Source organism: Lutra lutra, chromosome 10 (assembly GCF_902655055.1).
Source record: "Lutra lutra chromosome 10, mLutLut1.2, whole genome shotgun sequence".
Taxonomy (NCBI): domain Eukaryota; kingdom Metazoa; phylum Chordata; class Mammalia; order Carnivora; family Mustelidae; genus Lutra; species Lutra lutra.
In genome coordinates this window covers 21,179,652-21,465,959 of record NC_062287.1, presented here as the reverse complement: position 1 = coordinate 21,465,959, position 286,308 = coordinate 21,179,652, and the positions used below count along the sequence as shown (strand labels likewise).

The window sequence follows — 286,308 nt, the reverse complement described above, 5'->3', positions numbered from 1 at the left end:
AGAAAAACCCCTGAGGGCAAAATCAGGCTAAACAGGGAGGTGCTCCCCAGTTTCCAGAACGGGGCACAGAGAGCTTAGCCGAAAACGCTCTCCGTCCTCCCACTCACTTGGCTTCTGTACACAGAGCACAGTGTTTTGGGTTCATTCAAATACAGCAGGCCATTCCCATTCTCCGAGATGAGACTTTCTAGAAAACCGTGGGGTCGTGAACACTGGTGGGTGTATCTTTGCCCGAAACTGTAATATCAAAGTACTGCATTTTCGTTTCTGATTGGAAAAATTGTGATGCCCGATAAAGAAAAGGCGTCCAGAAAGTGGGATGACTGCAGGAGCCCTTGTGAAAAGGCTGATGGCTCTGTGAGGCCAGTGTGTTGTGTTTGGGCGGCCTCGTTAGCTGTCACTTCCCTTACCTGACCATGAGCCGCAGGGAGACCGAGGTCCTGCTTGTGGCTGAGTTCCCAGCAGACCAGTGCATACAAGATAAATTCCTCTCAATCTAATTCACACTGCCATTGTGCTGATGTCACTTTATTCCAAAGCTAATTATGTGCATGCCCTCTTTTCTCAATTAGATTGCAGTATCCTTTAGTTCAGGAAGTGTGCCTACCTCATCTTCCTTAATCTTTGTACCCCCACCCCATAGGTTCTTGTCCAAAGTAGATGCCCTGTGTATGGAATTAATGGACTGTGTATCTTCTAGGAAAAGTAGGGTTCTTTGAAATCTCGCGCAGAAAACAGTTTAGCTTCCTAGCTAAACTATCCAAATATTCAGAATGAAGAAAACTTTTATGAGATTTATAATTTGATGTGATTAAGATCAAGGTAGCTCCATGAGTTAAAAAAAAAAAAAAGGTAAGTGTATGTTTGACTTCCCTCATTGACATGGTGCTGAATTAATCTTGAGAGCATTTATTCAAAAATTTTTAGGTAGACATGTTCTGTTTCTTCTTTTGTTTAGTTACTGTAGAAGACTTATTTTTTAAATCAACAGGAGACATAGCATGTTTTGGAATAGATTAGTTGAAAAGAGAAGCCAGTCTTGTTTTTAAAGAGGGAAATTACTGTGTCATGCAGAATAAGATCGTTTTTTAAAAAGGGAAACAAAGAATTTTCTGTTTTGAAGACCTGTATGGATCCCAAGTGGAGTTTTTATTCACAGATTAATCACGGTTATTCCCTAAACCTGAAAGAAAACTATAAGAAAGTTTGATATAGGAGTCTAGGGAGGGAGATAATTCAGAGGGACGGCTTTGATCATCCTTAGGAAGGCAAAGGCATTGCTTCAAAAACAAAGGAATCAAATCTTGAAATTCAGGAAAGACTTTTCCCAAAGGATTATTCTGGCAGCATGTTGAAAAGAGGTTATAAAAGCATTAAGTTCACAACCTGAACAATAAGTTAAGTAAATGTTAGGGAAGTATTTCCTTTCTTATTCTAGGACTAGGCATACCTTTAGCTTGCTTTTGCCAATAGAAATGCTGCTAAGCCTGGGCTGGCATAGAAGTATGTACAATAAGTTACATAAGACAGATTTTCTTCTATGTAGAGGTGAAGGAGAGCTTCAGGGAGTCCCGATAAGTAAGGACATATACTAGTCATCTTTAGGAACATCAGGCTAGGACTCAGGGAGCAGCACTCATCCCATGCAAAAGTGGGGAGCCTTCCAGTGATTTTTATAGCATGGACAAAAGAGTTGTGCCCTGATTTGTACGCTTAATGGGGTACTACACCAGGCTGTTCTATTTTGGTTTTGGCTTTTGGTACCCTATTAGTCTTTTCCCTGGAGAGATAGTACTATCAGGTGCTTTCTTGGGAACATCTCGCTTAAATCAGCTGCTCACAGCTCCAGTGAAAATAATAGAATTATGTTGGCCATTAACTTCCTCTGAAGATAGGAAGCAGGTAGAACTTCCTCGTGGTCCTGTTAATTTCTTCTGAGACCAGTGAGTGGATAAGCCTCAAGAGTTCTGATTTTCACATAGGGAATTGATCACGTCTTTGCTGAAGTCCAATAGTAAGACAAGAACAAACCCAGTTTAAAATCCAGTTCCTTGGGGTACCTGGGTGGCTCAGTGGGTTAAAGCCTCTGCCTTCAGCTCAGGTCATGATCCCAGGGTTCTGGGATCGAGCCCCGCATGGGGCTCTCTGCTCGGCGGGGAGCCTGCTTCCCTTACTCTCTCTCTGCCTGCTTCTCTGCCTACTTGTGATCTCTGTCTGTCAAATAAATAAATTAAAAAAAAATCCAGTTCCTTGAGTTATTTTTATCACTCCTAGTAGTTTAGGGAAGTAGAGGTGTTTAAGGCTTTATGGACAAGGGGTACCTCGGTGACTCACTTGGTTAAGCATCAGCCATTGGTTCAAGTTATTATTGAAGAGTCCTGGGATGGAGCCCCATGTCGGGCTCCCTGCTCAGCAGAGAATCTGCTTCTCTCTCTCCCTCTGCCTGTGTGCACTCTCTCTCTGTCTCTCTCTAAAATAAATAAAACCTTAAAAAAAAGCTTTCTGGATAAGAAAAGCAATAGGGAAGGGAGAGTAATGTTTTGAAATAAATGGTAATTTACTATTTTGAATGCCAGGAAATATTGCCAGAGTGTTTCTGTCAGCAGTTTTCACATACAAATTTATTTTTAGAGAAACGCATTTTATAAATTAAAATCACCCAGTATAACAACAGTGATCCTGCAACCTACTTTACAATAAATTTTGGGTAAAAAGCAGAGATTTTTGTGTCTGTGGTGTTTTTTTGCAATTGAAAGCTTAGAAACTAACAAGGGTTGATAAATGTCCACAGTGTCCAATCCTCTTACTTTTTTGGGTAGTTCTTTATTTAAAAAAAGATTTATTTATTTTACAGAATGTGTGCGTGGTGGGGTGGAGGAGAGAAGGGGCAGGGAGGAAGAATCTTAAGCAGGCTCCGTGCTGAGTGTGGAGCCTGACATGGGGCTTGATCTCAGAACTCTGAGATCATGAACTGAGCCGAAACCAAGAGTCAGAGCTTAAAGGACTGAGCCACCCAGGCAGGCTCCCTTTGTTGTAGTTATTGTTATTTAAATCTAAAAGATTATTTTTAGAAGTCCATGGTAGATTAAATAGTAAATGTTGCTTTGTGCCTTACCAAATACTTTAATTGCTCAAATTCATGTGTGACATCCATGCTTTGCTCACCACAGGGTAAGGATGTCAACCATATTATAGTGACTGGGAGTCTTCCCCCCCACTATGCTGATGGTGGTTATTGGGGATAGGGTTTACATTATTGCCATTTTGGGGGAGAACCACTTGACAGTATATATGTTAAGAGTATTAAGAATATTTTTATTGGGGCGACTGGGTGGCTCAGTTGGATAAGCATCCGACTCTTGAATTTTGACTCAGATCGAACCTCACATTGGGTTCCCCGTGCTCAGTAGGGAGTCTGCTTCTCTCTCTCTCTCCCCCTCTAAAATAAACAAATAAAATCTTTTAAAAAGTTTGTGCTCCTTGACTCAGTAATTCCACTTTAAAAAATCTAAAAATGTAAGTAGAAAAGTAAAGATTTATGGACAAAGATATTTATAACAGCATTATCTGTAATAGCGAGACAAATATACATGGCTACACACCCATATAAAAAAAGGTAGCCTAATAACCCAAAAGGGAGTGCTTAAGAAAATTAAAGCACATCTATTCAATAAAATATCTATGGCTGTTATAGGTTGTTTATTTAATGAGTAAAAGTGATCATTAGATAAAAAATGAATAAAGCATGATTTAAAACTATCGCATATATGTTATAATCTCAGTTATGTATACACACACACACACACACACATATATGGAAAGGATTAGAAGGAAATGCATCAAAATATTGATGTGTTATCTTTAGGTGGTAGAATTGCGTTTACTTGCTTTTGTTCTGTGTTATACACATTGCTGAATGTGTAGTGGGTTTTTTTTTGTCAATGAATATTTATTTATTTATTATTAAGAGTTTTCTACTTGTAAAAGTAATATATTCATTGTTGAATATGTGAAGAAAACTTGAATATTTTATTTAAAATATCATCTGCCTGTTAACTACATTGGGTGCTTTAAAATTTTTTTAAATGAGAAAAACACTGACATGTAAAAACATGACATGTAAAAACACTGACATGAAAAACATGACATTGTAATTTAACTCAGAATCCTATTCCATCTGATATGATTTAAATCACAATTCTGTTTTTAATTGTTGCATGAGAATATTTAGATGTTGTGTATGCTAGAACGGAGGTCAAACAGCCTTTGGCGAGTGGGAAGCCAGAAACGCTGTGCGGGCAGTGGGGTGGTGTGATCCTTCCGTGGACCTTTCTTCTGCTGCCCCCTGTTTCCAGATCAGAAGAGAGGGTATGAGGAGGACGGGGTAACAATTTCTATGCAGAGGAAATTAAGGTTGCTGTCTCCCTTGCCGGGGTAGGTTTCTGTATGTAAGAAAAGTAAGAAAAGCAACATACGTGTTAAGACCTGTAAGAAGACAGTAGGAGCCTTGTTCTGTTGTGGTAAACTTGATCAAAAAAACAAAATTGGGGGCGTCTGGGTGGCTCAGTGGGTTAAGCCTCTGCCTTTGGCTCAGGTCACAATTTCAGGGTCCTGGGATTGAGCCCCACATTGGGCTCTCTGCTCAGCAGGGAGCCTGCTTTCCCCTCACTCTCTGCCTGCCTCTCTGCCTACTTGTGATCTCTCTCTCTCTCTCTGTCAAATAAATAAAATCTTGAAAAAAAAATTGTCCATTTGTTGAAGCAGTGCAGGGGAAATACAGAAATATTTACATTATGTATAAATATACATATAGTTGTTGTTTTCCAGTAACTTCTTAGTTCAATAATAACAGTAACACTAAGAGTTTCCTTTTTTGGGGGGGGGGGTTGCAAAGATAGTACTTTTGGAAGCGACATAGCATTAAACAGTTTTCCAGGAGTGCTAATGGATATACTGTGCTTCATACATCACCCCACTTTCCTTGTGGTCCGCAGTGTTTATTTGTGAGATTAGGTCACTGTTGGTGGCTTTCGTATGTAACTTCAAGCTACCTCACTCCTTTCGCAATGGAATCCAGGTCCTCGTTCTCGTTCTCACTGTTCTCTAACAAACGTGGCGAGCTTTCCTTGGGTATCAGCGAAGTCAACAAATATTTACGATACGGTCGGAAGTTCTTCCCAGCCTCCAAAATCAGCTGACAGCACGTTGCAAGGAACCCAATGGAAAGATAGAATTCATCCCAGATGATCCTGTGGGATCGTTTAGGTAGCAGTAATGAGCTGTGAAGTTTTAAAGGACAGCTGTAACGTAACGCAGCAGATCATGTGCTGGGGTTAAAGTTGACTCTGCTGTTTGTTTCACTGCTTTCTGATAAATAAATCGTTGAAAGATTTGGCAAAAGGAACGCCCCTCCTTGTCCTCCTCCTCTCAGGACGGCGGCTCCTGTTAACAATTTGTTTGAGTGTTTACTTTGCCTTGACTGCTGACCAGTGGTGTGTCAGTCCTTGCCCCTGAACCAAGTGAGAATTCAAATAAACCAAAAAAAGGTTTTCACACAGCTGGCCTCTTCCGCCAGTGAGTGGTACCAGAATATCCTCTCCCACTTTTTGAAAGAGGTCAGCAAGAAAAAAACTTCACAGGCGTCCGTGATCCGATGATCTGTGATCCAGATGAACTTGAATTGGCAACTCCTAGATTTTGGAGTGCATGGTGCAGAGAAGGAAACAGATCTCGGGAGATGTTATTTGATGAATTAGAAGCCACACTTAAGGTTCATGCGTTGTATTTCTACCCGATTTTATCAAAGGTTAGAATTGACCTTTGCATACGTGAATATGCACGTAGAATTCCCATTTCTAAAATGTCATTCATGTAGCTTTCTCGTTACATTTTGTGGTAGTAATATTCCATAGTCCTAGACTGAGTGGCCAGCCCTGGCCAAGTAGGCGTGTAGGGGAGAATTTGCAGACATAATAACCACTTTTTGGATCCCTAGCCTAGCAGGGTACCTGGCTTAGAGTAGGCAATATTAATATTTTCGCTGATTTTAAAAAATCATGTATATGAGTGAATGAACGGATGAAGGAATAAAATATATAGCTAGAATATGCCAAATTCATGTGAGATGACAGGTCTCATTAAATACTACTTTTTAAGGTACTTCTGGGAATTACATTATATTGAGGTATTCCTTTCATTTTGAAAAATGTCTCTTCGGCGCCTGTTTTTGGCTGGGTGTTAGAATTTACAGTGTTAAATACCGGCTCGGTTTTGCCTTCCAGGAGGATATAGTTATGTAACCAGATACATTTCAGAACAGAGGGATGAGTCCACGGGTAGATATGTGTCCAAGGCGTAGAGCAACGTAGAGGAGGAATGAACCATATCTGGAAGGTGGCACGGACATTGTTAATTCTAGTAATTTTATTTGTCATGTTTATTGCCCATTCCCACTAGAGTAGATGGGGTACATTTTTGCCTGTGTCACTTATTCCTATTTATATATTTTTAAATTGCTCTCTTGCAAGCTTCTAGAATAGTACCTGGCAAGTAATAAGTATTCCATAAGGATTTGTCACACAAATGAATGATTTTTGATAGATATTATAAATCCCTACAGAAAGAATTTACCAATATTTCCACCAGCAGTAGATGATTGCGATTTTTTAAAAAAAGATTTTATTTACTTATTTGACAGAGAGAGATCACAAGTAGGCAGAGGCAGGCAGAGAGAGAGGAGGAAGCATGCTCCCCATTGAGCAGAAAACCTGTCCCAAGACCCCGGGATCATGACCTGAGCCAAAGGCAGAGGCTTTAACCCACTGAGCCACCCAGGTGCCCCAGTGATTGCGATTTCTACCCACATCCTTTACCAGGGCTGGGTTTTGTGAAACTTTTTTTTTTTTAGCCTTAGCTCAATGTGTTATCTCTGCATTAAACAAACACAAAAATGAACCTTCCCTTGACTGCTGTGTGTCTCCAGCAATTCTCCCTATTTTTCTGCTTTTATAGCAAAGCTCTAGAAGGAATTTCCTGTGCTTTCTTCGTTTCCTCCCTTCCCATTCTGTCCTGAACCCACCATCAGGTGCTAGTCCCTCCTCCATTGAAACCATTCTTGTCAGTATCACCTGTGTGTTATGGTGCCTTCAAGCCTTATTGTATTTCTCAGCAGTGTTTCCAGTAGTTGCTCATGCTTTCCTTCTAGAAATAGGTTTTTCCCCATTTTTCTCCCTGGACACAACATTCTCCTGGATTTCTTCCTGTTTCATTGGCTACTTCTTCATGGTCTCCCCGGCTTTTTCCTTCTCTGCTTGGTCTCTGAAGACTGAAGTATCCCAAGGTTCCTGCCTATTCTCTCCTCTCCTATCATACTTTCCTTAGAGCTCATTTAGTGCTGGGGCTTTCATGGGTCTGATGTCTGTATTTCTGACATCTCTATTTCCAGCTCTGACTTCACACAGTTCTGGACCCCGTTATGCACCTGTCGACTTGATAGTAGTACTCGGATGCCTCGTGGGTATCTCAGACTTACCTTCCCAAAACAGAATGGCTGACTAACCTCTTCAGTCCGTCTCCCCCTTTCTGGGCTTCCCCATTTCAGTAAACAGAGCTATTGTGGATCCTGTTACACCAAAAACTAAGAGTTATCCTTGACACATCTTTCAATTTTACCCTCTAGCCACGTGTTGAACAAATCTGTCGGTTCTACCTTTAGAATATATTCTGAGTCCACTTTCCTTACCACCTCCGCAGCTGACTCACAGGTCTGACCCACCATGTGCTCATCTCTCTCCTGAGTGATTACATTACCTCCTACTTGGTCTCCCTCTTCCCTTCCTGCCACAGTTCCGTCTAGTCTCACCATAGTGCTCTGTGGGTCTACAAAAAGCACTGAAATGGTGTTTGGCCATACGAAACACTATGTAAATGTTTTTTTTTTAATTTATTTTTTATTATTATTAATTTTTTACTGTTTCTGTTTTATGACTGTAAAGGGGGGATGCATTTTGGTGGTGGTGAATTTTAGATGCTTGTACAAATACTAACAAATGCATACAGGCAGCTGAATCAAGTATTCATGTAAAGCGATGGATTCTGTATAATAGGAGATATTGTCTTAGCGCCTTGGAAGGATGAGCAAAACTCCCGTTAGCTTAGTGTCTAGAGATTAGTGTGAATTGGGAAGATACGGGTCATTGAATGCCTTGTATCTGCCACACTTTCTACAGAGCTTTCAAAGTAAATGGCAGCCATCATGCTCACAACTGGGACTGTTCAGATACAAGATTTCAGCTGTTTTGGGGGTGTAGATGACCTTTTCCTCCGTTCTTTTTTTTGGACGTCTTTTAGTGAGCCAACGCCCGGAAGTCTGTCCTGCCTGCTTCTGTAATCTGGCGCTATGCATCCAGATCCTTGGCCTTTACAGACACTGCTGTACCTCGTTACTCTCACGGTTCTGTGCCCTTCTGTGAATTCAGGTAAGAGCTGAAGAATGGTAGTGGGTTTTTTTTTTTTTTTTTAAATTTTAAACCTTAATTCCAGTAACATACAGTGCTGTATTAATTTCAGGAGTATGATACGGCGATTCCGCCAGTCTCTACATGACTCCGTGCTCGGCCATCATACGTGTGCCCTTTAATCCCCAAGAATGGTCATGTCCAAACTCCCAACTATTCCTCTTCTTAATCCTATAAAGAAACAAACTTCAGCTTCACATCCTCACTGGCGATCATAGTTTCCAAAGACATTTCTAAGATTTCTTTGACCCAGCTGAATGATTTAAAAAACGGATTCATTCAGCAATTTCAGGATCTCTTGGTAGTGCTTCTGGGCCTCAACAGGCCTTCCCGTTATTTTCCTTAAAATTTATTCCTCTTGTTGCCTTAAAAACAAGTATCGTCCTCTCACGTTCTTTTCAATAAGAGGATATGTTGCGAGTGTCTGAATTTTGGAAATTGTAACAGGAATAAAATGCTGACTCCACACCACTGGAGAAATTTTAGAATCAGCATGTATTAGGACTCAGCTTGGAGAGAACTTGGTTCTTGGAGAGAACGGTCACTCTCTCACATAACCTTGTCTGAGTTTCTCTCCACTTCTGTTACTGAAAAGCTTAAAAACATAGATTGTTGGGGCACCTGGGTGGCTCAGTGAGTTAAAGCCTCTGCCTTCGGCTCAGGTCATGATCCCAGTGTCCTGGGATCAAGCCCCGAGTCGGGCTCTCTGCTCCGCAGGGAGCCTGCCTCCTCCCTTCTCTGCCTGCTTCTCTGCCTACTTGTGATCTCTGTCTGTCAAATAAATAAATAAAATCTTAAAAAAAAAAAAAAGATTAAAAAAAAAACATAGAGGGGCACCTGGGTGGCTCAGTGGGTTAAAGCCTCTGTCTTCGGCTCAGGACATGATCCTAGGGTCCTGGGATCTAGCCCCACATCGGGCTCTTTGCTCAGCAGGGAGCCTGCTTCCTCCTTTCTCTCTCTCTGCCTGTTTCTCTGCCTACTTGTGATCTCTGTCTGTCAAATAAATAAAATCTTTAAAAAAAAAAACAAAAAAAACCCTTAGATTGTTAAATGTGTACATAAACCTGCGCCCAGCACATGGCCCTCAGGCGTTTCTTTTAATTTTAGATTTGTGTACAGATTCCTATAGAAGTCATAAAGAAATACGAGTGATGTTTATTCATTAAGTAATATTTATTATCTCTGTTAAGAATACTGTATGACGGGGCGCCTGGGTGGCTCAGTTGGTTAAGCGAATGCCTTCGGCTCAGGTCATGATCCTGGAGTCCTGGGATCAAGTCCTGCATCGGGCTCCCTGCTCAGCAGGGAGTCTGCTTCTCCCTCTCCCACTCCCCCTTCTCATGCTCTCTCTCTCTCAAATAAATAAATAAAATCTTTCAAAAAAAAATACTGTATGACTTTTTATAAGCCAAAAAGCTGATCTGCTGGTTTTATTTCTGTTTTTGTTCAACAAACCACCTCAGGATTTAGTCAAGAGAGGCACTTCCCTCAATCTTCATTTCTGGTGAGATATCCTGTGAAAGTAGGGTTAGCAATTTTCTGATTTTTTTTTTCTTTCAAGTAGTTTATCCCCCCAACCCTTTTGGGTGGGCAGGGGACATCTGTTTTGATACGTGAGAATGCACCCTCTCCCCCAAGCTGCTGAGGAAATGATGTCACATATAAAACTATTCTAAACACCAAATAAAACTTAAAATTGACACTGTACTTAGCTTTATACCCCCCAAAAAAGGATAGACTTTGTATTTCAGCATGACTGGACGTTGTTTTATATTAAAGGGAAGTAGTAAGACCGTAGCCATTATTTATAGAATAACGTAGTCTTAAAATCAAATCCTTGCTGATGTAGGAGAGAATTCTTTTTATTTTGCAAGTTAGCTTCAATTTTTCAGATCCTTAACTTGGATTCCCTAGAAACTGCTTCATAAAAGGAGCCATTTGCCATTTCTCCTTACAGAATTGGTATGTTGTCTGATTTATATCAGAAGGTTTCTCACCTCTTCTACCCTAATCACTAAGTCTTAGGTTAATTTGTTGCCCTTCTTTCCTTCCAAAAACGGTTGTATAAAAATGTTCCTAGAACTTTTACAAGCATTAAGAATAGTAACAGGTATTTTGAAATAAGGGCTTGCCTGTAATTACATAGATTGAGATGAAATGTATTCAATATACTCTTCTTTCTCTCTCCCCTTACCTCCTTTCTCTCCCACTCCCCCTGCCCCTTGGCACGTGGGGAATGTTTCCTTATAGGGTTGGCACCTTATTTTATTTCTGAGCCACTGTCCGCCGTCCAGAAACTTGGTGGACCCGTAGTACTACATTGTTCTGCTAAACCTGTGACTGCTCATATCTCATGGTTGCATAATGGAAAAAGACTGGATAGAAACATGGAACAGATTAAGATTCATCAGGGGACTTTGACTATCGTGTCTCTTAATCCCTCCCTTTCGGGTTCCTACCAGTGCGTCGCCAACAATAGCATCGGTGCCATTGTCAGCAGCCCTGCGACAGTGTCCACTGCTGGTGAGTTGAATTTTGTCTCTGATATCTATGCTTTTTCCTAGAATTACCGTTAGCACTTGCGTTGTTGAATAGAGGGAATTCCGAGCGTGGGCTGTGGACTAAATGCATTGGAGTTCTCATCCCAGCCTTGACTCTTGCTGTGTGTTTAACTTGGGGGAAATGTCCTTGAACCTCTGTGAGCCTAACCTCCTGTCTTCATCTATAGGGGGCATGGAAATAACTTCTCCATCGTTAGGAACACAGTTTTCTAATGTGAATTCTGAATTCCTTTGTGAATATTTAAAAGCCCTTAATAGCAACAGCAACAAAAAAGCTGTTGTCTCCTTTGATACTCAGTTGTTTCCTGCAGTCCTTTATCTTTCATATCTAATGGTCTTATTTGTCTTGATTACCGAGTGATTTTAATTTATGTAATTGAAACCAGGCTAAAGAAGCAGGAAAAAAAAAATAATTGACCGTAGCAAAAGGAATGTTGAGTATTGAACTTATGGGAAACCGGGAATGTGGTGGTTTTCTTAGTAGGTTTGAGCCATCTGCCTTTCAAATGGTGATGGCTTCCGGTAATGGAAAATGTCTTTGTAAGGGGACCCCTATTTACAGAACAAATCTGGATTCCCCAGGAGTCGTGAGTTTGTCATAACCGAGAAGAGTAAATGTTTTTGTAGAGCTGTGACCCATGGACCGCTCCAAGACACACACTGGAAAGGCCGAATTCCTAGTGGCAGGCGGCCGAATGCTTTCAGCCTTGGAGATAATAAAGTGGCTCCGTCTGTAGCGAACTTTAAGTAGTGAGAGGGATTGAGAGAGAAACGATACACTGCTTGGTTTTTCAATGTCCTGGGTTCGTTCCTGTGAACCTTTTTATTGCCGTGTGAGTACCCACGGAATAAAGATGCATAGGGAACGTGAGTTTTGATGAGGGATTGGATTTGAAAAGGGTTTAATCCCAACAGAATGGGAAGGGCTATGCTTTATAGTTCTCCCTGACCTTTTAAAATTAATTAATTAATTTTTTAAAAGATTTTTTTATTTGGGGCGCCTGGGTGGCTCAGTGGGTTGAAGCCTCTGCCTTCAGCTCAGGTCATGATCCCAGGGTCCTGGGATCGGGTCCCACATCGGGCTCTCTGCTCAGCAAGGAGCCTGCTTCCCTTCCTCTCTCTCTGCCTGCCTCTCTGCCTACTTGTGATCTCTGTCTGTTAAATAAATAAATTAAAAAAAAAAGATTTTTTTATTTGACAGAGAGAGTATACGTGCACACAAGTAGGCAGAGCCTCAGGCAGAAGGAGAAAGAAGAAACAGAAAGGAGCTGGATTCGGGCCTGATCCCAGGATCCTGGGATCGTGACCTGAGCTGAAGGCAGATGCTTAACCCATGGAGCCACCCAGGTGCCCCTCTCCCTGATGTTTTAAGAGCCATTTGCTTTTCTTGTAGTCTCCTAGAAGCACTGACCTCTGGAAAAGGTTGCCATGACTTAGCTCGAGCCCTACCCCAGCTACTTTCTGAGATAAAAAAAATCACACTACTCTGTAAAGGGAGATCGGCTGCCACCAGTGGCCACGCTGGCAGTTGTGGCTCCTGGTTTTTTAAATTTCCTTTGGGGAAGAGAGTTCAAGTTCGCATTTATTTATTTTTCTACTTATTTACTTACTTCTTTTAGTTCTCGGTGACTTCAGTTCAGCAACAAAGCATGTTATTACAGCAGAAGAAAAGAGTACTGGTTTCATTGGCTGCAAGGTACCAGATAGTAACCCCAAGGCCGAGGTGCGCTATAAAATCCGGGGAAAGTGGCTGAAACACTCCACAGGTGAGACCTTCTACAACAAAAACTAATGGCGCCCATAGAATAAAATGTCATTCGCCTGCTGTTGAGCAATGTGTGCTAGGGACTGTGCATACCAAAAAATAATGCATAAGCTATATTGATTGTCTCTGTTCTCCGAAGTGGAGACAAGCACAAGTGGCGACAGTGTATAAGTAATTACAGCCTCATTCATTCAGGTCTCTACTCACATATTTCTTCTACTGAGAAGACCTCTGTCATGGCCCCCATCTAAAATATTATGCCCTGTTGCTCTCTGTCCCCTTTACTTGGCTTCTTCTTCTTTTTTCTTCCCACAGCATTGTGTTATATGTAGTTTTGTTTGCTTGTGTCTTATTTACCCCTTTCTCTGCCACCCCCATTTCTCGCGTTGGGATGTTGGCCGCGTGAGTGTTAGGCTTTTGTCTGCCTTCTTGATGGCTGTGGCATCTGTGACTGGGCCCTCGCTGGCAGGATTTGTTGAGAAAAAATGAAAGAATAGGCATAAATGGACACCGGGGATCGGTGCTGTAGGTGGAGGTCTGCTCAAGGTGGTAGCTGTGGTCATTGTCTCTTTTTCTAAATATGCCTGTGCTTTCAGCATTCTCAACAAATGATCTGTTGTCAGATGTTTCTGCTGGGTTTAATTTTTTTTCCTCTAGTACTGTTGACTTCTTTTCCCCCTGCCTTGACTTTCCCTTTCTTTCATTTAATACATTTTTCCTGACTGCTCACTTGCTGCTCTTCTCACGTCTGAATTTAAAGCACAACTATCAACCTTCATTTGTTGTGATTGGTATCTTCTAGAGGCTTAACTGCATTCCCTTCTCTCCTCAGAGAATTACTTAATCCTTCCGTCGGGAAATCTTCAGATTTTGAATGTGTCTTTAGAAGACAAGGGATCATATAAATGTGCAGCTTTTAATCCTGTCACACATGAATTAAAAGTTGAACCCATTGGCCGAAAGCTTCTTGTGAGTCGTAAGTATTTGGGAGAATAATGGTAACTAGGAAGAAGTTACCTCAGAGGCCTTCCTTATAAAACATTGGGAAATCAGAGTTCATCCTCTTTGCTTATCGTAAGAGAGTCTTATGAAACTTTAAATACATAAATGCCTTATGGAATGGTATTGAACATGTTTTTATTTATTTATTTATTTTTTAAGATTTTATTAATTTATTTGACAGAGAGAGAGATCGTAAGTAGGCAGAGAGGTAGGCAGAGAGAGAGGAAGAAGCAGGTTCCCTGCTGAGCAGAGAGCCCGATGTGGGGCTTGATCCCAGGACCCTGGGAACATGACCTGAGCCAAAGGCAGAGGCTTAACCTACTGAGCCACCCAGGCGCCCTTGAACATGTTTTTAAAAGATAATGAATTTTTAGAAGAGAATTTTGGTCAAGATTGACGGGGTGGAAAGCATATAGAGAACTTGACCCTTCACTCAAGTAAAAAGAAATTACAGAGAAAATGTAACTTTATATCCATGGTAATCAAATTGGTGGCTAACTGTGAATTATGAAAAAATATGTATTTTTCTCTTGCAGGTTATGGTAGCTGAACTGGGATAGAACCAATAGTCAAAGCACAACAAAGTAGTAGTTTCTGGTCTTGTCAGAAATCTAACATTTTCTCAACCGCTAATTCAGAAATAGCTCTAAAGGGTCACTAAGTGTTTTAATTTTAATTCTCAACTAAAAATGAATTAGCTACAAGTCAGACCTCGTAGCGTAAAGAAGAATAAATGGGAAGTTGGGAAGGCTCTCACACATTTGCTAAGGAAGAGATTGGATGTGAATATTTAATAATAAAAAAATCTTTTGTGTTCTTTTTCCAGGCCCTTCTTCAGAGGATTTTCACATTCTGCACCCCACCCTGTCACAGGCATTAGCTGTCCTTTCTCATAGCTCTGTCACACTGGAGTGTGTGGTGAGTGGGGTCCCAGCTTCTGAAGTGCACTGGCTAAAGGATGGTCAGGACGCTGTGCCGGGAAGCAATTGGAGAAAGTTGTATTCTCATCTTGCCACAGACAGCATTGACCCAGCAGACTCTGGAAACTATTCTTGTATAGTGGGAAACAAGTCTGGAGACATACAACGTGTGACTTACATGGTTAATGTACTTGGTAAGATGTCCTTATTAAACTGGATTTCGAGTCAGGCTGATTTCCTGGCCTAACTGATCCTTGAATGGAAGATTTTTTTTTTTTTTTAAGATTTTATTTATTTATTTATTTATTTATTTATTTATTTATTTGAGAGAGAGAGAGTGAGAGAGAGCAGGAGAGGGAAGAAGATCAGAGGGAGAAGCAGACTCCCTGCGGAGCTGGGAGCCCAGTGTGGGACTCGATCCCAAGATTCCGGGATCATGACCTGAGCTGAAGGCCATCACTTAACCAACTGAGCCACCCAGGTGCCCTTGAATGGAATATCTCTTTGGGAACTATCAATGAAACAGGGACTAGCTGGAAACACCTATACCAGTAGTTAGAACAAGCTTTATTTTTTTTAAAGGCCTGCTGAGTTTGGCAGAATTCCACAGCATTTCTTGGTGGCGCAGAACGTTTCACCTGGGATGCTCGTGCGAACCTCATCCCCAACCTGCTTATGTCATCCAGACCTTGTTCTTCCTTCCTCATGACATGGAGGACAGAAACGGGAATTCAGGGGGATGGAAGATTCTGGGCTGTATCAGGGTGCAGTACCTGGCAGTAGTAACTAAAAGTACTGACTGAAAAATGTCAACTCAAAAAGGAATCTATTTCAGAGCGCCTGGGTGGCTCAGTCGATTAAGCATCCCTTTCGGCTCACGTTGTGATCCCAGGGTCCTGGGATCGAGTCCCACATCAGGCCCTTGCTCATCGGGGAGCCTGCTTCTCCCTCTGCTCCTTCCCCTGCTTGTGCTCGCTCGCTCTCTCTCTCTCAAGTGGATAAATTAAACACACACACACACACACAAAAGCCTATTTGATTTTATTTCCCTTTTGGGATGCTTTCACTGTATCTGGCTTATAAAATTTACATTATTTCCACCCACATTTATATATATACACTGTATCTCAAAGTTTCTCCTTTCCTTTCTTCCAGCTACCTACCTCATGCCTAGCAGCAGAAAATGTTTTCTGTCATCAAAACAGATTTTCATGCAAGCCAGAAATAGTAGGTAGTAAGTGGTTTCATAGTAAAGACAGTTTTCGTAAACTTCTACATGCGTTTCTTTGCAACAATGGCCTGACCTAGTAACACAGGAAATAAGGAAGGGTATGGCGGGTGAGCTTTAAAGTGCAGTGAAAATCAAGGTTTAGATTAATATGCATAATCAGATAATTTGGGCGTATGTTACAAATGTTGGCAAATGATTTGCTTTGTCTAGGTATAAGTGATTTGATGGATCTTAAAGTATCTGTCTAAACTTAAGGCAGGGGGCGCCTGGGTGGCTCAGTGGGTTAAAGCCTCTGCCTTCAGCTCAGGTCATGATCTCGGGGTCCTGGGATCGAGCCCTGCATCGGGCTCTCTGCTTGGCAGGGAGCCTGCTTCTCCCCTCTCTGCCTGCCTCTCTGCCTACTTGTGATCTCTCTCTCTCTCTGTCAAATAAATAAATAACATCTTTAAGAAAAAAAAATAATAAACTTAAGGCAGAACTGACCCTGGAAAGAATTTAACTTGCAAATTAGCATTCTTCTGTTTTGGCTCTTATTTAGTGTGAAATCCAGGGAAACTATTTTAAACAAATCACCTGAAACAAAGGCTCAGAGAAGCCCAAGGGGTGTGTGTGTGTGTGTGTGTGTGTAAATTAAGTGGGTTGAGAGATCTAGAAAAAGAAACAATGACATATTAGTAACATATGGTTATCCTATTAGAAGAAAGTTCAAATACATTTCTAATCTTTTCTTGATGACCACAGCGGATGGGAGAATATGAGGGAACAATGCAATTTGGTTTCAACTAGTTACTGGTAGAGGAAAGATTTTCTGTGTCTCGTGTGGTAATTTCAGAAGGTACCTCTTAGGGGCTTGAGTTTAATTTATTTGTTTGATTTTCAGAAAATGCTTCAATTTCAAAAGGATTACAGGATCAGACCGTCTCTCTGGGCGCCACAGTACAATTCACTTGTGAGGTTCACGGGAACCCAACTCCCAACCGTACCTGGTTCCATAACGCGCAGCCTGTTCGTCCTTCCCCACGACATCTCACTGCGGGAAATGGACTGAGAATCAGCGGTGTGACCCTGGAAGATTCGGGGCTGTATCAGTGTGTAGCAGATAATGGGATTGGATTCATACAGTCTACTGGGAGACTTGAGATTGAAAAAGGTAGGCTTTGGGTCCCGCAATCATAGGGAGTTTTACTTTTACAGATAGGCTTTTGTTTTGGTTGAAAATATAACATTTTTACTAAAAAGGTATAATCCTATTACCATAACAAAACTAATGCCTATTTCCCACGTTCCTTTCTAGTTCCATGATGAAGCAATATTATTTGATCAACCTCACTGGAAAAAAAGTTTTTCCAGCTTTTTTTAAACAATTACTACCTAGTTTAAAAGGCATGTGGTAAAAATCTCTCATTCTTGTTCCCCAGCCAACCATATTGCTTTTAGAACTAACTAGTTTTATCAGTTTTTCTTTCTTTTTTTTTAAAGATTTTATTTATTTATTTGACAGACAGAGATCACAAGTAGGCAGAGAGGCAGAGAGAGAGGAGGAAGCAGGCTCCCCGCTGAGCAGAGAGCCCGATGCCAGGCTCGATCCCAGAACCCCGGGATCATGACCTGAGCCAAAGGCAAAGGCTTTAACCCACTGAGGTACCCAGGTGCCCCTTTTTATCAGTTTCATGAATATTCTTGTATGTGCATTTACGATCACTCACACATAACATGTCTGTGTGTATTTTAATAACATCTGTTTGTTTTTTCCCCTAAACGTTGGTGTATTCTTCACCTTGAAGTTTTCACTTAACGTATCTTGGATATCTTCCCGTATTAAAGAGTGTTTCATTCCTTTTTCAAATTGCTGCTTATTAGTATATCATGATATAGTTGTAATGATTTGGCTAGTACCTTATTGATGGCTGTTTCTAATCTTTTGCTATTTTAAGGAGTTATACAGTGAATGTCCCTCTGCGTAGATTATTTTACACAGGTGTATATATCTGTACAATAAGTTCCTAGAAATTAACTGGCTGAATAAAAGCAGGTATGTGTTGGTAATGTGGGTAGATATCACTGAGTTGCTCTGCAAAATTGTTACTGGTTGGGGCGCCTGGGTGGCTCAGGGGGTTAAGCCTCTGCCTTCTGCTCAGGTCATGATCTTGGGGTCCTGGGATCGAGCCCCGCATTGGGCTCTCTGCTCAGCGGGAGCCTGCTTCCCCCTCTCTCTTTGCCTACTGCTCTGCCTACTTGTGATTTCTCTCTCTGTCAAATAAATAAATAAAATCTTTAAAAAAAAATTATTACTGGTCTTTATACTCTTACCGTCCAGCAACGTGTAACTGCCTGTCTCCTCGTATCCTCACCAAGGCAGGGTGTTATTTGTTTTTTAAATCTTTGCCAATCTGCTAGGTTAAAAAAAGTACCTTTGGATCTATGTTTTTTCTATTATGGTGAATTGGGCTTCTTTTCATGGGTATGAGTCATTTTAATTTGCTTTCCCATATATTGACTTTTCATTGTCTTTTGTCCATTTTAAAAATTAGATTGTTGGTCTTCTTTCTTGTGGACTGGTAGTTCTTTATATATTAGGGAAATCAATCTTTTGTCTATGAGTTATAACTGTGTCCAGTGTCAAGCAGTCAGTGTCATGCAGGCCAATTCTCTGATCTTCGTGCAATTATTTTAGAAGTTAATAGTAAATAATTTTTAATTGGCATTTATTTGGAAATGTAAAATTATACTCCTCAATAGTGGAGTTAAAAAAAAGCTATAATGGAAATTTAATATACTTTGGTAATGAAAATGCCACAGATCGAATCATGTAGGATATAGCAAAAATGGAACTTGGCAGGAAATGTGTGCCCTTGAATGCTTATAAAGAAAAGTTTTTTTCATAAGAAAACCGGTAGGACTGAAAATTAGTGAGCTTAAGTGAAATAACAGAAGAGATTTAAAGCAGAGGAAAAGAGATAATAAAGATAGGATCAGAAATCAGTTGAACAGAAAATGAAGATAAAGGAGAGAGGATCCATAAAGAAAAAGTTGGTTCTTTGTAAAATCTAATGGATAAATCTTTGGCAAAATACGAATAAACAATAACAGGAACAAAAAGTAAAAGCCTTATAGAGACTAAAAGTAAGAATGTGATGAACTTTGTGCCAATAACTTACAAATATAGGCAGAAATGGACAAATTCTTAGGAAAAATACAGCTTAGTAAGGCTGTGACTTAAAAGGAATTAAAAAGCCTGAATAGTTCTGTACTGTCGGGAGGAAACTGATTAGGAGTTTAAAATCTTCCCGCAGAGAAAACACCAGGCCAGCAGGTTTTGTGGAGAGTTCTACTAAGCTTTTAAGTAACAGGCCATTCCAAATATTACACAAACCCTTCCAGAGAAAAGTAGAAAATGGGAACTCTCCAGTCAGTATGATTTTGATTCTAAAAATCATAAAGGAATGGCATAAGAAAGGAAGATCAAAGGTCAGTCTCATTTATAACACAGATGCAGAAATCCTATGTAAAATATTAGCAAGCCATCCATATATAAGAAAAGGAAATCTATCTTGTTTAAGGAGTTATCCCAGGAATCTGTCAGAAAATTTAAAGTGTCATTCATCCTTTTGATTGAATAAAAAAGGAAAATAATATGATTATATCAACAGAGGCAGAAAAATTTGACATATTTCAGTATCCCTGTTACACGCTCTTAGAAGAATAGAAGTAGAAGGGAATTTTCTTAATTTGATAAAAGTATCTAACAGAAACTTACCAGAAACCTCCCTTTTAGTGGTGAAATATTGAAAACATTCTCTTTAAAATCTCTTGTGTTTATCATCATACTGGAGATTCTAACCACAGAAGGACAAGAAAAATAAGCTATCTAAGGACAAGAAAGAAATAAACCAAATCATTATTAATTTATAACTGCCGTGATTGCCAACATAGAGAATTCTCAATTTGCCGGCAAATTATTAGAAATAATAGAAGCATTTAGCAGGGTGGCTGGCAGAGACCAACAAGCAAGAATCAGTTTCTTTCTATATGCCAGTGTATCAGGTTTCTCCAGAGAAACAAAACCAATAGAATATATAAGATATAAAAAAGAGGTGATTTATTATAGGAATTGGCTCACATGGTTATGGAACTGGAGAAGGAGGAAAGCCAGTAGTGTGATGTGTTTGTGGGGAGGAGGAGGAGCTGATGGTGTGAGTCCTGACCGAAGTCCGAAGGCTGGAGAAACAGAAGGGCTGATGTCCGGTGTCCGAGGGCAGGAGAAGGTGGATCAGTTTTAGCAGAGAGAGAGTTCACCTTTCCTCTGCATTTTCATTCTACAGGGCACTCAGCAGGCTGGACGGTGCCCACCCATGATGGGCAGTGCCATCTGCTGTACTCTGTTCACCAGCTCTCATGCTGATCTCTTCCAGAAGCACCATTGCAGACACACCCAGTTATCTGGACATCCCTTAGCCCAATCGAGTTGACACGTAAAATTAATCATTATAAGCAGCAACAAACAGAAAATATAATTTCAAAGTCACCTTTCAGTATTAGCAACATTAAAAAGACCCAGGTAACTTAGAAAGGTAGACCAGTTGGTGGATAACCCAAATTCAGTATTAGACAGCTGTCAGGTCATTTCAAAACCTCTTCTGTAGATTCGTGCAATTTCAATTAAAATCCTATCAGAATATTTTGAGAATCTTGACAAACTGATTCTGAAATTTATATGGATGAGCAAAGGCCCAAGAATAGCTAAGACATAGGAAAAGAAGAAAAAGAACATGGGGGACTTGTTTTTACAGATATTAGTATACAAAAATCTGTGGCAGTTAAAATATATTGCAGTGGTGCAGGAACAGATAGACTCTTAGAATGAGACAGAGACCACCAAACAGACATTTGCACGTAAGGACTTGACTTAGGTCATATTGCTGTTGACCAAGAGGAGGCTATCCATTTCAAGTTTTGATGCGGGATAACTGGTTGTCAAAATGAAGAAAAATTAAATACCTAAGTCATAATGTATACAAAGACAAATTCCTAGTGGATTAAAGTCCCATCTATGAAAGGAATGATGACCAAAAAAGAAAATAAATTTATTTATTGATATAGAGCGTGTGAGTGGGATTGGGGGAGGGGCAGCAAAAGAGTGAGAGACAGAATCCCAAGCAGACTCCCTCCTGAGCATGGGGGCCCCGATGCGGGGTTTGATCTCACAACCCTGAGGTCATGACCTGAGCCAAAATCAAGAGTCGGATGCTTAATCGACTGAGCCACGCTGGCACCCTGAGATGGCAGAATTTTTGAAGAAAATACAGGAGAGTGTCTATCTGATTGGGTTTCAAAACTTAAGACACTTTGAGCTAATTTTTTTAAAAAGATTCATGCAACTCCATTGAAGTTAGAACATCTTTGTTATTAAAGGATACCACTAAAAATGGAAAGAAAAGCAATACACCGTGAGAAGCTACTAGTAACATGTAGAACTAATAAAAGAACAGTATCTGGAATTTCTGAAGAACTCTGAACCATGACAAAAGAGATAAAAAATATGTACAAAAGTCATTTCACAAGGGAGGGAAAATATCGGTGACACAGGTGAAAAGATGTTCAACTTCATTAGTACTCAGGGAGATGCAGGTTATGTCCAATGAGGCAAGCTGTTACACTGACTGGATTGGCAAAAATTCAGAAATGTGGGGCGCTTGGGTGGCTCAGTGGGTTAAGCCTCTGCCTTCGGCTCAGGTCATGATCTCAGGGTCCTGGGATCGAGCCCTGCATCGGACTCTCTGCTCAGCAGGGAGCCTGCTTCCCTCTCTCTCTCTGCCTGCCTCTCTGCCTACTTGTGATCTCTCTCTCTCTGTAATAAATAAAATCTTTTAAAAAAATTCAGAAATATATTTATACCAACTGATGGTTTTGTCAAATGTAGGAAGTAGGGCCGGAAGAAAAAAAGGCTGCGCTGGAGAAAATGCCATTTGTAATTAATATTCCATTGTAGGTGCACTTAAAAATAGCTCCAGGGGTGTCTGAGTGGAACAGTCGGTTAAGCACCCGACTCTTGGTTTCAGCTCAGGTTGTCATTTCGTGGGACATGAGATCGAGCCCCACATCGGGCTCTGTGTTCAGCCCGGAGTCTGCTTGAGTTTCTCTTTCCCTCTCCCTCTGCTTCTCCCTCTTGCTCTCTCTCTCTCTCTAGAATAAATAAATCAGTCTTAAAATATATATATATATATCTCCAGAGAATGAATACCTACCTAGGACCACAAGGAAAGAGTTGGTGTCACCGTAGTTTGGGAAAAAAATGTTGTTCATGTATATGGTAAGAAATACGTTCATCAACTTTTATACAGAACTGGTTTCTCTCCCAGGATTTTTGTAATCAGATATCCTCCCTCCCCTGACCCAGGAATTAACTACGTTTTTGTGAAGGAGTATTATTCTGTTTTATGCTCCTTTGCACTGTTTTCATGTTTAAAGCCTGAGGTTTTGGTTTTGCCTGTTCTGTACTTAGAGTGGTCAGATATGTATGGGTTACATGGTGGAAAGCTCGCAACAGATTCCTTTATATACATTCCTTTTTTCCTATAAGACAGGAAGTCTAAGAAGGAGCTGTCTAGGAGCCTACAATGAAGAATTCTACTTTTTTTTTTTTTTTTTTTTGACAGAGAGATCACAAGCAGGCAGAGAGGCAGGCAGAGAGAGAGGAGGAAGCAGGCTCCCCGAGAGAGCAGAGAGCCCGATGCGGGGCTCGATCCCAGGACTCCGAGATCATGACCTGAGCCAAAGGCAGCAGCTTAACCCACTGAGCCACCCAGGCGCCCCAAGAATTCTACTTTTTAAAAAAATGTTCTTATTTGAGAGAGAAAAGCACAATCGGGGGAAGCGGAAGAGAGAGAGGGAGAAGCAGGCAACCCACTGAGCAGGGAGCCCGATGCGGGACTTGATCCTAGCACCCTGGGATTGTGACCTGAACTGGAGGCAGATGCTTAACCTGAGCCACCCAGGCGCCCCAAGAATTCTACTTTTTATGGGCAGTTTTACTTGCTAAATTTGAGAAGGGAACTAAAAAGAACGAGTTATCTTTGTTTTAATTATTACTATCATTACTGTATCACTCTTTGCACGTGACTTTGCAGAAACTGTTATCTCTGTGAATGAATATGTTCTCCATACTGTTCTGCGTGTAAAACACTGCTTAGAGAATTGTTAACTTGATTTACTGCGGTGATCATTTCACAAAGCATATATATGTGTTGAATCATGATGCTGTGCACCTGCAACTAATGTTATATCTTGATTATAACATTAATGTTGATTTAACATTCAGTTAAAAAAACACTGTTGAAGAAACACATGTATAAAGATGCATTGAAGACTGCTACTTGGGCACAACATTGAGAACATTTATGCAGTAGGATGAGCTGATTTTTTTTTTTTGCATTGTAGATATAATGATGTTCTTACTTTGTGTGTGTGTGAATTACTTTTTTAACAGGCGGCGGACTCAAGCCAGTTATAATTACATCACCAGCCAGTGTGCAGGTGGTAGACGGAGACTTTGTTACTTTGTCCTGCAATGCCTCTGGAATGCCAGTCCCAGTCATGCGTTGGTACGACAGGCATGGGTTGATAACCAGCCATCCGTCTCAAGTGCTTAGATCCAAATCCCGGAAATCACACTTACGACCTGGGGGCTTTGACCTGGAGCCGATCTACTTCATCATGTCCCGGGCTGGCGCGAGCTCCCTGTACATTCAGGCTGTCACCCAGGAGCATGCTGGGAAATACACCTGCGAAGCTACCAACGAACATGGCAGCGCACGGTCAGAGGCGGTCCTCTCAGTGGGTGAGTGGCCTTTCTTATTCTTTTGCTCAGGTGATCAGCTTCCTCCGATGGTAGGCAATAAAGTGCTTTGAAGCATATTATTCTCATGAGTCCAGCAATCGTCCCCCCCACCCACCACCACCACCTAGATAGTGAAATACAGAGCTGTAGTTTTTGGTATTTGGTCTTCACATGAACCGATGAACCTTAATCTCCCTTTCTGATCTTTCTTGTTAGGGCTGTGGTTGTCCTGTGGACAGCTCTCCTTTGGGAGCAAGCCCTAGTTATGACCTCTTTGTGTGATTAATGCTTTTGGTTTTCTAAGCTACTGAAAATGGTCATTGCAGACATTTTTTTCAAGGGAGCCCTTGGTAAGTACAGTATCCAGAGTCTCGAGCACTGAGAAAGTGGAATCGTGGTCCTATCAAACAGTACCTCTTACTCAGAGTTACCTTTCTAATGGAATGTATAACATTTATTCTTTTTTTAAAAAAATTAACATATAGTGTATTATTTGTTTCAGGGGTACAGGTCTGTGATTCATCAGTCTTACACAATTCACAACTCTCACCATAGCACATACCCAATGTCTACCACCCGAGCCACCTGATCCCTCCCATCCCCCTCCCCTCCAGCAACCCTCAGTCTGTTTCCTGAGATTAAGAGTCTCTTATGGTTTGCATCCCTCTCTGGTTTCATCTTGTTTCATTTTTTCCTCTCTTCCCCTATGATCCTCTGTCTTGTTTCTCAAATTCCTCATTATCAGTGAGATCATATGATAATTGTCTTTCTCTGATTGACTTATTTTGCTTAGCATGATACCCTCTGGTTCCATCCACATCATTGCAAATGGCAAGATTTCGGGGTTTTGTTTTTGTTTTTGTTTTTGTGGCTGCGTATATAACATTCATTCTTGATCTTCTGCTGATTTTTGGTGAGGATGTCTTAAAAGCTTTTTATAGTTTTTGAGGAACTAGTGTATAGAGTTTCAATATTATTAAGGTTAATTCAAATCCAAACCCTCTGTCAGTGAGTACTTAGAACAGCCTTCTCCCGCAGGTGGTCAGTGGAGTGGAGACTGTCCCCTTACTTATCATGAAAGGGGCAGAGTACTGCCCTTAGTTTTGGAGCTGAGGGCCCTGCCGTGGGCTGCTGCTTTAGAGAGCTTCATGTGGCCTTCTTCTGCCTGGGCCCTCAGATCCCACATGTCAAAGAGTCCACGGGGTCAAGGGGTTGTGCTTACCCAGAGCCTGGCACCCATGTTCCTCCCTGCGTACAGCAGGACAGGGCTCTGGAATTCCTTGCTTTCATTAGTTCACAGTCTGGTTCCACACAGTTCTCTCTCCATGGCCTGTCCTCCAGAGTGCAGGCCACACCACCAGTGGCCGGGACCGTTAAGCCAGGAGAGTGGACAGGGGGGCAGTCTTTTGCACAGGAGTGAAGGCGAAGTAGACAGAGGTTGGACGTGTACACATGTATTTCCATCCACATGCACATGGGGACCCTCTAGCTCCAGATGAAGCTGGAGGTGGGGAGAAATGGGGAAGGCCAGGGACTTCCATTATCCTCTTGTGCCCCTCTGTGCGTGCCAGAGGTGGAGGTGATGCGGGGGTTAAGCCTGTACGCTGGGTTAGTTAGCTTCCTGGCTGTGCCACTTAGGAGCTCTGAGACCTGAGACAAACCCTTGAACTCCTTTCTGCTTATGTCCTCATCTGCGTAACAGACATAGCAAAGGCCCTCCCCATCAAGCAGATGTGAGAATTGAAGGAATTTGTACGTGCGAAGTGTTTAGAATGGTGTCTGGCAGTAGAAAACCTTCAAGTGCTAAGTATTAGGTTATAATTATTGCTATCTAATGAATAGTACGTGGTAATTACCCCAGGTAGTGGTTAGGGATAGAAGGAATAGTTACTGATTTAGTCATCTTAAGAATCCTCAAAGAAGGTGGTTGAGTGTTGCATAAAGGTATACATATATAAAAATGTGTGTGTGTACATATCTGTTCTGCTAAGGAAAAATAAGAGTGGCTCTACTCAAAATTGTTAGCGGTAAGACAGGTGTAGCCCAGGCATTGCTTGTATGGAATGATTGTGTCATGTAAATACAGGGTAGCAGGAGGCATAGACGGGATACTTGTAGCTGATGGAACTAGATAGTTTGTCTAACTGCCTCGCTTTAAATATGAAAGATCTGAATCCCTTAGAAGATGCATAAGCTAACTTGTTTAGGCTAGAACTTTCTAGAGCTTTAAGATCCCCCCCCATCCCTGAGGATTTTAAGTCTTGATAAATGCCCTTATCATGTATAGTAAGTCACCCCATCACTGACATCCTACCTAAGTGGCCCTTGCATTTATTTCCTCTTTTGCGTGCTCTGTAGTTCTTAAGATCCAGGTGAGTTCATCAAATCTCACAACAATATAGAACAACCCACTTCTCTTTACAGGAGTCTGAGCCTTATCAAATTCTAACATACTGAGAGCTTATTTACTTTGTTTTTTTGTGTGTGTGAAGAGGGGAGTAAGCAAGGTCAAAGAGAGAGATGACTACCCCTTCTCCCCCTTTTCTCTTAGCAGAGACCTTGGGTTTTGAGGTGTTGGGTGTACAAATATTTATAGAGTGGGTTGTAACTCTCAGAACTACAGTGGGAGTTGGCCTGGGACAGTCCGGGGAGGGTGGCTGGCGTGAGTGGTCACAGTGGGAAGGGCTTTGACAGATTTGGTTATATTCCTTGTTTAATTAGTTTCAGTTCAGAGTCATTAAATTCATTGCCATTAAAAGCAGTGTTTTTATCAGTCTCTTTTCCAATTCAAAAAGTGTCCTACCTTTAAAAAAGATGTCTCATCTGACCATTTCACAGTTTTCTTTTTTTTTTTAAGATTTTACTTATTTATTTGAGAGAGTGTGTGAGAGAGAGAGATTGCGAGCAGTGGAGAGGGGGTAGAGGAGAAGCAGATTTCCTGCTGAGCAGGGAACCCAACACGGGACTCGATCCCAGGACCCTGGGATCACGACCTGAGCCACAGGCAGATGCTTAACGGACTGAGCCACCCGGGTGCCCTCACAGAGTTGTTTTAAAGATAAGTTGAAGTAACATATGTGAAAAAACTTTTGAAAGTAGCATTGAGCCCTTATAAATTGTGTCTAGTAGCTCATGAGTATTCAAGTTATATTATTGGAAATAGTAGAGGGGAAGGAATTGAATCTCCTTCTTAATAAAAGTTACATAAAGTCTCACTGCATCCTAAAGAGCAGAAGTGCTTTCATACAGTTAGACCCCGGCTGGAGCACAAGTTTGTCTCCTGCCTCTGGATCACTTGAGGCCTGTGGTCTTTAAACTCTTGTCCAGCCGAATACCATTTCCCAGTGGTAACCAGCCCAGGGGATCCATGAAACTGCTAATGATTAAAAGGTCATTCTGCTACAAGAGCATGGAGATTCCTCAAAAAGTGGAAAATAGAGGTACCCTATGTCCCTGGTGGGACTAGTGGGTATTTGCCCCAAAGATAAAAGGTAGTGATCTGAAGGGGCACCTGTACCCCAATGTTTATAGCAGCAATGTCCACAGTAGCTGAACTATGGAAAGAACCAAGATGTTTATCAACAGATGAATGGATGAAGGAGATATGGTATATATATACAATGGAATACTATGCAGCCATCAAAACCCCCGAAATCTTGCCCTTTGCTAAGATGTGGATAGAACTAGAGGGTATTATGCTAAGCGAAATAAGTCAATCAGAGAAAGACAATTACCATATGATCTCACGGATATGATGAATTTGAGAAAAAAGACAGCAGGTCATAGAGGGAGGGAGGGAAAAATGAAACAAGATGAAACCAGAGAGGGAGACAAACCATAAGAGACTCTGAGTCTCAGGAAACCAACTGAGGGCTGCTGGAGGGGAGGGGGGGTGGGAGGGATCAGGTGGCTGGGTGATGGACACTGGGGAGGGTACGTGCTATGGTGAGTGCTGTGAATTGTGTAAGACTGATGAATCACAGACTTGTACCTTTGAAACAAATAATATATTATATGTTAATACAAAAAATTTAATAACAGGGCGCCTGGGTGGCTCAGTGGGTTAGGCCGCTGCCTTCGGCTCGGGTCATGATCTCAGGGTCCTGGGATCGAGTCCCGCATCGGGCTCTCTGCTCAGCGGGGAGCCTGCTTCCCTTCCTCTCTCTCTGCCTGCCTCTCTGTCTACTTGTAATTTCTCTCTCTGTCAAATAAATAAATAAAATCTTTAAAAAAAAATTTAATAACAAAATAAAAAATAAAATAAATTAAAAAAATAAAAGCCATTCTCTCCACCCTGAGCCCCAGCTGAGTTAGCGCCCGTTGCTCGAGTCCCTCTGGCCACAGCAGCAGCACTAGCTCACCCCCTTCCCAGCCAGCCCGTGTTCTGACTCACTAGGTAAACACAGGCAGCTCCAGAAGCAATATTTTGAAGTTTGTCTCCATGAACTTAATTAGTTTTCTCCTGTATGATTTTCTCTCTGGCGTTTTATTTTCTTTAATGGAGGATGCGTCTGGGACACCTTTTCTCTTTTAAACTGAGAACTGACCCTACACTGTTAGCTGTATTTTGGGGTTTGTTTTCTTTTGTTTTGGGGGGGGGTTTGCTGCTTCTCTCCTGAACTGCCCTGATTGTCCTGAAAACACACCCACCTTTTTTTTTTTTTTCCTAAACCAGGAATCCGACCTCATTGTGCAAAAGAAACCCTTTCACATTGTTTCCCCTGCTCCCTTCCTCTGCACAAGTGGTCAAACATAGGAGATGTTTTTGTCGCCAGTACGAATAGACTTTAGAGAAAGCAAGCTGTCAGTACTTGGGTTTCATGGTGCTGGCCGCATACTTGTTTTCCTACTGCTTTCTCGTTTTTGACAGCCGCCCTGCTGACAGTCTTCTGCCAGCTCTTGTCACCATCTCCCAGAACCTTCATTTCTTCATCTGTAAAGTAGGAGTGGTGCTATCTACCGAAGAATGTTGTTTGGGGAATTTAATGAGATTATATTCCTTAGAGTTTAGCACAATGCTTGGCACGTAGTATGTGCTCAGTAAATTTTGGGGGGAGTGATAAATGCAACTTATTTATTTTTTCAGTGCAAATAAAAGTATTTTTCCCTTCTCTGGATGTTGTAGATGCTTTTAGTCGTATTAAGACTGTTGGCTTGTTTTATTTTTCTTTAGATTGGCAATTTTTTGTTTGTTTGTTTCTTTATTTTATTTACTGGAGTGGCAGTTTCTTAAGCTGACCTTTGATTCTATCCAGAAAGAGGGCTTGCTTTGGAAATAAGTAAACTCTTCTTCGATCTTTGCTAGTCTTGTTTCATTTCTCCCCTCTTGATGAATATAAACTGTTTTGCTTGTGTAGGGTAAGTATTTTAGCTCTCCAGTAGCCCCTTTATTTATTTATGTTTTAAGATGGATTTATTTATTTGAGAGAGACGGAGAGAGAGGGAGCCAGTGAGCGTGCGTAGGGGGAGGGGCAGAGGGAGAGGAGCTGACTTCCCACTGAGCTTGGAGCCTAAGGCAGAGCTCCATCTCATGACCCTGAGATCGTGACTTGAGCCGAAACCAAGAGTTGGACACTTAATCAACGGAGCCACCCAGGTGCCCCCTCCAGCAGCCCCTCTGTTATCTCTTACGTTTCTGTGGGCTGACCGGATGTAGCGAGGCAATTCTGCTGGTCTTGCCTTGGATCCCTTATGCTGTTGCAGTCAGATGGCACCTGGGGCTGGAACAGCCAAAGTGGCTTCACTCCCACAGGTGGCGCTTTTGTGAAGGCTGGAATCCCCAGCTGCCTCCCCTTCCTTCCCTCCATTCCCCCCGCGCCCCTGTAGTCTGTCTGCGGGGCTAGCTTGGCTATCTGTACGTGGCAACACAAGAGTAGAAGTGCCAGGCCTTCTTAAGACTCGAGGCTGGAAGAGCACAGTCTTACTTCTGCCTTCATTGGTCAAAGCCCATCCTAGGCTCAGCCCCCATTTAGCAGGGAGAGGACCACCAGAGGGTGTGAATCCTGAGGGCTATCTTTGGAGACCCGCTGCCCAGGAGGTCATAGCCTCACTCTTGACTGCCCAGTAGGTCGTAGCCTCACTCTTGACTCTTTCCTTCCTATTTAGTTCACCTTGTCCCCAAGGGAGTGCATTGCTTCATTACCAACTGGAGTTAATGCTCTGTATTCTCCAACTTAAAATCTTCCGAGGTTAACCTAGCAAATTGTTGTAAAAAGGAATACTAGCATAGAGCAAGAAAGAATAATGTCCTTCAGATCACTCAACTGTGGCATCGTGAAATTGATTTTGCAATAAGAGGTTGCTCCCGGAGGTTAGCTGTTTCCATGAATTACAAATTGAGATGCTCCTTCTTTTTAGTTCTTGGGCTCAGATTGTCATTATCCGTGTGGCCAATTAGATGGCTGTGTAGAAGGCCCTGAAATAATGAATTTCCTGGGGTTCCTGGGTGGCTCAGTGGGTTAAAGCCTCTGCCTTCAGCTCAGGTCATGATCCCAATATCCTGGGCTCGAGCCCCACATTGGGCTCTCTGCTCAGCAGGGAGCCTGCTTCCCCCTCTCTCTCTCTGCCTGCTGCTCTGCCTGCTTGTGATCTCTCTCTCCGTCAAATACATAAATAAAATCTTAAAAAAAAAAAATGAATTTCCTTAAGCTCTCTCTTCTCTCTTCCTCCCATCCTCTGCAGTTCCTTTTGAAACAAATACAAAAGCAGGACCGGTCACAGCTTTGGGTCCCTTTCGGAATGATAAAAGAGATGGTTCAGAAGCTGGATCGTTGAGCTCCTTTCCAGTGAAGGAGCACCCCAGGGCAGTGGACTCAGCAACAGAGAAAAATGCTAGTGGAGCCGCCGTCCCGGACGCCCCCATCATTCTGAGCCCTCCGCAGACCTACACAGCTGATACGTACCACCTGGTCTGGAGGGCCGGGAAGGATGGCGGACTGCCCATCAATGCCTATTTTGTGAAGTATCGAAAGGTAATCTCTTCTCATTTGCCAGCTTTCTCTTCACATGCCTTAACGTTGTGTGTGGAACATGTGTTTATTATCTTTGACTTTTATGGAGCTGCAGGAAACAGAGCAGGGGTGTTCTAGGACCGAGTCTGGGAGACCTGTCCCAGCAGTCATGCTGGATTTACCAGTCTAACAAAAGCAATAAGAATGAAGGATGCATAATTTCCCCCAAAATAGGAATTCTAAGAACCCAGTGACTTCTTGATGTTTTTTTATCAAGCATTTTAACCCCTTGGGTGCAAAGCTCTAGAAACCGCTCTTTAAAGATAGTAAAGAGATAGTAAAATACAGAGATATTTTCTGAGATAGTAAAATACAGTTCATTTAGCAAATAAAGCAGTTTCTTATTAGAAACCCTGAACAAAGTCCTCTGGCATAATTTCTGATGGTTATGTTTACTTTACATTATCCTTCTTCATTGTATTGGAATGTGCTGTTGTTTGGTGATTTATGTGGGTGAACCTTGATCCTTTCAGTTGATTTTTCAGTGTTTATCCTTCCAGAGGCTTCTATTAAAGCAAAATGAGAAAATCTCCTCTATTTTTTTTTTAAAGATTTTATTTATTTATTTATTTGTCAGAGAGAGAGAGAGAGGGAGAACACAAGCAGGGGGAGCAGCAGGCAGAGGCAGAGAGAGAAGCAGGCTCCCTGCTGAGCAAGGAGCCCGATGCGGGACTCGATCCCAGGACCCTGGGATTATGACCTGAGCCAAAAGCAGACGCTCAACCAACTGAGCCACCCAGGCGTCCCAAGAAAATCTCCTCTGTTTAATGAGACTAGTAAATGAACCAAAGATGCCCTCCTAGTTAAAATACTTTTATTTGTCCAAGCCATTTTGGAACCCATTTAATATCTGGAAAAATGAACATGGTGATATTTGAAAATTTATTCACTGTTTCTAACCTGAGAATTCCAGGTAAAGAAACTTTTATTGAGACTCTTGCCCATGCAAAAACTTCCCTCCAGTGTCATTTCCTGGTTCCATTAACTAAGACACAGCAGATTAGATCTTTTTAAAATTTATTTCCTCCAATACATGTGGAACGTGTCGAGATAGGAAAAATGCTGGACCTGGATAATGGATAATTGCGGAATTCATATGTGCATACATATTCTAATTTATTATATATTATCATTAATACAGATTATTATATACTTATTTTATGCTCCTATTAGCGCAATAAGAAAGGATTATTGTTTCCTTCATGAGTAAAGGAAACAAATTCTGGGAGATCAGATAACTTGCTTGAGGCTATAAGTTAGTGGTAAGTAGCAGAATCAAGAGTCTTTTTATTCCTAAGAATTCCTGAGTTGTCGCTACGTGTCTCCTTCTATTTATTAGCATGAAGAAGTATTATGTCTCTTTTGCTTGCAAGGGGGATATTCCATACCAAAATCCATGTGAAACTGAAGATTTTCTCCAATTTGAATGGAAGGTTTTTCCTCCCCGAATCTCCTTTTTAACGGCTTATTTTCTCTTGAGTAGCTAGATGATGGTGTTGGCCTGGTGGGAAGCTGGCACACGGTTCGAGTCCCAGGAAGTGAAAATGAGCTCCATCTAACAGAACTGGAGCCCTCTAGTCTCTATGAAGTTTTGATGGTCGCAAGAAACGCAGCGGGTGAAGGCCAGCCCGCCATGCTCACCTTCCGCACGAGCAAAGGTGAGTATCACCTTCCTTAGGAGGAATGAGCTGGCCGGCCGGATGTCACTTTATTAGTTAAGTGTCCTTTTGGGTCATAGAGATTCTTTTTTTTTTTTAAAGATTTATTTATTTATTTATTTGATACAGAGAGAGAGAGAGAGAGAGAGAGAGAGAGAGATCACAAGTAGGCAGAAAGACAGGCAGACAATAAGGGGGAAGCAGGCTCCCTGCTGAGCAAGGAGCCCGATACGGGACTCGATCCGAGGACCCTGAGATCATGACCTGAGCCGAAGGCAGAGGCTTAACCCACTAAGCCACCCCGGCGCCCCGAGATTCTTATATATAAATTCCCTAAATAATTTGATGATCGTACTTTTTGGGGCCATGCGTGTTGTGTTATGCCATCCCATCCAGTGTTCTACAAATAATTCTCAGGGTTTATGATAGGTAAGGCATTAGGGTAGGTGATGTAGGGAAAACAAAGATGCTCAAGACAAGATCCATCCTAACGGGGCTTCTCCTTTGCTAAGGAGGGTAAGACATAAATAAATAGCAACTACAGGGCAGGATTTCAGTTGTGCTAATGTTTACTGAATGCCTTCTGTGTGCTGGGCCATAAACAGAATCGACAAAACTCCTTGCCCTCATGGAGCTCGCTTTCTAGCTGGGAGAGACTTAAACCTAAGTTTTAAGTACATTAGGAAGTGGTGAATGCCATAAGAGACATAAGTTAGGGGATGGATATAGGAAGTGGGTGTGGTAGCAGTTGTCACAGTTTAAGCGAGGTGGCCAGGGAAGTCCTCAGTGGGCAGTCAGCAGGGGAGCAGAAGGTCCAGGGTGCAGTGGGAAGGCCACATGGTTATCTGGGGAGAGAACATCCCAGCTGAGAGAGTAGCAAGTGCAGAGACCCCAGGGCGGGGTGCGCTTGAGGTACCCTAGAAACACTGAGGGGGCCCCTGTGACAGAGGCAAAATGAGGAGGCTTTAGGGGAGAAAGCTCAGAGAGATGACAGAGGGGCCAAGCCACATGGTGCTTTGTCGCCCCTGCAAGGACATTGACTTTGACTCTGAGTGAGCTAGAAGCACTGGAAGGTTTGAGCTGAGTTGTGACACTGTCTGCCATATGTTTCAACAGGGGACTCTGGCTGTAGGGTAAGGATAGACTGGAGGAGGGCCCAGGTGTCAGCAAAGAGGCCAAAATATGACAAGTAAAGGACTTAGAAGATGCTGGAGGAGTGCAAAGAAAGGATGTTCTTTCTGTGAGTTAGCTTGTTGAGGGTAAGCTTGATTGACAAGACACCGTTATGACTTGGTCATCAATGGACAAAAAGACCAGTGAGTGGAGTGGGGAATGGGGCGGAAGAATATTTTCGTCTGAAGTAGAAAATAAAAAGGAGGTATGATCGAGAAGAAATTTATTTATTGGCTTTTGGAAAAGACCCTTTCATACTAATGACCGAGTCTAGCTAGAAAAAGAATGAGTATTTCTTACTTGAATTCTATTTTGAGTTAATTTTCATAATCGGCCCACAGTTGTTTATAGAATCTGACCTATTATAAATACTGAATAATAAGCAGATATTTCGGTTTTATAATAATCACCCATTTTCACTTTTTGCCTCTTGGAATTTTCAAACTCAACATAATAATTTTCCCATAAAGAGACAGAAGCTCTTTAAGCATGAATTTTATGCTTTGGAATTAAGAAATAGGTAGAAGAAAAATGCATGAATAGTTTGAAAGCCTTTACTCTACTTATTTGGCTTTTTTCACTTTGTGGTGTTTATTCTGTGTATAAATGAAAATCTGCCTGATGAAGAAAGACATCTTTTAGTTTTCCCTTACAAAGGCTATTAGAAAAAGACAACATAATTTTCAAGTTCGATTCCTCAGATTAGTTAAGTATTTACAATGTAGGTCTGAAATTTAGACCCTGTAATAGAGAAGCTCTAATATCTGTATACCAGTTGAGTTTTTTATAATATCTTTTCTTACTTTACATATACACAGAAGTTTATGTTGCAGTAGATGAGTATATGTCTTCTAACTTTTCTAGAGAAAACAACCTCATCGAAAAACACGCAGGCGTCCTTACCCCCCATGGGCGTCCCTCGGCGCCCCGTTGTTTCAGAGGCTGCGGACAACTTCGGAGTGGTCCTTACAGATTCCTCTAGGCATAGTGGAGGTAAAGTGGAGAATCTTCATTTTATTGATTTTGTTTGTTTACCAGTGGACCTGACATGTTTCAAATTATTTGGGGGTTGGAGTGGGAGAGAGTGTTTGTTTGTCATTTGGATTATAACTTCTTCCAGGTCCTACTTCGTCCATTTTTTTTAATGCCCTATACTCAGATCTTGCTAACTCACTGTCATGATTGGTATTTAAGGTAATACACTCAGATTCAAAATGTTCTGGTACTAAGGTTATATAACTCATAAAAAGGATTTTTCTGCTTTCTCTTTGGCAAAGAAACCAAATTTATACTTTGAAAGTCTGATCTCTCTTTCTCTCTCTTTTTTTTTTTTTTTTTGGTGACTTATCAAAATATATGGTGGTACCTATAGAAAGATATCGGTTTTTTTTAAGCAAACGATTACATTCCATACTGTTTTATTGCTGTATTTTGTCAATGTCACACTCTGTTTTATTGCTCTATCTTGCCAATTGTATGGTTTTATTTTTAATTTTTTAAAGATTTATTTATTTATTGGGGGGAGGGGCAGAGCAGGAGAGAGAGGGACAAGCAGGCTCTCTGCTGAGCGCAGAGCCCAATGCAGGGCTTGCTTTCACGACCCTGAGATCATGACCTGAGTTGAAACCAAGACTTGGATGCTAGACCAATTGAGTCACCCAGGTGTGCCCCCCGCCCTCTCCAATGAGTGGTTCTTAGATGTCATAGTAATACAGTTTTCAAAAGTCATCTTTTTGGTATTTAAATTTCACACTTACCAATTCTACAATTACAACATAATGTACTTTCTGTGACTGTGTTAATAGGCGTTAGCAGGACATCTAGGAAGGGCTTCAAGTTCCGTTGCTGAGCTCTGAGAATGTTCAGGCTTCTCTTCCCTATTTTTATAGTCTGTCATGAATTGGTCTCAGACAAAAGCGAGTCATGACATTTGAACACTTTCTGGAACCTCTCTGCTTCTTCAGTATCATGAGCCTCTCCTGCTTAGAGTCCTTTCACCTCTGAGGAGCTATTCAGCGACCTGAAGCAGATTGCTGACTCAGCCGTCAGCTTTATCTGAGTAAAGCTGCCCTCTGAAAAACAAAGACCGTATGATTTGTGTAACACACTCAGGTAGATATGGACCAAATGCTGTTGCAGTGAAAGTAAAGTCAGTCTTGCCTTCAGGGGGTTTACAGCATAGAGGGTGACATCGACAAGAAGTCAGTAACCATATAGGGGGTAATATAGACAAGTGAACCCATAATAATGACTTTGATTCATTATGCTTGAGAGTCTACGCTCAGTGTTGATGTGATCACAAGAGTATGTGAAGGAGGCAGGTGGTGGTAAGAGAGGCTCCCTCCGCTAAGCCTCGAAGACAAGACCATTATGAAGACAAGGATGGATGAAGGAACAGGAAAAGAAGTTCTAGGGAAAGAGATGAACAATGGACATGTTGTATTCCATTTAGAGATGTGGAGGTTAGAGAACTGATTGGGTTTGACTGATTGCCATGGGGAGTGACGCCACCGTGGGGAAGGCAGGCGGGTCCCTTGTAGAACGTACTTAGAATGTCAGTCTTTCCCTGAAAGCTGTGAAGAACTCTAAAGGACTTTAAGAAGCAGGACAGGGGGAACAGCCAAAGATGAAGCTAGAGAAATAATGGGCGGAGTGACAGAGGGTCACTGTGTCCGGAAGGACACAGGTGACAGACAAAGGGAATTGAATCCATATTGAATGAAAGGGAGAAATGAGGTGACCCTGGGCTGGGGTGGCCAAGAACCATTTACCAAGGTGGGTAATCAAGATTTTTAGGTGCAGTTTATGGATTGAGTTCCGGAAGTCCGAGTTTGGAGTTATCCGGGCAGAGATAGCCGTAAGAAATGATTTCTTGAATCTTCCGAACAACCCTATGAGGAAGATAGCCGGTCGGTTTTACAATTGAGGAAACTGGGGCTCTTGGAGGTCATGCATTTTTTACTGTGGCTGCTCTTCACATTCCAATTTTTTTTTTCAAGATTTTATTTATTTATTTCACAGAGATCACAAGTAGGCAGAGAGGCAGGCAGAGAGAGCGGGGGAGCAGGCACCCTGCTGAGCAGAGAGCCCAATGTGGGGCTCGATCCCAGGACCCTGAGATCATGACCTGAGCCGAAGGCAGAGGCTTTAACCTGCTGAGCCACCCAGGTGCCCCCAAACTCCCAACTCGTCTCTGTTCATGTCACACGCTTTTTCTTTTAGATTTTGATGATTCTCCTATGTAGAGATTCTTTTCCCTAATAATCTTCTGTTCGATCTGTGCTGTTTGTTCTCGGATGAGTTTTAACCTTCTGGGAATCAGTTGACGGAAGTTGTTGGTTATCTAGGACCAAAAAAGAGATTCACTAACAGTTCTATTCATTCTGTTTCCATTGCTTTCTAACTTGAAAGGAATACAGTAAGTATCACTCAAAAGTTGCCTGCTTTGAATATTTTCCTCTTTTTATCCAGTATGCAGTTTGTTTTTTAAATGCTGCCATTTTCTCCATACAGGTACCGTGGGCAACGTCGTTGTGTTCTTTCTTATGTATTTGTGTTGGAGCTAGAGAGATGTTGAGACAGAGTGGTCTTAAGGAATGTGGCACAGGCTAGACAGCAGGGCACCCTTAGTGACTTATCTAATAATCTGTAGATCATCTGCTGAATGTGTTTATAGCTTGGGTGGATTAAGAAAAACATTTAAATAAAATCACAACTAATTTTAAACATTTACTGTAAATTATAAGCACAATCAGACACGAGGCACCGAGTAATAATAACTTATACACTGTTTAGCTCTGAATCCAAAGTAGCATGGTCACTATTCTCATTACCATTTACTTTCAGTTTTTTAGAGCTAATTATCAAGTTTATATATCTTGCTTTTCCTTCCTTTTATTTCCTGTTTTTGGCCATTTCGTTGCCTGTTAGCTTTTAACAGGGGGCGGGAAGATAGTTATGATGATGTTACTAACTCTGCTAATAAGTTTGGTGATGAACCTTTAATAAAATGTTGCTTAGGAATTTATCCCTTTCAGTTTATTTGAGTTATTCTTGTCTCTGACACCGTGGGTTATTGGAATGGATGTTTCCGTGTTTAGTTCCAGAGGCACCTGACCGGCCTACCATCTCCACGGCATCGGAGACCTCTGTCTACGTCACTTGGATTCCTCGGGCCAACGGGGGTTCTCCAATCACTGCCTTCAAGGTCGAATACAAACGGATGAGGACCAGTGATTGGCTGGTGGCCGCTGAAGATATACCTCCTTCCAAACTTTCTGTGGAAGTTCGTAGCTTAGAGCCAGGTAGTAATACTCAAACATTTCCTTTTTTGTCATCTGTGCTGACTTCATTATTTTTTTTTTGAACATTTTATTTATTTATTTGAGAAAGAGAGCACGAGAGCCAGAGAGTTTGAGAGAATGAGTGGGGGGAGGGGCTGAGGGAGAAGCAGACTCCCCGAGGAGCAGGGAGCCTGGCGTGGGACTCGATCCCGGGACTCCGGGATCCCCACCTGAGGTGAAGGCAGATACTCAACTGACTGAGCCACCTACACGCCCTGTGCTGACTTTAGATGCCTATTTGTAATGATTTGTATTCCTCTAATTGTTAAAGTAATGGGAACCTATTCTGTGAAAATTTGAAAGGAAAGAAACTAGAGAGAAGAGAAGAGAAGTCACCCGAAACCTACTGATCCAGAGATAAGCAATGTTTACACTTTGGTATATGTTTTGTAGCCTTTTTTGTTTTTTAATCATATCATAAATCATGCCAGGATCATGCCATAAATACTGTTTTATGACCCCATTTTCCCTATATCACAGGCATTTTCCAGTATCATTAGAAATTCTTCAAAAACTCAGTTTTTTAATAATTATCATCTGTATAATTTACTTACAATTTTTTTCTGGGTTTTGGATATCTTTAACTGTCAGTAACTTAGAAAGAGTATTGCGATGTCATCTTTGTGTATGTGTGTGTAGGTGTTTTGCTATGATTACATGTTTTAAGAGGAAAATTGCTTGTTATTTGACTAAAATTGTTTGCTCTAATGATGAACCTCAGCCTAGTTATACTTAGCGCTTAGGCTATGGAAACGAGAGAACACCTAAGTCTTCTTTGCTCTGTAAGTCTCATTTCAGCAGAAGAAGCCCCCCTCCCCCACCATCACCCCACTATCTTGAGGCTGCATGCGGGTAGTTAAACCGCATGAGAGAAAAGCCGTCATCACAGATGCATTTGCATGGCTTGTATCTGTTAGGTTTCATGACTATTTTGTTTATGGACTTTTAGATGGACTTAGCAGCAAATGCCTGTGTTTGTCTGAACAGGTAACATGAGCTTAGGGGCCTGTAGGTATTGTTGGGAGAAGGTGACAAGTTTTAAATGAGGGTGAGACTCAATAGCACTTTTTAGGTGGAAAACACCGTCTTCAGAAGCCCAGTGGTTTTGTCTGTGCTGTCAGGAAACACGCTGGAGGAGTCTCGTTTATTCTTTAGATGCAGAGCTTCAGAAGCTCACAGTCCTTAGAGTTTTTCTTTTTTTAAGTACTTAATATGTAATGCAAATAAATGCCTTCTGTTGTAGTTTAAATCTGCTCCTGATTCTTTTTTTTTTTTTTAATCTGCTGCTTCTTATCCTATTCTTGTTGCAATCAGAGTGACATCTGCTGTCACCCACACAGTGCCCCTTCTGAAATGTATTTGCCCTGTTAAACTTCGCTTCGGTGGTTTCTTTCAAAGGGAAAAGACCCTAGTTTGGAGCACAGATACTTCAACTAATACTGTATTTGATGGTTATGACTTTAGAACATGACGGTAAAGAGAGTAAACGTGCTCTTTCCCGTTCTCTACACGCCCCTTCTGTGACAGACGTCATTCCTCTTCCGTGGCATTGTCTCCTGGTCACTCCTCCTAAGCTCTTGGAATCTGGGTCATCGTAAACACACGCTACTGGCCGACAGAAGCTGGCAGGCGGGTTGGAATCAGTTTACCGTATAGGCTTCAGAGGACGTGTTTGTTAACATGGAGACTTGAGCGCAGTTGTCTTGTTCTGACTGTCATACCTTCAGCTGTCGTATGGCCATTTATTAAAAACTATTTTTTTTTTTTTTTCCCTCCCTCAAAAGGTTCAACATACAAGTTTAGGGTCATTGCTATCAACCATTATGGCGAGAGTTTCCGGAGTTCGGCATCTCGTCCTTATCAGGTGGCTGGGTTCCCCAATCGTTTTTCTAACCGTCCGATCACGGGACCTCACATCGCATATACCGAAGCTGTCAGCGATACCCAGATCATGCTGAAGTGGACGGTGAGTGGGATGTCTTCTCTATCGAGACACGTTCTCGTTTGGCCACGTTGACGATCGACTTAATGGTCTCATGACCTGGTATTGTGATTAGTAAAATGTTTTTAACTTTTAAGTATTTGGCCATGTTAACGATCGATTTACTTTTCTGGTGACACGATATTATGAATAGCAAATGTTTTTAACTTTTAAGTCGGGGAAAATTGAAGGGCACAGATACTTGTCTGAAAGCACATGTGGGTAAGTGGGGCAGGGCTAAAAATAAACTTGTCTCTTCAGCTCTCATCCAAGTGTTAACTTAATTATCCTTTCAGGATCTGTTTCTTTTGAACCAAATGTCCCTTTCTGCTTCTGAACCTTGTGAAATATACTACTTTATTTTTGCTCAGCCCAACAGAAAAACTAAATGTGCTTAATTAATACCTTTGACTACCTTTGAATTAACTTCAAAATGGCCATCAAGGATGTTTGCAAAATGAAGCTAGAAAAAGATCACCACGCAGATAAAGGAATCTTCATGGCTCTGAAAGTTACATTTATTTTTGTCCTTACAAGTCTTTGCTTCTCTTTTTTTAGTATATTCCATCAAGTAACAATAATACTCCCATTCAAGGATTTTATATCTACTACCGGCCGACAGATAGTGATAATGACAGTGATTACAAGAGGGATGTGGTAGAAGGTAAGTCCCTTGACAAGCTGGAGTCCCAGTAAAGAGCTTGGATGGAGGGGGTTTCTAAATATTATGAGAACCATCATCGCAGGTTAAGGTAGAGAAAGCATGAGCTGTTATGTCCACTATTACTTTGACTTCTTCCCAAGGAAAGACCGTCTTTCCAATTTAATATATGCAGTAGCTTACATTTTGGTCGTAGAAACAATTACCGAAGTATGGGGGAGATACCATTTGTCTGCAGTTCATCTGAAAAAGAATTCTGTTTTCTGTTTTATTTAAATGAATGGTAACCTGGGTATAAAAGTCACTTGCAACTGCTACTGTATTTTAAAAAATATGTCTCAGTCCCAGTTCCACTGAAGTCTGTACTAGAACAAGTGCATCTTGAGCATGTAATCCACTTTTAGAGATGCTGAGAAATTGGAATATACGTAGAGTAAAAACCAGCCGAGACAGTGAAGGGTGCCGAAACTGCCTTTCCCCTGCACTTAAAATCTGATCCAGAACTTTGCATGTGGTCTGAAGGCTGCAGATGGTCTGCTGGCCACTGTCTACACCGGCCGCCAGTCTCGTGCACCCTTTCCTCACCCTCCTGCCCCCCACCGTGTTTCTTCTGTGACACACTGGCCTTCTGAGTTTCCTTGTGTGCACCAAGACTTATCTTGCCTCGGGACAATGACACGTGGCAATTCCTGCTACTTCCTGGGCTCCTCTTCCAGTGTCTTATTTAGGTCACTGCACTTTTCTTTTGTGTGGTTCAATGTCATTTCCTCGGATAACACCTGCCTCTGTATGTGAGATACCTTGGGTGTTATTTCTAACTGTGGCCTTTATGGTTCTGTCGTAGATGTCATCATGGTTGCTGTGTAAGGAGCGGGTGTGTCTGTGTGTGTGTGTATGGATATATGAAGTTATTTACTTAGTTTGTCTCCCTCACTAAATCTTAGCCTCTCTGTAGGCAAGGAGCCTTTGCTTCCCGTGTTATATTCCCAGCCCCTACAATGGTGCGGTGTTTGGGATTTATCGAATGAAGGAACAATTGGAGTCCAGAAAGAACAAGGGAATGTCTGGGGATGATGAGGCTGGAAATGGGGTGATAAACAAGTAACATGACAGCTGTCTTCACATCCTGACTGACTGTTAAGCGGAGGAGAAGCTCTGCCAGTTGGTGGAAGTGCAGCCAACAGGAAGTAGCATAAGGAAGACCCCTCTGTGCAGCATTTTTAACAAAATAAGAAACTCCCTAATGTTGGAGCTGTTCAGTAGAAGCTGGATGCTTATTTCTCAATGGTGTCTTGGAAGGGGTTCTTGTTTTGGGAAGAAGTCATCTTCAGAGGGTTTTTTTGCACTCCAAGATTCTGACTCTGAATTGCTAACATCCCAAATGGGTCATGTGAGAAAACAGCCCTAGGCCAAGGTTATTTTCATGTGACTTCTTGACATCGGATACTGGCTATCGTTTTTGGTAGCAGTAGCCTTATAATAAGTCAGTTTAAATATGCTCTATCAGGCTTCTTTAAATATTGTGGCATTCCTTTTAATGTTTATCCGGTGGAGTGTCTTTTGTAAAGTAGTAAAAGGTTATCATCTGAGTTTTAATACCTGGTACATAGTAGGTGCTTAGTAAATATTTTTTGAATCAAAGAGTGATTATTTCTCTTCATCTGGAAAAGTAGGAAACAAATCAGTTTCTAAAATCTGGTTTAAACATGAAGAATTGAGGAAATGAGGGAAGAGACTTGTCAGTGGTCAAACTATTCTGTGAAGTTAGGATAGTTGCTGTCCTGAGGGAGAAGTGACCAGAAGAAGCATGCGGGGTAGGGTGCCAGTACCTTTTCCTTTCTTGACCTAGGTATTGGTAGCACGGGTACATTCAGTTCATGAACTTCAACAAACTATTCCGTTAGGGGCACTTTTCCATACACTCTTTACTTTCTAGAAAAGCTACCCAAGAAGAAGAAATGGTTAAGAGTTGTTAGTCACTATTTGAGATTTGAGTCCTAGTGAGGTCTTCATTTTAGTTTAGCTGGGTTAGGAATGTGGGGCTGTCAGACTTTCATTTTTAAACTCTTTCAGCAGAGGTTAAACATTTGCTATAAAATAGTTCTAAACAAGGTAAATGTAAGTAAAGGGAAAACTCTCTCTGTCTCTCTCTCTCTCTTTCTCTTTCTCCATGTCTCTCTTTTCCCTACCTCTCCTGGTTCCACTCTGTAGAAATATCCACCAGTCACCAGTTTTTAAAGGATACTCTCTAGTTAAATCTTTGAACTTTTGTGAGCTTGTGGGGTGTAAACATAGTGTGTGGAACTGGGAAATTACTTTATGGGAGCTTCTATATCCACTAGTAGTGTCTGCAAATGTGAGTTTTGCCTTCTGGTTCACAGAAAACTTGTTTATAAACTTAGTAGACGAAACAGTTAGATGTTTAAGTGGGCTTCACTGTGCTGTGTAATTTGCTTATTCCCTATTTTCAAGTTTATGCATTTGAAATTCTTTTTGTGGTAGTTTTAAACTATTGGGCTGTTCTCCCAAACCAAGGAACAAAAGTATTTACCCTTTGCACGTAATGTTCTCTTTAAAGTTTTAGATTACTTCTCTGTATTGACTCAGAATTGTTTAAGCTTTTGGGGAAAAAAGTCTGAAATTCAATTACAGTGTTAAAGAATCCACTAAGAGCAATGATATTAAGTTATCCTATCTTCTGAATTAAGTTCCACATTGGGATAAACTGTAAATGTTTCTGGCAGACAGTGCCTTTGTGATGAATATTTGTGTCTTACAAAGTTGAGTTTCAAATAAATGAAAGCATCAGGCAGGCATCCTAATCTCTAAGCCTGTTGCTTTGGTTTCTCACCTTTTCTAAAACATCTTTTGAGAAAAAAATTACCCGTTTAAGCACACGTTATGCTGGTTGGTTGACTTTCAACCTGATAATACACTTAGCTGTCTTATTCATCAATGATCAGTAAAAACTCTTTGTCTCTACTAGTGATTTCTGTCATTTAGCCATTCGAAGAATTACCCTAACAGTGGAATCCTAATCTAACAAGATTTGTGTTCTTTTAACAGTTTTCTCTCATTTGTAACATATCAGAGGTGTAGTTTAATTCCGTTTTGCCTAGGGCTTTGAAGGGAAAACTTCAAATCTGGGGTGGAAATTATTTGGGAGAATGTTTATAGTTAGGTGAGGGTAGGGCTGGGCAAGAAAGGACCCAAGGACAGAGAAAAAAAATAGAAGTCTTTGAAAAAGTTTGTGGAATTTCAAAGTAGGTCTATTCCAGTCTTTGAGTCAAGGTTTTGAGTCAAGTTTATTGTAGGATCCTCTTTACACTTACAAAGGGGGCATAGAATTCCTTACTTCTCAAGCTTTTCAGAGTCCCTTGGTCCCAGAGAACAAGCAGATTCTCTTCGCGTAAACTGTGGGTCTTTATGAAAGAGGGATTTTGTGATGGTGACCTGCAAAAGGGGTTGTGTTTCCGGTTTGGAGTATTTTTGTCTGTGTTGAATTAGAAAGGAACCTAGTGCTCTTGGTCCTATCAGCCAAGTAGATTTATACTTGGATGCTTGGTTTGGTTTTGTTTTTCCTCCCCCTTCAATTAAGTCTTGAATCAGTAGGTGGTATAGTTGAGTGTCTCAGGAACTGTGGAAACAGCTTGAAGAGGTATTTTCTAAGAGGGGTTAAAGGTGCCTGAAGAGTTCACTGAATCTGGCAGAGGTGTCCCTGTTTATTAATGTTCATCACATGCCCATGGGAGTGAACATGGAGAGCGAGGCATTCAGGAGTGCTCAGTTGAAGAGTGTTTCTAGATGAAACACCGGCCGTGTGCTGTGGATAACAAAATCATTCTGTTGGAGGTATTATGTGGCTTGGTGACCCTGACGCAAAAGAAGAGAAATAGTGGGAACAGGAACCCATAGGTTCCCCTCGTAGATTTTGCTTTTTGATGATTCTCAACCATTTATTCAGGCACATGCTGAGCTGTCCGTTCGTGTCACGTTCAGTCCAGTGGGATGGAGAGTTTCTCTAAGACCTGTCTTGTAAATAAATGGTCACTTGTCTTGGATAAGGCACCATTTGTGGATCTCATGTACAGTATTCCTGTCTGGTGGACAGAGTAGATTGACTCGCTAGGCTAAAATGGGGCATCAGAGGACTTGAGGGTTTTTGTTTTTCCTTCACCTCTGCATAAAGCCAACATGTATTTTATGAAAGACTCACCACTAACTATTTATAACAAAGCAGAGTATTAGTACCAACGCACAGGTATGGCTTGAATTCAGTCTACCTCTTGTCCTTTGTTTCGTGGCCCATTAAAAAAAATGCTGTTTATCTGGGGAGTATTACTGAAATACATCTATTAAGATGGTTTTCATTGCACAGACTGACTTTATGGTGATACATGCTATTCCGGCCTTGTTTTGAGATCACCTTGCAGGTCATACGATACGTAAAATTTCTTTTATATTTTTTCTTTCTAGGTTCAAAGCAGTGGCACATGATTGGCCATCTGCAACCAGAAACTTCCTACGATATTAAAATGCAGTGCTTCAACGAAGGGGGAGAAAGCGAGTTTAGTAACGTGATGATCTGCGAAACTAAAGGTAGGAGAGGAATGAGAGCTCGAGCTTTGTCCCCTGATGGTGCTGGAATTCCAAATTCTGCATTATTCCTTCTGACTCTTGATGTGTTTACCTAAGGAAGCATCTGCTTTGGACCATTCCCTAGGTGTAGGTATTAAGACCATCCCAACAGAAAATAGAATATATTGGCTAAAGCACTTCTCTCATTAGTTTACTTAAGCATCGATTGTATTCATGAATTTCAGTAAGTCACTTCCCTTCTTTTTTCTCTGCACAAAGAGAGTAGAAGCATTTGCTGGATAATTTCTGCAAATTGGAATTGCTGCGAGAATTAGAAAACTTCAAAACAAAAGTATAATTTTCAGGAAGAGCACTTTGTACGCTTTAAGTGGCTTCTTCCATGACGGTTATGCATAACACTGCCTACTTCTTAAGCATGGTGGCTCAGTTCAGCGTCAGCAGTGTGCTAATGCTAAATTGAAATTCTTGACTCTGCCAATGCATGGATTGTGCAGTGTCTTCTGTTTTTAGGATGGCAGTGCTACACATGAATGATAGAAACAGCTACGTGGCTATTTAAAAACTCATGTCCAGTCTCAGTTAATTGGACCAAAAAAGGGACTGTTTTAACTTGTGTCTGTTTTTAAGAACAAGAGGAAATTTCCCCAAATCCTCACCTATCCCCCACACCCTTCTAGTCTTGGTGGTCAGAACTCAGTCACACTGTGCTCCCCAGATCATTCCCTGGGAATGGAATGATTGACCAGGACCTACTCGAGTTGTGTGGGGTTTGAGTGGACAGCTGAATGGAAGTGGGCTCTGCTATTGTGGGAGGAAAAGGCTGCTGAATGGCAACCTTTTGTGCCTGCGATAGGTGATTTTATGATGCTGATTTAAAAATGAAGAAAATGAGGCTTGGAAAAATGGAATTATAAAGACAAGACGTAGTTCCATCTTTTAATGCTAAGTCATGCGACTTTCTGTAGCAAAACCCACATATTAAATCTACCTTTAAGTCTATATATACACAGACCTCTGGATTTACTTTGGTTAGTATATATTTGAGGGGCTTTTTGTCCCAGTCACTGTGATATGTTAATGGACATTTCTTACTTGCCTGTAGAGTGTTGTAATACTTAGGGCAAAATTAAATAAAAATGAAATTTATCATCTCTGTCCACAAGACATTTAAGAATCTAGCCAGGCAAAACACAGACAACAGTGTAATAACTATATTGTTTAAATAGTATTGTGATATAGCTGTGTCTATAATTGTATGCCTCATTAATTGCTGGAAGAGGAGACTTTGCTGGAGAAGAAAAGGTTCTACCTACAGACTTTCAGGTCACTGACAAATGAAAACACCTCTTTAAAACATTAGCCGTTCATACTGAATAACTTTCTCAAATGTATGACACAATTCCTAGCCTGTTTAAAAAGAGAACGTAGGATACACAATCTCTGCTTTTAAAGAAATGAGTCAAGGTTCTTGTTGTGAACAATGATTGTCTTATCTTTAGTCATTCAGTAAAGTTTTCCAGGAATGACAGAGGTGCTGAGGCCAGCCGTTTCCCCCTGCCCTTAAAGATCATAGACTGTCATGATTTTTCTTTGGTTCTTTCATTTCTCATCTCACTTTTCTTGTTTCATGGTCTTAGCTGCTTCTTCCTCTTCTGCCTGCTGCTGCTCCCTCCTCCCCTCTCCTCCTCCCCTCCTCCATCCTCTCTGGCTCCTCCCCCTCTGGCTCCTCCTCCTCCCCCTCCCTTACCCTCTTCTCCCCTCCCTCTCCCCACCTGCTCCTCCTCCTTCTCCTCCTCCTCTTCCTAGTGCTAACTTTGTCTTCTTATTGCTGTTGATGTGTCTCACTCACCATCCACCACAGAATTTTTTTTTTTTAAAGATTTTATTTATTTATTTGACAGACAGAGATCACAAGCAGGCAGAGAGGCAGGCAGAGAGAGAGGGAAATGCAGGCTCCCTGACGAGCAGAGAGCCTGATGCGGGGCTCGATCCCAGGACCCTGAGACCATGACCTGAGCCGAAGGCAGAGGCTTAACCCACTGAGCCACCCAGGCGCCCCCACCACAGAAATTTTTAACTTTAGCAGAGACTGGCAAAATCGTCAAGCTTGGTAGAATTATGAATAAATAAAGAGTAAATGAAGAGTGAATAAAGCCGATGGACTTCCATCTGGGTAATTGTGATCTTTAATGTATGATCTGCAACGTCTATTTTGCCTCAGAAACCCGTTTGTTTTCTTTAGAATTGGCAGGGATCTTAGAATTGTCTAATCCAACATCCCACCTGAAGTAGGAATTTCCTTTAGAGTCTCTGCCAACTATTCATCCATTTCTCAGGGTTGGAGACCTCTGTCCTTTGGAAGGTGGCCTCTTCTTTATGGATTCCTAGCTCTGTTCTGCATAATGGTGCTAGAAAATTGAACCCCAACATAATGTCCATTGAAGTAGAATTTTTTTTTAAATATTTTTATTTATTTATTTTTAGAGGTCACAAGTAGAGGCAGATAGAGAGAGAGGAGGAAGCAGGCTCCCTCCTGAGCAGAGAGCCCCATGCGGTTCTCGATCCCAGGACCCTGAGACCATGACCTGAGTGGAAGGCAGAGGCTTTAACCCACTGAGCCACCCAGGCGCCCCTGAAGTAGAATTTTTTAAGGACCACTCTGCTCCACTGGGTCGTTAGGAGCCATAACAGGAAATATAATAGCTAATAGTAACAAAGTGGATTGAACACTGCCATGTGGCAGGCTCTGTTCTAAGTGCTTTACATGATTAACTCGTTTACTCTTCATTACAACCTTGCTGTAGAGATTTTATTTTTATCTCTAGTTCCCAGATGCAGAAACTGGTTCCTGGAGGTTAAGGTCATGCTGCTAGGGATAAGTGGTGGAACAGAATATGCCCCCCGGCCGTCTGGTTCCAGAGAGCAGGCGTCGGCCACTGTGCTTTGCTGCTTTCTATGGCATTTAAAGCATTAAGAACATATTATTGGAGGACAGAGAAAATGGGGTTTGAGTCCCACCTGTTATTAGCTTTTGTTGTCACTATTTTCCAGAGTATCAACGAACTAAGATAAAGAACTGCATTTATGTGGACCCCAAAGGTCAATGGTTTTGGAATGCTTAATGTTAAGCGGGAGGTTTTTGGCGTTGTATGTAATTGTTTGGTCCAAAGTCAGATCTTTCATCTCAGTCACATAAAAGAGGCATAAAATATGTAATCTTGAATCATACTCAGCTCAAAGTGGTCACATAGAGAGGAGTTTCGGTCCCATCCATAAGGTTGAGCAGGTAATCAGACAGCAGTTGGGTTACGCCGAGGGCATTTCTTTCTCTGATGTTATGATTTCTCTAGTATTTGTGGACCGAGACTTCAGCACATCAGATTTTTCAGCTTTGGAGCCCCTGCTGTGACTCACTGGTGGTCAGATCATCCCAGTAACAAGTGTAAACAGACTGGCTGTGCATTCCTACCCAGACCTCCTTCAGAGAGTAAACCATTCCACAGAGTCTGTATTCACTCTGACATCATATTTTCCTTTGTATGTCAACTAGTGAAACGCCTTCCTGGAGCTTCTGAGTATCCCGTCAAAGACTTGAGTACCCCTCCCAGTGCTTCAGGAAGTGGACGAAATGCCGGGCCTGCAAGCAGCCCCAGCAGAAGCAGCGACATGTTGTATCTGATTGTTGGCTGTGTGCTTGGTGTCATGGTCCTCATTCTCATGGTCTTCATTGCCATGTGCCTGTGGAAGAACCGCCAGCAAAACACCATACAGAGTGAGCCATTCATCACTCTTTCCTTGTCTTTTTCTAAAGATGGGTAGGAAAATATTGTCAGAATAAATATTGATCCCTAATACTGTCGTGGGTTCGTGTCACGGTATAAAGTGCGTCAGTTACTCTGCAGTCAGGCAAGGTGACTTTCAGACTGTTTGAGCTGTCAGCCAGAGCAAGTGGAGCATCACATAAAATTGCCCAGTAGAAATAAACAACAAAGCCAGAACCGGGCAGGTCTCTAAGTAAATAGCCGACTCTGTGCTAGGAAACTCTGGCTTTGTCAGACCACCGAAGAGCTTGCGTTCTTGAAGCATGGGCTGTGGAATTGTTGCGGGAACACCTCCGTACTAGTGCAGGTCTTGGCAATAGGAGTAGGAAAGGCTGGAAATGAGGGAGAGGAATACTTTTCTAAGTTACTGTTACGGAATGACCTCAGTTAAGGTCCTGTTTCAGTCCCTGAGGTACCAGTACTGCTCCAGCCTGGCATCTCTTTCCCGCTACATGTGTCTAGTAGTGGGAGTGATGGTGCCATATGACAACAGATAACCTAGAACCCCTTTTCCCTCTTCTTTCCCTAGTTTCTCTCCTCCCCACCTTTCTTGTTTCTCCCAGCTCTGATAAGACAGGGGGATCGAATCAGGCAGAGACTTTAGTCTTTGGTGGGAGGAGGTTTTTTGGTTTCCCCTTTGACTCCAGAATAAGAGAATCAAAGCTAATAGCTCAGGGGGAAAGAAAAAAAGGTGATTTGTTTCTATTGAACTGGTGCTTTCTAGGGGATAGACAGGGAGAGAGGTGGTGGTAGTGGTGGTGATAGGCTTAAAGGGTTGGAGAACATTTGATTGAGTCTTTTTCTAAATTGTTATCGTGTCATTGACTTTAATCCTGTGAGTGTGCACTCAGTCATTAAAAGAGAAGTGCTGCTCTATTCATCTAAGCAAGCTTGATCTTGTTAAGGTCATTTTCCTTTGTGACTTGGTGATATGTTCAAAGATGGAAATTTATGGTAGTGATTTCCATTCAGTCATATTCAGAAGATACTCACTGATTGTCTTTGATGTGCTTGGCACTGTGTTAGACAATGGGGATACAGTGGTAAGAAACTAAACCTGGCCTCTGCCCTGACAGCTTATAGTTGTTGGGGTTTTTTAAGGATTTTATTTATTTATTTAACAGAGAGAGAGAGAGAGAGAGAGAGATTACAAGTAGGCAGAGAGGCAGGCAGAGAGAGAGGGGGGAAGTAGCCTCCCTGCTGAGCAGAGAGCCCGATGCAGGGCTCGATCCCAGGACTGTGAGATCATGACCTGAGCTGAAGACAGAGGCTTAACCCACTGAGCCACCCAGGTACCCCTGTCAGCTTATAGTTTAGCAGAAAAGATACGCAGGTATACTGACGATAACTCACCTGTGCAAGAAGTTGGGTAACAGGAGGAAGGACACCTCATCTAGTATTTGGCCTGCTCTAAGACCTTTGAAGAATTTATCAAAACTCTGCCAACAAGTCCTGTACAATTTAAGTGCTGTATTTTCTAAGGGCTGTTCCACTTTTTCTAAATACGTGTAGCAAGTGTGCCTCTGGAATTTTGAATTTTGAGGCAACTATTTAAGTGCTTTTCATAAAAGGAAATGGAATCATTAGCCTTTTGCCTTTAGTACCCCACCACTTCACATGGGCTGTATGAACCAAGGAACCGATTATCAGTGGATGTATACACAGCTCCATCCTTCATTTAAAAGTGTTGCTTATTACAATTTAAAATATCCTACCTAACATTTGCCTTCTGTTGTTGTTTTATAATTTCCCTCGGCACTTTGAAGTGTGTAGGAGTTTAAACACTCTCTTTTAATGTTGCCGGTACTCAGATGGTTGCAACTTGCATGATTTATTAATTCTCTTGAGTAATTTCTCTTCCCACTAACAAGGCCTTAATTAACTCAGAGTTCCTAGCTGTCTCCACACAAGGAAAGAGCCATAACTTTCTTAAAACCTATCTCATAATTAGACTTTAAGTGAACACATTCAGGGCATTTTATTTTAGTGTATTTATAGTTTCTTAGGGGTTTATTAATAAAACTGCCTAAGCAAGAAGATTGTCTTTTTCATTATCTTACCTTCCCCCCCCCCCCGCCTTTTTGTTCTCTCTTAACAGAGTATGACCCTCCAGGATATCTCTACCAGGGGTCAGATATTAACGGGCAGATGGTGGAATATACTACTCTGCCTGGCACAAATCGGATAAATGGGAATGTTCATGGAAGCTTCATAAGCAATGGCGGTCTCAGCAATGGCTGCTCCCATCTTCACCATAAGATCCCCAATGGAGTCAGTGGAGTCATGAATGGGAGCTTAAACGGAGGGCTTTACTCAGGGCACACAAGCTCACTACCCAGGACACATGCGGATTTTGAACATCCTCGTCACCTAGTAAATGTAAGAGACCTAATTATAAATAAAGCCTCCCTATGCCCCATGGTGCCGGGGAGCAAGAACAGGGTCAGCCTACTTGGCTTTTGTCAACATAGAAACCTGGGTTTATTATACTAAAAGTAGTCTGTGTTACTGGCAGCGCCTTGATGGAGAGTAATCTCTGTAAGTGTTCTGTTGTCAGGTGATAGTTACATTCGTCATCATATATAAATCACTGGTTCATATTTTAAAATTATTTCACAGTGAAAGTGGAATCCCACTAATGAACTGGCTGGAAGTTATTCTTTTTCTTTTTTTTTTTTCAAAGATTTTATTTATTTATTTGATAGAGAGATCACAAGTAGACAGAGAGGCAGGCAGAGAGAGAGGGGGAAGCAGACTCCCCACCGAGCAGAGAGCCCAATGCGGGGCTTGATCCCAGGACTGTGAGATCATGACCTGAGCCGAAGGCAGAGGCTTAACCCCCTGAGCCACCCAGGCGCCCCTGAAAGTTATCCTTGAGAGTTTGAAATACCACTGGGCGTAGAGTGGACCCAGTACTTTAAATTTGCTTTATTTAGAGCAGAGTCTGAAAACTCATAGGCTTTAGAAGAGCCAGGTAGATCGTGAACTTGAGCAAAGCAGGTGGAGGTGTTCGCAGCCCGGAGAGCCCTAGCTACAGCTCACGCCAGTTATGGGCACACAGTACTGAGGGCCTGCGGTTACCGGGTTTTCTGATTTTTTTTCCAAAATATCTTGTAAATCTAGGCAAAATTGCCAGGTTTTTTACCTGTTGGCAACTACTTCCAATTTTTGGAAGCATTGCATAGGCCACGCGGAACCTATCTGCAGACCACCAGATTGTGACTTCCGACCTATAGTTACTTTTGTTTGTTGGGTCCCACGTGCGGTAGGGTTGTTGCCTGTAAGATTTTTGCCTTTTATTTATTTATTTATTTATATTTTTTGTTATTTTTTTAAAGATTTATTTGAGAGAGAGAGAGAGTGGAAGTGCAGAGGCAGAGGGAGAGGGAGTCTCAAACAGACTCTGCCCCAAGTGCAGAGCCTGATGCAGGGCTCAAGTTCACAACCCTGAGAGCATGACATGGGCCGAAACCAAAAGTCGGGTGTTTCACTGACTGCACCACCCAGGTGCCCCGGGATTTTTGCCTTTTATAATATTAGTATTCTTTAGCCACAAGGAGTGATAGACCTTGAAAAACGCTTTATTTCAGGGAGAATTCAGTGATACAGTTTAATTTTTGAAATGGGAATAGAATGACTAGTGTATTTTACATTTATGCTGGTTAAAGAGGTTCTCTGCATTAGGAAGTTTGATTTATTACACTGTTTGGCTGTGCATCCACGTTTTTCATTTTTCAATGAAATGGGTGATACGTTTGGTTGCACTCATTGTGTAATCAAGCACTCATTGAAGTTTTTGTCATTGTTCTGATTACAGACAAATTTGCCATAACCCACGAAGTGCTAAAATCTGAAAAAGTTCAGAGTTTTTTCATCCTCAACTTCAACAAAGATTTAGTAAAATATTGCATTTGGAGAGCAAAACTGTAATACATATTTGTATCTTAGAGCTGGGCATCTAATGGGTTTTGGGTGATCTATTTTTAGTGTATTGTAGAAAAATACCTAGTTTGCTTGAGTGCATCTCATTACCAAAAGAGAATAATGATTTCATTATTTTACGTGGAAAGACATGGCTTATATTCAGACTTCGTAAACGTTTTGGTCACCATTCCTGGTCCAAACTACTAACAGTGTCCAAGAAACGAAAGGAGAGAACATTAAGGTTTGAATAGCACATGCTGTTTCCGCAAGAAGAAAAAAAATAAACCTGATGTTTGATTGAGGATTTGGACATGGCAATTTGGGTTTTTTTGAACAATGAATTACTATTTAAATAATAGTTGTCCCTTCAGGTGTACAATTTTAGAGGCTCTCATCTGTGGTTTTTACTCATTAGTTTTCTTATCTTTTCTGGGTGGGAGGAAGTGGGGAAGTTTTCAAAATACTGGTGATCATAAAAATCATCGAATTAACTTTGATGTGTTTGGTGATTCAAGTAACACATTACCCCGTAGGCTGACTTCATTTTGCGAAGCTTTGGAGCTTCTGCTCACAGATGGAACGTAACAGAAGCTACTCTTTCTCACAATGTTTTCTTAAAAATCCCTGTTGCTAGTTGGATCAAGAATGTTGAGGGACGTTTTCAGTACTTTGGGTTTGCTTAGATTCTGGCTGTTGTTACGGGATGAATGGAAATGGAAAGTGTTCTGGGAAAAACAATTGCCTGAACTTTCCTTAACCTTGAAGAACTGCCCTGGGTTTGGGTGCACTGTGACAACCTCTCCCACCCTTATCAGACTCCGTTCTGCTGGTTTTCATCTGAAAGCAGAGTTTTTACTGTGACCGAAAGGCTGGTTCAATTCTGAACATCAGTTGTGGAGAACTCTTGACATTATATATGTCAAGCAAGCATTTTACAATGAGGTATGTGTTAATCCGGGCATTTTTCTTAATTGCCGGGCAGTTTCCGCCAAAAGCAACATCAAAATATTAATCCTCCCCTCCAAGTCATTGCTGGCTGAGAATCTACTCCATCTGGAAAAATATAACGTGTTCTAAAACTTAGTGGAGTCAAGTGAACAGACCTAATCGAAATAATTACAGGAAAATGAAGATGGGTTTATCTTATGACATCATTCAAACAGATTTCCACCCTGTTTCTCTAACTGGCATCACGTGGAATCGTTCCTTAACTGCTAGAAAAGTAAAAATGAACAGGAGGTTCTAAAGTACAGTGTATTTAGGACCCAGTAGATTTGAACCACTGAAGGGGAAGTGACTAAATTTCTCCATTTCTTTGGCTCCTTTCAGGACAAAAATACATGGAAAAAACATGGCCGTCAGCTTGTAAAGTGTAGTTTCAGTGTTGTATGGAACTCGCTTGTAACTATTGGTGAAGAATGATAAGCGTAACCTTGTTTGGGGGTTGGTTGAAATAGACCGTGTAGCTGTTTATCACTGGCCTGGCTTTTCCATTTGGGGCTGTTCAGTTTCAGGTCTGTGGTATCTTCACGATGTGTGTTTCTCTTTTTCCCTGTACTTCCGTCCCTGACCAGGGTGGTGGACTGTACACAGCAGTACCCCGGACCGACCCGCTGGAGTGCGTTAACTGTCGAAACTGTCGGAACAACAACAGGTACACGGCTCTGTGTTTGCGTGGGTTGCTGGGAATATGGGGTAGGACTCTTGTTTTTGCTCCCTCCACCAAAGGAGGTTCTTGACAGTACCTAGGCTATAAATCTCAGAATTTGGAGACTTAAGTGGAGGGCTGTTACTAATTTTTTGGCCCTGCTTTGTAATCTTTACCTTTCTGAGCCTTGGGGTCTTGAGATAGATGGACAGTATTAAAGATACTGTCTCCTACTGAGATATTATTAAAAGTTTTGATGTTTGTGAAATCTCTAGAGTCATTTCTATATACAGACTTTGTCTTTTTTCACCTGTTCTTTTCCACTCTGTTATGAATGAGAGTGTGTTTGAATGTTAGGGGACAGATAAATGTATAAAGTAATGTGTTTTCATAAATTTTCTTACAGGATTATTCAGTACCTTTTTTTTTTTAAATTCTTAAAACCTTGCAATAATTAAGTAGCAAAATCTCACTTTTTTTTTCCGAAGCTTTCTTTTTGGGGGATTTGAAAAAATCATTAAGTGACATGTGCACTTATAATATTTCACACAAGATAGAAAAATGTAGAGTAACATGTCCATTTCAATTTTGACAATATCAAGGAAGCTTTCAGGCTGCCTCTATACATAATAACTCCAAAAGAGTATCAGATTTTCCACTGTTTTAAAGTTGTGTCCTTCAGAAACCTTAGTCCTTTTTCTCCCGTAACAATGGTATTGGGTTACATTGTCTCAGAAGTCCTCCCCAGCCCTAAAACTCTACAATTTAGCAATTGTGTTAGAGCTAGTACATTAAATATAAGTATGGACTGGAGTTTGGGTATTTCATTATTGAAATGGAATGGGACCTACATTTTTTAAATCATTTACAAGGTTAAGAGCTGTGTCTGGAAATTACCAAAACCAGAACTTGGAAGTAGCTGGTCAACTACAGATTGACCAGTACATTTCTCAGCGTGTGTTTTGAGAGTCACATAGCAAAAGCAATAAAACTTCCTGGAGGTTTGTCCTTATCTTTTACTTAGCCCATCTTAGGGTGTCTGTGTTAGCAAGAGCTATCTGCCTATTTTGTGTACTGAGTTGTTTGTTACATTTTTAAAATTCTGTCTGACCCTAGCTAAATTTTAAGTTGTTTATAACATTGAAGCCATATTTTTGTCCTGAGCTGGCTGTAGGCTTTATCACAGTTTGTTAAGAACATACTAAAGATGTTTCATACACCTGGTAAGTAATCAAATAGACCTAATTGAGACAAATGGTATTGCCTAAAGACGTAATGTATTTTTCTTTTCTTTTTTTTTTTTTTGAGCTTCTTTTTTTTTTTAATTTTAATTTTAATTTTTTATTTTTTCAGCATAACAGTATTCATTATTTTTTTTCAGCATAACAGTATTCATTATTTTTGCACCACACCCAGTGCTCCATGCAATCCGTGCCCTCTACAATACCCACCACCTGGTGCCCCCAACCTCCCACCCCCCACCCCTTCAAAATTCTCAGATCGTTTTTCAGAGTCCATAGTCTCTCATGGTTCACCTCCCCTTCCAATTTCCCTCAACTCCCTTCTCCTCTCCATCTCCCCTTGTCCTCCATGCTATTTGTTATGCTCCACAAATAAGTGAAACCATATGATAATTGACTCTCTCTGCTTGACTTATTTCACTCAGCATAATCTCTTCCAGTCCCGTCCATGTTGCTACAAAACTTGGGTATTCATCCTTTCTTTTTTCTTTTTCTTTTTTTTTTTTTTTTTAAAGCTTTATTAACATATATTTTTATCCCCAGGGGTACAGGTCTGCGAATCGCCAGGTTTACACACTTCACAGCATACTACTACTACTACTACTACTACACTACTCACCATAGTACATACCCTCCCCAATATCCATAACCCCACCCCCCTCTCCCAACCCCCTCCCCCCATCAACCCTCAGTTTGTTTTGTGAGATTAAGAGTCACTTATGGTTTGTCTCCCTCCCAATCCCATCTTGTTTCATTTACTCTTCTCCTACCCCCTCAACCCCCCATGTTGCATCTCCTCTCCCTCATATCAGGGAGATCATATGATAGTTGTCTTTCTCCGATTGACTTATTTCGCTAAGCATGATACCCTCTAGTTCCATCCACGTCGTCGCAAATGGCAAGATTTCATTTCTTTTGATGGCTGCATAGTATTCCATTGTGTATATATACCACATCTTCTTTATCCATTCGTCTGTAGATGGACATCTAGGTTCTTTCCATAGTTTGGCTATTGTAGACATTGCTGCTATAAACATTCGGGTGCACGTGCCCCTTCGGATCACTACGTTTGTATCTTTAGGGTAAATACCCAGCAGTGCAATTGCAGGGTCATAGGGTAGTTCTATTTTCAACATTTTGAGGAACCTCCATGCTGTTTTCCAGAGTGGTTGCACCAGCTTGCATTCCCACCAACAGTGTAGGAGGGTTCCCCTTTCTCCGCATCCTCGCCAGCATCTGTCATTTCCTGACTTGTTAATTTTAGCCATTCTGACTGGTGTGAGGTGACATCTCATTGTGGTTTTGATTTGTATTTCCCTGATGCCGAGTGATATGGAGCACTTTTTCATGTGTCTGTTGGCCATCTGGATGTCTTCTTTGCAGAAATGTCTGTTCATGTCCTCTGCCCATTTCTTGATTGGATTATTTGTTCTTTGGGTGTTGAGTTTGCTAAGTTCTTTATAGATTTTGGACACTAGCCCTTTATCTGATATGTCATTTGCAAATATCTTCTCCCATTCTGTCAGTTGTCTTTTGGTTTTGTTCACTGTTTCCTTTGCTGTGCAAAAGCTTTTGATCTTGATAAAATCCCAAAAGTTCATTTTTGCCCTTGCTTCCCTTGCCTTTGGTGATGTTCCTAGGAAGATGTTGCTGCAGCTGAGGTCGAAGAGGTTGCTGCCTGTGTTCTCCTCGAGGATTTTGATGGATTCCTTTCTCACATTGAGATCCTTCATCCATTTTGAGTCTATTTTCGTGTGTGGTGTAAGGAAATGATCCAATTTCATTTTTCTGCATGTGGCTGTCCAATTTTCCCAACACCATTTATTGAAGAGGCTGTCTTTTTTCCATTGGACATTCTTTCCTGCTTTGTTGAAGATGAGTTGACCATAGAGTTGAGGGTCCATTTCTGGGCTCTCTATTCTGTTCCATTGATCTATGTGTCTGTTTTTGTGCCAGTACCATGCTGTCTTGATGATGACAGCTTTGTAATAGAGCTTGAAGTCCGGAATTGTGATGCCACCAACTTTGGCTTTCTTTTTCAATGTTGCTTTGGCTATTCGAGGTCTTTTCTGGTTCCATATAAATTTTAGGATTATTTGTTCCATTTCTTTGAAAAAAATGGATGGTATTGCATTAAATGTGTAGATTGCTTTAGGTAGCATAGACATTTTCACAATATTTATTCTTCCAATCCAGGAGCATGGAACATTTTTCCATTTCTTTGTGTCTTCCTCAATTTCTTTCATGAGTACTTTATAGTTTTCTGAGTATAGATTCTTAGTCTCTTTGGTTAGGTTTATTCCTAGGTATCTTATAGTTTTGGGTGCAATTGTAAATGGGATGGACTCCTTAATTTCTCTTTCTTCTGTCTTGTTGTTGGTGTAGAGAAATGCAACTGATTTCTGTGCATTGATTTTATATCCTGACACTTGACTGAATTCCTGTACAAGTTCTAGCAGTTTTGGAGTGGAGTCTTTTGGGTTTTCCACATAGAGTATCATATCATCTGCGAAGAGTGATAGTTTGACTTCTTCTTTGCCGATTTGGATGCCTTTAATTTCCTTTTGTTGTCTGATTGCTGAGGCTAGGACTTCTAGTACTATGTTGAATAGCAGTGGTGATAACGGACATCCCTGCCGTGTTCCTGACCTTAGCGGAAAAGCTTTCAGTTTTTCTCCATTGAGAATGATATTTGCGGTGGGTTTTTCATAGATGGCTTTGATACGTAATGTATTTTTCTATGTGATTCTTGTGGCCATCGGCAGATCTCAGTTCAACATTGGCATTAAAGCGATGTTACAGGAGAACCTTGGGCTTGAGAATAAGCAGACAGACATAGGATTTGCTGCTGCTTAAATCCGCAATCTTGGGAAAGTTACATTATCTCTCTGTGGCTATATCCTTATCTGAAAAATGGAAAATTGCCCTAGGAAATGTAAAATCACCCCAACATACTCTGATGATAGATTTTGGCAATTTGCTGCTAATCATGTCTTTATGATGAAGTTACTCCTGGTACCAAAAAGACATCCCATTTCTTAAAAGAACTTTTATGAGCGGTTTCTACCATCTTGCATTCATGGCCATTTGTATATTTGTGTGGGTGAATGTGTGTGTGAGTGAGTATATGTGTATAGTATTGGGGGCTTTTGTTACACGTTTTGGTTTTTTTTTTTTTTTTTTTCCCTTTAAGACAGTGAATGGGCAGTTACAGTTCTATTAATTTTTTAAGTTGATGACTTCTTGCATTTCATGCGTGGGGGTTTTACTCTTACCTAGGAACATAGGTGTGTTCTCTTTAGTCTGAGAAAATCAGCTTCTGTTTGTCCCTGGCTTAAATTTACTTCTTTCCTACATGAGTGTCTGCCTGTTTAGGGCAAGTCTTGGCTTGCCTGCATTGCCTCCATGGTTAGCCAGATGTCTCCTCTGGCTCCCATGAGCCATTATGTGATTTTGATGCTTAGCAATCTGCCAGATAAATATCAGTAAATACCTACCTTCAGCTCTGGAAAATTGGAATCATTAAATTTGAAGCTTCTAACTCTTTTGACTTTGAAATCGAAAACAGCTATCTTTGCTCAAGATACCCTAACTGACAAAATCTGGAATAAGCTTTGAATGCTGAGAGGCAGAGAAGCACAATTTTAGTGCATTTACACTTTTAGAATGTTGACATCACTAACAACACCTTTACATCTCCGAATGCCCGTTGAACTAAGGTGGACACACTTAGAGGCATAATTTTAGTTATGTTAGATGAGGGCTCACCTAAGGGTGAACACAGGCGTGCCTCGTTTTATTGTGCTTCTTCGCTTTATCGCACTTTGCTGATACTGTGTTTTTGTGGCCACCATGTATCACGCAAGTCTGTCGATGCCCATTTGCCAATAGTGTCTGCTCACTTTGTGTCTCTTTCACATTTTGGTAATTCGGGCAGTATTTCAAATTTTTTCCTTATTCTGTTATCGTAACCTCATCTGGGATTGTGACTCTCTGAAAGCTCCGATGATGGTTAGCATTTTTTTTTTAAGCAATATTGTATTTTTTTAATCGAGGCATGTATGTTTCAATAATAAAGGTGTGGGAGGGATGTGAGTTTTTTTTTATGTTAAGCAGAAGTGGGGATATTGGTTAAATGTTGAAAAACAGTGGGTTAATTGCATCGTATTTCTCTGGAAGATTTTTGAGAAGGGGAGCCCTGTATTCGAGAGATGTCTTTAGGCTTGATTAGTGGTAGCAGGGCACAGTGGGGTTGCAGGGAAGAGACCAGCCTGGTGGTTTCTGTAAAGAAGACCCTAGCTTTCGTGCAAGGAACGGGTATAGCAAGGAAGAGATGGGGGAGGTTCTAGTGTGGGAATCTTTTTTTTTTTTTTTAAGGCTTATTTGTTTATGCGAGAGAGGGGTGGGAAGGGGCAGAGGGAGAGCAAGAGACAGAATCTCAAGTACATTCCCCGCTGAATGTGGACCCTAACATGGGTCTTGATCTCATGACCCTGAGATCATGACCTGAGCCAAAATCAAGAGTCAGATGCTTAACTGACTGAGCCACCCAGGTCCCCTAGAGTGGGACCCTTTAGGACTTGGCCATTGACTGATAGGGATCTAGAAAAATAAAGGAGGTTCAAAATGATTAGAAAGTTTCAAGCATGGGTGGCATGGTAATTGCCATGGTAATAGTAATAGAAATGAGGAACATAAGGGGCACCTGGGTGGGTCAGTGAGTTAAGCATCTGCCTTCAGCTCAGGTCCTGGGATCGAGCCCCATGTCAGGCTCCCTGCTCAGTGAAGAGTCTCCTTCTCCCTCTCCGTCTGCCCCCCCCAACTTGTGTTTGCTCACACTCTCTCTCTCAAATAAATAAATAAAATCTTGGAAAAAAGAAAGGAAGGAAGGACAGACAGATGGGGGAACTTAATAAAATGACATATTGAGAAAAAGGGACGGATTTGGTTTTGGGCATTTAGAGGTCCAAGTGCCGGTCGGCTGTCTAAGCCAAGGAGACAGATGAAGGTGCTGGTTCAGGGGGCAGATCGGTACTATGAGACATATTCAGGAGTCATTTGCATCTAAGTAATAGAACTTAAATATGGGTGAGATCTCCAAGGGAGACAGTAGCCATGGCTGATTATTTTTAGTTATTTAAGGTGTTGTTTTGCCCTATTTCATAATTATTTAAAGCGATTAGACATCCTTATTATAAGGCAGTCTCTTTTATTATTTTCTGCTTATGGGCTTGAAATGTCTTTGAGAAGCAGCACCTGAGTGGCTCAGTAGGTTAAGCGACTCTTGGTTTCAGGTCAGGTCTTGATCTCAGGGGCATGAGTTCAAGCCCCACATTAGGATCCACGCTGGGTATTGAGCCTACATTAAAATAATAATAATAATAATAATAAAGCGTCAGATCCTGGTGCTGTTATTTGAAATGTCTTTGAGGAGATGATAAAGGGGTAGGATGGTATAAGGAGAGTGAAAGGAAAAAGCATTCATTTATTCATTCAGCAAACATTTGTTGCAAGTATGTAGTGGGCTAGACACCCAGCTAGATCCTGGGACATAGGAAGCAAACTAGGCATTGTCCCTGCCTGGTTTTGAGCTTATAGTTTGATGGGGAGACATACCTTTTTTCAAAAGGATACAAATAAATCATAAAAATGACTATATACTTAAAACTGGGTGTTTTAAAGGAAAAGTAAAGACTGTATTAGAAAAGAACGGCCTCCCCAAGCATGTGACATTTTGCTCTAAAGCTGTGAAGAATTTGTAAAACTAGGTGAAAGAGGAGGGGATAGGTTTAAAACTTTCCAGGCAAAGACAAGGTACCATGTACACAAAATCTGTAAGCAGAATGCCAGGATTCATACAGAGCTTCAGGAAGACTAATGTGGCAGGAACCTCACAAGTGAAGGAGCCAGAGGTAAAAGGTGAGCAAAACCAAGTCATGCAGAGCCGTGGTGAGTCAGCAAGAGATTTTAGGTAGGCCAGCATTGTGCTAAAACATTCTGGATGGAGTTTGGAGAATAAATTGGATGGGGCAAGAGAGATACAGGGGACCAATCAGATGGCTATTGCAGTAGCTCAGAGGAGAAGCTGGGCACTAGGATTGTTGCAGTAGACAAGAAGAGAAGTAGATAGGTTTACGAGATTTAAAAAGTGCCAATTAAAAAAAAAAAGATACGAGGGATTGGTTGAGAAGGCAGGCAAGGGGTTATCTAGGTAACTTGGTGCAACCACTGAGCTAAGAATCACTGCAGGAGATGAGGAGAAACTGTTTACCCCTCAGCGCATACCCTTGGGAGTCATTCTTCTAGACCCCACATCAAACTCACCTTTACACAGGGTGGGTCTTATATTCCACAGATGCCTAAGAACTGAGGAAGTCTTGCTTAGGGCCTGACCCCCCTGTAATCTTAGCTGCATAGTGTCCTGCCATGCCTTCTTGGGTTGAAACTTAAATGTATTTTGTAGAGTGGGCTCCTAAGAAACAAGTCAATGCCAGCCTTAGACCCCTTTTATCATCCCTCTGTTTTGGCAGTAGCTATCTGGAGAGAAAACGTTGCTTTTATTGTCTAAATTGGAATACTGATGTGAAAATGTGAGAACAAGTAAGAGGAAATGTGCATTGCAGTAGTCTGCGGAGTTTTATTGATTCCTGTGCTCTCGTGGCATGTTGTAAATGCCTGCTTCACTGTATTCAGCTAATTTGAACGCTTTTCACGGTTTAAGAGTGATTTGTAATAGCTCGCCATGGACAGCTAGAAAGAGGCGTATAGAATGTGGCTTTGTGGGGAGTCCGTCCCCTCCACTAAAGACTTAATTGAGAAATCCTTGTGCATTTCAGGAATGTAACAGATTTTAATCAAATAAATCAAAAGCGCTTTATCCTCCTCCTTCTCTCCTCCTCTTCTCAATTTAAAAAGGCAGTGGCGCGGTTCTGGATATGTAATCAACTGGGGTTTTTGTCAGTTGCTTGGCTAGCTTAATGGGAAAGGATTGACGTTAAATCCTGCCTGTTTACCATCAGTCTTGATAATTTGCAAAAGAGTAGAGAGGACACTGATGGAATTCACAGATGAACGGAGAGGTCCCATCAGGAAGGAACAAGATATTAAGGGTCCTAGAAAGATTGGAAGTGGGCAGGAAGTAGCCAAATAAAAATGAGCTTGGAAAAATGGATATAATCCATCTGGGGGAAGAAGCGCAAGCTATACGTGGCTGATGGTCAGGAGGAGAGATAAAGTTAGTGCTTAGGAAGCGCAGATACCATGAATGATCTCCGAGGTTTTGCCTAGTGATGACCTTTAAAGTCTGTGTGTTGTTGGGCTTGGGGACACTCTTTCACCCACTGGGAACCTTCCACTGGAGTCCGATATATGCAGATAAAAATAGTGTGTAGAGAGGAGCATGCAAACGTTTCGTTAGAGTACTGGCTCATTCTGGCTTACGAGTTGAGCTGCCCAGCTGGTTTGTTAAGTAGGAAAATGACTACTTGTTGATTATGCCTAAATTCTTTCCCCCAGCAAGTGACTCTGTTAAAACTCAGTCTGTCTCCTATGGCTGATCACATAGCTACTTCAGAACTCGCCATAAAAACCAGAGGCAGAAAACACACAAAACCTAAGACTTGGTTTCTTTCCCATCTGTGGTAATCTTGCCTTGTTCCCTAAGAAAAAAATTTCAAAGCACTGTGATTTTTTTTTTTTTTTTAAGATTTCATTTATTTGACAGAAGGAAACACAGCAAGAGAGAGAGAACACAAGCAGGGGGAGCAGGAGAGGGAGAAGTAGGCTTCCCACCGAGCGAGTCTAATGCGGGGCTCGATCCCAGGACTCTGGGATTATGACCTGAGCCGGAGCCAGACACTTAAGGACTGAGCCATCCAGGTGCCCCTGTGTCTGATTTTTCAAATTGCTCAGCACCTTCCTTTTGGGGAAGTTCTATATTTCCTACTTATAAGATGGAAACTAAGGGCCCATTTTCAGGGAGTTAGGTGGTTAGGATAGTGTTTTTTGGTCTTTTATTTGTAAGATAGTGTGCGTGTGAGCTTGTCATGTTCAGTAACGTAGTCATTTATTGTCACCTATTATGTGACAATCACCAGTAAACTAATTCCTAAAGGGCAGCTCCCACTCTGAGATGGGGGTCATTACATGCAGTAAAGAGTATACGATAAGAGTGGGGGACAGCCATGGCCCTGGGGGAATGCATCGGGGTGCTGTTGCCTAGTAACTGATGAGCTTCCAAAAATAAGCCTGGGTCAGCAAACTAATGGAGACACTGAGGCCAGAGGAAACAGAAGTGAGCAGACTAGTAAAACAGACCACCACCAAGATGTGACTGTTTCAGAAGTCTCAAGGACATACTCATGAACGTACATGTCATACATCCAAGAGATTTACGGAGATCCAGTCTTTGCCCTCTCGCCATAACCAAAAGAGGAAACTTATGCAGGTATCTACTCAGAGTAATTCTGTTTGTAATTGTGCTTATCAAATATCCAGCTGCTGGGTATACAGAAATGGAACACTTCGCTAGAAAATATTTTAGGGGTCCTCGGTAGTTTTCCTGGAATGTCCAAAATACATTTAATGAAATACTCACGCAACACACTCATCCAAGCGCAATTCTGTGCCAATCTCTTCCTTCCTAGTGTGTGCTCCTCAGATGGTTGGTTCAAGTTTATGACACTGTAATAGTCCTTCTTCTGTCTTACAGGTTTGTCAGGTCTGTCCTGTTAACTGAAAACATATCTTGGTAAACTAACAGGTCTCAGACCACCTGAATCCGTTTTAGCACATATTTTTGTCCGTGGCAAGATGCCGAGAGTTCTATTTACTCAATGCTTTTAAACTTAAAATTAAGAGAAGTCGTTTCATTGAGCCAGAGACAACTTCGTTAAAACCTTCACTCTACCTTAAGCCAATAATAACTGCAATTGAAGGATTATCTGGGGACCCTGAGGCAGTGAAATTATAAACTCTTTGACTATATGAACTGTAAAGTGTGCAGTGGAAGAGCATCTTGATGAATGTCAGATATTTGCAGATAGACTCATTTGACCTGTTTCTCACTGCCTGTAGATTGGGGTCTTTATGGATATTCTTTCATGTGATTACCTGACAGCTTTAGAAATTTTAGTTCAGGGGGCGCCTAGGTGGCTCAGTCATTAAATACCTGCCTTCGGCTCAGGTCATGATTTCAGGGTCCTGGTATCAACCCCCGCATCAGGCTCCCTGCTCTGCAGGAAGCCTGCTTCTCCCTCTCCTTCTCCCCCTGCTTGTGTTCCCTCTCTTGCTGTCTCACTCTCTGTCAAATAAATAAATAAAATCTTTGAAAAAAAAAAAAGAAATTTTAGTTGAGGTATTAATCAGTAAAATTGTTTTCACATGCTGTATTCCTAATTCTATTCAGAACAGGTATTATATATATATATATATATATATATATATATATATATATATTTCTTATTTTATTTTATAAAGATTTTTATTTATTTGAGAGAGAGTGAGCGAAGGAGAGAGAGAACACGAGCAGGGCGGAAGAGCAGAGGGAGAATGCAGGGCTTGATCCCAAGACTCCAGGATCATGACCTGAGCCAAAGGCAGACATTTAACTGATGGAGCCATACAGGCGCCCCATTCCTTTTTGTATACTTTGTCCTCTATGCTTACGTCTTAGCACATAACCCCTAAGTTGAAGCCATTTTTATGCCAACACCTGTAGATACCTGTAGATACCTGGGATAGATAAACCTGTAGATACCTGGGATAGAATGAAATTATTTACATGTGCTTTGTGGTTATCTAAATGGTTAATTCCTGATGATTAGGAGTTAGGATTTAGTGTACTGGAAAATTTTAAATCCGTTTGGTGTATCCTCTTGGAAGGTGGGTCATCTAACTCGAAGTATGATCTTACTGTCAAAACCGTTCTGTGATTGGAGAGTCACGATTCAGAACCAAAGTAAACGGCTGCCACTATCCTCTATTTCACTTTGCTGAAAAACAGATACCAAAGAATAGGGAACTATAAAATTGTACTTTTTTTTTTCTTGTGAAATATATGTCATTTCTTTTAAAACCTCTTGTGTGTTGAACCTGTGTGTTTGCTCCGGCACAGAAGACCAGGTTATCATCCATCACTGTTGGCCGTGGTCCCTCTGTCTTGGCCATCCCTTGGGTCCTACCCCACCGTGTGATTCACCTCAGCTGCCTCACAAAGGTGTCTCACGCTCAGACTGTCAGGGCTGCCCCCACACTTTATTTAAAAATCTCATCCTTCACTTTAAATGAAAGAAATGAACAGGGAAAAAAGAAACTAAAAGGAAAGAAAAAGAAAAATTGAAGGCTTCTTACTACCCGGTGAGTCGTCATTATTTTATGTTAACATTGTGAAATTTCATTCCTCTTCTATGTACCCAAACAAATTATTAATTTATAAAATTTTGTTTTTAGGGAACTTCCTTGGTTTTTCTAATACTGGCAAGTATTTTTTTCTTTTTTTCCTACAGTTTGACTTTGCTTCTTTTAAATGAAAACTCTTCTTTCTGACCTGATGACCCTTTTTGGTCTTTTGGATTTCTAGGGCCTCTGTGTGACTTCCAGATTCTTGCAAAGAAACGAGGCATCAAGCCAGAAGCTCAGTTAGTTAATTTTACAGCATCATCGTCGGGATTTTCGGTTTTTTTAAAGGACAAGACTGTGTGTTGTATGTCTCATTGTTTAAGAGCTTTCTCTGACACTGAGGCTAAGCATTGCCTGCCCTCATGGGGAGTTTAAGTCAGATGACTTTGAAACCAACAGATAAAAGAAAACCCAGACAACAGAGCCTGTGTTGAACGAGGACACAGATAACTACGGCAGGGATACAGAAATCTTCGAGGGTAAGTGTATCTGTTCATTCTCCCTTTAGTGGACATGTCTCACCTTAGTACTGGGCATTAACAAGGTATTATAGGTATTTTCCAATTAGTTTAGTCATGGCCCCTCCAGGCCCCTGATAATGAATTTACTTGCTTAAGAAAAAGGATATTTTTTTAAAAATCTGATTTTTTTTTAAAGATTTTATTTATTTGACAGAGAGAGCACAAGCAGGGGGAGCAGCAGGCAGAGGGAGAGAGAGAACCAGGCTCCCCACCGAGCAAGGAGCCCGATGTAGGGCTTGATCCCAGGACCCTGGGATCATGACCTGAGCTGAAGGCCAACGCTTAACAACTGAGCCACCCAGGCATCCCAAAATCTGATGTTTTAATGTTTATTAGTTCAACATTTTTGAGATCCTACCGTGTGCCATGAACTATGTGCGTGGTGCTGGATACCATGACTTTCATTAGAGTCCCATTTACCTCAGTTCTTTACTATCTCCTAGACCATTTTAATTCCATCCCTTCTCTAGGGTTTTATGTTATTTTTGTCACAGGTTTTCATTCTACAAATATTTAAAATCCTCTAAGACATTACAGTTACTATTTCTTGAGGTCAGTATTTATTCAAAATTCCTGACACTCCCTTTCTTTGTTGCTCCTGGTTCCTTTCTGTATTTCCTTTCTCGCATCTGCTGGCAATCGCTTCCTTCAATGTGAAAAACTGCCTCTGGTATTTCTTGTATTTCTTATAATAACAGGTCTGAGGGTCACAGAGGCTCCCAGCATTTTGGTCTGAACACGTCTTCAGGTCCTTTTCCTTTTCGAAGGATCCTTTTTACAGTTCATTGAATTCTAGGTTGGCAGTTACTTTCTTTTTGTACTTTAATTATGTCGTATTATTGCTTCTGTCATTTCTGGTGAAGAATCATCTGGGCAGTTAGTACGGTTCCCTGTCAAAGTAATAATGTCTGTTTCTTCTGGCTGCTTTTATGGTTTTCACATTGTGTTTTGCTTTCAGCAGTTTAATTGTTCACATCCAGAAGTGTACCTGTCTTTGTATTTATTCTGAATAGCTTGGGGTTCATAGGACTTCTCATATCCGTGCTGGAGCTTTCATCAGTTTTAGAAAATTCTTAGCCCTTATGTCTCCATATATGGCTTCTGTCCCATTCTCTTTTCTCTCCTTCAGAGAGACTCCAACTGTATATGCTTTTGAGCTTTTCACTTTTCGCTATGCCTCAAGTGTCTTTTAAGCTTCCTTCTCTATTTCCCATCCTTTTTGTCTCTGCACTCCAGTCTGAATGGGGTGCGACGCCTGCTTCGTGTATGTGGACCTCTGTTCATCTGTGCCCAGTTAACTCTTCGCCCCGTGTATTCAGTTCTCAATTTCAGTTATTCTACTTTTTTAGTGTAGAAATCCCAATAGTGGGTCTTGGTGTCTAGTAAAATTCCTCGTCTTGTCATCTGTTTTCGTGAATATATGCATCCAGGTCTTTCAATGTCTTTGCCTCGTAACTCAGTATATGCATCACTTATTTTTCTCTTGTTCCTTTCTCTTGATGGGCTTGGTAGTTTTTTATGAATTCTAGGCAGTGCATATAAAAACTCACAGAGGCTCTGGAGGAGGAGTTCCTTGTCCAGAAGGATTGGTTTTGGCAGGCAGTTTGGCAAGGGGCACATCACTTTTCCCCAATCTGGAACAGAGCTGTTTTACTGCTGAGCTTCCGTGGCTACAAAAGCATTGTCTATTTCTACGTCACCATTATTTGTACAGCGTAAATCTTCAAGGGTCCCAACGGAAAGTGTTTCTCTCTTTAGGAGACTCCACTCCAGTTTCTGTCTTCCCAATGCCATGAAGGTGCTGGGAGGCCTGCTCAGCGTCTTAGCTTTATAGCCCCCACCTTCTGCTTGATGTCTCAGCCTTTTCTTTTTGCACTGAATCGGGCAAATGCCTCAAGAGGAAAAGTGGTATGGAAACTCAGGTTCAACATTTACCTTTTCTCTGGAGAGCCAGCCGTTCAGGTGCTTGCATTTTTGGGTAGTTGCCCTCTGACGACTTCAACAGATTTAAAGTAAAAATTTCTCCATTCTTTGTAGTAGTCCTTGGCAGGAGAGTCGTGATACAAACTAATCAGTCATAGCCAGAAAACAGCAATTTAATTTTTCAAAAGTTATTTCCAGCAAGTCATGGTAGCCATCTAGATTCCCCTGACCAGAGATATTTCTGGTTTGGGGAAATCGAAATCCTCCTTATTCTGTAGGTCTGTAATTGCTACCTGATGTAATTTCCTTGACTGTAAGACAGTTGAGTCTGAACTTGTAGGAAAGAGTAGACACTGGTCTCTAGCTGGTCACATGGAAAGTACTCTTTCTCACCAGCCACACATCTATTACCCTTTTCACAGGTAAGTGCTGACAGTGTCTTTTATATCTTCTTATATAACCCCACGTCACACCGTAGCCATTTGTTTACTTTTCCCATCTCCTCTGGGTGACTGGAAGTTGGAAATCTGCTGTATTTACCTTTATATTTTTAATGTCTACCACAGTGTCTGACATTTAGAAGTTGTTCAGCAAATGCTTTTAGAATAAAGGGCTCTTGTATGTAAGGTTATTTATATAAATGGATAATATCCATTAAATTTTCATTAGTAGTATCTGAATTCAGAAAGGTAGGGTTTCTGTGGGTTTTTAAATTTTTTTTGTTTTGTTTTTCTTTTGTTTTTGCCTCTGACCATGTCCCCCATTTTGGGTAAATACCTTACTTAGAGTCTGTATTTGATTCCGATGAACTGAAAATATGCAGGGTGAGTCTCAGGTTCCCTAGGCATTGGGACAATGGAAGAGACCAGACAAAATCCAAGAAGGAAAGAACCCAATAACACAGACATTACTAAATGGCTCAGGAGATCAGTGCTCACCTTTGCCAGCGTCCCAGGGAAGTTTTTAAAATTTAGAGTAGAATAAGATGTAGCATGAGACAAATAATACCATACTATCCTGGAATCATGATCTGTCTAGCCCAAAGCTCTGATTCTGTCTCCAGCAAACTTCCTTCTATACTAGTGCTTCCTTCATTTGTTATTGGCTTAAGACATGCATGGAAACAGTTGGGTTTTATTTGAATCAGGTATATATTTCTTCTATATTATTAAAACTTAAAATATAGTCCTATATCTTTTACTCAAACTATTCTGTGCAAATTAATGCCTCACATACTTTGCTTTCATTTCAGGTGACAACTGTCTGAATTCCACTAAAGGTATAGTAAGTATATTTCTCTATTTGAAATGAATGTTGGACTTACTTAAATTAAGGATCTGGTTTTCTAACAGATATCTTACTCTCTTGCAGGTTCAGATCTTTCTTCCTGCCTAGCATTCAGTATTTCCAATAATTTTGAACCAACAGAGATGCTAGTAACATTTTCGTGGACGTCCTTGACTGATTTTCATTTACCCCAGAAATGTAACATTCCATGTTAAAAAGGTGGAAATCCAAAGAATGCTTACCTTTATTCCCTAACATTGCCTAGCTACATCATACTACCAGTCAGTGCTGTGTGTTTCCTACCTAACATGCTCAAATCAAAACCAAATGAAATGTCTTCATGAGAATCTTCTTATAATTGTGGAAATAAAAAGTATATTTCTCTAATTCCAGCGTCTGTTAGTGATGGACTAGCTTGATCATCCACAGGTAATAATGATGAAATCTGGACCATTTGGAAGTATTGGAGAATAAACAGAAGCAGGCAGAAACTGAATAAATCTAACCTTAAAAGACAATGTCTGACAGTTGTTCATGGATTTTTGCTGGAGGGCATTCTCCAGGCTTGGGTCAAGGACCCAAACAGAAGGTGTCGGAGGGTGGAGTTCAAGACCAACAGAACAACCAGAAAATTAGAGAGGGGGGGAAGCCAGTAAAAAAGGCTACTATATGAATGAAGAAGTAGGAAAATAGGATACTTAAGGAGGAAAATGTCAATAGAAAAAGACCCTGAGGTGACACAGATACCATAATTAGCAGGCAGTAACTGAAGGCAGCTGTTATAAATATGTTCAAGCACCTAAAGGAAGATAAACATACAATGAATTCACATATGAAGGATTGCAACAGAGAAACAGAAACAATAAAAAGGACCAAATGGAAATTCCAAGCTGAAAGGTATAGTTAACTGGAATGAAGAATTTACTGAATGAGCTTAACAGCAGATTGGAGACAATAGAAGAAAGAATCAAAGAACTAGAAGATCAATAGAAATTATCCAGTCTGAAGAACAGAAAGAAGAAAAGAAAACACGTATCTTAGATGAGGGCAAGAAATAAAAGTAGAGCAGGATTGAAATGCTCAGTGCTAATAAATTCTAGCAACTAATTATGCAAAGAAAAATTTAAAAATAAAACTTGGATTTTGAATGTCTAATCTACGTAGTGTTTTTTCCAAGGGTGAGAGGGAACGTATTATCTGACTTCAAGGCAGTGTGTGTTTGTTGGCTTTCATAAGATTAGTCCTCTCATGTGGCCATAGGTTTCTTAGCTTTCTGTTCTCTTCTTCCTCCCTATTCCTTCCAGTGACCAATGGCCTTTTTCTTCTGTGTGCTATATTCAGGAACCAATTAGTTGTAAAAAGGAAGACAACTTCAGACACAGACCAAGGCAAAGGAAGCCTGTGAGATAGGTCCTCACATATGGTTGTTGTTGTTGTTGTTGTTGTTTTTTTAAGATGTATTTATTTATTAGGGGAGGGGAGGGACAGAGGGAGAAGGAGAGAGAGTCTTAAACAGACTCCTCAGCGTGGAGCCTGAGACAGGGCTCGGTCTCATGACCATGAGATCTTAACCCTGAGATCATGACTTGAGCTGAAACCAAGAGTTGGGTGCTTAACCAGTTGCGCCACCCAGGTGCCCCCATATATGGTTTTATTCTTAAGTGGCTCCTGTTGTATTCCATTTTAACTGTAGTTTTTGAGTTCTTACTATATCAAATCATAGTGAACCATTTCATTATTTTTAAGCACTAATCTTTCTTAAGAACCTTGGAATACAAAATACGAAATGATATTTCAAAATAAGTGTCTTTTAATTATTAATCCCTCTAGACATAATCCTATTTCTTTTGGTTGTATTTTCTAGGTGTTTCACGAAAACTAACAGCACTTTCAGCAGCAGCCCCCTTCCTGTGGTCCCAGTGGTAACATCTTATCCTCAGGATGGTTTGGAAATGAAGCCCCTCGGTCACATGAAGATGCCTGCATGCCTGGCTTCCACAGTCCCCGACTGTGGCCAGTCACCTGAAGAGGACTTCAAAGATGACATGGTGCCAAGACCTGCCCAGCATACTTGCTGTCAGGACAGTAGGAGTGAAATCAACTCTGAGTGCACAGAAGATACAGCAGAGTTCAACAGAGGTACTAGGCGACATTATAAATCTTGAGTTTCTAGCTGGTCTTTAGTTAGGTAAGACCTATAAGAGGACAGTTGCTTTCAGGACGTTCTCTCTGTGATCAAGTCACATATTTCTTAAATAGTGGGTGGGGGGTATTGGGTACTTCAAAAAAGTTGACTGTATAAGGAATTCTGTGAAATTCTGTTATTCATATCCTTCATCTCAGGATGTTAATCCCATTACAGTTTGGAGAATAAATCCAAGGGGGTTTGATTGGGTTTGTGCCTGGACAGTAGAGTTGCTGAAAGAATGTATTGTATCATCACGGGCCTCTTTTATCATTTGAATTGCTTCTGGAGTTGTAGCTTTTCCTTAGAATGCTTATTTGTGGGGCTTTAGGGGGTTTGCTTTAGCCCCGAGGTGAATTATACAGCTGTTCATGAGAGCTCAACCTTTATTTTAAATCTCTAAAACCTACTTTCTTTCTCAAAGTCAAACTCAACATAACTGGGCTCTACATTTACTCATTACTCTTTTCTTTATTGCTCAAAGTAATGTTGTGAGACTGTTGTTTATAAATCCGCCTTTCTGATGTCATAATGCTCCCAAACCTCTGTGTTTTTCAGGAGACAGCTGTGTCCATTCAGAAACAGAGAACAAAATTTTAAGTTGGAATCCTCTTATTTTGCCTCATGTGTCCAAGGACTGTACTGAAAAGACCACCTGGTCTCCTCCTGGCATTCCTTTAGACAGCCCTGCAGGGGTCCTTCAGCAACCCCAAGAGACCTGAGGGTGTGCAAACGACCAGTCATGTTCCCACTTCAAGCCAGTAACTGCACAAAACAGGCCAGGGGATGGACTGTGTGAAGGACATGAATTCAAATCAGAGAAAATCATTATTTATTTTTTTTTTGTAGTAGTAATATCCTATGAATGTATCTTAAAATGTGTGCCCTTTTATATTATTTATGCCTTAAAATTTCCCTCCTCCTTCCTCCCCTTTGGTAGGAAGCAACCTAGTTTTGCGTAGTTCTCAATCATCTGAGGGTGGTGGCATCATTCCATGTTTCTGAGAACCTCAGTGACCATAAGAGCTCCTCCTGCAAGGATCCAGCCTATTGGCCAGTTCGGCTAAGAGGGAACTGAAGTTTTCAGATGGAAAGCTGTCTTTTGGTGTATTGTGTTATCAGACTTTCTGAGAACATTTGAAGTCACGCTTGGTTGTAACTTAGCATTTGTAATAGCAGGTGTCTTATGAATTTGAGTGCCTACCACAGAAGTGATAGGTGAGCTCTTGGCTTTCTGTCTTCACACGGGCACAAATAATGTTCAGTTTTCTAGGCACTAGTCACAGACGGTGTCATGATCATGGTTGAGGTTAAGGTCTGTGGAGTATGTAGACAGGGGATCAAAGCTAGAAAGAAAAAGATAGCACTCTGGTCCCACTGCATCAAAATTGGGTTGGCTTATTAAATTGTCACTATAGGGCTCATTTTGACTGTTTCTAAGAGTAGGAACAAAATGAGTTTAAAGTGGAAAGAAAGTAGACTTGGAAAGAAAGACCCCCATTGTGCTCCCGGTGTCACACCACCTGAAAATGACTATTTTTCAAGCTTCCAGCATGGGCAATACTTGGACAATGTGAGTATCAGAAAAGATTTAATTTGGAGGGAAAGGGGTATGGTTTGAAATTTCCTGACTTTTTTCAGAATGTCGTCATCGTAAACACACACCTGAAGCTTTGATTAGTGGAGCCCGTAAATCACAGTTACGGCTCCCTCTGAGTGACAAGGACATTTGCAGCTGCCTTGGGAAGGCCTTTCTTCTCCACATCCAAAAAAAAAAAAAAAAAAAAAAACCCCACCAAAAAAAAAACACACACTACTCCTATTTAATAGCTCTTTTAATAACTTGAGTCAAACTTCAATGGATGACTGCTTGTTTTCAGATTGTGCATCCCTTTTGGGGGAAGAAAAAATAGAAAATGATTCTCTTTATGTAGAGTCAAGCAGTTTCAGCAATAAATGAGAAAAGTTCACAGTTCCTCAGAATTGCAGTGAAATAGACTAGAATACTATGTTAAGCAACTGTTTCTGTAAATGCATCAGTATTCCCTTATGTATGCCTACGTATCTTATAAATAGAGCTGTTAACGAAGACGCTGTTTGAGCTGGGTCACTCTGCAAGAATGACTTTGAGTAGAATGTAGCGAGTGTCATTTCAGGGTCAGGTATTAGGGACGCCGTTGAATCGAGTACTTCATTCCATATCGCCATACAAGAGTATACTGGATTTATTCTTCCCGTGGTGTAGATGCCATTAGCTTTGCAGGGGGATAGCTGCATCCCTTACTTCAGTGACTAGCAAAGGACAGAATCCTCGTGCACAGAACATGAAAACATACCGCGTTTGGCCAACCGAGACACAGCCGTGCTGTCACACAGGGAGTTTTAGAAAACTGGGGAGCAGATGTTTGTGGGCAGTCATTTTGATTCAGGAAACACAGGTGTACTAGCATGAGCCTTGGGTCATAAACTGCTTTTAAAGATTGAGTTTGGATATGGGATTTGTGCACTAGGAAGAGAAGATGACTTTCCCTTTAGGGCAATCTTACTGTGGACTGCTTTTATTTATATTATTAGTAACGCTGTTTTAAGTGTTATCCCTCTTATTGTATTTTATTTATAAAAAATGCCTTTATATATTGAGACGTATAAATATAAATATATAAATATATATATAAAATTGCCTTACCGTTCAGGAGTTATGCATCCCTCCTAACCTTGAGTCGTTCTGAACTTGTATGACCTACCCAGTCGCCAACAACAGTCCTGGCTGATGTCGCTTCCCCAGGAAGTCAGAGGACATAGGAGCATATCGTGAACCCTCACAACAGATCTCTAGCACAGTCCCCCACCACAGAGCTGGCGCTTCAACCCGATTTACCCGGAGCCGTAATCCGAGCTCCTTTCAGTTTTCCAGACTGCTTTCCAAATACATGCGGTTCCCTCTTGCCATGGAACCAGCCCTGTTCCACGTGCTCTCTCCCGCCCTCCCCTGCTGCATGCTTCCTCTGACTCGACCCCACACCCAGAAGCTGTCCTCTGTCCATGTGGGCGGAGCTCCGTGCTTGTCACTTGGTCTTCCCAGAATCCCCATATCTCCCGGTGACAGCCCTCAACCACCACCACCCCCCGCCTGGGAATGGGATCTTCCCTGGGCCCAGTGAGCACGACATTGGTCAGGCCTCCTCTGTTCCTTCTGGTCTTAGAATTCTCTGTGGTTCTTTGTTTTAGTGTCAAACTCCGCCCCTGCTCCTGGTGTGTCATTTCACTGTGTCCTTTTCCCCCATTACGTACCAATCGTCTGCTCATAGGTGCTATACAGGTTGTGAGTGAACTTGCAATGTTTTAACACCTTGTGAAGTAGTCTTTTAGGAAAGCATTCTCTTTCTGGGTTTTGTTTTTGTGGAGTGAGTCTGTGAAGGCCAGTACCCAGAGAGCTCATTCCAGAGAGAGTACTGCCAAGAACTTGACTTCATGGCTGGATTTCACCTATGTTGCTCTGTTTTTTTTTAAGTAATGGCTTTGAGAGGCATGTTTTTGTATCCTATTGAAAAGTATGTTTTATTTCCCTGAAAGTTGTAATGTTATGTTTGGAACTGTACATATTCTAAATGATGTAGCGTTGACAGGTTTTGTCTGGTTGATATGACTTTGTATTAAAAGAGAACGCTGCTTTCCTGGAGAGTAGCATGTGAAGATGGGGACCGTCAGATACTCCCTGTTTGTATGAAGCTGCGTCTAGCTTGTGGTCGGGGTGGGTGTACATCTTCCTCACACCTCCATCCCCGTCCTCTTCTGAAAATCCCCATCGCATGTCCCAGAGCCACGTGAGTTAATCCCTTCTGTTCTGACCACAGAGATCCGGGCCCTGAAGGAGCAGGATCTAGGACAGCCAGTATTTCATGGGGAGCCTGGGAGTATCCCTGAGCCCCGGGGGGCTGTGTCCGAGCAGGCAGACCCCCCCACCCTTGGGGGGGCTCTGTGTCTCTGGAAGGAAGCAAGGAGGGACGGAGAGGAGCCTGAGGGGCATGGAGAGGAGTGAGCCCTCCTCGCTGTTGTCTGTGCTGACCATTGGACCATCTGTGTGAACCCCTGGGCAGACATTTCGCCTCCGCAAGAAAAACAGCCCTAAAAAAAAAAAATGTCTGGGCTGCTTTGACCAGAAAGCCAACAGGGTCTTTGGCATGGGGTGGGGCCTTGTTCTGTTTTATTCCCTGTGTTGAAATAAGCCTCCCTTAAATCTTAGCTCCAGTCCTGAGAGCCTGGAGAGAACTTGAAATCCCTTTTCTAATAAAGTCAAAATCTGTGAGAACCTAAGAAGCAACTGCAGTTTCTGTCCCGTTTCCCGTCTCCTTTCAGGCGCCACTTATTCCTGGCAAGATCGTCCCCTGGCTTTCTTGCCATTGCTTCTCATCCGAGTCCCCCGCCGAGGCAGCTCGGCGTCCTGACGCTTCTAGTCAGTGGAACAAGCATTCATTTGTGTTCACCCCGATTTCAGACACACACACACACACACACACACACACACACACACACACACACACAGGAGCCCGTGAGTCATGCTGGCGGCCCCCGTCCCCTGCCAGCCAGCTCCCCCGGGCCTGGTGGCAAGCAGCGGCACCTGGTCATGCTGACACAGACTCCTGGAGACTAGTGACCATGCCTCCCTCTGGCCACTTCGGGATCCGGGATACTCCTCCACCAAGGGGAAGAGAGACACAGAGACCCAGGGATGGCCACCTGGCCCGCCACCCCTCTGATGAAGCCGGTCCGATAATTGAAGCTTGTGCTCTTGGGGAAGGAATGTGAGATTTGGGGAATAACTTCTAGAAGGGCGCATTTCTTGCTACAGTTGAATGAACAGAGCACATACCTTCAGATCCTGCTTCCCATCTCCTAGCCACCCCGTCAGTAGGAGAACCTGGGACCCAGCCGGGTCAGCCTCTCCCTGTGGGAACTGCAGGGGAAATAGTCTTCTCCCAGTGATAGCATCTGGTAGGATTTATTTAGCAACTGCTCAGTTCACAGGCTTTGTGCAGAAGCGGCTAGCTTGCTCATAACGCACCAGGCACCGTGCCCAGAACCACCCTTCTCACACGGCCTTGGACACCTGGTCATCTTTTTTCCAGTTATGTGTCTTCCTCATCCTTCTGTCTCTCCCTTCCACAAGCTGGGCCAGGCTGTCTCTTGTAACCAGGTCATTGAGAGGTGCTGCGCTGAGCCTTGCCCTTGCTACGAAGGCGGGAAGGGGGAGCCGGTGTCTTAGCCATCTTGGTCTTAAAACCAAGTGTGACAGAGGGATCTTTCCACCTCCCACCTGTCTCCTCTATGCGTATTTGGGGCCCGTCTTGGGACCTCATGGTGTTGCAGTCACAGTGATGGTGACATTAACTGGGGCATCCGTGAGTTCTTGTGCAGGATCCGAACCTGGGTTGGTGGATGGCGGTTCGATGCCTACAGGCACAAGCAAAGGAGACAGATGCCGTGGAGGCGTCCCTGATTGTTCTCAGGACCAGAGACTGAGCATTGTGCATGAAACTCAGGACTGCTGTCCTTACATATGAGTAATCATCTTTGGGATGAAATCATGCTTACCAGCCTCTGCCTCCAGGCCTTCCCTTGAATCCCCGTATTGGTGGCTTTGCTCCCTGAGGGCAGAGTGGGAGAGTGAAGTTAGTGACTGTTACACTTCCACGGCCTTACCTTCCAGGAAAAGGACAATCCCAACCCTCAGAATGACTGGGGTTCTACACTCACATGGGAACCAGCAACTGACCAAGGCCTGTAGGAAGGAAAGAAAGTGCATAACTTGAGCAACTCAGCATAGATTCCGGGAAAAACCCCTCCCTTTCCAGATAGACTCTGTCCTAGAGACCCCAGAACACAGAGGGGGTGGCCCCAGATGCCTAAGTTTGGGAGTTGGAGCCCGGATGGACAGCTAGCATTGGGGAGAAGACACAGTTAAGGAAAACCCGAGATACCTTGCCCAGCTTGGGGTTGGGGGGGGGGGTCTGCATCTCTCCTTGGATGGGTCTAGACCTGGCCCCCATGGAGTCAAGAAGCCCTGCCCTTGAGCTTCCCACTCACAGGGGAAAGTCTCCGGGTGCCGGGCAGCATACTGGAACACCAGCAAGGAGGCCACCGTCGCCACCACTACTCCTGTGCCCGCTGCACCCAGCACTGCTGGATAGGCGCTGAAGGGGGGGTCCGCTAAGGGTTGAAAGCGCTGGTTACATGGCTTTGGAGCCATTGCTGAACTTGACAACAAAGGCTGCAAGGGCAGCAAGCAGACAATGCCCCATGGTGGACAATCAAAAGCAAGACTGGACCCCCAGAATCCAGAGGTCAAGTCGTTCCCAAGGAAAGAGGTGCTCTCTGCATGCCTCGTGCTCTAGAGCTTTCACGTCCCCAGCCAAGTCCCCCATTTCTGCCATAGAAGGCAGAGGCCAATTGTCTTGGCAGCGGGGATGAAGGGAAGGACACCACGAAATATGGAGTTCCCAGAATGGAGAGAGAGCCGCAGGAAGCTGAGAGCCCACCTGTACCCTGGGAGGTGAGACTGAGGCACAGAGTTGGGCCCCTCTTCTTACTGAATCACCAGCACTCTGAACCCCACCCCATCCTCATTTCTTCTGATTCAAGCTGAACTGTGGCTCCTACCCCCAGGCCCAGGGCCTCCTGGGCCTCCCAGGGAGAGATGGGAAAGACAGCAGCAAACGTGACCTGAGGTGAGGGTGGGGAAGAGGAAAGACAGGGGGATGGAGGCATTGGGTGGGAAGGAGCCAAAGGAATGGAGTAGGGGATGCCCTGCAAGGAAGAAGAGGGACCTGGGTTTGGGGTTCGATCTTGGGGAGAAAGGGTGAGTGCCTCTGTGGCCGTGGCCTCAGCACCTGGTGTCTTCACCTCGGAGGGGTGTCCAGCCGTGTGGTGATTCAGAGCCAGGACGCGGAAGGCATAGCGGACACCTGGGTCCAAGCCGCCCAGTTTCCGGCCCCGGCTCTCAGGCTCGATGTCCTTGGCCGCCGTCTCCCAGGCCCCAGTTCCCAGGCTTGGGACGCTGGCCCTCCGCTGCACCAGGAAGCCCGTCAGGTTCCCCGGGCCCTTAACGGCCCAGCGCAGCTGCACCTCTCTCCGGTGCCTCCCGTAGGTCAGGCGGCGGATGGTGACGTTTGGAGGAGCTGGGTATCCTAGGGGAGGGGGCGGGACACACGCAGGCACCTGAACCACTACAACCACAAGGCGTGCGTATACCTGGGGCCCCCAGCTTTGTTCTCTTTTGTGGAGAGACAGCCAGGAGCGTGGCACCACATTGGAGCGCGCCCTTCTGGTCTGTGTCACCTTGGTTTCCTCATCTACAAACTGAGCGAAAGGTGATTGCGACACCAAGGGGAACCGCTGGCCTGCATTCAGGAGCACGTCGCAGTCGCGTTCACACAAGCCCATCTGGGTCCTCGCTGGGGAGGGCTGTCGGTGCCCGCGGAGCGCACGTGTCCAAATTTGGAAGCAGAGGATTCCTGTGCCTTCCCCTCTAGGGGGCCCCTGCCCCTCGCCACACGCAAGCGCCCGCTACACCTGACTCACTCCGGACCTCCAGCAGGACGCTCCGACTGCTGCTGCCCAGGGCGTTGCGTGCCACGCACCGGTAGGAGCCCCTGTGGCGCGCGGGGTCAGCATCCTGGATGCGAAGGTGGAGCTGGGCGCCCTCGGAGTGCAGCGTGAATCCGGAGGTGCCGCCTTCCACCTGCCGTTGCTGGGGCCCCAGCCACAGGAGCCGGGCAGGCGGCATGCCCCCCAGGAGGGCGCAGCCCAGCCAGGCCTCTCCGCCTTCCAGCACAGACACTCGGGACTGAGCCACTGCCAGTTGGGGGGCTTCTGCGGGGACAGAGAGAGTCAGGCTGGGAGGGGTTTGCCGTACCTGGGCTAGTGGGAAGGCTGGGCAGTGAGGGGCTGGCTAGCCCTGGAGGGGATGAGATGGGGAAGAGAGCCAGGAGACAGGGCCAACAGAGTTGAGAGTGAAGCTTGTCTCGGGCTAGTCTGCCGCCTCTTCCAGGCTCCGATTCTATGCCAGCATCCTACCACCATCTGCTCCAAGCTTTCCTGACAGTAACTGTGTGCCTCCATGCCCCTCAGCTACCCCGCTCCAGTCTCAGCTCCTACAGGCGGGGCCCCTGCCTTACTCACCTCTGTATTAACCGCCTCCCTCCCAGCACCTGCCAGTGGGGCCCCCTTCTCCCTAGTGGCCCACCAGTTCCTTGCCTCCGGCACAGGGCTGGGCCCAGAGCAGGTGCTTAGTTTTTATGTACTAAGTCCTAAACACCCAGCGTTTCGGGTGTCCGTGAATCTCCTGGGATGGAATTTCCAGCCCGGAGACTGAGTAATAAGGGAGGGAAATATTCCCAGAGGAGAGTCTCCTGAGAGCACCCAGAGACCAAGATATGAATTGTTGTGTGAGAACTGTTATATGTGCCGGCTCCTCTGTGTGCTTTTCCCACATTTTTCACTTTAATACTTAACTTTTTTTTTTCTCTTGATTTGGCAATAAATAGGACTGGTGGGGGCCAGATGAAGACAGAAAGAAAGCAGACCCAGAACCGATAGAGGCAGTGAGAGAAGTAGAGACCTCTGGTGCCTGAAACATGGATGCAGGGCAGGAATATAATCAGGCATTTCTCATGCAAATTAATGCAAATGAGGGAGACAGAGTCGCTGGCCAGCCAGACAGGAGCTGTCCAACAGCCATAGCCCAGCCCCATGTGACTGTTGAAGCCTCGCAATGTGGCCGGCCCACACCTACATGTGCTGTAACTAATTACACCAGATTCCGAGGACAGTAGACTAGGATACTTCATTCATAATTTTTAAAATTACTATACATTGAGATAATCATATATTGGATATATTAAGTTCAATAAAAAGTTTCTCTTGTTTCTTTTTGCTTTTTCACATGTGGCTACTAGAAAATTTAAAATTCTATATATGGCTCACATTGTATTTTTATTGGACAACACAGACCAAGACCAAACGCCCTGATTTTATGGATCAAAAACACTTGAGTCCCTGAGAGATGAATTGGCCCAGACTCACTTTGCATTCCAGCACAGACAGCCCCCAGGGCCCCTCCTCCTGATTCCAAAGGGGCTGCTCTCACACCTCGGCCAGAACCAAGCCACAAGCCTCGACTCACCCAGCTGGAGCCGGCAATGGGGGTCAGGGACCCTGAGTGGGTGAGTGCCCCGGCAGGTGAACTCTCGGCCAGCCAGGTCTTCCTGGGCCTGCAGGAGGTGGACAGCCAGCGAGGGGCTGCTGCCATCCAGGGGCTGCTGCTGCCCATCCAGCCAGCTCAGCAGGGCAGGGGGCTGGCCTCCAGGCCACTCACAGCTTAGCATGATGAACTGGTCTTCGACTGTGGCTGTGGTCCAGCAAGTGGGGCTCTGGAGGGGATCCCCTGGACAGGGAATAATGGCTCAGCATGGCTGTACAGGAGGACAAAGGGCTTTATAGCCCTACCTCTTCCTTCCCTTCTTTCCTCCCTCCTTCCCTCCCTCTCTCCCTTCCTTCCTCCCTTTTTCTTTCCTTCCTTTAGATTTTATTTATTTACTTGTTTCAGAGAAAGAGAGAGCGTGCACAAGCAGGAGGGTTAGAGGGAGAAGGAGAGACTCTCAAGCAGACTCCCCATTGAGCACAGAGCCCGATGCAGGGCTCAGATCTCATGACCCTGCCATCGTGACCTGAGCTGAAACCAAGAGTCAGATGCTTAACTCAGCCACCCAGGTGCCCCTCCTTCCTTCACTTATTGCCTTATTCACTCATTCATTCATTCATTCATTCATTCACAGTTACGGAGGGCTGACCATGTGCCAGAGCAATCATGGGAACAGACACCAAGCAATTACAATATACTTTGATGAATGCTGGAGTACAGGTACAAAGACAAACCCTCTGGGGCTTCAGGCAGAAGGACTTTAAAGACAGGATGGTATCTGAACTTCATCGTGGGTGGTGGGTAGAAGTTTTCAAGGCAGAGAGAAAGCTAAAGGCACATTTCAAGAGCAACATGCAAGAGGGCGGTAGTAATCTAAGGTCAATGACAGTCTGCTGCCGCTGGAGACTGGGAGACAGGCAGGAGCTGCAGGACTCCAAGCCCAAACTGCAGAGGACACGGCAGAGTGGTGGAGACCTGGCTGGCAGGGAGAGCAGTCGGGAGGGAGGTCTGAGCTGAGTGCCGCCCACCTCCTTGTTCACGGCAAGTCTTGGAGTCTGTGATCTGGAGCCCCTCCCCAGATCCCAGGGCTCCTCGAGGGCGCTTCCCTGGCCCCTGCCCACACCTGGAACATCAGCGCCCTGCTGTGTCCTGAGTCCACTCACATAGCGTGATCCTGCAGAGGGTGGGCAGCGCCAGGGCTGGGTGCTGGCCAGCACAGACGAAAACGCTGCTGTTGGGGAGCTGGGTGGCAGGCTGACTCCAGGTGACATTGCTGAGGGCGGTAGGGCCAGCTCCCTGGGGCCCTTCCCACTGCAGCTGGGCAGCTGGAAGCCCCCCAGGCCAGGTGCAGACCAAAGTCACAGCACCGAGGGTGGGGAGCACAGCACAGGAGGGCTGCCCCTCAGGGGGATCTGGGTGGAGAAGTGGGTGAGGATGGGCTGAACAGATGTCCCTGCTGGGACACTGTGGTCCCCAGGCCCAGCTGGGGGCCTGGTGGCCACAAGGCGAGGGTAGGAGAAATAGGGAGAATTGGGTGGGTGGGGAAAGATGGATTCCTCTGAGGGGCTGGTGAGCAAAGAGCTGAACTCTCAGGTCAGGAGGCAGGGGCTGAGGGGGTGAGCAAGAGTTCGGAGCCCCTGAGGAATCCCAGGGGCCCTTGGAAGCCCCCAGCTTCCCCTAGGTTCCCCATTGCCCAGTTTCTCCTTTTTGCTGCTGTGTCCTTTGCCTCATGGTCATTTCTCTACCCTTCTCTGTGCCTCAGTTCAGTCCCAAAAGCCGTGGGAAGAATCACTTGGGGAACAAGGTCCAAATAGGGTCAGGGGTTTCCCCTCTCCCTGCCCCTTCCCACAGATTTCACAGCCTCTCCCCCTGCTCAGCAGCCCTGTCTGGCTCCCCCACCCACATCCTCGACAATGTCCATGCTGATTCCCACAGGGCACGGGGCTACGGCAGCCCCCACCCACAAACTCACGGTAGATGGTGAGCCTGGCGCTGGCCTGGGTGCGCGTGTCCAGGCGGCTGTTGCAGGCCAAGCAGGTGTACAGGCCTGTGTGGGCGCGTGTGGCGCTGGCGATGGTGTAGACAGGCCCAGTGTGGACCTGAGTGTGGTCACGGAGCCACACGTAGTGACTCGGTGGGTTGGATCCGGCTAGGCAGCTCAAAGTCACCTCTTCCCTCTCCTTGGCCCAGAAACCCTCCTCGCTGAAGCCCAGTGGCTCCACGGAGATCACAGGATTGTCCGGACCATCTGGAGGGCAAGGAAGACTTGTCTCATCTCCCCGGTCTTCGTTCCTTCACTCACTTGTATAATCTTGGTTGCACTGACCATCCAACGAGCCTGTGTTATGTGCCTACCCTGTCAACCAGTGGGTGAGGGCCCCAAGGAACTCAGGGTCTGGGGGCCATAAGTCCAGTCAAATATAGGTGTTCAGGGTCTGTGGAGGCAAGCTCCCTAGGCTGTGGGAGGCTTCCCAGAGGGACTGAGGGAGGGGGACGGTAAGAGCTGGCTATGTAGGAGAAAGGTAGGACGCCAACCTTCCCGGTTCGGGGAAGCCAGGATCGAGGGGCTTCCTGGGACAGGGACGCTTGGCCCCTCTAGAGAGGCCTCTGGAGAGGGCAGAACACAGGGTGTGACAATGCCCCGACCATGATCCCAGGCCCAGCCCTTCTCACTTCTTTGGGTCACTGCCTTTCCTTCTTTCCCTTCTTTCTGACTCCCGTCTTTCTGACTTCCTCTGCCTGCCATTCTTCTCCTCTGTCTTTCCCAAGAACTGCTCGCCTGTCTCCCCCGTGGTCCTGAGTTTGCAGTCCCACAAACCACCACCCACAAGACAGGACAGCATGAGTCCTGGCTTTTTAAATCCTCTAGATCAGCATCGTCCAACAGATCCACAGATCTTTTTAAATTTTCCAATTTTAAATTTCCAAATCTTAAAAAAGGAAAAATGGCTAAACCCAACCAAGCAAAACAGCATCAATGGATTTTAATAATTTTAATAATATTTTGTATTTAACCCAATAACCCAGAATATTATTTCATGTATAATCAGTTATAAAAACTATTGACGAGCTATTTGGGGTTTTGGTTTTTTGTTTTTGTTTGTTTGTTTGTTTGTTTTGACTCAGTCTTCAAAATCCAGGGTGCCTTTGGTAGGCTGAGCACACCTGTTTGGTTCAGGCAAATCTGCAGGGCTCGAGCCCTGTGAATGGCAGCCATGTTGGACAGTGTGGCTCTAGACCGTCCTAGTCTTCTTCCTTTCACACGGACTTCTAATTCCATTTTTAAATTACTTTTTTTAATTGCAAAATTTCATTAGTTTTATTTGTTCTCTTTACTGAAAGAACTACTCTGGTCATTTGTTCACTTTTGTATTAGGTTGTACTGTATCGTCTGTATTAGGTTCTTCACTTTTGTATTAGGTTCTCCCTCATTGCTTGTTTTGGAGTTCCTTGTGAGTTCTGAAAAGTAAACCTTTGTTTGCTCTTCATGTGCTTTATTTTCTTTAATTTTTATTCATTTATTTGAGAGAGAGAGCAGGAGAAGGGGTAGGGGCAGAGGGAGAGGCAGACTCCCCACTGAGCAGGGAGCCTGACATGTGGCTCGATCCTGAGACCCTGGGATCATGACCTGAGCCTAAAGCAGACACCCAACCGATTGAGCCCCCCAGGCACCCCTCTTCCTGTGCTTTAAAGACAGACTTCTGATTTCTACCTTGAGGCTCTCAACTATTGACTTGGGACCAAATTGCTGCCCTCTCTGTCCACTGTGTCCCTCCTTCTGGTTTCCCCACGGTCCAGTTGGTCCCTGCGAGGCCTTCAGGCTCAACCCAAAGGCTGTCTCCTCAGGCCACCCCTTTTACCGTAATTATGGGTAAAATTGTGACGCCGAATGTATGTGCATTTTCTTGGGAAGAGAGGCTCATGACCTGGAAAAAGCTAGAACTCCTGTAGTAGATCCATGTCTGATACGGGGAGTGGGGGGGCCCACAGTGCCCTGAGGCTCTCGCTACTGGAGCTGCTCAGTGGGCTGGGTGCTGCTGGGGGGCCCTAAGGCGTGTCAGGAAGCAGGGTGCAGAAGGGAGGGGAGGTGCCAGCCCTGACCATGCACCCCCCATGTGACTCACAGATGACATCAAGGAAGGTGCCATCACTGCTCAGCCGGCTGACGGCGTTGTGGGCACTGCATATGTACCAGCCCAGGTGTGTCCTGTTGACCGGGTCTAGCCGAAGCCACCGCTCTGTCACCTCCACCAGCTCCTTCTCCCGGCCTTGAGGTGCCCGATGTTGCCAGGCAAATGTCACAGGCTCTGTGCCCTCCCGGACAGCACATGTGGCCACCACGGAGGTCCCCTCCACGGGGGACAGGTCACTCAGCCTCACCCGAGGCTTTGATACGGGCACTGGCCAGAGGAAGGAGAGGCCTGCATTTGTTATCGTGGACCCAGGCCCAGGAAGATGGGCCTGCCCACAGGGCCCTGGCCCTCCCCTCCTTGCAAGCCCAGGTTTTCTCGCTCCCCGGGGGCAAGGTCCTGTGGCACCTGGGCCTGGCCCAAGGCAATGGGAGGCACATGCAAGTAGAGGCAAAGCAGCACACAAGGCCACTCAGGTCAGACCCATCCCAGCTCGGCCCCTCACCCAGCACGGCCATCGAGAGGTAGGAGTAGGTGGTGTGCAGCTGGCCCCCGGCCACATGCAGGGCCTGGCACAGGAAGTGGCCTCGGGCCCCCTCCCGCAGCTCCCGCAGCACCAGGCTGCTGTTCCGTAGACTAACGGCCCCCAGAGCTGAGGCCCCGGCCTCCACCTTGGACTCCGCTCCATTGGTGACAGCCACGGGCCGGGGCGTCAGCGAGCCCAGGGGAGTGAAGCTCCAGAAGACCACGAGAGGGGCCAGTCCAGAGCCACAGGCCAGCTCCACGGAGCCACCCCGCACTCCTTGGATGGACGTGGCCTCTTCGTCAGGGCCTCGGTGGGTCGGGTGGGGCGGCCCTAGGGACAGAGCAGCAATGCAGGACGTCTGGGCTGGCCTGGGCTCTCCTGCTTCCCCTCCTTGGGCCCCTCGTCCTCCTTCCTGGAGTGGGTTTGAGTGAGCTCTGGAGTTTCTTCTCCAGCTGTGCTGTGGGAGCTGGCGGCCCAGGGATCCTTGACCAAGATCAGCGAAGAGACTGGAGCCGAGGCTCCCATCCCCATGTGCCATCAGACCATTGCAGAAGCTTGATAAAAATATATACTCTGGGACCTCATCCCAGACCACAGAGTCAGCATCCCCAGGGCATCAGGGCCCAGGAATCTGTATTTTCAACAAACATCCAGAAGTCGATTTGATGATCAGCCCAAGATTGGGAGATCTGCATGACCACTGGCAATTCAGGCTCGGGGGTGCGGGGGGTGTCTCTGCATAAAGATTCCAGGGGGAGTCCAGACTCACTGCAGCAAGGGGAAGATGTCAGCAGCCTGCTGGCAGCCCAGCCAGCATGCAGTTGTCAGCCGCTAATTATGGAGTACCTGTCCCCATACCAGGCACCACAGTTACAAGGACAAATGAGCCACTCGGGGAGCTTTCAGTCTATGCTGTTCTTTTCTGCTCAGGACCTAGCATGGAACTGCGGCATGTGCCTGAGCCCCATGTTCTCCTGTCCCCCGTGGTCTGGTAGCTCTAACGTGCTGAGTTTCAGCACACAAGGATGATGCCTCAGATGACAAGGCACGGGAGTGATTCACATTAGCTTCCGTTTGTTGAATGCGTTTGTGCGAAGTCCTGCACACACATTACTTGTTGACCTTAACTGTCAGGGTAATCACATCCCCCAGAGACTCTGAGCATGAAGTCACTTCGTCTCGAACCACACAGCAAGTGGTCGAGCTGGGAGTGGAGCCTGGCTACCCATCTCAGGCTCTCCCCCACTGCTCCCAGCTCCTCCAGAGAGAGAAGGGGAGACAGGCATGGGCAGCAAGGGCAAAGTTCTGCCGCTCCATTGATCAAGAAGCAGAACCCTTAACCCAGAAGCTGCTTCTTCCCAACTCTGTGGACACTGCTCTGGCCCAAGTTGCCAGCATCTCTCAGCTAGACTGTTGGTCTCCCAAGTACTCTCGGCAACCTGAAGACCATCCACTTTGGAGGCAACATTGGGAAGCCCAGATCTGACTATGTCACACCATGCTTACTATCCGATGGTCACCGACAGGATGACCCCAGCCTTGGGAGGGTAACTCAGCGTGCTTTCTGTGCCCTGGCCCCGCCTCCCCCGCCTGGCACAGAGCAGTGGCTCGGGGCATGCTGGCTAAGCCCTAGCAGATAAAGAAAGCTGATGGACTTCATTGAATGGCTGTGCAAGCATTTAAGGGAGATCCCAAAGAAGGCAGCAGGAGAGATAGCAGGATGTGAGTGGGGAATGGTCCACGGGCGGGGTGGCCGGAGCATCACTCACCTGAAGCCCCTACATGCAGAAGGCAAAGGGGTGTCAGCAGCAGGAGGCTGAGCGGTCTGTGCAGAGCCCTCGGACCTCTCCATGGCCTCATCTCCCTGGGTGGTTGTCCACCTGGGGCTCCTGCCTGACACTCGGGTGCTCTCTCTCCAGAGCAAAAGCCTGGCCCCGGAAGGACTGGGGGTCTGGCTCGGGTTGCCAACCTCAGCCTTCTGCCACCCTTTCCCCGCTCTCCTGTTACCCTTGCTGGCCCGATGACAAGTGAATTATTTACCAGATGATTCACTCCATCCATAATGCAGAGTTGGGGAAGGCAAGACCTGGCTGGGACAGATCTAGGGGACATGCCCTGAGCTCCCTGCATTTTCATCTTAATGATAGTGTAAAATTAGGCACCGAGCATAGAGTTGAAAAAGGCCCTAGTCTCAGCGAGTCCAACCACCTGCCTGGAGTGCAGTCTCCAGACCTCAGGGGCGAGGAGATTCAAACAAATCTTCAAATGCCTTTCCTCCCCCATTGTGTTTTGCTCATGTTTTATGGGGAGAAACTGGTAGAGGGTGGAAGGAGCTCGGGGTTCAAACACAAAGTCAGGGTTTGACTGACCGACTGTGAAATCAGGAAATTTCTGAACCTGAGTTTTCATTTCTTTGCAGATAAATGAGGATAATAATACCTTCTTTCCTGTAACGATTATTGTGGGTATTAAGTGAAAACCTTTTATTAGCCTAGGGGAACCTTCTTGGGTGCTAGTAATGTCCTATTTCTTGCCTTAGGTAGAGGTTAAAGTTCATCAAGCTGTGTATTTTTGTTGTGTAAACTTTTACGTGTGTTTGATAAAATTCTTTATCTCTCTCTCTGGCACAGGCACATGTACACTTGCACACATGCATGCACACACTCAGGCAAACAGTGCCCAGCATGTAGCTGGTGTGCTGTCCTTCGTGTCCCCAGTCAGAGCTGATCTACGAGGCACAGACCCTTGATACTGGAATGGAGACCAGCTGTCCCATGGACCTGGCCATCTCTGATAGACAACCTGACATGAGGTCAGTTTTCCATCCTCTGGTGTTGGGTGTAGGTGAGAGTTCCAGACCCCAGTGAGATGGGGGATCTGATGTCTGGTGTCAGGTTCATCAGGGCTCAGCTGGGACAGGAGCTGTCAGAGCTGAGTGCCCCATGGGCTCCTCCTGGGCCCAGAGCGGCCCACCGAGGCTCTCTCAGCTTCTCCCTTGTCCTAGGGTAGTGGATGACCCCTGTCCCATTCTCATTCAACCACAGCCAAGGCTTTTCCATGCCGAGCCCCTGTTCCCTCCTAACTTGGCTTTGAGCAGGACGGCAGGTGGTCCCTGGGATTTAGGCTCCCATGTAAGGGAGACTCTGGAAGGGAGAGTCAGGGAAGAAGGTGTTTTAGGATTCCCAGAGAAACAGAACTGGTAGGATGTGTGTGTAGAGAGAGATTTACTGTCAGATCTGCAATTAGCAAGCTGGAGACCCAGCAGGGCTTATGATGTAAGTTCTAGTCTGAAGACTGGCAGGCTTTAGACCAAGAAGAGCTGATGCTTCAGCCCAGGTCCAAAACAGATGTCTTAGCTCAAAGCAATCAAGCAGGAGGAGTTCTCTCTTATTTGGGGGAGGGTCAAATTTTTGTTCTATCCAGGCCTTCAACTGATTGGATGAGGCCCACCCACATGGTGTGGTTGGGCGTGGGGGGGGGACAATCTGCTTTACTCAGTCCACCTATTCAAATGTTCATCTCATCAATTTTGAAGGGGTGGGGGGTGGGAGGTTGGGGGCACCAGGTGGTGGGTATTGTAGAGGGCACGGATTGCATAGAGCACTGGGTGTGGTGCAAAAATAATGAATATTGTTATGCTGAAAAAATAAAAATTAAAAAAAAAATGCAAAACAAATGTTCATCTCATCTAGAAACACCTTCACAGACACACTTGGAATAATGTTTGGCCAAATATCTGGTCACCCCGTGGCCCAGTGAAGTTGACATAAAATTAACCATTCCCTCCCACCCACCCCACGAGGGCAGAGCTGCGGTCCTATCTGGAAGGGAAGAGGAGGCATGACCAGAATGGGAGAGCAGGTCCAGGTCTCCTGTCTCTGATGCTGTGGGAGCTCAGGGGCCAGGAGATGCAAGGTCTTCCTTTTTTTTTTTTTTTTTAAAGACTTTATTTATTTATTTATTTGACAGACAGAGATCACAAGTAGGCAGAGAGGCAGGCAGAGAGAGGAAGGAAAGCAGGCTCCTTGCTGAGCAGAGAGCCCAATGTGGGGCTCGATCCCAGGACCCTGGGATCATGACTTGAGCTGAAGGCAGTGGCTTAACCCACTGAGCCACCCAGGTGCCCCAGGTCTTCCATTTTTGAAAGACAAGAAAGTACAGTGGTCAGAACATAGCTTTGCCTCTCCATTACTATGTGATATTAGCATGTAACTTATCCTCTCTATGCCTCTGTTTCCTCCTTTCTATAATTGTTTTCCTGAGTAGAGTAAATGAAGTGACACATACATAGCCTCTGCCTATTAAAATTATTTATGCACCTTCACCTGAAGAATGTCAACAATTAATTCAACAAACATTTCTTGAGCATCTGCTAAGTGCAATGCACCATGTTGTATATGGCAGGTCATCTCTCTTTCTCCCTTCTCCTCCTTCCTGTAGAGCATTGGCCAAGCCAGGGAACCCTGGCTCTGTGCTTTGCTCTGGGCATGCTCAGTGTCGAGGCCCAGGGGCAGGTGAGGCTGTAGGCTCCCCAGGTTTGGGTGCCTACTTCCCATCTTCCCCTCCTGCTCAGGTGGATGCAGGCCCCCTCATGGTGGGGCTTCCATCGACAGCCTACCTGGGTCCCAAGGGCTCACATCAACTCCTGCCTCATTGCTTTGGGAGATCCTGGAGGGAAGGAAAGGGGATGGTGTGCAGTTAGGAACGATGAGAGACCAACCCTAGAGCATTGTCTCAGCTCAGCTCAGCTCAGGAGAGAAGAGGTTACAAGGATGGATGTGGAGACCCAGCCTCTTGAGCTGTTTGAATGGAAATTGTGGAGAACCACGCTGAGGGCTCTGAATGGGTGAGGTCAGCAGCCTTCTGGAAAGATCACCCTTCAGCCCTCCTGTTGACCAGCATTGGGTGGGCACCGCAGTAGCCACGTGACCCTGGGCAAACAACGTGTCCTGACCTTCCTCGTCCTCATCTTTCAAGTGGGCATAACACTGACGACACCTTCAAGCTGTTGGACAGATCAGATGCGACCACATATATCCAGCGTTTTGTAAGCCCCGGCACCTTGTGTACACTCAGCAAATGTTCATTCTTGCCCTCTTTCTGTGTACGGGGAACTGGAATCTGCTTCCCTCATACTTCTAATCTCTGGGTTGAGTTCTTTCACTGAAACTTGGCAAAACAATTCATAACCTTCTTCCAAATGAAAGTCATTCGAAAATTGAAACAGCATGTCCAGTCCTTTCATTCTCTACCGGAATAATAATACAAGTTATCATTTCTCTCCGGGCGTGTGCTGTGTTCTCCACACTCCCTGCGAAAGTACTGCATTGCACATTTTGCCAACAGGCTTGGACTCTCTCCGTTTCCCCCACACTCCTTGTAGCTCCATCCCTCTGGGCATGCTCCAGCTGGTCCCCACCTAAGACTGTCCCCTTGGGGCTGGCCAGGGGCCCGTGGAACCGCTAGGTCCCTTTCCTCTCTGACAAGGCCCCAAATCTCTCTCAGTTACACCGCGTTGGAGTTTTGTTCATCTGTCCAGTTAACATTTACTTCTGCGTCCCTGAGTCCTCACTCAGGCCCATGAGGAAGTCTGGACAGAAACTTCACATTCTGAGAGGAAATGGAGGCTCCGTGGGGCTCCCCAGGTCTCTTGAGGAGGTAGTTGTCCGGCGACAATGAGTGCTCAGGTTTCCCGGCCGTTGCCTCCCTTTTGGGCAAACTTAAGCCTCATGGTGGGCAGTGGTGCGTCACGTTTCTCCAGCCTCTTGTGACCATTTTGCATCCTGGTTCTGAAACCTCCAGCTTTTGGGGGAGCAGAAGGTGGAAGGATAGGGACAGCTGGACTGGAGCAGAGGAGGCAGAGGTTCCTGGAAATAAATGGCTTTTCCATATGTGTCCATGTGTGCCTCATCAGAGGCCAACCATAGGCCCTCGGGAACCCCGGGCAGGAGATGAGCCGAGGGCTGGAGAGGAAATGGGCCAGAGGCTCCGCAGCCGACATGGCTCCCGCTGTGTTCCTGGCTGAGAGGAGGAGGGGGAGGGCAAGAGGGACAGAGGGCCCGGCAGGGGTCACTGCTTAGTCACTTTGTTAACTGCTCTTTGGAGACCAGAGAGGAAATGAATGAGGCCCTAGATAGAGGGGTGAAGAAAAGGAGACCAACAGACCAGGAGGGGCAGACAGGAGAGGCAGGGAGGCAGGGAAGGCTGAAGCTGAGGTTACCAATGGTGGCTAGAGGCCTTGCTGGGGCAAGGGAATGAGGCCTGGTTTCCGTGCCAGTTCTGCCTCCTAGCTAACCCTCCGTCCGTCTGCTTTGCCATGTGAAAGGAGACCTTCACAGCCAGCCCCCCTGAGCCACTGCAGGCAGGACACCCCATTGCTCCGGGCCTCTGTTTCCTGATCTGTTAAAATGGGGTTGTCATGTTGGCCCAGGGGCTTCTCGGGGCTGTTATAAGAGCTGGAGGAGTGGGTGCGCAGAGGGGAGGTGCAAAGCAGAAACCACTGTGCAAATATGGGGGTGTGAAAAGAGCAAAGCTTGGAGGCAGGTCAGTGTTCAGATCCCGGCTCTGTGGCCCACCACCCGAGGGAACCCCAGGCACGTTCCTTCTCTGCTCCAGGTCTCAGGTGTTCCCCGTAAATGAGGCTGATTCTTGATGCGACAGCACTAGAAAAAGGTTATTCATTCTGTTTTGTGAGATAATGGTTTCGCCATGATGTAAGACAGTGTTTCTCCTTTTCTTAATACTGAAACACTTGGGGATGAGATGTCATGGTGTCTTGTGTTTGCCCTACAAAACTTCTGCAAAAATGCATGAAGCTTCAGCCAAGTCTTAGGTTCTGCATTGCCTCGAGGATGTTTGTAGAGCAGACACCACAGGGGCTTCAAACCCAAGTTCACATTTTTAATTTTTTGAGAAGCATGAAGTCACTGAAAAGTTGTGTTAGATGTTCCCTGTGGAAGTGGTAAGAAGGAGTAAGGAGCACGCCTCTGGTGGCAGTTGAAGAGACTTCCCTGAGTTTGGGGACAGGTCAGAGGTCCCTGGGTCCCTGGAAGAGGATGAACCTTGAGAGGCCAGGCCCGTGACCCACAAGGGCAGAGAAATGGAAAGTCCCACCAAGCTCAGCCAGTGAAAAGGTCGGCAGCAACCACGATGGACCCCGGGTTAGAAGCATCTCCCTGTTTTTGGTACTTTGTACAGAAGCCTCAAAGATTCTGGTGGGGATCTGGGGTGGGGGCAGGGTCCCAGGAATGGTGACAGCTTTATTTGAATTTAATAGAGCGAGATTCACACCCACTTCACTGCCATTATTATTGTTATTATTATTATTATTATTATTATTATTATTATTATGTTGCCGCTGTTACTATTATGAAATAGACTGGAGCTGGGGCCGTGACACAAGGTGTCAGTGTGTGCTGTTCCCTGCTGCAGTGACAGGAACTTAGGAATGGCTGAAGCTCCTCCCCAGAAAAGGTTCCAAGCTTTTCCCCGCCCGCAGCTAGCAATGGGGCTCCCACCATGCCTGGAGTCATGGGGGGAGGACAGGTTTCTGTGGCTCAGGGCCTGGTTGGAGAACTCGGCCTTGTCTGGACCCAGTAGGTATCTGTCTGGACAAGGCCAAGGGAGCTGGCCAGGCACCGGGGGTCCGTGGAGGAAGCCAGGGCCCATGGAAACTGCTTGCCTCTCTCTCCATCTGCAGGCCTGGTCAGCTCCCCTCTTCTGCTCCCAAGCCCTGCCCCGCAAACCTGGCGAGATTCTCCAAGTTCCCTGGCTGGGGAGCAGGAAGGAGTAGGGAGTTTCCAGAATGTCTCTGTAGAGCTCCAAAGGGAGGCTTGCAAACTGGAAATTGTCAGCTGTCTCCTTGACAACCAGCAGCCAAATAATTCTGGGAATGGAGGAGGGAGGGGAGTTCCCTGTGGGGCGGCCAAGAGAAGCAGCCCTCAGCCCCCAGAAAACTTCCATTCCGCATTACCTAGCTCAGTTGGGGTCCAGTCAGGAGACAGAAATCACACCAGTCAGCTGGAAAAAGGATAAAGAATTGATATACGCTTGTTCATGAGGTAACAAGAGAATGCTCAAGTGTCCTGGGGAAACCAGACGAAGAGGTTGCAGCCACTAGCCCTTAGACCTTTGAGGAGGGACCCAGAGCTCTGCGGAGGAGGCTCTGCATGGGAAAGAAGGACCCGGGGGCTTGTGCTCAGAGCTCTGAGGAAGGGGCACCTGGAGCAGGAGTGTGGGGCGCGTGGTGGATGGTGAAGCCGTGAGCGTTGGAGAGGCTGCAAGCATTCAGCTGCTACTTTGGGACGGGCCTGCTGCTGGGGCGAAGGTGGCCAGGCTTCTGCTTACAGGGAGCACTCAGGCACAAAGGGAACAGACGTGTTCACCCTTCCTCTTCTGGCCGGCAAGCCTCCCTCTAGTGGCTTGGTCGCAAGGATAAAATAGCAGCAAAGCAGAAATGGGATTCTCAGGGCCTGAGGCCACCTTCGCAAAGCAGTGTATTGAGGATAGGACTGGAGCTGAGAAGCCAGAACCTTAAATTATTATTAGTCACTGCAGCGTGGGAAATTCTGGTCTTCTAGCCCCAGCTTTACTGAAAAGAGCAGGACATATAGTAGGTGCTCATCTAACATCCTCTGGCTTCTGCTGTGGTTGGTTCCTGAAAGTGTACGTGAGCAGGCTTTCCTGGACTTACTCTGGTTTGTCTTGAAAAGTTACTGATATTCACAAGCTGTGATGGCTGGAAAGGACTTGTGTAATGGTAACGATGAAAACAGTGAAATATTTAGCTAAGAGCAGCCTGAGGAACACTGACTCGAAATCACTGTGATCAAATCATACACTAAGGGTAAAGGACAAAGTAAATAGATTCAGGGAACACAAATAGAACCAAGTCCAGAAATCTACCCCAGCACATATGGATAATATACAATAAAAGTGGGGAAAAGGATGATTTATTTAATAAATTATGTAGGCACCCCTGGCTCCCTAAAAAAAAAGGAACAAGCTTCATCTCTGTACCTCACAAGCTACTGAAACTATATTTTAAATAGATGAAAGATTTAAATTTATTTAAATTTACACACCTAAAACAGTTTATATGTTGTTCTCCATATTTAAACAATTTCATGGGGAAATATTTAAAACAATTTTAAACGCCATTTGAAGCAATTTAACGAGGAAAACATTAGAAGAATATTTATACAATGTCTGATTTGAAGATTTTTCTAAACAAGACAGAATATCCAGAAGCCAGAGAGGAAAAGACAGATGTGTATCTTTTTAAATTTTCAAAGGATTCAAAGATCACATGGAGTCCAAAGACAAATTACAGACTGGAGACATTTCAGGATCTACTAGCAATAGAGAGTTGGTATCGGTAACACACTAAGAGCTCCTCCGTACGACGAAAAAGAGAAATAAGTCAGCAGGAAAATGGACAAAACATACAAATACAATGCATCCGTATTTCTGTTGTAAACAGCCAATGCATTTAGGGAAAAGCGCACAACCTCAGCAATAGTTAGAGAAATGTACACTTTAAAAACGTGGTGTCTGAGTGGCTCAGCTGGTTAAGCACCTGACTTCAGCTCAGGTCATGATCCCAGGGTCCTGGGATGGAGCCCCGCATCAGGCTCCCTCCTCAGCGGGGAGTCTGCTGCTCCCTCTCCCTCTGCCGTCTGCTCATGATCTCTCACGTGTTCTCTCTCTCTCAAATAAATAAATAAAATCTTTAAAAAAATAAAATAAAAGCATGATACCACTTTTCCTTCATCAGAATAGCAGAACTTACAAAGAGTGAGGAGGGTCAGGGTTGGTGGAGATGTAGGGGAAGCAGCAGTAACAGCTGTGAATATGGGGATTACCCAGACTTCTGGAAAAGGGATCTAGATGAAACCTAAAAGTACGTATCTTTCTGACCCAGCCTTTTCATTTCTGGTAATTTATTCTACAGAAAAATACATACATACGTACATACATACATACATACGGGCAGCAAACTCCAGTATGCAAGGATATACATAAAAATTATTATTTTTTTAAGGTTTTATTTATTTATTTGACAGACAGAGATCACAAGTAGGCAGAGAGGCAGGCAGAGAGAGAGGAGGAAGCAGGCTCCCTGCTGAGCAGAGAGCCGGATGCGGGGCTCGATCCCAGGACCCTGAGATCATGACCTGAGCCAAAGGCAAAGGCTTAACCCACTGAGCCACCCAGGCGCCCCTACATAAAAATTTTTGATAACATCTTCCTTTTGCTGGGGCAAAAATACTAGTAGTGGTTGAACAATAGACATATGTCTCTATACTGTAATGTTATGCAACTACCAAAGAGAGTAAATTACAAAGAGAAATACTGTACAATTCTACTTTAGAGACCTCCAAAGTAGTCAAACTCATAGAGACAGAAAGAAAAGTGGTTGGAATGCTCAAGTGGCTCAGTCGGTTAAGCATCTGCCTTCAGCTCAGGTCACGATCCTGGGGTCCTGGGATCAAGCCCTGCGTCGGGTTCCTGCCATTCCCTCTGCTTGTGTTCTCTCTCTCTGTCTCTGACAATTACATATATAAAATCTTGAGAAAGAGAGAAAGGAAGGGAGGAAAGGAGGAAGGAAGAAAGAAAGAAAGAAAAAAGTGGCTACCAGGGGCTGGGTGGAAGGAGGAATGGGGAGTTGTTGAAAGAGTACAGAGTTTCCATTTTGCAAGGTAAACTCTGGAGTTCCATTGCATGGCAATGTGAATATCCTTAACATTAGTGAACTGTACACTTAAAAGTGGTTAAGATGGTAAATTTTGTATATATTTTACCACAATTTAAGAAAAAGAGTACATTAGAGGGATTTTCACGACGTTAGGTGAGAAAAGCAGCTTGCAGGGAAATCTAGGTGGGATCTGTGAAATGACATATTCACATAAATATGAATAAATGTCTGGTGGGCAACCCAGACCTGCCTGGTGTGACCCGAGTCCTCTGATTCCAGAGTGCTCTCCGTCCTCCTCAAAGCCTAGGATTCCAGCAGGAGCTGGCATTGAACGAGGCTCCCTAGCTTTCTCAGCCTTCTGGTTCCAAAGCACCCTTTGGACTCCTGCCCGGGTGTTTCCCGATTTCAACCCTCCTCCTGCAAACACCAGGTCCCCATGGGCTCTGACACCACCAGCCAAGGCTCACAGCTGTTTCCAATATTCTGCACAAACTTTATTGAAATGAGAAGCCCCGTTTATCATCCCTCAGGCCCCGGCTCCTCCTGATTAGGTACGTATGACCTGACCTGTCAGCAGGGCTTGAGCCGGCAATCAAAGAAGAGATTGTTCTGAGCCAGGAGGTAAGGGGGCAGACGCCTGGGGAGCTGAAAAGACCCCTGAGGGGTTTCTGACCAGCCAGGGGTGGATGGGGTATATTCTCAAGCCGAGGGGAGGAGGGGAGGGCAGGGCTGGGTAAATTCTTTAAGGGCCACTGCTCTGCTTGTCTTTTGTGGCTGTGTCTTCTCTCTCTAGCCTCCACGCCTCTTCCAAAAGATATATCTTAGAGCAAGACGATCTCCCCATTACCAAGCTTCGAACTCAGCCCTCAGCCCCAATTTCTCTTTCCTTTCACCTCTGAGCTATACCAGGAAACACCTCCAGGCACAATAAAAAACTACTCCTCCTAGAGCTGCAGAATCATCAACACTCAAATACTGAAAGTAGAGAATGCTTTAAGTCTCAGCTCCCTCTCAATGTCGAAAATCCCTCCACTGGGTCAGGCTGGTTGAGACCTGAACCTTCTAATAGGGTCCAATAGGATAGTCCCTAGCTGCGTGTGGCTATTTAAAAATAAATCTTGGGGCACCTGGGTGGCTCAGTGGGTTAAAGCCTCTGCCTTCAGCTCGGGTCATGATCCCAGGGTCCTGGGATCGAGCCCCCCATCGGGCTCTCTGCTCTGTGGGGACCCTGCTTCCTCCTCTCCTCTCTGACTGCCTCTCTGCCTACTTGTGATCTCTATCAAATAAATAAATAAAATCTTTAAAAAAAAATAAACCTCACATCCGGGTATACATCCAAAGAAAGTAAAATCAGTATCTCGAAGTTCTATCTGTACCTTCATGTTTACTGCAGACTGAGTCACAATAGCCAAGATATGGGAACAACTACGGGTCCACTGAGGGATGAATGGATAAAGGAGAGGCAGTCTAAATATATAATAGAATATTTCTCAGCCATAAAAAAGTAAATCTGGTCATTTATGAAACACGGATGAATCCAGAGGGCATTATGCTAAACGAAATAAGCCAGAGAAAGATGAATACTGTATGGCTTTTATGGAATCTTATATGTGGAGTCTATTAAAAGGAGGCGGGGGGAATCCAACTCAGAAACAGTGTAGAATAGTGGTTGCCTGGGGCTGGACGGTGAGATAGAGAGATATTGACCAAAGCGTTCAACCTTTCAGTTATAAGGTGAATATGTTCTGAGGAGTTCGCGTACAGCATGGCAACTATAGTTAATAATGCTGTATTATATACTTGAAATGTGCTGAGAGTAGTTCTTAAGAGTCCTCACCAAAACAAAAACAAAAACAAAAACTCCCCCCAAAAGCCAAAAGATACCTATGTGAGATGATGAATATGTTAATTAACTCCTTCATATCACAGTGATCATTTTACAATGTATACTTAGATCAGATCATCACATTCACTTCAAATATATACAACTTTTTTGGTCAATTACACCTCAATAAAACTAGGGGGAAATGAGCTCAAACTAAAAATTCAGTTTCTTGGTCACACTAGCCACAATTCAAGTGCTCAGTAGCCACATGTGTTGGACAATGTGTTGAGGAAGGTGCAGAATCTCAGATCTTCCCCTAGGTGCGAGCTAACAAGTTAATCTGCCGGTTTCACGAATGCTGGCAGAAGACAAAGGGCTTTCTTCTTTACAGCAACATCGGAAGCCAGAGTATCAGCATTTTCTTGCTCCGGTTTCCTGAGCTCTGGTTCTCACGAAGAGGGCCACCTGATACTTGTACACACAGTGGGTAGCAATACAAGAGAGGAAACCCCAGTTTCGGGAACCCGAAGATTTTATAATGTGCAGGAACCTGACCGGTTGTTTTTTGTTTTTTGTTTGTTTGTTTTTCTCTGGAGGAAGACATTATCTCTACTGCTCACGACTGTTGGCTACACAAATGTTCTTGAAAATTGTCCAGAAAAAGGTAGTCATTCTGAAAAATGTGCAGAAATGCAAAAGACCCGTGGAGAACTGTCTCTCAGCACCATGCCAATATTGAACATCTCCGTCCCTGTAGAGAGTTCTGCCAGATGGAACTGCTCTAAACCATAGGGAGCTAGCTGCTTTCCTAGGTCCTACTTGTCAGTTCTGAATATGGACCAGAGGAGTCAGAGAGAAATGAGCCGGCATTGTAACTTTCACGTTGTCTTCCTTGATGTGGGTGTTGGTTGATATCATACTGCTTGTCTTTCTTAACTAAGCTGTGAAAGGGTCGGAATTTAACATCTATGCATTATGTTAGCATCCCAGGGCTGTCGTGTGCTCTGCGGTATGAGGACACTGTGAGAGCAAAGGAGACCCAACCAGAATGTTCCCGAGTGGTCTAACACTCCAGTGGTTCCCAGACTTCAGCGAGCTCGGGAATCACCTGGAAGGTTTGAGAAGAGAGCTAGCTGAGCCCCATTCCTAGAGCTTCAGATTCAGGATGTCTGTGGTAAGGTCTGAGAATCTGCATTTCTGAAACATTTTCAGGGGATGCTGATGCTGCCAGCCTCACACCGCACCATGAGAGCCACTGCCCTCGTGGGATGAGGGCACTCTGGACAGCATCCAAGGTGATGCTTGCATGATGATTTTTGTCTCATGCATATTTGCACTTTAATGCATGTTGGAAAAATATAACCAGCACACATCAAACTAGTTCCATTTTTAAGGAAAAACAAATCGATTTAAGGATATATTTACACATACAAATCACAACCTGTCAGCTTCCCCATTTATAAAATGGCATTATTATGTTCCCATGGGAGTTTCCCAGGACTTGTGAAGATCTCCTTCCTTCCTTCCTCCCTCATCTCCCTTCCTCTGGAGGAAGGCACAATCTCCACACCCTTATGGTCTCCTTACAGTCTAGAGGACACATGCTGCCACCTTTAAACACCAAGCAATTGTTAGGGGTTATTATAGTCCCAGGTTCCCAGCCTAAGACAGAAACCACCCTTCCCTCTGGCTGAAGCCTGTGGACTCTAGAAGGAAGAACAAGTCCTAGCATCGGGGAGAGTGTAGGGTCACTGCAGTGGTTTCCCAGAAGGCCCATCCTGGGTCCTCCACCTAGCCAGCTGCCCTCTGCCTGGGGCTAAGCAGCACCACACTTCCTTTGGGGGCAGCTGCCTGGAGTTAATAACAAAGCATCCTGAGCCCCAACCTGTGTAAAGGGATGGACCTGAGCCTAGTCTGGACAATGCATCCAAGGCAGAATCCATGTTCTTTTTCTACAGTAAGGCCTTGTCTCAACGGGCCCAGTCTTAACCGTCATAGGGCCACAGGAATGACAAAATAGGACTTAAGGGAAACAAATACTCTTGTGACCATTAGCACCAATAAACCCCTCTCTGGGAGCCCCTTCAAGGAGCTCTGGTCAAACCAATGGGTCTTGCTCCTTTCTGAAGGGCTAATGGGGGAGACAAGACGGGCAGAGAGGCAGCCTTGTAAGTGAACCCCTAAATTCAGGCTTTTGGCTTAGCCCTGTGGGCTTCGAGTGGTGTTTCCATCACACCATTCATTCCACAGGTCTTTTTCTCCCTGCCCTCCTTGTTTTAATGATCTCAGACAGACATAAAAACGGCTGAGCTCAGCACAAGTGACTGAGACATGAACGTTGCCTCAGGGTCCCCGTGGACCCCAGCTGGGTACCATGCCGCCCTCAGTTCCATTTTGACAGGATAAAGTGAACTCATTTATTCAGTTGTTTTAAGTGAGCTCACACTAGGCAGTGCCAGAGAACGGAGACATAAATCTTTCCCAGCACATGGAGTCATTGCCAAACACCTTGGATAAAACTTTCTGCTTGTTCAAGACAGTTTTTCCTCCCCTCTAGAAATGAGGAGGGGAAAAGCACTAAAAATTGAAGGGAATGGAGGGAGGGTGTTAGCAGATTCTGGGAATGACAAACTTGTCAACGCTTTGGCCTAATAAAAATTCTTCCAGTAAGAAAGGCAAACTTTTAACGCAGAGATTTTCCTTCGTGCTTTCGGTGGGTGTGGAGGACGTCTCTGGTCATTGGGTCTGGCTGCGGGTTAACCCTAGATGAGGAACGAGGGATTTTCTGACATCTCTGAAGGCTGCGTCTTCACCCTTCAGGCAGGGGGTACAGCCTCAGATGCTTCCAGACGAAAGCAAACCCAAGCAGGCTGTTTGAAAACTGCCCCAGCCAAAAAGAAAGCGTACCTGGGGAGGACAGTCACCCAGAGAACGAACAGTGAGTGGTGCGGCCTAGCTAATCCTTTGCGGGTGCAGGATGACCCACTTTTGTTTTTCCTGTTCACTAAAATATTTCTTTTACAGTTTTTATTCTTTGTAAACATTCTAAAGCTACACACATGTAAAAGAAAGCCCTGGGGCATCTGGGTGGCTCAGTGGGTTAAGCCTCTGTCTTTGGTTCAGGTCATGATCCCAGAGTCCAGGGATCGAGCCCCGCATCAGGCTCTTGGCTTGGCGGGGAGCCTGCTTCCTGCCGCCTCTCTGCCTACCTCTCTGCCTACTTGCGACCTCACTCTCTCTGTGTCAAATAAATAAATAAAATCTTAAAAAAAAAAGAAGAAGAAAGTCCCATAACCTTACCATCCCCATAATGTATCCAATGGCTTTGTGTTTCTTGTCTATACACATTGAAAGCACAATGGTCACCAGGAGTCTAGCCACCCCCACCCCCAACTCACTTTTTTTTTTTTTCCAGCCAAGAATTCCCACATAGATCTAAAACTTTCCTACATAGTTCTAAAACTTTGCTACTCAAGGTGAGGTCTGCAAACAGCACAGTCACCATCCAGACCTACTCTTCAGAGAGCTGCAGATTCTCTGGGGGATTTCTGTTTGCCCCGCAGGCTGAGACCGGGTGCACACAAACGCGTCAGCTAGGACAGAACTCTTCTCTACACTGGGGCTGCACGGTTCCGCCCTGCACCCCTTCTTTCTGTCAGCACGGAACACCTGTGAGGGCTTGGCCCTCGGTCGGGTGCTGGGATCCACAGGACCCGTGAGAAGGGTCTCCACCTTCCCAACCCAGGGTCTAGCAGAGGTGAAGCAGGAGTGGCACTGTGGGGTCTTCCACCAACACAGGCCAGAGGTGAAGAGGGTTTTACAACTGGATGAATCCTCGGGGGCCGAGGCCATGGCAGGGGAAGTGGCTTTGCCCTGGCACAGAATGGGCTAACAATATTCCAGGTATCAGACGGAATGTGCAGGTATCCTGACTTCCGCAGGGTACACCGGTCTCCCTCGCCTGGACTCCTCTCTGACAGACACGTCAGCATGTGGACCTGCATGGCCCAGCCCAGGTACAGCCCAGAGAGTCCTCCCAACACCTGTGCCCTCCAGAAATCCCAGCCTCCCGGCCCAGGCCATGCCCAGTCCCTCTGTGACTGCACTCCTAGCGTGCTTCTGCACATTGAGACAGAAAAGACCTACCATGTCATAAAATACGGCAAAGAAGTCAATTCTCCACAAGTTAATGTGTGGACTGAATAATTATTACTGCTAAATGGGTGCAGTCAAACCAAAATCCAGAGGGTGTTTTGGAAGTTGATATGATGGATCTAAAATTACTATCGAAAAATGAAATTGGTAGTGATATATTTTTTTAAATGAGGAGGGGGTGCCTGGGTGGCTCAGTCAGTTGAGCATCTGACTCTAGATTTTAGCTCAGGTCGTGATCTCAGGGTTGTGAGATGGAACCCTGTGTTGGGCTCGGCGCAGAGTCTGCTTGGGGTTCTCTCTCTCTCTGCTCCTCCCACCCCCGCTTGTGAGTACACGCTTGCTCTCTCTCTCTAAATAAATAAGTAATCTTCTAAAAAATGAGAGGAGGGGCGCCTGGGTGGCTCAGTGGGTTAAGCCTTTGCCTTTGGCTCAGGTCATGATCTCAGGGTCCTGGGATCGAGTCCCGCATCAGACTCTCTGCTCAGCGGGGAGCCTGCTTCCTTCCCTCTCTCTCTCTCTGCCTGCCTCTCTGCCTACTTGTGATCTCTCTCTGTCAAATAAATAAATAAAAATCTTTAAGAAAAAAAAAAAGGAAAAAAAATTAAAAATGAGAAGAACAAGTAACCAAGAAGAGGAACAATTCCTTAAAAACATATCATGCAACAATACTTAAAACTGTGGAACCAGCACAAGAAAAAACTGGAATTAAGTAGGTGGCCAGAATCCTATTAAATGTGCATAGATGTGGGATGCCTGGATGGCTAAGCTGGTTAAGCCGTTGCCTTCGGCTCAGGTCATGATCCCAGGATCGAGGGATCGAGTCCCTCATTGGGCTCCTTGGTCGGCAGGGAGTCTGCTTCTCTCACTGCCTCTGCCTGCCTTCCTGCTTGTCTGTACTCTCGCTCGCTCTCTGACAAATAAATAAAATCTTAAAAAAAAATTTAAAAAATCTGCATAGATGTGTAGAAATTTAATACAATAAGGGAAATATCAGAAGAAAAGGGAAAAAGGAAAGGATCCCTCAATAAATGGTGTTGGAATTATTAACATTTTTTAAAAAGGGAAGATGTGATCGATTTGATATGCCTCACACCAGAATAAGTTTCAGATGGATTAAAGTCAAATATCTTTTTTAAAGATAAAAATCACAATAATAACAGAGAATAAGACCAAATATTTTCTAGAGCAGTGCTAACATTCTAGAACCAGCAATCAGAACTCACAAAATTATTGATGTATTCCACTATAAAAATTAGATAATTTTGTGGGTAAGCCATAATATAAACAAAAGAGGCAAACTGAGAAGATGTGGTTTAGGAAAAATGGTTAATATCTTTATTTGGAAAAATCAGTTTGTGAATGTATTTCACACAACTTGATAGGGACATTAAGCTCGCATAAGATAAGTGGGCAAAGGACACATGTTTTCCAGACAACGAGCCATATTTTAAAAAATCCCATCTTGTAAACCAGAAAAAGTCACCTAGCAATTTGAAAATGAAAATACTGCTTGCTGGTAAGGTGAGGCGAAATCAGAGGGACGGTATAAACTGGTGTGGTTTTGGCCCTTTGGAAGCAATTTGCCATCATCTACTAAAAGCCATAAAAATGCGCCTGTTTTTTACCTAATATTCAACCTGAACATCTCCTGTCCCAAGAAATAATGCAAAATAATGGGCAAGAAGTTTTACTGCATTATTTATAATTACAATATGTTGAAAAACTGGACACCACATAAATGTTCAACAAAGCTAGGAATATGCACTGTGATATATTCACTGGACAGGATAGTCTGGTCAATTATCATTTTTAATAATTCCAAAGACTATGTAGTGATAGGAAAAAACACTTGAATGTTTCAAGTAAAGAGACCTAACATATATGCACTATGATTAACTACAAGTAATCATACTAAGATGGAAAGGACTATATCAAGATAATTGTTCTGATGAATTAATGGTATTTTTGGTATTTTCCCCCTAATTTATTTGCTGTTTTATCGCTTTTATAATATAAATATTATATATTTATATATAAAAGTAATCCACATTGTGCGTGAGTTGATGAAGATAGGCATAGAGAGATTGTCACATGGGGAAGAAGCCAGTGGATCTGCAAGTTAAGACAGGGTGCAGTTAGAACTTAATCACTCCATTTTCTTTTCCTTTCTGGAAAACAGTCTTCCTCTGTGCAAGGCTTCTATGGCTCCTGGTCTTCCATGTGTGTAGCTCTGCTGTGTGCAGTCATGGAAACATGGTATTTTAGAATGGACAGAGCCTCTGAGATCATCGTATTCCAAACTCCCAGCTAATTCAAGCACAAGAAGTACATTCTCCATTGCAAGTGACCGTAATGGAGGCTTCTGATCGATTGAACAGTCGTCCCATGAATGGGGAGCTCACTACTTCACAAAGTAGCCTGCTCAGGCTCTGCCTTCTAAATCATGCCTGAGGCTGTTATACTTGACCATGCCTCTAAACCTCACAAAAAGTGGGGCGTCCTGGTCAGTCATTTCCATCCAACTGGGATTCCAAGCCACAAATCACAAACTACGGGACTCGAGTGAAACCACATAGTTCTTCCTAACATGATATCAAGCTCAAAATAAGACGTTAGGGGCGCCTTGGTGGCTCAGTTGGTTAAGTATCTGACTTCGGCTCAGGTCATCATCTTGGGGTCCTGGGATCGAGCCCTAAATTGGGCTTCCTGCTCAGCAGGGAGTCTGCTTGTCCCTCTTCAACAGTGCTTTTTCTCTCAAATCTTCACAAAAAAATAAGACATTATCCCCATTCATGAAAAATATATTCTAGAAATTCTGTAGAAACCCATAGCCATTCTACTGAATAGAAAAAAATCATGGGCAAAGGTGAATTTCCAAAGAAGGGTATGAGATAGTTGCCCACCCTTCCCTTTAAGGACTAAAGACTTCAGATCTGTAAAGATTCTCACTTAGAAAATTCCTTCATTTCTTCTGGAATACAAGAGTGGAATACAGACCTTTTCAGTGCTCATCTTTTTTTTAATACATTAGAGCTTCTGGTTGTCGCTAACCCAAGTAGAAGTTGAAGCTGACTAACTGTGGGAGGAGGGCTGACAGCTCCACATGGGCAGTGGGGACTCTGAAAGTTTTCAGGACACACCGTTCCTTCTCTTCACCAAGAATCATCCCATCTCTGGTGTGTTCCTTGTCTTACATTGGAAGGGTCTATGAGCTGGCTATTTAGTGGTGGGGTGGGAAACCACATTATAAAAGGATAATGGTGCTTCAACCTCTCCCCAGATTTCTAAAAAAGATTTTATTTATTTGACAGAGAGAGAGATCACAAGTAGGCAGAGAGGCAGGCAGAGAGAGAGAGAGGGAAGCAGGCTCCCTGCTGAGCAGAGACTGATGCGCGGATTGATTCCAGGACTCTGGGATCATGACCTGAGCTGAAGGCAGAGGCTTAACCCACTGAGTCACCCAGGCGCCCCCTCACCCAAATTTTTAAATGACAGTGACTGGAATGTTATGGATATCAATATGGATAATTTAAAAATGATAGATTACAAAGTGTGATTTGGCAGGTAGGACACAATGTTTGTTCCTCACCCCTACCTCAAATTCTTATGTTGAAGCCACACCACCAGTGTGACATATTTGGAGTCAGGTCAGAAAGGAGGGACTCTGATGGTGGGATTATGGGATTAGAGACACCGGAGAGTACACTGGCCAGCTCTCTCTCTCCCTGCCACGTGAGGACATCGTGTAAAGGCAGACAAGCATCCTTGCCAGAAACTGAATGCTGCTGGAGCTTGATCTTGGGCATTCTAGCCTCCAGAACTGTGAGCAAAGAAATTTCTGTGAAGCCATCCAGTCTGTGGTATTTTGTTATGGTGCCCAAGCTGACTGAGACATAAAGCAATAGGGAAAATTAGGGGAAGAGGGCAGGGTCTCAAGACCGTGACTCTGACAGCCTGCCTCTAAGGGGCACCAGGCAGCACAGCCAGGGTGGGAGAGAGGGACGTGGAAGGCTAGAGCCTGGCTGACCCATCCCTCCTTTGACAGCAGGGAGCACAGGACAGCTAAGAGCCCAGGAGAATGTAGAACCCAGAACTGAAAACATTAGGGGGCCATGGGGTCAGGAGACAGAAGTAAGAAGGGCAAGGTCTAACTTTCCTCTCAGCCATGGATTAAAAGAAGTATACAAAATTCTGGGGCGAGTCGTTTTTTGATTCTTCCAAGAATAGAAAGTTGGTATTCCTTGAAGCATAGCCTGAGATATTTCAAGCAAGACCAAGATATTTCATAGTTCCATGGGTTACGATGTTATGAGTACCTTTAAAACACATGGTTCCCTGCCATCATGGTGGGGTCGGTGTTGGCTTGAGGGAGGATTTAAGAGGACCCAACTCTTCCATTAGTCCTGTGGTAAAACTAACACAGGCCCACCTGCTGGACCCCACATGCCTTTTGGATCAGCATGCATGGACTCTCCATACCACAGCAGGAAAGAGCAAAGGAAGGCCCTCGAGCTCAGAGGGCAAAGAAGCGCAGGCCCACAGAGGGGTCCTTGATCTGAACTCCCATTTCACCTTCCAGTGCAACAGCTCTGTCGTCCCTGCTCAGGTCCTCTTTCCAGTGGAGTCCCTCCTTGAATCAAAGGAAAGGAGACCAAGCCTCTCAGAGGACCCAGAGCAGAAGCAAGGCTGGACCCAACCAGCTTTCTCTCTCCAGAGTTGGGAAGGTCCTGCTCATCTCCCCTTCCGCCAGCAATCCGCTAAGACTTTCCACTGCAGATCACATGTGCAGAGACTGCCAGCGGCTTTCATTGGGACCCAGCTTCGCTGAGGGGGATCAACAGTTTCTCATGACCAAAAGCAGTAACGTCTCTTGAGAAGGGCTGTCAGACACCCTACCAGACTATGACCAACGCGTTTGCCTTTCCCATTATTCATAGTTGCCTTCCATCCAGCACCTAACATCATAGGAGCTGTGCCCCAGGCAAGGTGTTCGCTCACAACTCCCACTGGGAGTCACAGCCCTGCTCTACGTAATTGTGAATTTCAATATGCTAACAGTATCATGCCGGCCAAGATCAACTTAATGGATTTGGTTTAGTATTTGGTGCCAAGTAATACACAGCTGATTAACCCAGCGCACAGATGCATTGAAATCATCTGGTTATTCCTTGCCTCTCTATGGACTCCTTCCTCAGGCAGGCATCAACTGAGAGATGACCTTGGCCAGGCTGTGCGCGGAGATGTGAAAATTGCTTGCAGTTCCCAGCAAGGAGCTGCACCCCGAAGAAAGGCCTTCAGATTGTTGACTCACCACACTGGACAGCTAGTGTTAAGACAGCTGTGATGTGCACAGAACACAGGACGGCTCTGCGGCCTCCTAGGTGGCGAGACAAAGGAATGTGAGGAGGGGGCAAAGGGGAAGGCCGAAGAATGCCCATTATTTGCAGACCCGGTGGGAAGAGTTGTCAAATGGAAATCACTGGAGACGTTTGTGAGGATAACTGGTAGAGCGTCTATGGGAGATGTGGACTGGAGAGGGCAATGGCAAAGTTTCCTTTAGAACTCCCCAGTGCGGAGCTGCGTATGTGCACAGCCCCGCTGCCTCTTCAGATAGAGAGCACAGGGCATCCTGATGTACTTCCTATGCTCAGTCATATTGTGCCGTGTAACTGCGGTTCAAACCTTGGATGGAAAACATCGGGGAAGAATGTCAGGGAATGAAGAAATGGCAAAGAATTATTTACTCGACAAATATTTACGGAGCACCTCCTGAGACTGTGATCTTTCTTATCTACTGCTTTCCCTATGCCCTCAGCTCCCCGGAGCTGCACCTCCTTGCCCTATTTTTGGAGGCTCTAGCTTCTTCTGCACGGGGGATGGAGTCTATGTTTTTTTCAAGTTCTTCAGGTAATTGTGGTGGTGAGCTGGACCTGGAAGGTTGCCTCACGGGGCTCATGTCAGATAAGTGTAGAGCGATGTTGAGTACGTCGCCAAAGGCATCATTCAATACAGATTACTCTCTCATAAAAGGACACAGGGTGTCTTCTCTGGGAAGCCAGCCCGGCTGGTGTTCAGGGCCCCTCCTCCGAGCTGCACCAGTGACCCGCACACCCCTCCCTCCGTCGGCACAGTCTGTTACCCTGCTGGCTTTTTCTGAAGCTGCTGTTACTCTGAGGTCTGAGAACGGCTGTAACATCTTTTTCCTCTCCCGTTCGCTGGTGTCTGGTCTGCCGGGGAGTGAGGCAGCTGGATGGTTTTCATGTGTTTCTGAGCCCTGCTCACGGGGATAAAACCTGGGCAGGGAGCTCTGCACGTGGAATACCAGAACAGATAGGCCGGAAACACCCTCCCCGGCTGGATGACGGGGGCACTCCCCACAGCTGCGGGTGGGGCTCTGCGGGGCCCGACAGAGCCAGGCCAGGGCTCTCTAGCTGCAGGCCGGGGACCCGCTCTAGCTTTCAGGGAGAGTATCGATTTCCCCGGTTTCCTCAAGCCCACTGTTTCACTTGTTAGCAGCAAATGTGAGAAATGAAAAGCATCGCAATGGGACTTATAGGAAAACGTCTGGGATTCTCAGATACACCCTGAATGAAATGTTACTTTTTTAATAAGGCAAATGGGTTTTTCCCCCTCTCACTGCCTGTTCTGAAAAAACGCCTATAACAAAGCCACATTTTCAGAGACTATTACATGGCTGGTGATGGATTAAATCTGCTCTGTTTTGAAGACATTAAGAAGCCAAGCAGAGGAAATATTTCCACATTCTGTAGGTCAGCTGAAACATTAAAAAAGCAAAATGTCTTCTTTTAAATTGTTTGACTTTTTGAAGCTTTCACCCTGCACTCCCACCTAAGAGGTGTGCGTGTGCACGCGTGTGTGCGGCGCGCCCGCATTCCTGAGCACGCCTGCCTGGGGGAAGTGAGCGAGGGCTGGGGCCAGTGGCTTCTCCGCCCGCTAGCTCACACTCCCAAACCAGTAAGGCTCTACTGCCATCTCGTGGCACCCCAATGTGTTCCCAGGAGGCAGTGTGCTCAGGTCTAGAAATGAGGTCCCGCAACATCCCAGGAGCCCACACAAAGATGTTTACCTGTAAATGAGATTAGACTAAGAAATAATCTCGCTTTTTTATTCAAAAAGATCATGTGCTTCACACCAATCTGGTTCCTAAAAGACCTCAGGTCTTAAGACTAAGATACCATGACATTTATTTTGTCATATTTAACAGTTTCACATTGAAAAAGCCCCCACAGAAAAAATTACCTTCGAAACCCACTGGGACATTCTCACATAAACTAGGATATTTCACAAGCAACAAAGTTCTGTCTTCAATATTCAATCTTTTCAATTTCATCCATGTCTTCAGGGTTGAGTTGCTTAATGCTGCTGTCTAGAAGGAGAGAGAATGGAATCAGTCTGAGCCCAGGACCTGAATGAAATTTCAATGAAATCCCACTCAACTCTGAATTTCTTAAGACAGTGACACTCTTGCAGATATGTGTTCCTGTGACCCCTTGCACGGAAAGCCTTGAGAGAGGAATGTTCTCAAGATCAGTTAAGGAAGAGATAGTATCAAAATAACCAATCAATACTGACTAAAATAGCATCAGATGCACCAGACAATAGAACATGCGTGTCTAGACAGCTGGGTAGGAGAAAGGCCAGAGCACAAGTGAGGGGAGCCTGGGAAGGGGCCTGCTCGTGCTAGAAGGGATGAAGAGAACCTGTGTGTGGGTGGGGGGGCAGTGAGTGTGAGGGGGCGTGGGGTGCACGGTCGCAACAGGGAGAGGGGCTGAGGCTTCTCCACTGAGGTCGCCTCCCAAGACTAGGTCATATGGCGCTTACCACAGCAAGAGCAGACGGGCTTTAAGTTTCTTTCTTCACCTTCCCTGCTTCTCCTACCACAGGGTGCTTTATCAGCTTCCCTGAGGGGCCCTGGACATGCTACAGTCTGATTGTAGACCGCATACACGTGCCTCTGTGCATTCCCCCAGGACAGTGTCCACTGCTTCCCACAAAAGTTAAGTATGATTTTTCCCAAAAGGTGAAGATATATTTGGGGTCATTTGGGTATTCCTCTTCCCCTGCTCCCCAGCCATATCCACGGGCTTTGGGGCATAATTTGAGAGGTGGACACCTCAGTTTAGGTCACCCTTCTAGTTTCCATCAGTTTCCGTCAGAGGGCAAGCCACCAGTCCAGGAGCCCCAGCAGGTTATTGGGGAGCCTGCCTCGTTTGGATGGGGGGCTGGAGGAAGGACAGCAGATCTCAGAATTCAGGACCATCTTAGTTGTTAGGGCGAGGCCAGAGGAAGGGAAAAATCTAAGTAAGAGAGGAAGCTGGGGACAGAATATAATCCTAAAGGACTTTATTACTTTGTTTTGGATGGTGCTTTATGGGCCATGAACAACTGCCCCAGGTCCTACAATGGGCAGTAACATAAACCTGAACTCACACTCATTCCACTGGACTTTTAGATTGTTCTTCAGCTACTATATATGGATGATTTCACCAACTGTCTCACTGTGGGGACTCTGGCACTGTGAGTTAGAAGTCTCCCACTCCTTGACTCCTGCCCCTGAGCTACCCTAAGCCTCTGGGCATAAGGTGTGTGACACACGTCATCACCCTCAACATCAGCAGGATCCATGGGTCCCACGGCAACAGGTGCTACTTACTGAAGTGATCCTGGATTTTCATGAGCAATGGCAGCTTATCCACTTCAATCATGTTGAAGGCGAGGCCCTTTTTCCCAAAGCGTCCTGTCCGCCCTATGCGGTGAAGGTAAGTCTCATAATCTGGCTCCTCGGCTTGGTTTACAGGGAGATCAAAGTTCACGACAATTGTGACCTGCTTCACATCGATCCCTAGAAGAGAAGAGACACTGTAGGGTCCTGCAACTGTTTCCTTAGGACAAAGCTACTCACAAACCACATCTGCCATGAGAATGAATTCTCACGTAACAGTCACAATTTACAAATAAAATCTGGTCTTCCATCATGGAAGTGGATACTGGTCAGGCAGTGTGCTTGCACAGTAGGTCCAGGATGCTCGATTTAAGAGTGTCAGTAGAAGCTAGTTCCACAGAAGGTTGTGTGTGTGTTGTGGACAGGGGCTCTCACCACCCACAGAGCCACAGCCTCCTCTCCGTTCCTGCTGTGTAAGTCCCCAGCAGCCCCCCATCTAGTGGCCCCTACCCTTCCTGGAACCCCACTCTGCACCATGGCCTGGCCATCCTTCCATCCAGGTCTTTTTTATCCCTTGTCTCACCGTTACAACAACTTCCAGCTGGGTTCCCCCTTTTCTCTCCCCTAATCTCTCTGACCACAGTCACAATGACAACGTCCAGGACACTTGTGTTCAGGACCCAACTGCCCCAACTGCCCAGGACGAAGTACAAATGATTCCAGATTCCCAGCACCCGAAGTCTCACCTCTTCCTCTCCTGACTCAGATCCAATGCCACAGCCACAGCCACACGGTCTTGCCGTTTTCCAAGCAAACTGTCAATTCTTAACCAACAGGATTCTCTTCAAAACCTTTCACATCTCATGTTCCCTAGGAAGACTTCTGCGATCCCCCAGTGCCTCTGTCCTCCGGCACAGTAAGCTGTCTGGGTCATCATCCTTGTCCACCTTGGAGCTCCTGGTGCCCTCTTTCCTCCTAGGTCTAGAGTCATGCTATCCAGTGTGGCTATCCAACTTTAAATTAAACAAATTCATTTCCCTGGTCACACCAGCCATATATGGCCAGTGGCTACCAAATGAACAGCACAGAACAGATTATTTCCATCAATGTGGAAAGTTCTATTGAGTCGCACTGGTCTAGAGAGTCAAGCATCTAGACACTGAGCTCCCAAGGGGCTGGGACCTCATCCTTTTTTCAGGCTACTCTTCCACAGTTCTAAGCTCCATAGCTTGGCAGTTCCCCATTTCTATCTGGTGAACTAAGAATGAATTAGGAAACACTGTCTGAGTACAGGGTCTAGGCAAGAGTACAGGAAGGATGAAGTCTGTAGGAAGGACTGTCTCTTGAAAAAAACCAAGAATTTTTTTTCCCTCAGTAGTCAATAGTTTTGAAGTTAAAAACACCTCCGAGACGGTCAACATCATTAGGCAACGTGAGTTAAGCACACGATGAGATGCCACGTTCATCTACTAGAATGATTAAAAAGAGTGACAACACCAACTGCTTGCAGGGAAGCGGAGGAAATGGAACTCTCCAACACAGCTCTCGGGGATAAAGAGGTAGTTGCTCTGGAAGACAGTTTCTGAGGAAGCTAAATATGCATTTACCGTATGACCCAGACATCCTACTCCTAGATACTTATCCAAGAGAAATGAAAACAGGTCTTTGAAAAACCTATAGATGAATACTTATAGCTTTATTCAAAATAACCCCAAACTGTTAATAATCTAAATGTCCCTCAACTGGTGAATGGATGAACTGTGGTACACCCGTTCAAGGCTACTACTCAGCAACAAAAAGGACTGGACTACTGATATAAGTCACGATACTGATGAATTCAAAAGCATTATGTTGAGTGGAAAAAGTCAGACACAAGGGCTGACTACTATGTGATTTAATTTGTAAAGCATTCTGAAAGAGACAAAAATAAAGAGACAGAAATCTGATCAGTAGTTGCCAGGGGTCAGATGATAAAAGGAAGAGGCTGGCTACAAAGGAGCACAAGCAAGTTCTGGAGGGAGAGGGGAATGTTCTGTACTTTATGGTGATGGTCACATGACTCTGTATGTTTGTCAAAACTCACTGTAAGACACATGAAAAAGTGCTCCACATCACTCGGCATCAGAGAAATACAAATCAAAACCACACACCTCACACCAGTCAGAATGGCTAAAATTAACAAGTCAGGAAATGACAGATGCTGGCGAGGATGCGGAGAAAGGGGAACCCTCCTACACTGTTGGTGGGAATGCAAGCTGGTGCAACCACTCTGGAAAACAGCATGGAGGTTCCTCAAAATGTTGAAAACAGAACTACCCTACGACCCAGCAATTGCACTACTGGGTATTTACCCTAAAGATACAAACGTAGTGATCCGAAGGGGCACGTGCACCTGAATGTTTACAGCAGCAATGTCTACAATAGCCAAACTATGGAAAGAACCTAATGTCCATCAACAGATGAATGGATAAAGAAGATGTGGTATATATACACAATGGAATACTATGCAGCCATCAAAAGAAATGAAATCTGGCCATTTGCGACGATGTGGATGGAACTAGAGGGTATCATGGTTAGCGAAATAAGTCAACTGGAGAAAGACAACTATCATATGATCTCCTTGATATGAGGAAGTGGAGATGCAACATGGGGGGTTAAGGGGGTAAGAGAAGAATGAATGAAACAAAGTGAGATCGGGAGGGAAACAAACCATAAGTGACTCTTAAACTCACAAAACAAACTGAGGGTTGCTGGGGGGAGGGGGTTTGGGAGAAGGAAGTGGGGTTATGGACATTGGGGAGGGTATGTGCTATGGTGAGTGCTGTGAAGTGTATAAATCTGGCAATTCACAGACCTGTACCCCTGGGGATAAAAATACATTATATGTTTATAAAAAATAAAATAAAATAAAAATAAAAATAAAAATAAAAAAATAAATAAAATCTTTAAATAAGTAAAAAAAAAACCACCATAAAGTTAAAATCAGTGAGATTTATCATATGTAAATCACATATCAATAAACCTGATGTTGAACATGAACACACACACACACACGCACACACCTCGAGCACAGACATTGGTTGTTATAAGAACTTTCTCTTTCCCATCCCGAAACCTCTGAATGATGGAGGCTCGCTGATCCACGGTCAGCTCTCCGCTTAACAGAGACACTTGGTGGCCGTCCTGCATCATCTCCACAGTCAACCACTTGGCATTTCGACGAGTCTATGTGAAAACACAAAACCCAGCATAGCACTCCACGTCCAAGCAGACTGGCTGTGTTTGCCATGCTCACATAGGCACGGCGGGGAAGCCAGAAAGGGCTGCTTGGGAGCTGTGCTTTACCCTAAGAGGAAGAGGAACCTTTGAATGGGGCACCTCCCATGCTGCTCAGGGTCATATCCTCTCAACCTGCGGGAGCTTTGGCTTCTCAGCCATGAAGCAGAGATAAAATGCTCACTTACTTCATGCGGTAGGATGATGACAAAATGGAATAACATAGTAGAGACAACCTCAGGCACTGTAAGGGTGCTTCCTATCTCCTGGTGTCTCGCTCAGATCTTTACGTGTGTTACGGTCACTATTCTCACCACAATATGATGAAACGGGTACCTCATTTCATTTAAAAAATTAAAAAACAGGGACGCCTGGGTGGCTCAGTTGGTTAAGCAGCTGCCTTCGGCTCAGGTCATGATCCCAGAGTCCTGGGATCGAGTCCCACATCGGGCTCCTTGCTCATCAGGGAGCCTGCTTCTCCCTCTGCCTCTGCCTGCCATTCTGTCTGCCTGTGCTTGCTCTCTCTCCCTCTCTCTCTCTGACAAATAAATAAAATCTAAAAAAAAAAAAAAATAATAAAAAAAAATAAAAATAAAAAATTAAAAAACAAAAAAAAACAAAACAGCTTAAAAACGAAGTCACTTGCCCAAGGTTTTCATGGCTAGTCCATGGCAGGAGCAAGCTTGCTTTTATTCTACAAGCATGTTCTCAGTGCTGTCCCTGTGCCAGGCGGGTGCCAATTCTAGTGGGACTAGGAAAGTAAGACAGAGGAGGTCCTGCGCTCATGGAGCTTACAGTGTTCACGGGGTAGAGAGAAAATAAAACCAAATTGTGAATGTGAAACATGTCGGAGAGCAAAAAATAAATACGAAAATAAAAATAGGAAAATATTAATAGTGAGTGACTGAGCGGCTACTTTACTCATAGTAAGTCAGGAACTAGAAAAGAATATTCTTAGTCTGACGGAGGGGACCTGTAAAAACCCCACAATGAACATCAACCCACACGGGGAAGTGTCAGAAGCAATCCTTCTAAAATAGGGAGGCCTCTATTTAACATCATCTTGAAGTCCCTATTCCGTTACTTAATCTTTCTAAGTTCCTCCCATAACATACGGATTCGTTTCTGTCCCAAGTGGTTCTGAAGATTAAATATGCTCCTGTACCCAAAGTGCTGATGGGGGTGCCTGGGTCTCTGGCCCCTATTAGCGTCACTGTCCCCTCTGCTCCTGCGGGCGAGTCCGGGCATGGCGAGGACAGATCTCAGCACCGTTACCTGGCAGAAGATGATGGCCTGCCCGATGGTGATGCCACCGTAGATGTTGCACAGGGCTTGGTACTTGTCTTTCCTACTCTCGCACAACACGTAATACTGTCGGATGTTGTTCAGGGTCAGCTCCTCTTTTCGTAACTTGATAACATTAGGGTCTGGAATGATTCGCTCTGCAAACTGCCACACAGAGTCCTCAAAGGTCGCTGAAAAGAGGAGCATCTGGCACTCGGAAGGTAAAGCTCTGTAAGAGAAGGGAAGACATCGTCAGCCGCGGCCATCCCTATCGCTCTCCTTGGGGGGAGGGAGGGGTGCTTCAAGCATGTCCTGCCCACTGCCACCAGGGGTCCGTGGAGGAGTGGCTGCCTGCCACAAGTTCCACCCCTGTGCAAGGGGCCACATGTTCTGCCCCTCTATGCCACCGAGAATTTGGAAAGACACACACAAGCTGAGTGTGGAGCTCAAGAGCAAAGTTTAGATATGTATTTTGGAGGGTCTGGGGTCTCTCATGCCCATTTTCTTCCTAAGCAAGGCAGAGTCAGGAGCCCCGAGTGTCCATCTAGGTATTCTTCATGGTGTTCGTCTCACACAAAGTGAAATGGGAGCGAGGAAACAGGCCAGTCATTCAATGGCAGGTGTTAGAGTTCTTGGGAGAAAAAGAACAGCCACACTCACTTTCTTTGGGATGGGAAGGACCTGGATAGAAACAAAAGGGGGAACACAGGGGAAACGCTACTGCACACAAACCGTGAGCAGAGCCTGCAGCAAACACAGGGCTGATTCACACCGAGTTTAAAAATGGGCAAAATGAATCTATGAAGCCAGCAGTCAGAACAGAGGTTAACCCTGGGGAGGAGCAGCAGGGATGGGGGCAGGCGGAGGCTGGGGATATAGGAAAGGAGCCGTAGGGGACCTCTGGAGTGCTGGTAAACTTTTAGTTCTTGGTCTGGGCTATTATCTCATGAACCCAACCTCTTTGAATTTTCACTTAGCTATATACTTGTGATTCATGTATTTCTCTGAACATATTGTATATATCAATAAATTTTAACTTAATCTGATTTCACCAGAGAGAAATCACCACTTTTGAGAAGACAGAGCATCTAGAAGATAGGGTGTTAGTGTTAAAGGAGAGTGGGGAGATCATGAAGTACAGTGACTCCCAGGCACTACGTCAAGCCTGGGGCGTGGGTTGTCTGGGGAGCTTTTCCAAGTAACGATTTGACAGACTTCTGGGCAACTACGGTAGACTGTCTACAGCCGTACTTTCCCAGCTTCCCACGTACCACAAGTATGATTATAAGGAGACAGAAAGACATGAACCCACAACATGAACAGAAGAAGAGAAATTGGTGGGTGTGATAACTCAATGTATTTCTGGAAGACGGGAAAGTGTGGTAAACAAGAAAGCAGATGACGCCGTCACGTGAGTGGTACAGATGGAAACGGTGATGCAGACGGTGGCTGAGATGCAAAGGTAGTGGCTCCCTCAGAACCTCTGAGAGTTCTTGGAGCTACGAGCACCAGGTGCCAGAGAAAGCAGGTGTGCTAGAAGATATGAGGAAAATTCTGCTTTAGCTTGCTGTGTTTGGCGGGGGCAAAGAGGGTAGGGGAGGGAAGGGGGGACCTCTTAGCCATCTACTGTATCACGGTTCTCCATCTGGAAAAAGCTGGCACCACGACTGGCTTGAGACATTTCATGCCAAAAAGACAATGTACACAGATTACACCAGGAAAGGAAACATGGGCTATTCTACAGAACACTGGATTTCAAAGACTTAGGATGAAACAAATCATTAATGATTTTTATATTGATTAAATTAATAACTTGTTAAATGCTATTTTTTGATATATTTAAATAAAATATAACATGAATTTCACCTTTTTTAAAATGTGGCTATTAGAAAATTTAAAATTACACAAGTAGCTTGCATTATATTTCTATGGGACAATACTATGATTTAATCTTGTTTAAGCAAAAGAAAAAAATCAACAATGGAGGAATGAACAAGCAACATAAATCCCTAATTTATTTTTAAAGATTTTTTTTTATTTATTTGACAGACAGAGATCACAAGTAGGCAGAGAGGCAGGCAGAGAGAGAGAGGAAGGGAAGCAGGCTCCCTGCTGAGCAGAGAACCTGATGCGGGGCTCAATCCCAGGACCTGAGCCAAAGGCAGAGGCTTTAACCCACTGAGCCACCCAGGTGCCCCCATAAATCCCTAATTATTACTTAATATTCTCTTGAAGTGAAAGCAATTTTAGACTATCGGGTCTTTCCTGGAATTCCGAGTCTTTCATTCTTAGTTATACATAAATATACCAACTTACTGGTAAGGGATGGCAAGAAGGGAGTCTCACTTGATCTTTGGCCAAAATTAATAATTTTTAAAGATTTTATTTATTTGACAGAGAAAGAAAGAGTAAACACAAGCAGAAGGAGTGACAGGCAGAGGGAGAGGGAGAAGCAGGATTCCACTGAGCAAGAAGCCTGATGGCGGGCTCGATCCCAGGACCCTGGGATCATGACCTGAGCCGAAGGCAGATGCTTAACTGACTGAGCCACCAGGGCGCCCCTGGCCAAAACTATTTTAAATAAGAAGTCTGGCTGAAAACGTGTATAAGGAGTAGCTGGACCCCACTTTATCTCAGGCAGTTGGGCATGTACAAGTAGGAGACGAGAGGTTTATTCTGTGCAGAATTCCCAGGCTTGGGGATGCCAGCCTCAGCAGAAGGTGAGAGTAAAGCAGAGAGTTGAAAATAGGGAGTGAAAATATGCATATGACTATGTAGCCCATTCCCTGGCCCTGCTCCCAGGAGGCCAGCAACCAAGTGTATGTCTCCCAGGGAGGAGATGAGAGACATTCCATAGTTCTAATAACCTGCAAGTAACGAGCATCCTAGGGCGAGCTGCCCAAGTTACAAGCCCCACCCATGTACCCAGAGCTGCCAGTAAGCTTCTTGGTTCTCAACCATAAGTTATGAAAGGCGAGCCAAGAATCACCAGATATGAGGGGGGGGGAAGGTCCACCACGAGAGAGACAGAGCAAAGAGACAAAAAGGAGAAACTTAAGATAATTCAGAGCCAATGTTGAGAACAGGAAAAAAATTGTAAATACTCGAATTAATATCCTCAGAGAGACAACAGCAGCATATCGCACCTGTAACAAGAAAAGGAAGTTACAGGAGAGGAACAGAGAAAGCCAGGGCAATCCAGACAAGACAGGAAAAGAAGGTCACGTTCAACTGGGTGAAAGAGGTAAATACCAGAAACAGAGCCACTGCCCCGCATGAAGGAAGAACAGAGGGCAAGGCTTGGTGGGAAGGAGACATGAAAAGTATATATGGACACTGACCCTCCCAAGTTCAGGATGAGACAGGCAACACTTCGAAATTCAAAGTTGTTTTGTCTTTGGAAAGCACATAGTGCTCAGCTGGAAGCAGGGAATGCTGAACCCGTCTGGCCATCCTGCACAGAGGGACATGCATTAGTGCATTCCTCCCTTGGTATCTCTAGGAAACAGTGAAATTACATTGCGTGCTTCCGTGCTTGCAAGTGAAATGTCCTGCAGGTGAACAAATGGAGACATTCTGACATTCTGACCACGGAACTGAACGTGTTCAGTGGAGAGCTAATTCTGGAAGATCTTACCAGTGGTCATACTCTGTACACTATACCAGCTGCTATGCCAAATCACAGCAACAAAAAACATCTTCCCCCATTTCTTAGGATTTGAAAAGTGGGAGTTCGAAATATCTTCTTGACTTCTATGAAGTTTTAATGAGACACAGAAAATCTAAAACAGAAGATTGTGGATATCACATCCAAATACAAACTAGCTTCTGCTCGACTGTCTGCATGTGCAGCACACAGTGCAAATGGAAACTCTGGCAGCTTCCACTCAGTCTATAAACTTCTCAGAGAAAACAAAAAGATCTCGCCACCTAAATATCCCACATGCTTTGTGCACAGCACTTCTAAAAGGCAAATCATTTGCTTAATTGTGATACCGAGCTTTCGTTATCAACGTTTTTGCTTACTTTCAGCTTCCTCAGAACTTGCAGAGGTACTTAGTAAGATTTTTACCTGTATGGAAATGGAAGGAGAGAGTCACCTGGAGAGTCACCTGGACGTCTGCCTGTACGATACTATCACTGTTGAGGCCATAGAAAGGAGTTAAAAAGTTGCCCAGTCATAAAGTCATATTTTCAAAGTGTGAGACAAAAAGAAAGCCCTTCTCTAATCTGAAAATACACTGAAGGTGGGAATGGAGGAGATGATCATAGTAAATGATTGTAGTAAAATGCTGTTTCTCCAAAACCGTGTGATGACCTGTGAAGTTGCTTTCAGGAGACTGGTTGCCCCTGAGTTGTCTAGTGTTACCTACAAATACTCGTAGCAAAAAAATTACTCATTTTTTAGGAAATAAGGCTGCTGCAGGACTAAAAAATGTCACCAGAAAAGGGCAGCCCAGTTGAACAAGACTTTCTTGTTCCTTTGCTATAAACTGTAACTTACTTAGAATCCATCTTTGATTTCACAAGCCTTAATCACCTCCCTGCTTCACCACCATTTTCCTTGAGAACTGCAGTGGTAGCTGATGTACTTCAGAGCGTTTGAAAACGATGGACATTTTAGATGTGGAGAACCTAAATGGTGGATTTACAGATGCAAGGGATCTGAATGACCAAACAGCTGATCTACCAAACAAGCCTGCAGACAGAGCGGATGTGGACATTTCTAGAAAGCTAGACATGAATGCTTACAAGTTTGAAAACCTGGTGTTGGTAGTAAGTAAACTCTTAACTAGTCCACGCTTGAACACTTTTGTGAAGAGCACAGCACACTGGACGAACAGCATGAGTCAGCAAAATTAATTTTACGGTAAGGTAAAATTTCCCACCAGATACAAAAAAGGCGGCTTCAGGTAGTTCAGAGAATTATTACTGGAAGAGGAAAGGGAAAGAGTAGAAACAGCTTACTATGCTGGTTGGGTCTTTAAACAAAGGTAAGAGCTATTTAATTAGTCCTATTGTATTGACGTTATCCTCATAAAAAGTCTTTTATTTGAGTATCTTAAAAATATAGAATGGGGAGGGAGGAGTCAAGATGGCGGAGAAGTAGCAGGCTGAGACTACTTCGGGTAGCGGGAGATCAGCTAAATAGCTTATCTAAAGATTGCAAACACCTACAAATCCAACGGGAGATTGAAGAGAAGAAGAACAGCAATTCCAGAAACAGAAAATCAACCACTTTCTGCAAGAAGATCAACGGGAAACCCAGCCAGGACCAAGTTCACCTACCAAGGAGAGTGGCGGAATTCCAGAGGAGAAGAAAGCAAAGCACGGAACTCATGGCTTTCTCCCCATGATTTTTTAGCCTTGCAGTTAATTTAATTTTTTTTTCTTTTTCAATTTTTTTTTTCTCTTCTTCTGCTAAATTTTTTTTAACTTTTACCGTTTTCTTTTTTTAACGTTTTTTAAATAGTTTATCTAATATATATATTTTTTACCTCTTTTTACATTTTTTCTTTATCGGCTTTCTTTTTTTTAATAGTTTTTTTTTTCTTTCTTTCTGAACCCCTTTTTATCCCCTTTCTCCCCCCTAACAATTTGGGATCTCTTCTGATTTGGCTAAAGCATATTTTCCTGGGGTTGTTGCCACCCTTTTAGTATTTTACTTGCTCCTTCATAAACTCTTATCTGGACAAAATGACAAGGCGGAAAAATTCACAACAAAAAAAAGAACAAGAGGCAGTACCAAAGGCTAGGGACCTAATCAATACAGACATTGGTAATATGTCAGATATAGAGTTCAGAATGACGATTCTCAAGGTTCTAGCCGGGCTTGAAAAAGGCATGGAAGATATTAAAGCAACCCTCTCAGGAGATATAAAAGCCCTTTCTGGAGAAATAAAAGAACTAAAATCTAACCAAGTTGAAATCAAAAAAGCTATTAATGAGGTGCAATCAAAAATGGAGGCTCTCACTGCTAGGATAAATGAGGCAGAAGAAAGAATTAGCGATATAGAAGACCAAATGACAGAGAATAAAGAAGCTGAGCAAAAGAGGGACAAACAGCTACTGGACCACGAGGGGAGAATTCGAGAGATAAGTGACACCATAAGACGAAACAACATTAGAATAATTGGGATTCCAGAAGAAGAGGAAACAGAGAGGGGAGCAGAAGGTATATTGGAGAGAATTATTGGAGAGAATTTCCCCAATATGGCAAAGGGAACAAGCATCAAAATTCAAGAGGTTCAGAGAACCCCCCTCAAAATCAATAAGAATAGGTCCACACCCCGTCACCTAATAGTAAAATTGACAAGTCTTAGTGACAAAGAAAAGATCCTGAAAGCACCCCGGGAAAAGAAGTCTGTAACGTACAATGGTAAAAATATTAGATTGGCAGCAGACTTATCCACAGAGACCTGGCAGGCCAGAAAGAGCTGGCATGATATATTCAGAGTACTAAATGAGAAAAACATGCAGCCAAGAATACTATATCCAGCTAGGCTATCATTGAAAATAGAAGGAGAGATTAAAAGCTTCCAGGACAAACAAAAACTGAAAGAATTTGCAAATACCAAACCAGCTCTACAGGAAATATTGAAAGGGGTCCTCTAAGCAAAGAGAGACCCTAAAAGTAGTAGATCAGAAAGAAACAGAGACAATATACAATAACAGTCACCTTACAGGCAATACAATGGCACTAAATTCATATCTCTCAATACTTACCCTGAATGTTAATGGGCTAAATGCCCCAATCAAAAGACACAGGGTATCAGAATGGATAAAAAAACAAAAACCATCTATATGTTGCCTACAAGAAACTCATCTTAAACCCGAAGACACCTCCAGGTTTAAAGTGAGGGGGTGGAAAAGAATTTACCATGCTAATGGACATCAGAAGAAAGCAGGAGTGGCAATCCTTAGATCAGATCAATTAGATTTTAAGCCAAAGATTATAATAAGAGATGAGGAAGGACACTATATCATACTCAAAGGAACTGTCCAACAAGAAGATCTAACAATTTTAAATATCTATGCCCCTAACGTGGGAGCAGCCAACTATATAAACCAATTAATAACAAAATCAAAGAAACACATCGACAAGAATACAATAATAGTAGGGGATTTTCACACTCCCCTCACTGAAATGGACAGATCATGCAAGCAAAAGATCAACAAGGAAATCAAGGCCTTAAATGACACACTGGACCAGATGGACATCACAGATATATTCAGAACATTTCATCCCAAAGCAACAGAATACACATTCTTCTCTAGTGCACATGGAACATTCTCCAGAATAGATCACATTCTTGGTCCTAAATCAAGTCTCAACCGGTATCAAAAGATTGGGATCATTCCCTGCATATTTTCAGACCACAATGCTCTGAAGCTAGAACTTAATAACAAGAGGAAATTTGGAAAGAACCCAAATACATGGAGACTAAACAGCATCCTTCTAAAGAATGAATGGGTCAACCAGGAAATTAAAGAAGAATTGAAAAAATTTATGGAAACAAATGATAATGAAAACACAACGGTTCAGAATCTGTGGGACACAACAAAGGCAGTCCTGAGAGGAAAATATATAGCGGTACAAGCCTTTCTCAAGAAACAAGAAAGGTCTCAGGTACACAAACTAACCCTACACCTAAAGGAGCTGGAGAAAGAACAAGAAAGAAACCCTAAACCCAGCAGGAGAAGAGAAATCATAAAGATCAGAGCAGAAATCAATGAAATAGAAACCAAAAAAACAATAGAACAAATCAACGAAAATAGGAGCTGGTTCTTTGAAAGAATTAATAAGATTGATAAACCCCTGGCCAGACTTATCAAAAAGAAAAGAGAGAGGACCCAAATAAATAAAATCATGAATGAAAGAGGAGAGATCACAACGAACACCAAAGAAATACAGACAATTATAAGAACATACTATGAGCAACTCTACGCCAACAAATTTGACAATCTGGAAGAAATGGATGCATTCCTAGAGACATATAAACTACCACAACTGAACCAGGAAGAAATAGAAAGCCTGAACAGACCCATAACCAGTAAGGAGATTGAAACAGTCATCAAAAATCTCCAAACAAACAAAAGCCCAGGGCCAGACGGCTTCCCGGGGGAATTCTACCAAACATTTAAAGAAGAACTAATTCCTATTCTCCTGAAACTGTTCCAAAAAATAGCAATAGAAGGAAAACTTCCAAACTCATTTTATGAGGCCAGCATCACCTTGATCCCAAAACCAGACAAGGATCCCAACAAAAAAGAGAACTACAGACCAATATCCTTGATGAACACAGATGCAAAAATTCTCGCCAAAATACTAGCCAATAGGATTCAACAGTACATTAAAAGGATTATTCACCACGACCAAGTGGGATTTATTCCAGGGCTACAAGGCTGGTTCAACATCCACAAATCAATCAATGTGATACAACACATTAATAAAAGAAAGAACAAGAACCATATGATACTCTCCATAGATGCTGAAAAAGCATTTGACAAAGTACAGCATCCCTTCCTGATCAAAACTCTTCAAAGTGTAGGGATAGACGGCACATACCTCAATATTATCAAAGCCATCTATGAAAAACCCACCGCAAATATCATTCTCAATGGAGAAAAACTGAAAGCTTTTCCGCTAAGGTCAGGAACACGGCAGGGATGTCCGTTATCACCACTGCTATTCAACATAGTACTAGAAGTCCTAGCCTCAGCAATCAGACAACAAAAGGAAATTAAAGGCATCCAAATCGGCAAAGAAGAAGTCAAACTATCACTCTTCGCAGATGATATGATACTCTATGTGGAAAACCCAAAAGACTCCACTCCAAAACTGCTAGAACTTGTACAGGAATTCAGTAAAGTGTCAGGATATAAAATCAATGCACAGAAATCACTTGCATTTCTCTACACCAACAACAAGACAGAAGAAAGAGAAATTAAGGAGTCCATCCCATTTACAATTGCACCCAAAACTATAAGATACCTAGGAATAAACCTAACCAAAGAGACTAAGAATCTATACTCAGAAAACTATAAAGTACTCATGAAAGAAATTGAGGAAGACACAAAGAAATGGAAAAATGTTCCATGCTCCTGGATTGGAAGAATAAATATTGTGAAAATGTCTATGCTACCTAAAGCAATCTACACATTTAATGCAATTCCTATCAAAGTAACATCCATTTTTTTCAAAGAAATGGAACAAATAATCCTAAAATTTATATGGAACCAGAAAAGACCTCGAATAGCCAAAGGAATATTGAAAAAGAAAGCCAAAGTTGGTGGCATCACAATTCCAGACTTCAAGCTCTATTACAAAGCTGTCATCATCAAGACAGCATGATACTGGCACAAAAACAGACACATAGATCAATGGAACAGAATAGAGAGCCCAGAAATAGACCCTCAACTCTATGGTCAACTCATCTTCGACAAAGCAGGAAAGAATGTCCAATGGAAAAAAGACAGCCTCTTCAATAAATGGTGTTGGGAAAATTGGACAGCCACATGCAGAAAAATGAAATTGGATCATTTCCTTACACCACACACGAAAATAGACTCAAAATGGATGAAGGATCTCAATGTGCGAAAGGAATCCATCAAAATCCTCGAGGAGAACACAGGCAGCATCCTCTTCGACCTCAGCTACAGCAACATCTTCCTAGGAACATCACCAAAGGCAAGGGAAGCAAGGGCAAAAATGAACTTTTGGGATTTTATCAAGATCAAAAGCTTTTGCACAGCAAAGGAAACAGTTAACAAAACCAAAAGACAACTGACAGAATGGGAGAAGATATTTGCAAATGACATATCAGATAAAGGGCTAGTGTCCAAAATCTATAAAGAACTTAGCAAACTCAACACCCAAAGAACAAATAATCCAATCAAGAAATGGGCAGAGGACATGAACAGACATTTCTGCAAAGAAGACATCCAGATGGCCAACAGACACATGAAAAAGTGCTCCATATCACTCGGCATCAGGGAAATAAAAATCAAAACCACCATGAGATATCACCTCACACCAGTCAGGATGGCTAAAATTAACAAGTCAGGAAATGACAGATGCTGGCGAGGATGCGGAGAAAGGGGAACCCTCCTACACTGTTGGTGGGAATGCAAGCTGGTGCAACCACTCTGGAAAACAGCATGGAGGTTCCTCAAAATGTTGAAAATAGAACTACCCTATGACCCTGCAATTGCACTGCTGGGTATTTACCCTAAAGATACAAACATAGTGATCCGAAGGGGCACATGCACCCGAATGTTTATAGCAGCAATGTCTACAATAGCCAAACTATGGAAAGAACCTAGATGTCCATCAACAGACGAATGGATAAAGAAGATGTGGTATATATACACAATGGAATACTATGCAGCCATCAAAAGAAATGAAATCTTGCCATTTGCGACGACGTGGATGGAACTAGAAGGTATCATGCTTAGCGAAATAAGTCAATCGGAGAAAGACAACTATCATATGATCTCCCTGATATGAGGGAGAGGAGATGCAACATGGGGGGTTGAGGGGGTAGGAGAAGAGTAAATGAAACAAGATGGGATTGGGAGGGAGACAAACCATAAGTGACTCTTAATCTCACAAAACAAACTGAGGGTTGATGGGGGGAGGGGGCTGGGAGAGGGGGTGGAGTTATGGATACTGGGGAGGGTATGTGCTATGGTGAGTGTTGTGAAGTGTGTAAACCTGGCGATTCGCAGACCTGTACCCCTGGGGATAAAAATATATGTTTATAAAGCTTTAAAAAAAAAAAAAAAAAAGAAAAAGAAAAAAGAAAGGATGAATACCCAAGTTTTGTAGCAACATGGACGGGACTGGAAGAGATTATGCTGAGTGAAATAAGTCAAGCAGAGAGAGTCAATTATCATATGGTTTCACTTATTTGTGGAGCATAACAAATAGCATGGAGGACAAGGGGAGATGGAGAGGAGAAGGGAGTTGAGGGAAATTGGAAGGGGAGGTGAACCATGAGAGACTATGGACTCTGAAAAACGATCTGAGAATTTTGAAGGGGTGGGGGGTGGGAGGTTGGGGGCACCAGGTGGTGGGTATTGTAGAGGGCACGGATTGCATGGAGCACTGGGTGTGGTGCAAAAATAATGAATACTGTTATGCTGAAAAAATAAATAAATTAAAAATAAAAAAAAATAAACTTTCAAAAAAAATATATAGAATGGCACACAGCACAAAATTTAAGCAGTCAATAACGAATTTAAGGAGATTAAAATAAACTGCTGTCAAAGATGACATTATAAAATACTGTTATATGTTTCTCATACATATTATTCATTTAACTAATTGTACTAATAATTATGACTAATCGCTACTGTTAACCAGTTCTGTTGTTTTGCTTAAATAGTAGCATTTATTTATTTTCTAAAGATTTTATTTGACAGAAAGAGACACAGCAAGAGAGGGGAACACAAGCAGGAGGAGTGGGAGAGGGAGAAGCAGGCTTCCCACCGGGCAGGGAGCCCAATGTGGGGCTCAATCCCTGGACCCTGGGATACTGACCTGAGCCGAAGGCAGACACTTAACGACTGAGCCACCCAGGTGCCCCAGATAGTAGCATTTATGTAACAGAAAATACAGGGTGATATATAATTGAAATCCCATATTTTTATATTAATAACACATGTGTATGACTATTTTTCTATATTATTACATAGATATATTTTTTTGTCTGCAATGACTGTGTCCTGCTCTTTAAAAACTCGTCACTGTAGGGAAAGAAATAACCTAAGCAATTTTCCCAGATATGGGAGGCACAAATTTTGCAAATGAAGAGGATGAGTGCACTATGTGTCTAGAACAATGGATGAGGAAAAAAGGACCCAAACCAATGCACATCACTGAGAAATATTAGAATACAGTGGAGAGAGAAGCTTCTAGAGACAAAAAACAGATTACCTACAAAAGCTTGGGGATCAGGATGACATTAAACTTGTCAGCAACAACACAGCAACTGACAGTATTAATTATGGTATCTTAAAAAAATTTTGTTTTCAACACTGACTCAGAATTTACTGGAAGAATTAACTTGGATTCCACATGCAAGCAAACTGTCCATCAAAAGATCAGATTTACAGCTACAATGAAGATACTTTCAGACATGTGGGAGATGGAAAGTGAAATTCCTAACAGTCTTTTCAGGAAGTGACTAGAGAATATACTCCCGAACACTGAGAAAACTGACAGTAACCAAGAAAAAGCACCCAGAAAATGGGAGATTCCAAGACCTATAGTGATAGCTGTACAACCAGTCCAGACTGAAACTGGACAGAGCTTGGGACAGTTTCATGAAAAAAGACATTGATGGAGTTTTTTTTTTTTTTTAAGATTTTTTTTTTTAAATTTATTTGACACAGAGAGAGAGAGGTCACAAGTAGGCTGAGAGGCAGGCTGAGAGAGAGAGGAGGAAGCAGGCTCCCTGCAGGGAGCTAGATGTGGGGCTTGATCCCAGGACCCTGGGACCATGACCTGAGCCGAAGGCAGAGGCTTAACCCACTGAGCCACCCAGGTGCCCCATTGATGGAGTTTTTAAATGTATTTGCCTATTTGGAAATACCACTGAAATTAAAACACATATGATGAAATAGGCAGAGAAAAATTAAGTATCCCTAGCCAGTGATACTAACCAAACTAAGGAAAACAGGCATTATTAATTCTAGGGGAAATAGCTATATAAGGAAAAAACATAATTACAGCAATATACTGCATGACAGTGAACAATATTTATAATGCCCTAATGAGAACAACACTATTAAGGTAGCCAACTCTTACAAGGTAAGCACAGAGAGATGGCAGAGGGGACAGGAAGCGGGGGGAGGGTGGTGGCACCAAAGAGCTGGATTCCCACTTCCTATACTAGCAGGCAGCGGACACTGACACACTAAGAAACAGCCACTTGAGCATGCTATTTAAGCATATGAAGGTTAATACCAAAATAGAGATTCTCTAGAAGCAGCACTGTTTTTCATTACAGGTCTTTCAAAACTGCTTGTTTCTTGTTTTTTTCCTTGAAAGATTTACTTATTTATTTTGGGCAGGGCAGGAGTGGGAGGGGCAGAGAGAGAGAATCCCAAGCAGACTCTGCACTCAGTGTAGAACCCAACTCGAGGCTCCATCTCAAGATGCTGAGATCATGGTCTGAGCCAAGACCAAGAGCCAGATGCTTTATCCACTGTGCCACCCAGGTGCCACTCAGTACTATTTGAATTTAATAAGTGACACAGATCCTTAGAGCCCCCTCCCAGAAATTCTGAACCAGTAAGGCTCAGGTTAGGCCCAGTAATGTGTAATTTTAAGGCCCTTGGGTGATCCTGAGAGAGAGGCCTAGGAAAACAACAGGATTTACTTGACAAATGAAAGGCAAAATCAGGACTAGACCATGCGGCTCCTGATTCAAAGTTACTGTGTTGTCTACTCTCCACAGCAGCCTGTGCAGGCTTTAATAAATTCTCTTTAGACTTTTGCTCTTAACAGCAAAATTAGTGGCACAATTTGGTGGGTTCCATGTGTAGGCCTGCAGTGAAAACAAAACCAATCAGGCAAGATGACAAACTAAAGAAGTGGGGAAATGATAGCAGTATAAGAGCCCGCTAAGCTGGTGAAAATACTGAACTCCCAAGTTTGTTTTAAAAGCAAAGGAAGTAGGGAATCAGGCTGTGAAGACAACGGGGAGCAGCCGATGAATCAAACTCCCCCTCCAGACTGAAGATCCAGGAAGAAAAAAGGTGAATGTGAAACTTACCTCTGAATCCGAATGCTCTGATCTGAGAATCCTTGTGTGTCAATCATCACGTCCGCTTCATCCAGGACAAACACACGAATCTTAGTCAAGTCAATTAATTTTCGCTTGAAACACCAATCTAGAACAGTCCCAGGAGTGCCAATTATAATCTGTTTGGTGACATCCGTGCCTCTGGGAACTGGAGAGAAAAGGGTTGAAAGACTCCTTCAGATGCAAAGGACCCTCATAGTCCACGACTCGGGACCACACAACAGGACTGTGAAGTGAAAGTATATTTCGTGATGATTTTCTAACTGCAAACCCTGAGGGTCATTGAGGATTTGTATTTGCAGAGCTTTAGGATAAGTCCCGTATTTCTAGGTTTAGAGTAATAACAGTCCTGCCATTGGATTCTGCCCCACGGTCAGTCAAAAAGCCACCCTCCAGCGATCCCATCACCTTACAGAAACAGCGGCACAGCTGTGAGAACCCTACTAACTGTTCCCAAATGGAAAATAAGCACAGTACTATCAATGGGTTACATTAAATAAATTATGGAATACTATGAAGCTAGTCAAAACAATGAGGTGGGATTATATTCATGAATGTAGAAAGATGTCCAAAACATGTACTTTTTTAGACACTATGAAAAAAACGCTCCCATCTTCATAAACACTCTACAAAAACAAATACCTATATGTACATCCTGTGTATGAACTGAAAAAAGAAAGCAAACCATGGGGGCGCCTGGGTGGCTCAGTGGGTTAAAGCCTCTGCCTTTGGCTCAGGTCACGATCCCAGGATCCTGGGATCGAGCCCCACATCGGGCTTCTCTGCTCAGCAGGGAGCCTGCTTCCTCCCTCTCTCTTTCTCTCTGCCTACTTGTGATCTCTGTCTGTCAAAAGAAAAGAAAAGAAAATCTTAAAAAAAAAAAAAAAGAAAGCAAACCACAGAGGTCTTGTGAATAAAACTATTATCCTTGGAAACAGGTTTTTGAATGACAAGGAAGAACAACTTCCACCTTTATCTTCTGACCTTCTCTGTTTCAAAGGGTTTTTTCCTGCTATGCACATGTAATACTTTAATGAAAATGTTAAACATACAAGCTGTTCTGCAAAAAAAACAACTGAGCCTCAAAAAAACAAAGCTATTATCCTGCAGGATGTGGAAATGGCGCAGCTAACATGTACGGGGTCCTTATTATGTGCCAAGCATGTACACAGTGCTGCCTCTACATCGGTTCATTTAATTCCAGTCACAGCTCCTTGGGACAGGTGCTATGATGGCTCCCATTTTAGAGATGAGAAACCTGAGAAGGTACAGAATGTGGTTGCTGGTGGTGGAGTCCAGAATTACAAAATCCGCCAGGCCTGGCTTACTGGTACATACTGTGATTCCCTCGAATGGCGTACATCACTTGAACATCCACACAGAATTTTCCCATCCGTTCGACCACGCGACCAGTCTGCAAAGCCAGTTCATAAGTAGGAGCTAGGCAGAGGCACTGAGAGAGAAAGGAGGGGGAAATCGCAAGGCTCACACAAGCCATCACGCAAATCTGAGGTACAGTTAAAATTCATACAGGGAGACGCGAGTTTTGTGCGAAACTGGGAGATTTTGGATGAATAAAGTATTTTCAGTTGAACACAATTTAGCAATGATAGATCTGAGGTGAAAGTTGAGTATGGAAGGAGAGAAGGGGCTGAAGGATAGAGAAATACCTTTATATATTCCTCTCTAAAAAGTTATGCAGAACCACAGATCCCACATTTTTGTGTGTGGGGTGGGTGTAGGGAGGTTGGGAATCAAGAAGAAAGGAAATGCAAGGCAAACCACTGCTTGAGTGTCACCCTGTCACTTCTTCCCTGCTATTAAAAGTCTGCCTGTTTCCAGAACACTCCCTGATTGATCCAATCCACTATACACACCTCTGGCAGAACATTCCCTAAAATTTTTCCCTTAGTTACCTCCAGCCCCTATATCTGGTGGTTGCTGAGGAATGAAGATGTTGACGGAAGAAACTGGTGATATTTAATGCATTTATGGGCTTCAATTAAGTATCTGTGATACAGAGGACAGGAAAACATAGCTAAAGTGCTAATAACTGTTTCCACACATTTCTCAACATGGGTTTAAGCACAGCTTTTCCTGAAAAATTTTTATTCATAATACCAAACCCTAAATATGTGTTTCAGTGAACCTGTCTAAAAAAGCCAGGCACCAGTCTTCCACATCCCCAGCTTATCTTGCTGTACAAACTTACAGCTGTACAAACTTACAGCTTACAAACTGTAAGCTTCCTGAAGGAATCCTTTGCATGGGGTGCGATCGATACTCAGGTAGTCAGCTTGTCAAATGAGCTGATGAGAGCAGCTTGGAGAGACATGGGAAAAGCACCAGACACTTGCCCAAAGTGGAAGCTAGGCTAAGAGAAGGGTAAGCCCACTTCCAGTCCCTGCTCAGTCACTCTTGGCTACCTGTGACCTCATGCGAGACACTTTCCTGCCCAAGCCTCAGTTTCCCCTCTGCTACAGGAGGCGGTGGACCGGGTGCTGCTTTGGTCCTACAGCTCTAAGGCCACCACATACCAAGTGCAGTGTGAAAAGAGTACGTTATTTCATCTACATGACAATTCTATGAGGCATTCATTCACTCAACAAGCCAGACACTGTCGCTCAGAGTCAGGAAAGATCCACACCTTTAGAGATGTTATCCTTCCAGACAGGGAAACAGACGTGGGAAGATCTACTAACTCACTTAAGACATCCTAGTAGTAAGCAGAGAGACTGGGACTGGAATAGGTCAAACTATAAAGCCTGTGCTCCCACCACCATTCCATCCTGCTGCCCAATGCTCTGTGATTTTGAGAAGGAATGCCTATTCTACATGCTATCATATCATGGCAATAGTATCTCCCACTACTAAAATATCATGAGCACTGCAAGCATTCCCCTCTCTCCATCAACCTTTCCTTACCTGTGGGAACAATTCCAAGGTATTGACTCTGCTTAGCATTGCCAAGACAAAAGCAGCTGTTTTTCCTGTTCCAGACTGGCTTTGGGCTATGAGGTTCTGGGGTCTGTAGAAAAGAAGAGACACCTGGGCATAAACTGCACACAGGAGACTAAAAACCAAGTTGGAACAGCACTGCCCTGGAAACTCACGGGTGGGCCAGCATCATAGGGAGAGCCATCTCTTGGATTTTGGATGGTCTGTTAAATCCCATTGCATAGATCCCTTTTAATAACTCTTCCTTCCTGTAAGAAAAAAGAAAAGGCACACACTTAAAGCCTACAATTGGTCAGCAGCCTCAGAAATACAGACTCAAAAGGTGTATTTCTAAATTAAGCCACTCTACAATGGGGCTTGAGTATTTAGAAATATACAATTTACACCCTGACTCCCAAAAAAACACAATTGTGCCTGTATAGTTGGACCACTCAAATAATAAGCTATGCTATAAGCCTAGGCTGAGGACAGTATTAATGGCCTAACATTGAACTTTCGGTTGAACCAAGCAAAAAAGGAAAAACTCATCTGATAGAAGTATATAAATTTGTCAGAAGAGTCTTATTTTCTACACAAGCAGAAAACAGATTTACTGTTTCTTTCTATTTTTTTAAGATTTTATTTTTAAGTAATCTCTACACCCAAGATGGGGCTTGAACTCATGACCCCCAGATCAAGAGTCCCATGCTCTTCTAACTGAGCCAGCCAGAGCCCCATACTGTTTAATTCTTTTTAATGAATGACAATCTTTGATTCTTTAATAGCAATTTTCAGAGAAGACAAAGTTTTATTGAGGTAATTCTTAACATCAATTCTGTCTAGGAGCAGAGGACACAATACTACCTCATCCTTCTAAGCCAACATTTTTTTTTTTTTTTTTTTTGAGAGAGCGAGCGAGAAGACACATGAGTGGGGTGGGGTAGGGGGCAGGGGCAAAGGCAGAAAGAGACTATCTTAAGCAGGCTCCAGGCCCAGTGGAGACCCCAATGGACAGCTCATTGATCTCATGATGCTGAGATCATGACCTGAGCTGAAATCAAGTGTTGGAGGCTTAACTGACTGAGCAACTCACACACCCCTGAGCCAGCATTTTTAAATGCATCTTTCCTGGGATCTCATGATAGTTGACAGAAAGAAGAGAAAATGACATAGGTTGGAAAACTTCCACATTCAATGACATGTACGTTTTGCATTTGGTTACTTGGCAGATTGCTGGCTGCCAACTGTTAATCACAGGTAGGCTTCTTCTTTCATTTAGAAATTGTTGGGGCATTGGGGTTTTGGATTTTTCCCCTCTATGTAAGTCCCTATTAGTAACTCTTCCTGTTAAAATGCAGTTCCTTAATGCTATTTGATAGATCCCTCGAAAATGCAAACCCATTTGGGAAAGTTATTCATTTTAATACCATCTGAAACAAAATATAATTAGGGAGGTAACAGCTTCTAACTCATCTAAAGGGGCTGAGGGAAGTTATTTGGGCCATCAGTATCCCCGTATCTGTATTACGGTATGGAGAATAGCAATATGGCTGTGTTGAGCTTAGCTATCCCCATTAGCATAAGGTTAGAATATTTTACCATCAAGATGTTCTCAATTTGCTGCACACTCAGGTATCCTACTGCTCCTTTCTGAATTATATTTCAAATGCATGCAAAATGTACACTTCTCATTTTAATATTAAATATTAGAACATTAAGGGGATTCTGAGAGTCTTTATTTTTAGCAGATTACTTTGTTTGGTACCATTCTTCCTGGCATTTTCCCACAATAAATGAGTAAAAGTACTCACAGCCGCAGCTCTTCAAACGTTTTCACTGAGTAGAGTGGAGAGCTGGGATCCTTTTGTAAGACTTCAACTCGGTGACTGGATTCTACTAAGGACTGTCGGATTAACTTGTTTAAGAGTGAATTAGCTGCCAAATCCACTAGAAAAGCAAAAATTAAAAAGGATGATATTGCAGGAGAAAATCCAGCCTCCCAAATGAATCTAATTGGTCCTTCCCATTCAGAGATTGTATATCAAGCAACTGCTCCTACTCTCATCTTTCCTCTAAAAGGAGGTTCTAGAAAGAATGACGTAACACTGCGAATTCCTTTTTACATGAGAATCCAGTTTCTTATGCTCTGCTGCTATACCAACCTCCGACCTTAAGCAAGCCTACTTCTATCACCACCAGAACTAATTTTTCCTTGCCACCTGAAAACTCTTAGTCCATTCCTGCATATTCCATTTCAACTTCCTCTAAAGAAATATGGCTAATCCTAATTTAGTATTTCTCCTGATAGTCACGACTTATAAAGAAAACAAAAGACCGCTCTTTTCCAATTGAGATTATATTATTTGCTCACATTATGAAAATCATGAGTGCTAGTTTCCATGCGAATAAATTTATCTCCTACCTACATCTTCATCATCTTCTTCCGTGTTATTAATAGAACCATCTAAAAGAATGGAAGAGAAATAATAAATACCAACAGAAATGTAAAGTGTATGATCTCTCACCACCTCCACAGTATGCACTGACAGCAAGGGTCATCCCGTGAAGGAGTGGGTTAAAAGACTGGGAAGGTAGCGGAGCACCTTGACAATTAATAGGATCCAGGGGCATTTCAGTTGCCAGAGACCTGAGGAAAGCACAGTTTTTTGTTTTTTTTTTTTTTTAATTAATTGAGGCCAGTCTGCTTTATCTAACAGCACTCACCTATGTTTGGGACTGTAGTACTCTTAATACCCCGAAGGTTCTTCCGGGGATGGATGAGGTTTGAAAACTATTGAAAGATACAAATTTCAACCAACATTAGGAAGCAAGTCACCAAGCAGCCCAGGGCTCCCCCTTAGCAGGGAGGGACCCACCCGAATACTGTTTCCTTTGCCGTATCAGGTATTAATTCTGACACTGGATTCTTTTCAGGAATAGGTCACCTCTATGAATTACGCTAAAAATCGAAGGAGACTTTTCTGCTGCCCCTGTACCTTAAGTTCCTCTTTATAGTCCTCTAACCTAAGTGTGGTAGTCCTTGGGGGTCACAGCACGAGGAAGGGATGGTGGATAGCAAGCGCGGTGGTCGGTAAGATGGAAGCTAGCCGAGGCTCAATGGTCAAATTGGGAGAGCAGAAAAGTCCAAGGTCTAGTTGGGACTGTCAGCTCCTTTCTATACCGGGACTTCTAGGGGTCTTCATTTCGCCCTTTCAAACCAAAGGTCTTGCGTCCCTCTCGGGGTCTCCTGCCCCTGGCCCTCCCCCACATCCTGGCCACATCCCCCCGCCCCAACACCATTTGACACCCCACTCCATACGCTAGCGGGGCTCTCTCCTCCCGCCCTTCCCGGCAGATTTCCCTCTCGGAGTGCGGTTCTGACCCCCGCCCACTTGCCCTCCCCGGTTCAGCGGCAGTTACATGACTATTCAGCCGCTCGCTCTCCGCTGCCCCGGCGTCGCCTCCCCAAAGTAACGACGCCATAGCCGCGATCGCAGCTCCCGCCCCCAGCACGTGCGCCCTCCCCCGGCACGAGGCAGTGCCCGGCTCCATCCAGGGGCCAATGGGCTTCCTTCGGGGGCGGGCTGACGCGCCCTCGACCACCCGCGACGCGGCGCGCAGGCGCGCGAGCTCCAGGGAGGTGGGCGGAGCCAGGAGAGGAGGTGGTGGCTGCGGGAGAAGAATTCAGAGGCAGGTCTGCCATCTGGCAGCGGCGCGTGGGCGCCCGGGGTCAGGAACCCGCCACGCAGCGCCAGTGTCGTGAACACACGCTTGCTCCTGACCTTTGCTAAGCCAGCAACAGCTCGAGACTGTAAGCCGCACTGATTCGGGAGTCCTACCTCCCTTACCCAACACTTACTACACGATTCTCCGGGCGATGAGGCCGGACCCTTCCTCCTCCCCGCTCCCGCCCCGTGGCTTCCAGCACTCCTGCCCATGTTTCCCCGAAATATCCACTTATACATTACATGATGTCAGAAAGACCAGAGAATTTCATAGGAAAGTAGAGGATCAGAATTGGTGAGTTTCAGCTGACAAATTAATTCAAATGCGAAAGATGCTGAAAGGAAGTAAAGTCGTTCAGGTTCTAACTGTTGTCCCTGTTCTAATACCTGTGATGTTTCCACACACCGGCTTGCTTTAATTTTAATTCTGGTATGTGCCCTTTGCTAATGCAGTCCTGAGATAACGGTTTTCCTTTAGGTACAACCTCCACCTCCTACCGGTATCTGCATAATCCGACACAGATTCCTTGTACTACTGACTGCTAAATTTGGACAAAAGAACTAGATTTCTTCAGTTTTCTGCTTGGAATCTTGAGATTTGGATCAGCATCTCTTCAAAAACCCACAAACCAAAAACTTAGTTATGATCTCTCCGTGGTGCTGAAAGCAAGACTTCCCAGCTCCGTTGGGTCACTCTCAGGCACCTCAATCGTTTATTTTGAGGTTAATCAAATTCATTTTCAGATTTCCCATGTGGATTCTAGTAGCAAATGTTTTTGTCTCACAATGATAACTTTCTACTAAGTTAAGAAGGTATAAAATCGGGCCGGGCTCTTTAATGTTAATTTTCATATAAGGATAGCAGACATTTGAAAAACTGCTTTTCCGTTATTTTATCGCACTGGAATTTATCCTTTTATTCTTGTATTACCATAGACCCCAGATTCTATTTTGTTGGAGGTGGAGAAGTAGTGGCCAGACTAGAAAATATTAGGCAGATTTCAGCGTCAAGCCTGCAACTCCCTCTCTTGGAACTACATTTCCCACAGGGTGGACTACATTTCCCATGAGGCCCTGGGAGCGCGCGCTGAAGACGCTAAGAGACAGCTTCCGGTCTCGCTAAAAGCTGCGTGGTCGACAACCGGAAGGTAAGTAAGGGGATTTGGGGATGAATTATTTTATGGGTTATACAAAGAGGAACGGATAAACGGACAAAAAGCTGGACCTTTTTTCCCTCTTTTCCATACCTTGATCTTCAAAGCACTGATAGGTGGAAGTGGGATCTTGCTTAGGACCCTGTTTTTGTATCTGGTGCTTTTTGAAACTCTGGCAGAAACTCAAAACAGTAGGAACTTAGTTCGACTCTTAGAGGGCCCTTGGACTTGAAGTCTCTGCTGTCTTTTGTTTGCTCATAAAACTAAATGCTAGTAGAGGTCGGGATTCCAGTAGTATGTGGGGAGGGAGGCGTGGCCAGGTTTTTCAAATTGGGAGATTGCTTTCCACGCGATTGTTTTTTCACTGTTACTGGTCATAAGTGCGTGTCTCCTGGTCCTTTGGCTATTGCTCCTCCTTCCCTCTTTGGTTTAAAATAAGGTTTATCGTTGAAAATGCGTTCTTACTCCTTTACTAATATTTTGAGATTTAAATCTTTTTTCATTAAAAAAATGTATTGAAACTCCAGCGATAGCTGATGTTTACAGTCGATGCTCAGCGCACGCACCAGTTCCCTCCTTGTAATTCGGCAGCCCCTTTGCAAGCGTTAGATCGGCTTAGGGCATGCGGTGGTGTGTTGGAGGAAGCTTTGTAGGCTCAGGTCCTCTTTTTGCCACAGATCTTAACCACCTGCTTAAGCCCTTTGGACTAATTCTTTGCTTAAATAATGGTTAAAGTGATCTCAGAAAACTTTTTGTGTTGGTACTTACTGGGCTTTGAGATAATATAAAGGAGGTAGGTCTTAGGTGTAATTTGCATATAAAAATGCAATGTGGCTTTTAAATTTTTGAAAAGTATAAAAACTACCTTTAATCCCACTACGTTTTGATTTTTCCTTGTGCTTTATATGTGCACGTCTGCGACCGTATAGTTTACAGCCTTTTTCATTTAACTTGCACTTTATTAGCTTCCCCTTATTTTCAATGGCTAATATTCTATCTAATCATTTCACTATTGTTGGAGAGTTTGCGGTTTTTACTTATTTGCAGTGAGTTTATCTTACATCTATGAGTCACAATTTCTTTCCCAATAAATGTCTTGCAGTGGAACTGAATGATGTAGCTTAAATATTACAGAGAAGATACATTTTAGCAGATGGTAATGGTCATGGTCAGTTACTCATTTCTACTTTACACAGCTGTTTTCCCTTGAACAAGCTAACTACTTTTGCTCTCACTCTAATTGCTTCAAGTGCTAAGAGACAACCTCCAGATTTTAGATGTTCCTCACTGGATCAGAAGCATCAAGAATAGATCCAATTTAAGGTGAACAGAATTAGTGTTTTGGTCCATACCCAAATATGCCATGTTCATTTCGGTATTTGTGTCTACATCTAGTCCCAGATGTTAGTAAATTCTTTTTCAGAGTGACAGGCATAATTTGCAAGAAAATCTCAGTGGCAAGTTGTAAAAATCACTGTATTCTAGAAGTGACAGTTGGGAGGGCAATAAATTATTGAAGTAATTCTGAAATAAAACTTTGTTTAGAATCCTGTATGGCATATAACATGGTTATTGAGTATCGATTAAAAAGCATTTAAATTTTCTGAATTTACTATGTTTCTTTAGTAATGGAGATATGTTGTTACTTTTCTTCATTCCTTTAGGATTGTGTACATAAAGGAGTTTTTTGTTCCTTTCCTTTGGCTTGATATTCACATGGTGAGAGTATGATGGGGAGAATGATTGGAGGCAGAGTCATGACCAGTTTTGAGATTATCTTACTTTGGGAAGTATTAATAAGTAAAAATAAGATCAAGTTCACAAAATCCCAATTCTTTAATGAATAAGCTTAATGCCCAGCAACTTTAAAAACAGCAACTCACATTAGCCAAAGATTAAAAACAGTATAGAACAGAAACAGTGCTATCTTGACAAAGGGAAAGAGTAGGTCTGTGGCTTTCTCTTACAATTAATGGATTTGAGTGGTAATTTGGAAATGAAGTGGTATTTGATACCAATGTGATAAAGACCAGTGATGGGTGAGGTCCTTACTGTGTAATGTTCCATGGGCTTTCAAGTTAGTTGTTTCTATTTAAATAGAAGGACAGAGATAAAGAACGAGGTTATCCCCAAACAATCCCATAAAAGAGGTTAAAAAAAATTTTTTTAAGAAGGAAAAAGAGGGAAGGGAAGCTTCCTGGGCATGACACCATTTGCAAGGTCACAACGAACACCCCAACGAAGGGCAGACCTTTTCTTCTCAGTTGGCACCAAGTAATTGTTTGGAACATAGATGTGCTGAGGTTTGGACTGGGGTTCTGCTCGAGAAAGCATCTGCTCTCTGACACCCCAGCGTAACTCCTTTCTATGATCTTCACCAGGTAACCTCATTGAGTCCCAGTCTCGTTTGTACTCAAAATATCGGGCTACCCGGTCTATCTTGCCTCGGTTTCTGTTCAGCTGGTCCAGCCTTGGGAGGATAAAGGACTTGGGTCGGCTGGCAACAATCAGGTCTTGTTCATAAGCTGGAGGGCCCATTTCTTCTCTTCGTAGATAGCAAATGAGCTGATCTTGAGAAATTCCTTGGTACTCATGTGGTAGATTAAGTTTTTGTGAAATGTCAGCTGGGGATTCCCTGTCTTCATGGAACTGTAGACTCATCAGCCTTTGTCTTAAGTCCCAGAGATCCATATCACTCTCTGTACCAGACTCTGATTCACTGATAATTGACTCATCGGTCACTAATACTTCCCCATCTGGTTTCTTTCGCAACACCTTTCTCTTCATCACTGGCTTTCGGAGTCTTTGGGAGGCCTCGGAGACTGTTTCTGAAGTGGCATTACTTTCTATGTGTGGGTACTGCAGGTGCATAGGAAAAGCGGGTCGCTTTCCTGGGGTTACTGAAGCTTTACTGTAGGGATCATACTGGATAGGCAGGCCATCTCTCCTGATATCTCCCTCACCCCGCCCTGCACAGATATGGGTAAAAGCTGTAGCGGCTGCCAACATTCGTTCTTCTGGATCCATACTGGCCCATTTTTGTCCATCGGGTCCCGTGAGTTCCTCCATTGGTTCCCCTTCACTATAGGACCTTCTGCAAGAAAAAAATACCGACCAGATTTCTGTAATTCCCAGTTCTTAAACTGTTCATTCCCTTTTTGTGTACTATTTTATGGTAGTCAGATGGAGAAAGAATGGCTAAGGCAATCATAAATATAAGAGTTATAAAATATAGATTAGGGGCGCCTGGGTGGCTCAGTGGGTTAAGCCGCTGCCTTCGGCTCAGGTCATGATCTCAGGGTCCTGGGATCGAGTCCCGCATCGGGCTCTCTGCTCAGCAGGGAGCCTGCTTCCCTCTCTCTCTCTCTGCCTGCCTTTGTGTCTACTTGTGATCTCTCTCTGTCAAGTAAATAAAATCTTTAAAATAAAATAAAATATAGATTATAGTACAGGGTAACATGGTAACAGTTTGGAGGAAGATTAACTCAGCTGCAGGGAATCCATCATCTGCTTTCACTTCCACTTTCTTCTTATTTGCTCCTACTTTTTTTTTTTTAAGATTTTATTTATTTATTTGACAGAGATCACAAGTAGGCAGAGAGGCAGGCAGAGAGAGAGAGAGGGAGAAGCAGGCTTCCTGCTGAGCAGAGAGCCCGATGTGGGGCTCGATCCCAGGACTCTGGGATCATGACCTGAGCCGAAGGCAGAGGCTTTAACCCACTGAGCCACCCAGGCGCCCCTTGCTCCCACTTTCTAATGCCTGGTAGTTCCTGCTACCTTTAGTAGCTCCTAGGACAGGACAAGTGAGTTCTGGCATTAAAAAAGCTTGTGACTTGGGGCACCTGGGTGGCCCAGCTGGTTAAGCGTCTGACTGGGTTTTGGCTCATGAGATCAGGGCCTTCATGTACCTGCTCACACTTTGTTTCTCTCAATAAAATCTTAAAAAAACAAACAAAAAAGTTGTGACCACATGACATGGGGCATAATGCTTAATAGACATACACTTAGAGGGGCACATATATCCAGCATTCTTCTATGTGCTTAACATTTATTAATTCATGTAATCCCTCACCTGTGAGGAACTGGTACTCTTATTATCTACTTTCAACAGATGTGTAACATGGAACACAGAAAGGTTAAATAACTAGCCCAAGGTTACACAGCTAGTAAGTGGTGGAGTTGGAAGTCTAACTCAGGCAGTTTGGTTGCTTTTTTTTTTTTTTTTAAGATTTTTTATTTATTTATTTGTCAGAGAGAGAGAGAGAGAGAGTGAGCACAGGCATACAGAGTGGCAGGCAGAGGCAGAGGGAGAAGCAGGCTCCCCACAGAACAAGGAGCCCGATGTGGGACTCGATCCCAGGACGCTGGGATCATGACCTGAGCCGAAGGCAGCTGCTTAACCAACTGAGCCACCCAGGCGTCCCCAGTTTGGTTGCTTTTAACTATGAGTGACTTAATCCAAAACCATCAGAAAAGCAGTGATATGCATATAAATACTTCTGTATTAAGCAAATTAGCCCTTAGCCATAATTATTTTTCTTCCAAGTTTGTTGTTTACCTTCTGATTTTATTTTTTGCTTATCCAACTTTCAATTTTAGGTAGTCATATTTTTTTGTTTTCTACAGTTTCTGTGCTTCTGCAGGATCTTACTTAGAAATGCTCTTCCCATTACAAAACTATAAAAAAGGTTTTCTTCTAGTACTTTTATAGTTTTTTTTTTTTCTGTATTTAAACTTTTAATCATCATAGATACAAGAAACTCTTCAAGGCCAAAAATTAAATGAGTTGCCACGAATTACATAACATGGCCTTAGCAGAGATTTGGAGACAGTCCATAACTAAAGTGGCTGTCAGTCATAGATTGTCTAGCACTGTCCTACATTTAAGGATATAGTATATTCGTCCCCATATTTTTGAAATACAGCAGAAATTTCAACATCTTAATTACATTTTCCTGACTCTACTAACTGCTAGAGTTACAAAATATAAATTCAGCTTGACTTAAAAAAAAAAAAAAAAAGCCAAGTGATGTTTATTACCTTTTTTCTGCCATCAAAATTGCTTAGAGTGGGAAAATCTTGACTTCAGGCTTTATTTCTAATATGAAGTACAATCATTGATAAGTTCATCAATCAGGCTAGTCTACTGTAGCACCTTTAAAGACAGAACTGAGTATTAGATGTTAGAACATACAAGCTACCAATTTTATCTGAAATATTGGAAAGTTAGTAGAAAAAGAGTAGACATATATTTTATATATACATATAAAGACATATCTTTATAAACAGTTTTATGATTAGAAAGATTGGACAAGTATAATGAAAAATAAGAAGGAAATGTTTTAAGGAAGAAATATCAGTAACATCAGTCTTTAAATCATCTCAGCTAATGAAGGAGAGAGAGAAATGGGATCTACAGACATTTTCCCTAAATTCTGACTAAACTTTAACAACACCAGCTATTTCTTAATCCCCCCCTTCCTTTTCACCTGTGAACTGGCCAGACAAGATGGAAATGAAGAATGTGGATGATCAACCCACAATAATTAAGTCAATGCTTATCTCCCTGGACAGAAGCAAAATATATCCTTTAGGCATTAAATTAAATCTTAGGTACTATTTGCAGATAATTCAATGATACTGACATCACCAAAGTAATTCACATTGAAACTGTTGTGTCCTTTTACTGTCTTTTCAGGCAGAGTGGACCTATATGATTCCTTTATTCCTGGGGCTGATTGTCTTACCATGGCTGAAAATGACATAGATAGAACCCAGACTGAGAAACTCCTAAAACGAGTACAAGAACTGGAGCAGGAGGTACAAAGGCTTAAAAAAGAGCAGGCTAACAACAAAGATTCAAATGTGAGAGAAAATTCTTTAGCAGCTGGAAAAGCTAAGCGTGCATTTGATTTCAGTGCTCATGGTCGAAGACATGTAGCCCTAAAGATAGCCTATCTGGGCTGGGGATACCAGGGCTTTGCCAGTCAGGAGAACACAAACAATACAATTGAAGAGAAACTGTTTGAGGCTCTAACAAAGACTCGACTAGTAGAAAGCAGACAGACGTCCAACTATCACCGGTGCGGGCGAACAGACAAAGGAGTTAGTGCCTTCGGACAGGTAAGGGCCACTATGTTCTTTCTCAAAGCCAGCAACACCAAGATATTCTAGGTGTTACATATTAAGAATTCAGATTGTGTCTCCAAAACAAATATTTTTCTTTAATTCCACAGGTGATTTCTCTCGATCTTCGTTCCCACTTTCTGAAGGGTAGGGCTTCAGAGGATTGTAATGGAAAAGATGACGTCTACAATGCTGCTAAAGAGATTCGCTACACCCACATTCTCAATCGGGTACTCCCTCCAGACATCCGTGTGCTGGCCTGGGCCCCTGTGGAACCTAGCTTCAGTGCTAGGTTCAGCTGTCTGGAGCGGACTTACCGCTATTTTTTTCCTCGTGCTGATTTAGACATTGTAACCATGAACTATGCAGCTCAGAAGTACGTTGGCACACATGATTTTAGGAACTTATGTAAAATGGATGTAGCCAATGGAGTTATAAATTTTCAGAGGACTATTTTGTCTGCTCAAGTACAGCTAGTGGGCCAGACCCTGGATGAGGAGACATGGCAAGAACCTTTCCAGTTATGTCAGTTTGAAGTGATTGGCCAGGCATTCCTTTATCATCAAGTCCGCTGTATGATGGCTATCCTTTTTCTGATTGGCCAAGGAATGGAGAAGCCAGAGATTATTGATGAGCTCCTGAACGTAGAGAAAAACCCCCAGAAACCTCAGTACAGGTAAGTTAAAAACAAAACAAAAAAACCAAAACAACTGTTGCCTTTAGAATATTTTTAAAGATTTATTTATTTATTTATTTATTTGACAGAGAGATCACAAGTAGGCAGAGAGGCAGGCAGAGAGAGAGGGGGAAGCAGGCACCCCACTGAGCAGAGAGCTCAATGCGGGGCTTGATCCCAGGACCCTGGGATCATGACCCGAGCCGAAGGCAGAGGCCTCAACCCACTGAGCCACCCAGGCGCCCCAAGAATATTTTTAAATATATTAAACATTTTATATAACTAAAGGTTAACATATCTTCCTCTCCCAACAATTGTCTGATTAACTAGGTCACTTATTTTGTCTTCATGAGGAATTTAATCTACCTTGTAGAATGTTATAAACATGCAGGAGGGCTATCTTTATCTTCTCTCGTTGTTCTGTACCATTAGTAAGAAATAGGTGTTGGTACCGGGCCCCTTAAATAAAGTAACATTCATTTCTAAATTTTTTTTCCCCTGAATTTATGCTGAGAGGTATTATTTTTAGATTCTGGTGAAGTTTGAAGGTAAGGATTCCAACTATTCCTATTAAATCTTCCTTGCTCTACATTATTGTACTTATGAATTTTTCCTAATTTTCAGTGTTGGAAATGGTAGGAAAGATGGAAAGAATAGTCAGACAAAATTTTCTTTTAAGAGCAGGCTGAAGTCAGATCAACCAACAATTCATTCCTAAGCAGTGAAATCTACTTTTTACTTCATACCATAGAAAATTAACAAGTTTGGAAAAATATTAAAAAATAATTTCATAGCATTATGGTTGAGACGAGTCAGCTCACTTGTAGGTGACCTGTTACCACTGAAATTTATCCTAATATAGATCAAGCCTAACTAGTTGATCTATGGTTTGTTGTTTTTTCTTTCTCTTAATTATAAAGTTGTTCAAGGTGAGGGATCATTTTTTGTATTTATCTTTTACTCGATACTGATGAAGTTTCCCCCCCTCCTTTTAAACCAGTTGCCTACCCCCCCAACCTTGTTCTTAAAATACAAGGCTGTTAAATGGCTGCTGTGTATTTTCACACTCTCGTTTCTTATCTCTTTTCTTCTCTAGTATGGCCGTAGAATTTCCTCTAGTCTTGTATGATTGTAAGTTTGAAAATATCAAGTGGATTTATGACCGGGAGGTTCAGGAGTTCAATGTTACCCATCTACAACAACTATGGGCTAATCATGCTGTTAAAACACACATGTTGTATAGCATGCTACAAGGACTGGACTCCGTTGCAGTACCCTGTGGGACAGGTATGACAGGAAAATCCTAGGATACAATCACTTACTAGAACTAAAGTTATATGGGCTGTGGGGGGAGGAAGGTTATATAACATTTGGAGGTGATTCTATTGTGGTATGCATCCGTGTAATAGCTGATTGTATATATTATAGGACCAAAGATGGATGGAGTGATAGAATGGAGAAATGTTAAGCCCTCTGTCATAAAGCAGACCAGTGCCTTTGTAGAAGGAGTGAAAATGCGCACATATAAACCCCTAATGGATCGTCCTAAATGCCAAGGATTAGAATCCCGGATCCAGCATTTTGTACGTAGGGGACGCATCGAGCACCCACCTTTATTCCACGAGGAAGAAACAAAAGCCAAAAGGGACTGTGATGATACAATGGAAGAAGAAAATACTCTTTTGGAGAAACCAACAAAGAGAGTCTGTGTTGATACAGAAATTAAAAGCATCAGTTAACTCTAACAGGATCTAGGAGGCAAGAACTAGCAAGTGGTAGGTGAACAGAAAAGAAATACAACATAGCATGTACTGCAAGTCCTAAAATTCAGATGATTAGTTCTTTGAAAAAACGAAACAAACAAAAAAAAAAACCATCCCCCTGCAAACCCAAAGACTATTAAGCCCTATAAAGCAAGTTTTAGCCTGAATAAGGGTTCAAACATTCTCATTCCTCCCCAAAAGGATTAAGAGATAGATGCAAAAAGCAATTGTGAAATGGAGACTTTAAATACTCATGGGAACCTGTGCCTTGTGTTCAAATTTATTAAAGCCTGATTCCGTAAGCATCTAATTTGTTATGCTGTCTTTTTAAAAAACCAATGAGATATTCACTACTCATCTGAATTCTCATAAAGAGCTTTGCCTGAGTGTCTTATTTTTAAATTTTTTAATATTTTTTTTTAAAGATTTTATTTATTTATTTGACAGACAGAGATCACAAGTAGGCAGAGAGAGAGGAGAAGCAGGCTCCTCGCTGAGCAGAGAGCCCGATGCGGGGCTCGATCCCAGAACCCTGGGATCATGACCTGAGCCGAAGGCAGAGGCTTTAACCCACTGAGCCACCCAGGCGCCCCAAAAGCTTAATTTTCATCTTGAGAGGCCACTGGAAAAAAATATAAGCAGGGATGCAGAAATACTGCTCTGATTATGGTGTGGATTAGAAGAGGGCAAGACAGTGGTACCACGTAGGAGCCTGTTAGAATAATCAAGGAATTAGATGATGATGGCCTAGACCAGATTGATAGTAAGGGGGATGGAAAGAAGTAGATGAATTTTGAAATTAATAAAGGAGAAACAGTGTTTTATGGTTGACTAAATGTGAGGTTCAAAAGTAGGGTGGCTTTCAGGATAACACCTAGGTTTCAGACTTAAGCACATCTAAGACACAAGGGACAGGAAAATAAGGTGGGGTTTTGTTCTCAAAGATGATAAGTAACCCTCAAAATATTAACACCAGTATTTACTCAAGAGTTCAAAGTTCTTTTAAAATGATACACTAGAACTTATAGCCATTAAAATAATAAACATCAAATGAACTCATATACCTTTTGCCTCAATTTTCATCACTGCAGAGTGTAACACTTCTGTACACCTATGAATTATATTGTATATTTGAGATTCAAAGTCTTACCAATCAACAAATTGTTCCTACTTAGGTTCAAAACTCTAGGGATACAAATATGGTTTATACCCTCAAGCTGCTAGCTAAGACAACATATGGGACAATTACAAAGAATATTAACATGTACAGAGTTAACTGATGCTGTGTAAGTGCCACAGAAGCTTAGTAGTGGTTGGGCTAAAGACACAAGACTTCACTGGAAAACTTTCAGGTTTAGAATGTAAAATAGTAGAAAAGTCAAGTGACCTTGTCATACTGAAGACACATCATAGCTTTTACATTCTAGCAGAGTAGGAACTGGAAAAGATCCTCATGGATCTTAGAGATGGGAAAATAGTGGTACAAAATAACTAAGCTTTATTCTTACTAGCCAGGTGCACAACCCAGGTCATCTAGATTTTGAATCAGGTCATTGGTTTTTGGAACCTGATTTACCAACATTTCATAATGCCCCGAATGTTCTTAAAGTATTGCTTTCTCCTTTAATTCTGATGTAAGGACAAACCAAAACATTTCATTTTTTCAATTTCCTACCTTATTTCAGTGTACCTCCACTGCCATTAGTTTTCAAGTTAAAGAAAAACCTGGAAAGAGAACAGAGTTTATGAAATCACTATTTAAAAAAAACATCAATTCAGGCGCCTGGGTGGCTCAGTGGGTTAAAGCCTCTGCCTTCGGCTTGGGTCATGGTCTCAGGGTCCTGGGATCAAGCCCCGCATGGGGCTCTCTGCTCTGCGGGGAGCCTGCTTCCTCCTCTCTCTGCCTGCCTCTCTGCCTACTTGTGATCTCTGTCAAATAAATAAATCTTAAAAAGGAAAAAAAAAACAAAACCATCAACTCTAGGGGCACCTGGGTGGCTCAGTCATTTGGGCAACTGGTCATGATCCGGGGTCCTGGAATCACCCTGAGTTGGGCTCCCTGCTCGACAGGAAGCCTGCCACTCCCCTTGCTTGTGCTCTGTCAAATGAATAAAATCTAAAAACAAACAAAAAAAGTCAACTCTACAGAAATGATACATGGGACAGAAAACACTAAAAGCCATGCTTGGGAGATTCTATAGAGGCAAAGGAGTTAGAGGATCAAGGTCTTAATAATATATTAAGTAAAATCTAGTAGAATAAGCATTTAGTGATATTTTTTGGTAGTTACCATAGATAAACTTTGGACAATCATCACAGATGAAGCAATGATGAATCCCAAAATGTAACTTTGCAAAAGTACCTAAGTTATCTGAATATTTGTAATTTTAATTTCATATTCTAATTTGTAATTTCAGCTTCTGACTCAAGATAGGGACTAATAACTGAAGAGTCCTTCGATCTTCCTTTCTTCACTGGTAAAGTGGAATTATTCCAATAGGTGGTGAGGTTTAAATGAGATTATACACATTATATATGCATATGTAACATGCAATATATTTTATATGTAAGATACATATATAAATAAAATGGTACTCTGTGAGAAGTATTACACCATTTATTTCAATGTTCATGCAATACAAAACTACCTACTGAAGAGCTAAATAAAGCAGGGACAGAAATGAAATAGGACTGTGCCCGGGCTTCCAACACGGAAGCCCTGAGAGCGTTTTTTTGTTTTGTCTTGTTTTTTTTTTTTTTTTTTTTTTTTTTTTTTTATTATTGACAGGTTTAATTTTTTTATTTTTTCAGCATAACAGTATTCATTATTTTTGCACCACACCCAGTGCTCCATGCAATCCGTGCCCTCTACAATACCCACCACCTGGTGCCCCCAACCTCCCACCCCCCACCCCTTCAAAATTCTCAGATCGTTTTTCAGAGTCCATAGTCTCTCATGGTTCACCTCCCCTTCCAATTTCCCTCAACTCCCTTCTCCTCTCCATCTCCCCTTGTCCTCCATGCTATTTGTTATGCTCCACAAATAAGTGAAACCATATAATTGACTCTCTCTGCTTGACTTATTTCACTCAGCATATCTAGTACTTTTTTTAAAGTACGTTCGTACTTCTTAAATTTATTTCTAAAAACAATGGGGCTGTATAACTTTATAATCCGAAAAAAGGTGTATTTTCATCTGGGGTAGGACTATAGGGTTCTTCGATTTTCCACGCTATCCTAACTCATTAGGGAGAGAGGTGCACTAACCGTGACACCTAGAAGTTCACAAAGGGCGTAACCAGGGGTTGGGAAGACTCTGGTTCCCGCAAGACAACAAAGACGATCGTGTGCCCACCTGGCCCCGGGCGTGGTTGTCGCCTCGGATGCTCGCGGCCTGCGGGAAACCTGGCTCCCTCGCGGCACCGCCCCCCGCCGCCCTCTGGGCCACCGACATGCAGCCGCTGCAGCCACCGGGCAGGCTCCCCACGGTGACCTCGAGGGGCTCAGACGTGCCAAGGGCACAGCAGGACAGAGCTTACACCTGCCTTGGGGAGCAGAAAACCTGGGTTCAGCAGGGATCTCAGGCGTTTCCCAGCCCCGCCAGGGGGTAAACTCCCATTCAGCGCTTTTCAAAACCCGACCTCTCCACAGCAGCCGGCAGCCAGCCCTCCCGGGACCGTGCGCCCCCTATTCCAGCCCCTGCCGGCTTACCTGCCCCGCCAAGGTCCGCTCGCCACACAGAGTCCGGGCTGGCCAAGCACCGCAGGCTTCCGTTAGTGTCCCGTAGCTCGCGCAAGCGCACAGCCCGCCCACGCTCCGAGGCCTGTTAACCGCCCCGCAGCCGCGGTTTAAACCAGAAGAGCGAACCCGAGGCCTCGGCACCGCCCTCTAGCCTTCCTATTGGCTCTAAGGGTTGTCGTCTTCCATGTCTACATTCTGATTGGTGCTCATTTTCTCTTGTCCTTCCCCGACTGGCGGGAGGAAGCCCGGGATCTGAGGCGTGGATTCGGGAATGCTCCCCCTTCGTTGTACCGGTGCGTTACCCGGAACCGTGTCTGCGTCGCCTTCAGGCGCACGGGTAGGGAAGGAGGGGACTCTGTAACCTTCGTTAACGACCAGTTAGCTGGGGTTTGGCAGGGGCGGCCTTAGCGTTCAATCCACCTGAGTGGACGGCGTCTCCACTCTTCTCAACTCCGGATGGCTGCCGGGGTGGGTGGCGTCGGCAGGGAAGGCACTCGGAGCTCAGCTGGAGCCATCTCCAGCGATCCGCCTCTTCAGACGGTCCACCTGGGTTCTGGCCCACGCAGGTTCTGTTTAAAAACACAGACCGCACTGAGTGCTTTCGGGGACTCCCAAGGCTGGCGGACCCAATGTCGTGGGTCCTGTCCCTACCGACGTTCGTCTGCACCCGTGCTCCAGCCACACTGACTTCTTGCTAGAACAGCGCTCGCGGTTTTCCTCTCGAATGCCCCCGTCTACTCCCTTCCCATATCTTATTCTTTAAAAACAAAAATGTTTTTGGTATATGTACCCGCTTTGGGAATCACTGAGGATGAGATCTAGAAAAGAAAATCCCTAGATGTCCCTACGACTCGATGTTCTAGTCATTGCCCTGAACAGTTTGTCCTCCAAGGCTGAGCGTTCTGTATCCCACTTCACACAAGCGGGCAGGTGCCTGTTGACAAATTTATATTATTTCTTAAATCCAGGATTCAATGAGAGGGAGCGGGCATTATTTCATCCTTTTTCTCCAATCACTTCCCCCCTTAGAGGTGGCCTTTGCACGACCTCTAAGTCACTTTGGATTTGTTGGGGGGTAAGAAAAAGGAATAAACAAGATGGCAGAAAGTGGGTTGTAAAGATTTGAATGACCCTACCCCCTAAATCTCCAATATTAACACTACTTTAGTACCACATATTCTTTTCTTTCCTCATGAGTAAATATCCCTTGTTCCAGTTTGGTCATCTTATACCTGTATGATTTTTCTTTGACATCAAATCTCCCTAATCTGTCTTGAAAACAAGAGCACAGTCATTTTTCTTACCTCTTGCTTTGATCATTCCACATGCTCCTTACCTCCACCATCTTCTTGTTATCTTTTATGATAAAGTTTGATCTTTGAAAACCTTTAATCAATAACAACCCGAAGGATCTATTTCCTGTCATATTTCAAGTGGTATCTTTTGTTCAACTCAACCCTTGTGTTTTGGTGGACCACTTCATGCTCCACTTTTGCCTAGATCTGATTTAATAATCTTCATGATTCTCTGAAATCCATTGAACCCAGGTCAAGAAACCTTAACCAAGGCCATCTAAAATTGAGTATATGGAAGAAAATCCTATTCTTAAAAACCATATTGTGTCCATAAAAACATAAAGGAAACTTCCAAACACATAAAAAAAAAAATCGTATATAAGGAAGCCCCATGAACTTAGTGCCTAGTTCCAATAATTATTAACTCATGATCAGTCTTGTTGCTTCTATATCACTATCCATGCACCTCCTCTTGTATCATTTTGAAGCAAGTATCAGGTATCTAGAATCTATAAATATTACAATATGATTACTTAAAAAAAGGACTTTTTAAAAGCATAACCACAGTACTATTATCACACCTAAAATAGCTAAGGTATTTCCTTAATATCATCAAATAGCCGTGTTCAATTTTCTACTTGTCTCATTTATTTTTTTCTTTACTTTGCTTGTTTGAACCAGGATCCAACCAAGTATATACATTGTGATTGGTTGATCTTTTAAGTTTCTTTTATAAATTCCTCCTCCCTTCTTGTGCAGTTTGTTGAGAGAACCATGTTGTTGGTCCTGTGGAGTTTCCCATAATCTGGATTTTGCTGATTAACACAGTTTAATATGGTTTCCTTACCTTTTGGTTATAACAGCTCTAGTTCAGATGCTTTTCCTTCTTAGGATTAGCTGTTTATTAACCCAGCAGCAGTTTTATCTTTGCCTTGAAATAATACTTTTAGCTGGTTATATTGTCATGCTTAAGTTAATCCCTCCTTTGTGATATGTTTGCTTACCTCACCTGTTTGTTGACATTTTCAAACTCCTTCAACTGTGGCGGGTCTCTGTAGACTCATTATCTCTTGTCTCTGACATCTACACTTGGTCCTTCTTTTAGTCTTGGAAATAGAACACTGGCCTAAAGAAAAGCAAAATGAAAACAGCTCTTTGGTTGCTGCTCCCCCACTGCCTTCTGCCAGCCTCCTTGTCCAGCTTGTCTGTATTCTCATTGCTGGCATTCCACCCGCATTACTATATTCAAACTGTGCTCTCAGATATTGCTAATGTACTTCTTAATGGTCATCCCCAGGTGTTTTGCTCATTTCCCATTCTTTTATTTTTTTTTGAGAGTGTTTGATAATTTATTCAGTAAGTATTGAACACTGTTAACCTTAAAAGTAAAACTGTCAGTTTTTTTTTGCCACCAAAAATGTTTATTTAGGAATAGCAGGGGATTGCAACTCAGGACATGCAAGATATAGGAAAATGATGGGCAAGTACACAGAACAAAGGAGAAGATTGTTCTTTTTATAAGGAAAAGAAGGAAGTTGGGAATGGCGGCTGTTTTAAGCAAAAAGTTTATTGGAGTAAACTGGAAATTGGAAGTATTGTGGATTTTCATTGGCTGAGTGGTGGCAGTCTCTCATTGGCTAGACTGTTGCCAGCTGTGTAGGAAAAGCCTCCTTCCTTTTTCTGGGGTAGTCAAGTATAGGCTGCTTCTTTTTGGGAATGCAAGGCACATCTCTTCTTATTGGGGATCTACAATTGACAGTGAGTAGTGGTAGGACATGAGGCCGTCCCTTTTTGACCTCTCAGCTCCATCTTAAATGACATATCCTTTATTTGGTTTCACGATACCTGTGTTAGGTACTGTACTATGTGTCTTAGTGATTTGATGATGAATTAAAAGACATGATCCCGCTCCCTTATGAAGCTTCCAGTTAGATTGAAGAAAATTACATTTATCCAACAAGCACAGGTTATTATAAAATTACAGCTGTGTTCAGGGCTAAGGAGAGGCAAATCGTCTAACAAAAACATCTAATAAAGGGGAGATTTAACATAGTGCCTCTGAACAAAGAGCTAAAGGGTGAGTAGGGGAGATGTTGTGGAGGGGACAGATGGGGGTGAAAGGAGATTCCTAAGCATAGGGAAAGCATTTGCAAAGGCCTGTTGGGGGTAGAAGCTTGGAAGATTAAAGAAATTGAAAAAGACCAGCAAAGAAACAGGGTAGAGATGAGACTGGAGAGGTGGGCAAGAGCCAGATTATGTAGATCATGTAGGCCAAGACAAAGAATTCGATCTTTATTGTAAGAACTATGGAAACTCTCTAAAGTGCAGATTGGGATGGGTTATATGACATACTCAGGTGTGGATTTGAAATTTCATCTTAGGTGCATTGAAAATGTGTTTGAGGAGGGCAAGATTATGTGAAGTCCAAATTGGAGGCAGTTGCTGTATTCTAGGCAGTAGATGGTTGTGGCTTAGGTTAGGACGTTAATAGCCAAAGATAGCAAGAAGAGGACAGATAGAGTTACTGGATAAAACCCTAAATGATGTGACCATGAATTGGCTGGGGTTGATGTCTGAAAGAAGTCATCGATTATTTGTAGGTTTCTAGGTTTTGCAGCTGGATGCCATTTTCTGAGATAGGGAATATTGGAAGAAGACCATATTTTGAGAGACAGATTTTGGGCATGGTGAATTTGAGATGCCCTTGAGACATACAGGTGGAGGTAAGATTAGGCAGTTAGAAATCTGAGTGTAGAGGTTAGATGCAAGTTATGGCCTTGTAATATTTACGTGTGGGTGGATAGTTATTAAAGTAATGGGTGAGAATAAGATCTTCCAGGACAGAATATAGAGTGAAAAGAGAAGAAAGACTACTCTCTTCTTGAAACTCATCTGGTGAACTCTTTGAGACTTCTCTGTCCTGGTTCTCCTCTCATCTCCCTTCGCCTCTTAATTGTTGCAGGTTTCCAAAGCACGGTCCTTTGTCTCCCTCTTGGAGAGCTTAATAGTTGTTTTGTTTTGTTTTTAAGATTTGATTTATTTGAGAGAGAGAGCAGGGGGAGGGGCAGAGGAAAAGGAATCTCAACAGACTCCCTGCTGAGTGTAGAGCCCATTATGAGGCTCAGTCTCTCACCCATGAGATCATAACCTAAGCTGCAATCAAGAGCCGGATGCTTAACTGACTGAGCCACCCAGGTGCCCTGAGAGCTTAATAGTGTTATTGCTTCCATCAATTTTATATTAGATAATTTCAAAATCTTTATTTCCAACTCTTACCTCTTTACCGGTTTCTAAAATTGATTTTAGCTGTGTACTAAGATTTCTAGTTGAGTATCTTCGTCTTCCCAAATACAACATATCTAAAATACTATTCTTTGTTTCCTTCTGCATTCACCCTTATGATACCATATTCCTTTCAGTAGTATCATTTCCTCAGGCTTCCAACACTTAAGAAGTGATCATTTTTTACTCTTTCTCATCCTCATATATCTTACAGTTACCAAGTTTGTGGTTTGCATATAAGTTCTTCTGCTCTGTAGCCTTTCACCCCCTTAATAGGGTCTTTCACTGAGCAAAAGTTTTACCTTTTGATTAAGTCCATTTTATCAACTTTACCTTTTATGGATCATACATTTAGTGTACAGTCTTTAACATTTCTTGCAAGGCTGGTCTCATGGTGATAAACTCCTTTAGCATTTGCTCGTCTGGAAGATTCTATCTCTCCTTCAATATTAAAGGATAATTTTGCTGGGTAAAGTGTTCTTGGTTGGCAGGTTTTTTCTCTCGGCATTTTAAATAGATTGTGCCACTTTCTTTTGGTCTGTGAAGTTTCTGTTAAGAAATCTGCTGATAGTCTGCTCTTTTACATAACACTTTGTTTTTTCTCACTGCTTTTAACATTCTCTTGTCTTTAATTCTGACACTTTGGTTACGTGTCTTGGTGGGGTCTCCTGGTTCATCTTATTTGGAACACTCTGGCTTCCTGGATCTGGATGTCTATTTCCTTCCTGAAAGGACTTTTAATCCTTTCAAATTGCATTTACACAGTTCCTGAGGTTAGGAAAGTTTTCAGCCATTATTTCTTTAAATAAGTTTTCTGCCCCTTTCTCACTCTCTTCTTTGGGGAATCCTGTGATATGAATGTTGGCCTGCTCAGTGTTTTCCCATAAGTCTCTTAAGCTGTCTTCACTTGCTTTAATTTGTTTCGTTTGTTTTGCTGCTCTCATTGGGTGTGTTCCACTGATACTTTCTAATGCTTTATCTAGTGTGCTCTTGGACCCCCGATGTATTTTTCAGTGCATTATTGTATTCTTTAGCTCTGTGACTTATAGTTTATATCTCTGTTACAATTCTCACTTTGTTCATTTATTCTTCTGTCAAACCTAGTGAGGATCTTTATGACCATCAGGTTAATCACTTATCTCTGTTTCCTTAAAATCTTTTTCTGATGTTTTTATCTTTGGTAACTGTGCTGTGCCCTGAGATTGGTAGCTCCCAAGAATTATCTCTCCATTTGTTACAGTCTCATGGGACCATGAACACAAGTTCCACTGGCCACCAGGGCCAGGCAACCAGGTGTAATCCCAGAGTGGGGATACCAGTCAAGTAGACTAACTCTCCTCCAGGAGATACCGATGAATAGTACAGCAGAGGGAGAATAGGAAGAAAGTGCCTTCCCTCTAAGGTTTCTGGAAAGGATTAGAGTCGGCCCTTAGATGTGTGTTTAATTAGAAGCCTGCTTCTTAGGCCACAGCTATGAACACAAGCTAATAGGTCTCTTTCACAGAAAGACTGAGCACCTCACTCTATTGCCTCTTTGCTGTGTCCTGGGAAGGTAGTAGCTAGTTAAGAAATCTTTCTACAATCCTGTGGGACCCACGAGTGTAAGTCACTGGCTACCAGGCAATCTAGAGATGTCCCCTAGGCAGCAGGTACAAATATCAGGGCACCAGGAGACAGTATAAGTTCCTATGCAGGAGATACCAGTGTCCTGGAGCAAGGCAGAGGACTGGCACAGAGTATCTATAGGCGTCTGTCTTGGTATGTGTTTCAGTAGGTCCATAGCTGAATGCTAAATTAGAAGCTTTCCCATCAGGCAGATGCTTTAAGATAAGCAAGTAAGTCTCTTTCTCCAGATGTCTTGATACTTTGCCATTGGCTGCCTTTGTACTGGGCTCTAGAGTGGGTGATTCTGCACGAGCTCTTTAAGAAGTGTTTCTCAGTTTCAAATAGCCTTGTGGATCTCATGGACGCCAGCCTCGCTGGCTTTCCAAATCAGATATTTTGGGGACTGTCTTTCAACGCAGGTCTTTAAAGTCAGGGTATCAGGTGTATGGTTCAAATCCTTCATTCCTCAAGGAGAAACTTGGGTTCGTGAGTGCCCTCTTGAATATAGGTCACTGTGTGGGGGGGTGAGGAGGGGAGCATTTGTGACATGTCTCAGCTTCTCCTACCACTTCATGTCTGTCTGTTTGTTTGTTTGTTTTTCTCATTCACCCAGTGTGTGGGAGCTGCTCAGCTAGTTTTGGGGTTTCTTTCAGAGGATCTTTTTCCATATGTAGTTATAGATTTGGTGTGTCTGTGGGAACAGGTTGAGTACAGGATCCTACTACATCACCAGCTTGAACTGAAACCTCCATTTGGATTTATCTGTAATGTTTTTGAGTGACTCTCTGTAGCTCCTTTGGCAGTTGCTCTAGGTATTATAGATGCATAACTGATCACTGTCTACAGGTGTTGTCATTTTACCAGTCAGAATGAAGTATAGAATACCTACCTCCTTTTATGCCCCTTTATAATGCAACCCATCATTTATAATGTAATTGTCTTAAATATTTCCTTTTTCATACATTAAGAACCACATCAGACAATATCATAATTTTTGCTTTCTCTGTCAAATGGAATTTTGAAAACTCAAATGGGAAGGAAAGTCTATTATATTGATCCATTTATTCTCTTACTATGTTTTTATTTCCTCTTGACTTTCCAAGAACAGCATTTCCGATGAGCTTTCTTTAGCCATTCTTCTAGGGTAAGTCCCCTGGCAACATGTTCTCCCCAGTTTTCTTGATCTGAGAATGTCTCATTTCTCACTTTCATTCCTAACGTGTATTTTTGCTGAATACAGGATGGCTCTTCTCTTTCAGTACTTGGAAAATGTTCTTCTTTCCAGCCTCCATAGTTTCTGATGAGGAATCTCTTACTTGAATTGAAAATGTCATTTCTTTCTTACTGCTCTCAAAATTTTTTTCCTTTGTCTTTAGTTTTCCGAAGTTCGGCTCTGATGTGTCTTGGTGTGGATTTCTTTTCTCTCTGGCTTGTGGGAACAAGCAGGGTGCTTTTGTGTGGTATTTTCGCCTGCTTCGTGTAGCTTCCTCATGTGTGTCCGTCAGTACCCAGTTGACTCCTTGAGAGGGATCGTCTCCAGATCTCAGAGTTCTCTGTGTACTCTCTCTTCTAGTTCCTGCGCCTGTGAGCTCTAGCCACCTTGGTCTTCCCAAACTGTCAGTTTTGTCTCTTCAACTCGGGCATACTTCTGTAGCCTGCGAACTCTTCAGGTAGAAGCTGGAGCCGTCTTAGAGCTGACCTCATTTATTTTCCTTGCCTCGGGAATCACTGACCTACACTGCCTCATATCCAATGCTTGGAGAGCCATGTATTGTAATCTATTCCTTTATTAACATGCTTTGGGCAGGAGGGTAAATCTGGCCCCTGTTAAACCATTTTGATCAAAATCAGAAGAACTGTGTAAATGCAATTTGAAAGGATTAAAAGTCAACGGGTGGGTCAGATACCACCCAGTTTGTGCTGGGCAGCTCAGACCTCATGGAATCTTGGTGGCCCATGGTCAGGTGTTTAGTTTTACTAAGGTCCAGCAGCAGGGCAAGGGCTGTTCTCGAAAGGAGGGCAGTTATCTGTAGAGGATGGCCAAGCCTTGCTCCGAAGTTCTAGGAGGGCCTCTAGGAGGCACCTGTAGGTGCCTGCCGGGGGCTCCAGACATCATCCCCGTCTGCCGCTGCCACCTTGTGTACCGCTGGATGGGCTGATCGGATGGCCCCGGGACAGAGCAGCTGGCCCAGAAGCCTGGAACTGCCACAGGGCCTTCTGTTCTCTGGGCCTTGCTCAGAGCTGGCAGTGTTTTGGTCACTTGGCAAATGGGAGTAATGAGCGCAGCCAAATGAGGAATATGTTGCCTCCAAAATCCAAGACACCCACAAGCCAATGGATCTACTTTTGTGTTGTAGGAGGGCCCTGATAAAACAATGAACTTATTCTTCACCTTGCAAGGGATCTCTCAACATGTCTCATGTCACTGAACCCCTAGAAATTTCACTGAGTTAGAAGGCTCCTGAATTTTTATTGGACTTACTCCTTCTGACATGCAAATGTGTTACCAATATGTCTGGAGTACTTGCTGCTTCTTGCTGTCTAGGTCCAATTAGCATTATATCATGACTGTAATAGGACCAGTGTGATACCTTCTGGAAGGGAAGGGTAATGAAGATCCCCCTACGAACGAAATTGACATAGGGTTGGAGAGTTGTTTTACTCATGAGGCAGGATAGTAAAGATGTATTTCTGGCCTTGCCAGTTGAAAGCAGAATGCTCCTGGTGGGCGTGTGGACAGAGATGGAGAAAAAAAACATTTGCTGGATCAGTAGCTGCACCCCAGCTACCAGGGGATGTGTTCAGTTGTTCAGACAATGAAACTGCATCTGGTACAGCAGCTGCAGTTGAGTCACCACCTGGCTAAGCTTATAATCAACCACTGCCATTATCCACGTGCATCTGTCATCTGCACAGGCCAGTTGGGAGAGTTGAATGGGGATGTGGTGGGAATCACTTCTCTGTATCCTTCACATCGTTGATGTTGGCACTAATCTCTGCAGTCCCTCCCGAGATTTAACTTCAGTTTACTATTTTCCTAGGTGGAGGAATTTTTTTTTTAAAGATTTTATTTATTTATTTGACAGAGATCACAAGTAGGCAGAGAGGGAAGCAGGCTTTCTGCTGAGCGGAGAGCCCAATACGGGGCTTGATCCCAGGACCCTGGGATCATGACCTGAGCCAAAGGCAGAGGCCTTAACCCACTGAGCCACCCAGGTGCCCCTAGGTGGAGGAATTTTTAATGGCTTCTGTTTGACCTTTTCTGGAGTAGCTCGCACTCCATAGTCAGGGAACCGATGAAGGGATTCTGACACCTAAGTATCTCTATTCCAAGTATGCATTTTGAAATTGGAAAAATAAACACAGGAAGGGTTCAGGGACCCACTGGAGCTAAAACTCCATTGATCACCTGACCTTCCTAAGCTCCTGCTCTGACTGGCAGGCCACAGTGATATTTTGGGTCTCTTTGGAATTTGTGTCATTTCAGAGTCGGTTTCTAGTAGTCTCTGAAAGGTTTGAATATTTCCTTTTCCCCAGTGCGCAGTTCCCTTGGTAAACAGCCATAGGTCTCTTTGGGCATGGCTGGGATGAATATTTAAGCAAAATAAGTTAGAGAAAGACAAGTACCATATGATTTCACTCATATGTGGAATTTAAGAAACAAAACAAATGCGCAAAGGAGAAAAAGAGAAACTAAGAAACAGACTCTTAACTAGAAAATCAACTGATGGTTAGCAGAGGGGAGCTAAGTTGGGGGATGGGGAAAATGGGTGATGGGGATTATAGAGTATACTTACTATGATGAAAAAATACAACGCAATGCCATGTAAAAGAAAATAAAAAATTAAATTTAAACAAGAAAGCTAAGCTTAAACCTAGACTGTCAGTTCTAAGCCTCATATATTCCCAGATTAATGGTGAGAAATTATCTGCGCTCTTGAGAAATCTAAATTTCCATAATGATATTTTACTGTGAAAACCATTAGCCATCACTTTCCTCAGTGCTGTGTGCATTGCCTTCTCTCATCTGCCTAGCTAGCACCATTTCCCAAACCTTAATAACTACACAGGGAATTTTTTTCTCTCTCAGATAAGTGGTCAGAAATATACCTGCTGCTGTTGGTCAGGCCAGATACTGATCCCAGGGTGGTTTAGGGCTTGTCTTCAGCTGCTTTGGAACATAGGCAGTGTCTAATCCAGGTCTCAGAGGCTTCCTGTCACTCTGGCTGCCCCTCTGCCCCAGGGCTGACCACCTCAGTGGCTTGATCTGGGAACGATTCTCCTCCCTGGGCTTTGCGTCTGTGTTCCTTGTAAACCTTCCTTTAGAGGGCTTCTCTTGCAAGTTTATTTGAGAGCAAAGGGGATTTGTATTAACATCTTCACTTCTATGCCAGTTAAATGTTGATGTCCCATTGTTGCTTCAGCTCCACTGGAACTCTCTTATTCAACTAGATCTTAGCCAGTTCCCGGAATTCTTTGGCTGTATAGTTGACTCTTGAACAACACGGGTTTGAACTGCACTTACATACAGATTTTTTTTTCAACAAGTATACCTATAGTACTATAAATGTATTTTGTCATCTTAATGTTTTTCTTAATAACATTTCTCTTCTCCACCTTTATTGTAAGAATACAGTATATAATGCATATAGTATACAGCACGTATTAATCAACCATTTAAGTTATCCATAGGCTTTCAGTCAACAGTAGGCTAATTAGTAAAGTTCTGGGGTAGTCCAAGGTAAATGCATATTTCTGATTGTGTGGGGGGTTGGTGCCACTGACCTCCACGTTGTTCAAGGGTCAGCTGTACTAGTCATAATCATAAGCATCTAATGAACATATTCTTGTAGTAGACACTATTCTAAACCGTTCACATGAATCATCAAATTTCATTGTCACAAAATCCCTATGAGGTTAGCATAATTATTTTTAAAATTAACTTAATTACCAGCATGAGTTTATACTATAATTAGTGTAATTATTTTTCTCTTTTAAAAAGATTTATTTAGGGGCGCCTGGGTGGCTCAGTGGGTTAAAGCCTCTGCCTTCGGCCCAGGTCATGATCCCAGGGACCTGCTCTGCTCAGCAGGGAGCCTGCTTCCCCCACCCCCACACCCCCACGCCCCCACCCCCACCTGCCTCTGCCTACTTGTGATCTCTGTCAAATAAATAAATAAAATCTTAAAAAATATGTATTTATTTATTTCAGAGAGTGAGAGCACAAGTGGGCTAGAAGGGCAGAGGGAGAGGGAGAAGGCGGCTCCCTGCTCAGTGGATCCTATCTTTTTCAAGCAACAGAGTCCCTGGTGGTCGATTGCCAACCCATGGCTGCAAAAAAGACCTGGCTGAAATTCCGAAACTGATATTTTTTTAACCACATTTTAAGACTGGATGTTCTTAATATTCTCTTTCAAAGAAGGGAGACAGCAAGCTGTATCTGTTATGCTCACCTCACAAATCTGGAAAATAGAAGTGGCAGCAACTCTTACAGTTACATAAACATTTGTGACTCGGCGGTTTTCAGACCATCCAGACTTTTTTATGCAACCAAAAGCTTCCAAAGCAGCTGCTTTAGATTTATAGAACTTGGCTGTCCAGAGCGAGTGAACAGTTTTGATTCTTAAATGGTCTCTGTGCCCTAGGGCAGAACATGTTGTTTGTAATAACAGGGACAATTTTTGGTCCGCAGTCCTGGAAATCGGTCGAGAACGGCTGTTCGGGGGTGGCTGATCGGAGCCTCCTACCCTGTACTCATCAGTCCGACGTGTGCTGGGCAACGACCAGAGCAACGGGCTGGAAGGCGGTAGGAGGCTGGGGCAGTGAAACAGGGAATGGCCTCAAGGCAAAGCCCTCCCTGCCTTGGTGACTGAGATCCTGCTGATTCCATCTAGGAAGAGCCTCAGGAAAGGGGGTCACGCAGAAAGCTTTAGGGGGTGTCCTGGTGAAAAAGCCCATCGTTACTCATGGCCTCTCCACAACCGATCCCCTGTCAACTATGTTAGGTGAATTAAGGTCCTAAGCGGTGTGCATGGTAAGAGCTGAACCAACGAGAAGGGGTGACTCAGAGTTCATGTCTGACCCCTAATTCCTGTTCCTTGCTTCTGTCGACAGTCACACATGATCCCTGACCTGACAGCTGAGGGGACCCAGATCAGGATCTCTCTCTGCCTTGACATTGTGACAGAATTTCAGTTCAGTCCCATCTCTTAAGCATAAAAAGGAAGACATGGGGCTCTGTGGCTTCTATGCCCAACGCATTGACCCGTTTCAGAAAATGGTACCTTCCAGGCTGCTATAGCTAGAAAGTCTGGATGACAGTTAAAGTGGAGAAGGGAGGCTAGGTCAGGAGGCTGATTTGAGTTGAGTATGGGGGAGGGGGACCCAGGCCTGCAGGGCAGTGCTGTGGGCTGGGTCCAGAGGCTAGAGGGAGCGTGGGTCTGAGGCAGGCCTAGGGGGACTGCAGGCCAGGAGAGCTAGTCAGCCAGACCCCATGTCCCCAGGAGACCTGCGAGTGAGGCAGGTTTGCTGTCACATGCAGAAGAAATGGTCACAGAGAAGAAATGGGACTGGATATCCATCTCACACTTCCTTCTTCCTGCCAGTGTGGGAGCTCCACGGGAGCCCAGTAATACAGCAAGTCTCCCTCTTCTCCTGGACTCCCCTGGGACCAGATGATCCCACTCTCGGGTGGGCTCCCTACTGAGCAGGGCTAGGAGAAGTGCTTGTTGGAGGTTGGCAGAACTAGTGAAGAGGTTATTGTGGAATGCAGGGAACATTCTTTGGGTTTGGGTGGGGCAGAGGTGGCTTCTGTTTCTATTTTCTTTTTCCCTGCATCCCCTGCCCTTTCACGGTCCTCCTACAGGGGCAAGGGGAACCCACCCTGGGACTGACTACAAAGGAGCCGAATGTGGTTCTCCTCCATCTGCAGATATAGGGCATGGGTTCAGGGTGAGCCTCTGGGCAGGGCAGGAGCAGGACAGCATGTCCTACAACCTCCCATGGAGGAAGGGGCAGCAGAGTGGAAAGGCTTTGAATAGGAGCCAGGAGAGGAGGGGAGAAGGTGCAGACTGTCAGCCCCGAGACGGGGGAGGGCTGGGAACCTGCTTCCAGGGGTTCAGACAAGGAGCGGGGAGGAAAAGACTGGCTACAGGCACATTGTCTCTATCTGTGGGAGGGACAGGTGGCCACAGGTGTCCAAGGTCAGTCTGGGGCCCACACTGAGATCCTCAGGTGAGGGATTGAGGGGCTAAGCAGTGGCCAAAGCTTCTGGCGCAGTCTGGAAGGCAGACTCGGGTGTTCACCTTTTAAAAGGGATTGACCAGGAGCCCAGCTCCTGAATCTCCCGCCATATCTGGGCCTCTCTTTCTAGGAGGGGAAGACAGGTTCGATGACAAAGGTGCCCTTCCCACAATAACAAATCACAGCCTCACACATACCGCGTCAAGCATGACAGTTGTTATGAACACGAACCTGTGGTACATGCACAGAAGAATTCTTGCATGGAGCTATGGCACCGTTCGACAGTTTTCCTCAGATTTGGAAGCACAAAGGGAGTTTTAGGTACTTCTTAGGAGTTTGGCATATTTTCCCAATTTCTGTTCCTTTTCTTCCATGTAGAATGTTGTCCAAAGTTGCCTGATGAACACAGGAGAGAGATACATTGCACAAACTTTGGGATTCAGTGCCGATTTTAATCCCTGGTTGCCCAGATCCTGGTGCAGGAGCATCCTTCCAGCCAGAACACGGGGTCCTTTGCTTCCAAACAGAAGCTTGGTCTCCCAACTCAGACCATCTGAACTTCTGTGCATGGATTGGTGCCTGTGTCTCACATGGTCCAAATGCAAGACTCACGAATGTGGTCCCTGTGGGAATTACTTGGACAGTGGCTCATAAGTCTTAGATCCCAACCAGGCTTGTGGGACACCCTATTTTTAGTGGGAGTTCATTTGTGAATGTTTTCTCTGCCAGGCAGAGAGAGATTTTTTTAATTTTAATTTTATTATTTTATTTTTTTAATGGAGAAAGACTTTTTCTTACCTGTTCTCCCTTCGTCTCTCCCCACAGTCATCTCCAGCCCTGGGAATCCTTCTCCAGAATGTAAAAAGAAGGAAACAGCATGGTAAAATGGGAAGATATCGGCCCACCCAGTCCAACAGGTAGACATCTTGTTCCCAGGGGAAAAATACTTCCCCTCCATGTGCCCTTGGGCTTCAACTGGAAGATGAGGTCCATTCTTTCTAACCTACGTGCTTGTTCAGAAAATCCAAAGAAATCAAGTGCATAACATGCCCGAAGAAGGTTTGACACCAAGTAGGGTCTTCCTGACCATTATCCACACATGAATTTTTATTTCTTTTTTAGATTTTATTTCTTTACGAGAGAGAGAGCATGTGTTGGTGAGGAGGGCCAGAGGGAGAGGGACAAGCAGACTCCCTTGCCAAGCAAGGAGCCCTACTCAGGGCTCAGTCCCAGGACCACGAGACCTTGACCTGAGCCGAAGGCAGACACCTAACCGACTGAGCCCCCAGGCGCTGCTCCATATGTGAATTTCTTAAGTTCCAATGCCTCCATCTGATGTAGCTCTGGCAGTCCTTGTTTCTACCTGTGAGGTCCCAGAGGCACAGAGAAGGAGAAACCTGTTGAAGATCCCATGGCCGGTAGGTAGCACACTTCGCCTTCCATCCCAGATGCAGAGGGAAGATTATGCGGGGTATCGCACTTGGGGTAGCCTGCGTTTGGTTCTGGGAAGGAGCTCACTCAAGATAAATGGGCCCCACACTCACTCTTCCCCCAAGACGAGAAGCTGCCATTACCCATGCCTGTCTTCTGTGTGGTGACCACCAACCGCAAGGTAGACAAGGACTGTCATCCTGCGATCTGGGAATTAGGGGCTGTCCGTATGGCGGGACCGTTCCCTTGTGCCTCTCAGGTTAACAATGACAACAGTGCACTCATGTTTTCATCAGATAGTTTGATTATCTGAGAGGTGCAAGGCATCCTTCTAGGTGCTGAGGAGAGAGCAGTGGACATGACACAGGAAAATCTTGCATTCATGGCACTTTCGTCCTTGAGAGGGCAAGAGACAAAAAACATAAATAAGGAAAAGCCATCAAATGACAAACTGGGCCAAACACGTGGGAGAAAACAGGAAAGGGACAGGGCGAGCGCGGTCAGGGAGCTTTGCGCATACATACAGATAGTTCGTGTTTGCCGGGGGTGCGCTGGCAAGCCTCACTAATCAACTGACACTTCGTGGATGAAAGAGGGAGGGACACCTGTGGGCACGATCTGCAGGAAGAGAGGCAAAGACAGAGAACTGATGGGAAAACCCCTCTCCAGGCCTCCTTGCTCCTTTCCTTCCCTCACAATCCATTTCTAGTGACTCATCCAAATATGTCTTCCTCTCTCCCCGTCACCCTCCGTGTAAGTCTCTCCCACTGTAATCATTTCTGGTCTTTGTCTCCTTTGGACAAATTAATGAATAAAGCTCAAGGGACACAGATCTAAACCTCTTCACCACTTCTTGAACTGCCCCATCCGTCTCTCAGAGGCGTGCTACGATGGGCAGGTGGACCACATCTATAGTCCCAGGCTCTGGTCCTGATGACCCACTTTGGCGGGATGGGGGGGTAGTACCGCTGGAGGTCGCCCTGAGGCCAGTGTCCAGGATGCTTCTACCTGAAAGGGCCTGAGCAGCTCCATCACAGATGCTCAGTGATCCCAGCTCTGTCATATGGGAAAGGCTGTCTTGCGGACATGGGGTTAGTCACGCTCTTTGCAGACCAACATCCAGAACTACAGGGGAAGTGAAGAGGTACTAACGAGAGAGATTCTCCACCAGCGTTAATGAGTGCCTCATGCTGGATCTAATAAAATGAAAGGGGGTGTCTAGATGGCTGAGTTCTGAATATCTAGAGGCATGCAAATGCAGACAGGATGTACCCTCTCCTGGGAACATTGTAGAGAGGATTCAGGCGGCTTGATCTGAAATTTATGATTCTGTGATCTAGTGGGATGCCTGAGGGCAGGTGATGGGAATAAATAGAGCTGGAGCCTCCCTCTAGGATCATCCCTGGAATGGGTCCCAGGATGTTCCAGTTGCTTCTGCTGGGCACATTCACAGTGCTCTTCATGGATGAAGGTAAAGCCTGGTGAAGGAGGCAGAGATGGGTGGCGAGAGCCTATGTGGGAAGAAGAAGAAGGTCGTTTCTAACCTTGACTTTTTGGGCTGCTGTACAATGGCTTAAGGAGATTTCTTCTTCTCTTCATAGGAAACCGAGTCCTGACATCAAGATGTATGGTGTAGTTGGTTTGCAGTTTTTGGATAAATAATGCCGCAATGAGAGGGGATACTCCTGATTTTTTCAAACATTGTCTCTCTACCCTCCCTGAAATATTCCACTCTCCTCACTCACTGCTCTAGTGTCTTTTTTCTGTCCCCGGCCTTGGGCAAAGGAGGGAGGAGGCTTGAATCCCTGGGGTCATAGCTGTCACCCATTCAAGGGAGTGAGGACCCCAGGCAGGAGCTGGGAAGGTTGTCAGCTTCCTTCTTGTGAGGTCTACACCTTGCCAGTGTAACTTGATAGTGGGATAGGCTTCTGAAGCTGAATTACTTAACCTAGAGCTCTGCTTTAAAATTTCCTCTATTTAGTGGTTCGATATTGCTATCAATGTGCCCGCTTTGATGGATACAGATGCCTCACTGGCTTGAAAAAGTGCTGGAAAGTCAATCTAACAATTTACAGAAGGAGTTGTACCATAGATCACTACTACTACGATGATCGAATTACTGGTAAGTGCTGGTTATAGAGAGACACAAAACTGTACCAGTGGTCCCCACCTTCCCTGATGTCAAGGTGTGGAGGTTTAACTGAGACCATGGGAGAGGCTGGGGAAAGTGGAATTCTCATAAACTACTTGGTGTGGAGCCTGAGTGTGAGGCAGATGTCTTTTGTCTGGTCCTGTCTAGAGAGATGATGAAATGTAGGCACAGCTTTGGGGGCTCATTCCTGTCCACAGAAAACCAGTGAGGTTCTGAGATGTCATTGCTAGGAAGATGGTGTGATTAAACAAGGTGATCACATTTGCTTTTTTTCTCTCCTTAGGGAGAGCTCTGTATCGTTATTCGGAACTGTCGTGTAAACCTTGTGAAGAGGGAATGGTTCAAGTATACCATGACTTACTGAAAGAAACAATTTGCTGCAATCATAAGGACATGTGTAATAACGGCAACATAAATTTAGATACTACAGTGGTATTTGGAAGAGGGATAGATAACATGACTGATGTGATAAAAGATAGAAGATAAACATGTGCTTAAGATTTTAAACCATATAGGAATGCACATCTTAAATAATACTTTCCCCTTCCCCTAAAATAGACCAAGAGTATAGGGGCACCGGAGTGGCTCAGTCTGAAAAGCATGGGATTCTTGATCTCAGGATTGTGAGTTCAAACCCCATGTTGGGTGTAGAGATTACTTAAATAAATAAACTTAAGGGGAAAAAAAGAAAAGAAAAAGAGATAGTATAAAAGGAAATAGAACATAAAGTAGAAAATTATACACACAAATTTACAAACACCATAAAACAATATAACAGCATTGACTTAACATATCAGCCAAATTAAAAAGATTTTAGTTTAGTAAACAGAGCAAAATCCAACTCTTATGATGATTTAGAAATATGACTGAGTCAAAACAATTCGGAATGTGTAAGTATAAATGAATAGGAAAATACATATTAAAAACCCATATTGAGTATGAGCCTATTTATGGGCTCAAAATCATCAAAAGAGATAATATACTTTATATTATTAAAGTCACTAATGTATCATAAAGATATAAATTATTAAAACAGGCAGCCAATACCAGAGCAATGACTTTTCTTAACAACTCTCCTATAGAAATTGTAGGAGGTACGATGAAAAAAAGAAATGCATGCTAATCATCAGTCATGTGCGTAAATAATTAGCAAGGGGATTGAAGACATATACAACATGATTATTAAGGTAAATCTTATAAAACTATATCTAATCCTGAACCCAGATAATAGAGAACTTGGCTTTTCAAATGCACACAGAATAATCACAAAGATTGGTCACATATATTTGCCCTGTGGAGGATAGAGTTGATTTACATCTGAACTATAGAAGGTTCATATTTTTCTCAGTACATGTTTGGAATTTTGGCCAGGATAAAAACCTTTGTAATGTGCTCTTTAAAGTCTGAAACTCCCCTGGTGACTCCCAGCATCATTTTATTTACTGATCTAAATAAACTGTTTTCCAGCCTGGCTTGATCACATGGTTACAGATATAACGCCATCCTCCCCACCAACCACATGCACCCTCATTAAGAACTTCTGTTTAAAATAGCCCTGATGCTGAGATTCCTGACACAGATTGTGGTTGTGTAATCCCGTGACCGAGAGCAGTCTGTATGTAAATGAGGACTCCTGGGAGCTTGTGCATGGAATGTCTCTTGGATTTCCTAATTTTTGTCTGTACTCCTCTTCTTTTGCTGCACTGTATCCTTAGTCTTTAAATAAAAGCTATATTCAGTATGCACTATAAGTATGTTCCTAGAGAATAAGTGTGTTCTGTGAAGTCTGATGAGGTTTTCCAGATACCTAAATTTGGGAAATCTTTGCAAGCCCTCAAAGAAATACTTGATAAATTCCAGGAAATAGAAATAATATAAGCCATATTCACTTACCACATGCAATAAAGTAGAAGTTAAAAATAAGACCAAAAAGATGCCACCATCTGGAAATATAGAAAGATGTTATCAAGGAGCTCTTAATAGGAAAATCCAGGACCAAAAAAAAAAAAAAAAAAATGCAGAATTTCTTAACAGAAAACATTACATATCAAAACCTATGAAATACAGCTATAGCATTTATCAGTGGAAAAGTCATAGAATTAAATACACAAAAATTTAAAAAATAATAAGTTAATTAAACACTCAATTCAAAATAGCAGACCACAAACAAAGTAAGCAGAAAAAAGGTAAGAGCTAGCAAAAAGTAAAAGCAGAAACTCAGAGGTAGTGTATTCATTCCATATGGCCGTGTTGCTTTTTATGGCTGCCACATATTATCTCACAGTTTCTATAGGTTGGAAGTCTAGACAGAGCTTAGATGGGTCCTCTGCTCAGAATCTCACAAAGGCTGCAGTCAAGGGGTAGACCAAGAGCCATGTTCTCATTTGAAAACTTAATTTAGGAAGAATTCACTTCTAAACTCTCTTGGCCTGTTGGTGGATTTCATCTCCGTAATGGCATAACTGAGTTTCCTATTTTCTTTCAGGCTGTTGGCTAAGGCCTCTTTCAGCTCCAAAGGGCCATACTTCCCCACCACGTGGCTATCCCCATAGTCAATTTACATCACTGCTTCTTCAAGGCCAGTGGGAAAGTCTCTCTCCTGTTTGCTAACATCCAGTCTTATATAATGTAACATAATAATATGCTTGATATTCCATCACCTTTGCTACATTCTGTTGGTTAGAAGCAAGTCATAAGTTCTGCCCACATTCAAGGGGTGACTCATTGGGTATAACCCATACCTTAGGATATTTCCATCACATGTAGAAAACAGGAAATAAATACAACAAATGAATTAAAAAGTTTATCTAAATAAGCAAATCACAAAGTTAACCTCTTATTTAAGAAGGAGACTGTACAAATACAGAATATTAGATATTGCAAAGGAGAAATAAACATCCAAATGGGAAATTTTTTAAAATATTTGCTTTAAATTTCAAAATTAATTTGTATAACCCTATGCAAATGAATATAAACATCTAGTTTACAGATGTATAAACATCTAATTGAAATAACTAATCTTCTAGGAAAATAGAATTTTTACCCAAACTGTCCCAAGCAGAATTAGGGGTCCCTGGGTGGTGGTGTTGGTTAAGTGAACGACTCTCGATTTCTACGGGGTCATGATCTCAGGATCTTTGAGATCAGGCCCTGCTGCAGGCTCTGCGCTCAGGACAAAATCAGCTTGAGACTCTCTCTCCCTTTCCCTCTGCCCCTTCCACTCATGTGCTTGATCTCTCTCTCTCTCTCTCTCAAATTAAAAAAATGAATCTTTAAAAAAAAAAAAAAAAGGGCCTGGGTGGCTCAGTTGTTGGGGGTCTGCCTTCCGCTCAGGTCATGATCCCGGGGTCCTGGGGTTGAGCCCTACATTGGGCTCCCTGCTCTGTGGAGGGCCTGCTTCTCCCTTTCCCACTCCCCCTGCTTGTGTTCTTTCTTTCACTGTGTCTCTGTCAAATAAATAAATAAAATCTTTTTTAAAAAATAGAAAAAATTATAAAAGTGTTCCTGTCACCTCCCAAGAAAAGCACTATATCTGTATGTTTTCACAGAAGAATCCCAAAAAAAACTTTTTTTTTTTTTTAAGGGGGATTAGGGGAGAGGGAGAGAGAGAATCTTAAGCCAGCTCCCCACCCAGCGTGGAGGCCACCATGGGGATCCATCCCACACCTGAGATCATGACCTGAGCCAAAGTCAAGAGTTGAATGCTTAACCGACCGAACCACCCAGATGCCCCTCCCAATAAAAACCTTTAATAAGTTGATGATTCCAATGCTACTTAAACATTTTCAAAGTATAGATAAGAAATATTCTTTTTATTAAATGATATCCAAATCCAAATGAGTTTATGTAATATAGACCTTTATAAAAAATCTCACTTTTTTCTGGCTAACAACATAATAATAAAAAAAAAGAATTGGAAGAGATTGTCATTAAAAAGACTTGATGATGGAAAAAAATAGTCTAGTCTGACATAAAAAAAACTCACTTATAAACATCAATTTAAAAATCTTTGACAAGGTAGTAGCTGACAGATTTCAAAAACAGATAAAAGAATAACAAAATGAATTATTTCAATTCTGTTGAGTAACAAGCCATTCTAAAACTCAGTGGCTTAAAATTATAAATTATTTTTCTGTGTGTGAGGAATTTAGGTGATCCCGATTTGCTCAGCTGGGCAGTTCTGCTAATCTCAGTGAGACCAGACTCATTCATTATGTCTAGTGGGTAGCTGGAGACTGGTTGATTTAGCCTGGCCTTGGTTAGGGTGACTGAGCTCTGCTCTGTATGCTCATCTTCTCCTGGGACCAATAGACTAGCTTAGACATGTCTCACTCATGGCAATGGAAGAAGCATAAGAGAGCATTGTGTAAATTTAAGGTGTATGATGTGTCAGTTTGATACATTTATATATTACAATATAATTGCCACTGAAACATTAGCTAACACGTTTATTATGTCACATTTTACAATTCTTTTTTTTGTGGTAGGAACAATTAAGATCTAGTCTCTCAGCAATATTAAAGTTTATAATACAGTATTATATAATCAGTGAAATCACTAATTTCACATTAGATGTCCTGGATTTATTTATTTACTGATTTTATGTTTGTATCTTTACATCTCCTCAACTCATCCACCCCCTAGACCCTCATAACCACTTTCTTACTCTCTCTATTCTCACTAATTTGGCATTTTTAGATTCCACATGTAAGTGAGATCATACAGCACATGTCTTTCTCTGCCTAATTGATTTCACAAAATGCCACCAAGTTTCCTGTTGGGGCGCCTGTGTGGCTCAGTCAGTTAAACATCTGCCTTTGGCTCAGGTCATGATCACCGGGTTCCTGAGTCAAGCCCCAGTTGGGCTCCCTGCTCAGTGGGGAGTCTGCTTCTTCCTTTGCCTCTCTCCGTGGCTCATGCTCTCTCCCTCTGTGTCAGATGAATAAATAAATAAAATCTTTTAAAAAATGTTTAAAAATGAAAATGAAAAATAGTTTCATTCTTTTGTTACAAGTGGCAGAACTTCCTTCTTTATCATGGCTAACAATATTCCTGCATGTGTTGAGGGGGGTGAATATCACATCTCTTATTTTTCCATTAACCTGTTGAGGAACACAAATTGTTTACATAGCTTGGCTGTTATAAATGATACTGCAGTAAACATGGGAGTACATATTTTTCTTTGATATCCTGTTTTCATTTCTTTTGGATATATACCCAAGAGTGGAGTTGCTGGACCATATGGTAGTTCTATTTTTAAATTTTTAAAGACCTCCATGCTGTTTTCCATAGTAGCTGTACCAATTTACATTCCCACTAATGCTGCGTAAGAGTGCCCTTTTTTCTCCACATCCTCAACACTTGTTACCTGTATTTTTCTTAATGATAGCCATTTTAACAGGTGTGAGGTGATAACTCATTGTGGTTTAGATTTCTTTCTTTTTTTTTTTTTAAGATTTTATTTATTTATTTGACAGAGAGAGATAGATCACAAGTAGGCAGAGAGGCAGGCAGAGAGAGAGGAGGAAGCAGGCTCCCCACTGAGTAGAGAGGCCAATGTGGGGCTTGATCCCAGGACCCCGAGATCATGACCTGAGCCGAAGGCAGAGGCTTAACCCACTGAGCCACCCAGGTGCCCCCTGGTTTAGATTTCTTTGATGATTAGTGATGTTCAACATCTTCTCCATGTACCTGTTTACCATTGGAAGTCTTCTTTGGAAAAACATCTGTTTAGTTTCGCCTATTTTTTAGTGGGATTTTCTCTTTTCTTTCTTCTTTCTTTTCTTTTCTTAGGACTGCATGGAGACACTGATGTGTTTTGAGCCAAAGATCCCAATATGAATCACCTCAGTTCTGTTCCCATCTCATCAAATGGCCCTGGACTATTCTCTTAACATCTCAGAACTCCAGTTTTCTTACTTATGAAATAAAAAATGCTAACTTCTTCTTTACTGAGTTGTTCCAAGAAAGAAATAAGATTATAATATCAGCTGCCTGGCATGTATTAGGTTCTCAGTAGATGCCAGAGTTGTTTTATTGTTACTGAGTTCTATGAGTCCTTTATAGATTTTGGATATTGACCCCTTATCTGATACATGGCTTAAAATGTTTTCTCCTATTTTGTAAGTTATTCATTTTAGTTTCCTTTTTTTTCTTTTTATTTTTTAGAAAAATGTCATTTTTATTTTTCTAACACTTAGAAGTTATTTTATCCATTTATAGAAATTCTCCTGTTTCCCTTTGTTAAAATTAAATTATTTTAAAACTAATTAAAATAGGTAAATGAAGCATTATATGGGTAAGCAAACCTGTAGAATCTTATTTAATATCCTTAATTCCAGTTACATCATTTGAAGTTTTTCTCATATTATTTTTTTTTCCAGTGGGTCAGTTTTATTTTTTTGTCTTGCTTTTTAAAAACTTAAATTCAGTTAACATATACTATATTTTTAGTTTCAGAGGTAGAGGTCAGTATTCATCAGTTTTATATAATACCCCGTGCTAATTACATCATATGCCCTCCTTAATGTCTATCACCCAGTTTCCCCATGTCCCTACCCCTCTCCCCTCCAGCAACATTCAGTTTGTTTTCTATGATTAAGAGTCTCTTATGGTTTGTCTCTCCCTCTGATTTCATCTTGTTTTATTTTTTCCTTTCTACCCTGATGATCCTGTTTTGCTTCTTAAATTCCACATGAGAGTGAGATCATATGATAATTGTCTTTCTCTGATTGACTTATTTCACTTAGCATAATAACATCTAGTTCCATCTACTTTGTTGAAAATGGCAAGATTTCAATTTCTTTGATAGCTGAGTAGTATTCCATTGTATATATACCACATCTAATTTGTCCATTCATCTGTTGATGGACATCTGGGCTCTTTCCATAATTTGGCTATTGTGGACATTGCTGCTATAAACATCGGGGTGCAGGTGCCCCTTCAGATCACTACATTTGTATCTTTGGGGTAAATACCCAGTAGTGAGATTGCTGGGTTGTAGGGTAGCTCTATTTTCAACTTTTTTGAGGAACCTCCATAATGTTTTCCAGAGTGGCTGCAGCAGCTTGCATTCCCACCAGCAATGTAAAAGGGCTCCCTTTTCTCTGCATCATCCCCAACATTTGTCATTTCCTGACTTGTTAATTTTAGCCATTCTGACTGGTGTGAGGTGGTATTCCATTATGGTTTTGATTTGTATTTCCATGATGCTGAGTGATATGGAGTATTTTCTCATGTGTCTGTTGGCCATTTGGATGTCTGCTTTGGAGAAATTCTGCTCACGTCGTCTGCCCATTTCTTGATTGGAATTTTTGTTCTTTGGGTATTGAGTTTGATAAATTCTTTATATAGATTGTGGATACTAGCCCTTTATCTGATGAGACATTTACAAATATCTTCTCCCATTCTGTTGGTTGTCTTTTGGTTTTGACAACTGTTTCCTTTGTTGTGCAATGCTTTTTATCTTGATGAAGTCCCAATATTTCATTTTGCCTTTGTTTCTCTTGCCTTTGGAGACGTGTCTAGCAAGTTGTTGTGGCCAAGGTCACAGAGGTGGCTGCCTGTGTTGTCCTCTAGGATTTTGATGGATTCCTGTCTCACATTGAGGTCTTTCATCCATTTTGAGTCTATTTTTGTGCATGGTGTAGGGAAATGGTCCAGTTTTATGCTTCTGCATGTGGTTGTCCAATTTTCCCAAAACCATTTGTTGAAGAGACTGTCTTTTTTCCATTGGATACTCTTTCCTACTTTGTCGAAAACTAGTTGACCGTAGAGTTGAGGGCCCATTTCTGGGTTCCCTATTCTGTTTTATTGGTCTATGTGTCTGTCTTTGTGCCAGTACCATACTGTCTAGATGATTACAGCTTTCTTTTTTTTTTTTTTAAAGATTTTATTTATTTATTTGACAGAGAGAGATCACAAGTAGACGGAGAGGCAGGCAGAGAGAGAGAGAGAGAGAGAGAGAGAGAGAGAGAGGGAAGCAGGCTCCCCGCTGAGCAGAGAGCCCGACGTGGGGCTCGATCCCAGGACCCTGAGATCATGACCTGAGCCGAAGGCAGCGGCTTAACCCACTGAGCCACCCAGGCGCCCCTGATTACAGCTTTCTAATAGAGCTTGAAGTCTGGGATTGTGATGCCACCAGCTTTGCTTTTCTTTTTCAGCATTCCTGTGGCATTCAAGGTCTTTTCTGATTCCATACAAATTTTAGGATTTTTAAAAAAATTTTAATTAATTAATTAATTTTTAAAGATTTTATTTATTCATTTGACAGACAGAGATCACAAGTAAGCAGAGAAGCAGGCAGAGAGAGAGAGAGGAGGAAGCAGGCTCCCCGTTGAGCAGAGAGCCCGATGCGGGGCTCGATCCCAGGACTCTTGGATCATGACCCAAGCCGAAGGCAGAGGCTTTAACCCACTGAGCCACCCAGGCTCCCCGAATTTTAGGATTATTTATCCCAGCACTGTGAAAAAAGTTGATTGTATTTTGATAGGTATTGCTTTGAATGCTGTAGGTAGCACAAACATTTTAACAATATTTATTCTTCTAATCCATGAGCATGGAACGTTTTTCCATTTGTGTTTTCCTCAATTTCCTTCATGGGTGTTCTATAGTTTAATTAGTACAGATCCATTGCCTCTTTGGTTAGGTTTATTCCTAGTTATCTTATGGTTTTAGGTGCAGTTATAAATGGGATCGGCTCCTTAATTTCTCTTATTTCTGTCTCATTGTTAGTGTATATAAAAGCAACGGATTTCTGTACATTGATTTTTTACCCTGCCACTTTGCTGAATTCCTGGATGAGTTCTGTCAATTTGGGGGTGGAGTCTTTTGGGTTTTCCACATAGACTGTCATGTCAGCTCTCCAGATTGAGAGTTTGACTTCTTCTTTGCCGATTCAGATGCCTTTTATTTCTTTTTGCTGTCTGATTGCTGAGGCTAGGACTTCTAGTACTGTGTTGAACAGCAATGGTGAAAGTAGTCATCCCTGTCATGTTCCTGACCTTAGGAGAAAAGCTCTCAGTTTTTCCCCATTGGGAATGATATTTGCTTTTATGATAGATGGCTTTTATGATAATGAGGTATGTTCCCTCTATCCCTATACTGTGAAGAGTTTTAATCAAGAAAGCATGCTGTACTTTGTCAGATGCTTTTTCTGCACCTATTGAGAGGATCACATGGTTCTTGCCCTTTCTTTTATTAATGTAGTGTATCACATTGATTGATTTGTGGATGTTGAACCACCCTTGCAGCCCAGGAATAATCCCACTTGGTCATGGTGAATTATTCTTTTAATGTACCTTTGGGTCCTTTTGGCTGGTATCTTGGTGAGAATTTTTGCATCCATATTCATCAGGGATATTGGTCTGTAATTCCCCTTTTTGGTGGTTTTTTTTTTTTTTTTTTTTTTCTGGTTTGGGGTCAAAGTAATGCTGGCTTCATAGAAAGAGTTTGGAAGTTTTCCTTCCATTCCTATTTTTTGAAACAGCTTCAGAAGAATAGGGATTAATTATTCTTTAAGTGTTTGGTGGCATTCCCCTGGGAAGCCATCTGGGCCTGGAATCTTGTTTATTGGGAGATTTTTTAGTACTGCTTCAATTTCCTTACTGGTTATGGGTCTGTTCAGGTTTCCTATTTCTTCCTGTTTCAGTTTTGGTAGTTCATGTGTCTCTAGGAATTTCTTCCAGACTGCCTGATTTGTTGGCATATAGTTGCTCATAATATGTTCTTATAATTGTATTTCTTCAGTGATGTTTTAATGTCTCCTCTTTCATCCATGATTTTATTAATTTGGGTCCTTTCTCTTTTCTTTTTGACAAGTCTGGCCAGAGGTTTATCAATCTTACTAATTCTTTCAAAGAACGAGCTCCTAGTTTCATTGATCTGTTCTACTGTTCTTTTGGTTTCTATTTCATTGATTTCTGCTCTGATCTTTACTGTTTTCTTCTCCTGCTGGGTTTAGGCTTTCTTTGCTGTTCTTTCTTCAACTCCTTTAGGTGTAGGGTTAGGTTCTATATTTGAGAACTTTCTTGCTTCTTGAGAAAGGCTTGTATTGCTATATACAAGAGCAATACAAGGACCACCTTTGCTGCATCTCAAAGGTTATGAAGGGTTGTATTTTCATTTTTATTTGTTTCCATGAATTTTAAAAATTCTTCAATTTCCTAGTTGACCCATTCATTCTTTAGTAGGACTCTCTTTAGCCTCCATGTATTTGAGTTCTTTCCAACTTTCCTCTTGTGACTGAGTTCCAGTTTCAAAGCACTGTGGTCTGAAAATATGCAGGGAATGATCCCAAGTTTTTGTACCAGTTGAGACCTGATTTGTGACGCAGGATGTGACCTATTCTGGTGAATGTTCCATGTGCAGTTGAGAAGAATGTGTATTCTGTTGCTTTAGGATGGAATGCCCTGAATATGTCTGTGAAGTCCGTCTGGTCCAGTGTGTCATTCTAAGCCTTTATTTCCTTGTTGATCTTTTTAGATGATCTATCCATTGCAGTGAGTGGGGTGTTAAAGTCCCCTGTTATTATTGTATTATTATTGGTGTATTTTTTAAATTTTGTTATTAATTGGCTTAGTTAATTGCCTACTCCCATGTTAGAGGCATAAATATTTACAATATTTAGATCTTCTTGTTGGATAGACCCTTTAAGTATAACATAGTGTCCTTCCTCATCTTTTATTAGTCTTTGGTTTAAACTCTAATTTGATATAAGGATTGACACCCCAGCTTTCTTTTGATGTCTGTTAGCATGATAAATGGTTTTCCACCTCCTCACTTTAAATCTGGAGGTGTCTTTTTGCCTAAAATGAGTCTCTTGCAGACATCATATTGATGGGTCTTGCTTTTTTTTAATCCATCTGATACCCTGTGTCTTTTGATTGGGGCATTTAATCCATTTAATTCAGAATAACTATTGAAAGATATGAATTTAATGCCTTTGTATTATCTGTAAAGTTAATATTTCTCTGTGTTATCTATGTTCCTTTCTGGTCTGTGTTACTTTGGGCTCTCTCTTTGCTTAAATGACCCCTTTTCATATTTCTTGGTGGGGGGGCTGGTTTAGTAGTCACAAATTCTTTTAGTTTCTGTTTGTTGTGGAAGATTTTTATCTCTCTATTTTGAATGATATCCTAGGTGGATAAAGTATTCTTGGCTGCATATTTTTCTCAAACAACACCCTGAATATATTATGCCAATCCTTTCTGGCCTGCCAAGTGTCTGTGGATCGGTGTGCTGCAAGTCTAAAGTTTCAATTCTTTTAGGTTATGGATCTCTTGTCCTGAGCTGCTTTCAGGATTTTTCTTTGTCTCTGAGATTTGCCAAGTTTCACTATTACATGTTGGGGTGTTGGTGTTGACCTATTTTTATTTTATATGTCAAAACAATAAAAAAAAACAAAAATAAAAAAGTATTGACCTATATTTTAATGGCCTATTTTTATTTATTTATTTTATTATTGATTTTTAGGTGGTTTCTCTGTGCCTCCTGTACTTGCACCCAGGTTAGGGAAGTTCTCTGCTATAATTTGCTCGCTTCTGTCTCTCTCTCTCTCTCTTTCTCTCTTTCCTCTTCTTCTGGGATCCCAATTATTCTAATGTTTTTTCACTTTATGTTTTCACTTATCTCTCAAATTCTCCCCTCATGATCCAGTACTTGTTTATCTCTCTTTTTCTCAACTTCGTTATTCTCGGTCATTTTGTCTTCCATATCACTAGTTCTCTCTTCTGCCTTATTTATCCTAGTGGTTAGAGTTTTTATTTTTTATTGCATCTCATTAAAAGCTTTTTAAATTTTAACTTGATTAGATTTTAGTTCTTTTATTTCTCCAGAAAGGAATTCTTTAGTGTAGTTTATACTTTTTTCAAGCCCGGCTAATATCTTTATAATCATTATTCTGAACTCTAGTCCAACATCTTATTTATATCCATACCGATTAGGTCCCTGGTAGTCAGTACTGCCTCTTGTTCCCTTTTTTGAGGTGAGTTTTTCCACCTTGTCCAGAAGAGAATAGATAAGTGAGAGAACAAAATACTAAAATGGCACCAACAACCCCAGAGACATATACATGAAACAAAGCAGAAGAGACCTGAAACAAACAAACAAACAAAAAGAAAAAAAAATTCCAAAAAGAGAGACTATAATCAGGTGAACAGAACAGAGCAATACACTATATCCTGTGTGTATTTTGGTTGGTTTGTTAGAATAAACTACATCTCAAAATTGTAAAGAAAGAAAAACATATATATACAGAAATAAAATTAAATACTTTGAAAGGATAGAATGTAACTGTGAAGATGAAAATTAAAAAGAGTTTAACAAAACAAAACAAAAAAAGAAAACAGAGAATATGATTGTACAGGTGAAGAGAACAGAGCGATACTCTAAATTCTGGGTGTATATTTGTCTGTTTGTTAGAAGAAACTGCATCCCAAAATTGTAAAGAAGGAAAAACCTATACCTATACAAAAATAAATATGTGAAAGGATAGAATGTAACTGTAAAAATGAAAATTTAAAAAGATTTTTAAAAAAGAGTTGATAAAATAAGAAATTGGTTGGGGGACGCCTGGGTGGCTCAGTTGGTTAAGCAGCTGCCTTCGGCTCAGGTCATGATCCCAGCGTCCTGGGATCGAGTCCCACATCGGGCTCCTTGCTCGTCAGGGAACCTGCTTCTCCCTCTGCCTCTGCCTGCCATTCTGTCTGCCTGTGCTTGCTCTCTCTCCTTCTCTCTCTCTCACAAATAAATAAATAAATAAAATCTTAAAAAAAAAAAAAGGAAATTGGTTGGAAAAGGAAAGAGAAAAAACATTAAATTGAAAGAGTAAAGAATTGTGGAGGGAAACCATGAATTCTATATGCTATATTCCCCAGCACTGGAGTTTTGATGTTCTCATTGAGTGGCAAACTTGGTCTTGGCCACATGTTCTTGCTGATCTTCTGGGGGACTGGCATTTTGATTTGATTCTCAGTTGTCTTTACCCCGAGTGGAATTGCACTGCTTTTGTCAGGGGCCAGGCTAACTAATCTGCTCTGGATTGTTCTGTGTAGCTTCTGTTCCCTGAAGGCTTTTTGCACAGCTTTAGAAGATGAGAATGAAAATGGTGACTTCCCAGTCTCCAGCCCCATAGCCAAGAACTTGGGGACCCACTCCCCAGCCTGCATTCAGGGAAATGCAATAATTTCTGCCTCCCTGGTCTCCATCTGTACTCTTTTGCTCACCCAGCTTGTGACTGAGCATTTGTATCTCAGGTGTGGGACCCCATTTCAAGTCTTAGGTCATGATCCCAAGGTCCTGGGATTGAGCCCCATATCAGGCTCTCTGCTCAGCTGGGGGCGTGCTTCCCCCTCTCTCTCTGCCTGCCTCTCTGCCTACTTGCGATCTCTGTCAAATAAATAAATAAAATCTTTAAAAAATATAAATGTTTGATAGAATTTGCTGGTGATGCCATCTGATCCTGGGGTTTCTGTGTTTCAAGGATCTTGATTACTGACTCATTATTTATTATTATTATTATTTACTCATTATTAATCTACTCAGATTTTATATTTCTTCCTGATTCAGACTTGGTAGGTTGTACATTTCTAGATTGTTTTTCAGAGTCCGCAGTCTCTCATGGTTCATCTCCCCCTCCAGTTTCCCCCAACTCCCTTCTCCTCTCCATCTCCCAATGTCCTCCGTTTTATTCCTTATGTTCCACAAATAAGTGAAACCATATGATAATCGACTCTGTCTGCTTGACTTATTTCACTCAGCATAATCTCTTCCAGTCCTGTCCATCTTGATACAAAAGTTGGGTATTCATCCTTTCTGATGGAGGCATAATACTCCATAGTATATATAGACCATGTCTTCCTTATCCATTCATCCATTAAAGGGCATCTTGGTTCTTTCCACAGTTTGGTGACTGTGGCTATTGCTGCTATGAACATTGAGTACAGATGGTCCTTCTTTTTACTACATCTGTATCTTTGGGTTAAATACCCAGTAGTGCAATTTCTTTTTCTTGCCTAATTTCTCTGATCAGGACGTTTCTAGAAATTGATCCATTTCTCCTAGGTTCACAAATTAGTTGACATACGATTGTTCTTAGTAGTCTTTTTTATAATTCTTGTTATTTTTGTGTTATCAGTGTACTGTCTCCTTTTTCATTTCTGATTTTATTATTTGAATCTTCTCTTTTTTTTTTAGTCCAGCTAATGGTTTGTCAATTAGTTTATGTTTTTGAAAAACCAGCTCTTAGTTCTGGTGAGTTTAAAATTGTTTTTCTTGTCTGTTTCATTTCTTTCTATTCTGATCTTTGCTATTTCCTTGTTTCTGCTGGTTGTCAGCTTATTAATTTTTCTTTTCATTTCTTTTCTGAGCCATTTGTTGTTCTGGAGTGTGTTAATTTCCATCTGTTTGTAGATTTTTCAATTTCATCTTGTTACTGATTTCTGGTTTCATACCATTGTGGTCAGAACATACTTAGTATTATTTCAATCTCCTTAAATTTGCTAAGACTTGGGGCGCCTGGGTGGCTCAGTGGGTTAAGCCTCCGCCTTCGGCTCAGGTCATGATCCTGGGATCCTGGGATCCTGGGATTGAGCCCCGCATCAGGCTCTCTGCTCAGTGGGGAGCCTGCTTCCCTTCCTCTCTCTCTGCCTGCCTCTCTGCCTACTTGTGATCTCTCTTTGTCAAATAAATAAATAAAAATCTTTTTAAAAAATTTGCTAAGACTTGTTTTATGTCCTGTCATATGGTCTATCCTGGGGAATGTTACATGTGCATTTGAGAAGAATCTATTCTCTTTCTGTTGGATAGAATGGTCTATAAATGTCTATTAGGTCGATTTCATCTATGTATGGTTTAAGCTTTATTGTTTACCTGTTGATTTTCTGTCTGGATGATCTGTTCAATGCAGAAAGTGGAGTATTAAAATCCCATGCTACTATCATATCATTGTCTATTTCTCCTTTGTTAGTATTGGCTTAATACATTCAGGTGCTCCAGTGTTAGGATTGTATGTAGTTACAACTATTATATCTTCTTGATGAACTGACTCCTTTATCATTATGTATTGACCTTCTTTGACTTTTATTACTGTTTTTGGCTTAAAGTCTGTTTTATATAATCTAGGTATTAGCTACCCTGCTTTCTTTTGGTTTCCACTTCAAATGAATATCTTTTTCCATGCCTTTGCTTTGAACCTATGTGTGTCCTTAAAACTGAAATGAGTCTCGGGGTGCCTGGGTGGCTGAGTGGATTAAAGCCTCTGCCTTCAGCTCAGGTCATGATCTCTGGGTCCTGGAATCGAGCTCCGAGCTCTGCAATGGGCTCTCTGCTTAGCAGGGAGCCTGCTTCCATACCCCCCCCCCCACCTCTTGCCTCTCTGCCTACTTGTGATCTCTGTCTGTCAAATAAATAAATAAAATCTTCAAAAATAAAACAAACTGGCGGCATCACATTACCTGATTTCAAGTTTACTACAAAGCCGTGATCACCAAGACAGCATGGTACTGGCATAGAAACAGACACATAGACCAGTGGAACAGAGTAGAGAGCCCAGATATGGACCCTCAACTCTATGGTCAAATAATCTTCGACAAAACAGGAAAAAATATACAGTGGAAAAAAGACAGTCTCTTCAATAAATTGTGCTGGGAAAACTGGACAGCTGTATGTAGATGAAACTCGACCATTCTCTTACACCATACACAAAGATAAACTCGAAATGGATAAAAGACCTCAATGTGAGACAGGAATCCATCAGAATCCTAGAGGAGAACATAGGCAGTAACCTCTTCGATATCAGCCACAGGAACTTCTTTCAAGATATGTCTCCAAAGGCTAAGGAAACAAAAGCAAAAATGAACTTTTGGGACTTCATCAAGATCAAAAGCTTCTGCACAGCAAAGGAAACAGTCAACAAAACAAAGAGGCAACCCATGGAATGGGAGAAGATATTTGCAAATGACAGTACAGACAAAAGGTTGATATCCAGGATCTATAAAGAACTCCTCAAACTCAACACACACAAAACAGATAATCATATCAAAAAACAGGCAGAAGATATGAACAGACACTTCTCCAATGAAGACATGCAAATGGCTATCAGACACATGAAAAAATGTTCATCATCACTAGCCATCAGGGAGATTCAAATTAAAACCACATTGAGATACCATCTTACACCAGTTAGAATGGCCAAAATTAGCAAGACGGGAAACAACATGTGTTGGAGAGGATGTGGAGAAAGGGGAACCCTCTTCCACTGTTGGTGGGAATGCAAGTTGGTGCAGCCACTTTGGAGAACAGTGTGGAGATTCCTCAAGAAATTAAAAATAGAGCTTCCCTATGACCCTGCAATTGCACTACTGGATATTTACCCCAAAGATATAGATGTAGTGAAATGAAGGGCCATCTGTACCCCAATGTTTATAGCAGCAATGGCCACGGTCGCCAAACTGTGGAAAGAACCAAGATGCCCTTCAACAGACGAATGGATAAGGAAGATGTGGTCCATATACACTATGGAGTATTATGCCTCCATCAGAAAGGATGAATACCCAACTTTTGTAGCAACTTGGACAGGACTGGAAGAGATTATGCTGAGTGAAATAAGTCAAGCAGAGAGAGTCAATTATCATATGGTTTCACTTATTTGTGGAGCATAACAAATAACATGGAGGACATGGGGAGATGGAGAGGAGAATGGAGCTGAGGGAAATTGGAAGGGGAGGTGAACCATGAGAGACTATGGACTCTGAAAAAACAACCTGAGGGTTTTGAAGGGGCGGGGATGGGAGGTTGGGGGAACCAGGTGGTCTGTACTGGGGAGGGCACATATTGCATGGAGCACTGGGTGTGGTGCAAAAACAATGAATACTGTTACACTGAAAAGAAATTTAAAAAAACTGCAATAAGTCTCTTATAGACAGCATATAATTGGGTCTTGTTTTATCCATCCAGCTAGTCTGTGTCTTTTGACTGGGGAATTCAATTCTTTTCATTTAGGGTTGTTATTGATATGTAAAATCTTACTGATGCTACTATTACTAGTATTATTTTTTTTAAAGATTTGATTTATTTATTTGACAGACAGAGATCACAAGTAGGCAGAGAGGCAGGCAGAGAGAGAGAGAGGAAGGGAAGCAGGCTCCCTGCTAAGCAGAGAGCCCGATGCGGGGCTCGATCCCAGGACCTTGAGACCACGACCTGAGCCGATGGCAGAGGCTTAACCCACTGAGCCACCCAGCCTCCCCTATTACTAGTATTAGTAATAGTAAAACAATTACTACACATTGTTTTCTGGTTGTTTTGTGTTTATATTATTTCTTTTTCCCTCTGTCTTTGCCTATATTTGTAAATTGGTAATTTTCCTTGGTCGTTTGCTTTGTCTCCCCTTTCTTTAGCTTTTGTGTTTCTACTATAGGTTTTTGCTTTGTGCTTGAGTCTTACTGGTTACAGTAATTGTAGTTGCATTATTTTTGCACATAAGTCTGATTGCTGAGATCAAGTGTCAAGTAGATTAAACAGTCCAGTTTAAGCTGATAGCAGGTTACCTTTGATTTCTCTACGAAAGTCCCACCCTTTTACTCCCCCTTTTTTATTTAGATGTTATTATTTATCTTTTTTTAATATTGTGTATTTATTAAATTATAGTAGCTACAGTTATATGAATGCTTTTCCCTTTGCCCTTTGTACTACAGTTAAGTGATTAAAATACCATCCTATTAGAGTTTTCTAAGTGTGATTGTATATCAACCTATAGCAGCATGTTGTGTGTTTTTGTATGTTTTCATGCCATTGATGCCATTAGCCAAAGATGCCATTAGCATCTTTTCATTTCCACTCTATTAGCTTCCTTCAGCATTTCTTAAAAGGCAGGTCTAGTGGTGATAAAGTCCCTCAGCTTTTTGTAAGAATTATTTTTTATGTTCTGGATACAAGTTCTATGGAAGATGAATATCTTCTCTAAGTCTTTATCTTGCCTTTTTATTTTCTTTGAGATGCATTTTAATGAACAGGTGTCATTAATTTTTTTATTTTTTAATTTTTTTATTTTATTTTTTTTTTAAGATTTTATTTATTTATTTGACAGAGATCACAAGTATGCAGAGAGGCAGGCAGAGAGAGAGAGAGGAGGAAGCAGGCTCTCTGCTGAGCAGAGAGCCCTATGCGGAGCTCGATCCCAGAACCCTGGGATCATGACCTGAGCCAAAGGCAGAGGCTTTAACCCACTGAGCCACCCAGGCGCCCCAATTTTTTTATTTTTTTAAAGATTTTGTTTATTTATTTGACAGAGACACAGTGAGAGAGGGAACACAACCAAGGGGAGTGGGAGTGGGAGAAGCAAGCTTTCTGCTGAGCAGGGAACCCAATGTAGGGCTCAATCCCAGGGTCCTGGGATCATGACCTGAGCAGAAGGCAGATGCTTAATGGCTGAGCCTCCCAGGCATCCCGGACATCATTAATTTTAATGTGGTCTAATTTATCATTTTTAAAAAATGGTTTTGCTTTTTAGGTTATGTTTAAGTAAGTAAACTTTGCCTCTTCCAAAGTTATAAATGCATACTATGCTTTCTTCTAGTTTTATTGTGTAAATTTCATATTCAATTTATAATCCAGTTTGAATTTGTTCTTTGTGCATGTTATAAGATAGAGGTAATGAATAGAAAGATTTAACTGTGTAGAGGACCCAGAATTCGTATTAGTGCTAATAGAAATGCAATGTACTATAAAAGGAGCATCTCAAATTAGTTGAAAAAAATGAACTTTTTTTTTATTTTTTAAGATTTTATTTATTTATTTGACAGAGAGATTGAGAGCACAAGTAGGCAGAGGGCAGGCAGAGAGAGAGGGAGAAGCAGGCTCTCCACTGTGCAGGGAGCCTGATGTGGGGCTCAATCCCAAGACCCTGGGATCATGACCTGAGCCAAAGGCAACTGCTTAACTGACTGAGCCACCCAGGTGCCCCCCAAATAAGAACTTTTAAATAAACATTGTTGAGTTAATTGAATAGCTATATGGAAATACATTAAATTGGATCAATTTCTTACAAGGATAAATTCCAAACGGAGAATTTGAGTGTTAATTTAAATGTAAGTATTAGGAGGAAACATGCATGAATTATTTTCTAACTGGGGCATATAAAACAGCTGAATTCCATTAATTATCAGGAATGTGCAAGGCATCCTTTACAACCACTAGAATAGCTAAAATTTAAATGACTGATAATAATTGGTGATGGGAGGTATGTGGAACTCTCATATACTGCTGGTAGAACTATATATTTGTATCACTACTTTCACAAGCTATTTGGCAATTTCTTTCAAAATTATGTATATGGCTATATGGCTACCCTATGACTTACAAATTTTACTTTATTTATATAGTTAAAAGAAATGAGTGTATGTCCACCAAAATTCTTATCACAAGGATGTCTGTAGTAGCTTTATTTACAATAGTCCAAACCTCAAAACAACTTCATGTCCATCAACACAATAATTGATTTAATAAATTATTATGTATGTATAGAAATTATTATGTATGTATAAAATTATTATGTATGTATACATATATGTATGTATACTATATATGTATACAAATTATTATGTATGTATATGTATTATGTATGTATGTATATGTATGTATACATAATACAAATATTATGTATGTATACAAAAAAAGAAGAAACTCTTGATGTAAACAAAAACATGCATTAATCTTAAAAAATATCTGGTGAGTGATAGAAACCTGTGTATGCTTTCATTTGTTCAAGTTCATAAATTCAAGAACAGGTAAAATTATACTATGGTGATAGAAGAACAATAACTTTGAGAGTGGGTGGTTACCTAAAGAAACTTGCTGAGTTAATGGAAATGTCCTGTGTTTTATCTGGGATGGTGGTTATATAGGTTTATATAGTTCTCAAATCACAGCAAACTGTATACTTAGCATATGTTTATTTTATTATATATGAATTATACTTCAATTAAGAAGGTAAAGTAATTAGGGGTACTGGGTGGTTGGTTTGGTTAAGCATCCAACTCTTGATTTCAGCTCAGGTCATGATCTTAGAGTTTCGAGATGGAGTCCCACATTGGACTCTGTGCTGGGTGTGGAGCCTGCTTAAGATTCTCTCTCTCTTTGCCCCTCCCCCCCTCTAAAAAAAAGAAGATAAAGTAATTCTATTTCAACTCATAATGAATATTGGATCTAGTTAATAATAATCAATGGAGGCTAAAACTGTCAGATAAAAGATTGAAGGGAAACTTTATATTGTATAAAATAAATCTGAGAACAAAAACATTTATGTGATTAATCTTCACATCATGAAAACTAGGAAAACCCATGCCTTCAGATATTTCCGATAGAATTGGGTCAGATTACCCCTTCTAAACTTATACTTTTATTTTATTATGGTAATATTGATTATGAATTTTGAAATAAAATTAGCTAATGAATTTTGGAAGAATCTCATAAAAAATAATTGTTGGTGGGGCGCCTGTGGCTCAGTCATTAAGTGTCTCCTTCTACTCAGGTCATGATCCCAGAGTCCTAGGATCAAACCACATGTCAGGCTCCCTGCTCAGCGGGGAACCTGCTTCCCCCTCTCCCTCTGCCACTTCTCCTGCTTATGCTCACTTGTTCTCTCTCTCTCTCTCTCTTTCCCTCTCTGTCAAATAAATTTTTAAAAAATCTTTAGAGGTATTTGAATACTGAAGGGTCCCATAAAAAGAAATGTCTTTTGCATAATACCTTCAAGGAAAACACATGGTATAGTGAACTTTTTTTATTTGGCAGGGAGTAAAATTACCTTTCCTAGTACACTCAAGAAAATAAATATGCAGCCAGAAAAAGCATAAAAGCATCATAAGTCCTGTAAACTAAACAGATGCACAAGGAAAATTTCATCAACCTTACTGGCCATTCAGTTAAACACAGAAAACTTTTCGCTGGCCAGTTACAGGCAGTAGAAATGAGACACAAAATCTGTTCTTGCTGTGATCTGTAACATACTGGGGCAAATAAGACAAACAGAGAAGTGATTCATTGAGAGAGTCACAAAAAGTATTCATAAAGTGACTTGAGTATTCAGAGAGGGAGAATTTGTACAGCAATTGTGTGGGTAACTGGGGAGGTGATAGTGGAAGTGGATAGCAAAAGAGGAAAGGAACAGGGAAAGATTAGAAGAGGAAGGAGAAGGGAGAGTTATGATGTATCTTGAGCGTACATCTTGACAGACCTACAAGTGGCCATGTGTGAGCTGTGACTATCACAGAGGCAGGAATTTCCTTATTTCCTGATTTGTACTGACATTGTAAATGGATGCACTCTGCAAAGGCCAAGAAAATCATAAGTGAGTTTGAAGTGAACACTGTCCACTTGGGAAAATAATGTGTCCATAGAGGAAAATCTCAGCTGTCCACCATCCATTTTGCCGCTATTTCTGCTTAATTATAGTAAGCAACAAATGGGAATTTTAGATCCAAATATTTGTGGACTTTCAGCTGAAGTGTTTCTAGTCTGCCTCAACTAATTTAAGCTAATCATAAGGTTTGGGAACAGTCATGTTTTAAATTCTGCTGTACGGAGACTCTTGGGACAGGCTTCTTGGAGTATGGCAATGCCATTCCCTGTCATGGGAGAAATCTGTTGTTCTGGATCATTATCCTCTGACTAAGGTAGAAACCAAGCTGGAAGCATCAGGAAAGATGACACTGAAGGGAAGAGACCTGCAGTACATCGAGGATGGATAAGGCAGGAAAGCAAGGGCGCACGGAGCATGAAAGGGGAGAAATATTGACATCATTCTAAAGTGAGACCTCTGGAGGGCGAATATTTTAGATTTTGAGGTTACAAAAATTTTGCTTGCAACATTTATGAATGTAAGTCCGATTGTTGAAATCAAAGGTCAAGTCTCTGCAGAATTTCTGACACACCATATATGATAACTGCAGAATGTTATCTGTAATAAGAAAGAACATAGAAAATAATGCAGTGATCTAAGTTCTGTAAAAACAGGTCAAACCTGGCACTAGTCCTATCTGAAAATTTAATTAGGCATCAGGGTAGGTTAAGGGATGGCTTCACAGCTTCTACATACCAAAAGAACAGAGGCAGGAAGACATAGAAGTCACTGGCCCCCTTCCTGGTAGTTTGCCTGAGGTCCCTAACAACCATCAATTCTCTGTAGCTGCTTCATTCCTATTCCTGGTAGATTAGCAACTAGTGCTTTAGTATCTTCAGAGTTCAGATCTGTTAGGTTAGTTTTACTGGGAACAAAGAACCCCCCTCTTCTTCCTCCTATCTCATCTTCCCCCATCCACTTCTGTCTGCATGCACGGGGACCTGAGCTCAGGGGCATTCTTCTCTTCGGTTCCTCTCCTGGATTAGCCTGAGTTGAGAGAGGAAATTGCTGACTCTCCTAAGAATGTCCAAGAATCTCACAGTACCTCCCCGACCCCCTAACTCACCCTGGAAGATCGTTAAAGTCATGCATGACTCATGCTTCTGAGCAACACAGAAACCAAAGCCTCTTCTACAGCGATCTGTCCGTGTGCGAAGGTGGCACGTCATGCACTTCAGTGCTGTCGCTGCTGGAGAGTGGAGAGCTGCTGTGGGTGAGACCAGAGGAACTTGGGAAGGACCTGGAATTATCTAGACTGGATTGGGGGAGCTGGGGGTGAGGCACAGGGGGTGGATGAAGAGCTGGTGGTGGGGAAAAGAGCATGTAGTAAAGAGTTGGGAGCTCTTACCAACTTCATATCCAAGAGAAATGCCATTGTGAGAAGAAAAGTATTCTTCTGGTCCCTATTTCAGCCCTTCTAACTGAGGTAACTTAGAGCAATGATTTTGCCTCCATGGCATTGTTTTTTTCCAACTTTAAAATGGTTCTATTAATGATGGCATAGCCTACCTGACAGCACTGTAGGCAGGCAGGAGTATAATAATGAGGGTGAGTGCTTTAAAATATTTTACCCAAATTAAGGAAGGCACAGATTGCATGGAGCACTGGGTGTTATACGCAAACAATGAATCTTGGAACACTACATCAAAAACTAATGATGACTAACATAACACAATAAAAATAAAGAAATAAAATATAAAATAAAATATTTTACCCAAGCTAGCATTGCTAACATTTGCTGCTTAGATATTGTTAGGGAATATACTCCGTAATCTTTGAACTGAATCTATGTAAAGTCCTCATGAATTATGACTAGTTAGTGACATGGTATGGTGGGGTGAGCTAATTGAAATACAGATTAATAAAAGAAATAAGCAAAAAGCCCAAATGCAAAAGGAAAGTAGCCTTTATTGAGCATCTCATTTGGGCCATGTTCTCTCACTTTGTATCTGATTTAATCATTACAAAAGCTTTGTAAGTATTTCCCCATTTCTCAGATAAGCAATCAAAGGTACAGAGAATTTAAGACAGCAGCCGAAGTATTTAAAAAAAAATTCTGATTCTAGAGCATCCAGTATTTCCTTTCCTATAATCATTTGTTTTCATATAAAGTCCCTGATAAGGGTATCAAAAGCCACTGGCACTAAAACAAACTACAAAATTATCCATTATACACCGACCAGCTCTGTCAGCAAATGGGATACAGATTTATGAATGAAAGGATATCCTCAGGAAAATCTAGCTAGGATTTTGAATTACGGGGAGTGGTAGAGACAGAATGGAGAAAGGGGCAGCCACAGAGGCTGGTGAGGAAGGTGCGCACAGAGCCCCTGGTGAGGAAGGACAGAATGTTGAGAAGGTCAGAAAAGGTGGCCTGTAAGACAGAAGGAGCATTCTGAAGAATGGCTTTTCCTCCCTTATAAATGCGGTCAAATCTCAGCCCTCCATGGGTACCTACAGTACATAGAGATTTTCCAGGGCCTCCCTGTAGCCTGTCTCTGGAGTCCACTTCTCAGGTCTGTGACTCACCTACAAGGAAGCAGAAAAGGAAGAAAACCATCAAGAAGTGTTTGTCCATCCTGAGCCAGAAGTCCCTTGCCCAGGAAGAAGCCAGGAACCGCAAGAACGGCTCTTCAGGCTAGAGGGACAAAACCTGCACGATAGGGCAAGGATTATTCATGCCCAAAGGCAACCAATCACCCAAGGCTTCCTCTGGAAGCTCAAGTTTATCTTCTCTGTACCCCATAGCAAGTATAATGATAATTAGTAAATGTGGGGGTTTACAGCAAGCTAACTTTTTTTTCTGGCTTATAAGTTGACTTTTTTTTTAAAAGATTTTATTTATTTGACACAGAGAGAGAGAGAGAGAGATCACAAGTAGGTAGAGAGAGAGAGGGAAGCAGGCTCTCTGTTGAGCAGGCAACCTGATGCGGGGCTTGATCCCAGGACCCTAAGATCATGATCTGAGCCGAAGGCAGAGGCTTAACCCACTGAGCCACCCAGGCGCCCCTAAGTTAACTTTTTTTTTTTAAATAAAATCTTTCTCCTAGTAATTATTGTTATAGTTATGATGTTATCATTCTTATCCTAATTTTACAGAGGAGAAAACAGGCTTGGTGAGATCTAACATCTTACCCATGATTACATAGTGAGTGGAGGCCACACTTGATACCACCTTGATTCAATACCTCTTGGAGATTTTTCTTTTAAGATTTTATTTATTTATTTGAGAGAGAGAGAGAGAGACCACAGAGAGAAAGGAAGAGGGAGAAGAAGACTTACTGCTGAGCAGGGAGCCTGATGTGGGGCTCGATCCCAGGAACCCAGCATCATGACACTTGAGCCCAAGGCAGATGCTTAACTGACTAAGCCCCCCAGGCACCCTGCCTCTTAGAGATTTATTCATACATTCAGCAAACATTTACTGGGAACTGTTGTGTGCCAGGCACAGTCCCATGTGTGAAAGTAGAACAATGTATAAGTCAGGAAAGTTCATGTAGCTCCTTACCCTTTGGGGGAGAAACAGGAGAGTGAAAGGAATAAAAAGGTGTATAATCTATGATCAAGCTGGGCCTTCAACCTAGAACTTCTGATTCTCAGCCCAGGACCCCTTCACCTTAGCAGAAATCTGTTCTCCACAGCCAGAAACTGTTTATTCTGTAGAACTATGAAGTCCCCCTTAGGATTATCACACAACACGATCTTTACCAAGTTGTGAACCAGCTGGTTTTTCTATGATTTAGTTATGACTCTAAGAAAGTTAACTCAGTAAAGGTTCACCACAGGTAAAGCAGCGGGAAACCATAGCCAGTCTTGGCATTCTCGGGTTCCTAAACCTGCCTGTGAGCTGGTAGCACCTTGGCTAGAAATATTAGGAATCTTCCATACAGAGCTAATTTAATGGCATGTTCTTTCTTGTAGGAACAATCTGTTCATTAAAACATATCAAGGGGCACCTGGGTGGCTCAGTCATTAAGCATCTGCCTTCGGCTCAGGTCATGATCCCAGGGTCCTGGGATCAAGCCATGCATCGGGCTCCCTGCTCAGCAGGAAGCCTGCTTCTCCATCTCCCTCTCCCATTGCTTCTGTTGATTCTCCTGCTGTGCCTCTCTCTGTCAAATAAATAAAATCTTTAAAGATTTTATTTATTTATTTGACAGAGAGAGATCACAAGTAGGCAGAGAGGCAGGCAGAGAGAGAGGAGGAAGCAGGCTCCCTGCTGAGCAGAGAGCCCAATGCAGGGCTCGATCCCAGGACCCCGGGATCATGACCTGAGCCGAAGGCAGAGGCCTTAACCCACTGAGCCACCCAGGCGCCCATAAATAAAATCTTTAAAAAAAAAATCAAGTCTGACATTTTTAGACATCAGGTGAAGACTGGATGACATAGGTCTTAGTACAAATGGCACAGAATTTACAGTGTTCTTTTTCTATGACCACTCAATATGATGGAGCCCATCTTTGCCTAAGAAGAGGGCCAAACGCCTTAGACAGGGAATTGGTTCCATGGAGAGCATCTTAGAAACCGGATGGCATTTTTCAGGACTTTCCAAAGGCTTATCAAGAAGGCAAAACCCTGAGCCTTTGGTGCTTGGGTTTACAAGGCTATCAGAGCATTTTATTTGCCACCCATTTCCCCTGCTTTATCTATTTAAAGAGAATGACTCTAACATCATAGCCAAGGAAGCAAGGAAGTACATTCTAGGTTAAGCTGCAGTTGGTTTTCAGTGTCTACTCTTCTTCCTTGGCAGATGCTTTCTGAAAGGCCCCCTGAGTTTTGAATCTCTTTTCTACTAGATTCTTTCCAGTCAGAATTGTGAAATTTTGCAATTCTGCCCAAACACTGGGATCCTCTGACTTTCTCCTCATCTTCTCCCAGTACCTCATCTGTCAGATTTTCTCTTGAAAACAATTTCTTTCTTCATTTAGCATGACATAGGAAAGACTAACTATTAGAACCCACTAGGAGCAGTGTGGTACAATGGACAGAGAATTTCCCTAGGAGTCTGGAGACCTTTGGTGGATTACTGTGTAATTCATGGCATCTTTAGCGAGCCATTTATCTGTGATGTTAGACTTCAACCATTCTTATGGTCCCACAACTTCAACATTCTAAGGTTTCATAATGTGAATAATGAGGATGGGTACTAAGTTCTGTTCTCCTGACCTAGCAGTTTGCTTGGCACATCATGATGTGCTGAACCATGACGGCTCAATGAAGGAGGGAATGGATGAAGGATAAACCTCACATGATACCACTCTCCACTATCCCACTGATACAGAGTCCCAAATTAAGGCACTCCGTGACAAGACAGCCACCTGCTCAGCATAGATGCCATTTGCCCTGCTCTGAGGAGGAGAAAGCAGAACATTGTGTCCTCATATTCATGGTCTCTCTTGGCTTCAGGGTGGGTAACTGAGATCTTGATGATACCACAGATGAGCAACCTCTTAACTTGTGCTTCTAAATTCCGCCCTTTTTTTTGGGGACATGGACCTTGGCACAGAGTCAGAAGCTGGCTACTTTGTTCCTGGGCTCCCAAGCAGTGGCTTTCCAGAGTGTGTATGGAGACTAGAATGTGAGATAATGATTGTTTCAAAAATCTGGTGGAGAGGAGCCTGTTTGCGGGTCCCAGGGAAATCACCCTCACATATCCAATTGCTGGTGGGAAAAGAGGTAAAGGAAAGAAGAACAACACCAACATTTATCGAGTGCTTGCTATGTGCTATACACGAGGCTAGCCACTTCTACTTAGATCATTTCACGGAGCCCTCACAACACCCTGGTGGTGCAGGGTCTATCAAGAAGCCCAGATGTGGGCGCCTGGGTGGCTCAGTGGGTTAAGCCGCTGCCTTCGGCTCGGGTCATGATCTCGGAGTCCTGGGATCGAGTCCCGCATCGGGCTCTCTGCTCGGCAGGGAGCCTGCTTCCTCCTGTCTCTCTGCCTGCCTCTCTGCCTGCTTGTGATCTCTCTCTGTCAAATGAATAAATAAAATCTTAAAAAAAAAAAAAAAGAAGCCCAGATATGGTTCGAGTATAGATCAATGTCACTAAATTTCTGACTTCATTCACAATATTGCTGATAATCTAATGCTTTAGATGAAAAGTCCCAGTGCTTAATGAAAATTTAAAAAAAAAAAAACCCTTTCAGAACAGTTTATGGACTGATCTTATACATGTGAGTAAGGGATTTTTGTTAGTACCTTACCTTCATTCCTGAACAAAATTTATTAATATGGGGTCTAGTGTCCTCTTAGTTTCATGGGTTCTATGAACCTTGATAGAAAATTTTAATATTTTTCATTAACCTCTTGTCAGGGAGCAAGAATTTCTGTCCCTTTCAAGGTCCTTTTGGCCCAACTAAGAATCAAATTGACATGAAACATATAAACAGGAGAAAAATCAAATTTAATAGCATACATATGGGGAATACACTCAGACATGGAAATCCCAAAGACAGGCAGGCAAAATGAGGTATATATGTCCACCCAAACTAAGGAGAAGAGGGTAGGGGTCTGGGACTTCAGAGGAAAGGAATGCAATTTACTGGAACATAAAAAATAAAGAGTAAATATTTGGTAAACAGAGGTTTGCTGGGCTACTCAGAAACAGTGGGATATAGAGGGCTAGGTTCCTCCCCATCTGCCATACCTAGTTCTTATCATACTGTAATTTTATCTGCACTGATAGCTCTCTTCCTAGAGCAGGTCCTGCATCTAAATTTTTTTAGGCAGTTGAGGGGTAGGTAAAGAACTTTTCCTGAATCTGCTGGCTTGTAATTTATTGCTTTTCTAAATTTAGATTTTATTTATTTTTTTGAGAGAGAGCAGAATTGGGGGGAGGAGCAGAAGGAGAAGGAGAAGCAGACTCCCCACCGAGCAGGGAGCCTGAGACAGGGCTCGATGGTCCCAGAACCCTGAGATCATAAACTGAGCCAAAGGCAGAAGTTAACTGAGCCACCCAGGAGCCACTGATGGATTGCTTTTTGACTCAAAATAATCTTCATGCCAAAGTATCCCATCTTGGGGTGGCCTGCTCTTGGCTCCTACAGTCTAAAGGAGATTTATCATTTCCTTCCATATTTAATGTTGGCAACAAACTGCAAAATGTTAGCAGTACCCAAGGCTATTACTAGTAGAAGTGAAACAACAGCAATTAGTTGTTTTCATTTGCATTTTTGAACTTATTGGAACACAAAGGCCACAGTGGTGTGTGTGTGTGTGTGTGTAAATATTCTCATGAATGCAAGTGTGAAGCCAGATAAAATGAAAGTGCATCTTACTTCTGTCTGTCCAGAAAATTAGGATTTTCTCCCAATAAGAAAGCTCAGTTTGAAAAACTTAGCACGGGGGCACCTGGGTGGCTCAGTGGGCTAAGCCTCTGCCTTTGACTCAGGTCATGATCTCAGGGTCCTGGGATCGAGCCCCACATCGGGCTCCCTGCTCAGCAGGAAGCCTGCTTCCCCCCTCTCTCTCTGCCTGTCTCTCTCCCTACTTGTGATCTCTCTGTCAAATAAATAAAATCTTTTTAAAAAGAAAAGAAAAGAAAAAGTTAGCATGTTTCTGGGGCACATGGGTGGCTCAGTAGGTTGGGCATCTGCCTTTGGCTGGGGTCATTATCTCGGGGTCCTGGGTTCAAACCCTGCATCAGGCTCCCTGACCAGTGGAGAGTCTGCTTTTCCCTCTCCCTCTGCCCCCCACCCCCATGCCTACTCTCTCTTTCCCCAGTGAGTAAATTAAAAAATCTTAAAAAAAAAAAGAATTGGCACATTTCTAAATGGAGCTATGCCATTTTACAAAACCATTTTCTTGGGGCTTCCATACATTTTCTTACCAGCTTGTTGGATGAAAAGAAGCTCCACTTATATTGGATAAACTTTAGTGAACCATGTTGGCACTGATTTGTGGACTGCAACAAAGGAAAAAAAATCCATACTACATTTTCCTTCTCAAATGGGATACTTGATATTTCTTTAAAAATTTGAAGCAGTCGTGTGAGGAATTGGCACATTTGCCATACTCCTTCATTTTACAATGGATGAAACTAAAGGAACCTTTTTCAGTGTTGCCAGTTTGCCTTTTCCTTTTGGTTTTGCTTGCCCTGTGCATGCTGAAGCTGTCAAAGAATTCTTACTTTGGGAAATTGCAAAAATCAGTGACTTTTTGGCAATGGTAAAAAGGTGGTTTTATCATGCAGGACTTTTTTTTTTAAGATCTTATTTATTTATCTATTTGACAGAGAGAGATCACAAGTAGGCAGAGAGGCAGGCAGAGAGAGAGGAGGAAGCAGGCTCCCTGCTGAGCAGAGAGCCCGATTCGGGACTTAATCCAAGGACCCCGAGATCATGACCTGACCCGAAAGCAGAGGCTTAATCCACTGAGCCACCCAGGCGCCCCATCATGCAGAACTTTGAAACAAAAGCTTCTCTTCCCTTTTCACAGATGGAACTCCTACAATGCTTGGTGACCATTTGGTTTTCCTACTTCTTTGAGAAATGAATCTCCTCACTCGATTTTTAGGACAGACATGCACAACAGACAACAGACTATTCAAACAACTCTGAAAGAAATTCTGTCATCAGCCGAAAGAGTCATCAACTTTATCCAAAGTAAGTTTCTAAATCATCACATTTAAAAAATATTTTTGTGGAGGGGCGTCTGGGTGGCTCAGTGGGTTAGGCCTCTGCCTTTGGCTCAGGTCATGATCTCGGGGTCCTGGGATTGAGCCCAGCATCGGGCTCTCTGTCTGTCTGCCAAATAAACAAAATCTTTTAAAAAATAAAAAATACTTTTTTGGAAAATAAGAAAATCTCCTCTATCACACAGAAGTTCTCTGGCTTTTGACAGGGCAAACTTTAGTACCGATTTTGATAAATAACTTTTATTTATTTATTTTTTCAAGAAAGAGCAAACCTACCCTGGAACATTTTGAAAAAGAGGACTTTATTCATGGTGTGGCTCATTCCAAAGATACTTAACCATCTGAATGTGATATATGTTTGCATGTAAGGTCCCAAACTTATTGCTAAGGAGCTACTGAAAAATCAAAGCTTTCTTGGCTAAACTGCCAATATAAATGAAGAAGGTAGAGGCCAGTATCCTTGCAAATGTATGTTTTTCCCTCAACTTTATTCAGATATAATTAACATTAGTTTGGGGTAACTTTAAGGTCTATACTATGTTGATTTGATACACTTAGATATTGCAATAGGATACAACCCAATGGTGGTAGTTAGCTAACTAGTATGGTGGCCTTAGCTAATGACTCTATGGTGTCACACATCATCGCCATCTCTTTTTAGTGGTGAGGATATTTAACATCTACTCCCTTAGCCACTTTCAAGTAATGTAATCACAATGCTGTGCATTACATTGCTAGAACTTGCTCATCTTCTAACTGTAAGTTTGTGCTCTTTGACCAATATCTCCCCTTTTTTCCCCTTGAAAATGTTCAAGTGCTATGGGAAAAGCTCTGCCAGAATGGAATTAAAATACAAAATTCTGTGTCAATTTACTTGAAAGGAGAAATCCATGATCATCTGGAAATACCCCAGAAATCTTTTGAAAGCCATTTCTATCTTCATGACATTAATGTTGAGTCCAGAAATCACACTATTTCATATTTAAAAATTTTTTTTAAATTTTATGTTATGTAGGCTCTACCCAATGTGGGACTCGAACTCACAACCCCAAGATTAAGAGTCGCATGCTCCACCAGTTGAGCCAGCCAGGTGCCCCCACGATGTTTTATGCTTTCTATATTTCTGGTATAAATCATATCTAAAATGTCACAGAAGTGCTAAAGATGGGTTCATTTGTCTGAGGACAAAACACTTCCCCTTCAATTTAAAAAAAATTTTTTTTAGTTCAATTTTTTAAAAAGATATTTTTAATTTGTAACATACCTGGAGTATAAAATGTCCATGGGACCCTCGATGATTTTAAAATACATTACGTTTTATTTTAAAATATTTTTCTTCGTAATAGCTTTATTATGGTATCATTGATATCCAAAAAAACCTGCTCTTTTTAAAGTGTCCAGTTTGATAATATTTGGCATGTTTATGCCTGTGAAACCATCACCCAAATCAAGTCCGTGAACATATTCATCAGGTCTAGAGATTTCCATGTGACCCTTCATAGTTTCTTTTGTAATTCCTCTCTCCCATCTCCATCTCTCCTCCTAGCATCTGCAGGCAACCACTAAGCTGCTTTCTGGTACTTTTGGATCAGTTTGCATATCCCAGAATTTTATAAATTGAGATCATACAGCAAGTGATTTTTTTTGGTTTGACTTCTTTCAGTCAGCATATTGTTTGAGTGATTTATCCACATTATTGAGTCAATGGTTTATCTCTTTATATTGCCTGGACATATTTATTCTATGGACATACCACAACTTGTTTATCCATTTGTTGACGGGCATTTGAATTGAATTCATTTAGTTCAAAATATTTTAAATTTCTCTTGAGACTTCTTCTTTGACCCATAAGGAAGTTAGAAGTATGTTATTGAATCGCCGAGTGTTTGAGGATTGTTTTTTCTAGCTATCTTTCTGTTACTGATTTCTAGTTTAATTTCATTGAGATCTGAGAGCATACACTGTATAGACTTGTATTCTTTTAAATATGTGTAGTGAGGTACTGTGGCCCAGAATATGTCTATTTGGTGAATGGTTCATGCAAGCTTGAGAAGAATGTGCATTCTGTCTGTTGGATAAGATATTCTGTAAATGTCACTTAGATCTAAGTGTGGATTGGTGCTAGTCACTAAGCTGTGTCCTGAATTTCTGCCTACTGGATTGCCCATTAAGGATAAAGGGTGTTGAAGTCTACAACGATAATGGAGCATTCATCTATTTCCCTTGCAGTTCTATCAGTCTTTGCTGTGTGATGCTCTGTGGCAAGGCACATGCACATTAAGGATTGTTATGTCTTCTTGGAAAATTGATCCATTTAGACGTCTATAATGCCCCCTTTATCTCTGTGATGATCACGGTGGTCACCATGAGAGCCGAGTTCTGGGATACCCTTTGTACAGCCACCTTCTGCTGTGCTTTGAGCATCTCCAAGGCTGGGGGAATGCCGTGTGGGTGGCAGGGAAGAAGCGCTGAGAATTGTGGCCCATGGAGCAGCTGTCTCTTATTACTATCTCTTAAAATCCTGCATGGTGCTCTCTAATCTTCCTGAATATGTGTTTTGGTGCTTCTCATTAATTTTGGAAAATTCTCAGTCATTACTCGCAATATTTCTGCCATTCCTTTATCTCTTTCTTTTCCTCCAATATTCCCACTATGTATATTATACCCTTTCTATTTGCCTCACAGTCTGGATTATTCTGTTCTATCTTTTTCTTTTTTTTTTTCTCTTTTTACATTTCAGTTTTGGAAGTTGCTCTTGGCATATCTTCCAGTCTCACTTTCCTTGGCTGTGTAGTGTTTCAGTAATAACAACAACAAAACAAAAGCCAGGTAGGCCTACATGAATGTGTGCTAAGGTCCTAGTATTACTGGTGAAGTGGAAAAGGTGATAATTGACTGTTTTCTGTAATAAGTTAAAGATGTAAGCAGTAATATCAAGGTAACAATTTAGAGAAGAGTTTAAATAAAAAAATATAGCTAATAAATAAGTACAATGAAATAATAAATATTTTTGAGAAATCCAAAAGAAGTCCAGGAAAAAATTTTAGAAGAATCTAAAACAGTTCAAATGGGGGGTAAAAAAAGGTGCTAAGTAAAGTCTTCTATATATATCAGTATCTGAATTAAATACAAAAAGATTAGATATTCTAATTAATAGTCCAAGATTGTCAGATGGTATTTTCAAAAACCCAACCCTGTGCTACTTATGAGCTCTATCAAAAACAAGAAGATTGAGGAGGGCTGAAAGTAAAAGATTAAAAGAAGTCATACCATGGGGACGCCTGGGTGGCTCAGTTGGTTGGACGACTGTCTTCGGCTCAGGTCATCATCCTGGAGTCCCAGGATCAGGTCCCACATCGGGCTCCCAGCTCCACGGGGAGTCTGCTTCTCTCTCTGACCTTCTCCTCGATCATGCTCTCTCTCACGGTCTCTCTCTCAAATAAATAAATAAAATCTTAAAAAAAAAAAAGTCATACCATGAAAATCCTGACTCAGAAAAAGAAACCTGGCATAGTTACACAAATATCCAAAAAATTTACTTTCAGGTGAGAAACCTTACTGGAGATGAAAAGAGACTTTTCATAATGAGAAGGAAGTTAACCTACCAGGAAGATATCATAATTCAAAGTATTTGTACACCTAACAACATGGGATCAGAATGTAGAAAACCGAAGAATGGCAGGAATAATAAGGGAGTTAGATATTATTTCTCATCTCATTATGAGGTATCTCATTAGGAGAGATTTTATTACATGTTTCTCACTAGCCAATAGAACAATCATATAAAAATCAGTAAGGATGATTTATCTATCTATCTATCTATCTATCTATCTATCTATATGTGTGTGTGTGTGTATATATATATATATATATATATATATATAGCTGTTCAAACTATGTATACACACACACAGTGGAATGTTATGCAACCATCAAAAATTGAAATCTTGCCATTTGCAGCTATGTGGATGGAACTAGAGGGTATTATGTATGCTAAGCAAAATAAGTCAATCAGAGAGGGACAAATATCATATGATCTCACTGATATGAAGAATCTGAGAAACAAGACAGGAACATAGAGGAAGGGTGGGAAAAATGAAACAAGATGAAACCAGAGAGGGAGACAAACTATAAAAGACTCTTGACCTCAGGAAACAAACTGGTGGTTGCTAGAGAGTGAAGGAGGGTGGAGGGATGGGGTGGTTGGGTGATGGACATTGGGGAGGGTATGTGCTATGGTGAAAGCTGTGAATTGTGATGAATCACAGACCTGTACCCCTGAAACAAATAATACATTATATGTTAATATAAATAAAAACCAGTAACCAGCTCTATTAAATATAAAATTAATTAAAACTAAAAAAAAATCAGTAAGGATATAGGTTATCTTGGTGGTAAAACTTGAACCAGTTGATATATACAGAATAGTGCATCTAACAAAGGCAGAGTACATATTCTTTTTAAGTGCACTTTGAATGTTTGCCAAAATTGGATGATAAATCAAGATGTAAAAATTCAGAAAAGATTGAAATAATTCAGGATGTGTTTTTGACCATTGTGGAATTAAGAAATGCATCAATTACAAAAATAAAACTAGAAAATTTCCCTCCTGTTTGGAACAAAAAGAACCTTTAAATTACTGGTGGATTAAAGAAGAAATTATAATGGAAACTAGAAATAATTTGAAGTGAGTGCTCATGAACGTGCGGCATTACTGTGGGAAGCAGCTAAAATAGGACTAAAAGGAAAGTTTATAGTCTTAAAATGGATATAGTAGTAAAGAAATAATATAGAACACTAACGATCTAAATAGACAAAGGAGAGCATATCAAACCTGGCAAAAATGTAAGAAAAGAAAGAGAAGAACGGAGGTAGATATTCAAAAGACAAAATTAACAAATTCTAAATGTGTTTCCTTGAAAACTGCATTCTTAATGAATAAAAATGGAGAGAAAACAAAACGTAAGCATATCACGAATAGAGGTGGGCAAAATGGATGAAGGGAAGTGGGAGGTGCCTTCTTCCAGTCTAGTGCACAGCACAGGCTGGTCAGTGGTATGGTAATAGCTGTATGGTGACAGGTGGTCACTGCTACACCCGTGGTGAACCTGGCTTTATGTATCAAAACCTGTCAAATCACTACCCTGTGCACCAGAAACTAATGCAACATTTGCATGTCAACTCTATTTCAACTAAAATAAATGAATAATCAATATTAAAAGCAAGATTTGTAAAAAGGCAAATGCAAAAAACTAAAAAAAGAGTAACGGAATAAAGAAGGTATATATCACTACCTTTCCAGCAGACATTGGAAAGAAAATAAAGAGGATAGTATAACAATCTATCTATAATGACAAGTTTAGCAATTTCACAAAACACAAAATTTTTTTTAAAAATTGTGAAAACTGTCAAAAAAAGAAATATTATTACTGATGAAATTGGATCCATAATTATAACTCTGTTGCTAAGGAAATCGTAGTCCCCGATCTTTACCAGTGACTCCTCTCAAACATCAAGGGAAAAAACCTAACAGTGTTATGGGTCCAAGATAACCTTGACATGATAAGAATGTTAGAAAATTTTTTCAGACTGATCTCTCAAACCCTGATGCAAAATTCCAAAACAAACATTACCAAACTTAATTCAATAATATGCAAAAAGAATAATCTACTTCGATCAGGTAGATTTACTTCAGGAATACAAGAGTTGTTTAACATTAGAGGAAGGAATCAATTTAATTGTCCACATTCGTAGAAGAAGAAAAACAAAACTATGATGATAAAATGGAATATCAATTTATAATAAAATTATCATCAGATAACAGTAGAAGAGAACTTTTAAATTAGATAAAGAGTATCTATAAAAATCCTCTTAATGGTGAATTATTAAAGTAGTAGTCTTTCCAACAAACTGTGCTGGAACAACTAGATATCCATATGGCCAAAGATGTAACTTTTCCTTTACACTGTACAGAAATTAAACTAAATATAACTTCAGATGGATCTTAGACTGATGTACAAATTAAGATGATAAATCTACTAAAAGAAAACATTGGAGAAAATATTCGCAACATGCAGGTAGGCAAAGATTTCTATAACAGAACCTGGAAGCACAAATTACAGAAGAAAAAGATTATAAATTTAACTTCATCAACATGTAAGTCTTCTGATTCTTAAAAATGACTACGAAGAAAATACAAAGGTCAGCCACAGATGAGGAGAAAATATCTCCCATGTCTCCGGAATGTACCATTTCGTTTGATGAGTGAGGCCTTTGGGGCCCTGCCCACCTACCGAGTTATTGAGTCTGAGTTGACTCACTCCCCCATGTGAGTATCAGGCCAGCAAATACATCATGAGGCTCCCTTGGATGGGGCTTCAGTTTTCATGAGCCCTCTGGAGCAGGTCAGGAGCTGCTTTTCAGAAGGGCTAGAGCCGTGTCAAGGAGGTGACAAATCCAAATCTTCAAGGAGTATCTCCCCGTGGCTGTTGCCTCTTTGTTGCCAGAAGCTCCAACGGACAGTCATCACTCCCAGTGCCCGGAGCTCAAAGAGGCCATTAGTGTGGTGGGCTCAGAGGTGGAGAGTGGACCACCGCTAGCTGCAACAACTTCCAGCACAGCTGCCTTGTTTGGGCCCCACTGCAAGTTTTTCCCAAATCCTGCCATTTGAATTCAGGTACTTTTTATCCCCTATGGGAAAAAGACCATGTTGTTTAACACACACACACGCGTGCACGCGTGCGCGCATGCGCGCACATGTCCGTGCACATGCGCCCTTGCAAGGAGATTTTGCTCTCTTCTCTCTGGTCAGGAGTGTCGTGCACGCAGGGAGGAAGAGAAGCTAGTCTGCAGGGGATGCTGGAGCAGTGGGAGGCTTTTCCCTCTTTGGCACCTTGTCTCGCTATTAGACCTGCCTCTCTCACTCCTACATAATTCCCAGTCTCTGGAGTCCTCTCCCTTTGTCCCCGTACATGCTAATATATTCATTACCTATTGCCCCATAGCCAAATTCCCAAACCTTAGGGGCTTAGAACAACAAAATGTATTTTTTGAAGGTTTTTGGTTAGGAATCGGTGTGGCTTGGCGGGGTCCTTGGCTTCAGAGTCTTTCTCAGACATAATGAAGTGTTAGCCAGGCTGTAGTCATCTCCTGGCTCTACTTGGGGAGGACCCCCTTCCAAGCTCGCTCATGTGGTGGCTGACAGATTGAGCTCTTCACTGGCTGTTGGCTTCAGATGAGAACCACATACCTTGATTTTAGCCTGGTGAGACCCTGAGCAGAGAATCCTTCTGCACGTGCCCACACTTGTGACCTACAGAAACTGAGATCATAAATCTGTGCTTGTTTTAGCTGCTGTGAGTGGTAGTTTGTTACACAGCAATAGAAAAGTAATACAAACGGCTGGGAGAAGGGGGGTTCCCTTACCTCCCCTTACTTGGGGTGAGAGCACCTGCTGCTGGACTCCAAGACATCTTCTCTTTCTTTTAACCGAATCCTGTGGGTGCCCTTGTCCTTCATCTTCCAGAAAGCCATGTCCCTATCACGATCTCATCCTCATCTCCCAGGCTGTCAAGAACAGTGAAGGGTCTGGGATTTTACCCTACTTGCAAGCTAACAAGCTGGTTTGTTCTTATTTTAGAGAAGCTGGGAGGAGAAACAAAACTCCTGGTCAGAGGCAAAGGACTTTTCCAGTTTTAGTCTGTGTGCCAATTCAAAAGCTTATAGTTTTTGTTGTTGTTGTTGTTGTTTTAAAGATTTTATTTATTTATTTGACAGAGAGAGATCACAAGTAGACGGAGAGGCAGGCAGAGAGAGAGAGAGAGAGGGAAGCAGGCACCCTGCTGAGCAGAGAGCCCGATGCGGGACTCGATCCCAGGACCCTGAGATCATGACCTGAGCCGAAGGCAGCAGCTTAATCCACTGAGCCACCCAGGCGCCCCCAAAAGCTTATAGTTTTATACTGTGATCATAAAAATGGGATTTTTGTAGGCTACATGTTTACTTTTTTTTTTTCTGCAGCTTTTTCCCCCTATTCTCCTGGGAGCAAGATGTTGAGACAAAGGACTTTATTCTCATGGTGAGAGCAGAAGCCAGAGCACCATGTTGCTCGGGTCCCTGAGGCCCACAGGGCAGTCAGTATAGCAGAGGCCCAGGTAGATGCCCAGGTAAAAGCTGTGGGTTTTTGTCACAGCTGGGGAACACTGAGCTTGAGGAATCAACCGCTTATATGCTAAGTGGAAGCAAGCCTGCTCTTTATCCTGGGGAAGATGTTACCTCAATCTTTAACATTTTTCTCTGTGAACACAACCTTGAGCTATGGCCTGAGAAAAGTATGGCCAAGGCCTTGTATCTTGGCATACCCAAAAGGAAGACACTGTGATGCTCAGGGCCCATGGTGCACCATCTCTACTAACCAAAGTTGAAGAATAGAAGCATAAATAATGAAATATTGACCTAAGAGAAGTAAAAAGTGAAAAAGGTAGATATTTTTAAATCTAAAAGAAATGAAGAGATTTATAGATTTGAAAAGGTTATAATTTGGGGGGTGCATGATGGCTCAGTGGTTAAGCATCTGCTTCCAGCTCAGGTCATGATCCCAGGATCCTGGGATCAAGCCCTGCATTGGGCTCCCTGCTCAGCGGGAAGCCTGCTTCTCACTCTCCCACTCCCCCTGCTTGTGTTCCCTCTCTTGCTGTGTCTGTCTCTGTCAAATAAATAGATAAAATCTTAGAAAGAAAGAAAGAAAGAAAGAAAGAAAGAGCCTTGTTTTCAGCTCCTTACTATAAAGAAATCAGTCTGATTAACCTGGCTGCTCTGTGAGAATGGCCTGAAGGATGCAAGTGGATGTTCCACAAATATTTTGGGGGTGTTTCCTACTTTCCAAGCCTCCAGATGCTGGGGTACAGTGGTAAAAGTCTTTGCTTTATTCTAGTCAAGGAATCAAAAAAGTGACCAAAGAGGTGTGAAAGGCCAGGTAGTGAGAATCATTATTAAAAAGTAAAGCAAGAAAAAGGATGGAGAGGGATGTTGACATTTTCTAAAGATGTATCAGGACTAAGGGGCACCTGGGTGGCTTGGTCGGTTAAGCATCTGCCTTTGGATCAGGTTATGATCTCAGAGTCCTGGGATCAAGCCCAGTGTGGCCAGTGGGCTCCCTGCTCAGTGGGGAGACTGCTTCTCCTTTTCCCTCTACTTCTCCCCTGGCTTGTGCACGTGCACGCTCTCTCTCTTTCTCTCTCTAAAGTAAATAAATAAAATCTTAAAAAAAAAAAAAAAAAAAGGATTTACCAGGACTGAGGCGGTGACATTTGAGTGAGCAAGGGGAATGTGGTAGGAAATAAGAGGGAGAGTGGGCTTTGCTCAGAATGGGGAACACTTTCCAGGCCGTGGGAGGAGCTTTGGATTTTCTTCAAAGAGTGATGGAAAGCCACTGGAGGGTTTTGAGTAGGCGTGCGCTGTCTGACCCCCGTATAGAGAATTGACTATAATTGGGCAAGAATAGAAGCAGACAGGCAAAGAAAAGAAAATTGCCTTGGACCGGGTGAGAGATGAAGACAGATTGGATTAGAGTAGTGGCAGTGGGACAGAGAAAAATAAACCCATGTGAGAAGTTAGTAAGTAGAATGGATAAGACTTCCTGTTAGATTCTCTTTGAGGCTGAGGCACAGGGATCTATAAGAAATTCTTCCCAGGTTTATTGAACCCCTAAACACTACAGTAAGAGCAGATGTAGTGAACCAGAAGGATTATGATTTCATTTTGAGGCAGCCTGAAATTATGGTACTTGAGCCTTCTGAAGCGGAAGGAGATTTGTAGACAGGAGTCTGGAAGTCAGAATAGGGGCCTGAGACAGACTTGTAAAACTGCATATCATCAGCATACGGAGCATACCCTAAGCTGTAAGAATGGACCCAATTCTCACCCAGTCCAGCGAGTCAGTACTCAGCTTGTTCCTAGCTGCTCACTTGTGCAAGGCAAATTAGAGCTAGTTCTGAATCTGACTTTCTATCTTCAAGGTCCATTCTAGAAGAGGTGGTTACTAACTTCCCATCTTTTTTAATACCCAAAGCCAAATGTCCATCTTATTGAAAGTTAACCCTTGACTGGATGCTCCTGGTACCCCGCCCCTCACAGCCAGGCTCTTGCCCCTCAAATGCCAGAACCACAGCTAGCCACTACCCTATGCCTTGCCTAACCAGATGTCTTCTTCTATATGACTCCTGATGATGGAAGTTTCTGACACCCACCCTAGCGAAAGGGCCCATGGAACTGTAAGCACTGCACAGACAGTTAGTGCTTGATAGTTTCCAGGGCCTTAACAGATATGAGCTTCTTTTTTTTCACAAACTTGAATATAACCCTAATACTAATCCTATGAGAGACGACGGTTAGTCTCAACATCAGGAACTCACCCAAAGTCACAAAGTTGGCAAACAGCAGAGTCAGGATTCGAGCCCATATGTGTCACAAACTTAAGTTTGTGATTGAGGGAAGCGTCCTTTCCAGAATTCAGTATTGGTGCAGAGGAGCACATACTTTCATAGGTTTCCCAACTCTGGGAAAAGAGCTCTTTTCACTGACATCTTGAACTTACACTGTAGTGAGCAAGAAATTTCATCCTACAAATGAGGAGTCTCAGCAGCAAGACCAGTGCAGTGTCCCCTTGAGCCCTTCTCTTCACCCACGTGCCATCATGTCCACCAAACTGTGTCTCTGTGCCGGAGTCTCTGGCTCACTTGTGTTTCTGCAGCCACATGACCCACTCTTCTCACAGTGTGACAGCTGTTTGACATCTCTGTACTCTTGACATATCTGTTCCTTTGGGTGCCTGTCCCTACTTACTTTTTCCACCTAACACATTGCTAGCCCTCAAAGTCCTGCTCAACCCCCCTTCTTCTTGGAAAGCTTCATCACATTTGAATGTCCTTCACCCTGATGTTCCTAGCCAACTGTGCTTGGTGTCCTTTTGATGTCTTTGACTAGACTTTAGCCTCTGTGAGGCCATTGAGTCGTGTCCTGGCTGCTTGACCTCTTCTCTTCCTGGGATACTGGCATTTGGTATATCCCTGGAAATTATTTATGAGAGTATCAGTCAGTTAATTGGTAATACCTGAGGGCAAACCTGACAAATTTCACCTTTTCCTCACCCTTTTCCTGAAGTTTCCCTTTCTTCCACCACGAAAGGGATACTCCAGTGCTCCCACCTCCACATCCAGACTACACCTGGAGTCTGAGCTTTGTTCCTGGTGTCTCAGTCTCCATTGGATAGAGACAAATCTGAAATTGTTCTGAGGAAAGTGACCAGGTTAGTGAAGAGAGATAAAAAGACCTAGATGTCCAAATCCTGTCTTGAAATACCTGAAAGGTTAAAATGTAGGAGAGAAATTTGATTCTACTTGCAGAGCACAAGGCTTAGAAATTATATACATGTATATTATAATATATATTAGAGTATGTATATTATATATAATATATATTAGAGTATATATTATAATATATATTAAAGTAATATATATTAATATATATATTAGAGTATGGTACATATTATTTCTAGATTATAATATAGATTATTATGTTATATGTAATAATATGTAAAGTAACACAAATATAATAACATATTATATGTTATATGTATAACATAACAATATTATGTGTTATATATCATAATATATTCTATATAATTCTATATTATATTTTAAATTATATAAATTGTACCATTGATCTTATCATTCAGGGGAATTTTTAAATAGATGCCTTGTGGGGACAGGGTGGCCTCCTGGGTAGCTCAGTTGGTTAAGCATCTGCCTTCGGCTCCGGTCATGATCTTGGGGTCCTCAAACCCAGACCTCATCAGGCTCTCTGCTCAGTGGGGAATCTGTTTCTCCCTCTCCCTCCACTCCTTCCCCTTGCTCATGCCCTCTTTCTCTCAAGTAAATGAATAAGTAATCTTTAAAAAAAAAAATAGATCCCTTTGGGGTAGTGAGACTTAAGTTGGTGGCTTAGTTCTGGGAACATTGAGTTACTGTCTGTCCCTGAAATTTTATGATTACGTGATTTGGATGAATAGTCCAAAGACAGATCACTGGTGGAGATCAACCAGTGCTTTCCACAGGAAATTGTACATGACAAAAGTTCCAGGATGTTTGTTGTGTTTCTGCTGGGCATAGTCTTTCTGGTCTGCTCAAGTAAGGGTAAGTCCTGGAGGTAGAGAGAGAGCTGTTGTTGATTAAGAGATGGGCTGGGGAAGGGGAAATTTCCACAGCTGGCTCTTCGGGCTTTGGCAGATGTGTATGAGGTTATGACAAAGAAGGCTTTTCTTTTTTTTCCCCAGGTGAATTGGAGGAACATCTGAGAGGTACAACTATGACTAGTCTACAATCCTTTGTAAACAGGTCGTTTGTGACATGTTGAAGAGCAAAACCTCTCAAACTTCAGAGAGGGCTGTAATCCATTCTTAATAATCTTAGGAGTTATATCTCGTCTTAGACTAATTTAGTCCATTTTTTAGAGTAAGGAAGCTGAAATCTCTTTGTTCATTTCCCCTATGACTGTATGAGATCATCAGGTTAAATAATGGGCCCATAGAGCCTGGGTGGCTCAGTGGGTTAAGCCTCTGCCTTCAGCTCAGGTCATGATCCCAGGGTCCTGGAATCGAGCCCCAAATCGGGCTCTCTGCTCAGCGGGGAGCCTGCTTCCCCCCCAACTCCCCGCCTGCCTCTCTGCCTACTTGTGATCTCTTTCTCACTGTCAAATAAATAAATAAAACCTTAAAAAAAATAAAGGGCCCATAGATAAATTTCTTGGGAACTCTGATCTTTTGAGATCATATACAACAATTGATTCATGTCTGTATAAGTTATTGTTCACAAGATTATCATAGGAGTCAATGGCCAAAGAAAGATTTGGAACCACCAGGCAATAAATAGTAAGTTCCTATAGAGAAACCCACAGGCCTGGAGAATCTTCAGACTCCATCCTTTAAAGAGCTCTTTCTGTGTCTGGCAGAGATTACCAGCACATGCTATAAATGTGGAAAATACCATCTTGGGTTGTGCTATGACACCATGAAGACCTGCACCCTAAAGGACCAACAGTCCTGTGCTGTTGAGAACCTTTACTTCCTTACAAGAAAAGGTAACGTGGGGTAGGCCGAGAGATAACCACCTGTGCATGGGGAAGTGGGTGGCTGAAGACGGGGCAGTCCTGTAGAGGGGATGGCAAAAATGCATTATTCCCCAAGACAATATTGAGTAAAGGAAAGGTTGACGCCTCTTATCAGTTGGGGAAATACAGTCCATTCTCTGGTCAATAATGAGTAGACTCAGCCTTGTAGCTCATTTGGGCTTAGCAAATGGCTCTTGAAGCTCTGAGGAGAGGTTATTCCTCGGAACAGGATAGGAGGAAGTGGAGTCATTACAATTGTGTTCTCTCTCTTTCATGTCCTCAGGGCGGAGTATGTACTATTATTCTAAACTGTCATGTATGACCAACTGCGAGGACATCAACTTTCTGAGTTTTGAAAAAAGGACACAGCTCATCTGTTGCAATCATAGTAACTATTGCAACCTCCCTGAGGGGGTCTAGCTCAGCAGCTTTCCTGGACTGGCTCATTCTTCAACTCACCATTCCCTTTATCTCTTCCCCCAAACCTGTACTTGGATCTCCTCTTTCAACCAAGGGTAGAGAGTGAGAAAGCCAGTTGGTGAAAGTCATAAGGACAGAGAGGGGAGAGTAGTGAGTCCCATTAATGATGGAGGACTAGACTAGACTGACCTTTGCAAATCCCTGTTGCTCACATCTGGCAGTTTTTATTTCCTTATGATGGAAATAGAGTTGCTGCAAATAGGATTGGGTTTGGAACTGGTTATTATCTCCTGTATGGTAATGCAAAGAATTGGAAATCCTGAACTTGTACTGAGAACTCTGTGACCATACTTTATGCTCATCTATATCCACTCTTCTGGTTGCAGTTGAGATTCTCTTTAGATTAGTCCTGATATCTCCTGGTGCTCTCCTTTTACACATGGGTTATGGAGATAAAAGAAGAAAACTCTGGCTTCCCAATTTGTTGGCAACATGAGCCATATCTTTCTTTAGTAGAGCTCTTGGAGGAGGGGAATCTCAGGCAGAAAGAAAATTGGACAGGCATAGGGATGAGGCATTAAGGGAAATTGTAGGGACCTTTCTGTTTGTGGAAACTAAGATTTTTTATTAATTTTTTTAATTTTTTATTAACATATAATGTATTATTAGCCCCAGGGGTACAGGTCTGTGAATCACCAGGTTTATACACTTCACAGCACTCACCATAGCACATACCCTCCCCAATGTCCATAACCCAACCACCCTCTCCTTACCTCCCTCCCCCAGCAACCCTCAGTTCGTTTTGTGAGATTAAGAGTCTTTTATGGGGGGCACCTGGGTGGCTCAGTGGGTTAAAGCCCCTGCCTTCGGCTCAGGTCATGATCCCAGGGTCCTGGGATTGAGCCCCGCATCGGGCTCTCTTCTCAGCAGGGAGCCGGCTTCCTGAGCCCCTCTCTCTGCCTGCCTCTCCGCCTACTTGTAATCTTTGTCTGTCAAATAAATAAATAAAACCTTAAAAAAAAAGTCTCTTGGGGCACCTGGGTGGCTCAGTGGGTTAAGCCTCTGCCTTCGGCTCAGGTCATGATCTCAGGGTCCTGGGATCGAGTCCCACATCGGGCTCTCTGCTCCACAGGGAGCCTGCTTCCTCCTCTCTCTCTCTCTGCTTGCCTCTCTGCCCACTTGTGATCTCTCTCTGTTAAAAAAAAAAAAAAAAGTCTCTTATGGTTTGTCTCCCTCCCAATCCCATCTTGTTTCATTTTTTCCTTCCCTACCCCCCAAACTTCCCACATTGCCTCTCAAATTCTTCATATCAGGGAGATCATATAATAATTGTCTTTCTCTGATTGACTTATTTCACTCAGCATAATACTGTGGAAACTAGGATTTGAGAGACAATTTGGTGTGGGTGAAATTGGCTTGAATTATCAGGGTCCTGGCTGGCCACGTGACCAACCAGCCCCAGATTGAACTCGGTGATTTAATTGGGAATGGAGACCTTGTGCAAGGATGGCCAGTGCTCCTTATAAGAATGAAGGGGTGAAAAAGAATGAAGGGGGAAATGTGAATAATAAAGCAGATGGCATGGTAGTCGAAGATAATAAAATGAACAGAGATGCCATGGGTAGGGTTGTAGTTAGAAAGTTCCCACATAAGATGAAATTATGAGTAAACAAAGGGTATAAGAGAGCAGAAGTTAGTAGTGGTGTGAAGAGAAGCCCCCAGACACTGAGTGGAATAAACAGGCAGAGAGGAATGGAGTAGCACTGATGGTGGAGTGTGGCCAAGGTGGTGAAGCTTCCTTGGGTACAGAATAACTCTGGCATTTCTCTCCTTAGGAGGCACACTGAAGTTCCTGGTCCCCAATTTCCATGAGCTTTTTTCTCCCTCATTAGGCCACATGAAATGTTTAATGATAAACCAACCACCCCTCTACTCAAGTCGTTTGGTATGCTCTCTGTGTCTGAGAATATGTTCCTTTCTGAGGAATTCTCAGTTGGGATTTTATGGAGCCAGAATGAAGAAAGACATGACAACCTTTTAAAAATGGACAAGCAGATTGGAAAAGCCAATGTAACATGGGTATTTTGAGTTAGGGAAAAAAACATATTTTTATTCCTATTTGTATTATGGGCTCACTCACCCATTGAATCATTGGGGATGGGAGATACCTGTGTAGGGGGAAAGAGAGAGAGAGAGAGAGATCATTGTTTTTCATTGGGTCTCAAAAGAGACTTTAAAAATATTTGTGCATCATTGTTTGGACAAAGCTTGGCTTTGTTGAACAAGAAGAGGGTTCTAATTATAAAATCTTTCCTAGATGGCCCAAGAGCAAATGTTGGTATTCTCAGGATCAGAGCATCAAAAAAAATTTTTTTAATGTAGTAAATGACCTTCATTTGGTTTTGGTGCCCTGCCCCAATCCTCCTAGCTGACCAGTGCTTCTGCCATCCAGCTGCATTGAGTGTTGGCTCAGGGCAACTCAGAGCTGTTTACTACTCTGCAGATTTGCCCTCTGCTAAATGGGAGTTGCCTTGCCCAGATGCTAAGCTCCCATCATGAGCACAGACCTCACCCAATAAAAGGGTGACTCCTTACATCGCGATGGGACTAAGTCTGGGGCGCATTATGTGCTCCAGAGCTCTTCCACAAGATTTGACTAAACCCCATCTCCAGCTGAGACCATGTTCTTGTTAACACTTTTTGCCTGACATCTTTTGCTTCTGTTTCCACCCCTTCCCTGCCACCAATATTGTGAGCTGAGAAGACCAAATGTTTTCCACCATCACTAGGAATGGAACTCTAAAACAAGATGAAGTTAGGTTAGAAAATGAAATTACATTTTGACACCTAGGAGCGACCTGTAAGTGTAGGGTTTAAATGCACTCCTCCTCATGAATAAGGAGACTCTTTCTTGCTGGCTTCCTTACTACCTAGATAAAAATGCTCTAAACTTGGAGATTATCTTTTGGCTCATCCCATTTTGGGATTTTCTTCTTAGTTCCATTTTCCAACTTGCCCAAATGAACACAGTAAGATCTAGGTGAAAATTTCTTTATCCACATGATACCACCCCCAAGTATCACTCCTCTGATACATACACGTTCTTCTCTCATATCTGCACATATAATGATGCAGGAGAATTTTCTTCACATATATCTTAAAAGGTAATTTGGGGCACCTGGGTGGCTTAGTGGGTTAAGCCTCTGCCTTTGGCTTAGGTCATGATCTCAGGGTCCTGGGATCGAGCCCCGCATTGGGTTCTCTGCTCAGCGGGGAGCCTGCCCCCGCCCCGCCTGCCTCTCTGCCTACTTGTGATCTCTCTCTGTCAAATAAATAAACAAAATCTTTAAAAAAATAAAAATAAATAAAAGGTGGTAATTTGACTACTAATCTAAGTGTTAACTTGGAGTTGACTGGTAAATAATCCATACAACTTTACACATTAAACCAAAACAAATTTCACATGTATGAAAGATTTAAGCATAATAAACAAAAGACCTTACTTTTAAATACTGTCATGACTATTATTGTTTGACCTTTTAGAGTTTGCTAGACATATGTTAAGTACATTTCATGTGTGATCTCATTTAATCTTCACAACTCCCTAGAAAGTAGCTATTATTGTAAGACAATTTAATAGATGAGAAACCTGAAGAACAGATGGGTTTCCCAGATGCCAACTGGATAACTTGACAAGTATGGACAAATATAATAATTTGACAAGTGTCACATGGTTTTCCAGCTATCACTCCTGAATAAAAATACTATTGTATTGACCGGCACTATGGTCACAGTTCAGAAAGTAGAGTGGGAATAGCTTGTCTCTGCTCCCAGATGTCTGGGACTTCAACTGGGAAGACTCGGGGTCAGTAGGTGATTCAAGAACTGGAGACTGGAATGATATTGAGGTGTCTTCACTCACATGTCTTTACAGTTGACCCTGGTATAAGTTGTGATGTCACCGGGGGCTGGTGGTCGGAATACCTCCATATGGACCCTTCATGTTTCTTGGGCCCCTTCATAGCATGGAGACTCCAGACTTCCTAAACAGAAGCTTAGGGCTCTAAAGAAAAGTGTGTATTCTAACAATGTGGAAATTGTATCACATTTTATGGGCTATCTTTGGAAGTCATGCATCATTACTTCTGGTACATTCTGTTAGTTATAGGTGAGTTATAAGCCTGTGCAAGTTTCACTTTTTGACTGAAGAGTAGCAAAGTTGTAGGAGAGTTTGTGGTATGGGAGAAATTGCTGCAGCCATCATTGGAAAATACAGTTTGTTACAACTAGTTAATGACACAGCTGGAATTGGATACATTTACACAATCCCCAGTGCTCTCCTATTCTAAACTCACTATCATACTAAAAACAAGTATAAATATTTATATAATCTAGCAATAGAGCTTTTCTAATCCTAACATCAATCACAAAACAGGGCAAGTTTGACAGATTTGACCACATACAAAATGTGTGTGTGTGTGTGTGTGTGTGTGTACACATGCACATACATCAAAGGGCCAATCAGGAACAACTGACAACACCAAGAGCCCATAATTCCTTAAATGGGTATTGTGAAGCTTTATTAGTCACATACATACATCTATATCTATAGTTATAACTGTGATATATATATATATATATATATATATAAATGAAATATTGAATAAATAAAATGAAATATATATATATATATATATATATATATATATATATATATATAAATGAAATATTTAGCCATAAAAAAGAATGAAACCTTGCTATTTACAATAACATGGATGGAAATTGAGGGCATTATGCTAAGTGAAAGAAGTCAGATAGAGAAAGACGAATATCGCATGATCTCACATAAATGTAGAATCTAAAATCAAAACAAAGAAAAACCACAAAAACAACAAAACAAGCTCATAGATGCAGAGAGTAAGAAAACAGATTGGTGGGTAGGCAATAGATGAAATGGGTAAAGGGAATCAAAAGCTACAGACTTCCAGTTACAAAACAAGTAATTATGGAGCTCTAACGTAGACCATGATGAGTGTAGTTTACGATACACTTTTGCATATTTGAAAGTTGCTAAGAGAGTAAATCTTAAAGGTTCTCATTACAAGAAAAAAAAATTGTGTACTTGGTGATGGATATTGGGCTTATTGTGGTGATCATTTCACAATATATACAAGAATCAAATCATGATGTTTTACACCTGAAACTAATGTAATTTTGTATATCAATTATACCCCAATTAAAAACAAATCATGAGAAAGTAATTTTAATGTTGGGGAAAGAATGAAGCAAGATAAAGAAAATACACATGGAGGAAACAAACTTCACAGCAGTATTGGTAATAAAAGTGAAAAAGTAGAAATAATCAGGATTGCCCAAATCAAATATGATACATCCATATACTGTAATACCATGCATCCTTAGAAGTGATAGAATATCAATACAAACTTATTAATTTGAAAACATGTTACAGTATGTTCAGTAAAAATCAAAATAATATATTTTAGTTTGATCCCATTTTCATTTAAAATCTATTATCTATCTACTTCTTTATCAATCAGCTCTTTTACTTATCAAATTTTAATAGTAGAAAATTGTACATTTTTAATGTATTATGTAGTTTTAAACATGGAGTGATAAACTTTTCTGGCATAAGTTTATTTTCTTTTCCTATGGAAGTGAAGTCATGGAAAAAGTTTCAGAAAATCAATATAAAAAAACCTTGCAACAACCCAAGTTGGAATTCACAGACAAGGAATTTAAAAGCCCTATTATAAATAACCTCAAAAACTTACAGCAAAAGACACACATGAATGAAGAGTAGGGACTCTCAACAGAGAGGTGAAAAATATAATAAGGAATCATTTGACCAAAAAGCTCCTATAACAGTAATATGATAGGTACTTTACATTTTTTAAAAGATTTTATTTATTTATTTGACAGATAGAGATCACAAGTAGGCAGAGAGGCAGGCAGAGAAAGAGAGAAAGAGAGAGAGAGAAAGAGAAAAAGAGGAGGAAGCAGGCTGCCTGATGAGCAGAGAGCCCAATGCAGGGCTCGATCCCAGGACTCCCGGATCATGACCCGAGCTGAAGGCAGAGGCTTTAACCCACTGAGCCACCCAGGCACCCTGGTACTTTACATTTTTGTCCTTATTTCTTGTTCCTTCTTCTTTTTCTTTTCTTTTTTTAAATGGGCACTGTTCCCCCTGCTCATACCAGTTCTAGAGGGGATAGAAACAGGAGGGCAGCAGGTGCGGGTAGAAGCAGCGAGCTAGGGAGCTGGCCCATGTGAACACACAGGCAGGTTCCCCGGGAACCCTCCCTGGGTGTGATGCATCAGGGCAGTCCATGTGTGGCTTGCCCCCCAAAATCAGGGCAGTCTGTGTGTGGCTTGATTTTTATTTTAAAAATTAAATAATGAACATAAATAATTTCAATAGGATAACACTATATGATTCAGTGAATCTGACACATCAAAGTAGACGATTGTTTAGCTTTCTTTTGAGTTATAATGGCAATATAACTGGCAATCTGCTAGGCTCATTAAAAACAGATAACACTATTGGACGTCAAGATGGCGGAGAAGTAGCAGCTGAGACTACTTCAGGTAGCGGGAGATCAGCTAGATAGCTTATCTAAAGATTGCAAACACCTACAAATCCAACGGGAGATCGAAGAGAAGAAGAACAGCAATTCTAGAAACAGAAAATCAACCACTATCTGAAAGGTAGGACTGGCAGAGAAGTGAATCCAAAGCGACGGGAAGATAGACCGCGGGGGGAGGGGCCGGCTCCCCACGAGCGGCGGAGCAACGGAGCACAAAATCAGGACTTTTAAAAGTCTGTTCCGCTGAGGGACATTGCTCCAGAGGCTTAACCGGGGTGAAGCCCATGTGGGGTCAGCATGGCCTCAGGTCCCGCAGGGTCACAGAAGGATCGGGGGTGTCTGAGTGTCGCAGAGCTTGCAGGTATTAGAACAGGGAAGCCGGCTACAGAGACAGAGCCGAGGAGTGAGCTCTAAGCTCGGGGTTGCCTTGAACCGGTCGCAGGCTCGGTCAGCTCGGAGCGCGGCCGGAGGCCAGGGTGACGGGAGTCATTGGGCGCTGTTCTCTGAGGGCGCACTGAGGAGTAGGGCCCCGGGCTCTCGGCTCCTCCGGGCTGGAGACCAGGAGGCCGCCATATTCATTCCTGCCCTCCAGAACTCTACGGAAAGCGCTCAGGGAATAAAAACTCCCGAAAGCAAACCCGAGCGGATTACTCAGCCCGGCCGCGGGTAAGGGCGGTGCAACTCTGCTTGGGGCAAAGACGCTTGAGAATCACTACAACAGGCCCCTCCCCCAGAAGATCAACAAGAAACCCAGCCAGGACCAAGTTCACCTACCAAGGAGTGCAGTTTCAATACCAAGGAGAGCAGCGGAATTCCAGAGGAAGAGAAAGCAAAGCACGGAACTCATGGCTTTCTCCCCATGATTCTTTAGCCTTGCTGTTAATAAATTTTTTTTTCTTTTTCAATTTTTTTTCTCTTCTTCTGCTAAATTTTTTCAACTTTTACCCTTTTCTTTTTTAACGTTTTTTTAACTAGTTTATCTAATATATATATATATATTTTTCCTTTTTATATTTTTTCTTTATTGGTATTCTTTTTTTAATTGTTTTTTTTTTTCTTTCTGAACCTTTTTATCCCCTTTCTCCCCCCTCACGATTTGGGATCTCTTCTGATTTGGCTAAAGCATATTTTCCTGGGGTTGTTGCCACCCTTCTAGTATTTTACTTGCTCCTTCATATACTCTTATCTGGACAAAATGACAAGGCGGAAAAATTCACCACAAAAAAAAGAACAAGAGGCAGTACCAAAGGCTAGGGACCTAATCAATACAGACATTGGTAATATGTCAGATCTAGAGTTCAGAATGACGATTCTCAAGGTTCTAGCCGGGCTCGAGAAAGGCATGGAAGATATTAGAGAAACCCTCTCGGGAGATATAAAAGCCCTTTCTGGAGAAATAAAAGAACTAAAATCGAACCAAGTTGAAATCAAAAAAGCTATTAATGAGGTGCAATCAAAAATGGAGGCTCTCACTGCTAGGTTAAGTGAGGCAGAAGAAAGAATTAGTGATATAAAAGACCAAATGACAGAGAATAAAGAAGCTGAGCAAAAGAGGGACAAACAGCTACTGGACCACAAGGGGAGAATTCGAGAGATAAGTGACACCATAAGACAAAACAACATTAGAATAATTGGGATTCCAGAAGAAGAGGAAACAGAGAGGGGAGCAGAAGGTATATTGGAAAAAATTATTGGAGAGAATTTCCCCAATATGGCAAAGGGAACAAGCATCAAAATCCAGGAGGTTGAGAGAACCCCCCTCAAAATCAATAAGAATAGGTTCACACTCCGTCACCTAATAGTAAAATTTACAAGTCTTAGTGACAAAGAGAAAATCCTGAAAGCACCCCGGGAAAAGAAGTCTGTAACATATAATGGTAAAAATATTAGATTGGCAGCAGACTTATCCACAGAGACCTGGCAGGCCAGAAAGAGCTGGCATGATATATTCAAAGCACTAAACGAGAAAAACATGCAGCCAAGAATACTATATCCAGCTAGGCTATCATTGAAAATAGAAGGAGAGATTAAAAGCTTCCAGGACAAACAAAAACTGAAAGAATTTGCAAACACCAAACCAGCTCTCCAGGAAATATTGAAAGGGGTCCTCTAAGCAAAAAGAGACCCTAAAAGTAGTAGATCAGAAAGGAACAGAAACAATATACAATAACAGTCACCTTACAGGCAATACAATGGCACTAAACTCATATCTCTCAATAGTTACCCTGAATGTTAATGGGCTAAATGCCCCAATCAAAAGACACAGGGTATCAGAATGGATAAAAAAAAACAAAACCCATCTATATGTTGCCTACAAGAAACTCATTTTAAACCAGAAGACACCTCCAGATTTAAAGTGAGGGGGTGGAAAAGAATTTACCATGCTAATGGACATCAGAAGAAAGCAGGAGTGGCAATCCTTATATCAGATCAATTAGATTTTAAGCCAAAGACTATAATGAGAGATGAGGAAGGACACTATATCATACTCAAAGGATCTGTCCAACAAGAAGATCTAACAATTTTAAATATCTATGCCCCTAACGTGGGAGCAGCCAACTATATAAACCAATTAATAACAAAATCAAAGAAACACATCAACAATAATACAATAATAGTAGGGGACTTTAACACTCCCCTCACTGAAATGGACAGATCATCCAAGCAAAAGATCAACAAGGAAATAAAGGCCTTAAATGACACACTGGACCAGATGGACATCACAGATATATTCAGAACTTTTCATCCCAAAGCAACAGAATACACATTCTTCTCTGGTGCACATGGAACAATCTCCAGAATAGATCACATCCTCGGTCCTAAATCAGGTCTCAACCGGTATCAAAAGATTGGGATCATTCCCTGCATATTTTCAGACCACAATGCTCTGAAGCTAGAAATCAATCACAAGAGGAAATTTGGAAAGAACCCAAATAAATGGAGACTAAACAGCATCCTTCTAAAGAATGAATGGGTCAACCAGGAAATTAAAGAAGAATTGAAAAAATTCATGGAAACAAATGATAATGAAAACACTACGGTTCAAAATCTGTGGGACGCAACAAAGGCAGTCCTGAGAGGAAAATATATAGCGGTACAAGCCTTTCTCAAGAAACAAGAAAGGTCTCAGGTACACAACCTAACCCTACACCTAAAGGAGCTGGAGAAAGAACAAGAAAGAAACCATAAACCCAGCAGTAGAAGAGAAATCATAAATATCAGAGCAGATATCAATGAAATAGAAACCAAAAAAACAATAGAGCAAATCAACGAAACTAGGAGCTGGTTCTTTGAAAGAATTAATAAGATTGATAAACCCCTGGCCAGACTTATCAAAAGAAAAGAGAAAGGACCCAAATAAATAAAATCATGAATGAAAGAGGAGAGATCACAACGAACACCAAAGAAATACAGACAATTATAAGAACATACTATGAGCAACTCTACGCCAACAAATTTGACAATCTGGAAGAAATGGATGCATTCCTAGAGACATATAAACTACCACAACTGAACCAGGAAGAAATAGAAAGCCTGAACGGACCCATAACCAGTAAGGAGATTGAAACAGTCATCAAAAATCTCCAAACAAACAAAAGCCCAGGGCCAGACGGCTTCCCGGGTGAATTCTACCAAACATTTAAAGAAGAACTAATTCCTATTCTCCTGAAACTGTTCCAAAAAATAGAAATGGAAGGAAAACTTCCAAACTCATTTTATGAGGCCAGCTTCACCTTGATCCCAAAACCAGACAAGGATCCCATCAAGAAAGAGAACTACAGACCAATATCCTTGATGAACACAGATGCAAAAATTCTCACCAAAATACTAGCCAATAAGATTCAACAGTACATTAAAAGGATTATTCACCACGACCAAGTGGGATTTATTCCAGGGCTGCAAGGTTGGTTCAACATCCGCAAATCAATCAATGTGATACAACACATTAATAAAAGAAAGAACAAGAACCATATGATACTCTCCATAGATGCTGAAAAAGCATTTGACAAAGTACAGCATCCCTTCCTGATCAAAACTCTTCAAAGTGTAGGGATAGACGGCACATACCTCAATATTATCAAAGCCATCTATGAAAAACCCACCACAAATATCATTCTCAATGGAGAAAAACTGAAAGCTTTTCCGCTAAGGTCAGGAACACGGCAGGGAGGTCCGTTATCACCACTGCTATTCAACATAGTACTAGAAGTCCTAGCCTCAGCAATCAGACAACAAAGGAAATTAAAGGCATCCAAATCAGCAAAGAAGAAGTCAAACTATCACTCTTCGCAGATGATATGATACTATATGTGGAAAACCCAAAAGACTCCACTCCAAAACTGCTAGAACTTGTACAGGAATTCAGTAAAGTGTCAGGATATAAATCAATGCACAGAAATCAGTTGCATTTCTCTACACCAACAACAAGACAGAAGAAAGAGAAATTAAGGAGTCCATCCCATTTACAATTGCACCCAAACTATAAGATACCTAGGAATAAACCTAACCAAAGAGACTAAGAATCTATACACAGAAAACTATAAAGTACTCATGAAAGAAATTGAGAAAGACACAAAGAAATGGAAAAATGTTCCATGCTCCTGGATTGGAAGAATAAATATTGTGAAAATGTCTATGCTACCTAAAGCAATCTACACATTTAATGCAATTCCTATCAAAAGTACCATCCATTTTTTTCAAAGAAATGGAACAAATAATCCTAAAATTTATATGGAACCAGAAAGACCTCGAATAGCCAAAGGAATATTGAAAAAGAAAGCCAAAGTTGGTGGCATCACAATTCCAGACTTCAAGCTCTATTACAAAGCTGTCATCATCAAGACAGCATGATACTGGCACAAAAACAGACACATAGATCAATGGAACAGAATAGAGAGCCCAGAAATAGACCCTCAACTCTATGGTCAACTCATCTTCGACAAAGCAGGAAAGAATGTCCAATGGAAAAAAGACAGCCTCTTCAATAAATGGTGTTGGGAAAATTGGACAGCCACATGCAGAAAAATGAAATTGGATCATTTCCTTACACCACACATGAAATAGACTCAAAATGGATGAAGGACCTCAATGTGAGAAAGGAATCCATCAAAATCCTTGAGGAGAACACAGGCAGCAACCTCTTCGACCTCAGCTACAGCAACATCTTCCTAGGAACATCGCCAAAGGCAAGGGAAGCAAGGGCAAAAATGAACTATTGGGATTTTATCAAGATCAAAAGCTTTTGCAGAGCAAAGGAAACAGTTAACAAAACCAAAAGACAACTGACAGAATGGGAGAAGATATTTGCAAATGACATATCAGATAAAGCGCTAGTGTCCAAAATCTATAAAGAACTTAGCAAACTCGACACCCAAAGAACAAATAATCCAATCAAGAAATGGGCAGAAGATATGAACAGACATTTCTGCAAAGAAGACATCCAGATGGCCAACAGACACATGAAAAAGTGCTCCATATCACTCGGCATCAGGGAAATACAAATCAAAACCACCATGAGATATCACCTCACACCAGTCAGAATGGCTAAAATTAACAAGTCAGGAAATGACAGATACTGGCGAGGATGCGGAGAAAGGGGAACCCTCCTACACTGTTGGTGGGAATGCAAGCTGGTGCAACCACTCTGGAAAACAGCACAGAGGTTCCTCAAAATGTTGAAAATAGAACTACCCTATGACCCAGCAATTGCACTGCTGGGTATTTACCCTAAAGATACAAACGTAGTGATCCAAAGGGGCACGTGCACCGGAATGTTTACAGCAGCAATGTCTACAATAGCCAAACTATGGAAAGAACCTAGATGTCCATCTACAGACGAATGGATAAAGAAGATGTGGTATATATACACAATGGAATACTATGCAGCCATCAAAAGAAATGAAATCTTGCCATGCGACGATGTGGATGGAACTAGAAGGTATCATGCTTAGCGAAAAAGTCAATCAGAGAAAGACAACTATCATATGATCTCCCTGATATGAGGGAGAGGAGATGCAACATGGGGGGTTAAGGGGGTAGGAGAAGAGTAAATGAAACAAGATGGGATTGGGAGGGAGACAAACCATAAGTGACTCTTAATCTCACAAAACAAACTGATGGTTGCTGGGGGGAGGGGGGTTGGGAGAAGGGGGGTGGGGTTATGGATATTGGGGAGGGTATGTGCTATGGTGAGTGCTGTGAAGTGTGTAAACCTGGCGATTCACAGACCTGTACCCCTGAGGATAAAAATATATGCTTATAAAAAATAAAATTTAAAAAAAAAACAGATAACAAAGTCATCACTCATGTCACATGCATAGCAATGGTACCGATGAAAGACGAGTCAATAATAAGAAGCCCTTGAACTACCACAATTTTTCCTCAGTTCCATTTATCATTGTAGGTATGTGTAAAGCCAACTCACACCAACCTTGATATCATTGACATGGCTCTAAGACCCAGGTAATAATTAAAAATATTTTGAGCACTTTTCAAGTGCTTAGCAATATATACATATATCTCATCTCAACCTCCTTAAACACTTAGGTAGTTTCATTGTCTTTATGACCCAGATGCAGAAACTGAGTCTTACAGATACTGAAGTTTTCTTTCTTTCTTTTTTGGTAAGTATATGCTGGCTAACTGAACATAATAAAAATTATTTATTTATTTATTTGAGAGAGAGAGAGAGAGAGAGAGAGAACATGAGCTGGAGGGAGGGGAGAAGAGAGGGAGAAGCAGACTCCTCAGTGAGCAGGAGGGGCCCAAGTCAGGGTTCAGTCCCAGGACCCTGGGATCATGATCTGAGCCAAAGGGCAGATGCTTAACCCACTGACCCACCCAGGCACCCCCAGATATTGAAATTTTTTAAGGAGAAAAAATAATTTGCAAAGGCACTGCCAGAATGCATTCAATATGTCTGACCTAGAATCCCTGTCATTAACAATTCCACTAAATCGCCCAGTAACCCAGAAAATGAGACATTCATTCTTGAACTAGCTTTTTTGGAAGCATGAATATAGTTCTTATAAGAGACAACTACTTTGATTTTCCAGACAAGTAATATATGAGATATTCTTGACAAACTTTTGAGGTTAAAGTCACATTTCTTTGGTATTGATCAGAAGTAATCACAATAAACAGATCGATAGCAGAATTATGTAGTTTCTTTTCACTTGACAAGTATTTTATAAAGTGGGAATTTAATAGTGAGTTATAACTTATGAGAATATAGTATTGTGGAAAATATTATTTCACAGGACTCAAAACCTCCAAGTTATATATGAATTATTTTCCTTTTGAAATTTTGGAGCAACAAATGGCAAATTAACACATACCATGTTTCAGTGAATGCTCTTGAGTTGTATGGCAGATTCTCTCCTTTTTGTTTTTAAAGAATTTTATTTATTTATTTGAGAGAGTAGAGCAAGAGAGAGCGAGCGAGCACAAGCAGTTGAGGGGAGAGAGAGAAGCAGACTCCTGCTGAGCAGGGAGCCTGATGCAGGGCCCAAACCCAGGACGCTGGGACGACGACCCAAGCTGAAGGCTCTTCTGTGCACTACACATTGGCTGTTCCTCCACGCTGGAAAGTAGAAGGTCGCCTGCTGCGGGTATGTCTGAGGCAAATCTTCCCACCCGTTTTTGTCCTTTTTGCCTAAACATGGCTTACTTGCTTCTCACGCCTCCTTTCTCTTGCTCATCTCCTCTTTGCTCTGCTCTCTCAAATAAATCTTTTAAAAAAATAAATAAAACTTCATATTTATATTGAATATCTTACTTCTCATCAAGGAGGTATAAGTTAACCAAACTGGCAAACAAATGTTATTCTTTTTTCCTTCTTTCAAAAGCTTGTCCTGAGAAGGACTTCCAGACTGGTAGAGTAAGAATCACCAATAGTGTGATTCTCCATAAAAACAATGAGAACACTAGCAAAACGGTCAAATCAACTTCTTTCAAACTCTGGATATTAACCGCAGGCTTGCAACACTCTGAGAAGTTTATTTTAGAAAGACTGACTTTTGGAAAGAACAGTGAGCTTTTTAAAACGTTTTTATTTGTGGCGCCTGGGTGGCTCAGTGGGTTAAGCTGCTGCCTTCGGCTCAGGTATGATCCCAGGTCCTGGATTCAAGCCCCGAATGGGGCTTTCTGGTCAGCAGGGAGCCTGCTTCCTCCTCTCTCTCTGCCTGCATCTGCCTGCTTGTGATTTCTCTCTGTCAAATAAATAAATAAAATCTTTAAAAAAACAAAACAAAAAAAAACGTTTTTATTTAAATTCCAGTTAGCATACAGTGTTAAAGTTAATTTCAGGTGTACAATATAGTGATTCAACACTTCGATACAACACCCAGTGCTCATCACAAGTGGCGTCCCTAATCCCCACCACCTATTTCCCCCATCTCCCCACCCACCACCCCTCTGGTAACCATCAGTGTGTTCTCTGTAGTTAAGAGTCTGTTTCTTGGTTTGCCTCCTTCTCTTTTTTTCCCTTTTGCTCATTTGTTCATTTGCTCTTTGCTTTGGTTTCTTAAATTCCACATCCGAGTGAACTCATATGCCATTTGTCTTTCCTGACTCATTTTATGAAGCATAGTACTCTCTTGCTCCTTCTACATTGCTACAAATAACAAGATTTCATTCTTTTTTATGACTAAATTCCAGTGTGTGTGTGTGTGTGTGTGTGTGTGTGCGTGTGTGTGTGTATCACATCTTCTTTATCCATTCATCCATCGAAGGACACTTGGGCTGTTTCCACATCTTGGCTATGGTAGATAATACTGCTATAAACATCGAGGTTCATGGATCCCTTTGAATTAATATTTTTGTATTCTTTGGGTAAATCCCTAGTAGTGCAATTGCTGGATCCTAGGGTAGTTTTTAACATTTTGTGGAACCTCCATACTCTTTTCTAGAGTGGCTGCACCAGTTTGCATTCCCACCAACAGTGCAAGAGCATTCCCTCTTCACATCCTCACCAATACCTGTTGTTTCTTATGTTGATTTTAGCCATTCTGGCAGGAGTGAGGTATATCACCTCATGGTAGTTTTGATTTGCATTTCCCTGATGATGTGTGATGTTGAGGATCTTTTCATGTGTTTGCTGGCCATCTGTATGTCTTCTTTGGAAAATGTCTATTCATGTCATCTGCCCATTTTTAAATTGGATTATTCATTTTTGTGGTGTTCCATTTTATATGTTATACAGTTTGGATACTAACCCTTTATCAGATGTCATTTGCAAATATCTTCTCCCATTCATTAGGCTGCCTTTTTAATTTTGTTGATTGCTTCCTTCACTATGCAGAAGCTTTTTTTTTTTTTTTGACAGAGAGAGAGAGAGAGATCACAAATATGCAGAGAGGCAGGCAGAAAGAAGGGGGAAAGCAGGCTCCTCACTGAGCAGAGAGCCCAATATGGGGCTCAATCCCAGGACCCTGAGATCATGACCCGAGCCAAAGGCAGTGGCTTAACCCACTGAGCCACCCAGGCACTCCACTATTCAGAAGCTTTTTATCTTGACATAATCCCAATAGTTTATTTTTCCTTTTGTTTCCCTTGCCTCAGGAGACATATCTAGTAGGCCTTGGTGTTGGCCTGCTTTTGTTGATTTCGATGGGAGTTTTCTGTGCCTCCTGGATCTGGATGTCTGTTTCCTTCCCCATATTAAGGAATTTTTCAGCAATTGTTTCTTCAAGTAAATATTTTCTCTCTTTTCTCCCTTTTTCTTCTGGAATTACTATAATAAGAATGTTTTTATGTTTGATAGAATCACCGAGTCCCCTAAGTCTATTCTCATGTTGCATAATTCTTCCTCTCTTTTGTTCAGTTTCATTACTTTCCATTACTTTGTCTTCCTGGTCATTAATTAGTTCTACTTTTTCAGTCATCTGTCCATTGCATCAGGCTCATTTCCAATCTCATTTATTGTGCTCTTCATCTCTGATAGATTCTTTCTTAACTCTTTTGTCTCTGTGGTAAGGGTCTCACTGATATCTTCTATTCTTTTGTTAAACCCAGTGAGTATCCTTTTTTTTTTTTAAGATTTTGTTTATTTGACAGACAGAGATCACAAGTAGGCAGAGAGGCAGGCAGAGAGTGAAGGGGAAGTAGGCTCCCTGCTGAGCAGAGAGCCCTATGTGGGGCTTGATCCCAGGACCCTGGGATCACAACCTGAGCAAAAGGCAGAGGCTTAACCACAAGTCACCCAGGCGCCACCCCCCCCCAGTGAATATCTTTATGATTGTTGCTTTAAATTCTCCATCAGTCATGTTACTTAATCTACTTTGCTTAGATCCCTGGCCATGGCTTTATTTTGTTCTTTCATTTGGGATAAATTCTTCCACCTTCACATTTTGTCTAAATCTCTACCCTCTTCTGTGTGTTAGAAAAGCCAATTACATCTCCTGGTCCTTTGTCATTGTGGCTTCTTCTCTCCCTTTAGTTGTGGAGTTTGTTCTGTCAGTCTTTATGTTGATTTCTGGGGTGTTTTAGATGATTTCATAGTTATCTAGTTATGTTCATGTGACTAATCTAGCCTACAGTCCTCCTACTCCACCACCATCTTCCTCTCTTCCCTCAATGATTCCTCTTCCCTATGATTCTTAATTGACATACAAAGAATACTTTGTGCCTTGTACCCTGTAATTTGTTCAAGTTCTGCATTGAACAGACGATCCACAGAGGCATCTTTGAATCAGTGTCTCACCAAGGGCCCTCACAAGTCCTACAATGCCTTTGTTCCATTCTATGCAGATACAGTTATTTGAAGCTTCTTCCACTGTTGACCTTTCTGTGAGCAGGGTTTCCCAGGTGGCTAGTCCCCTGCAGGGGTGCAGTCTCCATGCAGGAAGAGGTGCAGGTGGCCTGAACCCTGGACTCCAAGCATCCATTCACTTCCCAGCCCCTGAGGTCCTCACTAGCTTCCTCTTCACAGGATAGCCTTCCTCCCAATTGGCCAGCTTTGTGGCATTTTAACTTGACCTATTCCTTTCTCTCTTTCCCTAGCTACATGGTAGCCTTGAAAACCATAGCGCCCTTGTAACCATGGTAGCTATGAAAATCATCAGCCTAGCAGACACTCTGGGGAGAAAAATGATCTTGGAGCTACCCAAAAAAGCCCCATTCTCACAGAATTGTCACTATTCTGCATATATGAATACTCTCTGAAAAAGCTCCATTCACAGAGCTTGTCTTTATTTGCCCTAGTTCAGAGCTTGCTTCATGGGAAAGTGTCTATCCTTGGGCATTTGTGGAAAACAATACGTGACAAGTGTTGACATTGCAATGCCTGAGGTGGTGATATTAATTAGGGAAAGCAAGTGGAGAGCCAAAAACCTTAAAGGAGAAGTCTGGGGGAATGAGTTGTCTACAGAGGCCTTTGAAAAGCTTCAGTGTATTTCTGAGAATATGGAAAGATGCACACATATGCAGAGCTGTGCACACATCTAAGAAAGGCCTGAGAAGAACTTAACCTCTCACCTTGGCTAACCTTGGGGCTCTATACAAGCAGGAAGTAAAGGCTAAGGCAGAGTTGTAAACTGCCAGAGCTTTAAAGGCATATGTCAACATACACAGATAGCCCTTCTGTAAAGGATAGATTTATTGGTTGATAGAATTTAAGGAAATTTTCTTGAATTATTTCTGACCACAAAAGTAAGTGAGCAGTGTTATCAGTGACCACATATGATAAGGAATACACACTTTACAGCATTAGTCCAGGAAAGTCTAAGCAACGTAACAAAAGTAAGAACAAGAACAAGAATAACAAATAAACCACCACCACAACAAATCCTGGGGAATTTATTTCCGGAGTTGCCACTTTATATTATTTACAATGTTCCGTTTTCAAGAACAACAACAAAAAAAAATTGTGAGACACACAAAGAAATAGCAAGTATGGCCTACATGCAGGGAAAAGAATATGTTGGACTGACTAGACAAAGGCTTTAAATCAGCTGTGACAAATATCTTCAAAAAAGATAAAGGAAAACCATGTATAAAGAATTAAGGGGAAGTATGAGTACAATATCTCCCAAAATACAGATTATAAATTGAAATTATATAAAACAATCAAATATAAATTCTAAAATGAAAAACTGTGGTAACTGATACTCATTGAACGCACTTTAGGGATTGACCATCAGATTTGAGCTAACAGAAGAATGTGTGAGTAAATTTACAATAGATCAAGATCCCCCAGTCTGAGGACTAGAAAGAGTGAAGGAAAATGAATAAAAGCTCAGAGATCTGTGGGGCGCCATCAAGTATGCCAACATACGTACAGTGGAAGTCTCAGAAGGAGATAAGTAGAAAAAAGAGCAGAAAAATATATGTATTTTTTTTGTTCCTTTGCCTGTCTCAGGGATTTAGCGAAAATCCCAAGAACTTTGCTGGCACCACTGGGGTTCAAACAGGAAACAGGAACATTTAGTAAAGAATTCAATAAGTTTTATGTGTCAAGAGTCTAATTATACAGCAGGCTAGTTCAAGAATTGAGGAGACATTTGGATTGCCAGCCTCCCTAATCCACAGGAAGAAGGGGAGAAGGATGTTGCTGGACATGCAAAGCATGTTTGGCAGAGACTTTTTATTGGGGGCAGAGTTGGCCTGAGGCCATGTTTTCAAGAGAGAACTGGAGACTAAGGACAGTGACCTCATCTTACTCTATCTTACTGATCTGCAGAAGCTTCCCACTGGCCTTGCTCAACAGAGCCTAGAGGTTTGGGGCCATATATCATGAATCCATATGTCATATGGGTCAGCCAGCAAGTAGAAAAGGGTGGAGAATTGATCTGGAAGGAGTAAATGGAATAAAACCAGCCCACCCCAACCCTTTTTTTCTCTCAGCATCCATTCTCCTTCACTTGGGTGGAAACTTTTACATTCCCAGCACAGGGGGTTCAGTAACTCCCATTACAGCCTTATTCTTGGGAGGTGATAGCAGTTTAATCATAATACCACCACCAACAATGAAATAGCCACTGCCAGGGCTCCTTCTAGTGGGGGCCAAGGGAGATCACTGAAATGATGAAGCAATATGAAGTAGGTACCACAATCCCCACTTCTGTAACTGAGAAGGTCGGTCATCCCAGCTGCATCATCACACCTGTGTTCCTTGTTCTCTCACTTCTGCTGGTGTTTCAACTGGAGAGGCTTCCTGACCTGGTGGCATACTCCAGCCCTCATTCTTGCAAGGTATCAATCCCTGGTGGTTTTGTCTTTATTGTCTTTCCTATTCAACAAGATTATTGAGCAGAGGAATAATTAAAGATCTTCCAGCGAATCCCCTGATTTTCAAACTTCGTTTTTCCTTCCCCCATTGTGTAATTACAACTTAAACTCCCTCATGTAATCAAAATAAAACTACAGTCAGTACAGTGACCTTTTACTATGCCTATTGGGGACAGGCAATGGAGACACTCGGCTATCCTGCTCCTACTCCTCTTCTCTCTTCTTCTGACCATGAGCATCATGGGCTAATGGGGGATGAAGCAATCCTTTTATGCCATAAGAGAATTTTCTGATATGTGTCCCCTGGGTTCTGTTACAAATGAAAAGATGAAAGTATTTGGAAAACCGTTGCTCAGAATAATTCCCTGGTTGATGAGGGAATGTTATATTGCATGATCTCTTTAAAAATACCAGACCAGAGGTGCCTGGTTGGCTCATTTGGTAGGGCATGTGACTCTTGATCTTGGGATTGGGAGTTCAAGCCCCATGTTGGGCAGAGAGCTTACTTACATAAATAAATAAATAAATAAATAAATAAATAAAGTCAGACCATGCCTGTAATTATTATTTTATTTTAGCTCTCCTCTTTTCTGTACCATATCTTGCTTTATTCCTAGATAGGGCAGTAGCCAGGATATAATGGGTCAGATTGATTTCGCAGGAGAGAAAAATCACATAAAAGACCAAATGGACTTTTCCTTGATTCCACGTCTTCCAGTCTCAGAGCCTCCAGTAATGTTTTCCTATTCAAAGCCTCAGAAGTCTTCTCCAATGAGTCCTGAATCTCCCAGCCATGTTCCCATGGTCCCTATCTGCACTGACTCTGCAATATAGCCAACTGAGGTAGAGAAGCAAAGATTGTGGGGTGTTCTTGTACCAGGTGACCAGGAGGGAAATGTTCTGTCTCTAACGTGATCTACAAAACAGAGTGTCTACTCTAGGGCTGTTGAGGATTGGCCAACTAGCCTGAGATACCGGCCACCCTTAAGCCCCAGGCAGGGTCTAATGCCAGACCCAGTTGCTCTCCATCGCACCTGGCTGCCCTTCTGCTTCAAGAGAGGATGGGAGTCACTGCATTTCAGAGGTTTGGTCCAAAAGCAATTCAAAGTACCCCTGTCAAAACCAACCAACCAACCAACCAACCAACCACAAAGTGCTCCTTTCCAAGTTCTATTTCTGCACTTCAGGAAACACCTCCTTCCAGGGACTCACTTTGGAAATATATATGGGAGGAAAGGAGATTAGTCTTAAATTCACTCCTGATTCAGATTAGTACTATAACTGGTTCTCAGTAGAATCTCATTTCCACACTAGGCCCTGGTTCAAATCAATTATAATCTCATGGAATCCCATCAATTCTGAGGATGGGGCACCTGGGGGGCTCAGTCGTTAAGCTCTGCCTTTGGCTCAGGTCATGATCCCCGGGTCCTGCATCAGACTCCCTGCTTGGCAGGAAACCTGCTCTTCCTTCTCCCTTCTGCTTGTGTTCCTCTCTCACTGTCAAATAAATAATTTTTTAAAAAATTCTGAAAAAAAAATTCTGAAGATAAACTTCTCATTAATACGCTCAGTTTGGGGAGCACCAGAGTGACTCCCTTGCTTAAGCAGCTACCTTTGGCTCAAGTCATGGTCCCGGTGTCCTGGAACTGAATATCGCATCGGACTGAAGTTTTGGATCTGCTGCCCTGTTTTGGGAAGGTGACCGTTTTAAACCGGGGATTTCTCCGGTGTTCTCTGAGTATGAATAGAGATCGCAAGGTTTTAAATTTTATGATATCCCCAATGAATCAGGAGTTAGAAAGGTGGTCGCGTTAGTCTTGTTTTATGTGGCAGGGAATGGGGTAAGCAGAGTGGGTTCCTCATCTAAACACATCAATTCTGTGAAACACAGTGCAATGGTTTCCATGTCCTTCCTCTATCTGATACATTAAAAATGCCCCCAAGTTTCATATAACGGAGGATTATATAATTGTGTATATAATACAAACATTGTACCCTGTAATGGTACATTCTGGTAAGTAGATAATGCATGTTATCTAAATGGTAAGAGGCTTAAGATGTTAAATGGCATCTATGCAGATAGAGAGAGAAAGCAGCAAATCCAGGGGGAACATGTCGTTGATGTCACAGCAGCCTGGGTAGACGGGAACATGCAGAAGTGATAGCTAAGGGACAGTATAACTTCCACGCCCTCTTCTCCAGGCTGACTTGTCCATGTCCCAGCAGCCTGCAGAGGGAAGCTCCTCTGCTGTGACCGCAGTCCTGGAAATTGAGAACGGCTGTTCAGGGGTGGCTGACTGGAACCTCCTACCCTGTACTCATCAGTCCGAAATGTGCTGGACAATGACCAGAGCAACGGGCTGGAAGGCAGTAAGAGGCTGGGGCAGTGGAACAGGGCTTCAGGGAATGGGCTCAGGGCAAAGCCCTCCCTGCCTTGGTGACTGAGATCCTGCTGATTCCATCTAGGAAGAGCCTCAGGAAAGGGGGTCACGCAGAAAGCTTTAGGGGGTGTCCTGGTGAAAAAGCCCATCGTTACTCATGGCCTCTCCACAATCGATCCCCTGTCAACTATGTTAGGTGAATTAAGGTCCTAAGCGGTGTGCATGGTAAGAGCTGAACCAACGAGAAGGGGTGACTCAGAGTTCATGTCTGACCCCTAATTCCTGTTCCTTGCTTCTGTCGACAGTCACACATGATCCCTGACCTGACAGCTGAGGGGACCCAGATCAGGATCTCTCTCTGCCTTGACATTGTGACAGAATTTCAGTTCAGTCCCATCTCTTAAGCATAAAAAGGAAGACATGGGGCTCTGTGGCTTCTATGCCCAACGCATTGACCCATTTCAGAAAATGGTACCTTCCAGGCTGCTATAGCTAGAAAGTCTGGATGACAGTTAAAGCAGAGAAGAGAGACTAGGTCAGGAGGCTGATTTGAGTTGAGTATGGGGAAGGGGGCCAGAGGATTCTGGGGTGAGACCCAGGCCTGCAGGGCAGTGCTGTGGGCTGGGTCCAGAGGCTAGAGGGAGCGTGGGTCTGAGGCAGGCCTAGGGGGACTGCAGGCCAGGAGAGCTAGTCAGCCAGACCCCATGTCCCCAGGAGACCTGCGAGTGAGGCAGGTTTGCTGTCACATGCAGAAGAAATGGTCACAGAGAAGAAATGGGACTGGATATCCATCTCACATTTCCTTCTTCCTGCCAGTGTGGGAGCTCCACGGGAGCCCTGTAATACAGCAAGTCTCCCTCTTCTCCTGGACTCCCCTGGGACCAGATGATCCCACTCTCGGGTGGGCTCCCTACTGAGCAGGGCTAGGAGAAGTGCTTGTTGGAGGTTGGCAGAACTAGTGAAGAGGTTATTGTGGAATGCAGGGAACATTCTTTGGGTTTGGGTGGGGCAGAGGTGGCTTCTGTTCCTATTTTCTTTTTCCCTGTATCCCCTGCCCTTTCACGGTCCTCCTACAGGGACAAGGGGAACCCACCCTGGGACTGACTACAAAGGAGCCGAATGTGGCCTCCAGTCCATTACTTTCTCCTCCATCTGCAGACATAGGGCATGAGTCCAGGGTGAGCCTCTGGGCAGGACAGGAGCAGGACAGCATGTCCTATAACCTCCCATGGAGGAAGGGGCAGCAGAGTGGAAAGGCTTTGAATAGGAGCCAGGAGAGGAGGGGAGAAGGTGCAGACTGTCAGCCCTGAGACGGGGGAGGGCTGGGAACCTGCTTCCAGGGGTTCAGACAAGGAGTGGGGAGGAAAAGATGGCTACTGGGCACATCATCTCTATCTGTGGGAGGGACAGGTGGCCACAGGTGTCCAAGGTCAGTCTGGGGCCCATGCTGAGATCCTCAGGTGAGGGGTTGAGGGGCTAAGCAGTGGCCAAAGCTTCTGGCACAGTCTGGAAGGCAGACTCAGGTGTTCACCTTTTAAAAGGGATTGACCAGGAGACCTGCTCCCGAATCTCCCGCCATATCTGGGCCTCGAATTCTAGGAGGGGAAGACAGGTTCGATGACAAAGGTGCCCTTCCCACAATAACAAATCACAGCCTCACACATACCGCGTCAACCATGTCAGTTGTTATGAACATGAACCTGTGGTACATGCACAGAAGAATTCTTGCATGAAGCTATGGCACCTGTCCACAGTTTTCCTCAGATTTGGAAGCACAAAGGGAGTTTTAGGTACTTCTTAGGAGTTTGGCATATTTCCACAATTTCTGTTCCTTTTCTTCCATGTAGAATGTTGTCCAAAGTTGCCTGATGAACACAGGAGAGAGATACATTGCACAAACTTTGGGATTCAGTGCCGATTTTAATCCCTGGTTGCCCAGATCCTGGTGCAGGAGCATCCTTCCAGCCAGAACACGGGGTCCTTTGCTTCCAAGCAGAAGCTTGGTTTCCCAACTCAGACCCTCTGAACTTCTGTGCATGGATTGGTGCCTGTGTCTCACATGGTCCAAATGCAAGACTCACGAATGTGGTCCCTGTGGGAATTACTTGGACAGTGGCTCATAAGTCTTAGATCCCAACCAGGTTTGTGGGGCACCCTAGTTTTAGTGGGAGTTCATTTGTGAATGTTTTCTCTGCCAGGCAGAGAGAGATTCTTATTTTATTTTATTTTTTTAATGGAGAAAGACTTTTTCTTACCTGTTCTCCCTTCGTCTCTCCCCACAGTCATCCCCAGCCCTGGGAACCCTTCTCCAGATTGTAAAAAGAAGGAAACAGCATGGTAAAATGGAAAGATAATGGCCCACCAAGTCCAACAGGTAGGCACCTTGTTCCCAGGGGAAAAATACTTCCCCTCCATGTGCCCTTGGGCTTCAACTGGAAGATGAGGTCCATTCTTTCTAACCTACGTGCTTGTTCAGAAAATCCAAAGAAATCAAGTGCATAACATGCCCAGAGAAGATTTGACACCAAGTAGGGTCTTCCTGACCATTATCCACACATGAATTTTTATTTCTTTTTAGATTTTATTTCTTTATGAGAGAGAGAGCATGTGTTGGTGAGGAGGGCCAGAGGGAGAGGGACAAGCAGACTCCCTTGGCAAGCAAGAGCCCTACTCAGGACTCAGTCCCAGGACCATAAGACCTTGATCTGAGCCGAAGGCAGACACCTAACCGACTGAGCCCCCAGGTGCTGCTCCGTATGTGAATTTCTTAAGTTCCAATGCCTCCATCTGATGTAGCTCTGGCAGTCCTTGTTTCCACCTGTGAGGTCCCAGAGGCACAGAGAAGGGAGAAACTTGTTGAAGAGCCCATGGCCGGTAGGTAGCACACTTCATCTTCCATCCCAGATGTGGAGGGAAGATTATGCGGGGGATCGCACTTGGGGTAGCCTGCTTCTGGTTCTGGGAAGGAGCTCACTCAAGATAAATGGGCCCCACACTCACTCTTCCCCCAAGACGGGAAGCTGCCATTACCCATGCCTGTCTTCTGTGTGGTGACCACCAACCGCAAGGTAGACAAGGACTGTCATCTTACGATCTGGGAATTAAGGGCTGTCCGTATGGCGGGACCGTTCCCTTGTGCCTCTCAGGTTAACAATGACAACAGTGCACTCATGTTTTCATCAGATAGTTTGATTATCTGAGAGGTGCAAGGCATCCTTCTAGGTGCTGAGGAGAGAGCAGTGGACATGACACAGGAAAATCTTGCATTCATGGCACTTTCGTCCTTGAGAGGGCAAGAGACAAAAAACATAAATAAGGAAAAGCCATCAAATGACAAACTGGGCCAAACACGTGGGAGAAAACAGGAAAGGGACAGGGCGAGCGCGGTCAGGGAGCTTTGCGCATACATACAGATAGTTCGTGTTTGCCGGGAGTGCGCTGGTGAGCCTCACTAATCAACTGACACTTCGTGGATGAAAGAGGGAGGGACACCTGTGGGTGCGATCTGCGGGAAGGGAGGCAAAGACAGAGAAGTGATGGGAAAACCCCTTTCCAGGCCTCCCTGCTCCTTTCCTTCCCTCACAATCCATTTCTAGTGACTCATCCAAATATGTCTTCCTCTCCCCCTGTCACCCTCCGTGTAAGTCTCTCCCACTGTAATCATTTCTGGTCTTTGTCTCCTTTGGACAAATTAATGAATAAAGCTCAAGGGACACAGATCTAAACCTCTTCACCACTTCTTGAACTGCCCCATCCGTCTCTCAGAGGTGTGCTACGATGGGCAGGTGGACCACATCTATAGTCCCAGGCTCTGGTCCTGATGACCCACTTGGGTGGGGTGGGGTGGGGTAGTACCACTGGAGGTCGCCCTGAGGCCAGTGTCCAGGATGATTCTACCTGGAAGGGCCTGAGCCTCTCTGTCTCAGATGCTCAGTGATCTCAGCTCTGTCATGTGGGAAAGGCTGTCTTGCGGACATGGGGTTAGTCACGCTCTTTGCAGACCAACATCCAGAACTACAGGGGAAGTGAAGAGGTACTAGCGAGAGAGATTCTCCACCAGCATTAATGAGTACCTCATGCTGGATCTAATAAAATGAAAGGGGGTGTCTGGATGGGCTAAGTTCTGAGTATCTAGAGGCATGCAAACGCAGACAGGATGTACCCTCTCCTGGGAACATTGTAGAGAGGATTCAGGTGGCTTGATCTGAAATTTATGATTCTGTGATCTAGTGGGATGCCTGAGGGCAGGTGATGGGAATAAATAGAGCTGGAGCCTCCCACTGGGACCGACTCAGGAATGGGCCCCAGACTGTGGCACTTGCTTCTGCTGGGCACATTCACAGTGGTCTTCATGGACCATGATGAAGGTAAAGCTTGGTGAGGGAGGCAGTGATGGGTGGCAAGAGCCTATGTGGGGAGAAAAGGGAGGTGGCTTCTAACCTTGACTTTTTGGGCTGCTCTACAATGGCTCAAGGAGAATTTTTCTTCTTCTTTTCACAGAGGATCATGGCCCAGATTCGAAATGTATGGCGCAGTTGGTTTGCAGTTTTTGGATAAATAATGCCGCAATGAGAGGGGATACTCCTGATTTTTTCAAACATTGTCTCTCTACCCTCCCTGAAATATTCCACTCTCCTCACTCACTGCTCTAGTGTCTTTTTTCTTCCCCAGCCTTGCATGAACTGGGGAGGAGGCTTGAATCCCTGGGGTCATAGCTGTCGCCCACTCAAGGGAGTAAGGACCCCAGGCAGGAGCTGGGAAGGTTGTCAGCTTCCTTCTTGTGAGGTCTACACCTCACTGGTATAAATGTTGATAGTGGGGTAGGCTTCTGAAGGCTAATTCCTTTCCCTAGTGCCCTGCTTTCAGTCTTTCCTCTGTTTCTTTAGGGATTCGATTTTGCCATGAATGTGATTTCTTTGATGGATTCAAATGCCGTAGTAAAATGAAACGCTGCTGGAAGTTTAATTTGTTCCTGCCGTACAACAGGAGTTGTACCACAGAGCACTATTACTATTCGAATAAACTTACAGGTAAGCAAGGGTTAAAGGGAGACACAAAACATCATCAGTGGTGCCCACCTTCCCTGGAGTCTGGGACCATGGGAGATACTGGGGAAAGAGGAACTTTCCATACACCAACCAGGGGTAGAGTTTATGTGGAAGGCAGATGTCTCTTGCCTGATCCTGTCCAGAGAAACCTAGATGAGATGCAGGCACAGCTTTGGGGCTCATTCCTATCCACAGAAAACCAATGAGGTTCTGGAGAGACGTTATTACCAAGAAGATGGTGTGAATAAGCAAGGTGATCGCATCTGCTTTTTTTCTCTCTTTAGGGAGATACTTGTTTCATCTTACAAAACTGTCTTGTAAAGTTTGTCAAGAGGGAATGACCCAAGTATACCATGACTTACTGAAAGAAACACATTGCTGCAATGATAAATCCATGTGTAATACTGGAAAGAATAATTTGGAAAGGTCAGTGCCGTATGGAGAAGATGCAGATTACACTATGCATGATGACATCCAACCAGAACACTTAAAGAGTAGATGAACTTAAACTATCTCTGCCAGTAATCTTTGCCCTTCCCTTACACAATGGCAACATCATTGTACATTATTTCAAAATCCAGACCCTACTCTCCAATCTGTTCTAGTAGATCTACCCATGGGAGCTCCATATTTCCTGTGTCAGTGCTTCCATTAAGAGGAAAATGGGAACCCCCAATCTCTGCCTTCTTCTTGGGTTCCCCTGTCTTTACCACTTGATACTGCTTGGCGATCTGTAACTGTCCTCAAGTTCTGATGCTAAACCTGGGGGGAAATCTCTGGCAGAGGGAACAGAGTATTTTTTGGTATAGCTCCTGAGTAAAGATCAAAAGAAAGTAGACTGGATAGAAATAGGAAAAAGAAATCACAAGATATTTTAGAAGAAAAATTGGGGAGGAATATAGAAGAGGTATTTACTGGAGGGCAGGAAGGGCTTCTATTAAACAAAGGCTTGAGAAAGTAAATGTGAAGTGAGGAATTCAAACTTCCACAAAAAGAATAGTCAGTGAACTAGACAAGAGAGTCTTTGTGCCTGCCACCATTTGGGGAAACTGTACCAGCCACAGTTACACCTAACACATAGCCCTAAGCTACCATGTTTCCAATGATCTTCTCTTGCTTTCATGGCCAAAGCCAAGTCCATCAGGATAAGTACTTGGCCTCATTGTTGGCCAACTACTCTGTCTCCTGGCATGTGAGGAATACTGTACCACCCAGTCCTGAAAAATATTTAAATTTTACCTTGCACTCAATGAACTCATTGGTAAAAAGCTGAGTATTTATTGGCACAACCCTGCAACAGATTATGTCAAGGAGAGATAAAAGTTTCAGACTTCACTCTAGTGTTCCAACCAAAATAATAAGCTCTGAAATGACAAAAATGAATCCCTAAATTATTGTTCACTCACTTTAGGTTAAACTTTTCTTTTGCTCCATTTGCCTTCCTATGTATTAGAATCTACAGAAACTATTATATTTATTTTTTAGCTGAATAATTATGTATACAAATATAATATTACCCCAGGTTTAGTAATTCCCCTCTGGATCCAGGCTTATAAATGCTTATTGTTTTCTACCACATTGTATTTGCATAGACATAATAAAACATTTTAAAACACAAATGAATTTTGAAATATTTGCAATATACGTATACTGGGACTTGTCCCAAATTGTGTCACATTAGCAGGCATATTATACTTTAGCATCTTGAGAAGTAGAAAATATGGTAGACACACCCATTCAGGGCTGGTTAATTCGTTGATATGGATAGAATGGAGATGCTGGCAGTGGTTTCCAACAATGAAGGAATTCTCAGGGGAATTACTGTGATGTATGGTTAGTGCCTAGAATGGTCCCAAACCAGTCAAAATTGGAAACTTCACATTAGAGAAGGGAAACAATAGAGATGGTAGAGAAGGTAACCAGTAGTAGGAAGACTATACAGGCAGCTGGAGACTCACTAGCACAATGAGTGAAGTGAAGTGAAGCTTCATAAAACACTGTGGCAAAGCCCCCAGCGCTTCGTCATACCCAGACTGGCCCTCCAGGTCCAATCTTTCGGAGCCCGTCCTATTATGTTTCCCATCTTGGATTTCCAGGAGATTCTGACTCCCCTATTGCCCCATTTACAATACCCCATCACCTCCTAATTTTCTTGCCCAAGTGGAGTACATCTCTGTTCTTTGCATTTGATGGTGGTGGTTGGGTGGGTGGGTGGGGGGAAGATAGGACACAGAAGAAGCCATGAGGAAAGACAGACTCTGAATATGGACCCTAGTTCCAGATTCCAGTCCAGAACATTCATTCTGGCCAAAGATTCCTTGGATTCCTTACTTGGAGACAGACTGAGACAGGAAAAATTGATCAAAGGAAGACAAACCAATTGTATGGAACTAGAAATCTGGAGGATTATTCATCGTAGGAAAACAGGGTTTCTTTCGTAGAAATGTGTGTAAAATCCTAGAAACCCAATAGAAACGTGCTCATGATCGACAAGCTCTCAGAAAACCACACCACAGAACTTCTGTTCTGCTCACAAATTTTGCACCAGTCTTGATTGAACTGAAATACCAGGAGGCCGGCCTCGGAACATCATTCAGAGATATGATATACTCTACACGGACATATTATAGGATCCTGGGCTCACTGTTTGATCTCATGTTTTCCCATGGATGGAGCTCTAAGAAGACTGCTGAATATTTTAAAATGTGCCCTGTAAGTATTCAACACAGACGTACGGATTGCCTGATTTATTCTGGAGGTGCTGCTCACAGAGACAAAGAAAAACTGGAAACATAAACATTATTTGTTCCCTTTCGGCACTTTGGATAGTTATAGCTCTGTCACAGACTGATACTGGCCCTCAGGCAGAGGAAGTAGCCTCTGGAAGAATGCGCGTTCTTTTCCCACGACTGGGAAAAGGCTGTGAGTCTGGAGCTTGAGAGCACCTGCCTCAAACTTCATGGGCTGATTTTAAATCTTTGCTTAGGACCATCAAGGTAGGACTGTGGTCTTTCAGTTGGGACAAGTGAGAGACAGCAGCATGGTTTATGAACCTCTACAAATCCTCTCATGAGTAAGGCAGAATAGCTAGGACAGCAAAAGCAAAGTGCCATCTGCTAGCAAGATCTGCTCGGGTGGCCTCAGCCCTCAAAGATCTCAGACATGTAGAAAATACGTCGCTGAAATTCCTCCCACAAACATAAAGTTCCATTCCAAGGAAGAAAGGAACAGTCAGTAGAAGCGAAATTGAGCCGGGAATCCAGGCTAAGGTTTTAAGACAAAGTTCGAATGTTGGTGGGAGGGGAAATAGCAGGTAGCAACACTTGGAAATCACTGTAGAGGTTGCTCTGGAGAGATGAAAAATTTTAAGTACTTCCCTTTTACTGTCTTCAAGAGATGAAGCTAGGAAAGCCCTCCCCACCTCCCGAATCTGTCCACTGCCAACCCCAACATAGGGATCTTCCTGGAAAAACATATTTAATTTAAACATGTATGACATAAAAGACCTGCACATAAACCCCATGTAATGTTATGAGACAAATGCACTGAACACCATACTTACAGAAAACAGAAGGGTGCCAGAAAAAGACGGCTGCAAAATTGATAGAAACTCAATGTGAGATTTCAAAGTGAACTAAAAGAAATGAGGGAAATGATAGAAACTATGAAAAAGCAGCATAGAAAACCCTTCTTAAAGATTTATTTATCTGAGAGAGAGAGAGAGGGAGAGTTCTCAAGTGTGCACACACACGAGTGGAGGGAGGGGAAGAGGGAGAGACTCTCTAGCACACTCCCCGCTGAGATCATGACCTGAGCTGGAACCGAGTCCCATACTTAACTGACTGAGCCACCCAGGTGCCCCAGAAAAAGATTTTTTTTTTTAATGTTCAGCTTCTTTCTTTAAGAATTCAGTCTAAAAGCCATTTTAGATGGCTTTTTAGATGGGCTGAGCAAGATCGATCCCCATGATGGAGGTTACTGGGTAGAGGTGCAACGTGGCCTGTTGGAAGCCCAAATGGGTGAGGATGACATCCACGTGCTGTGGTGCAGGTTGTCAGAGTCTGCTCTGGAGAGAAGAGGAGAGTGGTGTGGTGGTAGATGGGGGTGAACATGGGCGGTTGGTGACTGAGTGGACTGAGCAAGTGTCACTTGGTCTAGTGTTGGTCACTGGAGTCCAAGCTGCGTGAAGAGGGCAACTTGTGTGGTGGAGAGCTGTGGCAAGCTGGTAAGGAATGCTGAGATGTAAGTGGGGTACGTGGTGACCCAAAAAAGGATATGGCCCCTGAAAGTTGCCAGAAGGGTATCTGCATGTGGGGATGACACTGGAGTATCTGTAGGGGAAGGGGGATGCTGGAGTCCAAGGCAGGTGGTAGCAATGGGAGTTTGGTCTTGTACGGAGGGGAATAACAAAACAAGAAATGTATTGAGGATAATAGGAGCCCAGTTTCTCAGTATTGTAGAAAGGATTTATAGATACGGGAAGAGAAAAAAGAAAAACTAGAATCAATTCTAGATGGAAGTGCGCATGTGTGGGGAGAGGGCTGCTCACGCACGCGCACACTTGCGTGTGTACATCCACACGTGTGTTCTTCAATTTCCGCCGTGGCGAAAGGCAGTGACTCTCCAGTGGCCACGTGCATACCTAGCACCCCGATTTTGGTTTCTCAATAACGTTCCCACTGAGAAGAAGCAGGGCTTCCTAGAGGGAAAGTGTAAAATGAGCCTGAATATTTGGCTGAGGCAGATAGAAGGAAATGTTCCAAGAAGGATGAAGAATGTTGAAAGGAGACAGGAGCGAGCTTGAAGCGACTCTTCCTGATCGAATCTAAACATTAAAATGTGCGTGACAGTAACAAATTATAATCAGTTCAACAGAAATAGGAAAATGAGCTTATATTTCATAATCAAATAAAGAGGGCTCCTCCTACCAGTTTGGTAGAAATCAGTCTCCATCTGTGAGCATGCTCCTTCCCACTCCTATTTTTCCCAGGGCGCTAGAACCACACAGGGTAGAAAGCCTGAATGTGCGTGAAGTCGGGGGGGGGGGGCAATCTGCTCATGCGCACGGCTCTGTACAGAGGTTACTGTTGAGAAATCCAGTGACCAGACTCACATGGCTTGCTCAGATCCCACCAATTCCAGCCTCTTCCATGCCACGCTAGACACATGGGAATATCCGTGTGGCTGCTTCTGGTCTCATCTCCTTGGCGGTATCCTGCAGCTCTTCCATATCTAGGGGTTGATGCCTTCCTGTGAGGTTGCCAGGCGAGCAGGGTGCAAGTTACTACCCCCAGACCCCTCTAGATGCCCTCTCCTCTTCTCTGACCCCCCAACCTCAAAGACAGTCTCATTTCTGGCAGAAAAGCTTGTTTTCTTCTGGATTCCTGATGCAAATTCTTTTCTACACTCTATCCTTCTCCTCGCTCTGGGAATAGCATTCATGAACAAAATTCAAGAAGACCCAGGCTATCTCTTTTCATTTTGCTACTTCCCTCCCTGAGAGGCCAGGGTCATGGGCTTTAGTAGAAGTATGATAAGAAGGATAATACTGAGAGAGAGAAACACAAGGAAGAAAGAAAGAAAACGAAAGAAAGAGAAAGAAAAGGAAAAAAAGAAAAAAGAAAGGGGAAGAAAAGAACCTACTGTACAAGGAAGGCGAAAAGCCAGGAAAAGAATTGACCTGTTCTCAGTCTTATCCTTTTTCTTTTCTTTTTTTTTTTTTTTTTTTTTTTGAGAGAAAGAGCGAGCACGTGATGGGAGCTGGGCAGAGGGAGAGGGAGAGAGAAAATCTTAAGCAGGCTCCACACCCAACCCAGAGCCCAAGGCTGGGTTTGATCTCAACACACTGAGATCTTGACTGGAACTAAAAATCATGAGTCAGACGCTTACATCTCTTGTCTTCTTATTCTGAAGCAGCTTTGGTACACAGTGAAAGCACTAGGTTTTGTAAGAACCTGCAGGAGACACTGGTCTTGCTCTCAAAGTGTTTCGTTTCCCCCTACTCCATCACCACAACCACCAGGGACCAAGATGGAAAATCTAGAAAAGAAAGAGCACTTTTTCTTACACAGGCAGAAGGCAGAACCATGCGCTTGCGATCCGAAACAGTGGCTTTCCAGGAAATTCTCAGGAAGAGTCTGAGACAATAATGTCATCCAGAGGTTGGAGCCCCCAGAGAACATGCAACCTCTACAGGTTTTCATTGCAAAAGTCAGAGACCCTGCAGCACCTGAACGTCACCAAGTAGACACTCCATTTTATTTTGTCCACATTAGCACAGTTTTTCAGGCAACCCATGAAGGTCAACCACAGAGTCCCATCTTCTGCAGGAGGAAAGAGAAACAGGTTAGCAAAAAGGCTTCTGCAAAGAAACTTCTTTGCAGACCGTACCAGCAGACAAGAACAGCCTTGTGGGTAGCTCAAGTCTCTGTTATCCAAATAGGCAGAACTGCAAGATGTTGCCAGGTGAGGACTTCCCAGAAGGAAAGCAGTGGCAGAAGAGTTTGCAAAAGTTCTTGGGGTTGGGGAGTTGATGACAGCAGTAACGGAGGGATTTCCAAAGCTGGATGTCTCAGTGGAGAATCTTAACACTGGTTTAAGTCAGGGTTATAAATGCCAGGGTTTTGCTTAGCATGAACTGTAGGAAAACCGAGAGGGCCATTTAGCTCGTGTCTGTTGCTGACACTGGTCCTTTTGTCTTCACAGTTTAAAACCACCCCATGGAGGTCCAGGCAGGGACAGACGAGGAGCTGCCCTCCCCTCTCCAACAAGCGCCTGGTCTCCACTGGCCATATTGTGCCTCCCCTCTCCTCCCCACCCAGTCTCCCTACTTTCTGCAGGCTTCTCGAATTACTGGTTCCATATCTACAGATCCCCACCCCTCGGGACCTCCTCCATCTATTTTCCATTATGGCTTGTGATAGGGGTAGAGAGATCAAGCATCCCAAGGCTGGGGCTGCCTGGGGCAAAATAAGGTCCCTGCTTTGTTCCATGGCACCTATGTCCCGTTCAGCTTCCCGCACCCCCGTCCCCCAACTTACTCTTGAAAATCCTCCCAGTCACGCAACCCTCATCTTCTATAGCAGTGCACACTCCTCTGCCTCTGGAACACCTTTCTCCTGGAAACTGCAGGTGGCACATTCTACACTGAACGAGGTCTGTCATCGGACCAAGAAACCAGGAACAGAAGTGAGAAGCGATCTCCTACTGCCACGAGAAATCCCTGATCTGAAGTCGGCTTGGAGTCCAGAAGGTTTTCACAGAGACCCAGGAATTATGGGCATTTGCCGCTATAATAAAGAGAGTCTACACCAGGAGAGGGACTGGAGTTTACAGTCTCGGGAGTCTGGGCTGGGGGGGAAATGGGAGGGGATAGAAAGGGGGCGGGGCAAGGAAAAGAATGAAATCAAGACAGAGATAATCAGGTCCTCTTCATACTCACTGGAATAATGGGCATCCTCGATAAATATTTCCTGGACTGTACTGGCAAGGAGAAACAAAAGCGATCTGCAATTTCGTCTGAGATTTAGCCCTGTACAGGGCCCCTGTGATGCTTGTAATACATGGGGTCGGCCCGTGCTTTTCACCTGGGGCCAGTCTAGGCTCTTTCTGTCCCTCCAAAGCCTTGGCACCTGCCTCCGGGCATCTCTGCATCTCCTCCTTCCTTTCATTTCCCTTCATCTTCTTGGGGCCTAGAGCACAGGCCACAGGAGAAAGATAAACACACCCGTTCCCCCTTCATTCCCGTCTTTGTAATTGACCTGTGCGGCTTGCTTAGCTACCTGTGCCTGGAAGCTGACAAAGGGGAAAAGTGTCTGAAATTCACAAAGTTGCCACCGGGTAGGTCTAACCAACTGGTACCCGGAAGGTCAATATCCACTCCCCCCCTCTCCCTTTGACTTGCCCTTGGGTACACTCACCCCGTCCCCTTGTCACCTGCAGCTCCTGTTGTTTTGTCAAACAGCAAATCAACCCCCAGCCCAACCCATCCTGCTGTAAGAGGCTGCTGAGTGCTTAAACTCAAGGTCTGTCTCCGGATTCCTTTCAACACCCAGGGCCCGCTCTGCCTGGCCCATCTCCTCTCTCCTCCCTCCTCCCATCTCCCCCCTCCCACACCATGATCTGTTTCTACTCACTTGTGTGCTCCTTGTCACGCAGTGACCCAGACAGCACTGTTGGGGGAAAAGGTACGTGCTCTGCAGACCTCATTTTACAAATGAGGCCTCAGAGCCTCAGAGCTTCCATGAAAATCTTCTCAATTCCTTTCTAATCCCCCTATTTCCGCCTCTAAGGGGGAGATGAAGCCTCTGGTGAAGGTCCCAGGGATGTGATGCATTGGAGGTGAAAGGCATGGCATTAGAGCAATCACGTGGCTCCCTTCAGAACCCCTCCCTCCGTCATGGGAGCTCTAACCTGTTCCCTAGCCTGGACACACCGCACCAACCGCCAACCCCAGAGACTCACTCCTAATGCAGCCAAGCAGGATGGAGAGTCCCAAAAACAAGGGCTTGTCCATTTTGAAAAGAGAAAGGAGTGGGTTAGGGCAGGAAGCTGCCAGGTGCTTATTTATGCCTCTGTCAGGCTGGGCTTCCCCGGGAGGGCTTAGGGGTGGGGACACTGAGGAAGGTGCTGGAAAGGCATACTCCACCCCTAGGGAAACCAGTGACTCTGTAGTTTCTCTTTTTGGAGAACTGGGGAGAAAAGGGACCCGAAAGTTCCCTGGACCTGATTTATTCCAGTCTGACCACCCAAGATGGTTGATGCCATGTTCTGTGGGTTTTTTTTCCTTTTTCATGATACCACACTGTGGGAAAATATGAGGGTAAGTCAGAGCTAGGTGGGTACAATTCAGAGTCACCTATGCCAAGGTGCTCATTAAAGCTGAAAAGAGTCTATGAGTGCAAATCATGGAAATGCAGAAAGGGCATTGAGCATAGACCCTTAAAGAGGCATAGTTATGAGCAGTGGAGAAGAGAGGTGGAAGGTTAGACTCTGGGACACTGACAGAGGATTCCCAGTTTCACACTCAGTCACCCTGGAACAAAGCAGAACCTGCCCATAAGAGCTGAGGAGGAATCTGCTTCCCATCCTAAAGTTTCCCAGGGACTGAGAGAGGTTTTGTTAGGAAACAGAGGTCTGAGATTCCTCCTGGAGCCAGGGAAGCTGGTCCTTCCCACTTGGTGTCAGCCCAGGTACTGGGGGGCGGGGGTTACCCTAACTCTGAGAAGGACTAGGTATTCGGCCAGAGAGGTGGCTGGAGGTACAAGTCCCATGGAGGGGATTGAGCCGGTGGATTCTAGGAACAGCCACACCTAGTATCTCGTTCTAAGTTTTCTGGTAGTTTCCTTCAGTTATTCTTACACCTTTAACAGGTGGGAGCCTCGTCTCTGCTGTCATCGCAAGGAATTGAGGGAAAAATCTGTGCCCGTGCTTAGGGCAAAACAATAGAGGGAGAGAAACAGCAACCAGAAGGAAGCAGACTGCAATGGGGCACAATTTAGGGCTACAGAAGCAAAGTGGGGTCGTGTTCTAAGCCAGATGTTGGCTGAAGACATAGGGGACAGTAAGAGTGACGTGTGTGCGTGTGTGTGTGTGTGTGTGTGTGTGTGTGTGTGCGTGCGTGTGTGTGTGTGTGTGTGTGTGTGTGTGTGTGTGTGTGTGTGTGGAGATTTTCCCCATGACATATTGGAGGTTATTAGTGTAACTAGTTAACCGCTTCCCCGGGGGCACCTGGAACCCTGATGAAGCTTTGAAATAAGACCATTAAGTATTTATGTGTTCCTTACACACACACACACACACACACACACACACACACACACACACGACATCACTGATTCTTATGTTCTGCATATTTACGAACAGATCTTTCCCTTTCCCTCCTCCCATTGCCCTGGAATTCAGTATCTTCTCTTGCGTCTTTACATTCCTTTCTCTGACCTTTTGAGCTCTCCCTTCTTTACCTACTAGGAATTCCATATTTCATTGTTTGGCTAATGGCAGCCCATGAGAAAGGAGGAAATGCTTTCTTCCTCCGCCTCATCAGAAACCATCTCTTCTCCTGATGACACACCTGTGCTACGGTTCTACCACTTCTCCTCAAGCAGAATTTTCCTCTCCCAGCCTTCGTGATCCACCTGGACTCTTAGCTTACAGCCAAACCCTATTTTATTGACTTACTTATCTCCAAAAGTCTCCTCAAAATCATCCTTCCAAGCATGAATAGCCCATGATACCTGATTTTCTTACTGGGCCCCCTCTTTCCTTTTCTCAGTGCCCCTAGTTCTTTTCTGATCCTCTTAAAGCAGCCCACATAATTCATGTTATGTCGTATATTTCAGACCTGTGACTTAACAGTATTCAGGAATGAATCCCTTTTGCCGATTGCCCTAAGGTTTATGTAAGTCTGTCACAATCCCTTGCTCATGATGCTCTCCCTTCTAACCATCACAGACTTCTGGGGGCCCACCTGTTAGTCCAGAAGAGTTGCCCAACCACTCAACTCTGAGAGCAATGAGGTAGGTGCCTAATTGTGTCTTTATGTGTCTGGTTAGAAGCTGTTTTGATTACGGACTAGCATTTTTGGTTTGCCTCTCCAATGTTTTCATGTAAGTCAGAAAAAACAAAATGATGTTTTTTGAATGGAAACTCACCTTCCAATTCTAAGGCATCATTATTTTTTTTTTTTAGATTAAGATTTTTTTTTAAGATTAAGATTTTTTTTTAAGATTTTATTTATCTATTTGACAGAGAGAGATCACAAGTAGACGGAGAGGCAGGCAGAGAGAGAGAGAGAGAGGGAAGCAGGCTTCTCGCTGAGCAGAGAGCCCGATGTGGGACTCGATCCCAGGACCCTGAGATCACGACCTGAGCCGAAGGCAGCGGCTTAACCCACTGAGCCACCCAGGCACCCCTAAGATTAAGATTTTAAGATTTGTTTATATATAGAGAGAGAGCGAGCACGTGCGTGCATGAGGAGGGGGAGGGGCAGAGGGAGAGAGAGAATCCCCAAGCAGACCCCCCCACCACTGAGAGCAGAGCCTGACACGGGGTTCCATCCCAGGACCCTGAGATCACAATCTAGGCAGAAATCAAGAGTCTGACGCTTAACCCACTGAGCCACCCAGGTCCCCCAAGTTACCACTATTTTTAAAAGAAATGGATCTACTCTGCACAGCAAATACAGCCACAATATCCAGAAAATCACTGGTATTTAAGATATTTTCACATAATGACTTTTTAAAATTTATTTTATTTTTTTAAAGATTTCACTTATTTATTTGAGAGAGAGAGAGTGAGAGAGAGAGCATGAGAGGGGAAAAGGTCAGAGGGAGAAGCAGACTCCCCGTGGAGCTGCGAGCCCAGGGAGCCTAGGACTCGATCCTGGGACTCCAGGATCATGACCTGAGCCTAAGGCAGTTGCTTAACCAACTGAGCCACCCAGGCACTCAATATAATGGCCTTTTTGAAGAGGTTCATGGGACCGCAGGTGAATACCGCCAGAATCTAAGGAATGAGACCTCCACAGAGGCAGATCCCACACAGAGGCGTCTCAACAAAATGAAGAATTCCAATTACTGTTCTGGCGTAGCACCAATGGCCTGAGGGTCCTGGGCTCTTCTCAGCACCCACAGGAGTTGTTCCAGTGATCTAGCAGGGACAGGACAGTTTCTTCTAAATCAGCGTTTGGGAAAATGGTCCGATCAGAACAGCCTGTCTCTTTTCCTTCAGGCCAGTGACCAGCACAGCCTTGGGTAACTGAGACGAGATGAAATCAAAGACGTTCTACTCTATGTGAAAACAGGAACAGGCACTATGAGCAGGTCCAAGAAAGAACATAAAAGGAGTGTATCTGGGGAGACTTTACGTGTGTATTATTTTCTATCATGAGACTCATGATCCCCAAGGATTTCCTGGGACTCAGAATTGTTCAATATGTCCACAGTTCCCTAGATGATTCCCTCCTATGATGGAAAAGAGAGTGTGGACATTGATGTGACTAAAAAGGCAAGGCTAGGACCCAAGGGAGCAGACATAACCACTCATCTACCCATTTTTTCTCTTATGGTTTACAGCTTTAAAAAACAAACAAACAAACAAACAAACCAAAAAAAAACAAAAAAAAAACCCCTCTACTTTCAATACGCTGTTTCAACAAACCTATCTTTCACCGGGAGAACTCACTCAAAGGGTAACCTCAGCCAAGGAGAAATTAGGGAATCCTCTTGTATGCTTTCCATGTGAAAGTCACCAGAACACAGAGGCCATGCTTAGAGACCTTTTTGCAAAACCTCAGGCACTCCCATGGTGACACAAAGCTCTCTGTATTGCTTTGTTTGCAACATACTATCTAAATGAGTCCTTAAGATTACAAAAATAATCTCTCTGGGTTCAGAGACTGTTCCTGACCAGTTGGCCAAAGATTTCCCCCTTATTTCCTGTATGTGTGTGTGTGAGAGAGAGAGAGAGAGAACGAGTGAGAGAGAGTGTGTATGTGTGTAGAGTCTATATTTTATACTGATGAAAAATAATACACATACCAAAAACTGTCAAAAACATAAGTGCATATCTTAAATCATTGACCATGAACCAGGTTATGAAATCAAATATTGCCAAAACCACAGAAAACTCCCCACACCGAGGGCTCTTTCCTAACTACATTCTCCTTTTTCCTCATCTAGTGGGAAACATCCTTTCTCTTATGGAACTTAACCATTGTTTGGTTTTATAGTTTTATCACACTAAATATTTTTTTAAGATTTTATTTATTTATTTGAGAGGGAGAGCACGAGCAGGGGGACAGAGGGAGAGGGAGAAGCAGGCTCCCCGCTGAGCAGGGAGCTCCAATGCAGGGCTCCATCCCAGGACCCTGGGATCATAACTTGAGCTAAAGGCAGACACTTAACCAACTGAGCCACCCAGGCGCCCACCACACTATATTTTTGTTTGTTTTTGAATATTGATATAAATGGAATCAAACGGTACACATCCTAGGAATTGTTCATGTTCTTGTAGGAAGCCTCACGTCTTTTTCTATATCATATTCCCTTGTGTGAATTTTAGAGCCGAGAACTTTTCAGTACCAATGGAAATCATCAACTCAGAGTTTCAAGAAGCTTGAAAAAATCCCAAGCAAAACAAAATTTCAAATCCAACATTGCAGTGAAATTTCAGAGAGTACAAGACAGTGATAAAATGTTAAAAGTAACCAGAAGACAACAAACATAATAGTTGTAAACGAGTGTCTGACTGGCAGCTGAATCCTCAATCAGAATGACAGAAACAAGAAATCGCCGGGATGAAATCTTTAATACGCTGGAAGTAGAGCATTGCCAGCACAGAATTCCATATCCAGAGGAAAACATTCTTCAGGAATAAAGTGGAATAAGGACATTGTTAGGCAACAGTAATGCCATCAACAAATCTGCACTTAGAGGGGCGCCTGGGTGGCTCAGTCAGTTAAGCATCTGCCTTCAGCTCTGGTCATGACCTCAGGGTCCTGGGATCTAGCCCCACGTCAGGCTTCCTGCTCAGGGGGGATTCCGCTTCTCCCTCTCCCTCTGCCTCTCCCCCAACTCATGCTCTCTCTCTTTCTTCTCTCAAATAAATAAATCTTAAAAGGAAAGAATCTCAAGAAGTTACCAAACATAGTAGAGAGCTCTGTGTATTTTTCATCCATCTTTCCCAATGAAACATTGTAAATAACCATAATTCATTCTACAAACCAGGAAATAGATATGGTACAATACTATTAACCAAACTATGTCCCTCATTCATTCATACAAAAGGTTTCTTGCCTTTTGGCTAAAATCGAGTGTAAACTATGTACCTTATTCAAATTTCATGTTTTTACATGTATGCATTTTTTTGGTGTATACTATTTTTTTAAAAGATTTTATTTGACAGAGAAAGAGAGATCACAAGTAGGCAGAGAGGCAGGCAGAGAGAGAGGAGGAAGCAGGCTCCCCGCTGAACAGAGAACCCGATGTGGGGCTCAATCCCAAGACCCTGAGATCATGACCTGAGCCAAAGGCAGAGGCTTAACCCACTGAGCCACCCAGGTGCCCCTTTTTGGTGTACACTATTAGAAAATGTGTCACAGGTATACATTTGTGAAATAATCACCCAAATCGGGATATATAACAGTTCCATCCCCATCCTTTACACTCAGACACTCTAACACCAGAGCCCGATAACCACTGACCTCTTCCCCATCACCATAATGTTATCATTCAGAAGGTGTTCCACAAATGGGATCATAGGGGCGCCTGAGTGGCTCAGTGGATTAAGCCTATGCCTTCAGTTCAGGTCATGATCCCAGGGTCCTGGGATCGAGCCCCACATCGGGCCCTCTGCTCAGCAGGGAGCCTGCTTCCCCCACTCTCTCTGCCTGCCTCTCTGCCTACTTGTGATCTCTGTCTGTCAAATAAATAAATAAAATCTTCTAAAAAAAAAAAAAGAAAAGAAAAGAAAAACATTACCTTTAAAAAAAAAATGGGATCATATAGTATGTAATCCTTTAAGACTGGATTTTTCCGGTCAGCATAATACACTTGAGAGCTGTCCAGTTGCTGTGTGTATCAAGTTCTTTTTTATTGCAGAATAGTAATCCATTGTATGAACGTACAACGGCTTCTTTAACCATTCGTCCATTGAAGAAAATCTGGGTTTTTTTCCCCCAGTTTAATCCAGACTAATACAAGTAAAGCTGCTATGAATAATCCTTTTCAGGTTCTTGTGTGAACATACATATTTTTTCTTCCTCTAGGATAAAAGACATTATACTGAGTTTAAAAAGCTAGACCCAAAGTGTTTAGATGCTCTAGCAGTCAACAATTAGTGATATTTCTAGAGACAGAGAGCAGATCAGTGGTTCAACGGTAGGAGGTGGGATAGTGGTGTTGACTGCGAAGGGGCATGAGGATGTTTTCTGGGGTGATGGAAATGTCCTATAGCTTGATTAGGGTGGTGGTTATAGTGGGTACATATGTCAACACTCACTGAAATCTACATTTTGAATGAGTTCATTTCAACATGCACAATCTATACCTTAGTAAAATGGATTCAAAAGGTGTTTTGTGCATGAGTCTCATTATAATTCTTCCTTGCAAAGTTCATATATGATTTCTGTAGGGCCCTGATGCTGCCCCCAGATGCTAAAGTCTCACTAACAAGAAATCCCAAGCCCCAGAGAAGGATAAATCTTTTTCCACATTTTGATCTAAAAGCTCATAGAAGGTTTTCAGTTTTGAGGACAAGGAATGGGGTCACATGGGTCCAAATTTCTGTCCTGTAGAAGCTTTGATTAGCAGCCCATCCTCAAGGTGGAGGGATTAAAATCAGACAGTAATGATAGTAACAGCCATGGGGAATCAGAATGGCCTTGAGTACTGAAGTGCTTGGATAATGTCTTTATTACCAGAATTAGACTGACAAAGGGTAGCATGTTCTGCCTTTCCAACCACTGGCACCACGAATCCATTCTGTATCTTCCTGCTTGCACTGAGCCTACAGATCAAAGGGATGTGAAGGCTTAGGTTCTTCTCACATCTTTCCTCTTCTGGAAGCTTCTGTGGTATTCTAGACCTCCCCCCCCAATCATGAGGGAGGGTGCTTTGAAGTTCATTCCCCAAAGTTACTCTCTCCCCAGACTTTCCTGCCTGGTTTTTGGCATGTCTGCTGTTTGCCTTAACCCTAATGTTTCCTGCCAGGTAGTAACCAGAGCTTGTCCCTTTACCTTTCAACGTGTTCAAGGAAAACCCTCCACTTAGCTGCTTATCTGCCCTGGGAGAGTTACAAGTCAGGTGAAATAAAAACAATTGTAGAAAGGTCAAGACAAACGCAAGTCTTGGACAACAAGGTCATTTTGCTTCCTCTGGAACCAGGTTACCCACATCAAAGAATGAAGTCCGTGGGGACGAATGCTAAGTTTCAAATGCCACAAAACTCTCCGTGTTTAAACCATCTTATTGTGACTCATCATTCTCCCCGTTTCTATAAACCTTAAACAAGGTTGATTCTGACCATTTTTGCTCTTTTCAGGGTTTCTGTGGAGGGACTGTCCTTCGGAACTCTGTCTCCCCCCCCCCCGCGTTTTCCACGATGTTGCTTCCGGGTCTCTTCAAAAGGTACAACATTTAAAAACGATTTAATAGTTTATGTGTACTAATTTAGTCCTTGCAATTCTTCCTGAGAGATACTACTATTTTTTTTTTTTTTCTGGAGCAAAGACTGAAGATAGAGAGGCTGAAGGACACACACAGGGTCACATGACCCGCAAGTGGAGAATCCAGGTCGTTTGCCTCCTGATCGTGACGCCATCGAGGCCAACTGTGGAGAGACAGTGGCAGGTTTCATAGATTATAAGAAAGTGGGAAGATTTTCAAAACTCTTGCACTGTTTCTGTGTTTGAAGTGTTTGGCAGGAAAATTCCCAAACTGAAAAGTGTAGGTAGGGAGAGGACGCCTCGGAGTCTAGCTCATGGCCCGGCATAAGTGGAGAAAATCTCGGTGGGTTGCAGAGGGTGGTGGCAGTCTGGAAAGGAAAGAAAGACAGCTGAGTCCCTGGGTCATTGCGGGGAAGCCTGAGGCGTCCCAGGAAGCTCCGAGGGAGGAGGGGTGATCTCTGCCGGTTGCCCCACTGTAGACGGCCCCACCCAGTTGACACCCTAGGATCGCACGGTGGAGAAACTCCCTCGGTTCCGGGCAGGAGCTCCCTTCTCTCTTGCACGTGCTTTCCCCACTTCCTCCCCAGTGGGAGAGTCCTCTCTGTTGGTCTCCGTGCTCTCCCGACTACCCTCCCCTTCTCCGTTCCCACCTGGCCTTCCTGTCGCTCACTGGGGCCCATTCTTTCCTCAGGGTGGAAGCGTGTACTGAGTTCAGTCCCCTGGAATGGAGTCTGACGAGCACTGGATTGGAGAAGAAGGCTCTGCCTCTGCTCCTTTGAGGAAAGGAAGGCTGTGATTCCAGAGCTGGGGTGCGGAAGCTGCGTGGAGGAATGAAGGAAGACGATCTAAGAGCCGGGAGGAGAGGCTGTTCTAAACACTTCAGCCTGAGGGAAAGTGCCGAGGAAGGAGCGCCATGATAAGTGGAAGGGGGCATTGTATGAAGTCAAGAAGAGGAGCCCTGAGAAAAGTGCCTTCCCTGGTCAGGGCCCGGAGTGCTAGGGGAGGTGGTCAGAGCCGGAAGGGGGGGGGTGGTCAGGGCCGGAAGTGTTGGGGGGGGAGGTGGTCAGGGCCGGAAGTGCAGGAGGAGGTGGTCAGGGCCGGAAGTGCGGGGGGAGGTCCGATTGGATCCCGGCTCTCAAAAAGGGTGATGATGCTGGGGGGTGGGGGTGGGGTTCACGTAGCTCCAGACGGGGTGGAGGGGGAAGTAGGTTGTGGACGCACTAGTTCATGGGCATGTCCTCCTGACAAGCCCAGGACCGGTGTTCCAGGAAGAGCCTGGGACCCTGCCCTCGGGGTTAGAGGAACAGAACGTCTTCTCCCCGGGGTCCTGAGCTGAGGTGGCTTCTGATCACTGAAGTCCAGATGGGCAGCCGCTGAGAGGTGAAAAGCTTAATCAGATGAGAAAAGGGAACAAGGAGCACTGAACTCTCGGCACCCTTCAGAGGTTGGGGTGTGGGGGGAGGAGTAAGACATTTAGAAGACACCTTCTGCTCCAGGAAGAAAAGAAAAAACACCCCTTATCATTTCAAAGACTTAGACGTAAGCCCAAATGTTGCAGGTCCAAGACCAGAAAGAGCATGTCTTAGAAATCTCCTGCGGATGTATGCTCACACATAGTATAAGGAAGGGAGATCCTTGTCGTACCTCCGCACCCCACTCCTGGGCCTCCTCCCCCAAACAAAGTCTGGGATGCATGTCCAAAGGTGGTCTGCGAGGGACTCTCTCTGCTCAGATCCCCCAGGGTACCCACGTCTCCATAATTTCAAAATGGTTGCAAAAGCCAAAAAGTCTAGTATCCCAGGTATAATGGGGCATGTTTTGAATCGTAATTTCTTGTTTGTTTGTTTTTTTTAATTATCAAGTCATTTTTCTGGTGTTTGCTCCTTGCCAGCGGCTTTCCAGCGTGTCTTCCGTCCCACCTCCTGCCACTCAGCGCCCCAACTTGGCTTTATGGTGTGTTAGGTTGGAGACTGTCTACTCGGCACGTCCCTGATCCCGATGGCCCCTGGTGCAGGCTGCCCCTCGGAAGGCCCTTCGCAGGTACCCATCCACGGACACTCCTCCAGGATGAGTCTTTGTGAGCAACTCAAGCAGACCCGCAGTTCCTGGTGGAAGCCAGACGGCAAAGCCTGCTTATCGGGCACATCCTCTCTATGGGGGGCCACCTGCCCACTGTCCCGAGTCCCCAGAGCAGCACCGCTGCCGGAAGTCATAGTAATAATGATAATCATACCTAGTGGCTTGAGATTCATGGTTTGTTTGTTTTTAAGATTTTATTTATTTATTTCACAGAGAGAAAGAGATAGAAGCAGGGGGAGCAGCCAAGGGAGGAGGAGCAGTCTTGCCACTGAACAGGGAGCCCAATGTGCTGCTCAATCCCCAGACCCTGGGACCATGACCTGAGCCCAAGGCAGACACTTAACTGACTGAGCCACCCAGGCGCCCCTTGAGTTTCAGATTTTTATTTTTTTTCTTTTCAGCACCAAAAACCTGAGGTTCTGGACATGATAGGGCTTGCTCCATCCTTGGTCTTCTTGCCCTATTAATTACCTCCTCCAGCGACTGCTTCTCATGGCTCTAATACCCTCTGTATGCTGATGACCCACAGATCTTTACCTCCCTTCCTGAACCCTCCTCTGCCTTGTCTTCAGCTCCATCAAATTCAACATGTCCAAAGTCAGACCACTGATGTTATATCCCCTCTCACACCAGCATCACACCCTCCACACAGTCAGCTCCCGACCTCCCCCATCCCCCACTCTACTCTCTCCATCTTTCCCAGTACCTTGTATTCCCCGAATATTCCTTCCTCCCCTTCCTCCACTCCCCACCTCCCCCTCCCAACATGAATATGTCTCCCTAATTGCCCACCTCTGTAAATCTATCCTGTCCTTTGTTGGAAAGGTGGTTAAGATTCAAGGGAGCTGCCACTGGAAAAAAAAAATACTTTCAGGGCACTGAAAACTCTTTTAGCATTGGGAATATTTCCTCCATCTAGCCTCATTGTACTCTACTAGATTGTTTGCACGTCTGGGGACTTAACTTAGGTTCACTTGCATTCTCCAGAGTGCCTCGGATAGGGCTGGGCCAGGGGTAGGAGCTCGCAGAACCCAAGTGAATTGATTGTTGCCCATGAGCAGATATTTCTTGTAATGCCCACACAGAGGGGAGAGCTCATGTCAACTCTCTCCCACGTCAGGTCAGAAGATGTGGGTTTAGTTTAACAGTTCACTAAACATATTTTGGGTCGCACCTTTGGCCGGAGCGGGCAATGAAAATTAACTGAAACGCTGAGGCAGTGGCTCAAGAAAACATTCCCTACATCCCAATCCCTCCGTCCTGGTCCGCTGGGAGCCACGGTGTAACACTGAGGCACGGGACAGCCTGAGCCTGGGGCTGAGGAAGAAGTCGGTCAAGGTGGGTGTAGATATGTCTGCCCATGACCTGTCATCCCATCAACCTGCCGCTCAAGTTCACGGTGACTACCCTGAGACGAAACAAGCTCAGGAAGGTGAAGAGAATATCCCAGAAAGGGAAAGGGAAGCCGGCCAAGAGAATAAGATGCCGGAGGGTCGAGGCAGAGATCTTGAGCCCCACCCCCAGGCTAAATGAAATAATTAAACCCCAGTAAAATAGACACAAAATGGGGCTCCTGGGCGGCTTAGTCAGCTAAGCAGCTGCTTTCGGTTCAGGTCATGATACCAGGGTCCTGGGATTGAGTCCCTCATCGGGCTCCCTGCTCAGTGGGGAGCCTGCTCCTCCCTCCTCTCCCTCTGCCCCTTCCCCCGCTAGTGCAGGTGATCTCTCTCTCTCTCTCTCTCTCTCTCTCTCATGCTCTGTCTCAATTAAATAACTAAAATCTTAAAAAAAAAAAAAAATAGAGGCAGCAGCTCTTCCTGACCATGGGTCCTGTCCCCATGCTTTAATAAGCCACCATTTTGCACCAAAGATGTCTCAAGAATTCTTTCTTGGCCATCAGCTCCGGACCTCACGACACCGACCTTACGTACATTCTAGAACTTCATCATTTGGTGCCCGAACATGGGGCTGTGAGTCTTTACATTTGGACTCTGAGCTTCAGTGCAAAATTGGTCATTGAAATCCACAAATTTCTGAGTGCCCAAGTATAGAGGCACCACCTGTGTTCCAGATTCTAAGAACCTAAACCAAAATCCATTCACGGATGAGATGAGGCAAAAGATGAAAACACATCATGTCCAGAGCTCTTCTTATGGTATTAGAAGAAGAAGAGCCAAGTAGAAATATCAAAATAAGAATTATCAGCTAAGTAAGAAGAAACTTAGGTCCACATAATTTTGGAACTGTGAGAAATCTTACCCTTCAAGTCACTGATTCTCAAACTCACACTGGTGAGGGACGGACTGGCTTTGCTTTCTATTTTATTTATTCATTTATGTTCATCTTCAACCCCATTCTTGCAATTGCAAGGAATCAAATTCTCGATAACCTGAATGACCTTGGGAGAGGACTTTGAGCTCCAGATGAAAACTCAGTTTGGCTGGTCCCTGGATTTCTCCCCATGAGATCCTGAGCTCTGTGCCCAGCTAACTTGCCTGCACTTCTGAAAAATCTTGGTAATACACCATGAGCTGAACCTTTTGTAACTAGAATTAATGTGCACTTGGCTATAGGGTAATGAGGAGTTAGTGTTTCTAAACACACTCCATATCTGTATTTGTAAGAATTTTTACAGACAGATTAATGTGTCCTCTGAGGATCGATGTTTTCTGTAGACCACGCGGCAAGTAGTGGTTTAAACATGTTGTTTTGAAAACTGAGGCACAGAGATTAACTGAGCCAAGTACAGTGATACAGCAGCCTGCTAGTGATGGGGCAGAGTTTCAGCGCAGAGTGAGATCACGCTTGTGCATGTCTGTTTGCATGATTGAACCTTTAAAAACAATCCTATGAGGTGGCTATGGAAATAAGAATTTTATTTTGAAAGTATGGAGCTAAAGAAAAAGGTTAAGCAATTTGTTCAAGCTTCACTGTGCAAAGTGAGAGCCAAATCATGTCTTGGAACCCAAACCCTATATTTCCAATCAAAAATGTTTAAAAGACATCAAATAAAATTAGCAAGGAGAAGAAAAAAAATAGAAACAAGACAAAGCCGTGAAAAGAGTAAGCATCAAGCCCCATGTTCTAATTCACACCATAGAGCTTTTCCCTCCTTCGCTCTCAACATATGCCCAGAGGATACCCCAGAGAATCCTTTTCCTAAAGGGCCCACTCCCACCTCAGCCGTTGCTAACCCTTGAAATGGCCATCGCCCCATTCAAAGCAGCAGGGCTCATCTCAGCATGATTAAAAGTTCGCGCCTGGAATTAAGCAGGCTTGGGTATGAATCCTACCTCTGCCACTGACTAGAAATGACACTGATAGTTATTGAACACTACACCTAAAACTAATGATGTAATATCAGTTGGTCACTTGAATTTAAATTTTAAAAAATTTTTAAAAAGAAAGAAATGACACCTGCGTGAGATAGTAACACCGCTGGGCCTCAGTTCCTCACCTGAAAAGGGAATAATAATGAAATTGTTATGACACTTAAATGAGGTAATACATACAAAATCAAGCACAGTGCCTGACAGGCAATGACTTTCCAGGGTGTGGTCACTATTTTATCATTATTATTATCATGACTATTTCATGGTTGGGCCCAGATGACCCAGGGCCAGGCCCATCGCCCACAGTCACTCCTTTGGGCTAAAAGTTACCATCCTTTGTGTGTGTTCCCTAACACGGAATTCTGGAGTGTTGAGATCTTCACTAACTATGTATTAAATAGGGTCACCTGGGTGGCTCAGTGGATTAAAGCCACTGCCTTCGGCTCAGGTCATGATCTCAGGGTCCTGGAATCGAGCCCCGCATCCGGCTCTCTGCTCAGCAGGAAGCCTGCTTCCCTCTCTCTCTCTCTCTCTGCCTACTTGTGATCTCTCTCTCTGTCAAATAAATAAATAAAATCTTTATTAAAAAAAAAACTATGTATTAAATACATGGGAATACCCCTGGGGAGTCCTGCACCAAAAAGACCTTGAGGCATGGGGGAGGGGCGCCTGGCTGGCTCCGTGGGTAGAATGTGCAACTCTTGATCTCAGGGCTGTGAGTTCGAGCCCCACGTTGGGGGTAGAGGTTACTTAAATAAAATCTTAAAAAACAAACAAAACACCTTGGTGTGAATCAGCTTCTCAGATTTCTTTCTTAGCCACAGCAACAGTTTAGGGAGATGGCACTGAGTTCTGGGGTCCAGAGGGAGCCGTGAAGGGCTGGGAAAGAAGAGCCCCACTGCTCCTCTCCCGCAGATTCTCGGCAGGCTAGTGTATTTCGACACACACCTCGAGTCCTGAGTACAAAGAAGGTAAGAAAACCCCAGGCTTGGATCCCTGAAAAGTCTCTTCTCCTCTGGTTACAGATGGCCACATGTTTTCCCCTCATCTTCTCAGGGCGTAAGTTTGCCATGAACAGGAGGAGATGGGGAGGTATTTGGGCTTGGGGTAAGGTCGGGTTGCGCCCAGGTAATTGGTTTTGAAGCCCCACCCCCACCCCCAAGCGTGCCCCAACCGCCCTAAATTATGTCAAAGACTGAAGAGATTGTAGTGTCCCAATAGCATGGGGCTCTGAGAGTCCTCATGCCCTCGGGTCACACCTTCTCAGAGCTCTGTTTCCTCACCCCTGAAATAACCAGCCTGTCACTGCCCCCCGTGGTTTGTGGTTGGAAGCCAAGGAAAGAATGTACCCTTGTTCTGACCCCTGGCACCCAGGGTTTGGTATCCTCAGCTCTGCTGTAGACGGCACTTCCCTGGTCCCTTAAAAACAGACCAGCCCCTCTGGCTTTCCTGGCAGAGTTCAGTGCTCCAAAATATTTCAACATTCAACCGACTGACCTCTACTCAGACAGCAGATGCTTCCGATGTAGAGCAAATAGGAAAAGTGCTGAGATGAGCCCTGCTGTATCGGAAAAACTGGCCCATCAGCGTACACACGTTATCCGGCATAGTGATTAAAAGCTGCGTGGACGGGGTGCCTGGGTGGTTCAGCCCGTTAAGCACTGGACTCTTCATGTCGGCTCTGGTTGTGATCTCCTGGGACTGGCTCTATACTCAGTGGGGAGTCTGATTAAGGATTCTCTCCCTGTCCCTTTGCCCCTCTCCTGCTCTCTCTGTCTCTAATAAACGAATCTTTAAAAAAATAAAAGCTACATGGATGCTGGGGAACCTGGGAGTTTCAGTCAGTCTAATGTCCGACTCTTGGTTTTGGCTCAGGTGATGACCTCAGGATCATGAGACCAAACCCCTCATCAGGGTCTCTGTTCAGCTGGAGATTTTCTCTCTCCCCCTCCCCCTGCCTTCTCTCTCTCTCTCTCTTTAAAAAAAGAAAAAAAAAAAAAGCTGCAAGGATGGAAATTGAGGGCATTATGCTGAGAGAAATAAGCCAGACAGACACTTCTTGGTACCACTTATACGTGGAGTCTTTAAAAAAAAAAAATCTAATTTATAGAAACAGAGGGTGGAAAGGTGGTTGCCAGGCGCAGGGAGAAAGAGACACAGGTTGGTAAAAAGGTACAAATTTTCAACTATAAGATGAATTAGGTGTGAAAATCTAATGTAAACCAGGGATCCTATGGTTGACAACATTGTGTTGTATAACTGAAATTTTCCAAGATAGTAAGTAGGACTTAAACATTCTCACATTCCCCCTCTGCCCCGCCAAAAAGAAAAATACGTGAGACGATGGATAAATTAATTATCTAGATGGGGGATGGGGAAATCCTTTAACAATGTGGTGTGTAAATATCTCTATCTATCTATATATATCAATATTGATATTTAATATATAAATGTCAAATCACCATGATGTATACTTTAAATATTTTCCAATTTTATTTGTCAATTATAATTCTATAATGCTGAAATGTAAAAAAAATAAGTAAATTAAAACTGCATGGGTTTGGGGATAGGCCCAAGCTGCAGTCACAGCTCTGCTTCCCAGCACTCTGACTTTCGCAAATCACTTAACCTTTCTTAGCCTCCATTTCCAAACCCGTGAAATGGGCGGAAAGATGCTTCAAGGAGAGAAAACAGTCCAGGGTCAATGTCTCAAGAGCTTTCCCTCCAAGCCCTCCATCAGAATTAACTGAGGAATCACCTCGGTCCTCCAGAACCCACATGGGACCCACGCAGTGTGACTTAGCCTGCTCCTCACATCCAAGGGCTCTGTGAGCAGGGCAGAGCTATTGGAAGGGCCCCCACCGGAACGCAGGACACCGGCGTCTCAGCTGCAACTCCTATTACAGCCACCAGAGGGCAGAGGCGGTCACCTGCGGGCCTCCTGAGCTGCCAAGAAAGGATTTACCTGACACCCGTATGTGGGGTAGAGAGGCAGTCTTAGAAAAGATGATTGCTTGCTGCTTAAAAGAGTATATTAGCTCAGAGAAGAGCAGAGGGGAGCAGTAAGAAGCCCCTGGGGTTCAATACTGATGTTTTTATTCCTCTTGGGTGTTAGTATCTGAATCTTTTGAATTCCTGCCATTCTATAGTATAAAATTAACCTAGAGAATTTTTTTTGTCTTTGATGGTTCCTTTTCTCCTTAGTAGATCGCAATAATGATGATCGGGACGTCTGGGGTGGGGGAGACTCGATTAAGAGTCTGCCTTCAGCTCAGGTTATCACCTCAGGGTCCTGGGATGGAGTCCCATGTCAGGCTCCCCATGTCAGTGGGGAGTCTGCTTCTCCCTCTCCTCTCCCTCTGCCTCTCCCTCTCCCTCTCCTTGTGCTCTCTCTCTCTCTCTCTCTCAAAAAAAAAAAAGTAAAATCTTTAAAAAAAAAAAAAGACTGTAGTTTTCTAAGCACCGTCTCTGTGTTGCAAACACAGCCAACAGATTAAGTCGTCACCAAAGCAAACTATAATAAAGCAAACTCGTATGATGCTTGCTGTGTCAGATAATGGCAGTCCTGAGGGACTCCAACTACCAGAGAACACTCTAAAAGTCAGAAATAGGGGCGCCTGGGTGGCTCAGTGGGTTAAGCCACTGCCTTCGGCTCAGGTCATGATCTCAGGGTCCTGGGATCGAGCCCCGCATCGGGCTCTCTGCTCAGCAGGGAGCCTGCTTCCTCCTCTCTCTCTGCCTGCCTCTCTGCCTGCTTGTGATCTCTGTCTGTCAAATAAATAAAATCTTTAAAAATAAATAAATAAATAAAAGTCAGAAATAGACCTGTCCATAAAAGATAGTGGCTTCGTAGTTAAAAAACCTCACAAGGGAAACCCAGATGGATTCCGTGGTGAACTCTGAAATGTTTCAGGAAGGTATACTACTAATTCCAGAAAAAGCCTTCCAGAAAATTGGAGAGTTCATTTATCCAAACTCCTTTAATGGAGCTGGAATTACCTTGATACCAAAACCAGATAAAGGCGTTCTGAGAAAAGCATCTGGTCTGTGACATAGCTTCCCGTTTCTAGAACTTCACGCACACCTTTTTCTCATTATAGAACACCATTGATCTTGATTCTGCTTAATCAAATCCTACAATTCTTTACGTAATCGCCCCCTCCATAAACTGTTGCTTCCTTCTTCTAGCCAATGGTGACCAATTCTTCCTCTGGATAGATTTTAGATTATTAGGCGGACTATACCACGAAACTCTGAAGTAATCGATCCTAGAACCGTGTTATATGATTTGGCTGAATCAAGGAATCCAGTGCAACACAGGAGTGTGCCTTGCCCTTGTACGTTTGTGGGGCAAAGCCCGATGCCAGGGCTCAGAGGGGGCAGTATCCCCTCAGTGGGGGTAGCATCACACATAGGAAGCTGAATTAAGAGAGAAACTGAGGAATCTGAAGGTGGCTCCCATCTCTGCCTCACGGAGACCCCTTGCCTTCGTTGGGATGAGGTGATCGCTATCCTTTCTTCCTTTGAGAATTAAGGTCACCCTTTGCTTGTGCAATTTTCTTGGCCTAGGCCCTGCCTTGGCCGTGGAGCGGGGAGAGGAAGCACAACGCCCACTCTCTTGGAGGCAGGGCCTCCAGTCCAGGTGAATGACCTGCGTCTCTCACAGTCCAGGACGTACCTCACAGAGTAGGAAGCTTCTTCTCCATCCCACATCCCGGCTTGTGCTCCATGGCCGAACCCTTCCTGGAGTTTGATTGCCTGCCTCACCTTCCATTCCCCAACATCCATGGACTGGCTCCCGTTCCTCCTGTTCCCAGGAGTCCTCCTGGTTCTGGGCTGGTCTTCCACAAAGGGTGAGTCCCATGGCGGGCAGGAAGAGGGGGCAGGACGATGGGTTCAGGGAGTAATGTCCTAGCAAGTCCTGACTGTGTTGAGGGGGTCCAGGCCCTGAGACTCTCTGGCTGCTGCAAACTCCCTTCCCCCCACCCCATGGAAACTCTTCCTGGAGACCCTTCTATAGCTGCTGTCCAAGAGCCTCACCAGACTCTCGTTCTAGGAACAGTGTGAGGGGAAGGGATGATGCCGAATTCCTGGGGTTGACAGATAGACAAGCTAGAGAGGTACATTACCTTTTCTTTCCACTAAGATCCAAGTCTTGATAAATAATTCAGAAGAGATATCCTTCTCCTTCTGTTCCCCCACTGGACCCTGACTCTTCTCTCTCAGCCAACTTAGCCCTTCCCTACCAGCAAGAAATGCCCATATCAGTGTCTCCCTCAGAAGGCAGAGCTATAGGCTGATGCTGGAAAGAAGGGAGAGGGCTTCCTGATAACCATGGGACTCCTAAAACCTGTCTTCTTGATAAACCCAGGTTCTGCAGGGAGAGTCCCCGGAGGTTGGATGAGGGAAGTCTGCAGAGTCAGGGGTCGTGGCCTCAGTCTCAACATCGGCAGTGATGACCCCTGCCCGCCCCCCATGACTTGGTATCCCTTGGTCTCATCCTATGCTTCTCAATGATGTCCAGATCTTACGGGGAAACTTTGCACTTCCTGCGATGAATTCGTTGGCAATAACTGCAGAAGGAACTTTGGTTCCTGTCGACCCAGATATCCTGACTTTGCATGCCAGACCAAAGAAGTGTATACGCAACATTTCACTGGCGGTAAGATGAGGGCAAGAGAAGGAGGGCGATGGGAGATCGAATTTTATGATTGTTCTGGGAAAAAAAAAGGGGGGGAGGAGGATGCACTAGATTTGGAGTCAGAATTGTCTAGTCTCACCAGCTCTGTCTTAACCCACTCAATAGTCTAGGACGTGCTACTCACCTTCTCTGAGTTCAAATGTCTTCATCTATACAATGATCAGGTTTTATGGTTGACCTCCAAATTCCCATCCATCCCTGATACTCAGTGACCGAACCCTAAGACAGTACAGCTGTGGCAGGTCCTTTGCTGTAAAGGCGTGGGCGTGTTGGGGACGGGATAAGTTGTCCCAGAAGGAGACTGTCCCTGGTATGGAGGGGCTGCAAGTCTTGGGTTCTGCCTCGGGGGACAGTCCCACATGTCCTCACGTTCCAAGTCTCACCTGGGCCTCCCTGTCACTCTACAGAATACCTCTATCAATATTCCATCCTGGGCTGCCCCAAAAGGTGTGTGGAATATATCCGCATCACCAGCAAGGAGAAAAACGTGTTCTTCTGCTGTAATGAAAGTTACTGCAACAGCCTGAATGTGAAGGACACCGTTCCCTTCAACCCCGCCCCAATGCAGCCTGACCTATTCGGCTGATTTGCCGGGATCTCCTCCCAGTGGCATCCTGCCCGTCCTTCCTGAACAAACGCCAGTGTCCAGAAATGCCGTCGTTCTCAACTGCCAGCCACACTGTTTCCTAAGAGCCAAGAGGCTCAAGAGAAATGAACTGTGGGTGAAAAAGGAACGTGACGCAACTTTGAAACACCGTCCGGGCCCGAGGAAGCCCCAGCCAGCTTGGTTCTGCTCTGGGGTTCTGCTCTTCTGGCTGGAGGCCAAACCCCAAGTCTAGGTGAGGTGAGAAGAAGGGGGAGTCTACACTGGGACACCTGAGGGTCCCGAATAGATGATGACAGCAACTCTAACCAATAAAGAGACCATGTGCCCGGGGAACTCCTGGGCTGTGGCAGTAGGGAGCCGGATAACAAGGAAGGGGTGCTGGCAAAAGTCCCCGAATCATTTCTCAAATGTCTCAGATCTTAAACCCCACCAGGTCAATGAGGCTCTAGGCCTGAGGAGGTCACAGAAGCAGGGAGGGCCTGACGAGAGAGCCTGGCTTCCCACAGACCATCCTCTGCGTTCTGGGGGCTGGGTGGGTTGAGGAGGCGTGATGGGGACAATGAGAAGGGACACGTTCTGGTTTTTGTATGACTTAGTATTAAAGACCACATATTCTGGGGCACTTGGGTGGCTCAGTCGTTGGGCATCTGCCTTCGTCTCGGGTCATGATCCCAGAGTCCTGGGATCGAGCCCCACATCAGGCTCCCTGCTCAGCGGGAAGCCTGCTTCTCCCTCTCCCACTCCCCCTGCTTGTGTTCCCTCTCTCACTGTGTCTTCTATCAAATAAATAAAATCTTTAAAAAAAAAAAAAAAGAAAGAAAGAAAGACCACATATTCTGAAGAAAATTGCCGGAATCGGAACCACACACCATCTCTCTCATGAGCCCTGAAGACCTCGGGGAAGTACTTGGCTTCTCCGGACCTCAGCCACCTCCCACATTACACCGTGAATGTGAAGCCCGAGTTCATAGCTTTTAAGTAGCTATTAAGCACAGGTGTCTGCTGCTTCTTATCAACCCTGTGGCAAATGCTGGGCTGGTGATTTTAGGCATCACCCCATAAACCCTCCAGGCAAGGAGATTATGGACCTCCAATTTACAGGTGAAAAAACTATGGGTCAGAGAGGTTCATTAACTTTGTAGAATGTGCACAGCAGGTTATTGACAGAGGTGTCTGCCCACACTCATTCTACACCCTAGAAATGAGCAGCCTGGGGTGTCCGGGTGGTTCGGGCTGTTAAGCGTCTGCCTTCAGCTCAGGTTGTGATCCCAGGTCCTGGGATCGAGCCCTTCGTTGGGCTGTCTGCTCAGTGGGGAGTCTGCTTCTCTGTCTCCCTCTGCCTGCCCCCCCACCCACTCGTGCTTGCTCTCTCTCAAATAAATAAATAAATAAATAACAGAAATGAGTGCCCCGTGAGGGTTCCCAGAGGACTGACACCGTCACCACTGTCACTGTGGCCCAGTCCTGGCTTCCCTTCCTTCCCTCTGACAGCCCTGGTCTCCTAAGTCTGGCCCAGGCCTCCCTTCCTGCCTCAGCCCAGCCATCAGGCTCTGCTCTAACTCACCCCCATGTCTTCTTTACTGCGTGGCCCACTGAGGTGGGGAAGCCAAGTGGTGGAGGGCACAAGCTTTGACTTCAAACAGAACCGGGGTTAGGCAGCAGCTCTCGTACACGTGCTGGCTGCAAAACTCTGAGCCAGGAGACACTTACCACCCTGATTCTAGGTTTCTTCTGTAAAATGGAAGTTACATATCCCCTCTGTATTGTCCTGTGACAATTAAAGGAGAGGGATCCCAACACAGTGCCTGGAACACTGTAATGACTCAATGAACAGAAACTCCTACTACTCTTCCTACTTACTAGGCATGTGAGGGGCGCCTGAGTAGCTCAGTCAGTTAAGCATTGCCTTCGGCTCATGTCATGATCTCAGGGTACTGGGATCGAGCCCCGAATCAGGCTCTCTGCTCAGTGGGGAGTCTGCTTCCCCCTCTCTCTCTGCCTGCCTCTCTGCCTACTTGTGATCTCTCTCTCTGACAAATAAATAAATAAAATTTAAAAAAAAAAGAAATAGCTGAACAATGACAAGTATAGCTGAATAGATTCTAATTTGGCTTACAGCAAAATAGAAAATACTGCTTCTAGGTTATATATATATACATATATATGTATATATATATACAGGTCATCTAAAATTTAGATTCATTATGTTCAGTTAGCCACTGTCTAATAAAATAAATAAATAAAAATTTTTAAAAGGTCAAAAAAAATTTAGATTCTGAATTTAAATGCTGGGCCACTGGGTGGCTCAGTGGGTTAAACCTCTGCCTTCCGCTCAGGTCATGATCTCAGGGTCCTGGGATCGAGCCCCGCATTGGGCTTTCTGCTCAGCAGGGAGCCTGCTTCCCCCTCTCACTCTCTCTGCCTGCCTCTCTGCCTACTTATGATCTCTGTCTGTCAAATAAATAAATAAAATCTTAAAAAAAAAAAGAATCTGACTCTTGGGTTTCAGCTCAGGTCACGATCTCAGGGTGCTGAGATCAAGTCCTGTGTGGGGCTCCGTAGTGGGGAGTCTGCTTGAGACTGTCTCTCTTCCTCTCCCTCTGCTCCTCCCCCTTTTCATGCTTGCTCTCTCTCTCTAAAATAAAATTAATAAATAAAGTTTTTATTTAAGTGCTGCCTTTTATTATGAATGGTGGTTTGATCCTTAAATTTTCATATGTATCAGTTCAAGAGACTTCAAACACAGTAGATATTAATGCTTTAAAACAATTTTTTAAAAAGCTTGAGTCATTTAGTGAACAATTAAAGTTAACAAAAAAGTTAGCTCTCTGATATTTTATGTAGAATTGGGTATAAAGTCATTTTGGGTCAAATCAAATTATATTTTAAATGTTAGCAGTCCACTCAGTCATTAAGATTTTTCTAAATGTCACTCTGTCTTCAAGTCCAAATTGCTCTTACGACATTCAATGAAGGAAATGCAGTATTAATTTCTCGGTTTACAAATCAAAATTGCTGTGATATTAAAGCATGCCTCTTGGGCACGTGGGTGGCTCAGTCATTAAGTGTCTGCCTTTGGCTCAGGTCATAATCCCAGGGTCCGGGGATGGGGCCCCACATCGGGCTCCCTGCTCCACAGGGAGTTTGCTTCTCCCTCTCTTCCCCTCTTCCCCTTCGTCCTTGTTCTCTCTCTCTCTCTCAAATAAATAAATAAAATCTTAAAAAAAAAAAAAAAGAAAAGAAAAGAAAAGAAAAAGAGTTCTTTATCAGGTGAAGGAAACTGAGTGCTTTCAAGACATAAATGTGTTCCACTGTAAGCTGTCTGGTTTCTCTTATATGAGTTCTCAGCACAGAATGCACCAGAAGAACTAGAAAAGGAAGAGGAAAGAAAGACGGCCAACCGCTCCCCAAGAGCATTCTGAGAACATGTTAGATCAATGCTGCTGTGAAAAGTCTCTTACATGGGCCTGGCAAACCATGGACTCATTATCCCGTTAGCCAAGTAAGGTGGGCTGAGATAGGGTCATAGCCCTAAGTCCCAGCATCCATCTGAGAGCAGAAATGAATGGTCTGATTCCAGAAGCTCCCAGGTATAAGAAGCAAGTGTCACTAAACAGAAGGGAAATCGTCCAGGCCTTTACAGTCTCTGGGGGGCACCAATCCTCCACCGGAATATTCCTTCCATCTGCCTTTTCCAAGGCCCAGCTCACTCCTACCTCATCAGGAGAGCCGCCTCGGCTCCGTCATTGGTGCTGGGAGATCTCAGGCTGCACAGAGCCCTGGGTGCTTTCCATAATGATGATTTGCCTTCTGGCTAACTCGAAAGTTGCTTTAGTACAGAGATCCCTCACCTGTTTCTCTCACTGCCCCAGCCCAACCCTTCTCTAGTGACCGGTGCACAAGATGGGGCTTCCGTGATAAACTAGCAAGTGGGGAGATTATTGCTGGGACAGCCTGCAGCCGTCCAGCCTGGATGTGGGAGAGGGAGAGAACACTAGAAGGAAGGAAGCCGGAGGCACATGGGCAATGAGTGTCAGAACAGGATAACGTCTTCATTTTCAGGTGGGGGATCAGGCCAGAAATCAGATGGCTTCAGGGGTACGGAAAGAAACATCTCCTGAGTTTCTCTGATCCAAAGAAAAGAGGTGGCGATGACATCAGCTGCCCACCCATCTCAGAGAGCACTCTTGGGGTTTCTAGGTCACCGCATCCCTCCGCCTTCTCCTGTCCTAGTGGCCGATGTCTTTGGCCAAGCAGGTCATGCGGGGACTGGGAAGCTGGGAGGAACGACTAATGCTCTAGCATCAGCCATCTCAGACGCCACCTGGACTCCACGGGTGCTTGCTCCATGGATCAGCAGAGGAAGAATGGAGAAGCTCCTGCACGGGTTCTGTGTAGCAGGTGCTGAATATTGGGGATGGCTTGAAGACACTGCCCCTATCCGTCTGCTCTGTACTGTGGGCTGCCCTCAGGGTCAGGGCCTCCACATTCCCATTTCTCTGGGCCACAAGGGTACTGATTAGGGCGGAGGAAGGAGTCCCAAGTTGTCCCAAATGGCCATATTGACTCTTCCAGTTTGGGGCCCTTCCCTAATATTGACTTCCTTTGGGCACTGGAGTTTGTTGTGTTGCTTCATTATAATAGCCCCTGGCTTCTGGTCCCTGGCTTGGCTGCGGAATGAGAAAGCAGAGCCACCCAGGTAGACTGAGGTACAGCCTGCTTTCCACCCTGGGGCCCAGGCATACCCATTCTGAGACGCTTTCAGCTTCTGTGAGTGTTGGGCCTTCCAGCTAATATGTATGTTGTCTCTGTGGTCATCTAGAAATCCTAGCAAGAATGCCATGGCAGCGGGAAGCCTGGGTGGCTCAGTCATTAAGCGTCTGCCTTCTGCTCAGGTCATGATCCCAGGGTCCTGGTATTGAGCCCCACATCGGCTCCCTGCTCAGCGGGAAGCCTGCTACTCCCTTTCCCATTCCCCCTGCTTGTGTTCCCTCTTTCGCTGTGTCTCTCTATCAAATAAATAAATAAAATCTTTTAAAAAAAGACACGAGGGGCACCTGGGTGGCTCAGTGGGTTAAAGCCTCTGCCTTCGGCTTGGGTCATGATCTCAGGGTCCTGGGATCAAGCCCCACATGGGGCTCTCTGCTCGGCAGGGAGCCTGCTTCCCCTTCTCTCTGCCTGACTCTCTGCCTACTTGTGATCTCTCTCTCTCTCTCAAATAAATAAACAAAGTCTTTAAAAAAAAAAAAGACACGACAAGAAAAGAAAATTGTAGGTCAACATCTCTGATGAACATAGACACAACAATCTTAAAAAACTAGCAAACTTAATTCAACAGCACATGAAAAGCATCATACACCATGATCAAGTGGGATTTATCTCTGGAATTCAGTGATGGTTCAACACATGTAAATCAATAAATGTGAAACACCATGTTAACTGAATGAAAAATAAAAATCATATGATATCTCAATAGATGCAAGGAAACCATTTGACAAATTTTAATACCCCTTCATGATAAAAACTCAACAAATTAGGTATACAGGAAGTGTACCTCAGTATAATAAGGACCATATAAAGACAAACCCAGAGCTAGCATCATACACAATGATGAAAAGCTAAAAGATTTTCCTTAAGAGCAGAAACAAGACAAGAGTTCCCATTCTTCCCACTTCTATTTAACACGGTATTGGAAGTCCTAGCCAGAGTAATCAGGCAAGAAAAGTCAGTAAAAGCCATCCAAATTGGAAAGGACAAAGTAAAATTGTCCCTTTGCAGATGACGTGATTTTAAATGTAAAAAAAACTCCAAAAATACTATGAGAACTAAGAAATGAATTCAGTAAGGTTGGAGGATACAAAAACCAAGATATAGAAGTCAGCTGTGTTTCTGTAAACTGCCAATGAATTATTCCAAAAGGAAATTAAGAAAACAATCCCATTTATAGTACGATCACAACAAAAAAATACTTGCAAATAAATTTAACCAAGTAAAAGAACTGTACACCGAAAACTACAAGACATTAATGAAAGAAATATAATAAGACACAAATACATGGGAGGATATCCCATGTTTGTAGTTTAGAAGAATTAATGGTGTTAGAATGTCCGTACCACCCAAAGCAATCTATAGACTCAACACAATCCTTATCAAAATCAAAATTAAATTAACATTGTTTAACCGAACTGTTCAGGAAAATGTTTTTTAAAGATCTAACAATTTAATACTACACAATTAACTCCACTATTTTCTAATGTTAAGATGGACTTGGAGGCAAGGTTGTACTAGATGTAGAATCGATTGTAGAATTGTTTGTATCGGGGTTCCTGGGTGGCTCAGTCCGTTAAGCATCTGACTTAGGCTCAGGTCATGATCTTGGGGTCCTGGGTTCAAGCCTCATATTGGGTTCCCCGCTCCGTGGGGAGTCTGCTACTCCAGTTCCCTCTGCCCCTCCCCTTGCTCACACTCTCACACACTCTCTCACTCTCTCCCTCTCAAATAAATAAATAAATAATCTTTTTTAAAACCCCAATGACATTTTCACTGAAACAGGAAGAACAACCCTAAAATTCATAGGGAACCACAGAACACCTCGAATGGCCAGAATAAGGCTGGAGGCATCCCTTCCTTTCCTGGTTTCAAATCATATTATACAGCTAGACTAATAATCAAAACAGTGTGTCACTGGACTGAAAACAGACACCTAGACCAATGGAACAGAGAGGGGGCTAGAAGTAAATCCACGCAGGCAGTCAAGTGAACTTTCACAAGGGTGCCAAGAATACATTATAGAAAAAAAAAAAAAAAAAGAAAAAAAAAAGAATACATTATAGAAAGAAGATAGTTTCTTCAATAAACAGTGATGGGGAAACTGGACATACACCTGAAAAAGAATGAAATTTTACCCTGATCTTACACTAAAATATGCAAAAATTATCCCAAAATAAATTAAAGACCTAAACATAAGCCCTAGAACTGAAGAACTCCCAGAAGAAAGCATAGGGGGAAAGCTCCTTGCCATTGATCTCGACAATGATTTTTTTGGATTTGACACCAAAACACATGTAACAAAAGCAAAAATTAATGTGTGAAACCATATCATACTAAAAAGCCTCTGAACTGCAAAGGAAACAATCAGCAAAATGAAAAAGCCCCTTATGGGGACGCCTGGGTGGCTCAGTTGGTTAAGCGTCTGCCTTTGGCTCAGGCCATGATCTCAGGGCCCTGGGTTGAGTCCCGTATCAGGCTGCCTGCTCAGTGAGGACTCGCTTCTCCCTCTGCCTCTGCTCGCTGCTCCCCTGCCTGTGCTCTTTCTCTCTCTCTCTTTGACAAATAAATAAATGAAATCTTTTTTAAAAGATGTGAGTATGGCTTTCTCTTTTCCTCCATGGGATCATGACCTGAGCCCAAAGCAGATGCTTAACAGGCTGAGCCACCCAGGTGCCCCCATACTCCCATTTTTCAAAGAAGCCCCCGACCCTTCATTCTCTCCAGATACAGTCAGCTCTCTAATTCTTGTTTCAAATTTCTTGCAAGTGTTGGCTACACTCACTCTCTCTTTTCACACTGTGTATTCATTCCTCAATGATGATCTGACTCACGCTCCCACCTTGTCAACAGACCTATCTGGCCAAGGTCACCCATGGTCACTAGGTAGCCAGATTTAACAGACTCTCATTCATCCTTACAGGGCTGGACCTCTCTGTGTCCTTGGGCATCATGGACCTTCCAGTGCTTCTCAGAACTCCTCTCTTGAGTCTAGACACTGCTCCCATGTTTCTCTTCCCACCTATCTGACCAGAACCTTTGATGATGGAAGTCTCCCTCACCCAAATCTTTATCTTTGGTGTTCCTTAGTATTCCTTTTATCTCTACCCATTTTGTTGCTAAAGTCACTCTCCATTTTCCCATGCTTGTAACTACATGGGTGTGTATTTAGTTTTCCAACTCTGTCAACTCCAGCCCTGAAATCTACAAGGATGTTCACATCTATGAGCCATTCCCTGGAGTCTGAAACCCTTTCAGAATGCTGCTTCCATTGGACCTTGAATGTTTCTGGGAGCTTTCATGCATTTCTCCTCAACCCTGGAAAGTTTGGAAAACCTTCGACAAGGTGAAGGAAAGAGGGGCTACCAGATTCCAACACCCCAGGTTTCAGATGAAGAGGTACAGTGGGAGAGGTGTGGGAGGGAAATGGAGAGGAGCAAGCAAACCTTGAAGAACAGATGAGTCCAGATTTGCACCAAGTCCAGGGACATGGCTGAGAGATCACACATTGCACGGGCTCTGACTGGTGGTACAAAGATCTCACCGGAAGACAGAGGAGGCAGGCTGGAGCCCCTTGTCCCCATTCAGACCTAATAAAGTCACTACCTAAGGAACACACAACGAACTTGCTATTGAAACGCAGCTTTGTGATGAGAGCTTTTGCATTTCCCCTTGCAACCAAATTGCCGCCCCTAGCTATGGCTCTGTGGGAAAGGTGGAACAATTCCCATATACACCTTTGAAGGCAGGATAGCTCTCCCAAAACCTTAAGATACCTCTAATTTATCCTGTCTTTAGAAGGAAGAGAATGAGCAGGTTCGAGGGGCAGAGGGAGAGGGAGAAACAGACTGCCCTTGGAGCAGGGAGCCTGATATTGGGCTCAATCCCAGGACCCTGAGATCATGACCTGGGCCGAAGGCAGACCCTTAACTAACTGAGCTGCCCAGATGCCTCTCTTCTATTTCTTATCAAACAGCTTCCCACAAACTCATGTAAAAACCCACCCAAGGAGATAGTTATCACTCCTACCCACAGGGCTTAATCTACCTTGTGTCTTCTAAGAGCAGCCCAAGTTCAGGGAAAGGCAATGGAAGGCCCCAGAGGTCCCTGCACTGACCATTCACCTTCCAGATGTCAGTGAGTCACAAACTCTTCCCAGCTTCCTCTGGCTGAGCAGGAGGAGGAGTCCGAGAGCACACCCCTTCCTCACCAGTTCTTCCCACACCACTTACCCAATTTCCCTGGCACTTCCAGGATCAGAAAGGGACAATATGAGTCATTTGGAGGGCTGTCACTCCTGAAAGTTTCCAGGAAAGGAAATGCACAAAGCAGCCCAATCATACCCTGGGATCACCCGACAGCCACCCAGGGGAGGGCCACTGGAGGGTTCTCTGTTCACACTCAAGGACACAAAGGGTAGAAACAGCTCTGCCGCCAGGTGACCACTTCCTGACCTCAGGCCAGTGTCAGGCTAAAACACCAGGCTCTGGGGCCTGCCCTTGCATGAGGCGCCTGAGGGCCTTGGACAAACAGGCCACTGCTCTGATGGTTCTTGGGAGGGGGGGCTGAGAGTAGGGATCCTGGCTCCCCCCAGTCCCTCTCCTGAAGGTGAGCTGGGAGGGAGTCTGAGAATATATGCTGGAGCTAGATATAAGCTGCTCTAAGACAAATCAGGCGTCTGGGGCCTCCCCTGGGTCCTTGACCTTGGCTGTCAAACAACAGCTGGCGTTCAACATCCACAGTCCATGCATGATCCTCCTCTCATAAAACACGTGCTTAAAACTTACATGTATGTATGTGTACCTATGGCCAGACATGTACGCATCCAAGTCATGAGGAGTCCTGTATGATCTATCCAAAATTAACAATGTTAATTTTTAAGTATTGGTTTGGGTGGGGCTTTTTTCAATAATTCTTAAAAAATTTTAGAACTGTTTCAGACCTAGAGAAAAGTTGCAAAGACAATATGCAGTTTCTCACCCTGTTTTTCCTGCTGTTAACAGTTTACATAATCTTGGTACTTTTGTCACAGCCTATGAGAAAATATCGACTCATTAGGACTAACCAAACTCTATACCATGTTCAGATTTCCTTAGTTTCCTGCCTAATGTTTTCTCTTCCAAAATACCTCATCTCTTTCATTCCTCGTGCCTCTTCCTCCCATCTGGGCGGGGACAGTATTTCAGAATTTCCCCGTGTTTTGTAACATTGATCATTTTGAAGATGAGCACGCAGATATCTTGCAGGATGTCCCCAGGTTGGGTGTGTCTGATGTTCTTCTGACGGTTAGATGAGCGTTATGATGCGATGGCAGGAGAACCACGGAGGTGAGGTGCCGCTCCCATCCCAACCTATCAAATGTCTAAGTTATTGCCTCACTGTATCATTGTGGGTGTCAACCTTGACCCCTCCCCCGCCCGAGTCCTGTGTGCCAGGCCACACCACCGTAAGGTTGCATTTTTCCCCTTTCCTTATGGTATATTTTGAAAGCAAGTCACTAGGTGTAGCCCATTACATCTGTTTTTAACTTTTCTGTTAACTTTTCTGTATTTTTCAGACATTTTACAATAGTTAGGATTTACCTTGTTCATGAGAGTATGGCTAATAAGGCATCTTTTAAAAGAAGAAGGCCTTTTGCTGGCCCAGCCTCTCTCACCCTGACCCATCCATAGCTCTTTTTAGTACAGCAGGACCCAACTAGATATGCTTAATGTAGACTGGAATGCTTGAGTGGGATTTTTATGACTGTGGAGCTTACGGCTGTTCCTGATGTTTTCAAGTTCAAGGATAAGGCTGTGTCCCACAATAACTGATCCAACTGGCCATACCTTGTATCCAGAGGGGGAAAAAAAATCCATTAAAAATATTTACATTTGGCATTCTGAAAATAAAAGTCAGTATTGAAAAGATATTCTTAGGAGTTCCAAAAATAAAAAAAAAAATCACACACAAAATTAATTTGTATTTATTGGTTTAAAAGAGAAACAAGACAATCCTCTTTGTTTTAATTTATGAATGAAGATTATAAGGAATTTAACAAGGATAATAGTGTCCATTTTTGCGTCATGGCTGGTTAGGGAAAGAGAATGAAGGGAAGAGATAAGGCTAAGGAAGTATAATATAAAGGGAAAAGAAAAAGAGGTCAAAAGAGTGGGGAAAATACATACAGAAGTGGTGATAGAGGGGTGCCTGGGTGGCTCAGTGGGTTAAGCCTCTACCTTCAGCTCAGGTCATGATCCCAGGGTCTTGGAATCGAGCCCTGCATCGGGCTCTCTGCTCCGCGGGGAGCCTGCTTCCTCCTCTCTCTCTGCCTGCCTCTCTGCCTACTTGTGATCTCTCTCTGTCAAATAAATAAATAAAATCTTTAAAAAAAAAGTGGTGATAGAGGTTTTAAAATATTCACTGAAAAGATAATAAGATGGTAACAAATATTCCTATAATAATAATAGCAGAAACATTTTACACTAAAGGAAAAATATAAATCTTTTTCTCCCTAAGAATGTATGGAACTCGCTTTTCTTATAAAAGATACCGTCCCACTTTCTCAGTTCCTCCCAAGCTCCCTGGGAGAGCTGCCCATACTCCTTATGCGCTCCTGTCACAAGCCCTTCATTCCTCAACCCTCTGCTATGGGGCTCCTGTGTCACTTCTCCATTCAGCCTACTCTGCTAACCATCTGCCAGCTGTCACAGAAATCAGATAGTGATGCTCCTTCGTCCTGGGTCCCCACCTGCTTTGGTGGCCTTCACCCACTTTCTATTCCCGTGGTCTCCTGTGTCTGCGATTTGCCAGCCCTGCTCCCACTCCCCTCCCTGGACAACGGAAGCCATCACTGGGCTCAGAGACTGTGCCTAGCATCTAGAGCTGGTGAGCCCGTCTCTGCTGCCTCGGGTCTCCTCACCTTCTTGGGCTTTGAGGCTTCTCTCTCTGTCCGTCCACCAGTGGGACAGGTTTTCCTGAGTTTTCCACTGACCCCTCCAACTCCTGGTGTGTAAAATGGAGCCCATCCCCTGTCTGGGTACATCGCAGTCACTCCTGAGTTGTGCCACTAGAAACGAGGCAGCCTGTCAGCCAGAGAAGCGAAGTGATTGTGAAGAAGGGGGAGACACAGCAAGGAGGGCTGGTGATTTTCAGTGAGAGGACACCAAGGGGGACCTGACAGTGTTTGGTGTTGGAGGCAGGAGCCAGTAGGCAGGGGGGAGGTGAAGAGGGGAACTGGGAGGAGACGGAAGGATGCTGCGTGTCCTTCAAGAGCACATGCGGAAGGAGAGAGGCCCAGAGAGGGTCAAGGGTGGCCAAGGATGGGGACAGACAGGGCAGTGGACACCTCCACCAGCGAGGGAAGAACAGTTAGTGAGATTTCCAGTACAATGACTTCCCTTTATATTTATTGCAGAAATCTTGACCTTCACAGCAAAAGCTTGAAACTTTCAGGTCCCCACGAACCAGCTGCCAGGACTTACACTCATTGGAACAGTCCAGCTCAGTGTGGTTGTAGCGAAATCCATCTGGAAAAGAAGAATGCTCACAGTCAGGGTCAGAGAGCAATAGTTAGAGCTCAAAGAAAGAGGACTTTCCCCAACCATGCTCAGCCTGGGGGTGGGAGGGGCGCACATCAGCCTCACCTTCCTGACATGGTATCAAGAGGCTGGGACGTGCTCAAGCCAGGAGAGCCTGGTTCAATGTCATTACCTCTTATATTGAAATAGAATATATCCCTGGTTCTGCATCCTGGGCCTTGCTCCACGGTGCAGTTGCCACTGCCTGCCTTACATTTGCCTTTTCTAAAAAGACTGCAGACCATACACGTTGTGGCTGGAGCTGTGGAGAAACAGACATGAGCCAGGGTGGAAGGACCTCAGAACAAGGCGTGCTAGGACACCTTAGGACCCAGGAGTTTAGGGACACAGCATGACTCTAACTACTTCTCCCACACATAAGCTGGGGCAGAAAATATTCCCACTAGGTTGCTTCCATCAGATATTTAGGGAAAAGGGGTCTTCCCACATCGTGATCTCAAAATCTTTTAAGGATAAAGAACTCCTGTATACTTCACGAGTGAATTGCATAGTATGTGAATTACATCACACTAAAACAGTTTACTGAAAATAACCCAGAACAAAAATTGAAGATGTTACCTGCCAGGTTAGGTAAGAGATACTGGCAAGTGAGAAATAAGGACAAAAGGCATGAGTTCTAACCAGACAAGTGAAATTTCCGACTTTGCTCCAAACAACACTAAGTGATTATCTTTCTTTAATTTTTCTTCCCTAGTCACCTGGCTGAGCGCCCCCCCTGGTACCAGCACTGTGCTCACATACTATTAAAAATTTAAAAGAGGGGGCTCTTGGGTGGCTCATTCAGTTAAGCATCTGCCTTTGGCTCAGGTCATAATCTCAGAGTCCTGGGTTTGAGCCCTGCATTAGGCTCCCTGCTCAGCGGGGAGCCTGCTTCTCCCTCTCCCTCTGCCTGCTGCTCCCCCTGCTTGTGCTCTCTCCCACTCTCTCTCTTTCTCTGTCAAATAAGTAAATAATTTTTTTTTTTAAATCTAAAAGAGGTGGGGTGCCTGGGTGGCTGTCGGCTGAGCCTCTGCCTTCGGCTCAGGTCATGATCTCAGGGTCCTGGGATTGAGCCCCACATCGGGCCCTCTGCTCAGTGGGGTGCCAGCTTCCCCCTCTCTCTCTGCCTGCTGCTCTGCCCACTTGGGATCTCTCTCTCTCTCTCTCTCTCTGTCAAATAAATAAATAAAATCTTTTTAAAATAAATAAATAAATAAAAATAAATCTAAAAGAGTTTACTATGTAAAGGGTCTCCTCTTAGCTGTGGAGTCATTGTGCAGAAGACAACAGAGCACCTGCCTACAGCCAGTCAGGGCCAGGGTCTCTGGGGGAAATTGGTGAGCATAAGGACTACACTGGCTTAAAGGTGAGGAGGAAGATTTTAGTCTTCAAAGATTTCCTGGCTGAGCACCAAATTCATCCAAAGTATATACATGTCTAAGTGAAATGGTGCTGTGAAAATTTTGGTTCAAAACAAGCCATTTATTACATCTTCTGGCTACATCGCAGCCCCTAGGCTGCTGCTTTATGGAAAGTCTCAAGCTACCGTTGGCTCTGCTACTTAGGGCCAGCCAGCCAGCCCCAAAGCCCTAAAGTGAGAAGAGCCCTTGGCCCCAATCTGCCCCAGGGGAGTGACTGACTCCACCTGGAGATCTTAGGAAGGGACCTGGGAGTAGTCAGGGAGGGGAAAGCAGGGAAAGACCTTAAACCCTCGGTACACACACCATCCCAGAACCTCATCCTTAAGCATCTTCCTTCCCAGCCAGGTCAGACCACCATCCTGGGGCTGCTCCCTCACCCCTGCCCAGCCGGCCCAGGGCCTCACCCACTCCTTGGAAGAACACAAAAGGGAAGATTGCCAGCAGCAGGACCAGGAGCAGGAACTTAGCCATCTCCCTCTGGGATAGCAGCAAGATGCACAGGCTGGCTTGAACAGGGAGCAGAGTGTCCTAAAAGGGCTAGAACAGATTGTTCTAGAGCCTGGATTTGGCTGCTCCCAAGCTGTGGGCAGAAGCTTCCTTTTATATGCCCACCAATGTTGTAGTTGGCCCGGCCCTTATGATTGCAAAATAGCCTTCAGCAACAACCATCAGGGAACTTTGGGGGAAAAAAAGGTTGATTACTTACAAGACCTGGACAGAACATGACATACCTGGTGCTGCACAGTGAGGGTGGGCGTGGGGGAGGCAAGTGCCCACACGCGTCTGCTTTTATTGGGGTTGACTGTTGGGCTTAGGGTTTTGTGGGCTCAGTCTATTAGTAAGTTTAAAACATAAGAATGGGAGATTAAAGTGCAGGAAGAGGGGGAAAAAACAGTGGCACAAATGGTCAGTTATCAAAATCAACCAAGATCTCTTTTTTTAACATTTTTTCATTTGAATTCAATTAATTAACATATAAAGTATTATTGGTTTCAGAAGTACAGGCCTGCGATTCCTCAGTCTTATATAATACCCAGTGCTCATTCCATCAGGTGCCCTCTTTAATATCCATCACCCAGTTATCATCCCTGCACCCCCATCCCCTTGAGCAACCCACAGTTTGTTTCCTGAGATTTAGAGTCTCTTATGGTTTGTCTCCCTCTCTGATTTCATCTTGTTTTATTTTTTCCTTTCTTCCCCAATGACCCTGTTGTGTTTCCTAAATTCCACATATCACTGAGATCATATGATATTTGTCTTTCTGCAATGACTTATTTCACTTAGCATAATACCCTCTAGTTCCATCCACCTCATTATAAGAGGCAAGTTTCATTTTTGATGGCTGCATAGTATTCCATTGTATGTAGGTGTGTGTATACACACACACACACACACATTGTATATATATATTGAATGTATATATACATTGTATATATTGTATATATATTGTATATATTTTGACAGATGAATGGATAAAGGAGATCTGATACACACACACACACACACACACACATTGTATATATATATTGAATGTATATATACATGTATATATACATTCAATATATATATACAATGTGTGTGTGTGTGTGTGTGTGTGTGTGTGTGTATCAGATCTCCTTTATCCATTCATCTGTCAATGGATATCTGGGCTCTTTCCACAGTTTGGCTATTGTGGACATTGCCGCTATAAACATTGGGATGCACATGCTCCTTCGGATCTCTACATTTGTATCTTTAGGATAAATACTCAGTAGTGCGATTGCTGGGTCATAGAGCAGCTCTATTTTCAACTTTTTGAGGAACCTCCATGCTGTTTTCCAGAGTGGTTGCACCAGCTTGCATTCCCACCAACAGTGTAGGAGGGTTCCCCTTTCTCCTCATCCTCACCAACACCTGTCATTTCCTGACTTGTTAATTTTTTAGCCATTCTTACTGGTGTGAGGTGGTATCTCACTGTGATTTTGATTTGTAGTTCCCTGATGCCCAGTGATGTTGAGCATTTTTTCATGTATCTGTTGGCCATTTGGATGTCTGCTTTGGAGAAATGTCTGTTCAAGTCATCTGCCCATTTCTTGATTGGATTTTTTGTTCTTTGGGTATTGAGTTTTATAAGTTCTTTATAGATTGTGGATACTAGCCCTTTATCTGATAAAACATTTGAAAATATCTTCTCCCATTCTGTCAGTTGTCTTTTGGTTTTGTCAACTGTTTCCTTTGCTGTGCAAAAGCTTTTTATCTTGATGAAATCCCAATAGTTCATTTTTGCCTGTTTCCCTTGCCTTTGGAGACGTGTCTAGCAAAAAGTTGCTGCGGCCGAGGTCACAGAAGTTGCTGCCTGTATGTGCTCTAGGATTTTGATGGATTCCTGCCTCACACTGAGGTCTTTTATCCATTTTGAGTCTATTTTTGTGTGCGGTGTAAGGAAGTGGTTCAGTTTCATTCTTCTGCATGTGGCTGTCCAATTTTCCCAACACCATTTATTGAAGAGGCTGTCTTTTTTCCATTGGACATTCTTTCCTGCTTTGTCAAAGATGAGTTGACCATAGAGTTGAGGGTCCATTTGTGGGTTCTCTATTCTGTTCCATTGATCTATGTGTCTGTCTTTGTGCCAGTACCATACTGTCTTGATGATTAGAGCTTTGTGATAGAGCTTGAAGTCTGGAATTGTGATGCAACCAGCTTTGCTTTTCTTTTTCAACATTCCTCTGGCTATTCGGGGTCCTTTCTGGTTCCATACAAATTTTAGGATTATTTGTTCCAGCTCTGTGAAAAAAGTTGAGGGTATTTTGATAAGGATTGCATGTGTAGATTGGCTCTAGGTAGCATAGACATTTTTACAATATTTGCTCTTCCAATCACTTCTTTCTGTCTTCCTCAATTCCTTTCATGAGTGTTTTATAGTTTTCTGGGTATAGATCCTTTCCCTCTTTGGCTAGGTTTATTCCTAGGTAACTTAGGGTTTTGGGTGCAATTATAAGTGGGGTAGACTCCTTAATTTCTCTTTCTTCTTTCTTGTTGTTGGTGTATAGAAATGCAACTGATTTCTGTGCATTGATTTTATATCCTGACACTTTGCTGGATTCCTGTATGAGTTCTAGCAGTCTTGGGGTGGAGTCATTGGGGTTTTCCACATGGAGTATCATGTCATCTGCAAAGATGAGAGTTTGACTTCTTCCTTGCTGATTCGAATGCCTTTTATTTCTCTTTGCTGTCTGATTGCTAAAGCTAAGGCTTCTAGTACCATGTGGAACAGCCGTGAAAATCAGCCAAGATCTCTGACAGAAGAGTCTCAGTGGAGGCACGAGGCCCGGCTCTTTATCTAGTGTGTGGCTGGCTAAGTGTTCATTCCAGATGAAATGCCTCATTGAAATGGACGCCTTGGCCATCAAAGTTTAAGTCAGGGACTTGAATAACCAAAAAAATAAATAAATAAATAAAACAAAAAAAAAACAGAAAAACAAATATAATGTTATATGTCAATTATATCTCAATTTTTAACAACAATTTTAAAAGAAAATTGGGAAAATAAAGGTAAACAAATGAGAGCTGCCAAAGAGCAACTTTGTTTTCCCATGCATTATTTTACTGAAGTCTCCCTGTTCTGTGCCAACTTGAAGAGTGTCACGGGGATGATGCCTCACATGATACTGGGAAGGGACACGGTATCACCTGGGGAACTGAGGCAAAGAGAGTGGACACAGAAAATAATGATCTGGTCAGATCTCCCCATGGAAACTCATGCTCTCCAACATCCTGCCGGTGCTTCCTGAGGAGAGGATGGTGGAATTCTTGTCTGATGTTGTACCTGTTCTGTGTAGCTGGTTGGCAATAAACAGGGTTTTTTTGTTTTTTGTTTTGTTTTGTTTTTTAAGATTTTTGGGATGCGGCGCCACTGGAAATTGTCCACTGTGGCTCTGTCATGACAGTAAAATACAATGACGGTGTAACTGACTGCAAAGCCCCACCTGTGGCTCTGGGACCAGCCAGGAATCAGAAAGAGACCTCACAGACCAGCAAAAGGCGTGATCACCTCACACAGGAATCCACCACCCCAGATCCCTGGCTGGCCTTCCTCCATCCGCTCTTCAGGTCCAGCGTCTTCAACACCATCCTGTCCCATCTCTCCCTCAGGGGCACTGGAAGTCATGTGACATGGTGGAACTGGGCTGAGTGGCACATGCTTGTCCCTGAACGATATGTTATGGATGTTTCCTGGCTTTTTTTTTTTGGGGGGGGGTCTTCACAGGTCCACTAGAGGTTGAGAGCTTGACAGATGTCACATACTAAACTTATCTGAGCCCATGAGGGCGTCCCTCCATATTCCTCAAGTTGGGAAAGAGCTAATAGTCCCAATTCATGACTTTAGTCCAAGCTTACTTACTGAATTATTCCTTTTACTCCCAACATGCTCCAGTCCGGAGGATAAATTATGTGACCAGGCTAGTCAGAGGTTACCAGGCAGAGTCTCTCCTCTAGGGCAGGAACCCCCTCCTCTGCCCCATCCACAAGGTCGGCTTCCAGAACCACCACACTTCCAGGCCCATGCCAGTCCCTGTCGGGTCTCCCCCACAACGTGTCTAGGCTGAGGCCCAACAAGGCAGTGCCCCGGCCAGAGCACAGACTCAGAAATCGGCCCCAGGTGGGGTGGAAGCCTCATTCCAGCACCTATTGGCTATGAGAGCTTGGCTAGTTATGAATCTATAATCCCTCAGTTTCCTCATTGAGGAAATATGAACTATATAGCACTTACGTCATGAGGTTATTGGGTCAATTCTTCATATGAACCTTGTGTTCAATTATTCACTAGAGAATCCAGTTAAGGAAAATTTAATTTTAAAACTGGTGCTAGGGGGGCGCCTGGGTGGCTCAGTGGGTTAAAGCCTCTGCCTTCGGCTCAGGTCATGATCCCAGGGTCCTGGGATCGAGCCCCGTATCGGGCTCTCTGCTCAGCAGGGAGCCTGCTTCCTCCTCTCTCTCTCTGCCTGCCTCTCTGTCTACTTGTAATCTCTGTCAGTCAAATAAAATTAAAAAAAAAAAAAAAAAAAAAAAAAAACTGGTGCTAGGAAATATTACAAGCTTAGAGTTCATGATGCCTGGTGGCCGCTTGTGCAGGCAGCAGTCCTGACTTCACACCCTGCACACACACATGCTGACACACACACCCTTCCTCGTGAACACCCCCCTCCCTTCCCCCACCAGCACACACAGGCCATGGCTACCTTGCCTCTCCCAAAGGCAGATCCCGTCCCTGACCCACCAGCTCCCACTACGTCCATGCTCTACCCCGGGAACCTGCTGCCACTGTCCAGACCAATGACAGGTCGCAGCGGCAAGAACAGGAATTACTTGATAAGGCAGTGAACAAGCTGTCCCCCTACCCCCCCACCCACTGGCCCTGCACAGATTCCCAAATCTCCACTGTGAACACGCGTCTTCTTCCCACATGTCTCTTGTGGATTCCGGGTACTTTCATCCATGACGTGCAGCGCAGTCTGATAGAAGGGCCACTTATCCTGAAACGTTGATTATGAAACCCATATGGATAAACCTCCTGGACCCAGCCCCTAAATCTCTCCTGTCCAGCTTGCCCTGCTCCTTCCCAGCGCTCTCCCCCAACGCCGGCACTTTCCTCTCCACCACCAAGGGGACCACGAAGGCTCGCCAGCCATTCTTCACTCCTCAATCACTGCCCAGCAGCCAAGACATGTCCTGTGCAATTCGGGCTTGGGGCGGGGAGAATGCTATGAGGTGGGGAGGGGTAGGCCTCGGGGGCAGAAAGCACTGGGGAAATCGGACTTTGAGTCTTTGATGTCTTCCTCAGAAGACATCACTGTAAACTTTCTTTCTGATGTACCAGAGTCTGCATCAGCCCACTAGAGCTGCTCTAGTGAGGGAGCTGGGGAGGAGGCAGTCTCATCTGCGATCCCTATCAGAGCTCCCAAACTTCTCTTCCCCAGCTCCCTCCCCACACAGACACACCCCTTGCCCTCCCCCACCCCACCGTGAGGTCCTCAGCCTGGCCACATGGGGAGGATTCCTCTGTTCTCTACCTTGGCCCCACTGTAGCCAACACTCTCTACGTTGTGTGCCACCTATGGTTGGATGAGTAGCTGGTTGCGGGAGGCGAGGAGATGAATAACTAGGAGGAGATGGGTCAGAAATTCTTCCTAGGGGACAAGCAACCAAGAGCCTGAAGAATCTTGACTGTCTGATTTGGTCTCCCAGCTGACACGAGCACACAGCCTCTGCTGTCCTATCTTGGAAAAGAGAAGTGTTCCTCCCCACCAGCTGTCTGAGGACCTTTGCTCAACTCTCCCTCCGCTGGAGTCACTATCTGTTAAGGACCCATGCTGCTGCCCCTGCCTATTCATATGTTGAAGACACAACCCAGCATGTGTAGGTATTTGGAGATGGGCCTTTGTGAGGTAATTAGGTTTAGATGAAGTCAAGAGACTAGAGCCTCCATGATGGGATTAGCACCCTTGGAAGAGGAGACCCCAGAGAGCCTACAGGTGGTCGACTTGGAAAATTTCTTCTTGGTCCTTCTCTCACTCACACTCAGTCCAAGAGTTCTGTTCTCTGTTCCCTGGAGTTCTGGTCCACTGGAATCTGCAACTCTACCCCTTCCTGGTGCTCCTCCTGCCTTCCTGACCATTATCTCTCACTCATTCTTAGTCTTCTTCACCGCTGACATTGACACCACTTGACACTGACATTTCCTGGGGTTTCTTCTTTAGTGTGTTTCTCACACAGTTTTTCTTACAGAATTTACCAAAAAAAAAAAAAATCTCATTAACTCTCATAATGATAATCATCAAATGCTGTTGGGATGCACTCAACCATCTACTGTACAGGTTGAAGGTCTCGAGTCTT

At 43.4% G+C, this 286,308-nt stretch overlaps 9 protein-coding genes across 40 annotated transcripts in view; 3 read left to right on the top strand and 6 right to left on the bottom strand.

Annotated features, from left to right (window-relative positions):
* The window catches only part of CDON (cell adhesion associated, oncogene regulated), a 103,802-nt gene extending 27,283 nt beyond the window's left edge, over positions 1 to 76,519 (top strand). For 8 of the 17 annotated variants that reach the window (XM_047691385.1, XM_047691384.1, XM_047691378.1 and 5 more), the window contains 19 exons: positions 8,350 to 8,477; positions 10,767 to 11,039; positions 12,697 to 12,843; positions 13,675 to 13,818; positions 14,671 to 14,958; positions 16,876 to 17,145; positions 23,482 to 23,832; positions 30,514 to 30,803; positions 32,326 to 32,500; positions 34,538 to 34,666; positions 37,774 to 37,977; positions 39,801 to 39,982; positions 40,556 to 40,661; positions 45,135 to 45,257; positions 48,808 to 49,029; positions 51,177 to 51,457; positions 54,577 to 54,656; positions 71,885 to 72,159; positions 72,764 to 76,519. In XM_047691385.1, the coding sequence (XP_047547341.1) occupies positions 8,399 to 8,477; positions 10,767 to 11,039; positions 12,697 to 12,843; positions 13,675 to 13,818; positions 14,671 to 14,958; positions 16,876 to 17,145; positions 23,482 to 23,832; positions 30,514 to 30,803; positions 32,326 to 32,500; positions 34,538 to 34,666; positions 37,774 to 37,977; positions 39,801 to 39,982; positions 40,556 to 40,661; positions 45,135 to 45,257; positions 48,808 to 49,029; positions 51,177 to 51,457; positions 54,577 to 54,656; positions 71,885 to 72,159; positions 72,764 to 72,927 (3,783 nt within the window). In that variant the 5' untranslated portion in view covers positions 8,350 to 8,398 and the 3' untranslated portion in view covers positions 72,928 to 76,519. Of the gene's footprint in view, positions 1 to 8,349; positions 8,478 to 10,766; positions 11,040 to 12,696; positions 12,844 to 13,674; positions 13,819 to 14,670; positions 14,959 to 16,875; positions 17,146 to 23,481; positions 23,833 to 30,513; positions 30,804 to 32,325; positions 32,501 to 34,537; positions 34,667 to 37,773; positions 37,978 to 39,800; positions 39,983 to 40,555; positions 40,662 to 45,134; positions 45,258 to 48,807; positions 49,030 to 51,176; positions 51,458 to 54,576; positions 54,657 to 66,005; positions 66,321 to 66,340; positions 66,368 to 66,470; positions 66,769 to 69,985; positions 70,018 to 70,104; positions 70,408 to 71,884; positions 72,160 to 72,763 lie in introns of those variants that run through there. The other 9 variants (XR_007120911.1, XR_007120910.1, XR_007120912.1 and 6 more) reach the window with 9 other exon arrangements.
* Positions 76,520 to 77,558: 1,039 nt separating this feature from the next.
* VSIG10L2 (V-set and immunoglobulin domain containing 10 like 2) lies at positions 77,559 to 87,920 on the bottom strand. Its single transcript, XM_047693484.1, has 12 exons — positions 87,830 to 87,920; positions 86,040 to 86,390; positions 85,529 to 85,804; positions 83,377 to 83,652; positions 82,568 to 82,816; positions 81,387 to 81,647; positions 79,784 to 80,074; positions 79,093 to 79,389; positions 78,290 to 78,412; positions 77,960 to 77,984; positions 77,798 to 77,850; positions 77,559 to 77,656 (listed from the first exon to the last, which is right to left on the bottom strand). Exons 1-12 carry the CDS (start codon positions 87,918 to 87,920, stop codon positions 77,559 to 77,561), a joined length of 2,391 nt encoding a protein of 796 aa, XP_047549440.1.
* Positions 87,921 to 109,897: 21,977 nt separating this feature from the next.
* DDX25 (DEAD-box helicase 25) lies at positions 109,898 to 136,289 on the bottom strand. Its single transcript, XM_047691750.1, has 12 exons — positions 136,151 to 136,289; positions 135,455 to 135,521; positions 135,153 to 135,194; positions 134,542 to 134,677; positions 132,907 to 132,999; positions 132,719 to 132,821; positions 131,132 to 131,246; positions 129,764 to 129,941; positions 115,971 to 116,208; positions 114,482 to 114,644; positions 111,411 to 111,599; positions 109,898 to 110,123 (listed from the first exon to the last, which is right to left on the bottom strand). The coding sequence occupies exons 1-12, from the start codon at positions 136,280 to 136,282 to the stop codon at positions 110,062 to 110,064; spliced, it is 1,518 nt and encodes a 505-aa protein (XP_047547706.1). The 5' UTR covers positions 136,283 to 136,289; the 3' UTR covers positions 109,898 to 110,061.
* A 1,183-nt stretch (positions 136,290 to 137,472) lies between these two features.
* PUS3 (pseudouridine synthase 3) lies at positions 137,473 to 146,479 on the top strand. Of its 3 annotated transcripts, none has more exons than XM_047691752.1 (5): positions 137,473 to 137,603; positions 143,308 to 143,732; positions 143,846 to 144,411; positions 145,508 to 145,698; positions 145,840 to 146,479. In XM_047691752.1, the coding sequence occupies exons 2-5, from the start codon at positions 143,358 to 143,360 to the stop codon at positions 146,148 to 146,150; spliced, it is 1,443 nt and encodes a 480-aa protein (XP_047547708.1). In that variant the 5' UTR covers positions 137,473 to 137,603; positions 143,308 to 143,357; the 3' UTR covers positions 146,151 to 146,479. The 3 variants fall into 3 exon arrangements, with proteins under 3 accessions (XP_047547708.1, XP_047547707.1, XP_047547709.1); XM_047691751.1 differs by lacking the exon at positions 137,473 to 137,603 and adding an exon at positions 137,627 to 138,932; XM_047691753.1 differs by lacking the exon at positions 137,473 to 137,603 and having other exon boundaries at positions 142,768 to 143,732.
* Positions 139,422 to 150,017, bottom strand: HYLS1 (HYLS1 centriolar and ciliogenesis associated). Of its 8 annotated transcripts, XM_047691755.1 has the most exons (5): positions 149,886 to 150,002; positions 149,530 to 149,719; positions 147,850 to 147,899; positions 142,650 to 142,764; positions 139,422 to 140,703 (listed from the first exon to the last, which is right to left on the bottom strand). In XM_047691755.1, exons 4-5 carry the CDS (start codon positions 142,661 to 142,663, stop codon positions 139,776 to 139,778), a joined length of 942 nt encoding a protein of 313 aa, XP_047547711.1. In that variant the 5' UTR covers positions 142,664 to 142,764; positions 147,850 to 147,899; positions 149,530 to 149,719; positions 149,886 to 150,002; the 3' UTR covers positions 139,422 to 139,775. The 8 variants fall into 8 exon arrangements, with proteins under 8 accessions (XP_047547711.1, XP_047547710.1, XP_047547717.1 ...); XM_047691754.1 differs by lacking the exon at positions 149,530 to 149,719 and having other exon boundaries at positions 149,886 to 150,008; XM_047691761.1 differs by lacking the exon at positions 142,650 to 142,764 and having other exon boundaries at positions 149,886 to 150,003.
* A 30-nt stretch (positions 150,018 to 150,047) lies between these two features.
* On the top strand, positions 150,048 to 235,248 carry LOC125078708 (prostate and testis expressed protein 13-like). 7 transcript variants are annotated; one of them, XM_047691762.1, is made up of 6 exons: positions 150,050 to 150,252; positions 164,165 to 164,256; positions 166,165 to 166,241; positions 166,372 to 166,395; positions 166,752 to 166,892; positions 167,206 to 168,676. In XM_047691762.1, the coding sequence occupies exons 1-6, from the start codon at positions 150,187 to 150,189 to the stop codon at positions 167,406 to 167,408; spliced, it is 603 nt and encodes a 200-aa protein (XP_047547718.1). In that variant the 5' UTR covers positions 150,050 to 150,186; the 3' UTR covers positions 167,409 to 168,676. The 7 variants fall into 7 exon arrangements, 3 of the variants coding, with proteins under 3 accessions (XP_047547718.1, XP_047547719.1, XP_047547720.1); XM_047691763.1 differs by lacking the exons at positions 150,050 to 150,252; positions 164,165 to 164,256 and adding an exon at positions 164,267 to 164,757; XR_007120964.1 differs by lacking the exon at positions 150,050 to 150,252 and having other exon boundaries at positions 164,167 to 164,256; positions 166,372 to 166,892.
* PATE3 (prostate and testis expressed 3) lies at positions 188,753 to 190,897 on the bottom strand. The gene is made up of 3 exons (XM_047691765.1): positions 190,849 to 190,897; positions 189,386 to 189,508; positions 188,753 to 188,877 (listed from the first exon to the last, which is right to left on the bottom strand). Exons 1-3 carry the CDS (start codon positions 190,895 to 190,897, stop codon positions 188,753 to 188,755), a joined length of 297 nt encoding a protein of 98 aa, XP_047547721.1.
* Positions 235,249 to 243,993: 8,745 nt separating the features above from the next.
* PATE1 (prostate and testis expressed 1) lies at positions 243,994 to 246,319 on the bottom strand. The gene is made up of 5 exons (XM_047693483.1): positions 246,268 to 246,319; positions 245,391 to 245,495; positions 245,246 to 245,286; positions 244,845 to 245,007; positions 243,994 to 244,127 (listed from the first exon to the last, which is right to left on the bottom strand). The coding sequence occupies exons 1-5, from the start codon at positions 246,317 to 246,319 to the stop codon at positions 243,994 to 243,996; spliced, it is 495 nt and encodes a 164-aa protein (XP_047549439.1).
* A 30,627-nt stretch (positions 246,320 to 276,946) lies between these two features.
* On the bottom strand, positions 276,947 to 279,992 carry LOC125079505 (prostate and testis expressed protein 4-like). The gene is made up of 3 exons (XM_047693157.1): positions 279,840 to 279,992; positions 278,148 to 278,276; positions 276,947 to 277,963 (listed from the first exon to the last, which is right to left on the bottom strand). Exons 1-3 carry the CDS (start codon positions 279,904 to 279,906, stop codon positions 277,806 to 277,808), a joined length of 354 nt encoding a protein of 117 aa, XP_047549113.1. The 5' UTR covers positions 279,907 to 279,992; the 3' UTR covers positions 276,947 to 277,805.
* Positions 279,993 to 286,308: the final 6,316 nt, after the last annotated feature.

Bases quoted from the DNA above. Each gene is read 5' to 3' on its own strand.
- VSIG10L2 (XM_047693484.1), bottom strand. From the start codon at position 87,920: ATGAGGCCATGGAGAGGTCCGAGGGCTCTGCACAGACCGCTCAGCCTC. The intron at 81,648-82,567 runs GTGAGTGGACTC...TTCCCTGTCCAG, and splicing joins CCTCTGCAGGATCACGCTAT to GGGATCCCCTCCAGAGCCCC. The intron at 80,075-81,386 runs GTGAGTCGAGGC...CTGTCCCCGCAG, and splicing joins CCATTGCCGGCTCCAGCTGG to AAGCCCCCCAACTGGCAGTG.
- DDX25 (XM_047691750.1), bottom strand. From the start codon at position 136,282: ATGGAGCCGGGCACTGCCTCGTGCCGGGGGAGGGCGCACGTGCTGGGG. The intron at 135,195-135,454 runs GTGAGTGCTGTT...CCATTCTTTTAG, and splicing joins TACTACAGTCCCAAACATAG to ATGGTTCTATTAATAACACG. The intron at 116,209-129,763 runs GTAAGTTTCACA...CTTCTCTTACAG, and splicing joins CAGAGCATTCGGATTCAGAG to AGCTTTACCTTCCGAGTGCC.
- PUS3 (XM_047691752.1), top strand. From the start codon at position 143,358: ATGGCTGAAAATGACATAGATAGAACCCAGACTGAGAAACTCCTAAAA. The intron at 143,733-143,845 runs GTAAGGGCCACT...TTAATTCCACAG, and splicing joins GAGTTAGTGCCTTCGGACAG to GTGATTTCTCTCGATCTTCG. The intron at 145,699-145,839 runs GTATGACAGGAA...TATATATTATAG, and splicing joins TGCAGTACCCTGTGGGACAG to GACCAAAGATGGATGGAGTG.
- LOC125078708 (XM_047691762.1), top strand. From the start codon at position 150,187: ATGCTCCCCCTTCGTTGTACCGGTGCGTTACCCGGAACCGTGTCTGCG. The intron at 150,253-164,164 runs GTAGGGAAGGAG...CTCTCCCCACAG, and splicing joins CGTCGCCTTCAGGCGCACGG to TCATCTCCAGCCCTGGGAAT. The intron at 166,893-167,205 runs GTAAGTGCTGGT...TTCTCTCCTTAG, and splicing joins CTACGATGATCGAATTACTG to GGAGAGCTCTGTATCGTTAT.
- PATE3 (XM_047691765.1), bottom strand. From the start codon at position 190,897: ATGGACAAACACTTCTTGATGGTTTTCTTCCTTTTCTGCTTCCTTGTA. The intron at 189,509-190,848 runs GTGAGTCACAGA...TCCACTCTCCAG, and splicing joins CCTTTTCTGCTTCCTTGTAG to CAGCGACAGCACTGAAGTGC. The intron at 188,878-189,385 runs GTGAGTTAGGGG...TTCTTATTACAG, and splicing joins GACTTTAACGATCTTCCAGG to ATAACATTCTGCAGTTATCA.
- PATE1 (XM_047693483.1), bottom strand. From the start codon at position 246,319: ATGGACAAGCCCTTGTTTTTGGGACTCTCCATCCTGCTTGGCTGCATT. The intron at 245,496-246,267 runs GTGAGTCTCTGG...CCTGTGCTCTAG, and splicing joins CCTGCTTGGCTGCATTAGGA to GCCCCAAGAAGATGAAGGGA. The intron at 245,008-245,245 runs GTGAGTATGAAG...TCGTGGCAGTAG, and splicing joins CGAGGATGCCCATTATTCCA to GAGATCGCTTCTCACTTCTG.
- LOC125079505 (XM_047693157.1), bottom strand. From the start codon at position 279,906: ATGGCTAAGTTCCTGCTCCTGGTCCTGCTGCTGGCAATCTTCCCTTTT. The intron at 278,277-279,839 runs GTGAGGCCCTGG...GTTTCTCCACAG, and splicing joins TGTGTTCTTCCAAGGAGTGG to CTCCAGCCACAACGTGTATG. The intron at 277,964-278,147 runs GTAATGACATTG...CTTCTTTTCCAG, and splicing joins ATTCTATTTCAATATAAGAG to ATGGATTTCGCTACAACCAC.